Source organism: Ammodytes marinus, assembly GCF_949987685.1.
Source record: "Ammodytes marinus genome assembly, chromosome: 16".
Lineage (NCBI taxonomy): Eukaryota > Metazoa > Chordata > Actinopteri > Uranoscopiformes > Ammodytidae > Ammodytes > Ammodytes marinus.
The window spans coordinates 26,182,044-26,421,197 of NC_137220.1; the positions used below are offsets into that span (position 1 = coordinate 26,182,044).

At 41.6% G+C, this 239,154-nt stretch overlaps 11 protein-coding genes across 13 annotated transcripts; 7 read left to right on the plus strand and 4 right to left on the minus strand.

Moving 5' to 3' along the window:
- Nucleotides 1–40,429: 40,429 nt before the first annotated feature.
- On the minus strand, nucleotides 40,430–42,397 carry cenpx (centromere protein X; the record flags this gene model as incomplete). The annotated part of the gene is made up of 5 exons (XM_080043566.1): nucleotides 40,430–40,696; nucleotides 41,465–41,553; nucleotides 41,646–41,699; nucleotides 41,796–41,847; nucleotides 42,362–42,397. 5 exons carry the CDS (start codon nucleotides 42,395–42,397, stop codon nucleotides 40,682–40,684), a joined length of 246 nt encoding a protein of 81 aa, XP_079899692.1. The 3' UTR covers nucleotides 40,430–40,681.
- A 2,568-nt stretch (nucleotides 42,398–44,965) lies between these two features.
- On the minus strand, nucleotides 44,966–46,038 carry LOC307262626 (uncharacterized protein; the record flags this gene model as incomplete). Its single annotated transcript, XM_080043575.1, has 4 exons — nucleotides 44,966–45,063; nucleotides 45,507–45,641; nucleotides 45,759–45,854; nucleotides 45,952–46,038. 4 exons carry the CDS (start codon nucleotides 46,036–46,038, stop codon nucleotides 44,974–44,976), a joined length of 408 nt encoding a protein of 135 aa, XP_079899701.1. The 3' UTR covers nucleotides 44,966–44,973.
- A 32,046-nt stretch (nucleotides 46,039–78,084) lies between these two features.
- LOC307263474 (uncharacterized protein) lies at nucleotides 78,085–79,414 on the minus strand (the record flags this gene model as incomplete). Its single annotated transcript, XM_080044621.1, has 5 exons — nucleotides 79,379–79,414; nucleotides 79,091–79,171; nucleotides 78,898–78,993; nucleotides 78,646–78,780; nucleotides 78,085–78,207 (listed from the first exon to the last, which is right to left on the minus strand). Exons 2-5 carry the CDS (start codon nucleotides 79,163–79,165, stop codon nucleotides 78,085–78,087), a joined length of 429 nt encoding a protein of 142 aa, XP_079900747.1. The 5' UTR covers nucleotides 79,166–79,171; nucleotides 79,379–79,414.
- Nucleotides 79,415–81,101: 1,687 nt separating this feature from the next.
- tmc6a (transmembrane channel-like 6a) lies at nucleotides 81,102–93,485 on the minus strand (the record flags this gene model as incomplete). The annotated part of the gene is made up of 18 exons (XM_080044622.1): nucleotides 81,102–81,182; nucleotides 82,750–82,828; nucleotides 82,943–83,119; nucleotides 84,940–85,073; nucleotides 85,172–85,247; nucleotides 85,333–85,428; nucleotides 85,516–85,613; nucleotides 85,688–85,778; nucleotides 89,538–89,695; nucleotides 90,446–90,589; nucleotides 90,899–91,043; nucleotides 91,153–91,367; nucleotides 91,468–91,728; nucleotides 92,037–92,140; nucleotides 92,475–92,618; nucleotides 92,711–92,884; nucleotides 93,061–93,170; nucleotides 93,430–93,485. The coding sequence occupies 18 exons, from the start codon at nucleotides 93,483–93,485 to the stop codon at nucleotides 81,102–81,104; spliced, it is 2,343 nt and encodes a 780-aa protein (XP_079900748.1).
- A 1,332-nt stretch (nucleotides 93,486–94,817) lies between these two features.
- Nucleotides 94,818–99,104, plus strand: syngr2a (synaptogyrin 2a). Its single transcript, XM_080043548.1, has 4 exons — nucleotides 94,818–95,021; nucleotides 96,194–96,431; nucleotides 96,563–96,696; nucleotides 97,702–99,104. Exons 1-4 carry the CDS (start codon nucleotides 94,917–94,919, stop codon nucleotides 97,900–97,902), a joined length of 678 nt encoding a protein of 225 aa, XP_079899674.1. The 5' UTR covers nucleotides 94,818–94,916; the 3' UTR covers nucleotides 97,903–99,104.
- Nucleotides 99,105–100,124: 1,020 nt separating this feature from the next.
- Nucleotides 100,125–109,473, plus strand: cant1a (calcium activated nucleotidase 1a). The gene is given in 5 exon segments (XM_080044646.1): nucleotides 100,125–100,261; nucleotides 107,275–107,949; nucleotides 108,227–108,291; nucleotides 108,295–108,430; nucleotides 108,525–109,473. Coding segments are annotated over 4 exon segments (1,224 nt in total). The 5' UTR covers nucleotides 100,125–100,261; nucleotides 107,275–107,297; the 3' UTR covers nucleotides 108,896–109,473.
- Nucleotides 109,474–109,599: 126 nt separating this feature from the next.
- On the plus strand, nucleotides 109,600–113,509 carry LOC307263521 (galectin-3-binding protein A-like). Its single transcript, XM_080044675.1, has 6 exons — nucleotides 109,600–109,718; nucleotides 110,012–110,124; nucleotides 110,349–110,552; nucleotides 111,037–111,168; nucleotides 111,275–111,566; nucleotides 112,232–113,509. The coding sequence occupies exons 2-6, from the start codon at nucleotides 110,040–110,042 to the stop codon at nucleotides 113,295–113,297; spliced, it is 1,779 nt and encodes a 592-aa protein (XP_079900801.1). The 5' UTR covers nucleotides 109,600–109,718; nucleotides 110,012–110,039; the 3' UTR covers nucleotides 113,298–113,509.
- Nucleotides 113,510–122,535: 9,026 nt separating this feature from the next.
- LOC307262440 (metalloproteinase inhibitor 2-like) lies at nucleotides 122,536–129,334 on the plus strand. The gene is made up of 5 exons (XM_080043322.1): nucleotides 122,536–122,879; nucleotides 127,333–127,433; nucleotides 127,540–127,648; nucleotides 127,753–127,877; nucleotides 128,009–129,334. Exons 1-5 carry the CDS (start codon nucleotides 122,750–122,752, stop codon nucleotides 128,204–128,206), a joined length of 663 nt encoding a protein of 220 aa, XP_079899448.1. The 5' UTR covers nucleotides 122,536–122,749; the 3' UTR covers nucleotides 128,207–129,334.
- A 1,499-nt stretch (nucleotides 129,335–130,833) lies between these two features.
- Nucleotides 130,834–147,514, plus strand: usp36 (ubiquitin specific peptidase 36). The gene is made up of 20 exons (XM_080044322.1): nucleotides 130,834–130,939; nucleotides 134,618–134,883; nucleotides 135,011–135,232; nucleotides 136,469–136,579; nucleotides 138,411–138,513; nucleotides 138,823–138,890; nucleotides 140,070–140,140; nucleotides 140,478–140,560; nucleotides 140,672–140,783; nucleotides 140,888–141,028; nucleotides 141,377–141,477; nucleotides 141,566–141,695; nucleotides 141,782–142,138; nucleotides 142,456–142,680; nucleotides 143,111–143,235; nucleotides 143,331–144,011; nucleotides 144,177–144,391; nucleotides 144,616–144,804; nucleotides 144,926–145,041; nucleotides 145,152–147,514. The coding sequence occupies exons 2-20, from the start codon at nucleotides 134,631–134,633 to the stop codon at nucleotides 145,287–145,289; spliced, it is 3,441 nt and encodes a 1,146-aa protein (XP_079900448.1). The 5' UTR covers nucleotides 130,834–130,939; nucleotides 134,618–134,630; the 3' UTR covers nucleotides 145,290–147,514.
- A 1,539-nt stretch (nucleotides 147,515–149,053) lies between these two features.
- Nucleotides 149,054–206,563, plus strand: cyth1a (cytohesin 1a). 3 transcript variants are annotated; one of them, XM_080044724.1, is made up of 13 exons: nucleotides 149,054–149,154; nucleotides 183,279–183,361; nucleotides 193,442–193,506; nucleotides 194,542–194,608; nucleotides 194,721–194,839; nucleotides 197,044–197,124; nucleotides 197,339–197,451; nucleotides 198,408–198,556; nucleotides 198,797–198,909; nucleotides 202,677–202,755; nucleotides 202,835–202,903; nucleotides 203,253–203,407; nucleotides 204,447–206,563. In XM_080044724.1, exons 1-13 carry the CDS (start codon nucleotides 149,136–149,138, stop codon nucleotides 204,523–204,525), a joined length of 1,191 nt encoding a protein of 396 aa, XP_079900850.1. In that variant the 5' UTR covers nucleotides 149,054–149,135; the 3' UTR covers nucleotides 204,526–206,563. The 3 variants fall into 3 exon arrangements, with proteins under 3 accessions (XP_079900850.1, XP_079900848.1, XP_079900849.1); XM_080044722.1 differs by lacking the exon at nucleotides 149,054–149,154 and adding an exon at nucleotides 157,190–157,332 and having other exon boundaries at nucleotides 198,797–198,908; nucleotides 202,679–202,755; XM_080044723.1 differs by lacking the exon at nucleotides 149,054–149,154 and adding an exon at nucleotides 167,383–167,603 and having other exon boundaries at nucleotides 198,797–198,908; nucleotides 202,679–202,755.
- A 13,256-nt stretch (nucleotides 206,564–219,819) lies between these two features.
- On the plus strand, nucleotides 219,820–222,547 carry socs3a (suppressor of cytokine signaling 3a). Its single transcript, XM_080044664.1, has 2 exons — nucleotides 219,820–219,954; nucleotides 220,572–222,547. Exon 2 carries the CDS (start codon nucleotides 220,711–220,713, stop codon nucleotides 221,326–221,328), a length of 618 nt encoding a protein of 205 aa, XP_079900790.1. The 5' UTR covers nucleotides 219,820–219,954; nucleotides 220,572–220,710; the 3' UTR covers nucleotides 221,329–222,547.
- The last annotated feature ends 16,607 nt before the right edge of the window (nucleotides 222,548–239,154 follow it).

Genomic DNA, 239,154 nt, shown 5'->3' on the forward strand with positions numbered 1-239,154 from the left:
CAAAACCTCTAACCCTGTGGTTAATCTGTGTGCCTAACGGATGTCCAACAGTTCTGAGCCAGGTATGATGGATATGAAGTCACCCCGGCAGGACTGATGGTATTCATTGGGAACTTCAAACAGATGCTTGTATAGATTAAAACATGTGGTAGGGCCCAGGAAAGAGAGGCTCTGTCACAGACGGAGCCTAGTCATTTTGACCCATACCTCCCTGTTTTATCACACGTCATCCCCAGAAATGTAACCCTTAAATCACTCACAGATGGACACTGGCCTCTGACACACACACACACACACACACACCCTTGAAGAGATGCCCTGGCCGTGTGTCGAAAACATCCTCTGAGTCTGACCCAAGTGAGTGCCGCAGATGCTCCAAATGTTTGGACCCAGAGAGAAAACTTGATAGATTGTGTGTTACTATTACCTTACAGTATGAGGCTGAAGACAGAGTTAGAACAACTGGTTAGCTTTGCTACTGTTGTTTCACAGTGGTTGGTTCTCTGCTGTGCACCTTGTTTGAACTCCAAGCGCTAAGCCTTTCTGGCTTTCACTGGTAATTCTCTCTCTCTCTCTTTCCCTTTTTTCTTTGCCTCCCATCGTCTGTGTGCAGCGCAGACACACATTTAACCATGCAAGTCCGAATGGATTAATCCTAGATTTAGGTCACTTGAAAATGACCCAGCTGTTCTGATGGCAGTCCCTCAGAAGTGCCCCCATAGCTCACGTAGCCCCCGGAGCCCCCACCCCGACTCCAGGCCCTCCTGTGAAAGTCAAAGCCTGTCTTTCATCTCCGATCAGTTGCATGTGCCCTCACAGATCCACAGGTTTTACTGCTTAAGTCTGGGCTGGCAGCATTGATCATGTGACCGTTTGCCTGCCTGGCGTTTAGACACATCATCTCTCCGTCTGCGCAGCCTGCCAGTTCTGCTCACACTTCCCCATCTTCCGTCTCCCCATGCCTGTTAGTTTTGATTTGCACATGCTGTTGTCGAGGGTCCATCCGTGATCATCAAATCCCGCTAGTTGGAACTGTTAGGTCAGGTTACATCAAAGAGATCAGGAGGGATCAGCCTCTTGAAAGGGGACAGGCTCTGGCTCACATCATCAGAAACAGGTGGAGGTCCTCCTTGGAAGAACAAAGGAGAGATCACCATCTATAAAACTTTTATATTTCATAAAAGAATTTCCTTAAAATTCCTTTAAATGGCCACCCTCTCTTACACAGAGCGCACAAACTACATCTTCTCTACACTGCACCGGCACAAAACATGATATCAGGTTAGGGATTGTGACTCAACCGCAGCACTAAATCCCATGAAGGTCACAACAGCAAAGCCTGAGACTTAGTGGTATTATACCACAAAGTGTTCAAGTGTGGAAGTATGCTAAGAGCCAGGACCAAAAGGGACCTGTAAATGTCTGGAATATGACTCAGGTGTTATCAATTAGTTGAGAAGTTGTTGAAACCTTCAGAGTGTCTGTGTATATTGTAGTTGTGTCACTTTCCTGTGTTTCTCCAACATTTATCTCTAAAATCATAAATCCTTGACATTTGATGTATTGCCTCTCATAGCTAGGTAAGAATAGTGGCAATACTGCAGTTAAAAACCTAATATTGTATTCAAATATATAGAATAATGACTACACTATTCCAGTGACAGTCGATCTGACTGTAATGTTAGAGAGCTTTGACATTTAAGGCTCTCCGCCCCTCTGAAAACGTTTTGTCCTTCAGCTTCTGTTCAATGTCACCTTGAGTCAAACCTCCGGAAGCAGATCCCCTTCATTTCATGTTGAAACCATTGTTTAAAAGCCCAAAACAAACATGTACAGTGGGCTTGGGTAGTTAACTCACTGTGGAGTCCCTTTCATGTGCCCCCCAACCACATGTTCCTGATATTACCCAGAGAATCAGTAAACAACCTTGATCCTGACTTAAGTCAAGAAGTGCCATTTAAGATGTGGATGTAAATGGGGAGTAAGACAGAGTAAGAGGGGCAGGAGACATCTGTCGAGCAGGCTCTCATTTCGTAAGAGTAGGACGTCTATTGGTTACAGATGATGCCCTATTTGATAAAAATGAACTCTTTCAAGATAGGACAGCCTGCATTAGAGTTCGGTCTGGCACCAAGAGGTAATCAAATAGTTTAGCTGACAGGTCACCTGTTTGTTGTTGATCTCTCATGGGAATTAGGATTGCCAAATAGCTGCTGTTGCCTGTAAACAGCTTTCTCACGTCATTCGTAGTAGTCAACATGGATAGTTGTGTCTGTCAGGGTCGTGGTACATTCATGTTTCGCGTGTTTGCCTGCATGTGTGTGGGACTGTGGTTGCCGTACAGGGAGATGCGTGAGGTGGACGCGTCTGTCTTGGAGGTGCCATTGCGTGAGTGAGTGTGTGTGTGTGGCCTTTCCTCCAGGAGTTTTTCCATTCATGCCAAGTGCCTGAATCACCCTTCGCAATGCCCCCTCTGCCAGGTAGACAGTGGAGGGAGCAAAGAACAATTACCATAGGAAACCTGCTATTATTATCATCAGAGAGGCGGCAGCCATCCTTCCCCTTTGCTTATTCTCATCTCCAGGAGGAGAATCCGGCTCTTTTGTCTCTGAAATGTTTAGTTATGACACAGATTTGCCAAAGGACATGGACAAGCCCTTAGCACAGGTCATGACAGTAGAGCCACAACATAATATTCATTTGCTGTCCTATAACCTGGTAGTCTCTCTGGGGGAAATCATTGTGAAAGCCACACCCTGCTGTAAAACATGGTCATTATTCAATTATACAAGATCTTTATTTGAGAATAAAGACATTGAAGAATCTTCACATGAAGAGTATAGGATTAAACAATAGACAAAATTCTTTGGAAATATCCATTAAAAACCCTGTAGTCATGGACTAGACGTAATCCCTGTCTGGGAAATTGGCCCATAATGTTGTGAGTACACGGTATGTGCTTGCGTTCACTGAGCCACTAGGACACCATGGTTTGTGCCTCATTCTTTTTGACACCTTCTTAGCACCAAGCAGCCGTTTTATTTTATCCTCTCAGCGAGAAGATGGGGCTACTGTAATCAAAGAAGACAATGATCGGTGCCAGCCTCTTGGGCTGGCCTGGTACCTGCTTTGATGTCATATTTTGGTGTAGAGCAGGCTGTGGCCCATGCCAAAGAGCACCCATAGTCGCCAACTGTCTGACAGGCTGCCTTTGATCAGAATGACATCACTTTGCTACTTGATTACTTTCCACAGGTTCTTCCAGGCCTGGGAATTTTCTCCCAGGAATCTGAAATCATCATCCCTGCCTTCACACCCTTAGTCTCCAAAGAAAAGAAGCGCACATCTGAGACACACTTAAGCATGTGTGACATACATACAGTATTTATATTCAAAGCTTACAGTGTGCTTATTGTTACTCTGAGGTATTTGCCTTGAGATTTGTCAGGCGTTGTTCTGCAAGAGGCATTTCTCAAGATGGCTTCTCATGACAGGGATTACAGTGTACTTAGTGATGCTAGTACAACCACACAGAACTTGATAAATATTCATAAGTAACGCCGGAAAATAAATCAAACACGGAAAATCAAAACAACTTCACACACTGCAATCTTTCAACTCAACATTTCCCCTCCCTTGATTTTCCCTCCATGGGGGAGAAAACAGTGATAAATTACAAGGTAGAACCTGAAATGTTTGCTTTTGGAGGAAACTGAGGAAACTGCCATGTGGGGTGGATATTTATAACCAACTTCACTGGCTGGCAGCGCTGCCTTTCTGCCCAGCTCTAGCTTCAGAGGACCGCTGTCTGTCTTCACCTGTAGGTCAGGAGGCAGGCGGCCTCTCCTCCCCACATCTGAAGACTCTCCTGTGGATGCCCTGAGGATCAAGAGGTGTCTGTGGGCCCCCGACCATCTTCTGACTGGAAAGTACAGTTAAGGATTTTTCAAAAGGGGAACCAAAAACCTTTTGAAAGGATTACAGAGTGTTTGTTTATTATGAGGATGTAGAGAATGGCTGCATATCTTCAAGAGGCTGAAGTGGGATAGGCAAGTGCGCAACTTTCTTTGATGTATTCAGATGCATACAGCCCAAATCCGTTTCCAAGCACCTGTAAGTATACAGTCGTGGCCACCATTATTAGAACACTTGGCATTTCAGTTGTTTCTGTTGAATTGGCCATTTAAATACTCTTAAAACTAATGAAATATCAACACAATCATCATTATGCTCTATAAAAAATAGAATAGAGCCACGATAAAGAGATTAAGGTCAGATTAAGGTCATTTTCAATTTCCTTATATTTCCCATGCCACCAATTCCCACCAGAACCCAAAGGGGAGATGTAATAGAAGAAACTTTCAGACCGAGAAATGAAGCATCTCTAAATTCTCAGTCTTAAGGACCAAAGAGAGACCTCACGAGAGCTGTGTGACGAGATCAACACTACAATGACTAATGCTACAACAGCGTCTTTACGTCTTTATCATGTGTTGTGTTCAGAACAACCATCTGCATATTTCATGAACATTTTTAAATGAAATCATGTTTTGGAGGTAAAAAAAAGGTAAATATTTTCAGATCTGTCACGTGTTCTAATCATTTTGGCCACCATTATCATTGAGTGATCTAATTAGAAACACAGCCTGATATACAGTGAAGTCAATTTAACCACAGTGCAGTAGGCTACTACTTCCTACAAAGCCACCTAAGCCATTGAAATATGGGTGTCTTCCCACAAAGATCTCATCTCTGCTTATGAGGTCACCTGTATGGTTGGCAAGTGGAAACATTTATTCAAACCAAGGTAAACTATCTGTTTGGGATTGTATGGCACCCTCTTACTTATCTCCTGTGGCAGGAAGATGGTGGTCATTTTCTGAGTGTTACTCAGGCTTTACTCACAAAGAGTGCAAGAATAGCTGTCATCAGGACACATAATCTTGTTTTTGTGATGACTAATGAGCAGATTGCTAGCAGCGCATTTAGCTATGACTATCTGGTTTTGATCTGTTAATAATTTACAACACTGGAATCAGGGAATGTGGGTTCCTTCTGGTCACTCCCCGAAAAAAGTGGGGAAGTAATCCCACATTTCCTCTCACTGTAGGTATGTAAACTGAGACAAAGATGCATCTTAATAAAGAAAAAAATACAACTCAATTCAAGACCCTATTGCTCTGATGTAATATTCTTAAAGTGAGGACTAATTAAACAATTAAGGCAAAACATCAGGAGAATACGATGGAATTCCGTCAAAGTTAATGCCCTCACATCTGGGGGACAGGTGTAGGCCTAATTCTCACGTGTCAGAGCTTTCTCCTTAATTTACTCATTCAAGAGTCCACAAAAGCTGTTGTGTACCTCCTGCATTTGATACGGAACAGGATTCAAGTCCTAGGGAAACCAAAAGGCATGGTTATCCCCATAAAATGAAAGCGCAGAAGGCAGGTATAGGGCAGAAGACAACTGTAACGTGTCTGAAGCGTAACCTGTACGCTGGCCCTCGCTTTGAAACCAGATGAAGATCGGTTGCGGCCCTGAAGTCATTACACCTTCAAAGGTAATTAACACATGGCTTTTGTTTGGGCCCGATGAGCACCAGATTATGTAGGTACAGATGGTCAGGGGGGTGGACAACAGATACCAAGAGCAAGGTGTGCTTGAATGTGCTTTCATGTCAGCGGGAAGTGCTTGACCCCTGGCCCCCTCCTGACCTCAAATCTAGGCTGTCAACGCCACTTCCTTGAGTGCCCTGTAAAGATTAACATGTGGACAGAGACAAGGGGGCCTTCGGACCCCGATGCGATGAGCAAGAAGACCCAGCTGGCATCGCTGCCCTGCAACACCTTTTGCCAGTTATCCCAATGTAAGGTTATATAAGATCAAAGGCTTGTGTTTTTCTATTTTTTACTGAGGTCTTGTGACAGCATAAGCTTGTGGATACTGTAAGTGCATGGGAGCTGTAGATCAGAACGATGTTTCCTAACGTTGGTCACCACCAGCAGGTTTGTTTGTGCTCTGCTTCCATTTTACTCAGTGCTAAAAAAACTGGCGGTAAATAGCAGCACTTCCTCCTTTTGCAATCAAAGGCAAGGAGGTCTTGCCTTGACCTTGAAGTCACTTTACCCTTCAACCCCCCCTGATCTCTTTCCCAGTACAATTCACTACATCATGAGTAGAAACTTATTTAAAGTCATAAATCCAATACCAGCACAGCACCCATCTGTGATCAATTCTGTATTAGTAGCAGAACTTTGATGGTAAAGTTTGACATTTTGGGAAATACTCTTATTCAGTTGAAAAACATGCCTGGTCCTGGTACAATGATGCTTTGCTAGATTATTTTTCTTTGTTGACTCATTGTTTGAGTCATTGTGAGCTTTTGATTCTGGATGACAAATAATTGAAAAAAAGGGCTCCGTAATGCTAAATCTTGAGCAGACACATGTATTGGACAAAATGGATACAGTGATGCTGAAATCACATTGTAGGTTGACAGGTAAATGCACAATAATGTGGTAAGATTCGGTCTCAGGTGGCAGTAGTAAACCCTTCTTCGCTTGTTGTCAGTCAGGGCCATTGGAAAGCTTGCAGATCCATATTATCTGCTCCCCTGCCAAGCATCAAACACATACAAAGTGATCCCTACAGTCTAATATGAATTATCTCAAGCAGACACTTGGATCTGTGGGTCAGCAGTCTGTCTCAGGAGAGTGTTTGATGATTGCGTTTTATTGTTCCAGAAGGTCAAGATCTTCAAAGCTCTCCTTCTGTTCTCCACAGGGCACCCGGGCAGCAGCTGTCGGAATACACTCTCTGCTTTGTGTTGTTATACGAGAGAAAAGGTTGGTTGAGCCCACTCTCACAGAAAGTGTTTTTCCTGGGGGGGTAAGCACTCAGTGGACACCATAATATTGTTGTTCTGCCCCTTTGTGCCGGAGAGCGGGGAGCGTGTGAATCCTGTTGGATGGGACGTCACCTCTGCCGGGGTTTGACGCGGATAAAATGGCCTCGTTGGCATGATTCAGCAGTAACCCCAGGGCAGCTGTGGCTACTATCGTAGTTTACAACCACCAGTATGACTGTGTGTGAATGAATGGAACCTGGAACCCAGTAAAGTGCTTTGAGTGCCTTGAAAAGCGCTATATAAATCCAATCCATTATAACCCGTATGTGTGTGTGAATTAATGGGTATGTGTGTGAATAGTTACAGACAAAACAGAACACCACTTGGCTTTTAGATCAAATGTCTTCTCTCTTGTGCTCCTATAATGTGCAGTGTTAAAAACGTATGGACTAAGACCCCGTTTCCACTTGTCTTTATCATCTGATTTGATCTGATCACAATAACCACATTCGGAGGTTGTTTACGTCGCTTGTGTCCGATGTGTCCGCATTCAAATAATATTGTAAACAGCAATGTGACTCTTGTCCACATTAGGGACCTCCTACTCAACTGCCGCCCCCTGCCTGAGCGGAAATACGTTGCAAATGCATCACTGGCGTTCATGCAGCTTTTATAGAGGCCTCATGAACGTTATTTGCATCCGTCAGTATTGCAAATGACAAGCTTTCTGTCCTCTGGTTTCATTTCACTGTGTAAATCTGAAAACACGGAAATCACTGCTACTGACTAGTGCGCTGCAAGGCAGCGACTTCCTGTTCTTATCTGCTTAAAAATAAAAGTAAACTCGCATTTGGCTAGTAACAGGCTTTTAATGTGAAGGCGCACAGGAAATATTCTGTTCGCACATTAATATAAAGCTGTGTACTGGTGGTGGTGACAAGAGTGTATCAGAAGCAGACGTTAGAAAAGCCGCCCGGCGAGCAACAATCTTTCACCAGCCAAAGTGGCGTAATAACTTACTTGCCTAAGAGTTTTTACTTTTATATACTAGATCTATGATATTTACCCGCATTTGTCGAGTGTTAATGTAGAGCCCTCTAAGCAGTGTTGTGCAACGCTCCTCCTTGTCTAAATGAGACAGTAGCATATCTCGCCAACCTAGACTTGTAATTATCTTTGCATGTAATGCATTTTAATAGCAAATGCGATTAAAACTGTGGCACTGTACAGCCCTGTATGTTTACTTGTTTGAACCCCACCGGTTAAAAACAGTAACACCAATGCAAACGGAAATGATGTACGTGTTGATTTACATACAGAGCGGGTAAATGGAATCGGATCACAGCTGGACAAAGAAGTCACATGTGAACTGCTAGGTGTGAACACACGGACTGAGAGCTGGCCACTTGTGATCTGATTACCAAAATCACAACATAATCCCAGGTGGAAACAGGGCCTTAGGCAACACCAAAGTCTTGTACAACCAAGGTTATTTTGACAGGTTTACACAGATGATCTGAGCGGACTTGCTGCTCTATAACTGGCTCTAAAGGCCTAATTCCACCGGCTGCCTGTCCGGTCCTTCTCCGCTCCAGCACGGCATCGGAGCTGCCAGGTTTTTACTTTAGTCAGTGTGTGAGCGTCCACCAGCTCTGCTGCACCGTCTCTCTGCTCCGCTGCTGCTCCAGCTGTCCGGTGAAATACGCACTGCTTCTATTTTTGCTGGATGCCGGAGCTGACTGCATCAATTTAGCACATATAGAATCATATTATCAAGAGCGATCGCCCTTCACTTTTAATTACTGCGGGAACTCCTCAGTCTCGCGACTCCAGCTGTTCAGCAGAACTGGCCGTGCCTGCTTTGAAAACGGAGCCGGTGGGTGTTGACGGACATGGGGCGCACGGAGCAAAACCGTTGGACAACGCACGCGCAGCCAGTGGAATTCCGGGGTCAAGCATTCCTGTTATCTGCTTTTGTTCATGTATAGCTACCAAGATTGTATTTTGTAGAAAGTATTTTTTTTTATTTGCTATTTTGCAATACTACAAATACCATCTCATGGTGGTAATTGGGGATATGTATTAGTGCATACAAGCCTCTGACCATTATCTAATGGTCTCTTTAAAGAAACTTGACCTGACAATGTTGGAGCATCTGTAAATGCTCCACCATTTTATTTACTCTGAGCCCCTTTAAAACAATATTTTTTTCCTGACATCTTGACAAGTAAATGGCCATATGAAAAAAGTGTTCTTCTTGCACCAATTCAGTGGTGAGGAAGAGTTGAGAATGGTGCTAAGTGTCAGTTAGTTCTCGATGAGACGTGGATGGTGTGGACATGGTGTAGATAGAACACACACTGTTTCCCTGACCTCCTGTACTCTCCGGTTGACCACCCTGAAACGCTGACTTTTCTTACGCTCGCTGTGATGCTGCCCCACCCTTGCCCTTCCCCTCTTGACACTATGTCCCCAAAGACTCACCCCCCTACACCTGTTTTTGCACCCAGCAAGCTGAGGAAGGCTCCTTTTCATGCCGTTGCGTTTGTATTTGAAGTGTCCAGTTGCTGAACACATACACTCAGTCAAGACGGTCTGTGGTTTGTGCCTTTGATAGCTGGAATGCTGTTTTGGACTTTTTTTTTGCACAGCTAATGCATCAACACTGAGCAAATTTATTTCCCAGCCTTACAGACATGTACAATAAGAGTGGCTTTCTTTCTCAGTCTAATAAAGGCCACTGAAAGATCAACCTGCTTCCACGTCACTTAAATTGAGGTGGTGAAAGTAGCAGGCCACCTACTCTTTTCCACAGTGTATTGGTCGATTGTCACATCTGTCAGATAATAATAGATAATGTTTTAGCTTCATGGGGTGAAATTCAAATGATAGTGGTGTGTGTATAATTCCTACTCTACAATAACAGAGCTGTTTTATGTTACCCCTGCGAGCCACTAACATTGAACAGTTAGTTTTTTTTTCAGTTTGCCAGATTGTTCTAAAAAAATCTGCAATTCCCAACATTCCCCAGGCCTCTTTAGTCTTTCACAATGCCAAGAAATAACAAAACACAGATCAAATGCAAATATGACAGGAAGTTTGACTCAATTTATCAGTGTGCATCAGTAAAACACACACTGAAGCAAAGCAGCTAGCTAGACTCCTCACTGTAGTCCATCAGATCTCTAGCAAAGCGGCGTCAGTGAACTTGCTGGAGAGCGGGGACGTGGTATAGCGGGAAGGGCGCTCAAACAAAATGCTGTCACTTTGATCATTCCCTACTTGTCTTTGATCTGGCCCATCTTGAAAGAGCCGATAATGATGTTTAATTGATTATGTAGAATGAACAAGCATGGTTTACGCTCATATCATTCATTCCGCCTCTTTTTTTTTTCGTGTGCTCTCTCTCTCCGAAAGAAGATCGCTCTCATGCCATATTGCCCCCTTTCCCTTTCTTCTTCTAAAACAAATAAAGACGTCAAACATCAAAGCCGCTCTTGGTTAATAAAAGAAGACCTCAAATATTTTCCATTATGTTTGACATGGTTTTGGGTTTCACCAACCGGAGGAAGAACAACAGGACGGAATAAAATTACGCTTTTTGTTGTTGTTGTTGTTGTGTTGTTGTTGCTGCTGCTCCGTTTCTGTGTTACAGAGGTTATGCAGACCAAACGTTAGCCTGTTCTTTGATGTTGATGGCGCTAATTATTCAAAGTAGTTTTCTCTCTTCTTCTGAGACAGCCCCCCCTCCCCCCCCATCCTTACAACAAACTCTCCCTCTTCATACTGTCCCCTTCCACCCTCCTGATTATGATATCCAGAGGTCCCGGCTAAAACAACAGTCTGTCAGAGGATCACTTTTCCTTTGAAGTCAATGTCAGTCAGTTGTGTTTCTGTCTTGGGCCAGAGCGCTGACCCCTGACCTGCAGTGATTACTTCCGTGGCGCAGCCAAGCAGAGATAACTGTAAATGCAGGCCTTTGATTTCCACTTGAGAGGAGGGAGGTTGAGCCTGAAGGGAAATACAATGATGGTCAGGCATCTTAGCATGTGCGCCGTGCACACACTCGCACACACTCGCACACACACTCACACACACACACGTATACACACACACACACACTCATACACACTCACACACAGATAGACCACCATATGGCAGAGGTCGAGGAATCGTGGGGCATGACTTCCTGATGAAAGCTGTCACACAAGGATACTTGAACCCCTCTGAGCCCAAATCAAAGGAGATGTGTGGGGGACTGCTTGTGTAGAGCGTTGTGGTGAGTCAAGAAAACATATATTAGTGGCCAAACTGATAAACGTGACCTCCAATAGCTAATGGAGTAGTTTGATGTCTTCTTGGGAAATACGTCATAAGCTGTAGGATAGGATAGAAACGGCATGTGGTGTTATGGGGCATTCTGGGTAATAACTTCTCTCCTCGTTGCCTAGCAACTGATCAGGGCCAAGATATTGTTGACAGATAACAGCAATAGTTTATGATAGCCTATAATAATAATAATAATAATAATAATTATTATTATTATTATTATTATTAACAATAATAATATTATTGTTAATAATAATAATAATAATAATAATAATAATAATAATAATAATAATAATAATAATAATAGAATATTTACAACTTGTTTTTGTTTTGGTTCTTTATTTGAAGAGTGAAGGCTAAAGACAGTCCAACTTAAACCATGTTTGATTTGATGAAAAGATACATGCGGACAAAGAGGCCCTGAGATTATTACAGTAGGCTACTTATTTAACAAATGCCACTATTTGAGGTGTATTAGCAAACGTGAAGGATGAAACAAACTAGGGTAGCAATTGAGAATGTAACACCAGTGTATCAGCATTATACTGTGCATCAGAGAATAGAGTCTGTTTTGTTTTTCAGTGGATTCTCTTGTACCTGCAGAAGCCTTTTTTTTCTTCTCTTGTGGATGTTCTTTTATCTTTGAAATAAGCATGTAAGGAACGTGATCAGTCCAGATGGCGGCGGACTTACAAATCACATCTGCAAAATGAGGCATGGATAATATCGATTCTCACATGCATATCAATTGAAACAATTGTCAATTCTCAATCTGTATTTGGCTTACACAAGCCCAACCCGCTGTCACAGCTGGTGAACTCTTTGAGAATGGTGTTACAAAGCTATCGTAATCATGTTTTCTTTTAAATCAGCCGGTGTGAGCGAATTACAGTCTCCAGAGAATGTCACTGAGGGCTCGACAACTGACATCGGCATATATAGTCATTACTGGTATGACTGTTGACAAGTTCTGCCAAACAAGGCCAGAGCCGACCGCTCTAGTATGTGAGGGACAAATGAATATGAGCAGATGAATGTTCCTCATGGGGACTCACTCTCTCTCTGTCTCTCTCTCTCTCTCTGTCTCTCTCTCTCTCTCTCTGTCTCTCTCTCTCTCTCTCTCTCTCTCTCTCTCTCTCTCTCTCTCTCTCTTTCTCTGTCTCTTCATCCTCAGTGATAATTAAGGGTTTCTTTTTTTTCACTCTGTATTTCCAGTCGGCTGTGGTATTTTCTTTATTTTTCTTTTTTTTTCGGAAGAAATGAAAAAAAGCCAAAAAAGCGATTTGCAAGCTGCTGTGCTTGAATGTCACTTTGGAGCTCAGAATAGTAAACACCAAAAAGCCTTGTAATTTGCAGAATGCTTTTGTCATCTCTACCTCTAATTTGTCTTTCAGCGCAGACTGAATGCCACATTATGAGGAGCCAGAATCAAAGGAAGCTGTGGAATGTGTCAGGGCAAAATGAATACAAAATGAGTCTTACTACATGTGCTCTTCATTTCATAGCCTAATCATTTTTTTTTTAGTTCACAAATTATTTAACGGATGCAATTTGCAGTAGGCAGTAAAATATCTAGAAAAAAGTCAAATAAAAATTGTTGGACCTAAAGTTTGTATTGTGCTATTAAATATACCTTCACATTACTTCATATGCACTTGAAATTACAAGTTAAATGGCGGCTGCTCAGATTCATAATAAACATAATCAATATTACTATTTAAACTGTTTCTTCTTGAAATCTCCTCTGTCAAATCTTGATACTCAGTACTTAGAGCTTTTTAACATCTTCTTTTCATTATCTATTATTGATCCACACTTGGGGAAACAGAGTAAATAAAGTTGAACGCTTTTCACTCATTACTGACGTGGAGTAATGTTAAAGCCAAAGTGCTGATGATTCATATTGAACACCTGCTGGTAGATGCAAATCTAGTGTGACCAGGTGTGGAACTAATCCCTGTACATCAGCCCTCCCCATCGTAACAGAGACTCACCACTTATCAACAGTTAGTTCACGGGATACTGAATCTTAAATGAAATAGTCAAACATGGGATGTGTATCGGCAGCTTTATGCTGTTTCAAACAGCCACCTCAGGAGGGAGCTGTCACTACTCAGGATTCTAGCTCTGACTACCAGCCACAGTAACCGACTGCAGGCTCTGTCACCTGTCATCTTTTCCACCCTGCTCCTGTTCTCTCTGAAAGCACCTCACTCCCTGTGGACTCCCCTGACATTTAAATGTAAGCAACAGCTTTGCTTTGTAAAGAAAGCAAGAGAGAATCCAGACTCCAACCATGCTCTCTCCCGCTCACTGAAATGACAGTCAGTGTTTCAGGTCCTTTTTGACTCTGTCAGTAGAATCCTTACTGTGATGAATCCGGCCGGTGAGGAGTCCAAAACAACCTGCAACCACAACTTCTTCCAGGTGACAAAATGTTGTCTCTCTTTTGTCAGGCCTGTCTCTTCATTATGCAACCTTAGTCGGTATTGTCTTTTGTTTTTCATAGTTATCCTTTTGGAGGTTGGATGTCTTACAAGCGTGTGTTTTGGTGGACAGGAGTCAGGACGGTGCACTTCTTTCATGTCCCTTCTGTAAATACTTCAATTAGTCATGCGAAAGGGAGGAGCGTTTTCAGCTGCTGTCTGAGATGTAATTTACCCCCCATGCCAAGATAAACACCATTGGTTACAACTGTCCTCTGTATATTTACTATTTCAATTTCTGTCATTTAAATGGAGGGATGACAGGATTAAAAGGCACCTCAAAGTCGGCTCATCATTCATAGAACTTGTAGCAAGGTTATATTGGAGTACTGTCCTAAATGTTCCCTGTTTTAGAAATCTTGCTTTCTTCCCTTCCTTTTATTTTAAAAAACAGCAGCGTGATGTCCTCTTGTCTTTGAAATGTAAAATACTGTAAGTAGACTTCTCCCATGGTAACACCTGCCATGTAAACAGCCTGAGCAGCGCCATACACCAACCCTTCCACTGATAGGAACATTGTTTAGGGGTAGAGTCAGGGCAGAGAGAGAGACTCGAGGAGGACGTAACTTTGAAAATCCCTTTCATGTCGCGGAACAGCGATGAACTTCTGTTGTAGTTTATTGCCGGTGTGATTTCTCTAAAGCATCCCCCCCTGGCCCCCTTTTGAAGTGAGAACAGGCCTGGTTCTCTTCTGTAGTGTGGTGTCACCATGTCACCGCTCATCTGTTTCTTGTCTTTGAATGGATCCGAGTCAAAAAATCCGCTTCCAATGTCCAAGCTGCATGCTCAGCCTCAACTAAAACAGCTTTCTAATGAAAATTGCACTTTGGAAAAATGCAATTCAGTCAAACAGGTGTCTTAGCAAATAGGGTGACTTGTCCAATATCAGATGACATGAAGACTTTTGCTGTTGCTATATACAGGTCCTTCTCATATAATTAGCATATTGTGATAAAGTTCAATATTTTCTGTAATGTACTGATAAACATTAGACTTTCATATATTTTAGATTCATTACACACAACTGAAGTAGTTCAAGCCTTTTATTGTTTTAATATTGATGATTTTGGCAAAAAAGTAAAGAAAAAGCAAAAATCTCAAAAAATTTGCATATTTCATCCGACCAATAAAAGAAAAGTGTTTTTAATACAAAAAAGTCAACCTTCAAATAATTGTGTTCAGTTATGCACTCAATACTTGGTCGGGAATCCTTTTGCAGAAATGACTGCTTCAATGCGGCGTGGCATGGAGGCAATCAGCCTGTGGCACTGCTGAGGTGTTATGGAGGCCCAGGATGCTTCGATAGCGGCCTTAAGCTCATCCACAGTGTTGGGTCTGGTGTCTCTCAACTTCCTCTTCACAATATCCCACAGATTCTCTATGTGGTTCAGGTCAGGAGAGTTGGCAGGCCAATTGAGCACCGTAATACCATGGTCAGTAAACCATTTACCAGTGGTTTTGGCACTGTGAGCAGGTGCCAGGTCTTGTTGAAAAATGAAATCTTCATCTCCATAAACTTTTCAGCAGATGGAAGCATGAAGTGCTCCAAAATCTCCTGATAGCTAGCTGCATTGACCCTGCCTTTGATAAAACACAGTGGACCAACACCAGCAGCTGACATGGCACCCCAGACCATCACTGACTGTGGGTACTTGACACTGGACTTCAGGCATTTTGGTATTTCCTTCTCCCCAGTCTTCCTCCAGACTCTGGCACCTTGATTTCCGAAAAAAGTACTTTGGACCACTGAGCAACAGTCCAGTGCTGCTTCTCTGTAGCCCAGGTCAGGCGCTTCTGCCGCTGTTTCTGGTTCAAAAGTGGCTTGACCTGGGGAATGCGGCACCTGTAGCCCATTTCCTGCACACGCCTGTGCACGGTGGCTCTGGATGTTTCTACTCCAGACTCAGTCCACTGCTTCCGCAGGTCCCCCAAGGTCTGGAATCGGCCCTTCTCCACAATCCTCCTCAGGGTCCGGTCACCTCTTCTGGTTGTGCAGCGTTTTCTGCCACACTTTTTCCTTCCCACAGACTTCCCACAGAGGTGCCTTGATACAGCACTCTGGGAACAGCCTATTCGCTCAGAAATTTCTTTCTGTGTCTTACCCTCTTGCTTGAGGGTGTCAATGATGGCCTTCTGTACAGCAGTCAGGTCGGCAGTCTTACCCATGATTGCGGTTTTGAGTAATGAACCAGGCTGGGAGTTTTTAAAAGCCTCAGGAATCTTTTGCAGGTGTTTAGAGTTAATTAGTTGATTCAGATGATTAGGTTAAGAGCTCGTTTAGAGTACCTTTTCATGATATGCTAATTTTTTGAGATAGGAATTTGGGGTTTTCATGAGCTGTATGCCAAAATCATCAGTATTAAAACAACAAAAGACCTGAAATATTTCAGTTGGTGTGCAATGAATCTAAAATATATGAAAGTTCAATTATTATCATTACATTATGGAAAATAATCAACTTTATCACAATATGCTAATTATATGAGAAGGACCTGTATAGTATATGTTTGCATAAGAAGACTCCGCTTTGAAGGAATGGTTTGACATTTTTGGAGAATACGTTGAATTACTTCAGGGCAGCTGTGGCGAAGTGGGTAAGGTGGTCGTCCACTGGGTTGCAGGGTTGGTGTTTCGATCCCCCGTCACCCCGTCACATGTTGAAGTGTCCCTGGGCAAGACACTGAACCCTAAATAGCTCCCGGTAGTTAGCTTGCACCCTGCGTGGTAGCTGCTGCTATCGGTGTATGAATTTGTGTGTGTGTGTGTGTGTGTGTGTGTGTGTGTGTGTGTGTGATTAGGTGAATGTGTACAAAACATTGTAAAGCTGGGTCTGTGAAAAACCAGGGAAAAGTGCTATGTAAGTGGAGTCCATTTACTTTGCCAAGATCTAGATGAGAATTGTGTTACTGCTCTCACGTCTGTGAGGTAAAAAATAAAGTTACAGCCAGAAGTGACCTAGCTTATGGTTAGCCTATCCCAAAGAGATAAGAAGAGTGGGCAAACCGCTAACCTGGCTGTGTTCACACATTTGACCGACAGGACCACAATCGTAGTATGTTCCTCACTTTTTACTGATGTGTGTCATGAATAGTCTTCTTCATGCTGCTGAAGCCCATGCGTCATAAGGCTTTTACAGCCTATATATTCCGTTCATACGTCGCAGTTGCACACTTTGCATTGTTCTCCTGACTGCTGTCTCTGCCTTTCATAATAGCTACTTGAAACAGAGAAAGGCTATATTTTCCTTCTGAGCATAATTTGACTGATTCATGTGTGTTTTTATGATGTTATTTCAGCTCACAGCGGGTTCAAAAATAGTCGCCAACTGCTATTCCCAAGCATTTATATACCTAACACATAAACATTTTTATTGCTCGGATGTAATTTTGTGGGCAAGAAGTAAGAAGGGGAGACACAAAGACACACATCTTTTGATTTCCTTCCAATAAATGTTTGGAATTGTAATAACCTCTGGGACAGACAGCCTGTCACTGTCTCATGTGGGCAGAGGATCCCTTTGCTCTCTCTCTCTCCCTGCGGTATGCGTGTCCAAGGGCTTGTAACTCTTTGAGGTCTTGGGCTTGTTTAATGAAGTGGTAATCTGTCTATACAGAGGATCTCCCTTCAATCCTAAATTCTCTGTCAAGTGGCTCTGTGTAGAATCTTCTTTGTGTGTCTAACACAAATGTTTTTCACTACCCCCCCATGCTTGAGAATGGATATATGTCCGTTGTGATGATGTGCCATCGGCTGTTCTTTGTCTTTCTTTTTGACGCTATATACCACAGCTTTGGGTTTGTATAGGTTCCACCCGTTTGCTAACATTGAAACCTATGCTTGTGGCTATGCTGTGGTGAGGGCCAAATGCAAATTTTTCATCTAAGTGGGCAACGGCAGGGAAGTCCAGGCAGGTCCAAAGGAGGCTGTGTTCTGCCTGACTCGGTGTGTGTTTGTGCAGCCATCTTTTCAAGAGAGCTGAGGGCTTTCCAGCTGTGGCACTGCAGTCTGCCCCTAGGACCATCAGAAAAACAACATCAACATTTGAGTTACAGAGACGGGGCTGAAAACACCATCCACTCCACTCTGTGTTTGAAATGTTAACTAAAGAAAACAAGCCGGCTAATGGTTTTGTATTTATATATTTTCTTTCGGAGGCTTTGAAGAGTCAGAGTCCACGTTGCATGTTGGCCTCCAGGCACCTCTCGAAAGTAGCCCTAACTGAGAATTTAAAGACATACAAAAATAATCTTGATTGTCACCTCTGCCTCAGAAGAGTTAACCGTTCAGTCATATCTGATTATATATATATAAAAAAACGGAACATAAGAAGTATCAAAAGTTGCAATTTTGTTTTGTAAACCACATGCCTGGCTTGTATTGAGGGTAGACAATTACTACACTCGTGAATTGACCAATTCCCTAAGCTAGCTACTACAGTTTTTGGGTATTATTTACTTTGAAGCTGAGTCATGTTTCCGTATCCCTTTGTCAATTTAAGTTCATTACAACACATTTAGAAACACTGTAATTAAAAATAGTCCAACAATTATTAATTGATAAGTATTTTATAACTTTAACATTTTTCTTTTGAAGACTGCTCTATTGTTCCCCATTATCAAATTATTCTACACAACGTTTATTGTGTAATTTGCCCAATAAATACTGATTAATTACACTTTCATCAGGCCTTCCTCAGGCACATCTTTTTATGCTTGACATCTATACTAAGTGGCCATCTTAAAGGGATAGTTCAGTATTTTCAAAGTGGGGTCTTGTGAGGTTATTATACATAGAAAGTATATTATGAAATATATTATATATTATATAGAAAATTCATTATTTTCAATGTTCTGGTTGTTTGTTTAAGGCCAGTTAATGACTTCCTATTGTATCTTTGAGTTTGGAAGTAATTCCTACCAAGGCAATAGTCTACAGATCATCCTTTGTTTAGAAAATATGTTAAGATTATCAAATGTGTATTCTCCAACATAAGAACAACTCTGTTCACCTCCACTGAACTGAGAAGGAGGCAAGAATCTTAGTTATGGACATCTCAGAAAAAAACTGCAAATAAATATAAACATAAATATTATAGGCTATATAATATAAAACATGTATTGATACCACTGGATTCACATGAGAAAATATGTTTTTTGGTCAACTTTGGAACCACATTTAATGATCTGAAGAGTGTCAGTGCATTTTAGATCTTGTGCACTTTTTCTGTTGCTTGCTTGTGTGTGTGTGCGTGCGGGGGTGTGTGGGCTGGGGGGGTTATTACTGCTTCTTGTTGGTTGCGGCGCAGTCCTGTCTGTCCTGTGGGACATCTGTGGGTTGCGTGATGGGCTTTGTGGAACGGTGCTCTGTTAGTGGAGTTAAACAGGCACAGTCACGAGCTCCTACCAGACGCCACGGGCACAAGTGGCCTTGTCTCTTTGAGGCTTCGTACACACGCACATATACCGACATTCTACTACATAAAAACACAAAGTGACACTGATACACAAACATAAAGCAAAGTCAGTTATAACCACAGACAGATATCCTGACAATTCTTTAGAAAAACTTAATGCCACGGAAAATGTTTCCCTGGAGGACTTTTTTTTTTAAAGGACCCTTGAGGACCTGGATTGTCCATGTTCCCTCTGTCCTGACCAATGGGCCCTATCTCAGAAAGCTGTGAATGAGTAGTCCTGCAGTTGCCAGTATGTTTTGGTCTTTATTGGCCTATACCAGCACATGTTTGATACTGACATCCTACCACATCAGCACCCACCATCAATTTATCAGTGATGTGTGCGGCTTGCAACTTCTTTGAAAGCCTTTTTACAGCAGCCAAACATCCTAGTTTTATTCCTAATGCTGGCTATCCAACACTTTAATAACTGCCCTTTTATAGTTATTGATTTATTTTATTTGAGGAGGGAGCGGGTGTCTGTGTGTCTAAGCGTTTTATCTCTCTCATGCATTTGTCAAGAAGTGAGCCATAAACCTCCCTGGATGTTAAGAACAGAACATCCAACCACTACCGACCATGTCATTCAATGCGACGCAGGATCCCACATATGATGTGTCATTTGGTAAGAGATGAAGTGATATTAGCTGGTAAATGTTGTGTATCGGAGTGGTCACTGCACAGATCTCTCATTCCGTATAACTTAAATGCCACATTCTCCCTTTTCATCTCAGACTGATGGATTTGAAATGATTTTAAGGGCAGAGGAGGATAATGAATACCAGAGTGTAAACGGGCCAGAGTTATGTAAAAGAAAATAGAGAGGAAAAAACTTTGGGAGATCAAACACCCTGTCTATTGACTTTGATGTTACTCTCTCTTTCGTTCTGAGCTGCGGTGGTTTCAGACATTTTATTACTCTTCCACTAAGACACTTCATGTCTTCTTCCTGACACCTATTTTTCACAAGCAAATGTAACGTTTCACTGGCACAGTCTAACTGTATGTGTTGTTCAATGCAAAACTATAAAATATATTAAAAAAAAAGAAAAATCATGTTTTGGTGACACATATCATATAAAAATATTATAGACATTACTAGATAGTAAAAAAAAGTGTTTTTTTAACTAAGCTCCATAATATTTATGAACATTTATTTTCAACCAGATGTTTGTAAAAACCTTATTAAGACACCCGGCTTTAATACCACATATTGATTCTTGATATTGTAGACCAGGTTTACAGAGGCTTCAAAAAATGAATGCTGAATGAATGTTATTATGAATACTGTTATGATGTGGATGTTGCCTGACTCTGCCCACACCTGTACCTATTGAGAAGACGTGGTCACTCTTATGCTTGTATTTCCATGCACATCCTCATAGGGATGCTCTTAATGTACAACCTGCTTTGGTTTTCCTCAAAGCTCTGATTTTAGGAACAAACCAGCAGAGACACACACACACACACACACACACACACACACACACACACACACACACACACACACACACACACACACACACACACACACACACACACACACTGAGGTGCCAGCATAGGAGGTCCGGCTGTCTTGGCAGACAGGCTCAGTCCATCAGTGCTGTCTGCCTTTTATGAGATTACATGAAAGCGCGGGAAATAACGGAAAGTGTTTGATCATTGGAGACCAAGCGGATTTACTGCTGAACCCAACACCGTAGCTTAGACCTGGCAGAGCATCACCTACGTCTGCCTTGTAGAAAGCAGCCCCACACACACCTCTTTCACTTTGCCCAAGTTTACTATGATTGCTTCAGGTTGAGTTTTGCTGCCAGGCCTCCTTCACAAAGCTTTACCTCTACTGGGAGAAACTAATGAGCTAATGCTGACCAAATCTTTAACGCAGACAACAATGCTCAACGGAAAAGAATTAACAGCATTCTTGTCAAACAAACGGGAAAAGGTCTGTTTTTGATTTCCATTGCATTATGTCATTGGATTGCACTCCACCTTTGAAGTTGTTTTACCTGAGTTCAGTGGAATTTTTCCCACATGTTTGTGTTGATTAAACTGTTGATAAATGATGGTGTTATTTGTGTTGGCAGTTTGGAACTTGGAGCCGTGTGTTACGGAGCACCTGGCTAATTCCCACAGCAGTTGTAGCTGCTCGAGTACAGCGAAGCATTGTAACAGCTTGTTGGTTTGAGTCAACATAGGGCAATAAAATTGTTATTGCATAACTCACACCAAATGTTGTTTCCTAATACTTCCCCTCTGAGGCACATTCTGGCACATACCCATTAATGACTGAGTCAATGTCGAGGCCACAGAGAAAATCAACTGAACTGCTGCCATGCTGGCAAGCTAGATGTAACCACTAGGGATTAATGTGTTTGTTTGATTGTAGGTTGTTTTAATGATTGATATGCTACAAAGTGAGCAGCTATGCTTTGTGCCATTATTGTTGTGTGATGCCCTTGAATCCAAATCTGGGATTGGGAATTGATTATATAAGAATGTGCCAAAAATCAATTAACTAATTGGGGTTTAGAATAATGCTTTTCACTTGCATCTCCCAAAAAGAAAGATAGGCCTTTGATGAGCTAATGCTTGACAGGAACGGAGAAAGATGAGAAAAGACAGAGACCCACTGCAAACCACAGTAGTCAATTGGACGCTTTACAAGAGACAAAAACATTGAACAAAAGAAGAAAAAATTAGGATAAAGGATGTTTGCTTCAAAGGTCTTACTGTAAGTGTAATTTTCAAAAGGGTTGGGTTGCCCCGTTCTGTCATTAAGTTCTTCACATTGGGTTTTTGTCTGGAATTAAAAGGACTATTGGCACTTTTCAAAATGGATGTTTTTATGTCTATGTTTGTCTGTGGTGAAGGATGAAAGGGAGATGCCTTCCATCTCCTGAAAAGTCTTTTTACACTAGTGGAAAGTTTAGACCAAGAGGAGACCATGCAGTGTTTGAACTTATGTCTCGTGCCTGCCTCGTCTTCAACCGCTCAACAGAGGTGGTTTCATTTTATTTATTGCGTGCTTGGCCACTATGATGCTTTTGTATTTTGTCCATAAACTCTGCCCAGATGACTCTAGATGATCCCAACATTAAGGACAATGTCAAAACTGTCTGTCTGTCTGTCTGTCTGTCTGTCTGTCTGTCTGTCTGTCTGTCTGTCTGTCTGTCTGTCTGTCTGTCTGTCTGTCTGTCTGTCTGTCTGTCTGTCCTGAGGTCTACATGTACCCTCTTGAAGAGACAATGCTTAACTTATGTTGTAAGACTTACAGATTACCCAATGCCCAGGTCCTGTGCATTCATAAAGGCTACATCTATTTCATTTTCTTTGATTTATCCTCTATATAGTAATCATATGTGAATCTTAACACGTGCTCTCAACATCTCTAGTCCAACATCAGCGCAATGCCCTTTGCTCTGGAGGGAAAGCGGAATGACAATCTTTTTCAAGTATCTTTACAAAGTGAAAATCTGATGACAGTAGTTGAGACTAGTGGACTGTAAAGCATTATCTGTGGTTCCGTGGTTTCTTCCTCAAAGTACAGCTCCGGGGCAGCTCTCAGAGTTCAATCACAAGCCCCTTTCTCTGCTTCCAAGACTACTATTGAAATGACAATGATACACTGACGTCAGACGTGGGCGTTTTTTTGCTTAAACAAAAGAAAAACCAAGGCACAAAAAAATAATAACGATACAATAATATACAGAGACTGCTGATTTTTCCTGGAAGCTGTGATTCACTGGAGCCAACGTAGTGAAGCTTCTTTGCTTTTCTTTGCAAGTTTCTTTTTCTTTTTTATTTATGTGTGCCAGACATTATGTCTTTCCAGGAACGGAGAGTCTGCAGCATTCTTCAAAGGCACTTAAGATGTATGATTAATAACAGAAATCAGTCATTTTAAATTACAGCAGAGGACACTGCAGGTTTTCTTTGAACCCATCAAATCTCTATGGATGACTTGTGGTCCTTTAATTAGCCATGATTGAAGAAATTGGGTGGGGTCTGTCTGCCCTGTACCCATCATCTACCACAAGCACCTCCAGCCAACACCCAAGACTAAGACCAAAAAGAGAGTTATTCTCAATGCATAAACATTTCCTTTTTATCTGACCCCCAAACATAAACTGAAGTAGTCAACCCCCCCCCCCCTCCCTCCCCCCTCTCTCCCTCCCTCTCTTGACACCAGGGATTTAGCGCAAATATATTTGGTTGACCTCTGTTAAAATATCACCAACAATCCTCACAGGCATCCCGCAGGCTTCCCATCGGAGCCTATAGCCTCATCTATCGCAGTGGCTTCTCTGCCAGTCATAGCTCTTGAGAAGAACCACAAGCCTTAACCAAAGTCTGTGGCGGTGTCTGTAAAATTCATGTGGTGTGGTTCACGTATCCCCATTCCTTCAGCCCCTCTCAGTCTCTGGCCCCCGTGGTTCGCACTATCTTCAGGCAGCTCGGTGCAGCCATCACATGCTTGTCTGAGCTCTGCCAGCTTTGATTATGGCCCAGCGACGGGCCATCAGAGGTTCTGTCGGGGAGAAACAAGAGCTAAATATAGACCAGGGCCTATCGTTATCATTATCAGGATCATTTGGAAAGTAAAGCTTTTGTTTGCTTGGAGTTACATTTCCCCCATAAAGTGATAAGACAAGCAACCCAAGCAATGATATACAGAGCGGTGTAGGAGCACGACCTAACTTTAACGTAGCAAAAATATGTCAGGACATTGAGATGAACCTTACATGAGGATGCTTCCATCAGTCCGAGCAACCGATCCAAGATGATGCCATCACACAGGAAAGGGCCACGACGTCTTTCAGAAGTGTCAAGACACAAACACCTTCCGTCCTTCTTCACCCTCCTTCCTGTATTGGTCTTGCCATGGAGGTCTTGGTGCAAAAGCAGAGCATGTGGCCAGTCTCATGTTTCTCTCAACTCTCTATGGGTGGTCCCATAGGGGGCCGTTTGATTATTCTGGGATAATCTTTTGATTACAATTCAATATGGGCCTCTTGAGAGAGAGAGAGAGAGAGCCAATGGAATTTCCTTTTTTCTGCCCTGTGTGAATGAACTTGAGCCAAAGCAGGCATCTTCTATGCCCTACCTTAAAAGTCAAGAAGAGTAAGGCACCAGTTTTAGTTGTTGCATCTTCGGTGGATCCATCCCCCAAATCTTGTTTTATTTGACAATGTTTGGTAAAGAAGACCAAGTGGATGTCTGGGGAGTAGAAATATGAAAATAAATCAGAAGTATCCATGAATATGCATCCTTGGCAAATACTTTTGTCTGTCAGCTTGTTTGTTTGACTTGTGCGTCTGGGTAGAGTTTGGGCATTCAAGGGAAGAGGTGATTTACTAAAGGAAAAACTCACGCCAGACCTTTGAAAACGATAAATGAAATACCACCATGTACGCAAGTGTTTGGTATGGGTGACGCAATTATCTACAAGGAAAATAAAAAAGAAAGCAGAGGGGTGCTTATGTATCATTCTTCGTGTTTTTACTTCAGCCAAGCCGCTGCACCCAAGAGTACATTTTACAACCTGGAGCGCTGCCCTTGGTTTTACCTCCGAGACTTATCTGAGGGATTCACGGTCTGTTGCCGTCTGTGTTTTCCTTGATGTGTGGTGGTGAGCAGGTGCACCTGTCTCTGCAAAGTCTGGCAGTCATTTTGTTTTTCCTGTGAGGATAAGGCTACAACTTCTAAGGGGGGGGGGGGATGGTATTAAGATGCACGGATTGAGAAAGTATTGAGTGTAAGTAAAGGATCTGCTACCCTCCTCACTGTCCCTTTTGCTGTCTGCGCTCATAAACGGACAATGGATTAGCCTCCCCCCCCCCATTTCCACGTGACCTCATCTGTGTTTGATTTTTTCTTCCTTCTTGAAATTGGCCATGGGGTTAACATTGAGTCCTTTGATCAGTTCTGCCAGGAATTGGACTTGTTTATTTTGTTTATCTGATGATGGCCCCTTAATGGGGGGCATACATTTGGCAGGGGCATGCCTTGATGTGGGCCTTCATAGCCCCAGGACACAGAGACAAGAGAGGACCAGAGCTATGTAATGATCGGAGGTGAAGCAAAAGACGATTACAGATGTGGCTCAAGGGCATCTGAACCTTGTCTCTCTCGGCCTCTTTCCTTCAACACTTATCTGACCCCATACAGATGGCCCCTCATCATCATCATCATCATCATCATCAAAAAGCACAGATCTCCATCATCCTGTCTCTTCTCTTTTCAAGCTAAGCAGTTGCTCTCTGTAGTGACACTGACAGTTATTAATCCACGACGCTGCCAAGCTGTCTAGGCAAAGTGAAGGAAATGGCGCGTAATCAACGTGCTTCTCAAATGAGATGTTCTCCTGTTCATTGACTTGCTGATGGAGATGTCAGGAAACTGTGCTGGTAGACAGCCAGGCCCCATCCCATCACTAGCCTGGCTCCACCTCAGCCCCCTGAAATGAAAGCTTTCCTCTCCTGCACCACAGCTGGGCTCCAGGGAGCCTGTTTATTTGTGCAACAATGTAATCAGGGGTTCTGTCGTTACAAGACCTAGCCTTTGCACCTTCCTTCTCTCTCTCCCTCCACCAGCCCCATCCTTTCTTCTGTTCCCGTCAGCTCCCCTCCTGTTCTTTTACCATCTCTCTTTCACCACCCTCAATCTTTTTTCTTTGAGCCTCATCATTATCCAAATCCTTTCGCTGACCCTTGTTGACCTTCCGATTTGTTTGATGTGGTACTGGCAAAGAGAGAGATGAAATAAAGTTGAAAGTTTATTGTTTTGTAAGGGGAGATTTCAATGATTAGGGGTTTTAGAAATAAACCTTTCATCTCCTTACCTAAGAGACTGTGTGTGTGTGTGTGTGTGTGTGTGTGTGTGTGTGTGTGTGTGTGTGTGTGTGTGTGTGTGTGTGTGTGTGTGTGTGTGTGTGTGTGTGTGTGTGAGAGAGAGAGACAGCAGGGAAGAGACACGTCTCGTGGGCGGTGTGTCTCCCGTGTGTTATTCTATACGACGATGCCCATTGATGTTGTTCTACACATGTACACTTTCTCCTATTCCAATCAATTGGGGGGAATGTGTAGTGCGGTAACATGCTAATAATTTAGTCTGTTATGTTGTGGTTTAAATCATGAGATGCCTTGAGTTAAAAGGCAAGCATAAGTAAACAGGCTCACACATGTGGCCACAATATTGCTGTTCCTCTGCCCCGAGAAGTTCTCTCTGTGGGAAAAGGCGTTTTTTCCCCCACTGATACATGACAGAGCCCACGAGAGGTGTTGTCTAAATGTTTTAAAAACTTTATGCCAAACACATAACTGTTAAAACTATCTCAGGTTCAAATACCTATTTTATTTTACATTTGCAAGCTTTTTCTTGTAGCAAACTCCTGCATTATTTGGCATGTCCCTTTTCTCAAAACAGCAGGAGAGTGGGTGATGTTTGAAAATGTAATTTATTTATTTTTTATTAAGTTGATAGGTCTCAATTTTGCTATATCTCCCTGTTGGAGGTCATACATCTGAAATAACTCATGTAGTTAAAGATTAGGAGGAAGAAAATGTTGGTTAAGAGTAAACTTGTAGAAAGTTGCGATTCTGGAGAACGTTTTTCTTCAGTGAATATCTCCTCAAGATTCACTACCTGTCCATACTGTGTGTGCGCTGAAAAAATAAAATGCTGTTAATAACCACCCTAGGCTCCGTTAATGGGCATGTTGCTAGCTACAGTGGGCAAATTTTTGTCTACATACAGTACCAGTTTACAGAGCCTAGGCTGTGTATTAACTGATTTTGACAAAAAGGGATTTTGACAACAAGCGTCCTCTTGAATCACGGATTCCCCCTTTAATCCTAATCATATTTACTCTGTTGAACAAGTTGTGTTTTACTGCTCTGAATCAGACTATGTAGTGTACATACTATGTTCCTCCTGCTCTGTCATTCAGCCTAAAGTATGTTCCAAGTCCCTTTTGCGAGTCGATGTCTCTCATTTCCCTGTTAGTCTCAAGAGACAGACAGGCGGGATAGTTTGGGCTGGTCCGCCTTCTGAACAACAGCATCTACAGTCAGTCTGCGCCCCACTCTGCTCTGCTCTGCACTGAAGAAGCATCTTGTTTTTCAACTAGTGGTTTTCTGAAGCCACAATGTTTGATGTGGGCGTCCCTTAATCACACAACATGCTCTCTAAACATGAACTACATTCATCTTCGCTCCACGACTTCTGGACTCTCCCGCACCCCCCCCCCCCCCACTCCCCAACACACACACACACACACACACACAGGTCTGTCGCCGATTTTTGTTGAGTGATTGTGCAACAGAGTAGTGTGAGACACGGAGAAGACAGTGGCCTTGATCTCCACAAAGTGATTTTGATCTGGCCAATCCGGCAATTAGGCTACTGAGGGAAGAGTGAACCTCTAATCCTGGATGGGACACATGTGCTCTTTGTAGTCCTAATGTCTCTCTTCCTCCTCTGTCCAAATCACTATCTGATGGGACGCAGAGTAAGTATTAAACCAATGCCTCAGATGGAAGCCTACCATTAAAATGGAGATGCTGTGTGCTCCCTTTGAGGACTTTTAATTATAAGCTGCGGGCTGGATCTAGTTGTGTTTGCTCCATTTTTTGCTGAATAGAGGGTTAGCTCGGCGCTGGGCTGGAGACCTCGTGCCAGGCTCCGGAGTCGACGTGTCACTGCCGGGTACTTTGTGGGTACACCAACAACAAGACAGGCCGCCACGCCAACAGTCCTCTACAGGAGACCCATTTGGGGGCAGAGATGAAAGGCTTTTATCTCCCCCGTAACCCCTTCTTCCCACCGTCCCCTTGTCCCCCCTCGGAGCTCATGACTGGCAGGCTAGTAGGTGGAGGATAGAGCTAGAATAAGCAGACCGGTTGTTAACATATCAGCCGTTGTCAAAGCTTCAAGGGCATCCAGTGAGATCAAAGCGAAGCATTCAGTCCAAAAAAGCATGACATTGTCTCGCACAACAATCCATCAAGCCTCCAATTCAGCTGTCAGTGAATGAGGAAGTGGTCATGAGCGGCCAAAGGAAGGCCTTTCACTGTCTCCTAATGGGCTTTGATGATCCAGCACAAAGAAGTGTGTGATAATGGGCCCCATACAAAGTCTAATGTCATGTTTTTGTCATTTGTTTATTGTTGGTCATTAAACTGAGAATGACCCAACCCATACCTTTGTGTATTCAGTAAATGATGATTGATGGCCGACAAATGATTGCGACTTCTTTCTTTCTTTCTTTCTTTCTTTCTTTCTTTCTTTCTTTCTTTCTTTCTTTCTTTCTTTCTTTCTTTCTTTCTTTCTTTCTTTCTTTCTTTCTTTCTTTCTTTCTTTCTTTCTTTCTTTCTTTCTTTCCTCCTGTACATCGTAGCGCTTTTTCCCTTTCCCTCTCCGGGGTGCTGTTTTGAATATCTCCCATCCCCTCTGTGGCTTCTTTATTTTTTAAGTTGTGTGTTGTTTTTTAAGGCACTCAGCATTTACACCCGGCGGGCCCCTTTGATGTTGTTGCCTTGGTGCCGGTGGACAAAAGATCACTCCATCAGCTGGATTTAAGGATACGATTGTGGGAGCTGGGCGGGGGGGTGAATAAAGAATCAAAGTAACTGGAATAGGGTTTGGAGGCGGAGGACTCCATGTGAAACTGTGAACCATGTACCCCTCTTAAATATGGGCCAGGAGTTCACAGTTGTCATTGCTTTTCTCTTTTAGCTTTGTTCCCCCCTTTGTGCTACACGTCATTGTCTCCATGTGTCTATTTGTGGCCGTGTGCGTGTCTGTGCCTCTGTCGACACTGTATGTTCTCATTCTTTATAAGTCAAGCTATGGTGCGACCAGGCCCATATTTTACTATTGGCAGTCGGGTGATGTGAAAGACCACCAGCTGCTGTTGCACAGATACGTTTCTTCTTCTTTCTGTGTGCTAACCCCCGCCCGGCTTTTCTCAGTGTCACTACGCCACACTATTCTGTGGCACCTTGCTCTGTGGCACCCACATTTACAACCTCTTCCTGTCTGTGCTTTTCTGCCCGCCTAGCCATGCACAGCAAAGAGGCTTCTGATGCCACTGTAGCCCCCCTCACACACCCCCACAGTGGGGGTAGAGACGGTCTATGCTCCCTCAGACCATCAAATCCCTGCAGGACCACTCTGGTCCAGTGGAGGTGAATTCAGGGAGCAACCCTTTGGTGGTGCCGACACAGCAGCGCTCTTTCACCGGGCTGCCTCATTAAACCTGACAACATCCCCCTCAGCCTGGGCTTTATTGTTCAGCCAGCTTAATGCTAAATGGCAATTAAAGGCATCACCAAGGTGCAGGTATTAATGCCTTTAAAGGAGCACAAAGGCTTTGTCGGATAAAAATGACAGCCAAACAGCATTTGAAAGTTTTTCTTTCAAAGCTACACTTTGTGTAAACCATGTAACCTTTATTCAAGTATTCAGTATTAAATAGGGCTGTCAAATTAACGCGTTAATTTCGATTAATTAATCACAGAAAAATTAACGCGATTAAAAAAATTAACGCAGATTAATCGCACTTCTATATTGCCCTTTGACCCGGTGCTAAAGAGGTGAGATGATAGCGGAGCTGCACCTGTATCTTGCGGACACGGCCCGCACGGGATTAAAGAGTAAAGAAAGAAGCAGGGGAAAGGGGCCGAGGGCAAATAAGCATGAAGGTAGGAATATGTCTTATGTTATTCTCGCAGTGTCTGTGCATTATTGATTTAGTGGGTGCCTAATTAACAATGTAGGTTCAAAACAGTAGGCCTATCTCTCAATCTTCCTCGTGTCTCACTTTTGTTTGCTAGTTGCGATCGTCTCAACGGAACACCCGCCCCCTCTCACTCTTCCTAGCATATGCCTGTCTTTTTTCCTCCTTTGTGTGTGTGTGTGTGTGCGTCATTTAGCCCGCTTGTTTTTTTGTGTTTTTTTTCTTTCGGCGCTAGTAGTTCCTTAATATATTTAATGTAGAAGCCTGGCTGAGGGGAGGAGACAGAAGTTACGAGAGACGGAGAGAGAGAGAGAGAGAGAGAGAGAGAGAGAGAGAGACGAACGGTATAGCCTATAGGCCTACAGTTGTTTATAAACAGGCATACAAGTGTCATATAAGTGTGCGATTAATTTAGATTAATTCATCACAGAGCCTGTAATTAATTAGATTATTTTTTTGAATCGCTTGACAGCCCTAGTATTAAAGAAATGTTTTGAAAACTAACAAGGCACTGCAATGTGAGATCAAGGAAAGGGGTTGCTTGTTGCGATAAACCTTCAAGGACAAATATCAGCAAGTTCAACAGCAGTTCTCAGCTTTACAGCGTTCTTTTATCCACGACAGGCAGCTATTTTCAGATTTAAAAAAAATTCAAACCAACTGTACTAGCTGCTCTCTACAAATATAGACACAGTAGCTGTTGAAAATAGTGGATCATTTGGCAGCTAAAGAGACCAACAATTGAGCTAATGAGAGGGAATGTTAGAGTAACATTCACCAGGTGGCGGTCTCACAACCCCAAGTTATTTATCATGTGGCTCCATAAGTGCTGGCATAATCCTTATTTCAACCTAAAAGGTCAATGTTCACAACCTGTGGCCACTGCCCCCAAGTGGCCAAAAAATCACTCATCGCAACTATCAAGTCTACTATTCAGGAATGTTTTCAAAGATTCATTGTTTGTGATCCTATATATGACTGTAATTGAAACATTCAATTAGATCAAAGAGCACCTTCTGTTCCTCCACTGCTTATGTCTTGGACAGTTTGGTTTGTTTGCGAGGTGGAACATGCAGGTAATGCAGTCAAAGTGATCACAGCAGTTTGGTTGCCAGGTTGTTTTCCCACTATAATTAGCAGATCAAAGGAATTATGTTCTGTGTCACTTTGTTTAACTCTCCCCACATATACAATCATCAGAGTCTGTTTAGAAGGCGTACCCCGCCAGGCATGCTCCTCTATGGATCACTCCTGGACATATATCTTCACTTTTTATTTATTTGCTTGTGTGCAGTCACGAAACAAGCAGAGGGTAAAGAGCATGGGCTCCACATGCCGGAGGCGTTCCGCTATGTAAACCGCCAGACTCGCGCTGGCAAATGGATCCAGTTGGGAATGGTCATAGCACAGATGAATGAAAACTGTGTAAACAGTCTGCGAACCATCAATATGCACTTCAGCGTGGTGAAGGGATGCAACTATGACCCACCAGCTCCACTGGAGAGTGATTAGGCCATATTTATAGGCAGCACAGGAAACAGACCCACAGCTTATCCTATTGCGGACAGGTTTAAAACAGCTGCTTTGAGAGGACAATAAAAGATTTGAAGTCAAGACAAGGCACTGGCTGCCTGTGCAGTATTTTGGTAGCCGTATAGTGTGTCGTCAAAAGCATACTCCTCCGCGAATCCTGTCCAGCAGATTTTATCGCTTTTATTTTGGATTCAGAGAAAGTGCAGAAATTGAAGACAGTTCTCTTGAAGATTTCACACACTCTCTCAAGACTTCAAACACACAGTGAAATAACAAAAGGAAGTCTGGCAATCCAACATGGCCCTGTTTGTCTATCTCTATCATTACCACATTTTGTGTTTTTTTTTTCATTTCAAAAGTCATGTCTGTAGCCATAAGATAGACTTAAGTAGTTTACTCAGCTGTGGGTGAACAAGCGTGCCTTTCCCCTCTCAGCGTCTGAGATGCATGTGAAGACATTTATTTTGCTCTGATGGCTGTTTTTACATTGTTGCCGAGCATTTGCCCTTCCCTTTCATATCACGACAATATTTCTTCAAATAAGAAAGATGAAGGAAGGAGATACGTCCGGTCCTTTCTGTGCTTACTCCACCCGGGTCAGCAGTCCCACACCCTGGGATAACCACACATAAAGTTGTCTATGTGTAAACTATTCCCATGACCTCAGTGGGAATACAATCTGGCCTTGGAACCACTCTATTTGACACCGACTTAGTATTAGTATATTAAATGTATTTCATCCGCTCCTCACAGGAACAGATTTAACAGACACATTAAAATATGAATAATCATTACAAAAGACAGACTAAAAACACCTCCATTAGAGCATGTATGTATACGTGACAATATTCAGGACAGATCTTTTAATTATTATTAATTATTATTTAATTAATCAAATTAGTGAAGAGTAATCCATTCAATTGTTATACTCAATCATTTCAAATGTAGAAATACCCCAGCAAGTTCATATGCAGGTCAATACGTGGCGTGCTTTTATGCAATTAGGGGAACTTAATATTTAAACTATTAACTGAACATATAATCAAAGCAGTCAGTAATATGTTTTAGCCCTTGTGTTTTTTTGACAAACTTGCGTGCCAAAGATATTTGAGTAAAGACATTTTTTTTCAGTCATTGTTTTTTTTTCAGTGGTTTGTTTCTTTTGCAGTTGATACATTTCATATCATCACTCTGAACCATGTCTCCGTAAAACGCTTTTCCTCTTGGAAAGGTCTTCATCCAGCCCGGAAAATAGAAACCAGCAGCTCACTATAGAGACCTTTAATCTAAAGCACATTTCAGTAGAATTGTCACTCCTAGCGCTGCAATGCAACTCAATTCAGCTTTTATTTAATATGTAGGTGTCGATAGTGGGAGGCGAACAGTGGATTATACTTTGTAGTAATGTGGATAGATTAATACATAGTGTTGCCACAACAATCAGCATTGGCCATTTGTTAATAATGAAATGCCTAAATGACTAAACTGCTTTTCTTGTTCTTTGTAAAAAAAAAAAAAAAAAAGGCAGCAACTGTAAATCAACTAAGTCGTCACTCCCACACAGCTCCATGGTTCAGTGATGCAGGTTCCAGTAGCTCCCTGGTGCTATTTTAGTTTGCAGGATCAGTGCTGGAGTGCTGGATGGGGGGGGCGGGTTGGGGGTGGGTGGGGGGACACCTGGCCTTTTCTCTTTGAGCGCTCAAACATGTCAAAGCTTTGCCTCTGGACCGAATCAGGATGCAGGATATTGCCATCCCATTCATGTGCGTCCTGAAGCTCCCTCGGCCCGCGTAGTGTATCTGTGCAACATCCAACTGCACCACCAGGATATCTTATTTGTAGTTAGACCACCCTGCTTCTACTCATTGACTCTTTCTGATGCTTTAATATATGAAGATTATCTCTGCGTTCCAAATCACATACTCTTTTTTTCTATTCTACATACTACATCTGACCATAAAAAGAAGTTATAGGATGCAGTAGGCATACACTTGGGACATACTTTTCTTATTTATTTCATCATAACAATGCGCCTTGATCTTGCCTGAGCTTTTATATCCGTCGCATCACCCATTTGTTTTATGGAGGCTCCGTCGATGTGACGTCACGTCAGAATCGCCCCAAATAGCATGCTGTTTTCAACACTAAAAATCCCGGCCACAAGAATCGGAACATCCTAAATCTTTTTTTCTACCATACTAAATAGATAGTATGGGGAACGGAACGCAGGGTTCGTTAACATCAAAATGAAGCAACCACACCCCTGGGTCATTTACTGCCTTAAAGGTTCAGTAAGCGGAATGGTCAGTTTAGCTAACTTCCTGTCAGTGACTGCAGTTAGCAGTCCCCTCCTTCAAGCAGCGAGTTATCTAACATCATCTAAGATCCATAAGTGTGATAAAACATGATAAAAACCATCAAAACAGACATTGGGAAGGATTTTTACCTGCTCCGCCATTGTAGGCGCATACACATTCACTCATCTGTTGCTCTGCGTGAGACGGGTGCCGGTTTGTAGCGTTCTCTCTTCTGATTGGTTAACAGTAGTGGGATCCCCGAAAAGTTAATTTGACGATTACATGCAGAGCGAGTGACTGAGAGATCGGCTTTATGAAACGTGCACACTATATAAGTGATCACTGTATAAATAAAGATTTAACACTTATATTAACATAAATAAATCGCTTACTTCACCTTTAAGAAGCCTGTTTTAGAGCATGCTGACAATCCTGGAGCACTGTTGGAAACATTGCTCCTATGTGGGATAATATCACCATATTAAGGCTGACTGAAAAATCTTCAGGGGTGGAGGGAAAAAAAGTGAAAGAGAAACGAGATGAACTGTTTTAGCCAAGAGTCCCAGAGTCAGACACTATAAAAGCCTCTGCTGCACAGTAAGTCAAAAAGAGTCTCTCTCTTTCTTCGCTTGCTTCATCTCTCTCTCAGCCCCTGTTCCTTTGCCGGGGTGAGCGATTGAGTGGTTTTTAGAAACATACCGTTGCTTTGTTTTATGTGCAGAAAAGTAAAAAAGAACCAGCGGGCCCCTCTTTGAAGCCCATTCAAATTTATTGTTGTTTTCCCAGGAGAAGCGTTTTTTTTTTTTTTTTTCTTTTTTTCTAATTTCAGCTCATTGTGAGTGGATCTGCTCCTTTGCTGCTTTTGGAGAGGGTGGACGTGTTCGGTCTAAACAACCAGTATTGCCCTCTCTCCTCTCCGTCAGATGAAAACTAGAACATGTATGGTAGAGAGAGAGAGAGAGAGAGTCTTCAAAGGTCAGAGCTCATCTTGCGTCGGCACCCTCTTCTTCATTTTATATTCTCATTTGACTTTGAGAAATTCTCACTGAGAGGAAACAAATGGAACCATGTTATTTGCAGATGTATATCCCAGGCCATCTGTCCCCCTAACTGCAGTAACCATACATCATCAAAGCTTCAGTTGTGTGATGTGACACTGTGCATTACCATCCATCTATGGTGTGTTTCCAGTCTGATGAGGAGACAGGCTGCTCCATCACATCTCCTGGTTCATGCCAAAGAAAGTCACCTCTTCCATTTGTCTTGCTCTCAAAGAGGAAAAAAGAGACACCTTTCAGCATAGTGCCCTGCTGTGTCCCCTATTGGGCCTGGAGTTTCACCTTCCCTCCAAGCACTACACAGCTACATATGTGCAGAAACAGGTGCACCTTTCAGGAGTGTTTGTGCAACTTGTTCTATATGTTCAAATGAAACATTTGTGTCTCAGGACTTTGTTATATACCCAGTGGGGGAATGGGTTTTATGGGCAATGGAATAAAAGGTAGATCACCAGCAATGATATAGGACCTTAAGGATCACATCCTGGGTGGACAACCTGGTCAACTACTGGAAAGCTATAGGGGGCCAGAATTTAAATTTGCAGGCCCCGGTTTAAGGCGAGGGTCACATTTAAAATGTTCCAAATTATATATACTGTATTATCATCATCAAACTTTGCCAGTTGATTACTGATAATAATATGTATGTAAAGTGTATTTTTTTTAATGTTGTGTCTAAGGCTTTTACAGAACAAACTTCCTCTGTGAGAGTAATGTGATCATTTTGGTTTGATAAAGATTATGGTTTGATAGTTTCCTTCACTACTCTGAACCAAACATCTCAACTTCTAAAGCACTTAACTTTCAAAAATGATTCTTTACACTATTCTGAAGGTTATTACAGAAGGATTTGTTCATGTTGATCATTGTCTGATTTATGTGGCATTTTCGTCTTCCAAACTTGATGAAAATGCATTTTTAAAGACCTGTACATAGTATTTTCTTATTTATAAAATGTAAAAACGCTGTATCTGTTCTGTAAAAACTTTGGACACTAATATATCGTAAAAAATAAATAAAGATTTTACCTCTGGCTTTATCCAACATATACTGTATGTTTAAATAGATGCAAATGTACTCATAACTAGTTAGATATTATATGGCCAAATTGGCATCAAACATTTCTGAAAAACTTTAAATCAAAAACATATTGTTTTAATGTCAGTAATCGACTGGCAAAGTTTCATGATGATATATTTATAAGTTGTTTACAATTTTACCCTCGCATTAAACCGTGGCTCCGATTCGCTTTTTCCGCCCCCTGTAGCTTTCCAGCAGGTAGTTGACCAGTTTGTCCACCCAGGTTGTGATCCTTGAAGGTCCATGCCTTTTTCACGGCTAATGCTGAACCAATGTACATGGATTTGTTTTATTGTGCATACGGCCACGCAGCATGGTTATGAATCAAGGCATTGCCTCAGTATTAATGGATCAATGGTACAAGTGGAGTGATGAGTCCCATACCTGAACCAGAGAGTGAGGTAATCGCTTTGCTTTGAACCTGTATCACAAGGGATCACCGCTCATGGTTTGCACAACACTGCAGACAGGAAGCTGTTAAAGACAAGGACCAACACTGCTCTCTGACCTCTGACCCTTACATCCTGACCTCTCCTGCAATCTGACATGATCCCTTGTCCACATGAAAGCTGTCCTGTTGACTCACCAGGGCTAATTTAGAGTTCCGGTTCCCCCCCCCCCCCCCCCCCCCGGACACTGTGAGGACAGTCAACACCTCGGCCTCTCTGGACTTGTATAGTGAGAAAGTGTTTGACTCAATACAACAAGTGGAAATGTACCTTTAGCCCATCTCTGCACTGGCTTCTTTCAGGCTTTAAGGTTTTTTGTTACTTTCTTTGAAGTAACAGACACTCCAATACAAAACTTTGCTTATGCTAAAAACTGATCTATGACATCAACGTCAGGCAGCAGTTTTCCCTATTTTGCCACTTTTGCCAACATAATATGTGTGCATTCTTTTATTGTAATGAATATTAGCCGATCACCCAGGGCTTCACATGTCTGTTGATGAAGTCCTTTAACAAGTCTAACAAAGGCCAAGCTCACACTGGGCCACCTGCCACCAGCTAAAGAGATTTTGGTCATTACTTGCTCCTTTCTAAATATCACCAAACATCAGCCCTTTCATCATTCCGAGTGCGTGACCTTTAGGTCCACAGCTTCTCTAAGCATGACTGACAGATCTTGTGAGCGCTGGAGTATTTTTATATCATTGTTTGCTGGGAACTAAAAATAGAGTGGCCCGCTGACCTCCGGTCCAGTCTGGTGTGGGCAGCTTATTTGGCGTACGAGTCCACCTCTATCTTACACCCACCCACCCCTTTTGACGTCACCTCAACCCGACTGCTTCTTTATTTTTAGACGCTCCCAAAATGAATTGAATGGTTGTTTGGTGGAGTCTGTGCAGTGTTATGTAAGGGGATTACTCTGTTGTTATCCCCTATTCCCTGAGCATGTAGGCCCCTACCACACGGTGGAGGGATGTGGAGACGGAGGGTAGAGGGGACATGGTGTGGAAGAGGAGGGTAATGTAGTTAAGGTAGTAGCACAGGGCTCCAGAAATAACCCAGCTGCGGGCCTAATTGTACATCTCTCTTGCTCCCTTTTTTCCCTCTTCAGCTGCATGCCAAGGTCTCTGACCTTATCATCCACCTCACTGGTTCCGGAAGAGTCCTTTCCGCCCCCTGTGGCTCCTAAAGCCCCGGCCGATACACAGAGCACAGCAGCAGACCGTCTTCAGCCTCCGACTAACAGCCAAGCGCCAAAAGCAGTTAGTGGTGATCCCAGTGGAGCGCCCAAGTGGCTCAAACTGCCAGGTATGTTCTAATCACCCCCGGCTTGGGCCCTGGGGCTCCTTAACAAAGCTTAGCCTGAGGACCCCAGGCCCCTTTAGAGAGGGGCCTCCAGGGAAGCCGCATGTCATAGCAAGTATACAGAGTCAACAGAGATCCTGTCGCTCTCTGTTTGCATTATTCTAATACACGCAAGCTTATTGTAAAACACACAACTTCCCAAATGCCTGAGAATGTGTTTTGTTTGTGTGTGTTTTTTTGACAGTGCTGTAAACGTTTCTTACTTTTCATGTGTGTGTGAGTTGCGTGTGGAGCGTCGAAGAGGAAAGCACTCGCTCTGCGTCCCCTGCAGCATTCCTTTATGGTTAGACAGCTCCGTGCCCATGAGGGGGCCACAAGGGCCTCACGTCTCCTGAGCACTAATGCGTCACAGCCCCAGATCAAGCACAACATGCATGCAAGCACATACATGCACACAAACATCTGAGAGTGGATTCATGCCATCACATATTTATTATACAAGCACTCACAAACATGTGTGATTGAAGCGATCGGGCTAAAAATAGCACCTGTAGCTTCTTTGTGGATCAACATGTCCCATAATCCCACCAGATTCAAATGTTGCTTTCTTGACTGTAAACCTCATTTTTCCTTCCCTGTCTTGATATTACTGACCAAATGTTTTACCCAGGTTCAAAAGGGTACAAGGTCTGTCAAATAAAAAAGGAGCAGAGACTTGCCACATTACTAATGAAAATGAGGTAGATGTTCCAAGAAAGGTTTTTATGTACACACTGATGGCAAAGGAGAATGTTGTATGTGTCATATATAAACCTATAAACTCTGATGTAGCTCGTACATTTCAGATTGTGCCTGCCTGGATGATTTAACAGCTATCTCAGAAACACCAGCAGTCAGGGAAATGTGCATACCATGATCACGTGTCAGGACCTGGAGTTTGGGCCCGAGAACCAAAGGAGCTTTGAGATGACAAACATTGGAGAGATGGGAGAGGCTGTCTCACTTATCAAGGGGGGAAATCTGACAAAAAAAATGCTGTCGCCCCCGACACTGGTGCAGAAGCTCAGTTAAGTCCCAAGAAGCACCTAAGAAATGTTTCAGAAGTTACCACTATGACTTTTAAGTTTATCATAATGGTGTAATTGAAAATAAAATAATGACCACTGAGGCAAACCTTCTCCAGAAGGTCAGGTTTTGCCCTCCATAAAGGCAGGGTCATTTAGCCAGATTTAAGATGATGTAGAAATGAAAGCTAAAGAAAGGTCCTGGCAGTCCCTGGTGCTTCTATAAAATGGGCATGGACATAGACAACTACAATCAGGCACATATATTGGAGTGATCATCAGGGCCTTAGCCCATGTGCAGTGCTGTCCATAGCGCAGAGCCAGAAGGCTGGAGACAGATCAGTCTGTCTCCTAGGAAGAAAAGCTTCTCACTCCAGAGCTTCTCCAAAGAGTCTGGACTAGCTGTCGACACTCTCTGCCTTTAATGTTTGATCAAGACAAGCTTTAACTCATTACTCTCTTCAACACCCCTCCCCATTCTTGTCCTAACTGCTCTCGTATGTTTAATAATGCTGCCTTCAGATGCAATTTGTTCCACTAAGATGCATAAGGAGAAACGTTGTACAGTAGTGCATGACTTTTGCCAGTAGACCTTCCAGAAACTCATACTGTGGTAAAGGGGGACGAGTGACGGAGTGAGGGATCCATCAGAATAAACGTTTTTATTTCATCTGCAAAGATTGACAGTTGGACAAGCTCCAGAAAGGTTTTTTTATTAATAAAATAAAACTTTATATTTATGTTTTACCATTGCAGTTAAGTATGTATTGTAGCCTACTTTCATTTACTGACAAAATCATTTGGTTTCATATCAAGTGATAACACCTGAGTATGCCTGCAGCATTTCATTTGGTTGCTCTGTTATGATTTACTGTAATTAGTAACCCACATTGTCTTATTCACAAAACATATTTTTGTTGTGTGCTGAAGGTTCTCATGGCCTCATTAAACTAAGCACCACTCAACCAAACACACCTTCTCCTGAGGGCCTGCAGTGGAAGCTACTCCTGGGTCACACATATCCTGAGGATAGCCCTGAGGGCTCTACTTAAAAAAGGTGCTGGGTCAAATCCTGTGTCCTTGAGCACCTATATCAGAGCCGGCACTCTTGAATTTAGCGCAAGTTGTTTCCAGCTGCATGTGAGCAGCATTTGTAAAGCGTAGTGAGTCACCCGAGAGCCACACAAATAAACAGTGTGAGTTGTTGTACAGCTATGCGGACTCACAGTGAAGACACTTTGGTCAAATATACCGCTGGTGGAAAACCATCAGAGGCACTTGGGTTAGAAAAGCCCACATTACCCTCTCCCTTGCAGGCCCAACTTCCCCCTCTGCTGTGATGAAAGGAGAGAAAGCACCTCTACTACTCGCCTCTTTTGTTTATTTACCTTCAGAATTACACCCTGCTCCTCTTGGACCATGTTCCGATGTGTTTTGTTATGTTTCCTTTCAAACAGAATATCTATGCGTGTGGTCTCTGGCCGTGTTTGGCTAACACATGCACGCGTCCGCGCACGCACACTCCCATTCAACTTTCCCCCTGTGCAAGAGGTCCCCTTTGCCCTTCCCCCCACCTCTAACCAAACATCGCAGGACAGCAAAAGGGAACTTCAAAGTGGCCGGAGGGGGTACTCCTTTTTTCCTGGCACTTGTCATCATCTAAGGGACTGGCTGCTCCCCTTATTACTCTAATTGCTTCCAACTGCTCCAGGAGGCTTTGATGAAGGGCGCCATGGAGCATGCTGGAAGCACCTGTTGTTGCACAGCAGAGCACAGGTGGGCCTTATTGGTGGTGGCGGCAAGAGGACACGCGGAATAGCACTGCTGCTGTCCATTAGCAATCAAACGACCCAAATCAATTCACAATGACAATCTTATATTAATCTCAGATTTTTAGTGACAGCAACATTTCAGTTATACAGAAAATATAAACACCGACATAACTAAACGTGTAAGTGTAAAGTGGTGAAGTTGTGTGCTTGAAGAAGGGACAGGCAGGAAACACTCTGGCTCCATCTGGTGGCGTCTTTGTGCTTAGAAGTCCAGCAGCTGCATAGGAAAAAGATGAAAAACAAAGCTGGGGATTCATTTTGGAAATTGGAAACTTTTTGGGATATACAAATTGTACATATTTTGCTTCTTTTGCCCAAACAGGATTTTATACAAAAGTAGGAAAATAATAGTAGTTTGAGCCAGTGCAGCAAAGGATTTCAGGACTATCAACTTAACTTTATGTATTTAAAAACTACACATGAAGGGACTAAATCTCTCAGATTAGTTGGACTGGAGCCTGAGCTACATTAACCAAGAAGATGTTGTGTCCAGGTAAAGGCTTTGTAGAAGTATTTGCAGTTATTAAAACAGCAATCAACTAAACTTTAGCAATAATATGAAGACTACTGAATCAAACTGAAGAAGTTTGGTAAATCATCAATATTGTATCAATGATCACATGGAGGGCCGCATGACACTTTTTTTGTTTTGCGTTTCATACTTGAACTTTTTAATGCTGCACTATACCAATACTCATACTTCCCTACTATTTAGTATGCAGACAAAGATTTAGGATGTCCCAATACATGCACTTCAATTGTAGTTTGCTTAAAATACATAAATGCCCCACTAACTCCAATAGCATTTTGTAGTATTCGTCTTTATTCTTGACATTTCTCGACATAGTGAAAAAAAACTTCCTTATCTGATTTTTTCTCTCTCCCGTGGGCCTAAAACTCTTCTGTACATTAGTATGTAGTGTAGTTAAAATAAAAAGTATGTGATTAGGAACGCAGGGTCTATGTCTACTGTTTGACTACCCACCAGCTGAGGCAGGATCTTTTCAAAGTGCTCGATGTCTACTTTGTCACAGTCCTCAGATTCAGCTTGTTTCTGTGATCTCACAGCAGCCTCTGGAAATGAGACAACACATAAGAGGCTCGTCATTTTTCATAATGAAGCAAACCTGTATAGCCTACAACCATTATCCAACAGGACTGCTTACCTTGGACAAATACTTTGAGCATCTCTGCCATGAGAAGCACAGCATCACCACTCACTGTAACAGAAAGATATTCGTTGAGTCGGGGGAATCACGCTAAAAAAAGTGTTGGGGGAAACTCCCTTTCATCAAGACCATATGTATACAACTCACGCTTGGTTTTGTCCTCCTTGAAGAAACCCGACAAGAGTTTGCTTACGGTGTCCTGTAAATGAGAAGAAAAATATGTCAAATTAAAAATACTAGTTATCTCCTGATCTGCATTTGCGTCAGAGCTCACTTGGTTTTCCAGAAAACAAATCACAGCGTTTATCATACAAGTTGCTGATGCGTCGTCCTACGTGTATTCTTGATACCAAACTGCCTTTGGAAAACTGTCAATTTAATGGACTAAATGTGCTTCAGCTAAAGTTCCTAACGTCATCCCATAAAAGTGACCTAAGAAGCATTTTTAAAATCATTATGAACCACTTTAACATTCGGCGTAAAGCCTGTATCCTTAATATACTTGATAACATTAGCTAGATGTTAAGTTGACAGACATAAACAATTCAATAGGCTATGCCCAGTTGGTACGAATGCGAAAGCAAATGAATGCGAATGCGAAAGCAAATGAATGCAAGCCAGCAAAACAGAGAATACATACTTTGCTTTTAATTTGACCATGGAGGGAAAGTATGGTATTAACAGTCATAATTAAAAGGAAATGTATACTCTACCTTTTTGAATACAATTTCTGCGTCCTTCTCCGCCATGTTTTTTAAGCTGTGAGAGAAACTTGCCGCTCTGCGTAGGGATTGGCTATTGATCTGTGACGTCGTTCGCACCGCCCACCATAGTAGACATAAACAAATAGTCCTATTTTAATTGAAAAACACTTTTATTTTGCGATAGTGAGCGAGCCGAGAAGTCATCATTATAGGCATTTTCAAAGTTTTTTTTATTAAAAAAAAATAATAATTTGTACAACATTTATAATTGACTTTGGTGAAATCCTCATCTGGTAGTTTACTATATTTAAATCAGCCTGTATGGTTGGTTTGTTTAACATGATCCTATTATTTACTATCTATGAACATGATTCATCTTTAAAATAAAGAGGCAACATAAGAGGAGAAAAAAATACCAAATAATAATAATAATAATAATAATAATAATAATAATAATAATAATAATAATAATAATAATAATAATAATAATAATAATAATCATTATTATTATTATTATTATTATTATTATTATTATTATTATTATTATTATTATTATTATTATTATTATTATTATTATTATTATTATTATTATTTGCGGCATTGTGCAGATTCTATTGCAGCCTCATTTATAAACTAGGCTACAAATCATGCTGCATTCAGGAACAGTATAGCTCCATACAGTTTGGTCATCTTTAAACACCCCAAAGGTCTTGACAAACATTAAACATAATCAGAATTCAGCTTTATTGAAGTATGAAGTATGTGAATGCATAAAAGTAATGTGACTGTTTCAGAATCAAGCTCAAAGTGGCTTTACTTACAAACAGTTCCCAGAACAATTTACGGGAAGATGGAAATAGACATGTGAAATAAGATAAATGGAGCTGAACAAAGATAGGTTAAAAAAAATAAAAAAATGTTATGCATGTAGCCTGTATATTTATTTATTTATTTATTATTCTTTCGGACAATTCCACACAATACACAATTTTCTCTTGCAAATATTCATACATCATACTTTGTGTTGTCCGAAGGGAGACGGAAGAAGCCAAAGGCTTATCAGGTCCCGCCCCCATTTTCATCAAATTCGGATTCAGATACACAGATTACTGTTACAAAATAAAAATAAAACAAACAAAAAACATTATTTTTTATATATATATAGCTATATATGTATATATATATATATACACACACACATATATATATATATATATATATATATATATATATATATATATATATATATATATATATATATATATATATATATACATATACTTTTTTTTTAAGAATCTGCAGTCCAATACACAGTCAATTTTAATCTAATTGCTTCAGCTTTTAAAATCAGTTCAGCACAGTTCAGTTTTTCTGTGACAATGCCAAGTGTATGAAGTGTGAAGTGGCCTTGTATTTGGCCTGTTCCATTACTAAACTGGTAGTCTAAACACTTCTGCAAAAGTATTCCAAAACAAGTGTGTCTGCTGGCCTGTATTATTTGTTACAACATTGTAATGAAAGTGACATTGACATTGTGCTCAGGTTATTAGTCTGTAATTTTCAATAATTTTTGAAACATAATTTGCTTTGAAATTGCGCAAACTGCAACTCCCTGTGACAACTTCATCAAGTCCATTCCACAGCTTAATACCATTTACAGATATCGAAAAGGATTTAAGTGTGGTCCGTATATTTTTCTCAGTGAATTTACCTTTTCTTCTTAAATCATGCGAAACTTCTCTGTCTTCAAACATTGCTTGTAAACTGTTAGGAAGGCTTTTCTTTGAAGCCTTGTAAATAATTTGTACTGTGTGGTAATTTACCACATCACGTAATTTGAGAATTCTGCCTTCAATAAAAAAGTTATTAGTGTGTGCCCTGTAATTGGCTTGGTAAATAATTCGTATTGCTTTCTTTTGAAGAATCTCCAACGGGTGCAATGTACCTTTGTAAGTGTTTCCCCATATTTCAGCACAGTAATGCAGATGTGGGGAAACTAAACTCCAGTATAATACAAGCAAGGCCTTTTGATTGAAACAAATATATGAAAAGCAACTATAAACAACAAATGCAAGGTAAGCTGAATGGACTAATCAATATCACAGCAACTCACGTTAAAGGTACACTAGCCTAGTTTACAGGGAATGGGGGTTGTTTACTTTTGTAGAGCCTGCAGTTAGTTTACAACACACATTTTCTCTACATGTAATTCTTAATCTTGAATAATTATATCATAATTAATCAAAACTTAATTATTTTGAGGTACCTATTACCAAACTAGAATATGTTTGTTATCAAAACTGTGGGCCCTGATATTGTTAACGACAACATTAAAACAGTATAACAACATCATTAAAACAGAAACTTTTCAGGTATCTTTCTTACTTCAAACATTGATCCAGGGATCTAATGTTCAAAGTTTGTTTATTCAGTTATGAGAATATACTTTATAAAAATGCATTTATATACATGTATTTAAACAGAAAAACAAAAATATGAATCCTTCACAGTGATTTCTACAGGGCGATTAGACTCTGTAAATAAATAAACACACATTTTTTATATTAAAATTAAAGAAAAAAAACGTTTCACAGTATTTGTTCACTCCTCATTCTCGTCATCTAACCACTGACTGAGCATCTTCCAGGATGTAGCCCAGCCCCATTGAACGCCGTGGCCATGTCCACTTCCTCCTCTGAATCCTCATCCGTCTGAAAGACAGATATACAGTCAGCAGTCGCACACGTTTAAAAGTGAAATACTGCAAATCCACATTTCTCTCTACAAGATTTCCATTTTTTATGTCTGTTATGAAAGCAGGCATAAACCAGCCCTGCGTTCCAATCCCCATACCATACACTATGCCAGAAAAAGATTTAGGATGTCCCAATACATGCACGTCAATTGTAGTATGCTGAAAATACACAATTGACCCACTACTCCAATAGCATTTTGGAGTATTCGTCTTTATTCCTGACATTTCTCGAGATAATGAAAATAAATCTTCCTTATCTGATTTTTTTTTCTCATCTGTGGCCCCTTAAACTCCTCTGTACTTTATGTAGTAAAAATAAAGAGTATGTGATTTGGAACACAGGGCAGCTCTGCTCAAACGAGAGAAGGGGAAATACACTGGTGAAAAGACTAGACTCACCTTAGGACAAACAACTCTTCTGACTTCCACATCTTCTCCAATGCAGTGAGGACCGGCCCAATGGGCTCTGTCTGTTTCACCCTCTGTAGAGAACCTCACATAGGCCAGTGATTTCCCCCCAGGAATCTTCTTAATCTAGGATTATCAAATAAAGGACATGTATGTAATGAGGTGATAAATATCCAGGATCTTCATATGTTGTATAAATATATGAAGAAGGGCATTATAAAGCATTGTATTTTCAATCTTTACCTTACACGCTGTGACGGTGCCCCATTCTCTAAAGTAAGCGGCTATATATCCTTCATTTACATTGGGATTCAGCTCTGTAATCATCAATCCATGGTCCTGTGAAATGATAGAAAATCATAAGCATCATATGGCATTTTTTAGCTTAAAAAAAGAGAATGATCCTCCCTTTTAAATAGGCAGAAAGATGTTTTACCAGTTCATAATTTTCAGCCAAAGCAGCCATGTGTTTCTTTGGAAGACAGATGTAAACTCTTTTTTTCGATTCTGTTTTCGTTTCCATTTTTATCTGGAGGGATAAAATTTTGAGTTAGGAGATAGGAAATGTTTAACACTGTGCAGTGCTAAAGACTTGTAAAGTGGTTACAAAACAATGAAACAAAGACAATCTCCAAGAAAAAACAAAAAAACACATCAAAAGTTTGATTTCTTACGTTAATGTGAATGTTTTTTCCATCAGATGAGTGTGCATGTAATCAAGAAAGTTGTTACTTACCAGATGTATTTACCGAGCTGACCTTGTTGTTCCAAACAGACCAAAACCAAAGCACAGAGCAGCCGTCTGTGTAACCCTATATAGCATCCCTTATGTCACAACGTGGAAATCTCCTCCTTTATTTTTCCTGCGAAATCAAGTGACTGGTTCAAAGAAGTTGCCAGACGTCTTCTTCTGTGGAAGAAAGGCTAAAACCAAAGTTTTGCTCTTGAGGAATGATAGACTTTGAACTTCCCGTGAGGCATCAACAGGTCTATCAGGATTTTAAGCTGCAGTCTCAATGAGCCCATTTAAAAAGCTGTCAGGAGTAAAACAATGTATCTTCATGTCATTGTTTGAATTTCTGTATATTGAGCCAGTAAAATAGTCACAATAAGCTTTTTCTTCTGACTCTAAATTGTATAGGGATAGCAATGTTTGAAAGAAAGTGAGGTAAATATACTCCACTTTAATATCTATGCTTTCTATGATTTTTTGAACACACTGTGCATGAAAGTAATTCACTAGAGGTTGACATATGCAAAAGGAGGACCCTACTATCCCCTCTAGTTGACTACTTTGACATCAATGAAGAATTTACAATGTGATAATGTATCACTGTTCAGATTTCTTTATTCTTAGCCTTTATTTTGCATCACTTCATGCTGAAGGGTTTCTTAGGAAACCTGATAGCCCTCTTATCTCTCACAGGAAACATGACACTGAAAATTCCAATTCTAGATAAAATACTGCAACACAAGTATTGTTTATTTAATTTACATTTCCAGCTAAATGAAACAAAAGAAATGCTTGAAGTGTCTTGGCCAATGCTTTTGCTATGTGTTGACTTTGTTAAAAAAACACATCAAGAGGCTACCTCATTCCAACGCAGTAGGTTCAAGCAGATTTCACAACATCACTGTTCAGATTTTTTTTATTATCAGCATTGTGCATCAAATCATGCTGAATGACTTCTCAGGAACAGGATAGCCCTCTTATCTGTCACAGGAAACATCAAATGAAAAATTCTAAATCTAGATAAAATACTGCAACACAAGTGTCTTTTTTATATATTTGACATTTTCAGCTCAATGAAACAAAAGAAATACTTGAAGTGTCTTGGCCAATGCTTATGCTATGTGTTGACTATGTGTTACCACATCAAGAGGGTTCCTCATCCCAATGCAGTACACAGTTTCAAACACATTTATTTGATCTTTTCATACAACAAATTCAAGGTCATTATTCATAAGCATTTCATAGAAAAAACATATACACAGTGATATACAGTAGGAGCTCTATGTAAGGATAAATACCAACAGCTTCATTATAGTGCAAACAAACATGTGTTCAAGTACATTTAAGTCTCACCAAACATTATGCAAATACTTGTAAATGACAGTTAGTGATACTGCTATTGTTCTCATTGTTGCTTGCAGGTTACAAATTCCTGATGACGAAGGCAACCATTTTGATGATGTCGAAACGAAGATGCATGTCATTGACAAGATAACACCACCATTTCTATGGTATGTTGTGAATGTTGTTCTGCCGAAGACAGGGGGGAAATACACACTTTTAACAAGCATTACTGACTTTCCAGAACCCTCACATTCTAGAGATGGTCACTTAAACAGTGAGCAAACAAAGGAGATATGTTGCAACCACAAAGATTGTGTACCGAATTGAGAAAATCCACCTTATCTATGTGGGGAAACCAGGCTATTGTGTTCATAAATGGCTTGCAGTTTGTTGATGAGGAACTTTTTGTCCTTACCCTCCTGTGTAAAAGAGAAAAACACACAATGTCTATCAAGGTTAATATAATTAGGCTACTATAATGATATCATACTGTAGTAATCCCCCCCATAGTTCTGCTGGGTCGCTACACGGCCCCCCCCTCTAATTCCTCGTCCCTGAGGAAGAGCATAGTCCTGAAAGCGACCCGGGAGTCGACGTTCTCTCTGTGGCCTCCTTACTCCACCATCCAACAGAGGAGCTCCTGTTGTTGCAGCCATGTTCCTCGGCACCACAGCTCCAAGCAGCGTCACCTCCTCTCCTGGAGGCACATTCTGTTGCTGTCTCGGTGGGGTCCTCCTGCCGCGAGGTGACCTGGCCCCCACCCTGGGGGGTGTCATGGGGAAGGCGGGCTGCTGATTCCCCCGATATGGTGCCATCCTATCCCTGTGCAGCACGACTGTGCGTCCTCTGGGAGCCAGTTTGACCCTATACACAACCTCGCCAACTCTCTCAACCACATAACAGGGGCCAACCCAGTTGCTGTCCAGCTTGGGGCAACAACCTTTTACCCTCTTAGGTGTATACACCCAGGCGAGGTCCCCAGCCTGGAAGTCCTGCCCCTTAGCGCACATGTCGTAGCATCGCTTTTGGCGAACCCCTGCCTGCTGGGCTTGGTGTCTGGCGAAACTGTGAGCCGTTTCCAGGCATACTCCAGGCCAGCCATGGCATCTGGTGCATCGGGCAGTCGTCCGTAGGCTAGCCCTGGCGGCGTTCTAAGCTCCCTGCCCAACATCAACAATGCAGGAGTACAGCCAGTGGATTCTTGGACCGCACTGCGGCATGCCATGAGGATGAGGGGTAGTTGCAGGTCCCAATCACTCTGATCTGGGGCGGTGGTGAGGGCTAATTGGGCGCCTAGGGTCCGCATGAAGCGCTCCACCAACCCGTCGCTCTGAGGGTGAAGTGGGGTGGTTCTTGTCTTCCGGATGCCCAGTTGGTGACACATTGTGGTGAATACTTGCGATTCAAAATTCCGCCCTTGATCGGAATGGAGCTCCGAGGGGGTTCCAAAGCGGCTGAACATTCCTTGCACCAAGGCTTCGGCCACGGTTGTGGCTTCTTGGTCAGGTAGGGGGTATGCTTCCACCCACTTCGTAAAGTAATCGATGGCGACCAACACATACTTGTTCCCTCTACCGGTACGGGGAAGTGGGCCCAACACATCGACTGCCACCCTGTCCATCGGTGCCCCGACACGTTGCTGCTGTAGAGGTGCACGGGACTGACCTTGGGGGCCTTTACGAGCGGTACAGGAGTCGCAGCGGCGGCAGTAGTCCTCAACATCCCTCCTGCTCTGGCCCCAATAGAATGCCTGCCTTAGCCGTCTCAATGTCTTTGTCACCCCAAAGTGGCCTACTCCGGGGGATCCGTGATGTGCCTCCAGCACTTTGTCCCGGAGGTCCTTTGGCACGACCACCTGCCAGCGTGGCTCCCCAGTGGCTGGCTCACGCCAGCACCTCTTCAGGACTCCTTCCTGCAGCTCCACCCCAGGCCATTGGGACCACAGGCCTCTGACCGTAGCCGACTGGGCCACCACATCTTCCCAGGGCGGCCGGTTTCCTGTTTCCAGCCACCCCATGACCGTTTTAAGGTCAGGGTCCTCAGTTTGCAGTTCAGCCCAACCCTTAACATCATTGGGTAATAGGGCTCGACAGATCACCTCCCCCGTCTGTAGGTTAGCTGCCTCCCGTTCCTCCTCGCGGTTGCAGTGGTGACAGTCTGGGGCACACGGTCGGCGGGAGAGGCTGTCTGCATTTGTGTGACTCTCACCGGCTCTGTGTTGAATGGTGAACTGAAAGGCCTGGAGTTATTCAATCCATCTGGCGACTTGTCCTTCAGGCTCTTTAAAGGACATGAGCCACTTCATGATCAGCATGATCAGTTCGAATGGTGAATGGAAGGCCACAGAGGATGTGCTTGAAATGGTTTACTGCGTCAATCACCGCCAACAGTTCTTTCCGTGTGACACAATAGTTCCTCTCCGGCTTATCCAAGGTACGACTGTGGTAAGCAACAACCCGCTCTCCGTCAGGGGTCAGCTGCGAGAGTACAGCGCCAAGGCCTGTGTTGCTAGCGTCCGTGTTAAGGATAAATGGCAACTCTGTGTTAGGTGCAACCAGAACTGGGTCCTTACATAAGGCTTGTTTCAGCTTGTTGAAGGCTGCATTCTGTTGTGGTCCCCATTCGAAAGGTGTGTCTTTGCGCATTAAGACGAACATGGGGTAGAGAACCCAGACACAAAATGCCTGTAATATGATGCAAGTCCTAAGAAGGATCTCAGTTGGTGGATGTCAGTGGGGGTAGGCCAAACCCTGACGGCTGCTACTTTATCTGGCTCCGTCATGATGCCAGCTCCACTGATCCTGTGGCCCAAGAAGGAGACCTCCTGCCGAAGAAAACTGCACTTCCCCAGGTGAAGCTTCAGGCCTGCATGCTTAATCCGCTCCAGTACCTCCATCAGGCTCTCAAATGCTGAGTCAAAACATGGTCCATGGGCAAGGAGATCATCCAGGTAGACAAGGCAGCGTTCAGGGGGCATATCCACAAGGACCCTTTCCATCAGCCTTTCAAATGTGGCCGGGGCATTGCATAGCCCGAATGGCATGGTGGTGAACTGCCACAAGCCACGTCCCGTGGTGAAGGCGGTCTTGGCTTTGTCTTCTGGGGCCATGGCCACCTGCCAGTACCCACTCTGGAGGTCCAATGAGGAGAACCATGCCGAACCAGCCACGTAATCGAGGGACTCATCTATCCGCGGCAGTGGGTAAGAGTCCTTCACAGTTCTGTCATTCAATGGCCGGTAGTCGACACAAAACCTTGAGCTTCCGTCCTTCTTAGGAGCCATTACGACCGGTGACACCCAAGGGCTGATGGCTCGATAATGCCAGCATCCCTCATCTCTTGTATCATCTGGTCAGCAGCAGCTTGGCGGGCTTTGGGCAATCGTCTAGGCCGCTGGCGGATTGGCTGGGCATCCCCTGTTTTGATAAAGTGCTGGACCAAGTGTGTTTGGCCAACGTTGTTGGGGCCAGTGGCAAAACTGTGTCGATACTCATACAGGAGATTCCATAACCTATCCTGTTGCTCAGAGTTTAGGCCTCCCCGATTCTTCTCCCAGATGCCCCGGACAGTTTCATCGGCTGCTGACTCTTCCCCAGAGCTGGGGATCACACTTGCGGTTCGTACGACAGCATGGGGGTGTAACTGGGCATGTGTGTCTGGTTCTGGGGGTATGAGGTTGTCGTCGGACGGTGGAAGAGGGCTTTCTGCAAAAGGGGCCTCCCAGTGTGTCTCCGCATCCCCGCTCTCACCAACCTCGTTGGCCATTTCAGGGGGGTGGGGATCATTCAGGAAGGGGATGGTCATCCCGTCTTTGAACGTTACTGTACGTGCTTTGAAGTCTAGTGAAATTCCTGCCGCACACAGAAAGTCCATTCCCAATAAACAGTCCTCTTTTATTTCAGCGACCCAGACTGGTTGGCAGGCTGAGTAGGTCTCTATTTCGATTAGAGCCTCCCACCTCCCCAGCATGGGGGCCTTTTCCCCGGTAACTGTGGTGAGTTGAACATCTGTTGTTAGTGTTTGAGTTCCGGCATGCAGGAGGTCTGGATGTAGGAGCGACGCAGTTGAGCCTGTATCCAGCAGGGCTTGGGTCCATCGGCCATTAACCAACACAGGCACTCTACAGCAGTCGGCGGTGGGTGCGTTACGGGGCAGAAGAGCATGGGTGACAGGGTGGTGAAGCGCTTTTGTAACAGATTGTGTGATATTGTCTTTTGGGAGCGAAGGGTGGCTCGGGTCGCTCCCTTTTACACCGAGCCCTGAGCGTTTCCCGGCGCCTGCAGGGCAGAATCAGGCGCTGTGCAAAGGCGCCATATGTGAGCCCTTTGGTGGCATTTCCAGCAGACTTGACTCTGTCGGTCGTCCGGTGACATCGCTTTACGTTCGGAGCCCGTTGGATACGAGGTAGGTCCCGGAGACTGAACGGCTTGGGTCTTAGGCCGTACAGAGACCTGTCTGGTTTGGTAGTCCAAGCCTTCTGTGAATATGTCTTCCACTGCCAATGCTTTATCTAGTGCTGCCTCCAATGTCTGTGGGTCAGCGAGTCGGACTTGCTGGCGCAATGGAAGGGGTAAGAGGCCACGAATGAAGGCTTCCTTAGTTAACACCAAGCGTGTCGCATCATCAAAATCGGGAAATCCCCTTTGTGCGAGGTACCGCAGCTCAGCCGCGAACACCCCTAACTTTTCTCCGGATTCCCGCACTCGATCGTTGAACCTCGGTCGCATCACAACTGCCGGGGTGGTGCTTCCAAAACGCCTCTTCAAGGCCCTGAATATAGCCTGTGGATTCCCTAGGTCGGCTGCGGTCACGTCCAACAGTACTCTTCTTGCTTCCCCTTCCAATGCTGAAACTAACTGAACAGCCCTTTCCGCCGGGGACCAGTTATTGGCGGCCGCTAGCAGCTCAAACTGGGCGTAATAGGTTTCCCAAGATGTGAGGCCATCATAACGTCCCAATTTTATGCGGCTGCCCCTGGGGGTGGGGTCTGGGGCAGGTTTTTGGAGAGTAACCAAGGCAGCAGTAAGTGCGGTAGTCAGGTCACTTTGTTGGTTAGCAGCGGTAGCCATGGAGCTAGACTTGGAATACGGTGCGTTGGCGGGAACGTTAGCATCACTGTCATTAGCAACTGTTGCATAAGCATCGTTAGCTATGACTGTGTAGGTGCCAGTATAGTTGTTGCCCATATTTGCATAGTCAGTGTTGGCTTTACTATCACAAGCATTGTTCCCTGGTTCAGGTGGATTAATAACACAGCCTTGTGATTCTCCCATCATGGACATTATGCTGCCTTTAGAGCCATCAAGGAAATTTCCAAAGGCACGCTCCATTGCAATGCTCATTCTCTGCATGAATTCATCTTCTATCTTAGCTGTAATGTCTTTTTGTAACTCTGGGATAGAACTTGGTTGGCCAACCACTTTACCTTGAGGATATTTCGGTGTGATGACGTCATCGTTGTCCGGTTGGCCGAAGCCCGGGCTGCATGCATGTAGTTTGTTTACCTCTCTCTGAACAGCGAGTGGCTTGGCCGTGGTAACATGGAAGGGGCTTTGAACTGCAACATCGGGGACTTCAGTCAGCAAAGTGGCGAGTGGTGAGTGAGACTTTTTTTCCTTTCTCCTCACAACTTGACTTGCATCAGTTGGTTTCCTCATTGGTGTGTCCGGCGGGGTGTATGGGTTGAAGAGGTCGGGCTTTCGGATTCGTTCAGCCATCTCGTTCCTGCGGTAGCCGCTAGCGGTGGTAGCCCGCGCGTGTAAGGGGCTTGGAAATCCCACTTCTGACACCAGTGTAGCGTTTACGGCCCGACACCGCGGGGGCTAGCTAGCGGAATGACGAGGACACAGAGTAGCTGACGTTTAACCGGAGAACCAGGCTTTATTGTGCCTAGTGTACAGGCTAACCCCGGGGTTGGAGGAGTGCCCAAAACAACAAAAGGGGTTATAGCTAACTGCGGCTGGTAGCGACGTGGCTTATTAGCTAACTGTCGATTTTAGGAGCGTGTCTTCTTCTCTGCCTTATTTCCCGAACTGGCGCCTACTTGGCTCAACTTCCCACTTCTCACGCTGTCCCCGCCCCATAACCCAAACTGGCCTATCAGGCTGAACTAGGGCAACTCCTTCCCCCCACACCTCCCCATCAATCCCCCCCCATAGTTCTGCTGGGTTGCTACAAGTCCATTCGCACTAGTGCGACAGGCTGCTAATGAGGAGAGGCTGTCTTTGAAACACAGAAGAGCGCTGCAAAACACTGCTTAGAGGGCTCTACATTAACACTCTCCAAATGGGGGTAAATGTAGTCTTAGGCAAGTAAGTTATTGAGTCCACCTCCACTTTGGCTGGTGAAAGATGTGTCCTCGGGATCTGTGCTCGAGCAGCGATTCTAGCGTATAAAAACTTCACCAAAGGTAATAACCGGAAGGAGACGGCACATTACCGCAGTTAAGTTAGCGCGTGTGCAAACAGAACGTTTCCTGTGCGCCTTCACGTTAAAAGCCTGTTACTAGCCAAACATGAGTTGACTTTTATTTTGAAGCCGGTATGAACAGGAAATTAGCGCTTCACAGCCCTGCAGTGCTCTAGCTAGAAAGGCAACTCATTCAGCTGCAGAGAAAAGTCAACAGTAGTCTAAAAACAAAGTTTGAAATAAGCCACTGAAGAACAACTCCCAACACATTCACAACAACCTATTTAATTTATCCTAAATTGTACCAATGTATACTTTTTTATTTACAGTTTTTTTCGATTGCTAAACCACAGTGGGCACAACTGTAGCTCAATGTGCAACACTCTAACTACAGTCTGCACTACCAACAGTCATTGGAGCTGAACAGTTCACTTCACCTGCAAAACAGGTTCAGTGCAGCAAACACTATGAACCAGCCTCATTGAGATAACACACACTGTCACTCAGAACCTGCTCAGAGTATAAACACTAGCATCAAACCCCAATACACAAATTACAAACTTTTAATCTTTACAGTTTGAATAATATGAGTTATTTCACACAAATTACATAATAATTTCTTTGATGAAAGGGTGAAATTCTTTCACATGAAATTGTTTATTTTATAACATACCATTTTTTTTAGGAAAACAAAAAGAAATGAAAATCAGAAGTTTGCTTCAATAGATACACATTTTGTATACTTTATTGAAAACATTTCCAAATGTAGTATTTATATGTGTAAATATTCTAAAATTGTAATACAGAAATCAATTCCTGTAATGTTGTCATTTACTGTAAGGATGCAACTCTAAGCTGTTTGTTTGCTGGAAAATTCGTATTACAGATGCAACTTTAGATATTTGCAGATTGGGTTGCACTCTCAACCCTGCCTCTCTCAATGAGAGACCATGATTCACAACAGGGTCTATCAGTGTTGCCCTTACTGTATTTCATCAGACATTACACCTCTATGTCTTCTAGGTCTTCCTCTACACATCCACACTCTCACTGCCACTCTTCTACCTCCAATAACCTGTCTTCCTGGGTCCATTTCCAAAAAAATATATATTTTTGAGCTTTCCCTTTATACTGTATATATGTTCACTAACAAGTCTAAACAAGACATCTTAGTGTTTGAGTTGAAATTGCAATCCGCAGTGTTTGAAAGGGATTCATTCTGTTTTGAATGTGTGGTGTATAGTTGTGGCAGCAGTGTGTTAGCATTTGAAAAAAGTGCTGGAAATCCACAGTGTTGTGCAGGCTGTGGTTAAGCCATGAGATAGCTGATAATTAAAAAATCTGAACAGTGATGTTGTGAAATCTGTTTGAACCTACTGTGTTGGAATGAGGTACCCTCTTGATGTGTTTTTTTCACAAAGTCAACACATAGCAAAAGCATTGGCCAAGACACTTCAAGCATTTCTTTTGTTTCGTTTAGCTGGAAATGTAAATTAAATAAACAATACTTGTGTTGCAGTATTTTATCTAGAATTGGAATTTTCAGTGTCATGTTTCCTGTGAGAGATAAGAGGGCTATCAGGTTTCCTAAGAAACCCTTCAGCATGAAGTGATGCAAAATAAAGGCTAAGAATAAAGAAATCTGAACAGTGATACATTATCACATTGTAAATTCTTCATTGATGTCAAAGTAGTCAACTAGAGGGGATAGTAGGGTCCTCCTTTTGCATATGTCAACCTCTAGTGAATTACTTTCATGCACAGTGTGTTAAAAAAATCATAGAAAGCATAGATATTAAAGTGGAGTATATTTACCTCACTTTCTTTCAAACATTGCTATCCCTATACAATTTAGAGTCAGAAGAAAAAGCTTATTGTGACTATTTTACTGGCTCAATATACAGAAATTCAAACAATGACATGAAGATACATTGTTTTACTCCTGACAGCTTTTTAAATGGGCTCATTGAGACTGCAGCTTAAAATCCTGATAGACCTGTTGATGCCTCACGGGAAGTTCAAAGTCTATCATTCCTCAAGAGCAAAACTTTGGTTTTAGCCTTTCTTCCACAGAAGAAGACGTCTGGCAACTTCTTTGAACCAGTCACTTGATTTCACAGGAAAAATAAAAGGAGGAGGAGATTTCCACGTTGTGACATAAGGGATGCTATATAGGGTTACACAGACGGCTGCTCTGTGCTTTGGTTTTGGTCTGTTTGGAACAACAAGGTCAGCTCGGTAAATACATCTGGTAAGTAACAACTTTCTTGATTGCATGCACACTCGTCTGATGGAAAAAACATTCACATTAACGTAAGAAATCAAACTTTTGATTTGCTTTTTTTGTTTTTTCTTGGAGATTGTCTTTCTTTTATTGTTTTGTGACTTTACAAGTCTTTAGCACTGCACAGTGTTAAACATTTCCTATCTCCTAACTCAACATTTTATCCCTCCAGATAAAAATGGAAACGAAAACAGAATCGAAAAAAAGAGTTTACATCTGTCTTCCAAAGAAACACATGGCTGCTTTGGCTGAAAATTATGAACTGGTAAAACATCTTTCTGCCTATTTAAAGGGAGGATCATTCTCTTTTTTTAAGCTAAAAAATGCCGTATGATGCTTATGATTTTCTATCATTTCACAGGACCATGGATTGATGATTACAGAGCTGAATCCCTATGTAAGTGAAGGATATATAGCCGCTTACTTTAGAGAATGGGGCACCGTCACAGCGTGTAAGGTAAAGATTGAAAATACAATGCTTTATAATGCCCTTCTTCATATATTTATACTAAATATGAAGATCCTGGATATTTATCACCTCATTAAATACATGTCCTTTATTTGTTGATCCTAGATTAAGAAGATTCCTGGGGGGAAATCACTGGCCTATGTGAGGTTCTCTACAGAGGGTGAAACAGACAGAGCCCATTGGGCCGGTCCTCACTGCATTGGAGAAGATGTGGAAGTCAGAAGAGTTGTTTGTCCTAAGGTGAGTCTTTTCACCAGTGTATTTCCCCTTCTCTCGTTTGAGCAGAGCTGCCCTGTGTTCCAAATCACATACTCTTTCTTTTTACTACATAAAGTACAGAGGAGTTTAAGGGGCCACAGATGAGAAAAAAAAATCAGATACGGAAGATTTATTTTCATTATCTCAAGAAATGTCAGGAATAAAGACGAATACTCCAAAATGCTATTGGAGTTAGTGGGTCAATTGTGTATTTTCAGCATACTACAATTGACGTGCATGTATTGGGACATCCTAAATCTTTTTCTGGCATAGTGTATGGTATGGGGATTGGAACGCAGGGCTGGTTTATGCCTGCTTTCATAACAGACATAAAAAATAGAAATCTTGTAGAGAGAAATGTGGATTTGCAGTATTTCACTTTTAAACGTGTGCGACTGCTGACTGTATATCTGTCTTTCAGACGGTTGAGGATTCAGAGGAGGAAGTGGACATGGCCACGGCGTTCAATGGGGCTGGGCTACATCCTGGAAGATGCTCAGTCAGTGGTTAGATGACGAGAATGAGGAGTGAACAAATACTGTGAAACGTTTTTTTTCTTTAATTTTAATATAAAAAATGTGTGTTTATTTATTTACAGATTCTAATCGCCTTGTAGAAATCACTGTGAAGGATTCATATTTTTGTTTTTCTGTTTAAATACATGTATATAAATGCATTTTTATAAAGTATATTCTCATAACTGAATAAACGAACTTTGAACATTAGATCCCTGGAACAATGTTTGAAGTAAGAAAGATACCTGAAAAGTTACTGTTTTAATGATGTTGTTATACTGTTTTAATGTTGTCGTTAACAATATCAGGGCCCACAGTTTTGATAACAAACATATTCTAGTTTGGTAATAGGTAGGGGAGAGTGGCCTAAGTTGTGCAACTTTACACTCAAAGTGACTTTAAAGTAAGGCCTTGACAGTAAAGTCTCCAACTCAAATATGTACATATATTTCAGGGTGTTGTGCATCCCTGGCAATACAAACTTTGGATCTGGAATAAACTGTTGAAGAAATATAGCTTTCGGAAAAAAAGTTGTCTTGATGCACAACTTGCCCCCGGTGTGGTGTAAGTTGTGCGGTTGGAGAGAATACCATGGGGTGAATTGTGCCATTGATATATATCTCATAAACTGTAATGCAAGACAAATCCATTAGACAATCACTTATTTAAGGTGTATTTAAAGTAAATAAAGTAAATAGTTGACAAAGATTTAAGGACAATTTTCTTAAACAAGGCCTAGCAGATCTAATGGTTTTACCTGAAAAGCTCACAATGACAAAGTCACCATCATCATCTTTCTGGCCATCTGAACTCTCATCAGTGGTGTCGTTAAGTGGAATTGAGATGTCACTCTCTTCTGAGCTACTGTAGACAATCACTTTCTTTTGGTGACCAGCGTATACAGCCATGCCACTGGCACAACTCTCAGAAATGTACTTTGCACTAGTTGCTCCGTGCTTGTGGAACCAACTGCCACCTGACAAATGGGGCAAGGGTTGGCGGTTCGATTCCCGTTCTGCCACCAGTGTCATGGTTGTTGTGTCCTTGGGCAAGACACTTCACCCACCTTGCCTCGTGTGAATGTGTATGACTGCTGTATGTTTGAGGTGGTGGTCGGAGGGGCCGTAGGCGCTGAATGGCAGCCACGCTTCCGTCAGTCTGCCCCAGGGCAGCTGTGGCTACTATGGTAGTTTACCACCACCAGTATGACTGTGTGTGAATGAATGGAACCTGGAACCCTGTAAAGCGTCTTTGAGTGCCTTGAAAAGCGCTATATAAATCCAATCCATTATTATTATTATTATTATTATTATTATTAAATGTGATTCCCCTACATTTCTGCCTTTAAATCAAGGCTCAAAACCCATATGTACACCCTGGTGTTTCCTCCTCATTAACTATCTTACCTCTGCACTACTATCTGTGTTTATGTGGATGTATGGGCTTTACGTCTTTTATTTTGGTTATTGTTATTTTACCTTCATTGTTTACCTACTGAATGCACTATGTACAGCACTTTGGACAGTGCAAACTGTCATACATGTGCTTTTATAAATACATTTTACTTACTTACTTATAACTCACCCAGGCCCTTTGGCACAAATCACCCCAATCCCAGAAATTTGGATAATAAGCATGATGCAGCAATTCAGGGCTGACATCGTGCTAACTGTATAAACTCAAAATGTAGCATACCAAAGCACTAAAACATGTGTCAAATGTTTTCAAACTTGTCTATAATTGTTCAGACACAATAATCAAAAAACCTTGATCATGGAAATTTTACTTTGAAAGGCAAAACACAGTTTTTTGAGCTTAAATGTGCTTATATCTTATTCCTTGTGTCTCCCTTCTTTACAGGATGAGTCAAATGGATGGCTCTTCTTAAATATGTGGTCACATTTCCAATTTCTTCCACGGTTTTCTAGAAACAAGGGGTGGCACAACTTCCAAAATGCACAACTTAGGCCACTCTCCCCTACCTCAAAATAATTAAGTTTTGATTATTTTTTTTTTTATTCTTCCAGACAATTACACACAATACACAATTTTCTCTTTGCATATTCATACATATTACTTTGTGTTATTGTCCGAAGGGTGGCAGAAGAAGCCAAAGGCTTATCAGGTCCCGCCCCCACTGCCATAAGATTCAGATACACATACACAGCTAATGATACAGTTAAAACATTTTTTTTAGTTTTTTTTTTAAAGATGCAGTCAATTTTAGGTCTCCTTATTCATTGCCAGTGTACAACAGACATGCTTTCCATTTTCCTCTCTGCCTGTGACAATGCAGATAGTGATATGGCCTTGTCCATTTCTTCTCTGGTAGTCTAAACACATCTGCAAAAGTATTCAAAACAGTCAGTAGTCTGTCTGCTGACCTCAGCTGCAGTCCCATAACATGCAGTGTATTTACAAATGTTTCAGTCAGTGAATGAGTTTTTTTTCAAGTAAATCAATGTTTGTATCCCCACAGATAAATATCTTCTTTTGATTTGCCTTTGAAAGTAATTCTCCCACGTATTCTATAAAGTCTTACATTTTTCAATCGGGTGTTCTGTACACACAGCTGATAATTAACATTTATCTTTAATTTGAATTTCAATAGTCACACATTCCATTAGGTTATCAATTGCAGAGCACATTGTATTTACGATTTCAAACCTTATATTTTGACACAAACCAGTTTAAATCCCTTTAGTTCAAAGTCCATGTTTTTGCCTTCTTTAATCCATGTTTCTGACACTGCAATGATGTTGAACTGGTTGGAGAATTTCTGTAGATATTCCTTAATTTGTGAAAAGTTTGTGTAGAGACTTCTGCTATTAAAAATGAAAGATGGACAATTTCCCATTAGTTTGAAAGCATCTGATGAATTAATCCTCAGTATGGTAATGACAGTCCCTTTTTCCGATAGTGTAGAAGTGATTGTCTGGGTCAATGATTAGCTAATAATGATTAGCTAATAACTCCAGACTTTCATGATCATTTATCCAAGCGGATGTTTTGCTCATTCTCGCTGCTTGGGTTGATCAGATCCTCGTCCCTCTTCTTCTCCATTCCCGGCAGCTGCATACGACCAGAGGTGGGTCGTAACGCGCTACATTTACTCCGTTACAAATACTTGAGTAACTTTTTGAATAAATTGTAATTTTAGGAGTAGTTTTATTGCAACATACTTTTACTTTTACTTGAGTAAATAGTTGAAGAAAGAACGGTACTTTTACGCCGATCCATTTGGCTACGTGACGGTCGTTACCTTATTTTTTTATATATTTTATTTATTACATGCAAGATCTATTTCTCTCATGATTTCTCTCCCCGGGCGGGGACGTCTTCAGCCAACATCTCTATCACGTGACTATTTCAACCAATAAAAAACACATTACAAAAGCTTGCCAATCAAATGCAGCCACTTCAGACAAGTGTTGTCATGTTGTCATTGGGCTCAACCATGGGCTCAACAATGTCCGCGGACTTTTTTAAAGGCTCCGGTTCCGCACCGATGTTGTGTCCGTGGCCGTGCCATGTAGGTTAAACGCATATTTTACCGACTATCTAGGTGAGTCGAGAAAATGGAAGAAATATACAAACCTGGCCTCAAATACAAACTCACACACTCGCAAGCTCTCAATCACACTAACTCACAAAATAACAATCACACACTCACAATCGCATTGACACTGTTCTTCTTTGACACATGTCCTGTTCTCCCTATAGCCTACTCACTTTGCATGCCCCAGTCTGGCTGTGTGAGAGTCTGAGAGTGGTCTCTTTGTTCAGCCACTCTGTAGTTTCATACGTTAAGTGAGTGTGCCAGCAGGTTTTGATGTGTAACAAAGTTTAATTTTGTGTGTTTTATATTTTTGGGGCTAAACACAACCTAGATAATTTTCTCAGGGCCAGTGACATATTGTAGGAATTAGTTTTAAAATGTGTATGTGCAAAACAATTGCAACAGTGTTATAAGTGTATTGGTTTTAATTAATATAATTTTGGACAGGCCTAATTTATTATCATTTTATTTGAAGGGTGATGTATTTAATTTGGCAGATAATTAATTTATTATTGTTTGAGTTCAAGGGTTATTCATTTGATTTTTAAATACCTTATTTATTGTTTTATTTAAAATGATGTTATTTAACATATCTTTATTTGAACATTGCTGTTTTATATTATGTTCGTGTCTATTATGTACCGTTTGTGTTGCTCTGTATATTTCAAAAATAAATCCGGAGTAATTCAGTAAGCCTACTTGTACTCTTGAGTACTTGAGTAGTCTTTTCACTGCATACTTTTTTACTCTTACTCGAGTACTTCTACTTCTACTTGAGTAATTATAATCTTAAAGTAACTTACTTTTACTTGAGTAAATGTTTTGGCTACTCTGCCCACCTCTGGATACGACCTTGGTTTAATAACCATACCCAGTGGCGCAAAAGTGGGTATGCGCTATATGTGGCGCATAGGGGCGCCGCACTAGAGGGGCGCCAAAGCGATCGGGGGGAAATTATTTGGAGTCGGCATTTTTCTGTATTTAACAGTGTTTGTGTAAATGATATGATCAATAACAGAGGCACGTCACTGATAAGGCGTCCCCCGCTCCTTCGCCTCCTCCTCCCCATACTATAGGCGCTCCAGTGCGCGCCCCCTCGAGCACGCGCTGGAGCGCGAGAGCTTTCATTTGAATCGTGTTGTCATTTGGTGACAGGGACCTACAGATGGAGAGGCAGAAAAGAAAGCTCTCGGGGCACAAAACAGAAAACGGGAAGATTGAGAAGGAGAAAGATTGCGGGGATGATAAAAAGCTTTTGTTTTATATGGCCGATTGTATTGATTAATGCACACTGATTATCGGCCGCGACTCGCGGATTGTCACTGCAGATCTACGTGTCACCTCAAGTTTTTGACTATATCTGTTTTCACAGTTTTTGAATGGTAGTGTAGTGATTTAATTAGCCTATAGCAGGTCAGCGCCAAAACAACACACTCACCTGTTTCCCACTATTATCATATTTTGCACCATTCCAGCGCACGACTGAGTTGTGTGTGTGTGTGTGTGTGTGTGTGTGTCTGTGTGTGAGAGTGTGTGTGTGTGTGTGTGTGTGTGTGTGTGTGTGTGTGTGTGTGTGTGTGTGTGTGTGTGTGTGTGTGTGTGTGTGTGTGTGTGTGTGTGTGTGTGTGAGTGTGAGAGAGTGAGTGAGTGTGAGAGAGAGAGAGGGAGTGAGGTCTCCTTAGAGGCAATGTGCCAGACTCACAATTTCAGTTGATTAAAATGTATAAATAACTTAACATGAAAAGACTGAGGTTAAGTTTGTCTTAGTTTCTGTTTCCAATTCACTGAACAAGATGATGGATTCGCTTGGATGCATCTCAGTCTAAAGAGATTTGTTAAGGTCCTGATCAGACAGTGATAAGATTCCCAGGCAGTGTAAACTAGAACAATAGGTTTTTTTTTGGAGCTATGTGTGACGACAAAAAAAATTTTCTGACGAAATGTTTTCTGCGGGTGAGCTGCAGGGCTTATGTACATGTATAGTGTTTGAAGTATGTTGCGCAATGCTAAGTATAATGTACAAGGCTAAGGAAGGGTGGGGGGGGGGGGGGGCACCACAAAGCATCACAATTCAGAATCCCCCAAAGCATTACAATTCAGGATCGGTTTGAATAGTGTGTAAGTTACACATACAGTATTACAGGAAGCATGAAGAACAATACCTTTTAAAGAAGCTTTTCTTTTTTTTGTCAGGAAAGAGTGATTTTAAAAATCTGTGTGGAAAATGGCTCTGGAATGTAACATCTCACACTAGAGGAAACAAGCAACTATAAAGCAATGGCACATTTCTGCCTACTCCATTACTGTTATGAAAAGCATCCCGGACACCCACTGGATCAACCTGCAAAGCAGCATCCGGGTGCCACAGACATACAAGAGGGTTGGAATCTTTTACATGCAGAGGGTGGATGGGGGCTCCGCTTGAAAGCATCTATAGATACTGTACCTGCCTGCCTGACTGAGAGAGAGAGAGAGAGAGAGAGAGAGAGAGAGAGAGAGAGAGAGAGAGAGGAGAGAGAGAGAGAGAGAGAATAGTACATAATAGTTTATTGTAAGGGAATTTGGTGCGATAGATTGGTGTCTCTAAGTTTTTTTGTCTTATTTAATGCCTTTTCTCTCTCATTCACTTGAAAAAAAAAGTTTTATCAACAAGGTTTTTCCAATTTAACCATTTTTCTGAACAGTTTTTTAAACGTTTTTCTTAGTAAATACCTACACACGTTGTATGGGTAACGTCAAGAAGGTTGGCTGACTAACTTGTTTGGCTCATTTTGCTATTCATTTGAACTGAAATAAAAGTTTTCTTTGTCTTTAATTCTCTTCACCAGAATTCACCAAATTGCCCATTTTATATGTTCAAATCACAAAACATTCTGGGGGGGAAAACCCCAGACCCCCCTACAGGGGTTTGTTTTCGGATATGTCACCTTTTTCATGTCTTATGAGTTTGCATGCCTGACACTAGTGAGGCCACAAAAACCTAAATGCCCAGTATGGTTTTAATTTTTGCTGACCAACCTGTTCTTCACTGTGTCCTTTACTTTTGGGGAAATCAGTGCATGGCAGACATGACATGGTTGAGCCGATCACCTGCTCTAATATGTAATTTAAAATGGATGTCTGTAATTCGGGGGTGCGGGGCGCCTGCTAAGTGTCTGCATACCCCCCAGAAAGTGGGTAGTTGCGCCCCTGACCATACCAGTCAGGATCACATATCTGTTTTTTGCTTGTTGTTCTTGGTCATCAATTTTATCTCCAAGTTCTTTCAAGAGCTGATCTTTCTTCACATTGACAGCATGAAGCTCCTTCAATTCGATCATCAGTGGCTTCAGACCAGCAGCAATTTTTTCTTCAATTTTTGCATCAAAACGCCCCATCCATTCTTCAGCTGCACCAAATCAGCCTGCAGCTGTGCCAGCTCAGACTCCCTCTCACTTTTCACTTCTCTCATCAAGTCTGCCAACTGTTTTTTCATTTCTACCGCATATCCTTTGTCTTCATCCTTCTCCTGCTTATGAATGTTTTTTTTGTTTTCTGGACATCTCCAGAGATTTTTCAGGCAGTGAATCTGTGTTCTCCGCTGCTCTCGGTAAATAGGTCTTACCCCCACAGCAAGCTCAACTCAACTTATGATATAATTATTCAAGATTAAGAAAATGTGTGTTGTAAACTAACTGCAGGCTCTGCAAAAGTAAACAACCCTCATTCCCTGTAAACTGCATATAGGCTAGTGTACCTTTAACGTGAGTTGCTGTGATATTGATTAGTCCATTCAGCTTAGCTTGCATTTGTTGTTTATAGTTGCTGTTCATATACAGGCATCACATTTTGTTTTTAACCTATCTTTGTTCAGCTCCATTTATCTTATTTCACATGTCTATTTCCATCTTCCTGTAAATTGTTCTGGGAACTGTTTGTAAGTATAGCCACTTTGAGCTTGATTCTGAAACAGTCACATTACTTTTATGCATTCACATACTTCATACTTCAATAAAGCTGAATTCTGATTATGTTTAATGTTTGTCAAGACCTTTGGGGTGTTTAAAGATGACCAAACTGTATGGAGCTATACTGTTCCTGAATGCAGCATGATTTGTAGCCTAGTTTATAAATGAGGCTGCAATAGAGTCTGCACAATGCTGCAAAAAAATTAAATATAATAATAATAATAATAATAATAATAATAATAATAATAATAATAATAATAATAATAATAATAATATCAATAATAATATCAATAATTATAATATGGTATTTTTTCTCCTCTTATGTTGCCTCTTTATTTTAAAGATGAATCATGTTCATAGATAGTAAATAATAAGATCATGTTAAACAAACCAACCATATAGGCTGATTTAAATATAGTAAACCAAAGTCAATTATACATTTTCAGATTAAATCTAGCATTTTTGCTAAAATCTGGCATTTTTACAGCTGTAAATGTTACAGCTGTTCATGAATATGCACTGTCCCTAAATAAACAAAACAAACAAACAATGTAGTACAAATTATTATTTATTTTTAATAAAAAAAACTTTGAAAATGCCTATAATGATGACTTCTCGGCTCGCTCACTATCGCAAAACAAAAGTGTTTTTAAATTAAAATAGGACTATTTGTTTACGTCTACTATGGTGGGCGGTGCGAACGATGTCACAGATCAATAGCCAATCCCTACGCAGAGCGGCAAGTTTCTCTCACAGCTTAAAAAACATGGCGGAGAAGGACGCAGAAATTGTATTCAAAAAGGTAGAGTATACATTTCCTTTTAATTATGACTGTTAATACCATACTTTCCCTCTGTGGTCAAATTAAAAGCCAAGTATTTATTCTCTGTTTTGCTGAATTGCATTCATTTGCTTTCGCATTCGTACCAACTGGGCATATTGAATTGTTTATGTCTGTCAACTTAACATCTAGCTAATGTTATCAAGTATATTAAGGATTAGGGCCCGACCGATATTGATTTTGGAGTGCTGATGCCGATTATTTTCAGAGAAAAATTACGATTACGATTGAATCAGCCGATTAAAAAAATTAAAAAAAAACATCAGCATCTCAGACTCAATAAACTAATTCAAAAGTCAACTCAAAAGTCACCTCTTTAAGGAAGCATAATGACACCTGACTCCACTTCAAACCTTATTTTAATTTTTTCTGTATTTTGTTTTCTTTTTCTACATGTATGATTCTCTATGATGTAAAGTGTCTTTGAATTACCTCCAAAAAAGCACCATATAAATTCTATCAATTATTATTATTATTAACAGTCAAGCGATGACCAATGCCTCTGCTATTGGTGTCAGGGGGAACTGTCAAGTGTAAATTAATCCAATGTATTACAACACACCTGCTGCTGCTGTAAATAGGCTATAGCATTGAAGCTATTCAATTAGGCTACCTCCAGGGCAGAAATACATTTCACACATGATTGCTTGAAAAAAAAATAAAATATGCAAAAATCGGCCGGGCCCTAATGACTATATCATAATTAATCAAAACTTAATTATTTTGAGGTACCTATTACCAAACTAGAAAATGTTTGTTATCAAAACTGTGGGCCCTGATATTGTTAACGACAACATTAAAACAGTATAACAACATCATTAAAACAGTAACTTTTCAGGTATCTTTCTTACTTCAAACATTGTTCCAGGGATCTAATGTTCAAAGTTTGTTTATTCAGTTATGAGAATATACTTTATAAAAATGCATTTATATACATGTATTTAAACAGAAAAACAAAAATATGAATCCTTCACAGTGATTTCTACAAGGCGATTAGACTCTGTAAATAAATAAACACACATTTTTTATATTAAAATGAAAGAAAAAAAAATGTTTCACAGTATTTGTTCACTCCTCATTCTCGTCATCTAACCACTGAGCATCTTCCAGGATGTAGCCCAGCCCCATTGAACGCCGTGGTCGAGGTTTGGCTATAGCCATGTCCACTTCCTCCTCTGAATCCTCATCCGTCTGAAAAACGTTTAAAAGTGAAATACTGCAAATCCACATTTCTCTCTAGATTTCTATTTGTTATGTCTGTTATGAAAGCAGGCATAAACCAGCCCTGCGTTCCAATCCCCATACCATACACTATGCCAGAAAAAGATTTAGGATGTCCCAATACATGCACGTCAATTGTAGTATGCTGAAAATACACAATTGACCCACTAACTATTCGTCTTTATTCCTGACATTTCTCGAGAGAATGAAAATAAATCTTCCTTATCTGATTTTTTTTTTCTCATCTGTGGCCCCTTAAACTCCTCTGTACTTTATTATGTAATGTAGTAAAAAGAAAGAGTATGTGATTTGGAACACATGGGCAGCTCTGCTCAAACGAGATAAGGGGAAATACACTGGTGAAAAGACTAGACTCACCTTAGGACAAACAACTCTTCTGACTTCCACATCTTCTCCAATGCAGTGAAGACCGGCCCAATGGGCTCTGTCTGTTTCATCCTCTGTAGAGAACCTCATATAGGCCAGTGATTTCCCCCCAGGAATCTTCTTAATCTAGGATCAACAAATAAAGGACATGTATTTAATGAGGTGATAAATATCCAGGATCTTCATATTTTGTATAAATATATGAAGAAGGGCATTATAAAGCATTGTATTTTCAATCTTTACCTTACACGCTGTGACGGTGCCCCATTCTCTAAAGTAAGCGGCTATATATCCTTCACTTACATAGGGATTCAGCTCTGTAATCATCAATCCATGGTCCTGTGAAATGATAGAAAATCATAAGCATCATATGGCATTTTTTAGCTTAAAAAAAAAGAGAATGATCCTCCCTTTTAAATAGGCAGAAAGATGTTTTACCAGTTCATAATTTTCAGCCAAAGCAGCCATGTGTTTCTTTGGAAGACAGATGTAAACTCTTTTTTTCGATTCTGTTTTCGTTTCCATGTTTATCTGGAGGGATAACATGTTGAGTTAGGAGATAGGAAATGTTTAACACTGTGCAGTGCTAAAGACTTGTAAAGTGGTTACAAAACAATGAAACAAAGACAATCTCCAAGAAAAAACAAAAAAACACATCAAAAGTTTGATTTCTTACGTTAATGTGAATGTTTTTTCCATCAGATGAGTGTGCATGCAATCAAGAAAGTTGTTACTTACCAGATGTATTTACCGAGCTGACCTTGTTGTTCCAAACAGACCAAAACCAAAGCACAGAGCAGCCATCTGTGTAACCCTATATAACATCCCTTATGTCACAACGTGGAAATCTCCTCCTCCTTTTATTTTTCCTGTGAAATCAAGTGACTGGTTCAAAGAAGTTGCCAGACGTCTTCTTCTGTGGAAGAAAGGCTAAAACCAAAGTTTTGCTCTTGAGGAATGATAGACTTTGAACTTCCAGGTCTACCAGGATTTTAAGCTGCAGTCTCAATGAGCCCATTTAAAAAGCTGTCAGGAGTAAAACAATGTATCTTCATGTCATTGTTTGAATTTCTGTATATTGAGCCAGTAAAATAGTCACAATAAGCTTTTTCTTCTGACTCTAAATTGTATAGGGATAGCAATGTTTGAAAGAAAGTGAGGTAAATATACTCCACTTTAATATCTATGCTTTCTATGATTTTTTGAACACACTGTGCATGAAAGTAATTCACTAGAGGTTGACATATGCAAAAGGAGGACCCTCCTATCCCCTCTAGTTGACTACTTTGACATCAATGAAGAATTTACAATGTGATAATGTATCACTGTTCAGATTTCTTTATTCTTAGCCTTTATTTTGCATCACTTCATGCTGAAGGGTTTCGTAGGAAACCTGATAGCCCTCTTATCTCTCACAGGAAATGTGACACTGAAAATTCCAATTCTAGATAAAATACTGCAACACAAGTATTGTTTATTTATTTTACATTTCCAGCTAAACGAAACAAAAGAAATGCTTGAAGTGTCTTGGCCAATGCTTTTGCTATGTGTTGACTTTGTGAAAAAAACACATCAAGAGGGTACCTCATTCTAAAGGCCTTTGCACACCGGGTGCGGCGCGAATAAACGCAACGTGAATGTTTTGAAATGTGAATTTTGTCGTGTCTCACTTCAGAAGCGACGTCCCAGAAAAATCGAACTCAGTTCGAAAAAATAAAAAACGCAAATTCGCGATGCGAAATGACGGCGCTGGTGTGGAAGCTTGTATTGACTCTGTATACGTTCGTTAATTAACGGATTTATCGCACGAATAAAACGTGCCCGGTGTGCAAAGGCCTTAACGCAGTAGGTTCAAACAGATTTCACAACATCACTGTTCAGATTTTTTTTATTATCAGCATTGTGCATCAAATCATGCTGAATGACTTCTCAGGAACAGGATAGCCCTCTTATCTGTCACAGGAAACATCAAATGAAAAATTCTAAATCTAGATAAAATACTGCAACACGACATTTTCAGCTCAATGAAACAAAAGAAATACTTGAAGTGTCTTGGCCAATGCTTATGCTATGTGTTGACTATGTGTTACCACATCAAGAGGGTTCCTCATCCCAACGCAGTATACAGGTTCAAACAGATTTATTTGATCTTTTCATACAACAAATTCAAGGTCATTATTCATTAGAATTTCATAGAAAAACATATACACAGTGATATACAGTAGGAGCTCTATGTAAGGATAAATACCAACAGCTTCATTATAGTGCAAACAAACATGTGTTCAAGTACATTTAAGTCTCACCAAACATTATGCAAATACTTGTAAATGACAGTTAGTGATACTGCTATTGTTCTCATTGTTGCTCGCAGGTTACAAATTCCTGATGATGAAGGCAACCATTTTGATGATGTCGAAACGAAGATGCGTGTCATTGACAAGTTAATACCTTACCATTTCTACGGTATGTTGTGAATGTTGTTCTGCCGAAGACAGGGGGGAAATAAACACTTTTAACAAGCATTACTGGCTTTCCAGAACACTCACATTCTAGAGATGGTCACTTAAACAGTGAGCAAACAAAGGAGATATGTTGCAACCACAAAGATTGTGTACAGAATTGAGAAAACCCACCTTATATATGTGGGGAAACCAGGCTATTGTGTTCATAAATGGCTTGCAGTTTGTTGATGAGGAACTTTTTGTCCTTACCCTCCTGTGTAAAAGAGAAAAACACACAATGTCTATTAAGGTTAATATAATTACTATAATGATATCATACTATACTATGTGTAATTGATTTGTAACGTGCAAGCGGCATGGTTCTATAGATAGCAACAATGGTCTGTCAGACCATGACCGTCCACAGTGAAATATCTCAACAACTAATTGATGGATTTTCATGAAATCTGGTACAGACATTCATGATCCGTAATAGTATGAATCCTTCTTACTTTGCTGATATTGTGACCTTTCCCTCTAGTTCCAATATCAGGTTAAAGTTTTAACTTTCAATAAGTGTGATTTGTAATATATTTTTATAAAAATCCCTCCCAATGTCTGTTTTGATGGTTTTTATCATGTTTTATCACACTTATGGATCTGAGATGATGCTAGATAACTTGCTGCTCGAAGACCGCAGTGCATTAATGTGGTGACGTAGGGACGAGCGAGGGGACTGCTAACTGCAGTAACTGACAGGAAGTTAGCTAAACTGACCATTCCGCTTACAGCTCCTTTAAGTTGACAGACATAAACAATTCAATATGCCCAGTTGGTACGAATGCGAAAGCAACTTAATGCAATCCAGCAAAATAGAGAATACATACTTGGCTTTTAATTTGACCACGAAGGGAAAGTATGGTATAATAATTAAAAGGAAATGTATACTCTACCTTTTTGAATACAATTTCTGCGTCCTTCTCCGCCATGTTTTTTAAGCTGTGAGAGAAACTTGCCGCTCTGCGTAGGGATTGGCTATTGATCTGTGACGTCGTTCGCACCGCCCACCATAGTAGACGTAAACAAATAGTCCTATTTTAATTTAAAAACACTTTTATTTTGCGATAGTGAGCGAGCCGAGAAGTCATCATTATAGGCATTTTCAAAGTTTTTTTATTAAAAAAAATAATAATTTGTACTACATTTATAATTGACTTCCTCATCTGGTAGTTTACTATATTTAAATCAGCCTATATGGTTGGTTTGTTTAACATGATCCTATTATTTACTATCTATGAACATGATTCATCTTTAAAATAAAGAGGCAACATAAGAGGAGAAAAAATACCATATTATAATTATTGATATTATTATTATTATTATTATTATTATTATTATTATTATTATTATTATTATTATTATTATTATTATTATTATTATTATTATTATTATTATTAGGGGAGAACGGGGGAATCTGAGGCATCGGGTAATGTGAGCCACCCCCTGTATCTAGGCAACTGAAAACATTTGTGGTCATGTGAGATATATGTTTTCAAGCCCCTCTCATTTCCCCTTGGCCCTGAAAGAGAGGACCTCATGGTGCTGTGGTAAGCATGTTTTTTTCACCAAAATAGGTATTTTGCATGTAAAAGTAACTTTTCTTGCTGTCAACTTAATCAACTGTTGTGCTAAAGCAAATGTATTCACGTAGAAAAACTTATATCATACGTGTTGATGAACTACCAATATATAATGATAATGATGATATTAGCCAAAGATTAGCCTGAAATGCTAAGAGAGGTAGTTTTTTCTCAAATTGTGGTGGTGGGGGAAAGTGAGCCAAATGAGGCACAAGTTAAGTTTAGTCTTAAACATATTCTAATGTAATATTACATAACATATGTTTTATTTTAATGTCTTACACATTGTAGAAAAGCCATCATGCCAAGGAAACACACCAGGAAGACGACCTGGGGCAACCACACGGAAAGAGCACCTTCTCATCTTTCCCTGTAACCTTCAGGGCTGGAATGTAGAGTAGGCCTAGTTGTAGAGTATGACAGGCTGATGTTTTAATCCAGTTGGGTCTTTTCCTGTGTTCTGAGTCCCAAGCTGTTCTCGCTGGTTCTGATTTTCCCATGCTTTGACCCCAAGACACAAGCTGGCTCTAAGGGTCTTGTGTTCTGACCCCCAGACTGTGTTCTAATCTAACTGGTTCTATCTTTCATTTGAATCTCATTAAAACCTTTTGAATTATAATATGTTGTATTTGATTTTGTTCAGAGTTACTTTCAAATGTTTAGAAAATTTGCTTTGCTTAATTGACCAAACCCCATCATTCTTTTACTAGTCCGACATTAGTTCTGGAATGTGTGTCTAGCTTTCAGGATTGTTACTGTTACATTATGTGTTGTTATGGTAGTTTCAGAGTGGAAAAAGTGGATCAGTTTACCCCCTTGATTTTTCTGGTCTGTCTCAGTTTACCCTACAGCTGGGGAAAAGTGAGCCACATGACAACTTTTTTTAAAACAATCATATTTTCACTGCCCTTTGTCTTGAAAAAATTCTGCTAATGCCCATTTCTAGGAAACATCCTGAATTAATGGGAAATGTGTACATTTGAGTGATAAATCAGTTTAGCTTGCTTAGAGGGGAGCAAATGTAAAAAGTGGCTCAGATTACCCCGTTCTCCCCTACTATTATTATTATTATTATTATTATTTATTTTATTTTATTATTATTATTATTATTATTATTATTATTATTATTATTATTATTATTATTATTATTATTATTATTATTATTATTATTATTATTATTATTATTATTATTATTATTAATTATTTTTTGCAGCATTGTGCAGATTCTATTGCAGCCTCATTTATAAACTAGGCTACAAATCATGCTGCATTCAGGAACAGTATAGCTCCATACAGTTTGGTCATCTTTAAACACCCCAAAGGTCTTGACAAACATTAAACATAATCAGAATTCAGCTTTATTGAAGTATGAAGTATGTGAATGCATAAAAGTAATGTGACTGTTTCAGAATCAAGCTCAAAGTGGCTATACTTACAAACAGTTCCCAGAACAATTTACGGGAAGATGGAAATAGACATGTGAAATAAGATAAATGGGGCTGAACAAAGATAGGTTAAAAAAATATTAAAAATGTGATGCATGTAGCCTGTATATGAAAAGCAACTATAAACAACAAATGCAAGCTAAGCTGAATGGACTAATCAATATCACAGCAACTCGCGTTAAAGGTACACTAGCCTATATGCAGTTTACAGGGAATGAAGGTTGTTTACTTTTGTAGAGCCTGCAGTTAGTTTACAACACACAATTTCTCTACATGTAATTCTTAATCTTGAATAATTATATCATAATTAATCAAAACTTAATTATTTTGAGGTACCTATTACCAAACTAGAATATGTTTGTTATCAAAACTGTGGGCCCTGATATTGTTAACGACAACATTAAAACAGTATAACAACATCATTAAAACAGTAACTTTTCAGGTATCTTTCTTACTTCAAACATTGTTCCAGGGATCTAATGTTCAAAGTTTGTTTATTCAGTTATGAGAATATACTTTATAAAAATGCATTTATATACATGTATTTAAACAGAAAAACAAAAATATGAATCCTTCACAGTGATTTCTACAAGGCGATTAGAATCTGTAAATAAGTAAACACACATTTTTGATATCAAAATGAAAGAAAAAAATGTTTCACAGTATTTGTTCACTCCTCATTCTCCTCATCTAACCACTGAGCATCTTCCAGGATGTAGCCCAGCCCCATTGAACGCCGTGGTCGAGGTTTGGTTATAGCCATGTCCACTTCCTCCTCTGAATCCTCATCCGTCTGAAAGACAGATATACAGTCAGCAGTCGCACACGTTTAAAAGTGAAATACTGCAAATCCACATTTCTCTCTAGATTTCTATTTTTTATGTCTGTTATGAAAGCAGGCATAAACCAGCCCTGCGTTCCAATCCCCATACCATACACTATGCCAGAAAAAGATTTAGGATGTCCCAATACATGCACGTCAATTGTAGTATGCTGAAAATACACAATTGACCCACTACTCCAATAGCATTTTGGAGTATTCGTCTTTATTCCTGACATTTCTCGAGATAATGAAAATAAATCTTCCTTATCTGATTTTTTTTTCTCATCTGTGGCCCCTTAAACTCCTCTGTACTTTATGTAGTAAAAAGAAAGAGTATGTGATTTGGAACACAGGGCAGCTCTGCTCAAACGAGAGAAGGGGAAATACACTGGTGAAAAGACTAGACTCACCTTAGGACAAACAACTCTTCTGACTTCTACATCTTCTCCAATGCAGTGAGGACCGGCCCAATGGGCTCTGTCTGTTTCATCCTCTGTAGAGAACCTCACATAGGCCAGTGATTTCCCCCCAGGAATCTTCTTAATCTAGGATCAACAAATAAAGGACATTTATTTAATGAATGATAAATATCCAGGATCTTCATATGTTGTATAAATATATGAAGAAGGGCATTATAAAGCATTGTATTTTCAATCTTTACCTTACACGCTGTGACGGTGCCCCATTCTCTAAAGTAAGCGGCTATATATCCTTCACTTACATAGGGATTCAGCTCTGTAATCATCAATCCATGGTCCTGTGAAATGATAAAAAATCATAAGCATCATATGGCTTTTTTTAGCTTAAAAAAAGAGAATGATCCTCTCTTTTTAAATAGGCAGAAAGATGTTTTACCAGTTCATAATTTTCAGCCAAAGCAGCCATGTGTTTCTTTGGAAGACAGATGTAAACTCTTTTTTTCGATTCTGTTTTCGTTTCCATTTTTATCTGGAGGGATAAAATGTTGAGTTAGGAGATAGGAAATGTTTAACACTGTGCAGTGCTAAAGACTTGTAAAGTGGTTACAAAACAATGAAACAAAGACAATCTCCAAGAAAAAACAAATCAAAAGTTTGATTTCTTACGTTAATGTGAATGTTTTTTCCATCAGATGAGTGTGCATGTAATCAAGAAAGTTGTTACTTACCAGATGTATTTACCGAGCTGACCTTGTTGTTCCAAACAGACCAAAACCAAAGCACAGAGCAGCCGTCTGTGTAACCCTATATAGCATCCCTTATGTCACAACGTGGAAATCTCCTCCTCCTTTTATTTTTTATTTGAAATCAAGTGACTGGTTCAAAGAAGTTGCCAGACGTCTTCTTCTGTGGAAGAAAGGCTAAAACCAAAGTTTTGCACTTGAGGAATGATAGACTTTGAACTTCCCGTCAGGCACCAACAGGTCTACCAGGATTTTAAGCTGCAGTCTCAATGAGCCCATTTAAAAAGCTGTCAGGAGTAAAACAATGTATCTTCATGTCATTGTTTGAATTTCTGTATATTGAGCCAGTAAAATAGTCACAATAAGCTTTTTCTTCTGACTCTAAATTGTATAGGGATAGCAATGTTTGAAAGAAAGTGAGGTAAATATACTCCACTTTAATATCTATGCTTTCTATGATTTTTTGAACACACTGTGCATGAAAGTAATTCACTAGAGGTTGACATATGCAAAAGGAGGACCCTACTATCCCCTCTAGTTGACTACTTTTACATCAATGAAGAATTTACAATGTGATTTTTGCATATATATTTTTTTTTTTCAAGCAATCATGTGTGAAATGTATTTCTGCCCTGGAGGTAGCCTAATTGAATAGCATCAATGCTATAGCCTATTTACAGCAGCAGCAGGTGTGTTGTAATACATTGGATTAATTTACACTTGACAGTTCCCCCTGCAACCAATAGCAGAGGCATTGGTCATCGCTTGACAGTTAATAATAATAATAATTGATAGAATTTATATGGTGCTTTTTTGGAGGTAATTCAAAGACACTTTACATCATAGAGAATCATACATGTAGAAAAAGAAAACAAAATACAGAAAAAATTAAAATGAGGTTTGAAGTGGAGTCAGGTGTCATTATGCTTCCTTAAAGAGGTGACTTTTGAATTAGTTTATTGAGTCTGAGATGCTGATGTTTGGGGGGAGGGTGCAGTAAGATAAAATGCATAATGTCTGAATTTAGATATATTTCTTACATTTTATTTTTTTTAGACAATGCGTATTGCAATAAAGAAAAAGTTCCTGTACATATTTTCAACAGTAAAAGGTATATGTATATTTAAGGGTTCAAAAAAATATATTTTTTTCAATATACATTTTGGGGATTTTTTATTTTTTTTAATCGGCTGATTTAATCGTAATCGTAATTTTTCTCTGAAAATAATCGGCATCGGCACTCCAAAATCAATATCGGTCGGGCCCTAATCCTTAATATAATTGATAACATTAGCTAGATGTTAAGTTGACAGACATAAACAATTCAATATGCCCAGTTGGTACGAATGCGAAAGCAAATGAATGCAATCCAGCAAAACAGAGAATAAATACTTTGCTTTTAATTTGACCACGGAGGGAAAGTATGGTATTAACAGTCATAATTAAAAGGAAATGTATACTCTACCTTTTTGAATACAATTTCTGCGTCCTTCTCCGCCATGTTTTTTAAGCTGTGAGAGAAACTTGCCGCTCTGCGTAGGGATTGGCTATTGATCCGTGATGTCGTTCGCACCGCCCACCATAGTAGACGTAAACAAATAGTCCTATTTTAATTTAAAAACACTTTTATTTTGCGATAGTGAGCGAGCCGAGAAGTCATCATTATAGGCATTTTCAAAGTTTTTTTTATTAAAAATAAATAATAATTTGTACTACATTGTTTGTTTGTTTTGTTTATTTATTAGGGACAGTGCATATTCATGAACAGCTGTAACATTTACAGCTGTAAAAATGCCAGATTTTAGCAAAAATGCTAGATTTAATCTGAAAATGTATAATTGACTTTGGTTTACTATATTTAAATCAGCCTATATGGTTGGTTTGTTTAACATGATCTTATTATTTACTATCTATGAACATGATTCGTCTTTAAAATAAAGAGGCAACATAAGAGGAGAAAAAAATACCATATTATTATTATTGATATCATTGATATTATTATTGATATTATTATTGATATTATTATTATTATTATTATTATTATTATTATTATTATTATTATTATTATTGATTGATTGATTGATTGATTGATTGATTGATTGATTGATTGATTGATTGATTGATTGATTGATTGATTGATTGGTTGATTGATTGATTGATTGATTGATTGATTGATTGATTTTTTGCAGCATTGTGCAGATTCTATTGCAGCCTCATTTATAAACTAGGCTACAAATCGTGCTGCATTCAGGAACAGTATAGCTCCATACAGTTTGGTCATCTTTAAACACCCCAAAGGTCTTGACAAACATTAAACATAATCAGAATTCAGCTTTATTGAAGTATGAAGTATGTGAATGCATAAAAGTAATGTGACTGTTTCAGAATCAAGCTCAAAGTGGCTATACTTACAAACAGATCCCAGAACAATTTACGGGAAGATGGAAATAGACATGTGAAATAAGATAAATGGGGCTGAACAAAGATAGGTTAAAAAATGTTTTTAAATGTGATGCATGTAGCCTGTATATGAAAAGCAACTATAAACAACAAATGCAAGCTAAGCTGAATGGACTAATCAATATCACAGCAACTCACGTTAAAGGTACACTAGCCTATATGCAGTTTACAGGGAATGAAGGTTGTTTACTTTTGCAGAGCCTGCAATTAGTTTACAACACACATTTTCTCTACATGTAATTCTTAATCTTGAATAATTATATCGTAATTAATCAAAACTTAATTATTTTGAGGTACCTATTACCAAACTAGAATATGTTTGTTATCAAAACTGTGGGCCCTGATATTGTTAACGACAACATTAAAACAGTATAACAACATCATTAAAACAGTAACTTTTCAGGTATCTTTCTTACTTCAAACATTGTTCCAGGGATCTAATGTTCAAAGTTTGTTTATTCAGTTATGAGAATATACTTTATAAAAATGCATTTATATACATGTATTTAAACAGAAAAACTAAAATATGAATCCTTCACAGTGATTTCTACAAGGCGATTACAATCTGTAAATAAGTAAACACACATTTTTTATATTAAAATTAAAGAAAAAAAAAATGTCACAGTATTTGTTCACTCCTCATTCTCGTCATCTAACCACTGAGCATCTTCCAGGATGTAGCCCAGCCCCATTGAACGCCGTGGTCGAGGTTTGGTTATAGCCATGTCCACTTCCTCCTCTGAATCCTCATCCGTCTGAAAGACAGATATACAGTCAGCAGTCGCACACGTTTAAAAGTGAAATACTGCAAATCCACATTTCTCTCTAGATTTCTATTTGTTATGTCTGTTATGAAAGCAGGCATAAACCAGCCCTGCGTTCCAATCCCCATACCATACACTATGCCAGAAAAAGATTTAGGATGTCCCAATACATGCACGTCAATTGTAGTGCTGAAAATACACAATTGACCCACTAACTCCAATAGCATTTTGGAGTATTCGTCTTTATTCCTGACATTTCTCGAGAGAATGAAAATAAATCTTCCTTATCTGATTTTTTTTCTCACCTGTGGCCCCTTAAACTCCTCTGTACTTTATGTAGTAAAAAGAAAGAGTATGTGATTTGGAACACAGGGCAGCTCTGCTCAAACGAGAGAAGGGGAAATACACTGGTGAAAAGACTAGACTCACCTTAGGACAAACAACTCTTCTGACTTCCACATCTTCTCCAATGCAGTGAGGACCGGCCCAATGGGCTCTGTCTGTTTCATCCTCTGTAGAGAACCTCACATAGGCCAGTGATTTCCCCCCAGGAATCTTCTTAATCTAGGATCAACAAATAAAGGACATGTATTTAATGAGCTGATAAATATCCAGGATCTTCATATGTTGTATAAATATATGAAGAAGGGCATTATAAAGCATTGTATTTTCAATCTTTACCTTACACGCTGTGACGGTGCCCCATTCTCTAAAGTAAGCGGCTATATATCCTTCATTTACATAGGGATTCAGCTCTGTAATCATCAATCCATGGTCCTGTGAAATGATAGAAAATCATAAGCATCATATGGCATTTTTTAGCTTAAAAAAGAGAATGATCCTCCCTTTTTAAATAGGCAGAAAGATGTTTTACCAGTTTATAATTTTCAGCCAAAGCAGCCACGTGTTTCTTTGGAAGACAGATGTAAACTCTTTTTTTCGTTTCCATTTTTATCTGGAGGGATAAAATGTTGAGTTAGGAGATAGGAAATGTTTAACACTGTGCAGTGCTAAATACTTGTAAAGTGGTTACAAAACAATGAAACAAAGACAATCTCCAAGAAAAAACAAAAAAACACATCAAAAGTTTGATTTCTTACGTTAATGTGAATGTTTTTTCCATCAGATGAGTGTGCATGCAATCAAGAAAGTTGTTACTTACCAGATGTATTTACCGAGCTGACCTTGTTGTTCCAAACAGACCAAAACCAAAGCACAGAGCAGCCGTCTGTGTAACCCTATATAGCATCCCTTATGTCACAACGTGGAAATCTCCTCCTCCTTTTCCTGTGAAATCAAGTGACTGGTTCAAAGAAGTTGCCAGACGTCTTCTTCTGTGGAAGAAAGGCTAAAACCAAAGTTTTGCTCTTGAGGAATGATAGACTTTGAACTTCCCGTGAGGCATCAACAGGTCTACCAGGATTTTAAGCTGCAGTCTCAATGAGCCCATTTAAAAAGCTGTCAGGAGTAAAACAATGTATCTTCATGTCATTGTTTGAATTTCTGTATATTGAGCCAGTAAAATAGTCACAATAAGCTTTTTCTTCTGACTCTAAATTGTATAGGGATAGCAATGTTTGAAAGTAAGTGAGGTAAATATACTCCACTTTAATATCTATGCTTTCTATGATTTTTTGAACACACTGTGCATGAAAGTAATTCACTAGAGGTTGACATATGCAAAAGGAGGACCCTACTATCCCTCTAGTTGACTACTTTGACATCAATGAAGAATTTACAATGTGATAATGTATCACTGTTCAGATTTCTTTATTCTTAGCCTTTATTTTGCATCACTTCATGCTGAAGGGTTTCTTAGGAAACCTGATAGCCCTCTTATCTCTCACAGGAAACATGACACTGAAAATTCCAATTCTAGATAAAATACTGCAACACAAGTATTGTTTATTTAATTTACATTTCCAGCTAAACGAAACAAAAGAAATGCTTGAAGTGTCTTGGCCAATGCTTTTGCTATGTGTTGACTTTGTGAAAAAAAACACATCAAGAGGGTACAGTAGGTTCAAACAGATTTCACAACATCACTGTTCAGATTTTTTTAATTATCAGCATTGTGCATCAAATCATGCTGAATGACTTCTCAGGAACAGGATAGCCCTCTTATCTGTCACAGGAAACATCAAATGAAAAATTCTAAATCCAGATAAAGTACAAGTGTCTTTTTTAAATATTTGACATTTTCAGCTCAATGAAACAAAAGAAATACTTGAAGTGTCTTGGCCAATGCTTATGCTATGTGTTGACTATGTGTTACCACATCAAGAGGGTTCCTCATCCCAACACAGTACACAGGTTCAGATACATTTATTTGATCTTTTCATACAACAAATTCAAGGTCATTATTCATAAGCATTTCATAGAAAAAACATATACACAGTGATATACAGTAGGAGCTCTATGTAAGGATAAATACCAACAGCTTCATTATAGTGCAAACAAACATGTGTTCAAGTACATTTAGGTCTCACCAAACATTATGCAAATACTTGTAAATGACAGTTAGTGATACTGCTATTGTTCTCATTGTTGCTTGCAGGTTACAAATTCCCGAAGATGAAGGCAACCATTTCGATGTCGAAACGAAGATGCGCGTCATTGACGAGATAATACCTATGTGTGGAAACCAGGCTATTTAGTTCATAAATGGCTTGCAGTTTGTTGATGAGGAACTTTTTGTCCTTACCATTTCTACGGTATGTTGTGAATGTTGTTCTGCTGAAGATAGGAGGGAAATAAACACTTTTAACAAGCATCACTGACTTTCCAGAACCCTCACATTCTAGAGATGGTCACTTAAACAGTGAGCAAACAAAGGAGATATGTTGCAACCACAAATATTGTGTACAGAATTGAGAAAATCCACCTTATCTATGTGGGGAAACCAGGCTATTGTGTTCATAAATGGCTTGCAGTTTGTTGATGAGGAACTTTTTGTCCTTACCCTCCTGTGTAAAAGAGAAAAACACACACAATGTCTATTAAGGTTACAGTTTTTCTCAGTTGCTTTGGTGCTTTTCTCAGATCAGAATGAAAATTCTCATAACTATTAGTTCAACCTCCGCAACATTTAGTCATTTGAGCACATCATAGTAGCAATTTCTCCTTCCTCTGAACAAATTGCAAATGCTTTTGGACATGTATCAGTTGCTTTCATACAATTCTCTGCTGTTTTATAACATTGTCATTTGCTTATGTCATGTCAGTCAAAATGAACTATGGATGCTGAATAAATAAATAAAACTAATAGTCTTCATTTCATTGCTTGAGTCATTACATACATAATTGTTGAACTAGTTATCAAATTCTGTCAAGCAAATTTTATAGCTTTTCTTAGATACTTTGTGATTTAGATGCAAATATGTGGCCAGACAGACAGGAACGTCTGGATGTGCCAAAATGATTTACCTATATACAGTATGTTCAGTTACACTATGTTATATTGTTCACATTTGTGCACAGCTCTACCAAAAGGGTGTATTTTTATGTTTGTTCTAAATAAGTGACTGAAGTGTATTTTTCTTTTGCACAATGCTGTAGAATTGCAAAGAGCATATACAGTAAAAATGTGAAACATATGTATTCAGTGTCTTGTACTCACTTACTCCCCTAACTACAGCAATGTGTAACTTTACTGTAGTTTTCATATGGCTGTACAAGTAGTGTATAGTGCTGTCTTGAGCATTTTCAGGTAGTGTCACTGAGTTCTGACCTTTTTTTGCATTGGAAAACACTGAGAGAATAAACTGTCATAATGAAAACATGACAAAGCCATTTGACTATCTTGTTCATAAACGATGGTGTCAAGACTTCTCATTTTGATGACACTGGCAGTTTCATTGACATGAATACTTGCTTTTGAGGAATAGACTATCCATTTTGAGCAAGTGACGTACTTTTGCAGGTTATCCACTAGGTTTTGCAGTTTGCACTAATTGTTTTGAGAAATGCACTAACTGCTGTGCAAATGTTAATAGTGATGTGAGAAAAGCACCAAAGCGACTGAGAAAAACTGTAATATCATTACTATACTGATATCATACTATAATACGTGTAATTGATTCGTAACGTGCTAGCGGCATGGTTCTATATATAGCAACAATGGTCTGTCAGACCATGACCGTCCACAGTGAAATATCTCAACAACTAATTGATGGATTTTCATGAAATCTGGTACAGACATTCATGATCCGTAATAGTATGAATCCTTCTTACTTTGCTGATATTGTGACCTTTCCCTCTAGTTCCAATATCAGGTTAAAGTTTTAACTTTCAATAAGTGTGATTTGTGATCCCCATTATGTTTTCTTCAATAGACATCATCACGTCAACATTTGAATTTATGCAACAAAGTGTAACCAAATATTTGAAAAAAAAATTGTGAATATTTTAAACATTCCACCAGCTAAACATCAGCATGTTAGTATTTTCATTGTGAGCATGTTAGCATGCTGGTGCTAGTTTGGAGGGATTGACTCATGGTCTTGTTTTTAAAATAATTTTAAGTATGCATACATTTTCAATTTGTTTTTCTAACCGAATGATGATTCTCCTTTGGCCATCAACAATTTGAGTGTTAAAGTATATCACCATTCTGAAAAAAAGAACAGAAATAATTAGATTTAAAGAGCATAAACAGTATTCCGGTAGTAGCTCACAAATAATTAAAGAATTGTCAGTTCCCATTTGTTATCATGCCACCACTCACAGAAATACTCCACTGACGAGGAATAGGAACAGTGGGTTCTCCACCAGAGAGTCGTAGGCCCAGCTTATCCAAGACAGGATGGGGTGGGCGTTCTCCAGCTCCCGGGCCCACAGCTGTCCCGACTGAAACATTGTGGTGAGATTCCTGAAAGGGCCGCACCCTGACGAGGGTTTAATCCTGTGGACGCGGGACATGACAGGTGGATCTTGGACATATAGTACAAGTCAAAGTATTTCACCAGCAACACCTTTTTCAACCATTTGGCCTCCAAACTCAAGCACGTTGGATTTAAAGATGAAAACAATTACTAAGGATAGTGGACAGTAACCTACTGTATATTTACCCTGGCGTCAACAAACTCTATATTTACCATACAACAAATTGATAACCCAGAGGAAAAATCTGCTGCTTACAATAGTGTTTTCTTTGTCTCATCAGAAATAAATCATCTTCTTATTTGGAGCTTACTGGATTCTTAACCATTTCTCCTAAAACCCCACTAGGAGAAAAGAGGAGCAAATGAATATATCAGTCTAAGAACTTATCCTGTCTAGTTAAGAAACACAAGAAAAGGTGGAGTTATTTTGCCGCGCTCATACAGTTCTTTCGAGTTTTCTCCCTAAGAACCTTAGGAGCAATTAATAGACAAATAAGAGAAAGGGGCTTGCTTAATTCAGATCTCAATATTTTCTCACTTTGGTATATAGAATGTCTTATATATGTCTGATAAATGGTGTGTGGGAAGTCATTTAAGAAACACATGAGACAGTGCCTGGATGAATTCTGCTGCTCAAAATAGTCTTTTCATTGTCTCAGAAATCATCTTCTTTGGAGGAATTGGACCTTTTAAAAGTAAATATTGTCTAATAAACGCTTAATCAAGACGACAATTCAAATTTAAAAGAGCAAAAAGAAATACATAAATGCAAAAAGGTTTTTTACTCTTGGAAGCCATTTATTGCAATATTGAAACATTTTCTTCTGTATTGAAACCATAGTGCAAGACTGTAATAATCGAGAAAACAAAAAGCCCTTTGGATCTGCCACAATTAACTTTTACATTTCTATAAAAACAGTTTAATCTTTTCTGATGATTATAAATGAGAAGTAACAGCAAAGGAGACCATCAGTGTGCATAACGCTATTTTTATATGGTTATTATAAAAAGGGATAGAGTTTCAAGGAGACATGCTTGTTGCGAAATTCTACCTTGGTGCAGCCAGCAGTATGCTGCACTGAACTTGCACTCAAAGGGGTAGTTTGGAATTTTGGACATAGGGCTTCATTTCCAAATGTGTTATTTATCATTGGAGACGTTTTCAACAAATTTCATTCAGTCCTTCTAGTTGCAAGGTTCGCTGGTGCTAGTGTAGCGCAAGTCAACAGTTGTTGCTAGCCTGCTAATAAAAACAGTCTTACCCACTCCACTGTACACCCGAGGCAAAAAAATGAGAGTGGTATCAATCTTGTTAGCTAACTCTCGCTAATAATTTGTCGAACTACTTCGTTTAGAATTTGTTGTTTCAGATGTGGATGCATACAATAAGGAATATTTTCAGCACCATAATGGTTTATGTTGGATTGAATCAAAGTAACCTAGTGACGAGCGTCCCCCCTAGAGGCTCAGACATCGCAGCAGACCCGGGTTTGAATCCGACCCGGGTCAGCTCTGTACACGTCTTCCCCTTTTTGCCCCATTTCAACTCTGTCTCTCCAAAATCTGTATAATAAAGAAAACATGCCTAAATATAGTCTAACACTTTTCTTTAAATATTATATATATTTTTATTTTACACATTTATATTATAATGAAGGAACAGTTCACTCTTTTAAAGTGTGAGGCCATGTGATGTTTTTTTAAGCAACAAAAATATGCCTGGAACATAATAGCCTAGCACAAAGCTTTGCGTGACCGAGGTGGAATTCATGCATGCCTTTCGGCATGAAGACACTGTTACTGTACCAGTAATTAAGAGACGGGACATTGTCATACTTACGTCCAAATTGCATACATGACAGACGCGCCAGCACCAAGAAACGAGGGGAAGCACAAAAGACAGATAAATAGTGTTGTCATCTGACTGGCCCTCCAGGGCTTTCTGGATGCCTGACAGTTGAGCAATAGACTGCTCTGGGGGAAGGAAACCAAAAATACAATGTTAAGCTTGTCAAATTCAGTTATCCGGAGTAAACACTGTGTGACATTGACGCAACACCTGCCCTACCAACCTTCTTCATGTAAAACAGAACAAACAGCTTTATTATTTGGACTGCAGGAAGCAGCGGAGCAAACAGTACCCCGAGCCTGGGAAAGAAAAAGGACAATTATTGTTAACTCACTTTATGTTGTGTGTTCCAACAATGTGGTGCAATGTTGCATACTTACTTACCAAGTAAGAGTTTGTCCGTATATTAGCTCCAACACATGACGAGCGATGTCAAACACTGGCTTCCTCTTTCTTTTCAGCACTTGCTTGGAAAAGAGCCTAGATGGAAGGCTTAACTGTCAGTGAATGGTTTCATAGACATAAACAGGCAGGATTGAGTGTCATGGGTATACAGCACCAGCTCACCTCCACATCAACTCTCCCAAAAAGGTGTAAAGCCCCGTGAAGACAAAGTCCATCAGAAGCAAGCGATACAGTTCTTGCCCTACAAAGCTCTCCCAACACTGCAGACCACAGACACAGTTATTTAAAGACTATGGACCATCATGACATTGACAAATGTGAGAATGCCTTTTACCTGCAAGCCACGACTTTCGGGTTCTACAGCAATTCTCCCCAGCCAGCGGAAACACAGCACTCCAATAATACTGACCTTCAACAGCAGGTTCCTGAGACAATAATGATAATCAAATCAAATCAGTTTTGTATAGCCCAATATCACAAATAGACATTTGCCTCAGTGGGCTTTACATTCCATACAGTATGACGCCATGCCCTTACACCCTTAGCTCGGCTGAGAAAAAACTCCCAGTATAAAACCCTTCATCGGGATTTTTAAAAATTCGACAAAGTTAGGGATCCCTCTCCCAGGACGGACATGCTTCAATAGATGTCATAAGTAAAGGAAAATCATTAAGGAATTCAATCATTGACCAAATGTTTACATGGTAATACTAAAGTAAAGTGTAATGATCGAGACAATAACAGCTAAAACATATAGTTCATTACAATGATAAAGACCCCCGTTGGCTCAAAAATGTGTTGCATGATGAATCACTTGGATCTTTACTGAACAAAATGATAAAATGTGCACCGGTTTGGAGCCAAATGTGGATCAATATGCAACTTATGCAAAGCTTGAAGCCTCCAGCCCACGCACACTGAGAACGGACTTTGCAGTTATGCAAAACATAAATCTTGTATCTGGCAGTTCAATGGGGCAGAAGAAGTAGATGTCATTTCGACAAGACAAGACAGAAATTGTTTTTATTATCGAGTCTTTTTATGTATCTTGTTTCTATGAAACAAAAGGAGTTACATAAAAACAATGAAGGATAGTCTATGCAGAAGAGTAGAATGGATTTCTAAACGGTATGTTGCATTTATCACAACGATTCTTGGTCAAGGTTTTGGTTAACCAATCCATTTGACTTGTGTGTCGAGGACAGATATCAAATAGTAAATATATCAAAATGGGAATTTCCCATTGGTAAATTGGGTACAATCAAAGTGCCCACATTCATGATAGTATTTTGTCTGGAGAGTTAAATGACTGAGTTAATAACAATGGGACATGTTGTGAGCGATTTGCTCAGAAGATTAAGAGTTTAGTAAATGGGATCTCCTCATGCATTTCATCTGTTTTAATTGTTTTCTACAGCATGCCCTTTTCTTGCTTTATTCCATTTCTATGATCCTGACAGGTTGAAAGTCTACTACTTATGTACCAAACATTTTCTTTTTAACTGCTGGAAAGAACGTATACTAAACAATTAATTTTCTTACCCTTGACAGGTATTTTTAAGCACATATTATTTTGCCCTTAACTTTCAGTTTTAGTACACGAATGAAGCTGTGGCTGTGTTCGAAAAGCCATACTAACGTCCTCCCTAATACATACTCCACATGTATATACTACATACTGTCTACTTAACGATCAATTGTGTATGCGAGGTGCGTCGGACCGTGCACACTGAAGCAGGGCCGAAGAGGGTTAGAAAGTGGGAAAGCTTTCTAGGGCCCAGCCCTTGGGGGGCCCATGGTCTTCAGAAGCCAAGAACCTAACTAAGCTTAACATTATTTTTAACAGAAATATTCACTATAACCATTTAAAACTTGCACAACCATAACGACAAAACAAACATTTTAAATATTGTAACTTGGGTACAATGCCAATATCTACTCCTCTGCTACCCTCTGCTTGATGTCCGTCCTGTGTGCACTGCACGCTGAAAAAAAGTCGCTAACACCAATTTTAAAAAGCCTGGCTCAGAGCCATTAGCTGTTTATATTTATATTTATTTATTTTGACGTTTCTGGGAACGGGCTAGGAGGGGCACTGGCTCTGAGAGACAAATATTAACGTGGTTAGTATAACCATAAACAAACATTGGCCAAGTGTTCGCTAGAGATTACCTATGCCTTTTAAACATCATAACATGATGTACTCCCCCACCCTTACCCAGGGCAGGTGGACTGGGTGCCACAAAACTGAGCTGAGGGGGAATGGAGGCTTGCCAGGGAACTTGTATAACTTATAATTTGACCCCTTATACAGTATGCCTTGTAGGCTTCACACCTGGTTGTAGTAATGTGTTAATCGCAAACTAAATATACATTTGTTCTCTGAGGTATTGTAGAATCTTTCAGCCGAGCATCCATTTAATTTGAACTCTCAAAAAATTATCTATTCTTGAAGAGCTTTTTAAGTTTGAGTTACAGTAAAATTATTTCCTTGATGATTTCAGGTGTCTCCATATCAGATAAATGTAGTTATTTAATACAATTATGCATTACTTTCCTTTCCTTTTTTGTGAAAAGTATTTGGACCCCTCAGGTAAAACAGAAAACAGGTGTACCTTTTGTTGTTCTTCTCCATTCTTATAAAGGTGACAAGGTAATTACTCTGTTGTTTTCCTGAGTCTACAAACAGGTTTAAATTCATAACGTACAGTACATTTTTGTCCTTTGGGGACAATAACGCCCAAAGTCTTTGACTTACTGTATGTCTTCAGATTGACACCAGCAGCAGCCAGGTACAATTTGAAAAATGTTCCATGAGTTTCATGTCACATACTGAACATACTAGACCAGACCCAGGTGTCACACCATAAGGACGTCTGTTCTGTCCAGTTCTTTACTGCACCTCAGGGGCGGCCCACAGCATAGGCAATATCTGTAATAGTGTCCTTTGTTGTTGCCTGCTCCTGTGATAAACCTAGTGAATACTCAAGAAAACCAATGTTATTTTGTAAAAATCTGTTGAATATTAAGCAATTGCGTGAGTTTTAGGGTATTACAATAAATTGGTAAGTAAGTCAGAAATGTGCTACTATTTTTAAACACATATACAGTATATAATCACAAAAGAAAGAGTCCTTTTTCTCACTTGAGCTCCTGTTCCCCAAACTCTCGCTGCACGTCCCTGGTTGATAAGATAGTTAGTCTATCTACAAATACATGTATGTGTTTATCTAGGGATGAGCGCACACACATTGATATAAGTAAAGTATGAGTAAGGGGGGCCCATTGACTGGAGGTTTTCAGGGGCCCAGCCATTTGTGTGGGCGGGCCTGAAGTATACAGAAGCATCTCAGCTACCGAGCCGCTCTCGTAACATTGTTTATAAAACATATTTATTTTTACGTTTGTTCTCCATTGTCAATGTTAGGACTTCCAGAAGAATGTTAATACAAACAAATTTAATTAAAACAACTTTTTTTCTACATTTTATTGTTTGTGATCACCTTCTATGTTGTTGCAATAAAGAAAAAAAAATAAAGAAAATTCTGTGTTGTTAAAAAAAAGGCAATGCGGGGCGGTTGAGTAGGAAAAGGAACCTATCGATCCATACTTCCCGGAAGTAAGTACTTATCCGGGCATTTCTACACAACCACAACGTACTCAAATTGACGTCAAAATGAGTATGAGTAGGACGTTAGTATGGCTTTTCGAACACAGTCTGTGGTTGCGTTCCGAATCGCATACTCTTTCTTTTTTCTATTCTACATACTACATCCGACGATAAAAATAATCTAGTTAGGATGCAGTAGGCATACTATTGGGACATACTTTACTCTCTTATTTCATCATAACATTGCGCTGTGATCTTGCCTCTTGCTTTTATATCCGTCGCATCCCCGTTTGTTTTCATATGGAGGCTTCGTCGATGTGACGTCACTTCACGTGCGCACTGGATTGTGGGTCAGAATTGCCCAAATAGGATGCACTTTTCAACACTAACAATCTTGGCCGCATGAAGTAGGACATCCGGGTACATCTAACCATCCTAAATCTGGCCACAAGAATCGGGACATCCTAAATCTTCTTTCTACATACTATATAGTAGAAAGTATGCGATTCGGAACGCAACCTGTATGTTCTGTGTGAGATGTAGTGGATTTTATTGTCACAGTTCTTCTTCTCACCTGAAGATGGAGACATAGACTTGAACGCTAGGCGAGTCGTGATCCTCTAGCCAAGCACACAGGTTGAAGAGGCCAGGGAGAAGCAGGTTAATGCCTGACACCACAGCAGACAAGAGCAGCAGCTCAGCATCTCTGAAGGAACTCTGCTCAATGACAGCCTGTGAAGGAATGGATACATCACAGTGAGGGAGGAGGGGGGGAGGGACTTAAAAGTTACCATAAAAAAAATTTTAAATAAAAAAACAGTTTGCTGAACCCTAAATTGCATTGTAATACTGCAAAAATGCAATAGCATGAATGCTCTCAGTTCCCCTTCGCCTGCTATCAGTTGTAAAGAGTCTCTGCTGCGAAAAAAAAATCGACATAGCACAACATCTTGTGTGTTGTGCGATTCTGGAAGTTTGTAGTCAACGTTTATTTTTTATATTTAACTTGCACAACCTTAAAGTTTGTCATGACTTATCATGACAAACGTGTGCAAAGAAAATTGCAGTTCATGTTTTTGATAATGTTATATCAGTGAAATACAAGTTGGCTCCCCGGACTGGTGTCCCCAGTATTGTCACCAGTAGATAAAATGTGCATATCATGTGGGGCGCCGACACAGTTGAAATACTCCAAATGGGGTTCATGCCAGACAAGGTTTGGGAACTGCTGGGCTAAATGTAGTACTCTTCCTCCTACATGATCATTTTGGTCCTTATAATTTAATAGTTTTGAAAAACAAAAACATCAAAAAATGTTCAGTGTGAAAAACTTCAGTGTGAAAGCAAAAGGAGAAGTACATGAACTGCGGTGGGAAGTTATTTCTATGATAGTCATGAGAAAATGGCACAATAGCTGCTCAAGGTTGCATTAAACGTGTCACGTCTGGCTGCACAACAGTTGCTGCACAGTTGCTCTCTAACCTCTGACAGGTAGTGGACTGCAACTGCACCCAGGATGATGCTGGCCAGACATATTGCCCAGGCCATGAGATGCACTATGAGGCCGCAGAGCTGCTGACCACAGCTCTTTCCATCTTCTCCACTGATCATCTCAGACAGCTGCTCCTGTGAAAGCAGCGTTTGTGAGGTTGATGCAGCTTCATTTAAATGATCCTCAGATACTCAGATCAGCACTGCACCGCTAAAAGCTTCCTGTTTGTGAACCAGCTATGTGGAACAGGAAATAGGTGGCAATATGTATCATTGTGCTTTCAAAAAATTATTGTATCCCGTTTGTTCATGTTGTAAATGGTTCACATGGACGCTTTCATTTGGAAATTAAATTCAGCGGCAACATTTTGGCTTCCGAGTTTGCATTCACACTAGTGACACATTTAAGTGAGTCTAACTATAGATATGCAAATGATTACGTACTTTGAGCTGAGTGCTGATATTCTCCGACTGAAGTCTGACGGATGTCTTCTTGCTGACTTTAAAGTCCCAGGAGCAGAACACCTTTACCGCCAAATTCCCGTTAGACTTGAGGACTTGTAAACTTCTCCCAAAGGACATGGACATGCTGCAGGAGAACATTAAGGCCTTAAAATGCACACACACACACACACACACACAGCAGTTGGAGTAAGACAAAAAAAGCGAACGCATAAGGAATTCACCCATTGCCCCACCTGTACACCAGGATGATGCAGATGACAAAGAAGGCAATGAGGATGGTAAAGAGGTAGGCTGCAGGTATGCTGTATGGCACTGTGTGGGGCTCACAGACATCTGGCTGATCAGGCCATTCAGCCGTGGAGCTGTGGCCCGGCTCGGCAGCTCCACAGGGTTTGATGACGGTGGTGCTGTAGTAACCATAAAACATCACACTCCGAGAGAGGTAGCCCTGTCGAATATAACGGAGGGTACAGGTTCATCTTAAGAGACTACAGAAACAACCATGTATGCATATATACTGCTGTGAAGTAATGGGACAGCCATCTCACCGTGCCTGTGAGAAGCTCCAGGCCAGTGAAAGTGTTGAGATGAGAGTGGTTAGCAGGAGGAGGACTGATGGCCTGAGGGAGGACCAGGAACAGGCCGTTGATGGTGAAGAGGAGCAGGTTGAAGAGCACGAGGGTCCTGAGAAACAGGAAGTACGAGAGCACTCCGGTTCCAAAACGCCCGCTCAGCTGCTTCATGGGGGAGCGCCACAGCTGGAGGGAGGCCAGGACGGGCAGGCAGGTCAACACGCAGTGACGCCAAGTCTGAGGGGAGGAGAGCATGAGTGTACCACTGACACACTCAAACACAAGGGGTTTACTACGCTTTACCGAGGAGGCGCCCAGTGCTTGGACTCACCCTGGAAATGTACACGCACAGACGTCTGTAGCATGGAATGTTTCTGCTGATGAGTGAACTTTCAGATTTGTTACAAAAAGCAAGTCGCCTGGTAAAAAAAAAGAGACAGGTGAAAGAGCTGTTGAAACCTTGTTACCACGGTGACTTTAGTTTGACATTGGATGTCTTCAGTTAAATAAAATAAAATAAAAATTCAGTGCCACATGTACCTGACCTCAATCTTGTCTCTCAGGCTGAGGGGCATGGCCCGTAGCTTGCGCAAGCCGTCACTTGCTGAGAGGCCTCGGAGGTTGGACACCAACTGCTCTTTCTTGTTCTCTGCAAAACACTAAATGTTAATAACAGCCAACACTGCCTCTCAGTGTAGAAAGTAGGAAGGCTCACTGTTTCATGGTTGTTCAACGTTAATATGGGTCCCCGGACTAGAAAGTCCCAAATTATGAGAAAAAACCGCCCTCACTCTTTTTCTCCACCTCCATCTTTCCAAAAACCTGTGTTCCAAAACCTCAGTGAGATTTTTCTCCCCATACGACATCATAAGGGGAGAAGCCTGGGCTTAAAGAGACAGGCTCTCAAATGGTGCGTTTCAGGCAGAGGCTGGAAAAAGGAGATTTAGCAAGGGCACTGTGAGAAATATAGAGGGCCTGTTCACCTTCAGAAGTCACTTCCTCCATTTCTGCCAGGACAATATCCTCCCGTGTTGACCTGGAGGGCTGAAGGGAAGAGGAGGCCAGGTGACGATGTAGTCGAGATGAGCGCCTTGCACACTGGGATATGACTGCAGCACTGCATGGCCCTGTGCGGATGAGGAAAGAAATATACGTACACACCTTTAAACTAACACAGTCAACAAACTATTTATGCATTAAATCATTTGTTTTATCTTACCGGTGGTGCGGCTGGGCATTGAGGAGAGGACCTTCAGGGTAGCAGCTGACCAGCGGTGCCTCTGTAGAGAGCTGATCTGCTCCCTGTCAGCTGACCAACGGTGCCTCTGTAGAGAGCTGATCTGCTCCCTGTCAGGTCTTCTGTCTCCCGTGTGGCTGCAACTCGACCGACCGTCTGAAAGAAAAATCACTTTTGAAAACTTTCCAGACCAGTTAAAGTCCTCAGCACAAACAAACATGTTAACAATTGTAGCAAGTTCAAAAGTAATTCGTCATTTATTAATCTATTGCAATTGAAATGAAAGATTGCTGTTGCAGTCAATTGCAGACAATCTGTATTTGCACCTGTACAATCCCTTGAAACGTCCATCTTCAGGTTTTCATGACACCCCTGGGTGCTTGCTGCCGGCTCTCTAACCAGCTGGAAGGAGTCCTGACCGGGTTGGCCTTCTCCCAGGTTCCTGGAGAAGAGTAACAATCAGAGGATCCCAAAGACTTTGGGCATGAGCACACACACAGCACAGCAGCATGTGTATGAAAGACACCATTAATATTAAATACATGACTTTTCCGTTGTGAATTACAATGTATTACCATTTATTTTACGGGACACTTTTCTTACTGCAAGTCAGATGTTTTCCTGTTGCAATCACTAAAAAGAGGCCTCAAAATAAAGAATAAGAATACAAGCCATTTGCAAAAGATAGAAAGAGGACTTACTCATAGTCAGAGTCCATTTGACAAATGTTGACACTGAAGCTTGCACTACATGCCATGGTCCTTGATGATTTCCGTTTACTCAAGGCAGTGGGTTATCTTTGACACCGTGGCAGTCTATTCTTGACACATTTTGTCAAGAGAAACACACACACTTCCCTTATAATTCTCTCTCTCTTTCACTCTCTCTCTGCACAGCTGCACCTTATTTGCAATTGGTGCAGTTATGTGTCTGTATCTCTTGAAGTGCAATCCGTTAAATGCAATAAGTAAACATCGCTATATACTTTGTGTGGAGGGCCCATGGACATGATAAATTAATGTAATAATAGGCCTAATTAATGTTTTCCCCAATATTAAATGTAATACAAAAGCTTAGGCTTAGACAATATAATTAAGAAAAAAATCCCTGTTGGCTACAGTTGGTCAGCTCATCTGTCTTAAGGCTTATTTTAACAGCTGGCCTGAGTGAATGTAACAAAGTGTAAAGGCTGTTACATACTCCGCGAGAAGAAAGAACAAAGTTCTCGGTGACAGAGCTGAGAGAAGAAAATCAGCTCTTGTTTAGCTGTTCTTGCAGCTTGTTCTCGACACATCACCCGGGCCGAACTTTCTTCTCGCAGCTTGTCTACTATTCTGTGATTGGTCAGTCTGAAGTCAATGAGGAAAGCGAAGTGAAATCAGCTGGCGCTACTGAGTCAATTACCATGGTAACAATGCGCCGCGGTGAGTAGTTCGGCAGTTGAGTTCTCGTGAAGTATGTAATGTCAGACCAGAAAGAACTTCTCGCAGCTCTGTCACCGAGAACTTTGTTCTTTCTTCTCGCGGAGTATGTAACAGCCTTAAGAAGGTGCATTAAGGAACTTCAAGAAAGGAAACAAATTGGAAGTTTTTCTTTGGAGTGATAAGTGTTTACTCCCATCTAGTGGTCATAGTGAGCAACGGCAACTCCACATTATATCCAATGTAGACACGGTGATACAACATCCGGTAGGCTTAATACATCGACAAAAAGAGTCACAAACGAAACAGAAGTGATTGTGACATATTCAATATCATATTTGTATCATAACTGAGACAATACAGGCTACAATATTGTATTAAAGAAAAATGCAAGGCAATATGAATAGGCCTAAATCAACTCAACCACACTGAATTCATAATTAGTTAAAGTCTACCTTTTGTTTTGTTTTGTTTTTTTAAACCGGCCTTCAAATAAATACTATTTTGACGATGGTATTCCCGTCACCTCATGTAAAAAGTCACGGCTCCCTATTTAGTTAGAAAATAACAATTTACACCTCGGTATGCGAACTTTACGATGAGCCCTGAACGCCTCAGAGCAGGGGCGTACACTTTCAAAAAGTTTTCAGGAAGCTGTTCTGATAAAACGAAACTGTCGCAACTTTTGACAGGGACTTGTCCAGCTCGTCTCGATATTGTCCGGCTGGCTTTGTTGGGGGGTGGGATATAAAATTAAATAAAAAATAATGCAGAGCGGACCGGGAGCTTACGGGGCCTCGTTGGCTGGCGGGGCATTTGATGTAGAGAGTTTCGTAAAGCAACCTCAGACCATTTTGCGCTGCCTGAGCTGGGTGAGTGACTCCACGGAAACGTTAGCATCACAAGTTAGCCAGCAGCTGTCACAATAAACCGAGTAAAAGTTAACATATGTGAGCTGCCAGGCGCCACACGAAACGGTCGGCTCATTAGCTTTCTGAGCTGTTCACGAAGGACATGAAGCAGCTGTTTGGTTGAAATCTTAATATTAACTTGTCATAAAGTGAAAAAAAGTATGTAGCCTATTTCCCTGACTAGCGTATGTTGTTATGAGCTAAGGTTAACTAGCATGTCCAGTGCTGCTGTGTCACCGCACCACCTGCCAGTACTTCATCTGATGAATAGTAGTGACGAGTAGTTTGAACAGTTTTGTCGGTTTCTCTGGATTGTAATGTGCAACAGGAAGGGTTAAAATTCGTTGCTATCTTTGTATTGCGTGTTTACAGTGATACACTAACACTCCTGAGGAATTCCCCCGGCGTCATCTGTTGCTGCTTCAAAGCTGCTTTCAAATGCGGAACGTGGACAGGACAGTTTGATAAAGTTTGGGATAGGTTCGATTATTCGTTGAACAATTAATAGCCTATACCACAGTCCTTACAAACGCATCTTCAAAGTGCTTTTAGCCTACATTGACACGAATCAAAATGGGAGTTAAACAAACAAAGATAATAGGCCTACAGAGTCTGCAGGAATTGTTATAGTCACCGTTGTGTTAAGTGTATATTCAATCTGCAGGGAGTGAGGGTGGGGGAAACACGTTACATATACAAGATATGTTCAGTAGGATTTTGTATTTGATTTTAAAAGCAACCTGCAGCCAGTGCATATACTATCTATGGTGCAGGCATGCTAGTATCGGGCTACAACTAACAATTATTTTACTTTTGGATTAATCGGTTGGTCTTCAAAAACGTCCTAGAAAAATCCACCATTCTTTTCTACCATTAGATCAGCTGCAACCAAAGATTAATCATCTCATTAAAATCATTGATGATTGAACATGACTGTCAGTGACAGTAACAGAACAGGAATTGAAACTTTTGCAGCGTCACCTGCTCACCTCCACTTGTCTGAACTGGCTTGACAGATGTTTTAACGTACTTTAAAAAAAAAAGTGTTTACTGCAGCTGCTTGACATAAATATACATTTTTCACTAGTCCCATCCCTTGCCATTAACGCCTGCATTCTCTCTTTTCTGTGCAGTTATTTGCCATTGTGGTCTTTGCCACCATCACGGCGGAAGGCTACGTCAACGACGCCAAACAGCAGGATGCTCTGTGTATGTTCAATGAGACGGACAGCGCCTGCAGCTACGGGGTCGGCATCGGAGTCCTGGCCTTCCTGGCCTGCGTGGCCTTCCTCGTCCTGGACGCCTACTTCCCAAATATCAGCAACGCCAAAGAGAGAAAACTCATCGTCATAGGAGACCTGGTGTTCTCAGGTGAGAGTCAGGTGTCATCTTATACCAGAACAAAGCAATTGTGCCAAGTTAATGTCATTGAATTTCATTTTTAAACCTGACTATTTATTTCCTTTGCTTTTGAATATATATATTTTTTTTACTTGGGACAGGGGTTTGGACACTCCTGTGGTTCATCTGCTTCTGTGTCCTGGCCCACCAGTGGTCCAAAACCACTCTCCTAGCTGTCCCTGGTGATGCCGCCCGGGCTGTGGTGGCCTTCTCCTTCTTCTCCATCATCAGCTGGGTGAGCCTCTCGCTGCCTCCAGTATTTGCCTAACAAAGATGGCGTGATTAAAAAATGAATACTTCACCCATATGGAACTGGCGTTCTATCATTATAAAATCGCTATTATAATATAATGAATGAAGTTTTTCTTCCCCGAGTCTTCCCTCAGTCTTCCCTTGGACCAGCTGTCCTGTTAATCCTACATTTTCCCATGTGTGATGTCACGCATGGGGAAATGTAGGGTTAGACAGTGAGACCATAAAACACTCTTTCTGCCTTTTCTCAGGCTAGGATGAACCGATTTCTAAAATGTTTGCACATGTCGCATAGGATCTCGGAGTTCAATTGGCACCTTCATATTCCCACTGGTGAAGTAGGTATTTTATAGCCTGGCATTCCCAGACCTGCCACTAGGCGCTGGCAAATTAAATTTGCTGCGCGTGTTGGTCTGGACACGCTCCGTTGAAGCTTTATCAAGAAAGCCAGAAATCTGGCTGGTGGTTTCAATTGGTTCTATCTAATATGGGCGCGCCAGAGCCCTTTTATATGGTGCTCTGGGGAGGACGTAACCGGATGGCGACAGTGACGTGCATGCGACGTCGAAGCCGTGATAGTAAACATCAAATATGGCTGCGGATATGTTGTGTGAGTTTGAGACTGCTTTGGCCTCGACCCTTAACGATTTGGAAGACGGCACTCAAATCTTTCATTAGCAAGTAAGTGGAATGTTCTATTTTGCCGACCGACAACGGCAAACGTTTAATTTAACAGTTTAACAGCTGTTCGCTAAACGAAAGGGGCTTACGTCGCCTTGTGCATCGCTCTGATTGGTTGTAGTGCTATCCAACTGCGTGCAGTGGCATTTGAAATGCACGAGTAGGAGCCGCCCCTTGAGTTGGAAATTACTATTGATCGTGGCCAGACCCTCTATCGTTCAAGATATCAGGGTCTGGATTTCCAGGCTAGGTATTTTAAGCTTGTGCTTAAAAAACAGCTGCTTACTAATCCAGACCCTCTCAACAGGCTCTCCTGTTCTACTTTGCGTACGGGAGGTATCGCCAAGGCGTCAGTGAGTTCGACCAGGACTACAGAGACCCAGCCAACGACCAGACCACCCCGTACCCTGCTGCTCCCTACCCCAGCAGCGGCCCCACGGGCTACCAGCAGTCACCTTTCTCCCAGGGCCAGGAGCAGCCGGGAGAGTACCAGCCTCCAACTTACTGAAGGACTGAGATTCAAAATGTGTGAATCCAACAGGGGAGTTTTTTTTCTTTCTTTTTTTTTTTTCTTTTTTTTTATATAGATGTGTGCCAATGCGTTTTTATTTACAACTAGGAACTGTTTTCTGCACTCCCATTTTCTTCTTGCTGAATGTGTTTGCATATTTGTGGGTGCATTTTCAGTTTGTTTCATTGTGTGGAATTTTTTTGTTGGTGGATGCATGCTGTGTTGTTCAATGTGTGACGCAACAGCAGGTGAACTTTAGAAATATATATATTTTTTGTCTTGGTAAGAGAGAGGATGACCGTGCCATTGTTGCTTTACCACCAAACTTATTGTTGTTACTTCAGTGTCCACGTGTGTTAAATGTTTAAATGCAATTGGAGAGCTTTAAATGTCAAAACAAAAAGCAAATGGATTAACATTCACTTTGTTGCCTTGCCAGGAAATCTGCTTTGAATGGTTGAGCTGAACGTATGAATTATTTTTAAGAATGTTACTATTTAGTGCACATTAATATAATCATTACTGTTCTATCAGATTCGAACACAGCATTTCAACAACAGTGAGGTAAGGATGCAGTCCAGCAATAGTTTTTTTTTTTAACTCAAAACAAACCTGTGTTCTTGAATCAATGGGTGCATTGCAAATGTTTCCTTTTTAAACTACTGTAATGTCATGTTTTTTTTTTTTTTTTTTTTTTTTATAATCAACCACTGGCTTTTGTGCACTGAAAAACAATTCCTTCTTGACAATAGACCTATCTGATCGAAGATAGTCGATTTTTGTCATTTAAAATTCAATTCTACCACCGTTTTCTTTTGTAGTATTTAAGGGTGTATTTTGTTGTTTTAAGGTAGCCAAACCATTCACGTGTAATCGCTCTGTAGAAGTTCAATGTGCCTTTGAGTGCACTTAAAAAAAAAAGATTATCCAATTCAGAAAATGTCTCAGCAATATCTTGACTTCAGGAATTCACTGATATATTGGGGATAAATTATTGTATTTATTTATCTTGACAATCAAACCATAAAAGAAAATGTTCAGCTCCCTTTTTTCTTTGCGCTTTGCACACTGTATTTGTACCTTTTATACATGTTTCTTTTGGTTTTTACAGTTGTGCTTTACAGCTATGTTTCGACATCAAACTGCCTTATACAGTATTCTGTATTGCACAGGCTAATAAAAATAAGTCTCGTTTTGAACCTCTGAGATGACCCATTCAATTGTCTAAAAAAAACGGAGCCGGATTCTTTGCAGGGACCGTGCTCCCTTGGCAAATATTTGAGTAGTGATAGTGTGGCTGAATGTAAAGAGACGGCCCCTTAATGATAGGACGTTAATAAGTCACATATTTACCTTCCACGAGAACAAAACCAAGATGTCCTTTTAGCGTATTCTCACATTGTCCCTGCATTCCAAATCACATACTTTTTTCTTTTTACTACACTACATACAGAAGCGTTTTAGAGCCACAGGAGAGGAAAAAAAAATCAGATAAGGACGTTTTTTTTCATTATGTCGAGAAATTGCAAGAATAAAGACGAATACTCCAAAATGCAATTGGAGTTAGTGGGGCATATATGTATGTTCAGCATACTACAATTGATGTGCATGTATTGGGACATCCTAAATATTTTGCTGGTATACTACATAGTAGGGAAGAAGTACTAAGTAAAGTAAGTAAAATACATGAATTGCATCTCTGAGTTACATGCAGTCACTGTGACTTTAGGATAAAAATAATTGATATTTACTCTATTCAAAAAAGGTAAACAAATACATTGCAAATAGAATGGAATTATATTAAGTGTCCTGACTGCTCTGTAAAGTTCAGTCCTCAGGCAGGCTTGATTCAGGTTTCATATAAGCATAGAGTAAGTAAGCCATTCTTGGTTAGTCTACTCGTCAATCCAAATTCATTCTGAACACTGCTGTATCGTGCAGAGTTATTAGGCCTATTGCTATTATTTATTCACGACATTATTTTCTTTACTTTGCAGAGGGACACGGCCGCTTCAAAATAGCGAAAACTCTGTTTAAATAACTTTTTTATTTTCACATGAACACGTCTTATAATTGAATGTAGGCTTATTATCATTGGGCCTATAGGCCTACGTTACGCGCCCGGCTCGGAGCTCAAATTTACGACAGCCCGTGAAGCCGGCGTCCGACACAGAACCCCTGTCGTGTCCACGGTGCTGTCGTCATCGAGTACATACAGGAAGTAATGATCGGCTGTCTGGTCAACGGGGAGCGGAGGGGAAAGGAGTCAAAGAAGGAAGCGATGCAACAATAAATAATGACATCTGAACTACAACCGCGAGATCAACCGTGAGCCGAGCATCTAAAGGCCGACGCGGTGAGTATACGGAGCGGACACGGTTAGGGTGCAGGGTAGGAGAGCGACTCTGAATGCAGCGATATGTGATGGCATCTGCTGGCAGGTCAGGGACATGAGCTAACACAAACACACACAAACACACACACACACACTATAAACACACACGGCGTGTTCCCGCATGTGTGTGTGAGAGAGAGGGGTGAAAGAGGAGAGGGAGAACTTTAGCTCCACAAATAAACCATTTGTAGCATTCTAAGGATTTAATGAAGCTGTGTTGGTTCATTGATTGAATGGCTGCAAGTAGCAAAGTGGGAACGTCCCAGGCCAGGACCACTTCGGGAATCTGCCTACAGCAATGTGGAACTAAGCCTATTTATGGGCCATAAACTCTCTGACAGTGTCTCTCTTTCAGTTGTGTCGTTTGAAGCCAGTGCCTTGGGACCGTGTTTCAGAAAGCAGCTTTAATCTCTGATTCTAACCCTGAGATGAAGAGTTAACAGACTGAGGACAGCTGATCAAAGTCAATTCAATCACCTCTGACTCTGATATGTTCTCCCTGAGTTAAAGGCCTACTTCACCGGTTTGAATATGAAGGTGTATTGAATTCTGAGATCCTATGTAGTATAAATGTGCAAAAAAAATTAAAATCGGTTCATCCTAGCCTGAGAAAAGGCAGAAATAGTGTTTTTTTTACACCTTCATATTCAAACCGGTGAAGTAGGCCTTTAAGTTCATCAGTCGATCACTGATATAATGATTCACCTTGGCAACAAGAGAAAAAAAAGGCTAGATTTTCCCACTTCTGCCACTGGAGTCAAAACTATTGAAGGCGTTAGGCCTAGGCTCAGGGCTGTACGCTTATTTTTTAGGTGGTAGCACTGGTGCTAGCAAGCAAAAAAAATCAGTAGCACAAAAATAATTCAGTAGCACACAAAGTATGATCGAAAACTTGCATAACCTTAACCCATGCATTTCGCTCTAATTACCTTTTAGCCTGTCATCTTGGTCTCATTTGAAATTCTCAATTAATGTCATATCCTAGTGTGTGCAGTAATAATTGTAGAAAAATGAATAGGGGTGCACTGATTGTAATTTAGACAAAAGAATATAATCTGCCAATTGCAATTTTTTGCTGATTCAGAATTATTTCTCCCCATAAAATGAATATCTATATATTTTTTGTATATACATATTATTATATTCATAATAATACACATTTTTGGTAAATGTCCTTCTGTTAATTAAAACCTAACTTTAAAACATATAGCCTATTAAATAATTAAGTATACATATTGGTACAATTTAGGATAAGTTAAATAGGTTGTTGTGAATGTGTTGGGAGTTCAGTGGCTTATCAGTTATTTCAAACTTTGTTTAAATAGACTACTGTTGACTGCTCTCTGCAGCTGAATGAGTTGCCTTTCAAGCTAGCGCACTGCAGGGCTGAGAAGCGCGAACTTCCTGTTCTTACCGGCTTCTGACGTTTGGCTAGTAACATGCTTTTAATGTGAAGGCGCACAGGAAATGTTCTGTTTGCACACGCGCTAAATTAACTGCGTGCCGTCTCCTTCCGGTTATTACCGTTGGTGAAGTTTTAGAGGCTAGAATCGCCGCTCCACAGGTCCCGAGCACACATTTTTCATCAGCCAAAGTGGAGGGTGGACTCAATAACTTAGGCTACTTGCATAAGACTACATTTACCCGAATTTGGAGAGTGTTAATGTAGAGCCCTCTAAGCAGTGTTGTGCAGTGCTCCTCTGTGTTTCAAAGAGACAGCATCTGCTCATTAGCACGGTGCGAGTGGACTTGTATTCATCATCGCACGTGATCAATTTCAGTAGCAAATGCGATCAAAACTGTCGCACTGTACAGCCCTGCCTAGGCTACATGCAGAATATTATGCTGGAGAAATTCAGAATTTTTAAATGAGTATTTATTAAATCATTATTATTTATTATCGGATTATTATCGGAATGATCAGAATTCTGAAATTACAATCTCAGTATTCCAGGAGAATAGGTGTTTCATGTTAATCCATAAGGCGTCTGTAGGCTATGTGTAGGCTAGGCTTAAGAAAAGTGAGCAATAGAAAAAAGAAAGTGAGCTGGCAGAAAATTCATTATAATGTAAGTGTAAGCTTAGGGGGAGGTTTAACCTTTGAACTCCCCCCCCAGTGTGTCCTTAACTCAGGCCGTTGCTCCTTTAATATGGGCCACTGCTGAAATACTTTGATATATCCTAACCTAAGGCAATGAGTAGGTCTACAATATTAATTTCAGCCCCTGATTGATTTATAGCCTAGTCTGATAAAAGTTAAAAAAAAACATTATTGCATATTTCCGTAACTATGCCTAACGTGTAGTTATTTTTTTTTAAAGTGAAAAACAAACAATTTGGACGAACATGTACATGATCTTAATAGAATAATATTTAGACATATTCACTTGGACTGGTTGGTGGTTCTGTTCAAATCTTGTATTAGGCCTGTGTTAGATTTTCAGTATTGATACAAATACAGTGATATAATAAACCTTTTGGAAACACAGTTTAGAAACTTAGATGGAACAACTACATTAAATCCTTAACCATTCAACAACCTTTTTTTGATCAAATTGTTGAAGGACCCAGCAAATCAAAAATGCTGTTTTTCCTCACTAATTGGCATTATCGCCCACAATATTCTAATGCAACCGCAGATATTATACAAACAGCTACCTAAGTTCCAACTGTCAACAACGATCTGACAGATCTGATATTAACATGACGCCCAACCCCACATTGTGTTTTATGTCTTTCATTGCGCAACATTCTGAAAACCTTTGAGAGGGCCACTTTTGAAAAGCTTGCACATTGCCTGTTGATTAATGATCTAGTCTTCAAACGTCTAACATCTGGTTGGACTTCAGAATGGGTTAAATCACTTAACAACAGATGTTCTTACAATGAAAAGTATGTTTGTGGTCCTATTGGTTCCCTGTCAACAGTGTGAGTGCTCTGCTGTTGTAATCAGGCTTGATCTCTGGCCTCAGTCCTGTCATGTACACAGTTCACCTCCATTATTCATATACTACCTTGGTGACCGGCAGGTTTGTTTCTCACTGCTATCCAATAGCTACCTGGCCTGTTCAAAGGTTGCTGTGTTGAATGGGACCTTAATGCATTGTGTTGCCGTCCTAGTTTTTGCCCCTTTGGACCTGGATGATAATCCTGTAGTTAAAAGTTCACTGGCATAGAAAGCACTAGTCATGGTTGCGCTGCAAATAATCTTTGAGCAGAACGAGCATTCAGAAGCAGCTGTAAAGGTCTGCTTTTAAGTATAGAGAGGGATATCTGATGACTGGGAACCAGAGTTCAGGCAGGAGGAGGCGAAGGGGTAAGAAAAAAAAACTGCCTTTTTTTGAGTAAATTACTATTAACCCCTTGTAGGTGTATTTCAGAGTGGCTCGTTTTCATCATTATAGCGCTGATGGTGCTGCCATAATGGACTGCTGTTTGGCTCAGGGCCCTCTTATGAAAGGGTCTTTCAGCTCCTGTGCGCCTTTCGAAGAAATGCAGCCATGTTTAGGCCACAGAGTTTTTAGAGGTCTCTGGAGCTGTCTTGGGAGTAGACAGCACACTGTTTCTCCTATGGAGAGCCTGTTGCTGACCCTGTAAACACAGAGAGCAATGGAGGTCACATTAGTTCAGGGCAGGAATACAGCTTTTCAAGTGTTAAATTGAGTGGTACGTTTGAAACCTCTGTTTGCTACAAAATGTAATTATGTATAATGAGTTTGTCAACTAGTTCAGTTGTCCACCTTTTTAAGTGGTTTTAACTATCTAGTAATTCTGTGGACACACTTTTTAAAAAAACCTTTACACTGGCTTATGTTGAATTCTCCGCTTTAATTTGAATACATTTCTAGTATGTGGGGTTTTATTCGTCAGAAGTGGATTAAATGTCCGTCCCTCACAACTAAAGCCCAAAGTGACCTCTTCTAATGTCTCGTATTCTCCAACCAACAGTTAAAAGATATTCAACATTTTGGGATGTAAGACAAAGAAAGCCAATCATTTGAGCTTTAAACTGAACAGGTCAACAAGGAAAAAAGCGTTAGTATTTAGATATGTCTGCAGCTAACGATTATTTAAATGTATTGAGTAATCGGGTAACTTTATGATCAAATAGGCTAACTGACAGCTTGGTCTATTAAATGTCTCATTTAAAAATGGTAGAATCTCAAAGGACGTCCTCAAACGTCTGGTTTAGCTTTTAAAAAAACAAGCAAAATCCAAATATTTTCAATAACGAAAAAAGCAGCATTGGAGGAACTGACATTTGTATCCTATTTGCTTGACAAAATAAAGGTTGGGTCCTTTTTGATTGACAAATCTCTTCGACAGCAATATACAAATCATGAACGTGCTTCTGACAGGGATATGTTAAGCTAAGTTATTGGTCAATGGTTACATTGAAATTTGTCTTTCCGCATATCCCCTCTCAAGTTACCACACTTCGGAGGGGGTCAGAGCGCAGGGTCAGCCGTAGTGCAGCGCCCCTGGAGCAGTTTGGGGTTAAGTGTCTTGCTCACTGGTAGAGATGGCGGGCACCGTAGACGTAATACCGGCCAGTTTTACAACTAACACCCTCCTGTCCGGTGCCGGGGGATCGAACCAGCGACCTCATGGTTAGCGATCGGCCACCTTTCCTCTGGACCATCCTACCACCCTGTGTCTACTGCTACATCAACTGGAGTGTTTTTTCATTTCCTGATTTACCTGTTTACAGCCACTGTTCATTCATGGGCTCCTCCTAGTCAAGAAGGCACAACCTTTTATTCACACAGCCTCAAGCCGGGCCACTTCCTGCTTGTCATGTAATGTTTCACCCTTCACCTGGCATAGCCTACTCTCACCTGTGAGTGTGAGCTCTTCCCAGGATTATGTCAAACACTGTAGGCTAAAATAAATGCTCTGCCTGCCATCAAGACTGGAGATTTGAGGTGAACATAGTCTGTACTTATGGAGAGTGTGTGAGGTAGGATTCAGACTTTACAACTGTCATTGGTGCTTGGTATTGAAGGCTGGGTACATGTAGCTTTATGAAAGAAGCTTGTTTGTCTTCAGACGACTTTGCATTGTTCAACTATTTGTATGAAAGATTTTTTAGTTTAATTTACATACGCACATTATGATTTATTTGCATTGTGGGAAACCATTTTCTTACAGGTAGGCCCAAGTCACGGCCAAAATTCTAAATACTTTTTGCTTGTTTATGTAAAGGGTTAAGGAATATTGAAACCAGCGCTTTGGTGTAGTTTTGATATTTGGCCACAGGGTGAAACAGGTGTAACAAGAATGTCAAGTGCAACAGTCACGGTCGAGTGGATCCTGTAAATCCTGAATCGAGATGTACACTGAGATGTGTTGGGGCAATGTGTAGCGTATGAGACCATGTGACTTTTGAAAGAATACATTTACATATTCTTTATTTTATAAATTCTAATTCTTAATAATTCAAATTTAGCACAGTAATAATATTCCAGGGGTTTTTCTACTCCGGTCTTATCAGGTCTACATGATTAGTTTTGTTTGCTTAATGTCAACAAACTGTACCCTAGATGGTTCTATAGTCATGACTGAGCCTTTTTAGCTACCTTAATTCAATTCAATTCAATTCAAAATGGGCTTTATTGGCAGTTTAAAAGGAAAATAATATTGCCAAAGCAAAGCATCAAACACAATAAAATAAGTCTCAATAGTCAGACAATACACAATGTGAACTATATTTAAACATTATATTACTTATATTGTGTGTGTGTGTGTGTGTGTGTGTGTGTGTGTGTGTGTGTGTGTGTGTGTGTGTGTGTGTGTGTGTGTGTGTGTGTGTGTGTGTGTGTGTGTGTGTGTGTGTGTGTGTGTGTGTGTGTGTGTGTGTGTGTGTGTGTGTGTGTGTGTGTGTGTGTGTGTGTGTGTGTGTGTGTGTGTGTGTGTGTGTGTGTGTGTGTGTCTTAAAGTCACAGTGAGCAGTGTTTTATTACAAGCGGCTTTTAATGGCCCAGCAACTTCCAGTGTGATATGCTATTGTACAGAGATACTGATTTCAGAGAGCTGCAGAGTCAGGATAATTCTATATGTGGCCAAAATGATCAGAACACCTGACAAATCTGAAAAATGTTGACCTTTTTCTTGCCTCCAAAACATGATTTAATTTCAAAATGTTCATGAAATATGCAGATGGTTGTTCTGAGCACAACACATATCAGATGAAGTCAGTCCTACTGTTTTATCCACTTTTAACTGGACGAGAGAGAGAGAGATTACACCAATATGCACGGACGGGGGTATAGAGACACAAGAGGAGAGGCTGGAGAGATAGGCACACAGCTGTGCTAAGTGGGACACAAACAAACCGGATTTTAGAAAAGTGTTGTTGTTGTTGACAGGACAAATACAAACTGTATGTATTTGGCCTGTTTTTAGCCAAACACTGTACTTTGAAGTGTCAGTACATGAGACAAGCATCTGCTTTACAGAGTAGAAAGTAGAGAGTGATACTATGAAAGCGGAAGCCTGTCACCCCTACAGTTTGTTTCATTCACCACTCGGAGCGATGACAAGCCAAAGTGGTCCCAAGTGTGGTTACACCTATCTTCTAAAATAACATTGTTTTTACAAAGATAGTAAAGTATCAGAAAAGGTTAACATTGGCTATTGGTGTTGAATTCCAGGTATATACTGGTACCGGACCGGCGCTATGACTGAAGTGATCACAGCGGACTGTTGGCCCTACACACATTACATATAAGTTATTATTGACTTGTAGACACGTCTAGTCCATCACTCCCTTAAATATTCAGTCAATCAAAAAATTAGTGAACACGGATGCAGCCTTATATTTTCTTTTTGACGGTCTGCTGCCGTTTTGTGTAGAAGTGGACACAACTCACCATCTATAAGAATGTCACTACGCATTGCCCTGAGCAATTGTGAATGTGACAAATAAATAAAACTAAATTAACTAAACTAATCTCTCTCCGTTTTAACTGTAGGTCAGTCCAGGCCTCCGTCCTCCATGCCTGCTCCCACAGGCTACACTCAACTGGAGCAGGATGAACCTATGAACCCTCTGCGTATCTCGGTAGGAGGCCTCCCGATGTTGGCTTCCATGGCCAACACCACTGACCCCCGCTTCCGCCTCAAGTGGAGGCCCATCGTGGTGGTGTCCTTCTCCCTGGCCTTGATTCTGCTCCTCTTCATACACTTGAGCTCGGGCTTTCGCTCCCGCTCGTACAGCTCGCACGGCTGGAGAGCCAGCCACAGTGACACCCTGCAGTCCGACCCGCACTACAATGACACCTACCCTCTCACTCCACCTGAGCACACGCCGCACGGCACCCGCTACCGCATTGGGGTCATTGCCGACCTGGACACAAGCTCTCGCAGTGACAAGAAGCTGACGTGGTTCAGCTACATGCAGCGGGGGCACCTGATGGTGTCCCAAAGTGGTGACAAAGTAGCATTGGAATGGGATGCGGACAGCGACAGAGTGGTGCTGGAAAGCCACCTGTCGGAGAAGGGCAGAGGTATGGAGCTATCTGAGTTAGTGGTGTTCAATGGGAAGCTCTACAGTGTTGATGACAGGACGGGCGTCGTCTACCACATTGACGGGGACAAGGCTGTGCCCTGGGCCATCTTAACTGACGGGGACGGCAACGTGGCTAAAGGTCATTACCCTGCTCTCACTCACGCTGTCTTTCAAACTTTTACATGTGTACATTTGAGGCCAAATGATCATTATTTCAAACAAAAAATCCAAATAATTCTTATAAATTTGTGTTGCATATCTGTCTTTACTTTTCGTTACAACCCCATTGATCATATCACAACAACCCCTCTGATTGTTTTGTTATTTTCTGAGCCTTCAGAAGGCCTGACCCCTGCTCTGGGAACCATTTCCATGTGCTTCATCTGTAGATTTACTGGAGTACTTTCTCCTAATAGGGTTCAAAGCTGAGTGGATGGCAGTGAAGGACAAGCACCTTTACGTCGGTGGTCTGGGGAAAGAGTAGACCACCACTGAAGGCGAGTTTGTTAACAACAACCCGGAGTGGGTCAAAGTAGTGGGCTTCAGAGGGGACGTGCAGCATGAGAACTGGGTTCCCAGGTACAAGGCTATGAAGATCGCTGCCGGGATAGAGCCTCCAGGTGAGGGTGTCGATGTGGTCTCGCTCCTACGTTTGCTTTCTATTTCTTTTCTCTTTTTTTGGACTTAACCGTATGAACTTCTGTATCTCCCCAGGGTATTTCATCCATGAGTCAGCAGCGTGGAGCGAGCCCCTACAGCGCTGGTTCTTCCTCCCTCGGCGGGCTAGCAAGGAGCGCTACGAGGAGACAGCAGACGAGAGTCGAGGCTCAAACCTGGTTCTCAGCTGCTCACCAGATTTCAATGACATCACCGTCAGTCGCGTGGGTCCACTCAACCCCACCCACGGCTTCTCCTCCTTCAAGTTTGTGCCCAACACGGACGACCAGATCATTCTGGCTCTCAAGTCCGAGGAAGACGCCGGGAAGATCGCCACGTACATCATGGCCTTCACACTCGACGGACGCATCCTTTTAGCCGAAACCAAGATCGGAGATGTGAAATACGAGGGCTTGGAGTTCATATAGACTGGGGAGGCTTTTTGTTGGCCGATGCACTGTTCTTTCTATTTTGTTTACAATGCAGTCACTGTTGAAGTTACCGTAACTTGCTGCTTTTCTCCATTGAGTTTGTAAAAGTCAACTCCAACACCATCAAATAAGAACTTACACACTGAGACTTTAAAATATGCTCCTGTTTTTGGGGTTTTGAGAAAGTGCCAGTCAAAAAAAAATACAATGCCAGCCATGTCTCGTGGTGGATCGTCTCTTTCTAAGGCCGAACGTGGCCCTCAACAGTACTGTAGCCTTTTCTTCTCATGAATGTACAAAAGATTGATTTGTCAGACTGTGACATTTGTTTTCTAAAGCATACCTTTTCGTTGACATAACCATACACTCAAAAAGTTCAAAGGTTTTTCCCCCTTTGCCCCATGTTAAATATCCTGTACACACCAAATGTGTCATTTCTTTCAGTGGAATAACTGAAGGGTGTGTTTTTATTCTTCATAGAGCTCATGACGATTCAAATGACGTTTTGTTAATAAAACAGACAATACTGTTTGTAATGTCTTTGTGGGGATAACTGAATAAAATGTTGAATTCAGTATTATGAGTCCAGACATGTAATTCGCAACTAGAACATTGTCCTATAAACAAGTTGAGACTAGACTAAACAATGTTGTGCAACACCCCGATTCTCCCCCTTTCCATGTTAAACAAAAGTTAAGGAAAGCAGATGGAATGGAGAAGTGAAACTATACAGTCAGCACACAAGCAGGAGCTTAAAAGGAGTGAGATTTGAGAGGATTGCATTTTCAGACAACAGCACCATACCAACCAGAGGGAAAAGGTAATGTGGTTTTATCATCATGGATTTATCTTTGACCTTTAATATTTATTCACATTATTAGCATTGTCATAAGTTATTACTGCATTCCATCTTTATGATACGATATCATAGTAAAGGCAAAGGCTACATGCTTTTATATTTATTGTGTGAAAGAGTAAATGTGTTCATTTATATGTAAAAGGACATGAAACTATACTGTAGTAATGCTCTTGGTTAAGATCAAGATCACCCGAAGCATAATCTTGTCAAGTAGAGTGAGTATACTTCTAACTTTGGTTCTCCTTTGTCATAAGTTTGTCTTTGTAGTGACTGGCTGTAGAAATGCTCACACAGCGTAACCTGTGCACTCTGTGGCTTCTGCTACTTCTCCATGTCTCTGGACATGCGATGAGATTTAACCTCTTCCGTGAGTCATCCAGACATTATCTAATGTGTGTGAACAAATAAGATTGGTAGAATAGTTTTTTTAAGTAATTCATGGAACGGAAAAAACCCGTCTTGATACTGTACTTGTTTTAGATTTCAAGCTGTAAACTGGTCAATTATTTTGGACGGACTTTAGTTCATAGGCCTATTTGTATAACCTCCAGTGGCCCTGAATTAATATCCCACGCCTATGTTTGGTTGCAGAGAAAAACATTGAGCCGCAGGAAGGCGACGTGAGGCTCTCTGGCTCCGACAGTGATTCAGAGGGCCGTGTGGAAGTGTACCACGAGGGAAGATGGGGCACGGTGTGTGACGACGGCTGGGACCTTGCCGAGGCCCAGGTGGTGTGTCGTCAGCTGCAATTCCCCGGAGCCAAGTCTGTTGTCATTGGGACGGTCTACGGACAAGGTGCCCCTCTACTTCCTTTTATCCGCCACCAGAGGGCAGTAACGTTGTTGATATAACTGAGGAGTTGTGATTCAGAAGTCAAAGTCTTTTTTTGTCAGTTCTGATATATGCAAGACATACAACATGAACGAAATAGCGTTTATCTCTGGCCCACAGTGCAGTTAGAACGATAAAATAAAAAATATAGAGTTAAATAAGATAAACATAAACAATATTTACATAAGATACATTCTAAATACTAAGTAGTGCAAAGGAATGTTCTGTGCAATATAAAACAGTATTTATAAAATAGAATAGAAAGTTTAAAAATAGATAAGTTAAAATGAAATGTCCAATGTGATGAAAAATATTTACAATGTGCAATCAACTGGATGTACATTCTAGGTTTTAACACTACAAATTCAACTATCAAAAAAGGTGACTGTGTATTTGTGTTACTGTCAGAGTAATTAACAACTGTCCTTTTTTCATTTCACCTCTGTAGCATCTGGACCTATTTGGCTGGATGATATTGCATGTAAAGGCACTGAGAACCGCCTGACTGCGTGTGCGTTCAAAAGCTGGGGATTAACCGACTGTACCCACAAAGAGGATGTCGGAGTTATTTGTGAAACGGGTACATATCTAAACTCTAACAAAGCCAATGCCACTTTTGAATATGATGACATCTGATCCAGTACAAATAAAGTACATTATTTGTGCTTGTTGTCTTTCGATTTCAGGCACAAATGTGACCATGAGTGATTCTGCACACTCGCTGGACCACAGCATCAGTCTGTCCAAAGTGCTAGGTCAAATCTTTGACAGCGGTAATGGCTGTGATTTCCTGATCTCAGTCCAGAGCGCTACTGGAAACAGACAGGAGAATGGGACCCTGGAGATGGTTGGCACAACGATTTGTACACACAAACTGATCCTGTCACAGTTCCCACTCTTCAAGGCCACAGAGGGGATCAATAGCATCACGGTCGATGTCAGCCAGTCTTGTCAACCACATTTCACCTCCTTCATCAGGTATGCTGAAAAGACTATGATGGTCTTAAAAGTCATATGTTATGGCAAAATAAAAAATGTTCAACATTAATATGGGTCCTAGGTTTTACTAGAGACTCCCAAAGTATGATAAAAAAAAACAACCCTCTCTTTTTTCCAACTCCACCTTCCAAAATCCCAGTTAGATTATAACATCATAACAGGAGAAGGCCCGCCCCCCTCATTACCAATTTAACTGAGCACACCCCAAATTAAGAAGGCGGGCCAATCAGAGCAGACTGGGCTATTTGTAAGGCGGGGTTTAGCTTAACCGGAGCGTTTCACACAGAAGGTGAAAAGTGAAGATTCAGCAATGGCACTGTGAGAAACATAAAGGGTTTTTTGGACACTACACCTTGAAACCAGTTTCTAGTAGAAACCCAAATTACAATTTTGAACCTGAAAATGAGCAGAATATGGGACCTTTAATTTAAGAATTGAACTGATACTGCTCAGGTGTTTTGTGAACATGTAAATAGAAAGCAGCAAGGATTTTTTTATATTCAAATATTTGGGTCAGTAAGATGGAAGCCAGCAGGCAGCACTCGTGTGTGTGTGTGTGTGTGTGTGTGTGTGTGTACATGTCTTTTGTTTATACAAAAATCAATAAATAAATCTAATCTATTTTACAATCTGGTTCTCAATAGGTACATTTACACCCGCAAGTTGGACGTGACCTTCTACTCTGCCCAGTGCCTCCACTGGATGGCTTCTCAGTTTGGGGTGAAGCAGCTGATGGAGGACACTGGCCGGTTGTTTTCTAAAATCCTCCCAGAGGATGCTCTATTTCATACCCAGGTGTCCCTTTACCAATACGCAAAGGAGACTGGGGACTTGGTCCTCCAGGAGAACTGTGTTCAGTATCTGGCCTGGAACTACCAAAATCTGACCGGGTCCCCTGCCTGGTCCGACATCTCTGTTGAGCTGCTTGAAGCCCTTCTAACCCGCTCAGACCTGGTGGTGCCAGATGAATATGTTCTACTTCAGTCTGTGGAAGACTGGATCACAGAGAAGGGTAGCTCCATTGGTTTGGAATCCCAGGTACATCTGGTAAATCTAATTCGTTTCCCTATGATCCCAGCTGAGGTGCTGTATCAGCTGGAGTTCAACTCTTCTCTCTACAACAATCTTACCCATGTGTATCGTGAAAACATGCTGAAAGCCTTCCAGTTTAACGTTCTGCTCTTCAGTGATCTTTCCACCAACCCAAAGTTCTCCAGAGAAGATGATGATTACCAGCCCAGAATCTACACTGCTGAGCCATGGAGCACTGTCATCGACTCTGAAAGAAAGACTTCATTCCAACCTAACTATAACCATTATAACTATAATCAGCGTAATGGCCATAATAGTGGCAATGATTTAACCAAGTACTTAGACACACCGGTCCACAACAGCATGATCTTTAAAAACAACAAGATTCGCTGGGCGGCTAATGTCTTTACCAACCGAGGTGAATGTTCAAACCGCGGTCTGAGATGCGAGTCACTCCCTGTGGCAAGGCTGGCTCCCCAAAACCAACGCACCCAGCAAGGCAGCGTCCTCTACCGTAACCAGGTCCTGCTGATGTGCCAAGGCAAGTTCATCTGTCATGTCCAGGGCTTCAAGGACACCATGGCTTACATCCCTGTGAATAGTACCCAGGATTTGACCTATCCCTGTCCTGATGACAAGTATAGCTACCACTTTGTCCTGAGACCAGAGTATGTCTGATCCAATAACAGGGCTGAATATGTCCCAAGTCTGATCAATGTGTATGCATATTATCAAATAGATTGCATTAATACTTCAATATAATATCAGTGTGATTTTTTTGTCATTCATTTCAGTTCATTGACTACAAATGTATCATCTGGATGTGCTATAATTCAAATCAAGTATTATTTCCTCCCTTTTTTTTAATGCCAATAAATAAAGTGATTTCTTGATAATTTTCTGTGTTTTGATTGTTTTGTGTGTAAACACTTTTCCGACCCAGAAAACTGATTAATTTTACTAATATCTTCATTAGAGCAACAGAAAATGTACATTCTAATCTAAAGGGAATCTACCGACCCGCTCTACTCGGTGGAAACAAGGCAATATATGGACATCTTTATATATCAATGGGATGTAGTTAAATTAATTCATACACTCCTATCCTGACCTAAGCAGCCATTTCTCGTTCTGAGAAGGTGCAATATTGTGCTTTCCCGTTCTGATTTGGGGAAATATGCTTGTATTTCTGGCAGAGGGTTGGTTGATCAAATCAATATCATACTCATATTTGTATGTTAAATATCATGCTACAGTCAGAACCTGATTAGCTAACTACATAAAGGTAATAGCCTACAATCAGTTGACAACACACAAAGATCTTGTTTCTTGTGCAAATTTTAGTTTTTACATCCTGTGTTTTGTATGGATTAGGTAAGAGATACAATATGTTGAATCAACACTGCTGATTAAGAGTGCTCGTAGGCCGGTATTCCTACCTTAAAGCTGTGGTGGAGGATTTGTGGAGAAAATCCAAATACCTCAATCGCTCCACTTGTTCTCTTTGGTCCCTCCCCTATGGTCCCTCCCTGACACACTCTACAACAACAAAGTCGTGCCAAAGTGAATGGACAGTCCCAACAGCCAATAAGAACAGAGAATCGGAGCCTCGCTCCGATTGGTCAAAGTGTACACGTAACTTTGACCAATCAGAAATCACATACCCCAGCTTTAAGACAGCATAACGCTACCTATTTCTCCCTGTTTTCGGTCTTTGCGCTAAGCTAACCGGCTACTTGCTGTAGGAAATACTTTTAACAGGCAAAAATTTGAGTGGTATTGATCTGATCATCTAACTCTCTAAAATGTGTATTTTTTCCAAACGTTGAACTATTCCTTTAATTATGTTGGTATCTGTGTTATTATAAATCTGTTAAAGCCATGTTTATCATTATACTTCTCCCAACACACTGAAAACAAAAATAAACCTTCACATGTCACCTCTCTTCAACATCACCAGATCGGCACGTGATTACAATTAGTAACCGGGTGTGACTATAGAATCCTAAAGTATGAGAGTATAAACAACCCTCTCTCTATTCTCTGCCTCCACCTTTCTGAAAATCTGTGTTTCAAAACCCCGACCAGATTTATCTCCCCTTATGACGTCATATGAGTTTTTTGGGACACCACAGCATGAAAACAATTTCTAGAAACCCAAATTACATTTTTTTTACCTGAAAATGAGCATAGTATTTTACCTTTAAGAATTATAGCAGCTCCCTCTCTGCATGCATCATGGAATCTTCCCAAGCGGTTGTATTCAAGTCTTCCTGCATTTCTGATTAGCACAACTGACTACAGTCACACTTTTACAATATGCAGACCTACATGCCTGGGCAGGTGGGGTCAACAGACACATATAACACACACTGACTCATAGGTTTCTGAGAAGTTTGTCTGCATGTGGCTGCAATAAACAATGATATGATTAATAATGTTTTTTTTTCATCAATTGCAAAGATTGCATGATGTATACCTGTGTGTATTTAAAGACGACTCCACTTCATGCATTCATGAGTGCATTACGGGTTATTAACAGATAGTAACAGTTTAGTTGGAGAGCTCCATAGCAACTGATTTGTTCACAAGTAATGTGCCAGGCAGTGTGCATGTAAATGTAATATATTCACTATGATGGAAATAGGGAAAGTTTGGATATTACATCACAGGCTAGACATGTTTTGCTGTGAGTAATAACAGGCTATGTTTTTTTTATTGCTGTGTCATTTTGCCCACCAAATAATTGTCAGCATAAGTCATATTGTCCCAGAATTTTGAAATCCTATTGCATTGGTTTTATGAACAATGAATTCAGTAATCTCACGAAAACCACTTGAACTCTGGTATTCTCCCCAAACATTTCCAATTGCCCCTAATGTAAAAAAACAAAACAAACAAAAAAACAAGAATAATAAATAAAAAAGAATGGTGATGACAAAAGCGTAAAAGAAAAAAAACATCAGTTGACAAGCATGACAAGAAGTAAGTGTGGCATAGAGTAAGGTATCACACAAATAGTAGAGCCTTTAGTTCATAAAGGATGTGGGTGAGTTAGTGTTGATTTATGGATGAAGTTGTACTACTAACTAAAGAGAGGAGTTAGGCAAAGTGTGAACCCTAAACCAAAGATTCCACTTTGTACAGCTGCACTTTCTCACAAAGAAATTCGGAACATTCTAAATGTTCTGTCCTTTCAGGGGTAATAGGCTATGGGAATCTGGTTAACAAACTATGGATATTGTAATGTTATAGTATATAGTTTTTAACACATTCAGCGCCTCAGCTCAGCTGGGTCTCATAGGCTTAAACACGCCCTGAATCAAAAGGGAAGCCATAAACATCATCTGTCTGGTGGAGCAGTTATTATTTAATGAATAACAAAGGCTATTGTTATTAAACACATGGCATGTTAGGTCAGAAATTAGCGCGTCGATCCGAGACTTGACTTCCCACCGACAAGCCGAGGTGAGCTGAGCGAGGAGAGAAACACGTGTGTACTGCAGGGTCAATTGACCCGGATCTAAATGCAGGGTCTAACCCTCCCCATCAGACAAAAAGCCAGATCGACGTGGGTCAACACAGGTTTTTTGTGGGGATAAAGCAGTGTAGCATATGGATGGACAGTATGCAGTGAATGGGCTTATTTTACCTGTGTGGGTCCCTTACGTAAAAAGAGAACGTTTTTGTGAATTCACACATTAATTATGCATGGGGTCAACAATGACTCTGGTTCTAGCTGGAGACTATATGCGGGCGTTACTAACGGACTCATGATGACTAACCGTAATGGGGCCACATTGAGGACCGTTCAGACCAATTGAGCCCTGAGTCTGTACTGTAACTGTAATCTGTTTTTTGTGGCTTATTCATTGTCTCATTTTGTCACCAATAAAATTTGACTTTGGCTGTTCTTGAAAATGATGGGAATTACCAGCGTGGCTGGGTCACATCAGAGCAGAGATGGTATAGAGGAGTGGTGATGGTGATACTTGGTCAGGTCATGTGGGATGTGTGCAGGCAGACAGGGGAGCAGGGGAGGTGGGAGTCAGAGGATGTGGGTCTCTGCCACAGCACCCACCAGTTCCCACAATGAGACCCTCTTTTTTATATTTTCAGCCTTCAGAGAGAATTCCTTGCCTTGCAAGTCTGTAATTTAGGGAATGGAGGTTTAGGCCATTTCAAAGCCCCTTTTTAGTGTTGAAGTTGATAATGTACCCCTGCTTACTTTGCACTTATTTGACAAATCTATACCCTCTTTTAACCCAGACTTTAAGTGGTGAATAAAACCTTGTTCTAAACTAAAGGGAGAGTTGCAGCGGAAAATGTAAGGTCATTCGAAAAATATGCCCCAAGAGCCGAGGGCACACGGATGCAATCTGAACAGAGCACACCACATCAGTGGGCATCCCATGGGCAAAGAGAGCTGACTGTTTGGACAGGGGGCGGTAGGCTTAAGCACAGAAGAAAGGGGCCTGCTGTTTTCTCTGATGCCTTTGGGTGAACTGTGGAAAGAGAACCAGGCAGAGTTCTACTCATTTTGGTCCTGGATGTGTCACTTCCTTCCATGTCATTGCTGTTCCACGCCTAACATCTGTGTTGTTACACTTGTCCGGTAACTTCCACTTTAACTTGTGAGTCATATTGGCTTACAACATTTCTAACAATTTGGGAATTTTCCTTATCTTACTGCAGGGCATTCTGGCACCTTAGGCTTAAGGCAACGACAATATGAACGAGTGTCCAAATGTCCCTTCAGCAAAAAAACACATGGTGACATTGGTTATTACAAAGGTGACGATAAACTGGTTGTCCCGTTCTCCTCTTTGCTCTCACTCTCTCTCTCTCTCTCCCTGATGTTTTTTTACACAGACATGGAGTAACAGAGAGACCCGTGGAAACGCAACTAGGCAAAAATGCTCATTTATGGAAAAGAGTGGAATTTTTTTGCCAGAGTAGCTGGAAGGGCTGACAGTCGCTGGCCAAATATGATGTCAGGGAGCAAGTCAGCCAACGAAGATAGTCAATTCAATTCAATTCAAATTGGCTTTATTGGCATGAAAGTTACAGTATTGTACAATATTGCCAAAGCACATCATCAAATTAATAAGTAAAAATATTCAACATATAACAACATAACATACAGATGATTACAACAAAACTAAATGAAACAGTGAGACCTGGTGTATTATGTCCTATTAGTCTCTCTCTCTCTCTCTCTCTCTCTCTCTCTCTCTCTCTCTCTCTCTCTCTCTCTCTCTCTCTCTCTCTCTCTCTCTCTCTCTCTCTCTCTATCCTCTTCATTATACATCATCAACCCTAATCATCCAACGCACCATGCCCTCACTGTGATCTCTCACTGCTTAGCCAGGATCAACATGGGAGGCCACAGAGCCAACATTTCTCCAGATCCTCCGTTTCCCTGAGGTGGTGTTGCAGTGGGGAACTTTTCCGACGAGAGAGAGCCCCCTCTATGTTTGTGCATGAGTAAGGGAGGAGAAAAGAAGTGAAGAATTTGACCATAGCATAATGTTTCCTTCACAGATGGGCGTATTAGGGGGTTTGGGTAGCTTCTGCTAGGGGGAATCACCGGCAGATTTAATCCATTAAATTTAAGGCCCTTAAATTTAATGGAAGTGACATCATCCCTTTAGGGGATGATGTCACTTCACTCCACTCCATCACTCCACTCCTTCATTCTTCCTCAGTATTGTCAGCTGTTATATACAGTGTTCTAACGGTTACTCAAAGTGACATGCATAAACACTCTCACTGAGTCCAAACCACAGATAACACAGTGGCGTGGGATGAGGATTAAGACCCATGTTAGTATTTTTTCAAACCTGCGAGGAACCATTAGCATTAATGTTTAAAGCACATATAATCAATATTTTTCTACAATAACAATATATTATAAACGCAGCTTGAAAAAAATGTGACGATGTGAGAGGGGTTACTAATTCACTTATTCACTAAAATTGTGACTTTACGGAGCTTTATAGCCAGTGTTTTACTCATTGAATAGCTAGCTGTCTGTCCCATAACTTTGATATTTTGGGCCACTCTCCCAGCGTCATTTCTGCATCGTCAAGCTGTTATCAGAGCAAATATTGGACTTTGACCAGATGGCACGGCTTCTAACCAATGATAGCTCTATAACTGTTGGATGTGTAATCCTAAAGGCAGCTGTTAGCTAACAAGTTTGATGTGTGTCTTTCAATCTTTCTTTCAATTAGTTGCCAAATCAGTTTTAGGTTACTACATCGCAAAATAATTGAAAAAATAAAAACAAATCGATATAGGGGAGAACGGGGGAATCTGAGGCATCGGGTAATGTGAGCCACCCCCTGTATCTAGGCAACGGAAAACATTTGTGGTCATGTGAGATCAGTGTTGGGCAAGTTACTTCAAAAGCGTAATGCATTGTTTATTACTTGTTACTGTCATTTCAAAGTAGTTAGTTACATTACAATATTACTGTCTTTGAATTGTAAGGCATTACACTACTTTTACATTACTGTTGCATTACTTTCACCAACATAACAGGAAATATGGATTTGGTGTTCTCAATAGATCTTCTTGTGTTCAATGCAGCTCATTACACAGCAGGAGGTGACATGGTATGGCATAATGACTGAGCTAGGCTTAAGGCTAACAAAAGTATATAATATAATGGTCACAGTTATGGCTCATGGTGCAATACATTTTATAACAGAAATAGGCCTACTGTATCTTTAGGTATTGTGGTAGCATTGTTCCACTACAGTATTTATATTAATATCAATAGAGCTAGAGCCTACTACTGGTTTCTTGTGTTCTGGCGACTTAAAAGCACAAACAAGTTGTTTACATCATCATCAACTTTTGCCTTTTTTAGTTGTTCCAAAGAATCTGCCTTATCATCTTGACATCTACTCTAAATGATAACTGCCAATTATGTTTGTTTATCGTCTCTCTTGCGTGACATTTTATAATAACAATAGTAGCCTAAATATATATCTCCTTTGCTGTGCGCTGGGGAGAAACAGACACGCTGGCAACTTTTCTGGTATCAAATTGGTGATTGCAGGATGATTAGGATGCAGCAGCCTATTTGAATGACATGCTGTCGGGCGGACTCCGCCCGGCGGAGCTGCTTGACTCTCGGCCGGGTGCGAGGCAAAAATGAATAAATAAAAGGACTCGGCGCATCATAGGCTATTATAGGCTGGCCTGATGTGAAACTTCTCTAAAATATAGGCTACTTACTCAGGCTCGCCAACATAAAACAGACGCGCATATAGCCGCGGGAACATTATTCTCAACAGGGGGTCAGCCTGCACTTGTATTGCTGAGGAGAGCTTGCCAATCTGCGCTGTCCTTTACGCACCATCACTGCCGCCGTTATGTTTAGATTTCATAATTTGCATCAAAGCCCTTAGAATAATAGAAATTAGAGGCTTTATCTAAACGCTGTCCATGCGGTGGTTATATTAACTGTGTCGGCTGTAGACTGAAACTAACGAGGGGGCGGCTGCTTCACTGTACAGTTCCATAGTTGCGCATTCAGTTTCTGTGTATCAGGGCTCGGGACTCGGGACATGCAATCGGATCGCAGAAGCTGCTCCTCTGTTGGAAGGGAGTGGCACTCCGTTGTAAGGAGGGAAGTGATGTGGTCTCTTCTGGTTTCCTCTTATACCCAGCACAGCTTGAACTTGGGCAGTGAGACGGAAGCCAGTAGCGCATCTTTGGAATCAAATGTAGCAGCAAATGTAAAAACAACAAACCATTTTTTTGGCTGTAATGCCTTACATTACCGCGTTACAGCAAAACTTAATGCATTACTTCCTGTAACGCGTTACTCCCAACACTGTGTGAGATATATGTTTTCAAGCCCCTCTCATTTCCCCATGGCCCTGAAAGAGAGGACCTCATGGTGCTGTGGTAAGCATGTTTTTTTCACCAAAATAGGTATTTGGCATGTAAAAGTAAATTTTCTTGCTGTCAACTTAATCAACTGTCGTGCCAAAGCAAATGTATTCACGTAGAAAAACTTCTATCATACGTGTTGATGAACTACCAACATACAAACCATGTGATGGTATTAGCTAAAGATTAGCCTGAAATGCTAAGAGAGGTAGTTTTTTCTCAAATTGTGGTGGTGGGGGAAAGTGAGCCAAATGCTGTGGGGGAAAGTGAGACACTGTCTCACTTTCCCCCACCATGAAGCACAAGTTAAGTTTAGTCTTAAACATATTTTAATGTAATATTACATAACATATGTTTTATTTTAATGTCATACACATTGTAGAAAAGCCATCATGCCAAGGAAATACACCAGGAAGACGACCTGGGGCAACCACACGGAAAGAGCACCTTCTCATCTTTCCCTGTAACCTTCAGGGCTGGAATGTAGAGTAGGCCTAGTTGTAGAGTATGACAGGCTGATGTTATAATCCAGTTGGGTCTTCTCCTGTGTTCTGAGTCCCAGGCTGTTCTCGCTGGTTCTGATTTTCCCATGCTTTGACCCTCAGACACAAGTTGGCTCTAAGGGTCCTGTGTTCTGACCCCCAGACTGTGTTCTAATCTAACTGGTTCTATCTTTCATTTGAATCTTATTAAAACCTTTTGAATTATAATATGTTGGATTTGATTTTGTTCAGAGTTACTTTCAAGAATTTAGAAAATTTGCTTTGCTTAATTGACCAAACCCCATCATTCTTTTACTAGTCCGACATTAGTTCTGGAATGTGTGGCTAGCTGTCAGGATTCTAACAATATGTGTTGTTTTGGTAGTTTCAGAGTGGAAAAAAGTGTAAAAAGTGGCTCAGATTACCCCGTTCTCCCCTACCTACACCTTGTTGAAAATAATCGCAAACATATGTGAAAATTGCTCAACCTGTAGCCTAGTCATAACCGCAGGAAGTGTAAGATTAAGGATTGTTGGGTAACTGTTGCTGTTACCACAGACAGTGGTCTAAGGATGGAGGGTCAGATGGACGTCAGTTCAGAGTAAAACACCCACACAGCATCAGTTGTAGTAAATGAATAGTTGGATATTTTCAGAAAGATTGTCCTTTCTTCTCTGGCAAAGAGTAAGATGAGAAGATTGAGACCACTTTTACGTTTGTATGCTATACATCACAGAGGGTAAACCCACACTAAAAAAAGGGAAAGGGACATTTGTCGTTCACACACTTTACTTTTTTGTAAGGATTAAACAAACTAGATGCATTGTGTTTATTAGCCAGCTTGAGAGGGGCTGTTAGAATTGGATATGGGGAGAGGCCATGGCTTCCCTTTTATCCTTGTTTTGAATCTTCCCACTACGCCAACCATTATCCACATTCTCATTGAACTCTCAGAAAGAAAACAATATTAGAGTTTGTAAGAGTTAAAAAGTATTCTTTTAAATGTACGGTCGGCGGCCATGGCCTCCAGAAAATGCCCTAATAGGCTATATTAATTGATTTAGTAAGACCTAAATTTAATTACAACAAATGTAGGCCTACAACAATTTATTTTAAGTGAAGTATTCTTTGCTGGGGGACAGGTTCTGATAGGCCACTATGTTGTAGGATTTAAATGCTGTTTTGGTTTTCTTTCACCACAGTAGAAAGTTCATGGTGAAGGTGAAGTTGAGGTCGTGTTCTAGGGAAATGGTTGTGGCTGCGTGGTGACGTTGATTGTGTACAGTCACGCACTAGCGTTTGGCGCAATCACCCTAATGTTGTGACAGAACGTGACGGTGGAAGGGGAGGGGGGGGGGGCGTGGATGTGAAAACTTTGGGCGCCCCTGACCTTAGGTTGTAGCTGCTGCTGTTGCTGCTGGTGATGCTCTCACTGGCTGAGCCCAGGGCCCGGGGGCGGAGTCTGCTGCCCAGCCTGCTCTACATAAAAAGCGAGCGCTCCTCACGGTGGGCGCAACAACAGAAGATCCTTGGTGCGGTCCTCCACACAACGGGAATGAACTTCTCTCACTCTGACAAGTTGATCCCTGGTGCGCGATTTACCTGAAGCTGCAGGGACGCCTTGTTTACTTTGTCGGTTCATCTACTTTCAGTCTAGCCGGACTGCTTGACTGCTCTCTTCTCCACATCTCCACAAATAGGCTACACACACACAAACTCCAGCAGCGTAGTTATCTAAAGATGACTTGGACGGCTAGTAGTTGTTTTGCCACTCTGGCCATTCTGTTTCTTTGGCGAGTGGAAGAAATCGCCGAAGCCTGCAGCTGTTCCCCGGTGCATCCTCAGAAGGGCTTTTGCATCTCAGACGTCGGTAAGTTGATTGCATTCAGTCATTCTTTGTTTGAAACGTTATACGTAGGCTATGGATCATTTCATTGATGTTTTGACCAAGGAAATATAAATGTGCTCAGAGGGAAAACGTGTCCTATACGCCCCCCCCCCCCCCCTCTCCCGTTGTTCACAATTAAGCTACAGGGGGAGGACTGGAGGATGGAAATTTCTCTCTCAATCTTTTTTTTAATTTCACTTCCCTGTTCTTCTTCCCCCTCTTTCTCTCCAATCAGCTGTCGATGTTTTCAAAGCCTTGACAGTGACGCAAGTGCACTTCATGCCCAATTAAATATTTAAAAAATATATATATATATTTTCTACTCAACTTTTTGATCTACAGTCTGAAAGAGCCAGCACAAAGATGGAAACTATTAGAACAGCGGAATGTTTTTCTAACAATAGTTTTTCTGCACTTCTTCATCGTCCGCTAAAGGCCAATTTCGATTGACTCTCTCAAAGGCTGTGCAGCAGATCATTCCCTTTCCCCTTCAAAACAAAAGCCTGCCTGTTGCCTCCATTAACACAGGCCCTGAGCTAAGCAGTCCTGACAGTGAGGGGCTTGTTTAGTTATTTAAATAGAGCTTTGCTGAGGGTCTTTTTTTTCTTCTTCTTGGTTTTTGCAAGCTGGCTGGAGTGGGTGGTATGTATACAGAAGCTGACTTATTAAAGGCATCTCTTTACCATTGGATTCTGTGGCTCCGGAAGAGGAACCACAATATCCTGCCACAGAGTTTACTGTAAAGAAGAAGACTCCGACTTTTTTAGCATTAAGATGACAAAGAACAACTCGTTTATGGTAGGATACTACCACTACAACTGATTCTACTTTGTTAATTTAATCTAATTTTTCCAATATTGTTTCACAATAATAATCATGATGCCATATTGCATATTTTCCTAAACATACCCCAAATATCCAACACATTAAAGATTAGAAAACAACCCTGTTGATTTGACACAGTGAAACTACATTATTGTATATATTGGCATGATGATTATATAACCTTTGTTAAAGATGGTGATAGTCATCTCAGTAGCTACTCTTCCTGGGGTGGGTCACTGAGCTCAGGTCCTATCACACCATCTCCAGCTTCAGCACCATGGATAGTCTAGACCCTCTTACTAACACAACTCACCGTTTAGTCACAGTGATGATCTGCCTTTATTTTGCTTAAAGGTTATTTATGATAATGCAGTTTGCTGTGTCGCAGTAGAGTTCAGTTTGTGAACGTGCTCAGCCCCTTTCTTAAATACCTACTTCACCAGTGGAAATATGAAGGTGTATTGAACTCTGAGATCCATGTAGTATAATTGTGCAAAAACTTTAGAAATTGGTTCATCCTAGCCTGAGAAAAGGCAGAAAGAGTTTTTATGGTCTCACTGTCTAACTCTACAATTTAATAGTGTAACATCAAACATGATAAAATGTAGGGTAAGGATTAACAGGACAGCTGTGCCAAGGGAAGACTGAGGGAAGAAAAACCTAATTCATTATATTATAATAGAGATTTTATAATGATAGAACGCCGGTTCCGAATGGGTGAAGTATTCCTTTAAGGAAAGAAAACTTGCTACACACATTAGCATGTTAACACTAGCGGTAACGTAGAAAATAAAATGATTGGCTGACTCTGCAAAATGATGAGATGATACGTTGTGCTGGCACATTCAAAATGATCCTCTCAAATGTTGATGGTTGGCCTTTCTTTCCTAATAACCTATCACGTTATTCCGATGAAACACAGTATTAGTGTGTAGAAATGAATTTACTGCACAGTAAGACATTGCCCTTACTCTGTGTCAGATTTACATGGGAAAGTATTACTTAAGTTGCAAAGACTGTTGAGTCAGTTATAGTGTCTGGAGCCTCTGTGGAAAATTACGCAAGAAGGGAAGCTTACGAACTCAGTTTTAAGTGAAACTGTTTTTAAATGATTATTACAGTGCTTACATAATAGGGGTTAAGGTAGGCTATATATAAATATATAAAAGCATAAGTAAGTAGTACATTTGTAACTTTCCACCTCTGCTCCTTGTTGCCTTATTTCGCTTTCAGTTTCCTGTAAACAAAAAACTCTTTCCCCCATAAATTGATATCCATCCCTTGGGCATTTGGCTGAGGCAAGAGGAATGCTGGGAGGCCATATGCTGTGATCATTATGCATTTGCGGTTTTTATTTCACAATTCTCTTTCTGTGATTATGGAGTTTACATGTGAAAGGAACCATGAGAATCATCGGTAGAGATCTCGGTAAAAGAAAATCTGACTTTTTTCTTTCTTTCTTTTGTTTTATTTTTGTGTGTGATTTCTATACACATCATGTGCACTGCAAGCTGTTAACACACGAGATGACATTAAAACCAGATTGAATGTGTGTCACGCCCCTCACAACAGCCACTTTTCAACTCCGTCTTCGCCGTCATTTGTTGTGCAATCTTCGAAACATCTGTATGCCAGCATCATCATGTGCTATTCACAAATGGAGAAAGAAAGGATGGCTTTCAATCCGAGAGTGTCCATGGCGAAAAAAATCAGAAGAGTTGCAGTTTTGTTTTTTTCTCTCGTTCAAAGCCTGACCGCTTTGTGGCTCCCTTCAATTACATGACATGCACGTGCTATCTTCTCCGTTATACTCTCTTAAAGCACTCCCACCATGACCACAATAGCACATACAAAATAATGCGTTTATTGTTTGAGTTACATAAAAAAAAATGACGGTTTTCTGAAACGTGTAATTTGTATTTGCGTATAGGGCTTGTTCAGCCTATTCCAGTAAACATCATGCTGACGTGTGAGAATAATGTATACACTCACTGTGTATGAGCGCTGCAAATGAAGTCAATTAGTACAACTTGAGGAGAAATAACTTTTTCAATGGTTATTATCAGTGCTTTATCTGGATGTGCATGGCAGAATAGAGCTTGTTTTGGCTTTCATTGAATATTGCTCATTACAAAAAAACAACTGGAATGCAGCTGTGCTACAAAGAATAACAATGCGGAGAAGACATCTTGTTATCATGTGTCGATTTTTCAACAGGTTGAGTGCAAATTTGAAGGGCTATAACCAACTTTGCCCTACTTTACACTTGTGGAAGCAGCAGCAGTGATCGCAGTAGGACATCTTGCCAATGGGATTAACCACTAATCCACTCTGTAGCCAGAGAAGTTTCTCCACGCTCTTCGTTCCGTGTGTTTTTATGAAGGACTTTTTTTTGAAAACCAAAACATTTTCATCTTCACTCGGTGGAGAGATGCATGATGCACCATCTACAGCTCTGGGACTGCTGTTCCTGTCTTCTTCTCTCCAACACACCATCCCTCTCTCCATCCGTCTGTGCGCACACCCTCCATTTTCCCCTGTTTCCTCCTTTTTTTTCTTCCCTTTTTTAAGGGTCGACCACTTTAGACCCATAAAAGGAGATGTTCTCTAAAAAGCCTCCATTGTCATCGAATTAGGGCACATGTGGCTCGCAGATTCATACCTTTGTAAATATAAAAAAGCGAATTGAGGAGGCTTTGGAGGTCTTCTTTGGTTAGGAAGCAGGATTTATGATGGTCAGTATGTGCCACCTTGGGAAAGCAGACCTAAGAGAGAAAAACATCTGGTTATCATTAGCTCTGTGGCTGGTCTCGTCAGCCTAAACGCTTCCTTTTTAGAATATGATTTTCTCACTGTATTAGTCTTGTGAACGTGCAGTTATCACCGCAGATTGCACAATACCAGAAATCCACAGGTATTCGGCTCTGTATCTGGCATGTGATCAATGCTTTCCTGTTGCTTTAGCTTTTTGTGGATTCATACGACAAGAGCAGTGTTTGTGAAAAACCCAGTCCTTTTCTGTTTTTAGCCCAGCACTCAGTATTTGAGCTCAGTGGCTCATCCGCATGGCTCTGATAATATTTTTCCACTTGAACGTTATATTCCCCCCGTAGCCCCCACCCCCTCAGTCGGAACTTCTCTGGAAGCTGCAACTTCAGAGCATGAGAGTGAGAAGGGGGGGGGGCTGCTGCATGCAAAAAAAGGAGCGGTTGATTTGCATGTCAGCACCTCCAACCAGGCAGAGAGGCAGACCCGGCAGAGAGGCATTCTAGTTCAACTTTTCAAAGATTGCTGACGAGCTTCCTCATGCGTTGGCCCAGGAGCCCGGGAGCAGGCAGAGCACATTCCTCCCCTCTGATTGCAGCTGATGAAACTCTCATGTGCCTCTGTCTTCCCAGCACCTAGCACATGCAAGCTCCTCAGATCCAAGCCACAGCAATGTTGTTGTGGCCGACTCCGGCGTGCCAAACCCGGGCAGGGCTTAGATCAAAATACAGACTGACCCAGATCCAGTTCAGTTTCCACCGACGTGACACTAGTGTTTGAAACCTTTTCGTCTTCGAATGCAGTCAATTGTAACTGTTGTTTTTATTTTTTGTGATGTCTCCAGTTATCAGGGCACAGTTGCTCGGAGTGCAGGAGGTCGCCATTGGCAACGACATATACGGAAACCCCGTCAAACGGATCAAGTATGACGTCAAACAAATCAAGGTACTGAATAATCACAGACAAATCATGTACCACCATTGGGATTGGTGTGAACTCAATTCTAACATGAAGCTTACATTTTTGTTTTTTCCCCTGTTTGATTTGCTAGATGTTCAAAGGACCCAGCCAGGACATTGATGCCGTCTACACCGCACCCACCTCTTCTCTGTGTGGAGTGACCGATCTGAAGACAGATGGCAAGGAGTACATTATCACAGGTACAACCTTTCTCTTCTAACCACATGACAAATCACCCATATTGTCCCTTGGTACAATTCATATCAGTTTCCATCCGTCTCACTGCCCTCTTTTCTTTCTCCAGGCAGACTGAAGGCTGACGGGACCATGCACATCACCCTGTGTGATTTCCGTAAACCCTGGGAGGCCTTGAGTGCAAACCAGAAGAAGGGTCTGACTGAGCGCTATGCAATGGGCTGCGATTGCAAGGTAGAGAGAGATAAACTGTAGTTCAAATAGAAGTGACCACAAACGAAAAAATAACCTTAAAAATAGTTTTTTATTTTTTTGGTCTTGTTGCCAGTTTAACCCCTGATCTTGCTTTACTGTGTGGCCCTCAGATCACCCGCTGCACCTCCATCCCCTGCAGCATCAGCAGCCCGGCAGAGTGCCTGTGGACAGACTGGATCATCGACAAGACAATAGACGGAGAGCAGGCCAAACACTCTGCCTGTGTCAAGAGGAACGATGACTCGTGTTCCTGGTACAGGGGGGCGGCGCCGCCCGCACAGGATTTCCTGGACATCGCAGACCCCTAACTCCACCACAATCCAGTAATGTGCAAATGAGATATACTGAGATATACTAAGATATCAAAACACAAATTAATACACAACTCAGATTCTTCTGTAGTTTTTTTTTTTTTTTCATTTCAAGAAAGCCATAAGGTGTGTGCTCTGTGGTGGAAGTGCAATTGTTCTGTTTTTAATTGCAGGACTCAATATGTTTTTAATCAACAGTCTTGTGAATTCAGCTCTTTCAGACACGTACAGTATGCCCCCTAAATCCAAAGTACTTCCTCATCAACTAGTCCTCCCCTCCGAAGCTGAAATAAACGGATTATCAACACAATATGCAGTATCCATGTTCATAGCATTTTGTCTTCCTGAGCTATTCATTTCTTATTTCCCTTTGAACAAAAGTTATCGTTAAAAGTGAATATAATTATGTAATGCTAACACATAATACATATCCTATAACTCAGTCAACGAGTACAAGTTAAATAAATCCATCAATAACATTAGCTGGTGGTTTGACCTGGATTTGTGACAGCAGAGCTGTCACAATGAATGAGTGCAACCTCTTGCCTGTCCTGCTTTTCCCATCTCTTTTTTAGGTGTTGCGAAAGTGTTTCGATTAGTGTTTCTTTCACTTAGCCTGAATAGACAAGAATGCACTTTGAACACATTGGTTGCAGCGGTTCTACAGTAATGTCTCTAATGGAAAATGTCTGAAAAGGAGGATTGAATCCTCCATTTTTTTATATTTTTTTTATTTCGCAGCTCTTCTCTTTGTAATGCTTTGGTGTAAGACTTGAGCATATTTTATTTAATGAGGTTGTATGATTCATTATATTTTATTGTAAAAGAAAAGCCCACATTATATAGGGGTCCAAATTGTTGGCCCAATTGTTAACTGCCTGGCTGGCTAGTGGTGAATTGAGGAAGATATAACCAACCATGTATTTACTTGCAAAGCCTTTGATATCATAAAAGCGTTGCGCAAAGGTCATGTGAATCTGAATTTGAAACTGTAGTTAAGTAAATTGTTTTTGTCTTGTGCTGGTTTCACATGAGACATTTGAGGTTATTTTTTTGCATGCATGTTCAACTGAAACAATACTGTACATGTTTTGATGATTATATTAAATTACCAAAAACCCTGTTGTTGATGCATTGCACTTGTTATTTTCACACCAGTGGTCTATTTGTGAATGTTGACATGACTCCAGCCTTGACTCAGTTGTTATCTCTCTAATTCCAAAGGATTCTAATGAAAGGAAGAATCAGAGTCGTTTTGTTGTCTAGTTATGAACATACATGTACTGTACACACAAGTTTAGTTTTCTCAAATAGGAATAGTCCAAACAGGCAATCACTTAAAGGAGCTATCAATTCATACAACAGCAGCACAAATGACAGTTTAATAAATATATGGAATAAGAAGGCTATTGTAGCGGCTCCCCATTAGCCATAGGCTGCATGTCGTAAGGTGTGTGACGCGTGCCTATAGCCAACAGTTGACAGCTGAAACTTTGAATGTCCACTCGTTCTTCAGCGTTTAAAAGCTTACTTTATTTATTTAAACAAATGAAGGTGCGACTTGTAGGCTACATACAACTATTATTCTGTTAAACTGAGCTCCATGAGCAAGGTCGAAAACATTTGCCTTCCGGCATGCAAGCACCTGGCTAGTGTGAGTGCGCCTGATTAATAGCCTTGCATCCGGTACAGTCCCGCCACCTGGCGGTCAAGTGGTGCATTACAAACATTATAAACAAACAAGAAAGAGGGTCAATGGCTCTTACAAGTATCATGTATGATTCTCAGTTATTATATAAATGTGAGACTCAGTGAAGGAGGCAGGGACAGTAGTTACAGTCCTGCTTTGTGACAGTAACATTCTGCTGCCGCCTCGTGGACACATCAAGGTGTGACGTTCACCAACATTCCTTTACTATTAATGCACAAGTTGAGATACATATTAACTGAGCAGCAATGGTCATACATGATACTCTCAGATTTTAACGATATTAAATTGCCTAATTAGGCTACCAAGAGTAAAATACCACTTAAATATGTTAGTGATATATAGGCGTATGTTTACACAGGCCAAATGGCCTAATATTAGTATTTATTCGAAACAGATCACAGATTAAATGCAACCTAATCTTAGCCTACTGTAAAATGAGCAGTCTACTAGTGTGTTCACTACAACAGCATCAATTCCGATTACAAGCCTGCATAAGAAGGGTTTCCCAAATCTGGAGGTATCCTACAGACATGTAGGCTAACGATTATTAACTATTTGCCTCAATCACTAGCAATAGGGACATTGGTACGAGAGAAGAGATTTCATTTCTCGAACGGATTTCAATCTGAGCGCGTGGCGGATTCATTTCAGTACCATGGAGGGAGCCCAACATGAAGGCAGACTGCACAATAGCCTACAGCTTTTTTACATTTTTTCCCCACTGCTCTCTTTGTTGTTACATTAAAATGTGTTAATATGTATCTCATCGATGGTAAACAGCGCTGGCTGGAAGTCACGTGTGCTTCTCTCCCGTCAACGCTTCGTCAGTCTGAGCGCTGATTGGCTAAACCGTTCGGCTACTGCGTGACCTGATCTCTGATTGGTCTTTGGTCCCCTTCACTCATTTTGTTGTCGACGCCCTCTGATAATGCAGCATGGGCGAAAATACCAAAGTGAAGATCTACAGCTGAGGAAGAAGACCCATCTACTGTCAACAATTTTAGAAGATTGAACAAAAGGTGAGCTAACAGATACCTTTAGGATGAACGTATTATGTAGTTAAACGACGTGGTGTTGTTTAACAAACTAGCAGGATGTGGCGGCTAGGGACGGCTAGCCACCTGGACGCTGAGATGCTAAGCCACATTGCAGTAGTGAGGCAGACTGGAGGCTCTCGCCACGTTAAGTTAGCTCGCTGGCTAATGTGCTGCTGCCACTGTCAGGCGTGAAAAGACAAACATTGACACAGTGTGCAGCAGGTAAATACCCCAAATCAAACGCTGAAAAGCGAAGGTGTATGTCGAAGTAATAACGACGTCTTGATACCAAACTTGACAACGTTCAGATCGACATGAAGGTTAGCCGTGATAGGAGTTAGCAACCTAGCAGTTAAGCCATGATGACTGGTCGTAACAGTTGACTCCAGCTGGTGTGCAGAGGCGCCCGGCTGCTGCTAGTGTTCATACTGACTATAACGAGCAAGGAGAATTTGGAAGTAGGCGAAATGTGGCAGCTAAATGGTAAAATCAAGCGAAAAACGATGCAGGGATTTGTAAAAGTGACAGCGATAGTTGCGTTGCCTTCAGGTGCTTCCAATAAAATCCAACCGTGGCACTTTTAGTCCACGAGTGAACGCTTGTGATATCAGGGTACACTTGGTTGATCCAGCAAATGTTACTATGTCTTCTTCTAATAATAAATGAGTCATGTTTCTAGACCCTATCTGCTCTATGTATCCGTGCAAATGTTTTATTTTTAAAATCGTGAAATTTCAATTCACATGGTGCACACTGCTGACTCGTGTTTTTTTTTTACTCGTGATTACAATATTTTCGAGAAGCCTTTGAAGTAATCCCCATGTCATCTACAGTAGGTGAAAGTCGTGACTTGGTAAACGGTTCAACCACTTATGGACATGATAAACAAAAAAAGTTAAAATTGGCATTAGGCCTGCAACTTCATTTGTTATTCATGTGCTGATGTTTTCTCTATTTATTGAATATAAAGTACGTTAAAATGCCCACCAAAAGAGACGTCTAAAGCCGGTACGAACACACACACTGCACTCCGCGGCGCGTGATCATATTGGGTCATATTGTGTCCGCCGCCCGCCGCCCGACCAGAGTAGCCTTCTCCTACTCTGGGGATATGCTGGCGCTGGTGCTAACCGGTGCTGAGATCACCAGTCTGCTGTGCTGATGGTGCTTTACCCAAGCTAACTGGTGCTAACTTGGTTCATAAAGCAAAACTGATAGCTGTACACAGCAGGCAACAGACACAGAGGCTATTCACAGAACGTATGGGAGCAAACTGTGACTATTATGTTTTCATCCATCTTAATTTCCTCTGTCAGTCGTCCCGAAGCGAGTGACGTCGGGAGGAGCTCAACGCTGATTGGCTATCGCGGCGCAGCCGGCGGCGAAAAGTTCAATATTTTCAACTTCTGCGCGCCGCCCATTCGCGCAGCGGCGCTCGAAATACATTGACTTTCTATGTAAACTCGCCGTGCGGCGGTGTGCAGTGTGTTGGCTCCTTTTAAGGTTGAAACAATAAAAAATAAATAAAAAAAAGGGCAGAGAAGAGAAACAACCTGGCATTTTAGAAGCTTGAACCAGCCAATGTGTTAGAGTTGAAAAGGGATGAAACAATTAATTGTCGGCTAATTGATCATTTCAGCTCTATTCAGACCTATCTCTATCCACTGTGGTTGGGTAACGATTTAATGGAAATATGTTTGCTCCTGAAAAGATGACAAATGTTTAAAATACTTTTAATTTTTTTTCAAATGATTTGTTTTACTGGGTGGCCGATTTTCATTGGCTGCAACACAGCGTTGTATTTACAAGGTCACTTCTGATTAGCCAGTCTTAATTATTTCTCTAATCTAAAGGGATACACACAAATAAAGACTTTTCAGGTCGCCTGCACTGTCAAGTCAAGTGTCATTTTATATGGACGTCGGCTGGGTGGAAAAAATACACAAATAAGACAAATTGCAAGAACAACTCGCTAGGCCTTTCAAATGAGTGTTTAAGAATAATGAAGCAGGTAAGACATTTTTGCAGTTGGACAATTCCATAAAAATGTCTGAACTACCACTTTCAAAATCTTATTATTGTTATGTATTGTACTATATGATGTGCTGCCAATACATCTTATCTATAATGAATATTGTCTGTTTTTGTCATAAACCAAGGAAAATGTCCGTTTTAAGTAGACTTGTGATTGCACAATCAGATGTATTTCTATGAGTTGAAGAAAATATTGAAAACATTGAAAACTTTGTTGACTACCTACAAAGTATGAGGCAAGCAACTTATAGTTTTAAAATAAAACAGTGTAAGTCTATAGGAGACGACAGTGGAACTGTTCTTTTCCATGTAAAAGTTGTAGCCATCCACAAAAGAAGGTGACTTCTTTTGTGATTTATTTTTTTCTGACGTGAGAAGCTGATCTCAGATCTCCCACAATCTTAAAATCTAAAGACATCTCACATTATCATACTCAATGTGAGCTGGAGTTGACAGTTCTCCTTGTCTGACCAGTCACGCTACAAGACCATCAATTGTATCTGTGCATGAATATTAGCATGATTGTGCGTGCGGCCTCACCTAACATTCATGCATAGATATATCATTACAGCTGAATAGCTGCACCAGTGTGAATGATCACTTTTAATTGGAAGATTTCATATCGTTTTTCATTGTCAGTGTGGCTGCTCTAATGTTTCCTAATGGCAACATAAGCACGAGAAAAGTTGCAAAAAACATATCATAATCATAATCATATCATGCGGTGTTAGTGATTCTGGTCAGTTTATCAGCATTGCTGCCAGGTCCTGCGGTTGCATCACTGCAGTCAGCTTCTTGGTTGTATCCCACGTGAAGGTCAGCGTACCCTTGTGCATACAGTGCATGTTCAGCCCTCCTTCCCTCTTGTGATGTCACTGGCCACTCTGATGAGAACCGCTTGTCAGCTGTCGTCACGCCTTTAGTGTAGTACTGTACCATCCACATGATGTCATGCTTTTCACAAGGGTCCATTGTTTTAAAGGCACATCAGCTGCATCCTCACACATTGAGGCACTAGAAGACTGAATGATTGGTTCACTCACTACTAGGTCAGCATTGAACACATATTGCCAGCCCTGCTGCCTTTTCCCCTCCTGTAGAAAGAAGCACGTCAGAAGTCACTAGGCTGACTCTGGCAGACAGTTTGTTGTGGAAATGTGCACACACTGTTATCTACACTGGAATAGTGAAATGGCTCTTTTTAGTGCACTCAGCTACAGTGTATTTAAAGGGACAGCAGATGGCCAATGCAAATCATTGTTTTGTTACGTTTCAGCCTTTTTTTTCCTCTTATATCGCTGACAGGCCAGATGACAAAGTGTAATGATGTACAGCTTTACCAATTGAAATTGCCAGTTGGTGAAAAAACTGAATGAAAAATTATGCAAGCGCATTGTGTGATTTAAATGCTCTCCTATCGCACACACACACACCCACCCTATGTCACCAATGTCTAATGTCTTGTATAACTGTGGATACAGCTGCCAAGACCCCGGCTGGATCCTCAGATGCACTCACTCTTTATATCTCTGGATATGTGTGACCTGTCTAGTGCTTTCGTGCGCAGTAAACAAGACAGTTTGAACAATTTATGACCCCCGACGCTCAATCCCACTCTCTCTGCAGTGATGTTCCAACAATGCCGATAGTGGATAAACTCAAGGAGGCTTTAAAACCTGGCCGCAAGGAGACGGGGGATGAGGGCGACCTCAACAAACTGCTGGCCTCCTCTGCCAAGAAGGTCCTCCTGCAGAAGATAGAGTTTGAGCCTGCCAGCAAGGGCTTCTCCTACCAGCTGGACAGCCTGAAGAACAAGTATGTCATCCTCAATCCCAGGAACGAGGGCGCGACGGGCCAGAAGGCCGGCGAGCCCACCCCGATAAAGAGGCAAGGTAAGCTATAAATTGATTTCACATTTCGATAGTGTCTCATAACGGTAGGACTTGCACTAGCCCTTTAAAAGCTCACTTCCTGTTTTCTGCCATATAACTGTTGTGCATTGACCTTCTCCTGCTTCAGTCTCAGAGAACGTGGTCGGGGGCCAGAGCGATGGGATCGCCGCCCCACAGAAGATGCTCTTCCCCTGGAACAAGCTGACCCTGAAATGGGAGCGCGTGTACAGGGTGGGAGCCGGCCTCCACAACCTGGGCAACACCTGCTTCCTCAACTCCACAGTGCAGTGTCTCACCTACACCCCGCCACTCGCCAACTACTTACTGTCAAAGGAGCACAGCCGTGCCTGTGAGTACTCCAGTTGAGCTCCTGAACGCTGCCAGACTTGCAGCAACTTGCGCTCTCTCTAAATTCACTTGTGTTCTTGTCTTATAGCTACACACCCACACATATAGTTTGTTTTTAAAGTTTTGGAAATGACTCTCACCCCCCTGCTACTGTTAGCCTTTGTGCAAACACATGTGGCTAACTGTCACCGTGGAGCGCCAGCCAAAGCAGCTGCAGATATCAAAACGCAAACAGCTGCTTCTGTTGGCCAGTTTCTTCACGCTCCCAAACATTCAGCAGACTACCATTCATTGACCTAATCTCTTTAACAAGCCAAGAAAACAAAAGACTCATTGCCCCTCAAAGTGTTAGCGCTGCCAGTTTAATTATAAAACAGCACCTTAAAAACACACACACACACACAAAAGCACGACAGTAGCTTTCTACATTGGTCCAGACCAGTGGAACCAAGCTGCATTATGCTAAGCCTGGAGTTAGTTTACATTTGATCAAGACTAGTTATGTTCTGTGCAGGTGATGAAGGCACTGAGATGCCATGATTTTACCCTTTTGAACAATAGCACCATTTTTTATTTGCCTTTTGTGTTATGAGACACACAACTGGCTTGATGCATACACAACCTGCAGTCCACAGTTCTCCAAGGCAGTTCACAGTAAAGATTCAGACACTGTTTCATGTGATACGAACAGCTTGACTTTTATTTTTTTTAAACCCATTATTTTCTTCAATTCTTACCTTTTTTAAACCTACAACAGATTAATGAGCATGTTGCTTGTGTCACTATGCCTTTTTAAAAGGTGGAATCATCGACTCTGGAGAACGCTTCTTGTCAATCCCCTTCTTCTCAAAATCAGTGAATATCTCCTCACGATCCGCTACTTCTGGAACCCATGCTCTGTAAAAGGTTATGTAAACAACAGGGGGGCCTACCGTAGCTAACAAAATGCCCATTTACAGAGCCTAGGGCCTAGGCTGTGTATTAACACTGGATTTTTTTTAGTGCAGTACACAGTACTAATAGGTAATGGATCACGAGGAGGTATTCACTTCCTTTTACATCAGTATTCCTGTAAATCCTATAAGCCCTATTCTAGCTTTCATCTCTAATCTAATTGGTTTTTCCTTCTGTATTTTTAATGTGAGTATTTTTCTAAACACAACACATCGACACATTCCTGTCCTTTGTATTTTGCGAGTGACTACTGTTGTTGTCTCCTGACCTGTTTTTTTTTCAGGTCACCAGTCAGGCTTTTGCATGATCTGTATAATGCAGAACCATATCATCCAAGCCTTTGCCAACACAGGCAACGCCATCAAGCCTGTCTCCTTCATCCGAGACCTGAAAAGTAAGAGCCCTACCTCAACCGCTTTCTGTCTGAGCAGCTTGTGCTCAATGTAGCTTTGTGTCAGGAGTCACGGATGCATGTGTGTGTCCTTACGTGACCACAGCCGGTGACTGCAGTGTAGCGGTGAGACTGCCGGCTGTGAGGTGGGGGATGTAGCTCAGTGGGTAGGGTGGTCGACCCGCAACTGCAGGGTCGGTGGTTCGATCCCCCGTCTCCCCCGCCACATGTCCAAGTGTCCCTGGGCAAGACACTGAACACCTAAATTGCTCCCGATAGTTGGCTTGCACCCTCCGTGGTAGCGGCTGCTATCAGGTGTATGCATGTGTGCTCCAGTTGTGAGTCGCTTTGGATAAAAGCGTCTGCTAAATGACATGAAATTGTAATGTAATGTGAATGAACACACCATGTAGAGAGTAGGCCTGAGTCTTACACCTTGACATGGTGAGGTGCTGTGCTGTAGTCTGTGAGGTGCTCTCTCTCCTTCCCTACCTGCATGTCTCTTCCTTATGTGCTGCTGCAACCATGTCTCCACCTCCCTCCCTCCCTCCCTCCCTCCCTAATGCCCTCTCTTTCTCCTTGTGACTGCGGGTTGAGAGATGAGCAGCTTTAGCACAAAAAATGGTACAGTCCTCCTTTTTCCCCTTCTGTTAAGCCAGCACTTGGCAAATGTACTGTTCTGCCCCCCAGGATCTCACAGCTGGGGGCTCACAACCAAAAATCAAACCATCCAGTCTCATGAGTTAAAGCTATAGTGCGTAACTTTTTTCATATAAATGAATGTCAGTTACATCGAATCCACCGCCAAACGAGTTGACAAAGTTGATAAAGCCGATCAGCTCCACAAAACTCTCTGGTCACCCCCCAACACTGGTGCAGGAGCTCAGAAAAATCCCAAGAAGAGCCCAAGAAATGTTTCAGTTGTTGATTACTACTGCTAAGAAAAACTGCTAAGAAAACGACAATGTACAGCAGAAGGTATAAAATCCATGCACAATCGCAAAGGCTAACCTCATGTAGATGCACCGACAGTGTTGTTGTAATTACTCTGAATTCCTCATGGGGCAACATGAGTTTGCACAATAGCTTTAATAGTTCATATCTTCGAAATATTGGAGGAACAGAAAAGGACATTAGAGCTACAGTGTCTTATTTCCCCACTTAGGGGTGATGGGAATGCAATGCTGGAAATGTGGCCATGACTGCGATATGAGTCTACCCCCCCCATTAGGAAATAACAGCAAAGGCAAAGTGTTTAAGTGCTACATTATCTCTAATGGGAGACATTTAGATTGCACAGGCCTACTGACTGTAAGCTTTTTATTGGGTCATTTTCTGAGAATAAACGAGGCACTAACCTTGGAGGATAGATGTTGGTGCCAATGAAGGTGTACTACTTTAACGTTAACCCTTACACATTAAATGAACTATCTTCATTGATTCATGCTTTATAATATGTGCTGATGGGCTGGATTACCCATGTGTAAAAGCCATCAATCATAACCTGCTATTCTATAATGCTGACTGTTAGGAAGACGGGTCTAGTTGCCGTACTTGCTTTAAAGAACACGTTTTGTGCATCCTCCATTTCTGACAGCTAGTTGTCAGGTTGGTGATTTTCTTTTGGTCTTTTTTGTGGCTACGTTTTTAGAGACGAGACATGTTGGGTTGAACAAAGGACACTTAACAAGGCTTCCTCTAGCTGCCATACTTTTTTGCTTTTATCGTGAGTGGTGATTGGTGCTTTCAATGTTTTAAGATGGATGCGATCGTTAAATGAAATGAAATCATGAAGTGATCACACAGCTATAACATGCACCTTTGTCTCCTACAGAAATTGCCAGACATTTTCGCTTTGGGAGCCAGGAGGACGCCCATGAATTCCTGCGGTACACCATCGATGCCATGCAGAAAGCCTGTCTCAATGGATACCCCAAGTAAGGTCTTTTGTTATTGTGTGTTAAAAGGCAGCTCATGGTGTAGTGGTTAGAGCGTCCCAACCCCCACCCCCCCTTCACAGCAGACCCGGTTCGAGTCCGACCCGTGGTCGTTTTCTCTGCATGTCATTCCCCTCTCTGCCCAATCTCATGTCAGTTTTTCTGCTCTATCAATAAAGCATTGAAAATACCTTCAAAAAATAATCTTTTAAAAGCACATTTTTATCAATTATATACAGTATATGATGATATATTATATCAATACACATTTTTAAAGCATATTTTTCTCTGTTTCCTTTCTCTCTATAGGCTTGACAGGCAGACCCAGGCCACGACACTAGTCCACCAGATCTTTGGAGGTTATCTCAGGTCAAGAGGTATAGACTTTGTTCCATACAGAAATGTAGAAAACTATTGCCTATAGGGCTTTGCACTTTTATGAATTTTTACATTTGTTTGCGGTTGGTATTGTGTTATTGATCCCATTACCAGCAGACTAGAACTCTCATTGTCAACCAAATATATACAGCTCCGGAAAAAATGAAGAGCCAAATCCAAATGTTCAGTGTCTCTTGTTTTACTCTTTAGAGGCATATGTTTGGGTAGAATGAACATTTTGATTTTATACTATAAACTACTGACAACATTTCTACCAAATTCACAATAGAAATAGTGTAATTTAGAGCATTTTCAATAAGTTATGTATAGATAAAGATTTAAGAAAAATCCAGACTGGTCTCTTAATTTTTTCCGGGGCTGTATAGTATAGTATTGCGGTTCTGGCTATTGTGTACACTTTTGTCTTTTTTCATGGCTTAGGACGCCTGGACTGGAAGTCATGTTACTAATGCATTATTTTGTTAAACTTTAAGAGCTATTCTAAAATCTGGATGTGGCTTTACTGCAGCTTGTTAAATTGTCAGTCTGCTCCGGTCACTACTGACACTCAACTCTGAAATGTAAATATTGAGAACAGTGCTAAACGTAAAGGAATTTGCTCTCAGGTTGTGTTCGGAAAGCCCTACTAACGTCTTCCCCCCTACATACTCAACATCTATATACTATATACTACATACTGTCTACTTAAAGATCGATTGTGTAAGCAAGCAATAAAGAATTTCTCCTTCTTCTTCTTCTTAGACGATTTGGGCCGTTTAGACACTGTTTAGTGTATTACCGCCCTCCACAGGTTAGATATAGAACTAGATTATTTACATACAGTCCTGTGTTGTGCAGGAAATGCAGAATTGTAAATAAAGAATTAAAAAATAAACGTCCTTGTCGTGGGGCGGTTGAGTAGGAAAAGTATCCAATCGATCCATACCCAAAATCTTCCCGGAAGTTGGTACTAAATCCGGGGATTTCTCGCCTACCCAAACTCGCATACTCAAATTGACGTCAAATTGAGTATGAGTAGGACGTTAGTACGGCTTTCCGGACACAGCCTCAGTGTTTGATGTGAGAGTTGGAGGCGGTTGTTTGAGCTTTGTGGCTGTCTGTTGTTTACAGGAAGTGGAGAAGAGCCCTGCGTGACTTGTTTTAACTTTGTCTTTCAGTCAAATGCTCAATTTGTAAAAGTGTGTCGGACACGTATGACCCTTACCTGGATATCGCTGTGGAGATTCGGGTACGTTACACAAGATTAAGATTGTTGTTGTGATTTTTACATTTTATTGAGTGTTACAGAGGCACAGGTAGATACACATACATAAAGGACAACAGATTAACATCATACAACCAAACTCCAAAGAACTTCAACACTGCCAACAGAAGGCGAGGAAAAAAATTAAGAAAAACTTTCAAATAAAAGTACAAAAAAATTAGGCTGTGCATAATGTGTGTGTGCGCACAAGCAAATGAATAGAGTTGAGCCACGGGTTATTATCATTTAGGTCCATTGATGTATTGAAGAATTCTTTTGTTTTTTTGAACCCGTTTCTGTAGTTTCTGTTTTTCTCTCTCAGCAAGCAGCAAACATCGTGCGAGCCCTGGAACTGTTCGTTAAACCGGACGTACTAAGTGGAGAGAACGCCTACATGTGTGCCAAGTGAGTCTGAGACTTTATAAGGAAATCTGCAAGGCATTGAAAATAGATTATTATTATTATTTTAAATTTTTTGCATGACGTGTCACAATTCTCCCCCCCCCTCTCTCCCAGGTGCAAAAAGAAAGTGCCGGCGACGAAGCGTTTCACAGTCCACCGAGCGTCTAACGTACTGACTGTCTCACTGAAGAGGTTTGCCAACTTCAGCGGAGGAAAGATAACAAAGGTTAACAGAGAATTCTCCCACTATTTAATGGTTCGTAAAAGATGTCTTCCCTCTCAACGATCTCACATTTTCTGACTTTCTCTACCCCCCCCCACCCCCACCAGGATGTTGGTTACCCAGAATTCCTCAACATCCGCCCCTACATGTCTCAGAGCTCGGGCGACCCCGTCATGTACAGCCTCTATGCTGTTCTGGTGCACTCTGGCTACAGTTGTCATGCCGGCCACTACTACTGCTATGTCAAGGTAAGACAACCACCTCCTCTGACACAGAGATATGGACAATAAAGGCAAACTAATAACATTGGAAAGAATATTCCACTACATCTGTGTAGACTGTGAAGAAAAATCTTGACTTTGTCGAATTCTAATAATTCCTGTCAATCAATATCTGCAGTACTGGTAGTTTCTAATGAACTAAGTCAGCAGCTGCATTTTTTATTTATTTTTATCATTCGATCTGTTTAAATGTTTTAAACTGTACCGCACTGTAAATTGATAAGAGTTTAAAGCTAATGCATGTATAAGGTTAGAGTTGTAGTAGGCAGTTTTGTCGACTTCATTTAAATCATCTTTTTTCTTGTCGCCTCGTAGGCAAGTAACGGACAGTGGTATCAAATGAACGATTCGATGGTCCACTCTAGTAACATCAAAGTGGTCTTGAACCAGCAGGCGTATGTGCTTTTCTACCTGAGGTAAGAAGAAAGGGATTAAAAAAAAATTGTTGACTTTTCCTCCTGAATATGTTATTAATTAAACTGTTAATTTATTCATTAATTTAAGGATCCCTGAAAGCAAGAAGAATGCAGATGGACAGAGCTCCAAGCAGGCCATGTTGCACCCGGGGAAGAATAGTGAACAGATAAAGAGGGCCAACCTAAACGGGCCTCTCTCCTCTCCGCAGGTTACAAAGGTATTAGAACCAGATGACAAGGATATGTGGACTCGATATGTGTCGCTAGTGTGTTTAAAAAAAAAAATACAATTCTTCCTCTTCAGAAACTTGAGCCTGCACAACTGCGTAAGATCCAGTCCATGGACGGTGGTCTGGGCCTGCCCGTCTCCAGGAACGGTGTCAGCTCTCAGCCGCCTCCGGCCAGACTCTCCCACTGGACATCGTCCTCCTCCAACGGCCCGTCCAAGCCTCCAGGAGGACCCACGGTGATCGAGGAACCCTTCAAGAAGCTGAAGAAGCCCTTTCCCCAGCCGCGCAGCACCACTCCAACCCCTTCCAACAACGGCTTCGGCAGGACGGAGGGAGACAGAAAGCAAGGCGGCGAGGGCAGAGGCATCGTAGCGTCTACCTCAATCAAATCTTTGTCTGACTCTTCCTCCGCCGACACCAGTGACTCAAAGGTAATATTTGGCCAAGCCTAAAGCACGGGACAAACAGCTCTTAACCTCACAGGCTGAATCAAGGCCGTTTTCTAATTGGTTTTATTATCAAAAGTATTCAGACATGTCATTGTGATCTAAACCTACCACTTATTGCGTGGAAAATAGATCTGATGGCTTTTTTTATCGATACAGCTATGTTGGCTAAAGCTATGAAAAACCCTGTCATAAAGCTAGTACTAACTATTAAAGTATGTCAAATGGCTAACACATACACACAGACTTTTATGGTGGAGGTTAAGGGGATGTCTTTTGATTGCCTCGTCGTTGTCGTTCAGGACTCCGTGGGCACCAGAAGTGCGCCGGTAGGAGAGACCCCCTCCACTCCCAGGAAGGGCTCCAACGGGGTGTCGTCTCCAGCCAAGAGCGTGGAGCGCTCCCACAGCACGGAGGAGCAGAAGACCTCTAAGATAAAGACCCCGGCCCTCAATAACATCACGTCTGAAGCCACTAGCACCATGTCACCTCCGCCTGCCAAGAAGCTGGCCCTGTCGGCTAAGAAGGTGAACTTCCTTCATATACACAGCAGCACACTCCTGTCTTAGGGAAAGCTCATGATACATGTGTTTCCTGTTGCCCTCAATCCACACTGCTGTCCCAAATGTTATCATTGATATTCACTGTCTCTCTTTGTAGTTTTTTCTGCTTTACACAATGTGATATTCCTCCAGTGTGCCCGTCTAATCGACCAAGTGGTAGCACTTAGCGTTTGTCTTCTTTTCCTTTAATTTGTCCTTTTTTTCTAACCATTTCTAATTCTTCTCTGCCATACCCTTTCCTTTTGTTTTTCCTCCCTCCATCTTTTCCTGTCATCCCTTTAATCCTTCCTCTTTTCCTTATTTGATTCTCTTCCTTATTTATTTTAATTTTTTTGTCACACTCATGGCTATTTTTTTTAGACCACCAAGTTTTTATTTATGTCGATAACTGCAGGCTCGCAGCCGGAGTCAGAGCAGCATTGATGCTCCGCCCCATTTGCCACGCCAGCTGTCCAGTGACCCCACGCATCCAAATCAACCCAACCGCCACAACTTTGCCTCACCCACTCACCCTCACAGGTATGAAGCCCATATGATAGGCACAGGAAAAATGCATATTTGTTCATCTTAAAGTAAAAATGGCTTATCCATCTTCTCTCTTGTTCTTTTCTTAGAGCTGGTCCATTCCATTTAGCTAAAGTCCAGTCATCGCAGCCTTTTGCCCACTTCAAACAGCAGAGCCCTCAGAAACAGTCCCTTCACTCGACACCGCAAAAACCAAACGCCAGCCTTTCTCTCAAAACCAACGGGCTTCACAGTCCCGCCCCAAAGAGCCCAAAGTCTTCCACCGACCTCAGAGGACCAGACGTCAACAGCCCTCCAGCTCCAAAGGCCAGCCAGAAGAAGAAGAAGAAGAAGCGGCCGCATTCTGAAGTGGAGGGCGACGACACACCAGTAGCCGCCCCAGCCACGGCCACGGAGGAAGCCAGCCTCACGCAGGAAGCCAGGAAGAGGAAGAAGAAGAAGAGGAAAAAGAGAAAGAGGGACAATGAGGACGGAGAGACAGCGCAGGAGAGGGAGTGTGTCCCTTCTCATCTGGACGCAGCGCAGCAGGAAGAGGACTGGGGTCAGGGCGGCATCTGGAGTCTTACATCCCATCCAGACACAAAAGAGTCTGAGCAGGCTCCTCCTCCGCAGGCAGCCGCCCCAACCTCCACCCCGACACAGGGCCAGTCAACCCAGAACCAACAGGGAAATGACTCTGTGAAGTTGAAAAAGAACAAGAAGAAGAAAAAGAAGATGCAACTAGTGGAGGACCTGCAGGACAAAACTTCAGCAAGCGCGCCCTCAGAAAGGTGGGCCCAAGTTTTATGATTCCTCTTTTCTTGCTTGTGTGTTTTTGTTGATTTTTGAGCTCATCATTTGGAGGCACATGACTCAGTTGTTTCTATAACAACCAAAACTCCCACACAAAACCTTTGTAAAGTAAATTCTACTCTATTACTTTCCCCCCCCAACAGCATTTCTGAGACGAAGGCTGCAGTGGTGGAGAGCAGTACAGATTTGATCAAGTTGAAAAAGAAACTAAAGAAGAAGAAGAAGAGGCTAAAAGAGGAGGTGGGACTGTGGGAGGAGAGCAGACGCTGCTCCAACGGGCAGACGACTGAGCCTGAAGCCCCGCCCCCTGCCAAGAAGAACGCCACAGAGAACGGCAACATAAGTCAACAGGACGCAGGTATGTTGCCGTGCACAACAAGCATTCCTACTACGCAAACTACATATTCCAGAGTCACCGAGGTGTCACGGGTAACTTTGTTGGTATAAAAACTCGACCTGCGCATGCGTGCGACTGAACATCCAGTGCCAAAACACTGCCTCTGGCGGTCATCCGGAGCTCATAGAACCGTAGTTGCATACGTAACTATCGCTTAATTCATTATTTTTTTCATTTTAATTCAGCCACAGTGGTAATGTGGGACCGCCACGTGAAGGACGGCTACAAGCGCAACCATGCACCAGCAGCTGACGTAGGCGCTTCAGGAGACGGCCCAAAGCGTGCTGCCCCTGTGGCCTGGGACGGGAAGAAGACCAGCGAGGTGGTAGAGGAGCTGCTCAAGAACGCCTCAGATAAAGCCTACGGAGCCAATGGTGAGACACCGAGTTCCCTGTGGATGTCAGCCTTTTGTGTGGCAAAACTTTGACCTGATCTTAAGGGGGAAAAGTGTTCTTCTACATGTTTTTATCTTGTTTTTTGTCTTGTCTTGTTTAGTCCTGAGTTGGGACGGAGAAGCCTCTGCTATCAGTAGAGATGCTGTGGAAGATGTCCGCCAAGCCAGGTGGGACACGGTGATCGATGAGTGGGATGAAGACTTTGACAGGGGAAAGGTGAGGTAGAAAAGAGAACAAGGATAGTGTCAGCCTAAAAGTGACTGTGGCTCTGGCCCCCATCGCCGCTGTGCCCTCTTATTCATCCTCTCCCCTCTGTTTTTGAACAGGTGAAGAAAATGAAGAACTTTAAAAAAGAGAAGTGGAGAAGCGGCTGCAGCAGCATCTTCCAGCAGATCCAGGACCGGCGCAGCAAGTGGTCTGTCACACCCGGAGGAGGGAAGAGGGTTTTCGGGGTCCGTCGCTGATAGTCCAGGTTGCTGTTGAGGTCATGCTGTACTGGACATCTAGGCAACAATACTGTATACCAAACTTCTGTACCTTTCTTCTCTTCTCTTTTTTTTTTTTTAAATATCTCTTTTTTTATTAGTTAAGTTTAGACCCAAATACTCAATTTAGATAGAGCTAAAATCGGCACTTAAAGCCCCATCCAATCTCAAATTTTTAAACGAACAATCAAATGTTGTGTTCAGTAACTTTGGCCCAGTGGGATTTGACGACTCTTTTCCCTATTTCTTTTAAATTCAAATACCACTTCAGTAAGTGGCTGCTCAAGCTTTTTGCTATGCATGCGGTATTTATCAGGAACCCCTTACAGTTATTCCTTCCATGTCAAAAGAAATGACTGTATGTTGGCATCCTTTTGAGCCTTGGTTATTGTTTCAACAAACTTGAGCTACTATGAGTTAAAGTGTAGTTTATTATATTTGAAAGGGTGAAAGCTTAGAATAAGAAAGTATATTTATCTAATTATAACTGTACACACTCTCGGAGCATACTTTTGCAAGACACAAGGGCTCGGTATGCTGGACATTAAGAAACGTCACCTTTTTCTTTTCTCCTGAAATGATTCTACACCAAATTATGAAGGAAAAAAAAAGAGTTTTCCTATTAAACAACATTATTTTAAGATTTCCGAATTTTTATTTCATACCTTAATCCGCCGTCATTTTATTTTGCTGCAGTGTCTCTGCCATGTGGCTTCTTTTTAAAAGGACCAAATTTTGCCTGCTTATTGTTGGTAAAATGAAGGTTTAAATTTGCCACTTTTTTTCTTTTCTTTTTCTTTTAATATGCATGACGTCTGAACTGGTACAGAATTTAAACTACGGGGATTTTTGTTTTAATTTCTGCTATCTTGGTTGTGTACTTTTCCCTCCCCCGGAGTTTATTTCAGATTTTAATGTCTAAACATCTTAAGAACCCAAAAGAATGCTCTGCTGATTTTGTATGAACACTTCAACTGTTTGTGGAAGCACACAATTGGACGCCATAGGGTTTCATCATATTTGGTTTCAACGGTTCCTTTGGATGCTATTGGTTTCTGACAGGTCACATGTGCATTTGCAGTAGTAGAAGGTTGGGTCGTTGGAGGAACTCTTGATGGGAGCAGTTTTTTTTTTCTACTGTGCTGTGCAGCTATTTAATTATGTAGCTCATCTCACTATTAGAATTCACCCTTCACATTCTCTGTAACAATCCTCGCCAACAAACTGTTCTTTACCAATGTACTGAAATAAAAGGGGTTAACATTTTATACTGCAGGCACTTTGTTAGAATGGGACTGCCACATTGCTAATTTCATTTCCCCCTTTTACCGTATATATCTCTATGCAACTTTTCTGCCACTCATGCTGGTCACCTAGAAACTGGGCTAAAGACTCAGGAACCCAGACTGTCCCCGTATCCCATCCTTTGACCCTGATCAGATTCCTCCCCCTCCCTCTATTTCACCTCAGACTAGTTCCTCTCGCTGACCACCATGTTGCATCCTGCAGAAAGTCTTTTTATACAAAAGTATATCAGGTGTGGAAAAACCATGGGATCACCTCGCGCCAAATCCGGGGCACAGATGTGTAGAGAAAAAAACAACGTTATAACAAAAATGCTTTTGCCAGTGTAGTAACACTGTACAGTCCATCTTGTGCTACCTGTCGCCCTCTCTCAACAACGCTGTAAAGATTTGCCCCACGCATTTCTTTTCATTCTAGAGATGTTGCCTTTGAATTGGCTATTTAAAAAAAAAAGTATAGGATTTAATGTTATAAATATATCATTTAAAGAAGAAAAAGACACCGATCTTTAATGTGCTACTAATACTTGGGATGAGTTGGTTGGATGTTTAAGAATTAATCTGAAAATGTGTTAGTTCATTTGTATGTAAAGAGAGTTGTCTGTTTTCATCCAGGACCTTTCCCTACGTCACTGTAGTGTGTACAGTACAAGAGCGGCTATACGACAGCCTCATAGGATTGTTTTTTGTCCCACTATGAAATCGAAGTAGGTTGTGACTCTCAAATCGTGACGCAAGAGGAACAATTGCCGGTATGAATGGACAGTCCACACGTTTGCATTAATGGTTCTATATTTCGCACCACCTTTTCTGACCAGGTTGGAGCGCTTTCATAATGAAAGTGGCTCTTGCCACACTATAGATAACTATTAAGGTGCAATAAAGTTGTGACTTTTGTGAGCTGTGTGTTTTTCTGTCATCTTCTATCTTGGTTTATTTTCTTGTTTGTAATAAGATATCACTTGATATAATGACAGCAGCACTGTAGAAGTGATTTTGAGGGAATCATTACTCGAGTCAAGTACAGAAAGTTACTGTTCAGCCAATTGCGCTGATTTGGTTTACTCTCACGGTCCTCAATGCATTCTTTTCCACTGTTAAAGTAGCCGTTTTAAGAAAAGGGGGAAACCTGAGAAAGAGTAACCTCTGTTCCCTTACTGTTTTTTAATGTCCCCAGCTCTATATTTTTGATATTTAAAATATACTGTATGGATGGTTCCCTCTTTCAAGTTCAGTCACTTTAGCGAGAGGAGGACCAAACCTGATTTCAGGTTCAGATAGTCAACAGTTGACTTTCCCATTAACTGAGAGACACAACAACTTCTACTAGAAAGACAATTGTTTTTGAATGAGCTGACGCCATGGGAGTGGCTGAATCTGGAGATGGAAACCCAGTTAGACAAAGTAGATATTATTAGTAAGCCTGTTCAAAGAACATAGCATGACGTTGAACATAGGACCCTGGGAAAATGTGCCCCTGACATAAGACATTTTTGGAAAATGTCATTTGTGCCTTAACAGAATAGGATTGAACTTGGGCTACTGAATAGGACACTGGAAATGTAAAGACTAATTAAATGATTTCCCTCAGAAGTTGGAGACCAGAAACACAAAGTTCATTTGTAAGTGGCCTTAAACACGACTCTAAATGAATGATTGAACCTGCGTTCCAAATCACATACTTTTTCTTTTTACTACACTACAGTTTTAGGGTCACAGGAGAGCAAATAAATCAGATAAGGAAGTTTTTTTTTCATTATGTCGAGAAATGTCAAGAATATCAGACGAATACTCCAAAATGCTATTGGAGTTAGTGGGGCATTTATGTATTTTCAGCATACTTCAATTGACTTGCATGTATTGGGACATCATAAATATTTTTCTGGCATACTAAATAGTATGGAAGTATGGGGATTGGACATATCACATCAACATATCACCAACTTGTTTCTGCTGTCACCAAGTGGCAATAAACCATGTAGGCTATTTCCAGGTTTTTACAAAGCAACGCAGCAGCAACCTACTGGGCTGGCATATGCTATTGATTTAAATGATTGCTTTCTGATGTTTTAATGTTTGTACATAGACACATGTTTCCCTGATTTATTTAACAATGATTGTAACCTACAGCTGTGTACGATACACTCAGAATTGTTTAGCTTGGTTGTCCATTAAAGTTAGTGCGTGACATCACATCTGGGGTGGGAGGGGCCAGCATGCACCGGCTTCACTGGATGCATTACGGCAGTCAGCCACCGTAGACACACACACGTCACACATACACATTTTAAACGGCAACTAGAGACAAACAACACAGCAACACGCTGAAAGTACCACCTTAAGAGTGAGGCAGCACATTTAGGGGAGCCTGACGTTAACCTGAAATCAGCTGTTTTGGTGAGCGCAAGCCGCGAAGCAAAGGACATACCGGAAAGCACTCAAAGGAGGAGAGACATCCGGATAGCTGCGGTCGCTTGGAGAGACATCCCCCGGGCAAGCAACATCAGGACCACCGGGAGGGATGGAGGGGCAGAACTACGGTGGGTCCCAATCATACTCTCACATCTACGCAGTTTGGCATTGAGTGGCATTTAGTGCTTCGACTCGAGCCGTGCCCTTTTAACTGCAGCATGAGACGGTGTATGACAGACAGAAGAAGGTATATCTTATGTTTTACCTGCTGCACGTCTCACGGATTGGTGGGACTGTTCAAATGACAGCACAGCATGACTGACTGTAGGCTATAGGCTACTGTGCTGGATTATTTCGTGAAGCCAAGCCATACTCACCCAGGCTCTCACCCATTGTGTTTATAATTTAAATGCATGTAAGCACCCTGCCAGAGGTGTATAAACCAGCTTTGAACAAACAAACAGTTGGCCTCTGAGGTATCCACAGCAAAAAAAGGATAAATATGATCTGTATGTTGAATTATTAAGCAACATAGCTATGACAACATGATGCATGTAGCCTACACTGTGGAAATTAACCTTAACACTACAACTAAAACATCGAATAGTCCCATAGTCTTATGGAACGGAACACAATTAAAGTTGCATTGCATAGGCTATTGCTCTCGTCTATACCTGTAGGTTAATTAGCATCAACAACTGCATTCTTATAAAACTGTCCTAGAAATTGCTTTAAAAAAAATTACAGGAAGTGTAATGACATCATGATAGGTCCATGATGAGCAAACTATGATAGAGGGTCCATCTCAATTATTCAGCAGTGAAGTTCTTCTCTGAGCTAATGCATCTCAAAATAGAACCACCAGGGAGGGCCTCGTTGAAAAAGATTTCAACTGATGCTCTGCTGAAGGAAAGGAGGGAGGGGGGAGGGAGGGCTGTTACCCCACGCAGCTTTCTGTGAGTCACGGGAAAAACAAAGTTATAATCTAACCCAAAGTAGAGATGGATCTGAAGTATTTGGTTTATTTATCGATTTATTTCAGGGACATTGCACACTAATCAACATTCAAAATGTAAGTGAGCCAGAGTTAGCCTAAGAGGCTAGTTTTCATCTGTTGTCCCCTGCCAGATACTAAAAGGCAACCTAAAATTAAAGAAATAAAATTCAAGTATAGACAAAGATTAAAAAACAACATAGTTGAATCAGAAAATTCAGTAACACATTGTAAGAATGAATTGACAGACAATGGCAAACAAACAATTGGGTTTATGACACATTTGACAAGGTAGACTAGAGCATCTTGACTCGGGACTCCCGGCAGTATTGGACAGCACCAGGGGTGGACTGGGACAAAAATTCAGCCCTGGCATTTTTGGCCATGGCAGCCCACCATGATTATTTATACGATATGTGGAGGCAGGGGCGTTGCTCCAAATTCTGGGCCCCTATACAGGAAGTCCTGATGGGCCCTCTAAGAGGCAGTCTTACAATACAAACATGTAAAAGCTATGTTTGTCTATAGTCCAAAACGTATGAGTGACTGGTCACTCTCTGAGCCAGATAACAACACAATGTTTCTATTGATGAATGACCAAATCATTACGCGTACTTGAACACAACCCCTGGTCTAATGACTCTTAATAATCATGCACACACACAGTGTTTCTCACAGGAATTTGGGAGACTGTGTCGTGGACCCTGGACCTTCTAGGGGGGTCCGGGGGAATGCTCCCCCGGAAGATTTTTTTTCAAATGTTAAAGTAAAATTCATCAATCTGGTGCACTTTGAAGAGAAAACTAAGGATAAATCAACTGTTTCCTATGTAAGCTATTTAGTAGGCTATTATTTGCTGGAATAATGTATAGACACAGATGACCAAAAAGCAGAAAGAAGAAATGTACATGTTTAAAAAATCCAGTCAGCTTCGGGAATTTTTTTCCTTTGTTTGTATTTTTTAATGGCCCAATATAGGCCCCTGATCTTCGTAGCCCCGAACAATGTTATTTAAAAAATAACATAAATGTACTGACGAATGAAAGGCACATGAAATCTTTTTTTTCCCTAAATAACGTTTTTCTGGGCCTTCAAAGATCAGGGGCCTATATTGAGCCAGTAAAAAAAAAAATAAAAAAAAAAATATATAGGGGAAGGTGGGGTGATTTGTGCATTTTGGAAGTTGCAAAACCCCTTGTTTCTAGAAAACCGTGGAAGAAATTGGAAATGTGACCACATATTTAAGAAGAGCCATCCATTTGACTCATCCTGTAAAGAAGGGAGACACAAGGAATAAGATATAAGCACATTTAAGCTCAAAAAACTGTGTTTTGCCTTTCAAAGTAAAATTTCCATGATCAAGGTTTTTTGATTATTGTGTCTGAACAATTATAGACACGTTTGAAAACATTTGACACATGTTTTAGTGCTTTGGTATGCTACACTTTGAGTCTATATAGTTAGCACAATGTCAACCCTAAATTGCTGCATCATGCCTATTATCCAAAATTCTGGGGATGGGGTGATTTGTGCGCAAGGGCCTGGGTGAGTTATAAGTAAGTAAGTAAGTAAAATGTATTTATAAAAGCACATTTATGACAGTTTGCACTGTCCAAAGTGCTGTACATAGTGCATTCAGTAGGTACACAATGAAGGTAAAATAACAATAACCAAAATAAAAGACGTAAAGCCCATACATCCACATAAACACAGATAGTAGTGCAGAGGTAAGTAAGTAGTGCAGAGGTTAATGGGGAGGAAACACCAGGGTGTACATATGGGTTTTGAGCCTTGATTTAAAGGCAGTAATGTAGGGGGAATCACATTTGTCAGGTGGCAGTTGGTTCCACAAGCACGGAGCAACTAGTGCAAAGTACATTTCTGAGAGTTGTGCCAGTGGCATGGCTGTATACGCTGGTCACCAAAAGAAAGTGATTGTCTACAGTAGCTCAGAAGAGAGTGACATCTCAATTCCACTTAACGACACCACTGATGAGAGTTCAGATGGCCAGAAAGATGATGATGGTGACTTTGTCATTGTGACACAATGACGCACAAATCACCCCACTACGTGGGGTGATTTGTGCGACAAGACAACTTTTTTTCCGAAAGCTATATTTCTTAAACAGTTTATTCCAGATCCAAAGTTTTTATTGCCAGGGATGCACAACATCCTGAAATATATGTACATATTTGAGTTGGAGACTTAACTGTCAAGGCCTCACTTTAAAATCACTTTGAGTAAAAAGTTGCACAAATCACCCCACCTTCCCCTATATATTTTTTCGGGTGCAGCCCCCCTCTGCCTTGGGCCCCCCAAGCCTGTCCGCAGTCCGACGGCCCTGAACGTAACTGACCATCGTCAGATGCTCATAATTACGGAGTAGAAGTTGAATGCATGATAATACAATTTAATGCAGCCTCTGAATGGGCGGCCCTCTGCTGTGTGTGTGATTGGGCCAGGCCCAGCCTAGAACCAATCATAATGAGTAATGGCCTGGGACAAAGTTTTATTTAACTTTCAGGTGAAGTTGACAGCCTGCACGCACAATTATATGTCCATGGCACTCCCGAGAGGGAAGGGCCCTCGGCCCGGCCAAGTCACACAGCCGAGGGTCCATAAAAAAAAAAAAAAAAAAAAAAAAAAAGGATTTTTTTTTTTTTTTTTTTTTTTTTTTTTTTTAATAAATGGACCCGGCCCGGCCCAAAATGCCTGCCGGCCCACCGGGACGATGCCCGGTATGCCAGATGGCCAGTCCACCCCTGGACAGCACCATGCCCAATGGTTTGCTCTGCACACTTACAGTCCTGTTTTATTTTCAAGTTGTCTTCCTTTGCCAGTCAGTGCTTTCCTTTTTTTTTGGAATCCAGCTGAATAATGGGTTGATTATGTCATTAATCTTCAAAAGTGTGAGGCACAAGAGCAGGGGATGTGCCCAAGCTCTTTAGGCCTTTCCCTGACACCTACTTAGTCAAATCAGGGGCTGGTGGATATGAATGAGTATTAGGTCATATATTCTCCTCTTTTCCCCTGACTGCTTAGCATAATCAAAGACTGAGAAAGAATGAAACTGAGAGGGACGCAATCCAACCGTGGCTGTCAAGGCCTTGGCACTCGCAGGATTTATTATTTTGGTAGAGCTATGTGTTTGCCCCTTACCTTCATTATTAATGTAGACTAAACTTATGCAATAGAAGTATGGGTTCTATTTTGTGTGGAGACTTCCAGTGTGTTTTAGGATAATCTGGATAGCCTTGTGGTTAGTGGTGACGTATGGCATGTCAACTTCTTAAAATGTATGACCGGATTATAGCACACCTCTGTGTTTTTTAGCCCCCAAGTTCCAATCATGTTGCTAGGTGCTGGTGGTGGTGCCCTAAAAGCAGCTATCTTGGGGATTCATTGGGTGCTGCTCGGTTTCAAAACTCACTTTCCAAGACTTTGAGCTGCCAAATGTGTGTGGTTTTTTCTTCTGTTCATACGTTTTCTTATCATTATTGTTTCAGTGCAACTTAGTTTTCTGCATGAGGACATCTGTGCACGCAAAGGAAACAGTACAGCGGTTTATAGGCGTGAATGTGCTATCACGGCAGGTTTACGTGTGGTTGATGTGGTTATGGGCGTCATCTCTTCCTTTAGTTTCGACCTCTCCTCCCCACCAGCTGAGTGAGTGACAGGGATATATAGCTGCCTCTGGCTGCCTGCCTTTGTATGCTGTTTTTGTTCTACTGTGCACAATGCTACTCATATGAAGAGAGAGAGAGACAGGCCTAACTCCAGCACTGAGCTATACTCTCACGTTCAAAGAAAAGTCGCGAGAAAAACTGTCAAAGGCAAAATCCTCAGCAGAAATCCCCAGTGGATTTGTGAAGATGTGTGTTATTCCAATCCTTATATAAACTGACAAGTAAAACAAAAAAATGGGGAGGCTGAAATCTGACACATCCAAAGTCTATGCAAAAGGAAACATTTGCATAGACTTTGGTCTTGAAAAATAACTTAAAACAAACATAAAAAAAAAATTATCTTTGTTTTTCATCATCAAATCCACAGCAATCGCAAAGATATGTGGATACAAGAGGCCAAGATGGGAGGATATTTATGTGTTTTCTCAATGTTTCAGTGTATATTTAGCCTGTTAAGCTTTATTCTGTTAGTTTTCTCTGTTTACCAGCATAGGTGCCTGTTCCCTGCTCCCACCCCGAGCCAGGTGTTAGTCACTGGGGGTGATGCTAACATTAGTCTGCTATGTAGGAGTTCCTCCAACACAGTTCAGCGGGGCTCCATGTCCTTATAATCAACCAAGAGGGGAGGGGGGTGGACCTATTTCATCACAAAAAAGACTTATCTACCTTCTGGCTGTGTGAAAATACAGAAAGTTTACCCATTTCCATCAGTATCTTTCCCTGCGTTCCAAATCACATACTTTTTTCTTTTTACTACACTACATACTAAAGTACAGATGAGTTTACAGGCCACTGGAGAGAAAAAAAAATCAGATAAGGAAGATTTTTTATCATTATGTCGAGAAATGTCAAGAGTAAAGACGAATACTCTAAAATGCTATTGGAGTTAGTGGGGCATTTATGTATTTTCTGCATACTACAATTGACGTGCATGTATTGGGACATCCTCAATCTTTTTCTGGCATACTAAATAGTAGGGAAGTATGGGGATTGGAAAGCAGTCTTCTGAGGCAGCTGAAGTGTTTTCTGCGTGAATGTGTGTGACTGAGGCCCTCTGTGCCTGTTTGGTGAGCTGAGAATGAAGGCGTTGTTCCATGCCTTGTCCACCAGGTGGCATGTATGCATAACGGCCTAAAGCTGGGTGCTCCTTTGGGTTGCAGTTGGGGACAGGACTACTGTACATCCACACACAGGACTGTGCAGAGGAAAGTCCCATCTCGGCAGCACACTGTTCCTGATGAATGGAGATGTTTGCCTCGTTATACCCTCCATCTGGATAGAGGTGGTACAATCAGTTCTAAAACATTGGCTATATGAAAATGTTGTTTTATACAGGATTAATGCTCTAATCCAATAATGTGGATTTGCAGATAGGATGCTGTTTTTCCTTATGCCTTGTGTTTTTTTTCTTATGTAAGACTTTTGACTATTCGGAATTAGTTAAAGGTGCTGTAAGCGGAATGGTTCTTTTAGCTAACTTCCTGTCAGTTACTGCAGTTAGCAGTCCCCTCGCTCGTCCCTACGTCACCACATTAATGCACTGCGGTCTTCAAGCAGCGAGTTATCTAGCATCATCTCAGATCCGTAAGTGTGATAAAACATGATAAAAACCATCAAAACAGACATTGGGAAGGATTTTTACCTGCTCCGCCATTGTAGGCGCATACAAATTCACCCCTCTGTCGCTCTGCACATGCACCAGCAGTGAGACGGGTGCCGGTTTGTAGCGTTCTCTCTTCTGATTGGTTATCAGTAGTGGGATCCCCGAAAAGTTTATTAGCTGATTACATGCAGAGCGTGTGACTGAGAGATCGGCTTATGAAATGCGCACACTATAAGTGATCACTGTATTTAACACTTTTATTAACATAAATAAATTGCTTACTTCACCTTTAATCTGAGCATGTGCATGAATATTTATGTCCAAAAATAAATCCAAACCCAACCCTTCATTAAACACTGCTTGTTTGGCAGTTTTGGACAAAGCTGTGGAGCCACGTGAGCTCTGTGTGATCAAATGATCTTCCAAAGCAGACCAAACAGCAGACCTAATGTTTTAATGGTCATTGTGTATTGGCGCTTTGGGCACCTTTTGGGCCCTATATCCTTAGGTGTACACTGTGGGGTTTTCTTTATTTTTTTAGATTTTTTTTTGGCATTTTTATGCTTTATTGATAGTGTAGAGACAGAGTTGAAATGGGGCAGAAAGGGGAGTGACATGCAGAGATTGACTGCGGGCTGGAATCGAATCCGGGTCCGCTGCTGGCCGAGGCCCATGGGGGGGACGCCCTACCAACTAAGCTAAGGGCGCCCCCCACTGTGGGTTTACATTGGGGTTTTCAAGTTTGCATTCAGTGCCAAAAGAAAGTGTGTATTTATAAACCCTGCTTTTTCCCCATCATAAAACATGGCCTATGTTTTTTAAATCCTGCATTGTTTAGTGGCTGTTTACTACTTCTTAGAATTCTACATCTTCCTTTTATTTGCTTGTGCATTGCTGCATAGCTTGGCGCATTACCACCAACTGTAGATCAGTGGATAAGAGTGAAAACCATTGTCAGGAATCTAGTTATAGTTATGTGCGTGCGTGCGTGCGTGCGTGCGTGCGTGCGTGCGTGTGTTTGTGTGGCTCCAAGACCCCTGCAATGCAATTGTATTCTGCTCATCACCTCTAGGTGTTACAATAATAGAATCAACAAAAATGGCTCACAGTGTTTTGCCCGGGAGCAAATGATTTCTTCTACCCCCGGCGTTGCCAAGCAACAATGAAATCTGGATTTTTATTATGTACAGCACAGGGCTTTCCAAAAAGCCAAAACAATTATTTGTAGTGTAGAGATCATGGAACTCAAACACTTTGTCTCATAAAAACACACCGATGCCCAGCTGAACGTTTGCCGTGATGATCCCGGTAAAACTTTACCTTTTTGTTCTAACATAGTTCCTACATTTCTATCAGAGAAACTTGTTCGACACCAACTGAATAGAAAACATTAACACGTAAAAATTCAACCCTACTTTTCCATTTGCGTGTGTGCAGTGTGTTCGGTCTAAGAATATCTGCTTGATTTAGTATGGAAAGTAGCAAGACAGTGCAAGTGATAATAGAGAAGAGAGAGAGAGAGAGAAGGAGAGAGAGAGACATGCAGAGGAGGATGGAGGGAGGCTGAGACACCAGAAAGGGGAACAGGGAGAAAGCAGAAGTGATTTCCCCGGCTTAGCAAGTTGCACATTCTCATCGAGTGGGGGAAGAGAAAGTAGTTAGGTGCGTGAGCTTTCATCACGAGCGTGGAGGGATTACTTGAATCAGAAGAGAGTGATATCACGGAGCAGGACCCAGCAGCCTCTTTCTATGGACTGAACAGCTGGGTGACTACCAGCAGCCACAGCAGGGGGGGGGGGGGGGGGGGGAGCCTGGCCTTCCAACAACCTCCTATGTTCTTCCATTTCAATCAAGGAGGGGACTTACACAAACAAAGCCTACACAAAGCCTACACACACACATACAAACACACAGATTCGGACATATCAGACAGCTGAGCCATGGGAACGGTCGGCGAACTGTGCGTATCCAGCCTTCAAACGTTCTTGTGTCCAGCAGTGAAGCCGGACCAACAAGCTTCAGGTAAAGTTGAGGCACAGCTGTCTGCAGGCCTTATACAGTGTGTTGTGTTTTTATTGGTTGGATGTTGGCATGTGTTGTAGTAGTATTGGTATATTCTGTGACATAGAGAACCCTCTGGCTTTCACCATTAGTTTGGAGTGAGTTTTGGAGGCGTGTGAAGGAATAAACCTGTTGATTGTGTGTGACTTCTGGCACAAAATCATCAACATCAACAGACATGATAACAATTGGACGGAAATAGAAGGAGCTTCTCATGTCTAAGAAGGCTCTCTCTCTCCCTCTCTCTCTCTCTCTCTCTCTCTCTCTCTCTCTCTCTCCCCCCCTCTCTCTCTCTCTCGGTTTGTGTGTGCTCAAAGGTTTAAGTTGCGCCTAATGTGTGTGAGAGAGAGAGAGAGAGAGAGAGGGAGAGGGGGAGAGAGCGAGAGAGAGGGGCAGAGAGAGAGAGCGAGAGAGCGAAAAGCTAATGACATTACTTGCCAAGCAGAGGTAATCTCCAGCAGCGGTCTTGCAAACATCCACCGCCAAACTAATTTCAATTAAGTTGTCTGCGCTTATTAAGATATGTAGCAGATCCACATACTGTAGGACTTCCCAGACAACATCAGCCAGTTAGTCCAAGCCTTTTTCCTATTGTGTTTCTGCTGTGCACCAGAATGTCTCTTGCTGTCCAATAGCCTACTGTTCTGTCCTATGATAACAGGGATGGAGAGAACACCTTGATAAACACTTCTTCCAAATGTGCCTCGTTATCCTCTGTAGGATTTACAAGATCTAAAGTGTGATGTGTGTGTGTGTGTGTGTGTGTGTGTGTGTGTGTGTGTGTGTGTGTGTGCGTATGCGTATGTGTGTGTGTAGGGTTGGCATGTGTGGGAGAGTGTGTTAAAACCCTGTCGTCAGACTGTGTTGACATGACTAAGGCGGTCCTCGCTGGGTTTGCGGTGAATCAGCTGACTTGAGTTTGTTAGCAACGGGAAGCTGTGCTGTCTCAGTGATTTCAAAAGCCCTGAATCAGCAGCATGAACCTGCGTGGAAGGAGGGTGTGCCACTAGTGTTGGATATCCAAGGGGGGAAGTGATCCGGATTGTTCTGGTATCATGAACTGACCCTGCGTTCCAATCCCCATACTTCCCTACTATTAAGTATGCCAGAAAAAGATTTAGGATGTCCCAATATATGCACGTCAATTGTAGTATGCTGAAAATGCATTAATGCCCCACTTACTCCGATAGCATTTTGGAGTATTCGTCTTTATTCTTGACATTTCTCGACATAATGATAAAAAAAACTTCCTTATCTGATTTTTTCCCCCTCCTGTGGCCCTTAAACTCTTCTGTACTTTAGTATGTAGTGTAGTAAAAATAAATAGTATGTGATTTGGAACGGGAGAGTGTCACAGATTGAAAAAAAGGCTCTTTTTAGAACAAAGAAATGCTTTGATATTTGAATATATTACGCATCCAGTCCTATTTGTGGGCTGAAAGCAATATATCCCCAAAGGGTTTCATGTCAGCTGTCATCCACTTGCAAGTGTCAGTTTTTTTCAAATTCTTAATTTATTTAACCCTAACCTAAAAGTACATGTTCTGATGGCAGCTATTACTTTTGGAAACTGGAAGATATTGGGTGGTGTTCTAGTACGTGTTGGTGGTAATGTTTTTAATCGTGAATTGTGCGAGTCAGTAATTCACGCATGACTCATCTAGTGGCATCGTCCAGCAACTTCACATTGTATCAGCAGCACTGTGTTAAATCACTTCTAAAACGATGGCATTGAACTGCTGAAAGAAAATAAACAATGTACTCACTCGCTCCCCATTTGCATCTATATTAATTAACCACATGTACAGTGTTATGTCAGTGCCCTTTCCTTACTGTTAATGTTACTGTGAGTCTAACGTTCACAGTCACTCTAACATGTGACTCAACATGCCCAGTTAATCTTCACACTATACAGCACACAGGCTGGGACTGAAAGCAGGTTCACTTAGAGCAGACATGCAATTCAAATGATTAATATCAGCACAGTTTCTAAAGGGGCCGTACATCCATGCCATGGGGCAGGTGTGCCCGCATCTTTGCCTTGCCCTGCATTCCGAATCGCATACTTTCTACTATTTAGTATGTTAGAAAAAAGATTTAGGATGTCCCGATTCGTGTGGCCTGATTTAGGATGGTGAGAAAGACCCGGATGTCTACTACATCCGGCCAAGATTTTTAGTGTTGAAAACAGCATCCTATTTGGGCGATTCTGACCCATAATCCACTGCAAACCTGAAGTGACGTCACATCAACGGAGCCTCCATATGAAAACAAACGGGGATGCAACGGATATAAAAGCAAGAGGCAAGATCAAGGTGCAATGTTATGAAGAAATAAATAAGTAAAAGTATGTCCCAATAGTATGCCTACTGCATCCGAACTAGATTATTTTTATCATCAAATGTAGTATGTAGTATGAATACAAAAAAGAACGAGTATGCGATTCGGAAAGCAGGGTTGGTTTTTGTCTGACATGGAAATGAGTATGAGTTGTGTGGCGCTCCAGGGGCAGCTGAGGACAGATGTGATGTCTTTGGGAGCTTAAAAATTGGCCCGTCAGCAGGCAGAGAGAGTATTTGCCAAATCAGCTCGTTGTTGAGCGAAGGGTACAGTGCAATTGTGACAGTGGGTCATGATGCTAATGTGATTACAAAAGTGTTTCCCCACCATTAACCCTGATGTTCTGTTTGGGGTTCTAGGAGATCCTGGGCCTTTTTGACAGGCGGTCTAACTGGCCCCCAAACATGCACAACATCACAGCATTACATAGCTATTGTTCATTTATTTTGCACTGACTTTTTGGAAAACAAAGAATATGTATTTGTCCATGTCTTATTCCGCCATCACCTGCTCTGTGTGTGGGTGCAGAGGACAGAGGATTTCAAATTGTTTTACTTGAAAAAATGATGATACCTTGAAAACAATAATTGGACACCGATTGATAGTGATTATTGAACAAACAACGATGATATTCCATACTTGATATCTTCTTCTTCTCCTTTACTCAGATTTAACACCCAACCCTTTTTTATGGTTAAACCCCAAACCCCCAAGTCTGGATGCAAACCTCTAACGTTGTGCGATGATCAAGTAAGCTGCACACTGATCAAAAGGCCTGATTGATCAGTCGTATCCCGATGTTTATATCTTATCTGACTGTGACTGAGACAGAACAGACTGTATTCCACTGGCAATACACAGTTTGACATGTTTTGGACGTTGGTGGACAAACAGAGGCAGATGAAATCCACACAGCTCTGTAACCTTAATAGGTTGTTTTTCTCAGAGTTGTTGTTGTTTTTTTAATCTTGATAAAATGGCCTTAAACGAACCGGCACACTGGTGAACTGTGAAATAATGCTTATGGATGTGTTATTGGGCTGTCTGTGAGATGTATGGCTCATCAGTTTTGATTTTTTTTTTGGTTTACATTCCTTCAGCTTATTAGATAGACTCATGAATTGCAGTATTTTAGTTTAACCAAGGCAGCAACGGTGCCTTGGTGTGTGACCAATGTCAATGTGCAGAAGTGTGTGCAGTGCAGAATGCCGTGAGTCTAGCTCCGAGGAAGAGTGAGTTCTCGACAGCTGCATGTCCTAATTCATCAGGAGCCCTCTGCATATCACACCCTCATCCTAAAAGGGATTTGTAAAGTCATGGCTTCCAACTGCAGTCTTTCTGTGTGTCATCATTGTGTAAGGTTTGGTGGGTTTTTGCTGTACACACTGCTACAAAAGGAAAAGATTTAGAAGGTAAAAGGATCCGTGGAGAGCATGTTATGTGTTGAAATAAAAAAAAATTTGTTTGTGATTGGCCGCCCACAGAGTCTTTCTCCCACAGTCATATACGAAAAGTGACACAAGAGCTACATATTTGATTGTAATTCTTATATGACTCATGTTATCATAAACCACACCGGTTTGCACTGAAAAATGGCTGGGAAGCTCGATCTAAAGGTCTCTTTACCTACAGTCAAAACTGAAATTATTCATACCCCTGACAGATTTTGACTTAAAGTTACTTTTATGAAACCAGCAGGCCTTTTCTTGATTGGAAATGACACAGTCTTCTCCCAAAAGATAATAAGACGATGTACAACATGCATCATTGTGGGAAAAAAAAAAATTTCAGCTTTTATTAACATTTGAACAAAAAGTGGCATGTCAACAATTATTCATACCCTTCTCAATAGTCAATAGAAAAGCCTTTATTGGCTATTACAGCAATCAAACGCTTCCTATAATTGCTGGCCAGCTGCAGCTAATGCCAAGTAGCGTCTGCAATGTGTATTAAACCTTTCCTCATTATTCATGCCTGCTGTTTGCTGGTTTCAAACAGGTGTTTTGAAACGTACCTCGTTTTTTGCTCAACATGCCTCAGACTCAAAGTGTCCGACACCCAACCACTTAGTGTTAGGAAATATGAGAGGTCTGTGTGGGTAATTATGTTGTAATGTCTGCACTTTATGGATCCTGTATGTTTTAGTGATAAGTAATATTTATTTACCTCGGTTATAAAATATTTCCCTTCGTGCTCTTTTTATTTTTATTTTTTCATTGCAGGGTATACTGTAATGACTGCAGATGTCCAGCAGAGGTCACTCTTAGCATCTCTTCTCATAGCATTATGGTAGACGCTTATTTTTCTCACTTTGCTAGTAGGCCTACAGTTTAATATCTTATTCAGGCTCATTTTAAACCTCAGATTTATTTCACGAATGACCCACTTGTGCAATAATGGTTAAAGTAATGATGTGTGTTGAGTCGACCACGACATTGCCCTGGAGCTGACACAGCTGTAGCAAGTCACAAGTCTTATTCATTTCCTTTCATTTAGGGGCATTCCAATTTTGTTATGCATCAATAAACAGTTTACTTGTTATTATAATGTATTCTTGGCCTGTGGGAAATGACCCTGCTGATGATACATATTGACCTCCATGGAGAGGATATGGTAGGGGAGAACGGGCTTATATGTCACACGGGTTGGTTTTCACAATGTGTCAGGGTGTCTTTGATGATTCATTTCTTCTTTATTACAATAAGTTGGGAACTGAGAAGGATACACATGTCAAGCCAACACCTTAAGCTTCAATTTAATGTAGGAATGACTGTTGAAATATGTTTTGGTGATGCGCAATTCACACTAGAGTAAAAAGTGTGCCTACCAACCCCGTTCTCCCCTACACACACTCTCTTTTCGCTGTTTGAGGGACCTATAGAGACAGAGGAAGACAGAGGTAGATAGATGCCCGTTGGTTGAACTTTACTCGATAGGAGGCACCTTTCAAACAGGACCAGGATATTTTACTTCTAATCCACAGACTTTAACAGAGTACCCCGGGACTGAACAACAGCTGTTTCATAACATGAGCGATGCTTGTGCAAGGTTAACACGCTCCCAGGGGTTAGTGAGCTACTTACAGCTTATGCAGATTTAGCGGCTTAAAGAGAGAGTTCCCCCGTGCTGCTGGATGATTGTCCAAAGGCGCTCCATCTTTACTGTATAATAATAGCACAGATAACCTGCCAGTATTATCAAATCCAGTTTAATATCTGTGCAAATGGTACCTTTGTGAAGCGTATATTCTTAATGATATGTCAGAAAGGTGTTGAAGGCTTATGAAAAGCTTTGAAGGCCATGGTTTAAGGTTTTGGCATATTGTATTACTTCAATTGTCCTGCAAAGTAAAAAAACATACTCTAAAATCTCTTTGTCCTTTTGAGGAATTTCTCCAGCGGCATCCTTTAACATGAAAGAAGAAAACCCTTGTTACACTTCAGAACTGATCCATTAATACTCTATTAACGTCACGTCCACTCCAGGATCTGCATGTAGTTAGCCTCATAGCATAATTGCCTGAATCATATTTACTCTACTCTACTTTTACTCTATCTACTCTATTCTACATCTACTCTACTATACATCTACGTTACCCTACTCTATAACCCTTAAAATATGACTTAGGCAATTATGCTATTTGGCTAACGAAAAGTAGATGTAGAGTAGAGTAGATGTAGATGTAGAGTAGAGTAAAAGTAGAGTAAATGTGATTTAGACAATTATGCTATGAGGCTAACGATGCCTTTGTGTGGATCGGGAAGTTGCAGACAACACTGTGTTAACCCTCTGAGGTCTATTTACGTGCGCGCATATCTTTATTAATGTCTCCCTGAAGATATGGCTGAACATGAAAACATCATCTCAAACTAGAGGTCCTCCTGTTTCCAGGGAATGTTCTCGTGATACTGTCAGTCCCTTACAGGCTTAGAAAACACCGTGAGAAGCAAGACCCAGAAGCTCCCCAGCTACCACTTAGCTTGTAAATAGTGCATAGAGTATATACATAGTGTGAAAGTAGTTTGTTATTATTGTTTTTATATTTACTTAATGGTTTGTTTGAAAAATGTTTTGTGATGCTTCCTCTTTTATTAGTATACATCCCATGAATCATCATATGTGGTTCAAAGTCTTCATTCAGTCTAAGGGTGTATTCACACTGGGAAAGTCCGCTAGTGCACTTGCTTTGGTCCAGACCAAATAGAGTTTTGATTTTTTTTGTTTGGTGTGGTCCACTTTCATATTGCCCCTTTTGCAAGTGAACCAGCATTACGAAGCAAAACCACACGTGATCTGAGGTCATTCATTCATTGGACAGACATTCTGGGGTGGAGAGAAACAGGAAGCACGAAGTTTAAACTGCGAAATATATATCATTGATATAATATGGGGCTAAAAATAATAAAAGGGCCTACATCTAACCTATAAATAAAGAGGAAAAACATCAAATTATTGTTGTTTCATATGGTCATAATGTGTAGCCTTATGTCAATGCCACGTTATGTGGCTTGTAGCCTACGATGTGAAACATCATTTTTACTGTATTTTTGGTGCTGGATGCGCGTCACGCGAGAAGAATAGGCTCAAGCTGACACTCAGCTGATTAAACTGTGTATCAGCTGGGTCGGCGCAGTTCAGCTCCAAACTGACACGGGGATAGTATTGACGGTCCCGTACATGGGAAGCAAAATAAAAACACACTTCTTGCGCAGCGTGAACCTGTTGGCACTGTGCGAGAGACGCTCCCCTCTCCTTCATCTGATCGCTGAACACATTCAGCATTTATATTGTTCTGGGCTCCCGGTCAAACCACAACTAATCTTCCTAATAATGGTGACAACAACACTTTCCCATAATGTGAAGCTGACGGCTATTTATTAAAAAAGAAAAGAAAGAAAAGGCACAGTGCCTCCTGCATTTGGGTCGGATCGAGTCCGAACAAATTCACACCACAAACGAACTGCAGCAGAGTGCGTTTGGAAACGCATCGAGACTACCTCTTCAGCTGGGTCTCGGAGCGTTTGTTTGGTCCGCACCCGAGTGCGATTGCTGTATTCACACCTGCCTGAAAGATGCGCACCGAAGGCAGAAGTGCATCTGAGTTCGTTTCAACCGAACTAAACACGGCATGTGTGAATACACCCTAATTTCCTAATGTTTTTGGAAAGTAGAGACAACAAAAAAGTGTCTGGACCAAATTTTATATTAGTCATGTTTTTTTTGCACTCCCCTACTGTGTTTTGGAAAATTTCCACTGCGGTTTTGAGGCTAAGGCTTAGGAGAAGCAATTTCAAGAGCCAAAACAACTCAACAGAATGACTAAATGTTCTTCTTTCACACAAATCGCAATTCATTTCTCAGCATTTAAGCCAATTATTTATATATACAATGGTCTAGGACACAAGTAGACCTCAGAAAACAAAGGCCTAATGTGTTCTGAAGATTTCCATATAAAACACTTTGGTATAATTGATCTTCTTGCACATTTGAAATAGGTATTTATAGAAGTAAAATCGGAGAAAATACCCGTAGACCTCATATCAACTGAGGATCTCTTCGTATTAAAGGTCAAAGAGCTCTCTTGCTCTGGGTGTTATAGCGCAGATTTACAGAGGTGCTCTGGAGGAAAGGGGGGACTGAATACGGGACAATGAATTGGAACTTTGTGTGAACAGCGTACACTTAACACAGACTGCATTGTCAGATGTTGAGTTTTGTGCAGCACAACAGGGGCTTTCATCGGGGCACAGCTTGAAGACCAGCCACTCAAAATGAAGTGGCCATGCAGACCATAGCGCCTTTCAAGAGTGGTGTTGTTTAATGACTTCTTGATTCCTTTTCTCTCTGAGCCAATGTGTCTTCACAAAAGTGATGAATCTCAGTGTTTGGATCAGATAGAAGTGAAGAGGTAAAAAGAAAATGAAAAAAAGATAAGAGAGGAGAGGAGGGGTTTTCTCCTGACTTCTTTCATTGGCTGTGGGCGCAGAATTCCTCCTGGCCGTCCCTCGCTCCTCAACAGGCAGGGACCGGTTCAGCCCCCTATCTCCAGCAGGTGCTGAGCAAACAGCTTGGCTTGCTCTGACGCCTGAAGTATGCTGCCAAGAAATGTCTCTGCTAAATTGAAGGGACTCCCATCAGATGCACCACAGGCAGTTTACCATGGAAATACACTCAGTGTGTGTGCGGGCGTGTGTGTGCTCAACACTAAACATGTTGCTCAGTAACACCAGGATTTGGTAGAACCAGTTTCACCATGAATGACACAAATGTAGTCTATGTGGCTGTTGCATTGTGGAAGTGATCTCACACTTTTAGCAGTAGCCTATAGGCCTAATAACAGTGTAATGACAAGCAATTATTTAGCTGATCATTCCATACAAGTGTAGCCAGAACAAATAGCAAATGGCACAACATAAATACCACTTCATGATATTTAGATTAAGTTTGATGAGACCTTAAATAATTTCTGTATGGATAGCCTAATAGGCCTACGATTTATTCAACAGGTGTTTGCAAGTGTTTTATTATCCTTCACCCCTGCCACAGACGAACAGATGTTGTTGTTTTTTCGTTTCTAAAGAACTTGATTTTACATTACAAATACCATTCCGTGGTAAAAATGTTACTGCATGCACGTCTCGCGGCGGATGTGGTGAAACTAAACGCAGCAAACTAGGCCTACGCAAGATCAGCAGCAGTGAACGGCTGAATCTGTGTGTGTCTATCTGCACAGGTCTCCCTGCCCCCACTCAACCCTGTCCCGACAACAGTTGAGTGTGCGTGTGCGTGTGTGTGTGTGTGTGTGTGAGAGAGAGAGAGAGAGAGAGAGAGAGAGAGAGAGAGAGAGAGAGAGAGAGAGAGAGAGAGAGAGAGAGAGAGCAGTGCCCAAGGCAACAGGGTGGAACGCAGACCGAGGTAGACTCGTCATCTGGCCCTTTTGCTGCACCTTTAGCCTGAGCAATGTCAAGCTAGCAGCAATTTGAGACTGTTACCGGATACAGAACAGCCATTCCTTAAAATAATTTTCAATCATATAGGTTGTTATAGCCTAGATAATGAACTATAAGCTACTTGTAAAAAACACAATGTTCATTTTGAAAAACTGGTTAGGCTATCTTCAATTTACTTAAGAGGCAAGTGTTTCTGATAGGCCTACATATAGGCTATGCAATGAAAGATGAATAAAGGTTAGTTTAAGAATTGTATTTTGATGGATATTAATTCAAATAGGCCTACATAGCACAACGCAATATTGTTTTCATAGTAGCCTACTCCAGTAAGCCAATGCACCTCCCTCATCAGCGAGTCCAATATTCAATTCAACCCTAACATTTCCTATAATCTACAAGGGATTTATTTAAAAGTGCATGGACCTGTTTTCAAGCATACATTCCTTTTTTTCCTTTTGTCTTTTACTAACTCCAATGCAGAAAATTAATCGAAAAAGAAACTCATATTATGTTTTTAAAGAGAGTAGGCTACTTCCATTTCCCACTCAAGCCACGAGAGAGGTCAAACCATCTCTTTCCAACGCTTTTTTTTTTCTCAGGAGGGTTTTTTTGTGAAAGTCGTGGCCGGAAGCGTGTTTCTATTATTCTGCTGGTATTTGACAGAGACTCGCGCGCAGGAAACATTGGTTGGTTAAAGTCCTCCGTCTCTCCTAACCACTCCCTTGAGCTGTCGACAGAGAGAGCCACCCTTCACTCACCGAAGAAACCTTTACGGAGGGTGCTTCGTTAACTCGACTTGAGTAAAACAAATACATATATTCAATATTTGTTATCTGTACCGGTATCTGGTCGAAGTTAAGCCACTCGGAAACTAGGAAACTTCTGGAACCCGAAGCTACAAAGCGCAGACAAGCATGGTGTTAAAGTCGGAAGACGGCGTAGGTGAGTGGAAGAGTCAAGGATATACTTTGTCCTTCGTCTGAATGTGGTTTAAATGTGTTCACGTCGCTGTGTTTGGTTTAAAAAACATGTAAACGAAATGTGTATGCCTCTTCAGTCTGGGGCTCTGAGGCGAACTCATGGGTAAACTTGTTCAAAAGAAGGCTATGTGTAGTAGGCTGTACTGAATGCTTGAGCGTGTGGCCATGTTCAGTGTTTACGCTGCCATTTGTAGCCTACAATCACTATTGAATACTGAGCTAACTTTGAGCATTTTAGAGGGGTTATACTTCTTCCCTAAAAATCACATAGGCTAGGAAAACATTTATACAATCAGAATATAACTGTTTTTTTCTATAGCCTAGTGCCAAAAGGAGGATTAAAAACAAAACAAATCACAATTGAGTTAAAGAAAAAACAACCTAGCCTTACAGGTTAGCTATACCATTTCATCATTAACTACCTAGCCACCCTCTTTTTTGTTCAATTGGTAATAACAATGTCCCACAGTTTAATAATAGGCTATAAACATGTTTTCCTATTTCAACTCTAGTGCTGTGGGTTGTTATTTTCTGAACCAAGTGTAGACCTAAATAGTATTACTTTAGCAACACATTATTGCGGTGCACCATTTAGCAGGTTTCCCATGGGAGAGAAAACATCTTCAGTGAATTGCTGAGCTAGCAGCAGCAACAGGTGTGAGAGCAGACAGTCACTCAGTCAGTGTCATGATGGTAGCCTATTAGCAACACACTATGTCACGTTTTTTAGTTGTCTGTATTCTTCCTGGCTTTTTGAATAGGTTAAAATCACTACATTATCTCCACAGAAGCCCATTCTGACAGCTATAATATTGTTTTAAAGGCTATAAAAGGATGGTTGAAATTCAGTATTCTATTTTATTTGTTATCCCCACAAAGTGAATTAATATAGGAATAAATGAGTGAGCCGACTTTCAAGTCCTTCAGCACGCATGCCTTTGTTGCTGCACATGATGCTTTTATCCCTTTGGCTTTAGTTATTAGCCTGGCAGCATTAATGAACACCCCTGGACTTACGTCACTGTTAATCATGTTAAAGAACAGTGAACTTCTGGCTGACTGATCCTGTTATATGCTGCTGCTGCTTTTGTTCTACTGATGGAGAGAGGGGGAACTTGTATATACGCTTGGCCTCGAAGGCCCTAGCAGAGCCTGGTTGGCACACTGCTGAATTGTTTTTTTACATAGAAAGGGAGGGGGGGGGGAGCAGTTGATTTTTCTTTGAGGTCCATTTGTCTCTGCCACTTAAGGGGTGGGTGGTCTGGGAAGTTAAAGTACTTGTCACTAATGGTTCTGTAATGATGTGGTGCTGAGAGCTCTAATGGAGCCTCCAGAACAATGTGCCCTGCCTGGAACAAATGCCCAGTGGTTTGATAATCAGCCCATAATCATATTTGAGCCTTCTTTCTGCATCGGTCCGTAGCCCTCTTTTCCCACTCAGTCCAGTGTTCATACTGTAGTCACCACTGTAATCCAATTGGCCTAATGTGTATACTTACTAAATAGTGTTAGTGGGGGTATTGTTGTAAGGCTCATGTTTGGTAGCCTCAGCAACACTCAAGTAGGCTGCATTGCTGACAGTTCTGAGGGCGGTATCACCAGTCAATGAATAACAATGGTGTACAGTATAATACCACTGTCCGGCTAGATAGAACTGCCGTATAATGATAATCATCTTTCAACTAAATAAATGACCTATTTGACTACAACACAGCACACATACTAATTGCCAATCATAGTTTCCCAGACCCAGGGAAATCTTAAATCTTTAAAAAAATTATTTCATGAATATAAAAAGAGAAAAGCCAACCCAGGCTTTGCATTATCAGAACATGTAAAGTTGATTATAACAATATTTTTTTTCTCAGATATGGCGCCAGATGATTGTTATTAATTGCATCAAAACAAAATACAATTTCTGGATCACATTCATGCAGCTATATTTATTAAGTGTGATTCGTTGATTATTGATGGAACCGTATGGAATATTGTGTAATCGTTAAGAGGAATTTATCGAGAGGAAGAATTCATAATACTAGCTGCTTTAAGGCTCTCTCTGATATGTTTATGACTTTGATATCTGAAGTGAAGCTGGCGTGTGTGTTTGTGTTTCACGCTCTCTGTCATTGTAAGTGTGTGAGGGCTTGCTGTAGACAGGAGCGTGGAAGGAGTTTGCTTAGATGCTCTCTGCCTATTGGCTTCATTTAGTAAATAACACTTATGGGTCTGAGTCAAGCACACACACCCAGTCCTTCTATAATTTAAGATTGAAAAAAAATTCACTTCTGCCTCCTTCTCTCTGTCTCCCACATATTACCATAGCTGTTCATTTTTCTCTCTGCGCTCCCTTCAGGTTCAACAGGTATAGACATGCCTGAGATCATACTCCTCATGCAGGTACAAAACTCAGTGATCAGTCCCGTTGATAGTGCCTGGATATTCAAAATGGTCTCCTATTGTAGGGGAACTACAAGCATTTTTAAAACAGTATTATTATTTATTAAGATATTTTTTTTGCATTTTTATGCTTTATTGATAGTGTAGAGACAGAGTTGAAACGGGGCAGAGAGGGGAGTGACATGCAGAGATAACGGCCGCGGGCTGGAATCGAACCCGGGTCCGCTGCTGACCGAGGCCCATGGGGGGGACACCCTGCCAACTGAGCTAAGGGCGCCCCCTTAAACAAGTCTTCTGATTGACTTTTCAAACACAGTTGTAGGTGAGGCTTTGATTACGGCCTGGTGTCTGCTTGCGTAGTTTTCTCAGAATCTATTCATGTGTATTATTTGTTTTGGGCTGAAGGAAATTGACGTCAGACCAAAAGTTTCAGTGCATTACATTTTACGCTCCCTGCTTACATCATATTCTTGTGGATTTTCAGAAAACAAAGGATGACATTTGGAACAATCTGACAATTTAGCAACTTTGTCAAACAGGTAAACAGTGCATGAGGAGTTTTATAGTCCCCTCCAAAAGTATTGGAACAGTGAGGCCAATTCCTTTATTTTTGCTGTTAACTGGAAACATTTGGGTTTGACACCAACATATGAATATGAGACAATAGGTCAACATTTCAGCTTTCATTTCCAGGTATTTACATATGGATCTGATACACAACTGAGAACATTGCATTTTTTTTTAAAGATGATTTTTTGGCATTTTCAAGCTTTATTTTGACAGCACAGAGCTGAAATGGGGAGACAGAGAGAGAGGGGGGATGACCTGCAGCAAAGGTCCACGGGTCGGATTCGAACCCGCGACCACTGCAACAAAGGCCGGAGCCAACACGGCACGCGCTCCATTCACTACGCCACCGGAGCGCCCAATGTTGCATTTTTTTTTAAAGGAACACCACATTTTTAGGTGAGCAAAAGTATTGGAACAGATAGACTTAAAATAAATTTAAGCGAATAAGACTTAACATGTTGTTGCAAATCCTTCGCTTGCAATAACTGCATCAAGCCTGTGACCCATTGACATCACAAAACTTTTGCATTCTTCTTTTGTGATGCTTTTCCAGGCTTTCACCGCAGCCTCATTCAGTTGCAAACAGCATCTGAATGAGTCTGACTGTTCCAATACTTTTGCAGGGCACTGTATATAGTTGCTTTGCTGGAGTCACATTTGAACATGACATGCCATGGCATTGATACAAGGGTTGAAAGAAGAATGGCTATTTCACTGCCTTTCCCACAGGATGGGTGGGTTTAGCCACAGCTCTCACTCCTCCCCCTACTAACGGTTCACAAACAGGAAGCGGAGAGTTTGACAATATGCTTGACAGAAATGTGACATCCCACAGTTTGTGCGTGGGCTGACATTCCTACACTGCTTTGCTACAGAGACAGAGACACAAGTGAGTGAGGGAGAAAAAAAAAGACTGGTGGCTCCTTCAGCTTTCCCATCATGTGCTTACGGGACTTGTGTGTGTGTGTGTGTGTGTGTGTGTGTTTTACTGGCGAGAGAGGATGTTGATAATAGGACAGCCCCGATAAGAATCAAGGCCAACAGCATCTGAGGACAAAGGCATGCATTGTGGGTAGAAATAGTACTTCCGCTTTTGAGGGAAACATAGAGAAGCCTCCACGCTGGCCTATTTAAACAATTAATGTTGATTAAAGCAGATAAAAGCGTGTGCGTGTGTGTGTGTGTGTGTGCGTGCGTGTCTGCATGCAGCTGCAGGATGTTTATGCTGTAGAGACGTCTGTATGTTTTCTTTACACTGAAGCTGTGTGTACGGTGATGGGTCCAGTTCCCAGCCCGGTTCCATCCTGTAGTAGGGTGTAATGGGGTAGTAGGAAGGGTAGAGGGTGGTATCATAGAGGGTCTTAGCATTCCTTCACAGCAGCATTAACACAGCTAACAGGCTGGGGCGTTAATATTCTCTCAGGCAAGCAACATCGCTACATCGGTTTGAGCAAGTTGACTTTGTGACATTCGAATCTATTGTTTGGCATACGTACGCCTGACATGACACACATAAATACAAGGCCTACAACAGCTTCCAGGATTTCAGTGATTATGTTGTTTGTGTGGGACAGACAAATCTCCAAAATATGAGACCGTTCAAATTGGCAGAACAGAAAAGCCTGCAGGGTCACAAGATGATTAGATAGGAAAGAATAGACAAGAAGATGAACAAATACCAATATATAAGTTAATTTCTTTTTAAATATGTTTTAGATTTTCCATTGGATTTTTGCAATTTTCTCCTAAAATGCGGATTACTTTTAGTTTAAAACTATATTGTTCTGGGAGAGACAATGTGTTTGTACTACAGCACACAGTACAATAAGTAAACACACACATCGCTAAAACGACATCTTTTTAAAAAGAGTAATAACCATACTGATAGTGATAGCATGACCAAGGCAGTTATTCCTGTTGGATTATAGTCTTTGGAGACATTGTTTGTCAAGATGAAGGCGGCTCTGGCTCCTCGTATGAATGTATTCCTGAAAGAATATTCAATGTGTGCAAAAACGCAGATTTGTATTATTATACGGTAGTAGCTTACCGTATCGGTTGCCGTTCCATTTTGAGACCTTCTGTAGACCAAGTGTACCACACCAACACGTAAATCTAAATCTCACAATATTGAAGGAATACTTCACCCATACAGAACCGACGTTCTATCTTTATAAAATCGCTATTATAATATAATGAATTAAGTTTCTCGTCCCTCAGTCTTCCCTTGGCCCAGCTGTCCTGTTAATCCTAACCCTACATTTTACCATGTGTGATGTCTCACATGGGGAAATGTAGGGTTAGACAGTGATACCATAAAACACTATTTCTGCCTTTTCTCAGGCTAGGATGAACCAATTTTTTTTAAATGCACATTACTACATTTGGGGGCGGGACTCGATAAGCCTTAGGCTTCTTCCGTCACCCTTCGGACAACACAAATTAAGATGTATGATGTGAAAGAGATAATTGTGTATTGTGTGGAATTGTCCGAAAGAATAATAAATAAATAAATAAATACATAGGATCTCAGAGTTCAATACACCTTCATATTTCCACCGGTGAAGTAGGTCTTTATTCTTTACTTTTCGGCTCTATATCAGAGCTGGTTGTACTCCCACTAACACATGGAGCTCTTATTGATATGACTGAGAGGCTGTGTCAGCGCGGGCCTGCAGGGTGCAGCCGGCACAGCAGAGGGCTCCAGGTTGACTCATTAAGACACACAGGCATGAGGCAACAGCTCACATCTGCTCTGTGATGCAGACCTACACCCCAGGCTCTCGCTGTAGAAACACAACGCTCGGGAGGGACACCACCAAACAGGAATGCTAGGAATGTTATGCAATCTTTTGGCAGGCATCATTTATTAAAAGAAAAGACATGACTTTCTTGGGCACAGACTGTGTTGTTGGAACTATAGAGTGTGGAGGTGATAGTGTGACTGGTTGCATGACTGAACAGGAGAAAGGAGACCTGGCCCTAGGTGCTGACTCATAAAGACAGCTCATGCTAGATGACTCAGGGCGCACTCACACTAGTGCCGTTTGCCTGTTCCGTGCTCAGCACGATTCAGCACGATTCCCCCCCCTCCCCACTCCCCCCGCAGGCCCGTGCTCACACTGCTCGTGGCCTGGGCACACTTGCACCTTGCCTACGTCACCGTGCGCGTTTAGGATTTGGAGCTTAGTCTACTTGTAGGCTATACGACTGTTTGTGAATATTTTCATCCGGACAAATTTGCATCAGATATTCCACTTCCACATTAGAGCAACGAGAATCCTTAAGCTATTGTTTTTTTAAAAATGTAGCCTTGACGTAATAGGTCGCGATGGACAGTCTCATATTTGTGCAGCACGCTGTTTATTATTAATATAACGGCCCGTCATCAGACCATATGTATCCGGATGGTTTTGTACACATCGATCGCTCCATCAAATCCAAGTCAGAACTTTTTGTATGGGCAGAGATCGTTTTTTTAAGTGTCTTTATAAAGTTTCTTGTTAAACCTTAGTGTAGGCTACTGTTTCCTTATCACCGGGCCGCGGTGTGTTGTTTTGGGTGCGTCTCCACCGCCATGCGTAAATGCAGTTATGACAGCTAGCTACGGGAGGAAAAAGAAAAAAAATCATCTGACGAACGTGAGTAAACACGAAAACCTTTTTGCTGTGCTTTCTGAGCCGACCTAATTAGCTCTCTCCCTCTTTTATTAGCCCACACCTAGGCTTACACACACGTTAATTCTCACACATTATAGCTACAAGTCCAAGTGGTGGGCAATTCTGGTGCCGACTAGTAAGGCAGCGGACGTTAACGGACAATGCATCCTTAATAAATTCACGTCAGGAACGCCGCCTGTGCGCTTGCTTGTGCGCGTGTCATCTCATTAGCATCTGTACTTTGGCCACGGCACACCTCTCCCAGGTGTGCCGTGGCCAAGGGGCTGTTCCGTGCTGGAATACGGATGGCGTGGTCACACTAGCCAAACGTTCTAGACTTTAGTATGCTAATGAGCTTTGGCACGGGGCCGCGGCCCTAGTGTGAGTGGCCCCTCAATGTCTCTTTCGGAAATTACCGGATGTGTCCAAAAAGTAAGCATCAACTTCAGTGCTATTTATCTTAAGCCTTTTTCTGACATGTCTGTCCTCGAGTCCATCAAATGATGATGAAGTGTTAACTACTTGTGACTTGTGACTTTTGAATTAAAGGCCTACTTCAAAGGGAGAAGTCAGCCATTCTGGAGGTTTTGGCTAAGCTACTGATCGGATAAGTATTTGGCTTCAACACCTTTTTAAAATATTGACGGGCTTTTTGTCAGACTTACTAAAGTACTGCTTATAACCCAAGCTACTTTTGTTTTTATGGCGACACATCTTAGCCATATCCATAGCATTGTTGCTAGCCACAGACGTTGCTACACTTTGTTTACATACTCGTTTACAGAGACTAGGCTGTATGAACACCACATTATTAATAGTGCATGGACCTACACAGTGCAGACAGGTAGCGGATCATGAGGAGATGTTCACTGATTTTAACAAAAAAATGATTTTGACAACATAATTGCTGACTCCTCTTTAAATATTTGACATGACTCATCCTCTCCATATGGTTTGTGAATGTTATTCAGTGTTGGTAAAGGTGTGTAGTAATGCATCCTATGCCAGCTGGGTGTCAAACATCTGTTTTGTTTGAATACCAAAATACTTGAAATACCATCTGAAAATGACAGTTAATGTAATGACCATCAACATAATTGCACATATCAGTATCGAAAGAAATTTGTGCGGTTAATGCAATACACCTTTTATATTTTCATATTGCTTAGCTTGTGTGTGTGTGTGTGTGTGTGTGTGTGTGTGTGTGTCTGTGTGTTGTGTGTGTGGTGGCAGAGAAAGGAATGACCACTGGGTGGAGCCTCCATGTCAATGGTAGTGACAGAAGATGGAGAGAGAGAGAGGGATAGATAGAGAGGAGACAGAAAGGGAGGGAGGGAGGGAGGGAGGGAGGGAGTGAGGTAGTGAGTAAGGCTCTTTTCCCCTAATGGACTGTGTCAGTGTGCTGGGAGCATGCTGGGAGCTCATAGCTGTGCTGAGCAGTTGAGAAGACGGGGCAGTATCTCTCTCTCTCCCCGGCTGGAGGAGCAGGGTCCTTCCCTTGTCATGTGGACGTCGGGCTGGCCAGTGTTAAGCCACAGGAGTTGACAGAACAAGGAACGGGCTCTTTTTATTCCATCACACCAAGGAGGAGAGATAAAGTGCAGTGGAGTGAGTGAAGAGGAGCCCTCAGCAAAAGAAACACAAACTCACAGGATTTCTCGTATACAGGTTAGCAGCGCTTCCATTTGATGACGACGCAGCACATGTGTTTATTAGGAACATTGATCTTGTGGTGTTTTCCAACTGGTCTGTTTGTGCAGCTGGTATACTACTTGCTGTCATGTAGGACTTTGGTCAGTTTGCATTGACTCTGTGTCCACCACCAGACAGACACACATATTGGAGATAAGTCAGCGAAAGCAAAAAGCTTGTGGTGTTTTGACTGTGTGTGTGTGTGTGCTGGGCGGTCCTGTTGTTTTCTCCAGCCTGCTGTGTTGTGTTGTGTTGTGTTGTGTTGTGTTGTGTTGTGTTGTGTTGTGTTGTGTTGTGTTGTGTTGTGTTGTGGTGACTTAGGGCTGCTTGATAGACTCTGCTGACTCACACTTGAGATGATTGAGTGCTGGTGCAGTAGGTCAGTGCATACTGGACAGTGACTGTACTGCTCTGTCAGTGGGGTTGAGTTGTGTCTCTCGGGCTGGTAGAAACTACGAGTGTATTTGTTTGATTCTTCTAAGATCATATATCTGAACAATACAAGTTAACCTAGGCAAAACATCTCATGACCAAGGATGTAAAAAGTCAGACTTTTGGGATTTTCACTTTGTTATGCTGAATGAGATGCACACGACATGTGGTTTCTGGAAGCTGGGACATTAACCATCAAATAAAATGACAAGTCTGTGGACACAACAGTTAAAGGTGGAGTCAGCCATCCTGGAGAATGCGTGTTGTCAAAATCATTTTTTAGTCAAATTCAGTGATTATCTCCTCACAAAGTGCTACCTGGATGTGTGCTGGAAAATAATGATGTTAGGATTAATTATGATGTTGACACACAGCCTAGGCTCTGTAAACTGGTATATAAACAAAGGCTAAATAAACAAAGGGGGGGCCCGGTGCCACCATAGCTAGCAACATGTCGGTTTACGGGCATATAGGCTGTGTATAACCACTGGATTTTTTTTCCAGCGCACACCCTTTACAGACAGTTAGCAGATCTGGAGGAGACAACAACAATCTTTCTTCCAGAATGGCAGACTCTACCTTTAAGCCAAGGATGCCTGAGCCCTTGTGCCGGGCCTTTGTGAGGAATGTCCCCATGCAGACACAAAGGGAGAGCTATGATCGTCCCACCATTTAGAGTCTGTGTTCTCCTGCCATTAGACATCCAACGCCTCCCCGGCCAAACACAGGTCCCCTTCTCCCCTTCTCCTGTCAACTGTCCTCTTTCTATTCCCCCTTTAACCTACTCCTACCCTCGGGCCAGGGCAGGTGGGATGCTGTGTGGCTCTTTGATCACTTTCTGTCTGGTTTGGGTTTTGTTTGTGTCTGTGGCAACAATGGATGAGTATGATGGAGGTGAACAAGTTATTTTGGGCCGGTGCCCTTTTAAAGACTGGCATTCCTTCACAGCCCCCTGCTTCACTTTGTTAAAAAGGTGTGTGTGTGTGTGTGTGTGTGTGTGTGTGTGTGTGTGTGTGTGTGTGTGTGTGTGTGTGTGTGTGTGTGTGTGTGTGTGTGTGTGTGTGTGTGTGTGTGTGTGTGTGTGTGTGTGTGTGTGTGTGTGTGTGTGTGTGTGTGTGTGTGTGTGTGTGTGTTTCTCAAATATGAGGGAGAGCCCCTTGGGATTTACCGTAGTAATGAGATTCAGTCTCGGATCAGAGATTACTGGATGAGCCGTTCAAGCAGAAAACAACATAGACCATCAGATTGCTAAAAGCCGTTTCAATAGACCTTTGTGTACTTGCTTGTGTGTGTGTTTTTGTCCACCCCAGCTCACATAATCGATTGTTCTTGCATATGTTTTGGTGCTGAATGCATTAAGCCATCATCATGAAGTGAACTGCTACTTGTAAGAGCTATAGCGCTCTTATTGGTTTAGGCTAGGGGTGGATTGACTGGAGCCTATAGGGGGGTTGAGGGTGCATTTGATCAAAGTTCAAAACTGTCACAACAATATACTATAACAGCCTTAAAGAACAGGGGGAGGGGGGATAGAGAAAACTGAGGATCTTTGGCTAAAAACAGAATAAGGGCGCACTCGCACTAGGCCATCTGTTCCGTGTCCGAGCTCATTTGCATACTAAAGTCTAGAACGTTTGGCTAGTGTGAGCACGCCATCCGTATTCCAGCACGGAACACTGATTTAGACATAAAGGGATTTCGACAACAAGCATTGTCCAGAATCACTGACTCTACCTTTAAGTTCACATTTGTGTGTACTTTGTGTCTCTGTCCAGCAGTCTCTAGGTGAGGACCCTATTAAGTTAATACTTTAAAAAGTCCCTGTGCATTGAGAGGAGCTCCCTAAATTAGGTCACATCTGCAGGGAGTGGGGGGGGGGGGGGCTCTCAGAATTGTAATTTCCTTATTTTTCAAGGAGAGTTCTTCAGTGATCTGGGTGGAAATGAGGCGTCTGCCTCTTATGGCAGGATGGCAATCAGGATGTGTATTAGTGGGCTCTGCCGCTGTGGGAGAGGGAGCTATTATTGGTAACTCCCTTGATGTCACAGAGCGCTCTCTCCGCTGACCCAGCCCTTGCTAAAAACTGCTTCACCCATCTAGAAAGAACCACACATTATAACTAACACAGTACAAGTATCCTTGTTATATAGGCTTTAGAGTTCAAAATGTTTGTGTTAAACAGGAAGAGTGTGTACTTGTTGATGGGGATAGGGATGAACTAAGAGTTGGCACTGTGGTTACACTCAAAAGCGAACGTATTGGGTTTTTCGTGTCAAGAATGTAGGTTAAATAGCACTAGTAATGAGGGCCATGACACTGTAGGACAAAGCTCAGATTATATTTAGCCAAAAGAGCACTAGAGTCTACACCTTAACATGAGGATGGTTTTCATTATCATCATCAACTGCTCTCCACAGTTTCACTTTTCTAAATCACTTTCCACCACATTGGTCTGAGCAATCAGTTAAAAACGTTGTATAACTCTTCAAATTCCATGTTTCAAATAGTTGTTTATTCCTTTTCTTGTAATACATCAAATATTCTTGCTACTATACGTTTCCTGCCTTGTTTCCTGATAGTGACTTTGGTGAACATCACTGTCTGGACAGTTCCACTGTGTGTTAATGCTGAAAGCTGAAAACTCAAGTTGCTGAGCTGCATCACAGTGGCAGACACAGCGGGGAACATTGGTGCGTGGGTGTTAGGCCAGTGCTCCTATGTGAATATACCTCGGTCTATGAGCACGCCTCCATGTGCATGTGATTCCCCTGAACGAGCCGTTTTCCAAGCGGCGTGACTCCCTCAAGCAGTGAAGCTGTGGGCGGCCTGTGTTTCTCTTTCAGCAGCGCGAACAGGCTGGCCCCCAGTATTATTGCTTTAGGGGCCCAATGCTTCTGAAGTCAGGTATAGACAGGGCAGATGAGGAGTAGGGCATGTTGTGAAAATGGAGCCAGAAAGATCCAGTTTCATTCCATTTATTGAACATTAACATTTTCTGCATGTTTTTTAAGTTATGTCATTTAAGAATGAAATACGTGACCGTCACAGGCACTTCCTGGTTTCCTTCCAGTATGTATTTCATTTTTAAATGACATAACATTTAAAAATATAGAGCGCAACATAACGTGGTAAATAAAGTCCCATCAATCGTGATGTTGTAACGTTTATCTTTTGACCTGCTCCCCATGACTACCAGTGTTTGAGCTAAGCTAACCTGGATGAGAGACCTTTTCCCATTTCTATATCAAAAATGCATGAGCAGTTACAGGAACGGTGTCTGTCTCCTTTTCTTGAGCCGGAGAGTGAGGCAAAGCGCTTCAAATAAAAACAATTTGATTCCTTTAAGAAAGAGAGACACTCCATCCCTCTTGCTTTGCCTTATTAGCCTTGTCTGTCTTCTTGTCTTTCTTTCATTTCCTGTCTGTTTCTGATGACACTCTCTTTTCATTTGCCTAACCAGTGCGTAGGTTTGCTGAAAAACCGCCAGACACGAGGGAAACAAGCAGCTCTCAGCAGTTACCTAAGTGGATGGGTTTCCCCCTCCACTTTCTGCCCAGAACTCTGGCACAAACATGGGTGGGACCTTTCCATTCTATTATGTTATTATTATTCTGGGTGTCGGGGAAGGCAGTGATGTGTGTACCTGATTGGCTCCTTGAATAATCATGGGAGTGACTTGAGACAAACTTGGCCCTTTTTGGGTCAAAATCCTGCCGTTGAATTGGAGGAACCAGGTGTCATTATGAATGTGCCATACCGGTGGCCTGAGATACACCCTGCATTCCAATACCCATACTTCTCTACTATTTAGTATGCCAGAAAAAGATTTAGGATGTCCCAATACATGCAGGTCAATTGTAGTATGCTGAAAATACATAAATGCCCCCCTAACTTCAATAGCATTTTGGAGTATTCGTCTTTCTTCTTGACATTTCTCAAAGACGTAATGAAAAAAAAACTTAATTATCTGATTTTTTTTTTCTCTCTCACGTGGCCCTAAAACTCTTCTGTACTTTAGTATGTAGTGTAGTGTAAAAAGAAAAAGTATGTAATTTGGAACACAGGGATATATTTTCTACAAGCTTCTCTGCTGTGCTCCTGAAGGAGGCACGCGTGTTGATACTATTTTCATCCTCAAGTGATTGCAATGCTTTGCTCTTGTTTCTCTCCGTCTTATCCTTTAAATTATAGTCCTCTCCCCAGGCAGCTCCTCTCATGTCACTCAGTCCTTCACTTTGTGGTGTCTGTCTGCTGGGAAATGCTGTGGCTTGTGTTGTGTTGTGGATCCCTCTGTCCTGTTTGGTGTGGTGGTGTGTGGCTCATTTCAACGTCCAGCCAGCCGCCCAAGCTGACATCATACTTCCAGAAAGAGCAATAGACCTTCCTTCTCCAAGCTGGTCCTCCTCTCTGTCATGCTTGTTTGTGCTTGTTGAATGCATTGGGCCCTGCTCTGGGTTTACTCAGCGTGACATTAACTCAGTCGATCGGGCGCTCATTGAAAGCAAGGAGACGCCCATACTGACACAGTCTTTTTGTGAGTGTACGTGCATGTGACCTTTTGTCCACCACTGTCTGTATCAAAGTATTTGTGTCTTCCCTAGTATGAGCTGCTCTCGAGGGAACTGTGTGACATGTCAGGAGGGCAGTCGCAGAGCTGACCATGCTTTCCATGGATAACCTGCATAAGAAAGGAAGACGGACAACATTGCTTTGTTTTGGATCTCCTGCTATGTCTTGCTTTGGGACTTTGATGAATATTTAATATTATTTCATGTCTGCGAATATTATATTAGCAGACATTCCAGTGAATGATATGGGTATTTTGCCTTAACATTTTTTAAGCTTAGCATACCTTTTGTTATTACTACATCATGCAGCAATATTTAATGAATTAAATGAGCTGATGTTTGCAAATTGGTAAGCTGGGTATGGTGTGTGTGTCTCATAGGACAATGAGGCTCCATCATTTTTTGGAAGGCTGGTCTCCTTCTTGCTTCATTTTGATTGCAGTGCCATTTTGTTTAGCTATGGTAACCTTCACTCCACTGACATCTTTCTGAATGTACACTGTCCACAGTTTAGCCGCTCACATGAAGTTGTGAATTTTTACCTCTGTGATATCTGAGGATTCTATTGGACCAATTATTAAATGTGTGTTTTCAGTAAGGACAGTCGAGAAAAGTCAAGAGAGAAAAGAGGAAATTTTTCCAGGTCATTGGTGGTATACTAGAAAGTTTTAAAGTATTTTAATTCAATCTGTTCCCTCTACGCAACACAAATGTTTTTTAGAAATTAAACAAACATTACATTTATATAACTACTATGTATCAGGTCTGTACGCTTATTTCTTTAGGTGGTAGCACTGGTGCTAGCAAGCAAAAAAATCAGTAGCACAAAATAAAATTCAGTAGCACACAAAGTATGACCGAAAACTTGCTTAACCGTAACCCATGCATTTTGCTCTAATTACCTTTGAGCCTGTCATCTTGGTCTCATTTGAGATTCTCAATTAATTAGACAAAATAATCTAACCTGCCAATTGCAATTTTTTGCTGATTCAGAATGATTTCTCACCATAAACATTTTTTAAAAAATTATCTATATCTATATATTTTATACATATAATTAAATAAATAAGTATACATATTGGTACAATTTAGGATAAATGAAATAGGTTGTTGTGAATGTGTTTGGAATAGTTCTTCAGTGGCTTATTTCAAACTTTGTTTAAATAGACTACTGTTGACTTTTCTCTGCAGCTGAATGAGTTGCCTTTCAAGCTAAAGCACTGCAGGGCTGTGAAGCGCTAACTTCCTGTTCTTACCGGCTTCAAAATAAAAGTCAACTCACGTTTGGCTACTAACAGGCTTTTAATGTGAAGGCGCACAGGAAACTTCCTGTTTGCACACGCGCTAACTTAACTGTCTCCTTCCGGTTATTACCGTTGGTGAAGTTTATTAGACGTTAGAATTGCCGCACATCTTTCACCAGCCAAAGTGGCGGGTAGACTCAATAACTTACTTGCCTAAGACTACATTAACGCGCATTTGGAGAGTGTTAATGTAGAGTCCTCAAAGCAATGTTGTGCATCGCTCCTCTGTCTCTCAAAGCAGCATCTGCTCGTTAGCAACCTGTCGCACTTCTGCGAGTGGACTTGTATTCATCATCGCACGTAAACAATTTCAGTAGCAAATGCGATCAAAACTGTCGCACTGTACAGCCCTGACTGTATGTTGTTTATTATTAAACAATTTGAATTAAGTTATCACTTATTGCTGCCTTTTTAAGCATATTATTAAGTAGTGCTGATGCAAGACTTACTTCTTTGACATATAGGCCTACTGATTTTGGGAAAATAATGAGATACTGCTTGGACGAGTGGTGTCCCTTTTTGTCAGTCAGTCAGTCAGTCCTCAGCAAAAATGTAATTCAAACTGACTAAAGCTTGAGTGACAGCAGGACTGGCACTGCTCTGAGACCTGTCACAATGGGCTGACCTGAGCTGTTTCATTTAGTCGGGACAAGAGTCTTCAAAGCACACGTGGCCGACGCAGGCTTTGTCTACTTGCTGGTGTGGATGTTTTAAATTTGCAGTGTTTTGCTCTCTGCCTGATCATTCTCCCCTCTGACCACATACAGTATGCTTCTGAGAAACTTCTTTCCCGAATATCATTGCATATTCTTCTCTATAATAATCTCCACATCCCTTTCCCCGTGCACTCGGTCAAACTAGGAACTACTTGAAAAATGATATGATATTATTTCTGTGCACTGAGATACCCACAGGGCCATGCATTAGGGGATATATGCATTGGGAAAGGATAAACGTGCTCTATATTTCAGACAGCTCTGTCCTAACCCTGAATCTTCTCCGTGTCTCTCCACAGTGCCGGACGACCTCACCCCGGAGGAGCAGCAGGAGCTGGAGAACATCCGCCGGCGCAAGCAGGAGCTGCTGGAGGACATTCAAGTAAACATGGAATAGGATCTGTTGGCTGTTCTTATGTTCATGTAGAAATATTAAACATCGGGGGCACCTTTAGCTCAGTTGGTAAGGCGTCCCCTCCATGGGCCTCGGCCAGCAGCGGACCCGGGTTCGATTCCAGCCCGCGGTCGTTCTCTGCATGTTCTCTGCCCCATTTCAACTCTGTCTCTACACTATCAATAAAGCATAAAAATGCCCAAAAAATATCTTTAAAAAAATATATAATATTAAACATCTAAAAAGACATTCCAATGAGCTTAACTTACTGACATGTTCCCTCTTGTAGACAAAGTGAGAGAAACACTCTTATTTTCAAATACAATTTTTGCAGGAATTTCCCATTACATATTAAAGGGGGAAACAATAATCCCCCTATTGCAACACATTTTAGGGTGTGGTAACTGTCTGTAAAATGTGCTGTTTGGACACCGTTGAATTTTACATGAGAGTCGAGCTAATCGTAATGAATTATTTAAGTGATGTGCACATTAACATGACCAGCCTTAAGATTTCGAGAGGTTCAAGGGGTCAAGAGAATCTTCCATTTTTTGACTTGCAAGGTCCAGACATTTGGCTCACTCCCCCTGCCTTCAGCTACGACTGAAACTGCTCTGCTATTTGGTCAAACATTTACCTCCGTCCAAAGGAGTCCTTTAAAACATTTGACCCCACGTGGAATGTGAGGTATTTCCTGCCAAGTTCTCACCGCCTTTGCAAAACCATTTGTTTATTGTTTAGCCATTCGTGCTCTCCACACGTGTCAAGAAAGATAGAAGTTATCTCCAATGGGTGGTTTTATCTTACATGCAGAATGAGGTTTTTAAATATAAATATAAACGTATTTTAATGAAAGCAAGCAAATGATTCTGCATACAGATCAAATGGGATTATGCTCTCATGCGCTCACACAGCCAGCAGAATATCCCTGATGTACTCTCTGATTTCCAAAAGAGAGCCTGAATTCAAATCAGCTCGGCCCAATTTCCCTACAGTGGTTTGATTCCTGTTCACGGCCCCTGATCATCCCTGCATTCCAATCCCCATACTTCCCTACTATTTAGTATGCCAGCAAAAGATTAAGGATGTCCCAATACATGCACGTCAATTGTAGTATGCTCTAAATACATAAATGCCTCAATAACTCCAAAAGCATTTTAGAGTAATCGCCTTTATTCTTGACATTTCTCGACATAATGAAAAAAAAAAACTTCCTTATCTGATATTTTCCCCCTCCTCTGGCCCTAAAACTGTTCTTTACTTTAGTATGTATGTAGTGTAGTAAAAAGAAAAAGTATGTGATTTGAAACGCAGGGTGCGTGTGGCCTTAACATTAGTCTAGAGCACAGCTGATCATTTAGGCGTCAGCTCTGTCACACAATAACCAGCTCCTTCAGCAAATAACACACAAGAGTGACAGAGAGAGCCCGCCTCCAAATGTCCAACCAACACTGGACCTAACAGGCAAATATTGGAGGTGTGATGAGACACCCTCTCTTTTATTGGCCAGGGCAGACCATCGCTGCCCCTCCACCCATCCTCTCCTCCTGGACTCCCACTAATTTATGCTGGTCCTGCACGGCCCCCCCCCGCCACCACAAACTGCCGCTGTCCTGTATGAGCAAGGCCTTTGTTTTCGGAGGCAAGCATCTTAGGAATGTGTTTGCGCAGGCCCCTTGAAAACACAGATGTTCCCTTTGTGGTTTAGCCTATAGTGAGTTGGTATCAGGGTTGCCGCGGATCTTGAAAAGCATTAAAAGTCATTAAATTTAAGTTTCAATATTCAAGGCCTTAAATGTCTTAAAAAGTCTGGAATTATTGGGTGGGCGGCATTAAATTTACTCGGGGGCAGAATTAATGAGCTTTCCTTATTTGTTTCATTCTAGTTTTCTAGTTTAATTGTTAGATTTCTATGTTTTTATTTTATCGGTGTTTTATAGCCTATACTTCAGCGATATCCGGCAAGTCCGACACCTACGCTAGAGGCAGTACGGCCGTGTGAGGCTGGGTACCGCATTTAAAACGTAGAAGAAGAATGTGTGTTCCCTGCTTTCGAATTTGAAGTCGGCCGCGGTAGAGCAAAAAAGGAGAGAACGACCCAGCGAAATGCATGCGCAGCTATTATAAATTCAGTGAGAGGTGGAGGGAGGACGACTGGCTGGCTTTTTTCACCCCGCGACCGCGACCACACACTGCCGCTGCTTGTAGGTGCGCAACCACCCGTCCGCTGATGATATAGGTAGGCTACTGTCGCAAATCACACAACACGTTGATTGTGTTTAGTAAACAATGTTTATGTATCTATATTTATAAATAGCTGCTCATCAGACGTTCATTCAGCTCATTCAGGTCGCGTTGACTTGGCGTGAGCTCATGGAGTGAGACGCGGGTCTCTTTCTGTCACTTTCTTTCTCTCCACACTGCACTCCCTTTCTGACAGCTAGATAAAAACTATTGCCGATCCTCCCATCAATCGCAGATAGTAGCCTACGTTTCCTTCACCAATCGGTACAACTCTAATACCCGCGGTTTATTAACCTGAACGCCTGCAACAATACTGTATGAAGAAAAAATTACTTTGCGCAAATTACCGCAGGTCTCGTGAGCATGGATGTAAATCTACAGTGGGCCAACATACACATACGATTTTGAAATTGCAAAAACCTCCCTTGACCTGTGGAACCATTTTTTAAATAGTTTCTGCCATAAGTTCTGAAAAATAAAGTTAATGGACTAAGTTTGTTATTTATTGAATAAGGAATTAAAATATGAAGAACATTCGGATTATTCTTCTCCCAAAAATATCCCATTTTTAATTTAGCCTAATTAAAATATTGTATGCTGCACCTAACACATATTTTCTAAATTGATTAAACTGTTCTTGTTACTCGATTAATCAGTAGGCTAAATGTAAACCAATTGATACAGTTCTGTAATTGGTTGAAAAGGTGGTAATGATGGGTTTGCAGGTTGCCTTTACAGTGATCTCTTACACTGTGTGTGCAAATTTTTTAGGCAAGTTGTATTTTTGAGGATTAATTTTATTATTGAACAACTACAGTGCTCTCGGTCAATCCAAAATGTTAATGAACCTAAACCTGAATGTTTACGAAAGTAAAGGTGAGGTTTTGTCTTTCTTACGAGAATATATATATATGTTTTGCTATTATTAGGCAACTATTAGTGTGCAGAATTATTCTGCAACTAAATAAAAAAACTAAAATTTTCCCATCTCACTTGTTTATTTTCATCTGTTACAGTGAGAATAATAAAACAACTCAACATTTACAAATAAAAATGTCCGACATGTCAACAACAAAAAAAATCAGTGACCAATATAGCTTCTTCTTTTCAATAACTGTCACAAGCCTTCCATTCATGGAGTCTGTCAGTTTCTTGATCTGTTGACGATCAACTTTTTGTGCAGCAGCAACCACAGCCTCCCAGACACTGTTCCGAGAGGTGTACTGATTTCCTTCACTGTAAATATCCCGTTTAAGCAGGGCCCACAGGTTCTCAATAGGGTTTAGGTCAGGTGAGGAAGGGGGTCATGTCATTATTTTTTCATCCTTAAGGCCTTTACTGGCTAGCCATGCAGTTGAGTACTTCGATGCATGTGATGGAGCATTGTCCTGCATAAAAATCATGGTCTTCTTGAAAGATGCAGACCTTTTACTGTACCACTGAAGAAAGTATCTTCTAGAAACTGGCAGTAGGTTTGGGAGTTGATTTTGAGGCCATCTTCAACCCGAAAAGGTCCAACTAGCTCATCTTTAAAGATACTAATAGTTCCCTCAAAAGATCAGCTAGTTGGACCTTTTCGTTTTTTATTTTCTGTAATTAGACAGCAGTTGTTAGCTAAAGTGCATTGAATATTTGGTAGTCAGATTTAATATAACCCTTTACGGAGTATAGTGTAGTTTGTCGATTTCTGTTACCGCGGTATTGGTATTATTTTTTCATTTTAGAGGTCTTAAAAAGGTCTTAAATGTCTTTAAATTTGAACTTTAAAACTTGGCAGATACCATGGTTGGTATTATGCATACGTAAATGATACTGCAGGCACAGGAGGGTTAACCCCATAGCTGCATATGAAATGGACCCGCTCTATGACGTCATCAGTAGTAAGCTCTGTCTGTGGACAGTACTCCTCTTATGCTACGGCGTATTATTCCACGCTTTCATCAAGCTGACGTCACCCTCTCCATCCTTCATTCTCTGCACTGCCCTTACTGTACCAGTCTGGCACCAAAGGGCCTGGCCTGATCGACTAAATCTGCCTCAAAGGCCACTAATCACAGCAAAGTCGCCACACAATAATCCACTTGTGTGTTTTCTTACTCAGTTTGTATTGAGGTTAACAGAGAATGTCCTCAACCTTATCAACTTCAGTATGAGAGGAGTGTTGTGAAGAGCAAACACATGACAACATACAGTATGTGCTTATTTAAAGGAAGGCTTGTTGTTAAAAATCACTTTTTGTCAAAATGAATGAATAACTCCTCACGAGCCGCTTCCTGTCCATACCATAAGCCCCTTTTACACAGCCAGTGAAAGCCGGGAATATGCCGGCCTTTCGGCCCTCCGCCCAGCTGTGTAAATGCGACAGTTGCGGAACGAGGGAAGAAAGGTGCGAGAAATAGTTCCGGGAATTTTACTACCTCGGGGGGTAGTAAGATTCCCGACAAAATCAGTTCCGCCTCTCTGTTTAAATGCTCCAGCTTGTTGATGCGGAACAGGGGCTCAGCGGGGGGCGTTGGCTGGGTTTGGGAGTGTGAAGTTATGTACGTCCTAAAAGTGCGACCGTTACCAAGGGGACTGTCGGACACGATGGAGCCACACTTGTTTGAACCACAAACCCACGGAAAGAAGACGAACAAACAACAAGAAGACGACATGGCCGGCAGCAATTGGGGCGACAGAGAGATCCGCGAGCTCCTATCCAACAGGGCTGAGGGGGAGATAAGTCGACACATCTCCGGGACAGTAAAGGACGGCCCTGCACTCGAGAAGCTGACGAAGCAGCTCAACGAGAACGGCTTTAACCGGACCAAGGCGCAGGTCACAAGCAAGCTGAAGGCCTTGAGGAAAAAATATCACCAGGTAAACGACCACAATGGCCGGAGTGGAAGAGGGAGGCTGGACTGGCCATACTTTGATCTGTGCCAAACTATTTGGGGGTCTAGCCACTCCGCCAACCCCGTTGCCCTTCGGAGCAGCATGCAGGAACAGACGGAAGACGCCAACACTTCTGGTTGTTTACCTGAGGCGTCTCTTTTGCCTGTGCCCCGCTGCAGCAGCCCGGGTTCCGGAGAGGGAAGCGACTCCGAGGACAGGAGCAGCGCCAGAAGCTCCGTAACGGCACCGGAGGATCGACAAGGTAAACATAATGTTTGGTCTTTGTGATCTTGTTTCATTGCCGTTAGGTGTGCCGTTAGTTAAAGAGCCTTCATGCTAATGTTGTGTGTGTTTGTTGTTATTCAGCATGCGCGCCAGCACATAAACGGCGCCGCCGGTTAACCAGGGCTCAAGAGGTGACCCAAGAAGTTAGACACATGTTGCTGGAACTGGACCGAAAGGACGAGGAGAAGGATCGTCTACGAGACGAGAGGCAGAGAGCAGAGGATGAACAGCACCGCAGAGAGGCGCGGGAGGAGATGAGAGAGGCACGGGAGGACAGCAGACGGGAGCGGGCAGAGCATGCCTCGTATTTTGGGAGTCTTATAAGGGACATTCAACAAGATATGAGGGACCAGGCCTCCCTCCTGCGTGACCTGGTCTCACGCATGCCAGGGCCTACAGGACAGCATGCTTCCCCACACCACTACTCTGTTCCCCCACCCCGAAATTACAACAACAACAACAGTAGTTTGCAACACCCTACCGAAGCCTCTTTCACTCCTGGATTGTCCTCTTCCTTCCTCCAGCAGCTGGAGTGAACACTAGGCTGTATGTAAATACAGCCTCACTGCACGTTGTAAATAGTTATATTGTAATTTAATGTGTTCCCCTTTTTAAAAACACATATTTTCTTCGCATGTCACTAAATAAACCATATTTTGATTTTGATTAATGCAGTCTTTTCTTAATTTCACAATCATGATTAACAGTCAGAACACTTGTAATTTGTTGTTAAAGTATGGGCATATTTGTAACATTGACATCAAGGTGTGACGCATAGCAGTGTAGCTATGTGCACCTTCATAGGGTACTTTCTCAGGCTCAGTGAGAATATATTTATCAGCTATACACATCGTCACACAACCACGACAGTACATTTATTATGGGCAGACTCTTATAATAGGTCCATGGCAGCACCAAGGGAGGTGCAGGTTAATTATGAACAATTAATTAAACGTCTATGAACAGTAAATTTGCCTGTATTTTTTTTATAAAATAAAACATAATATTAGAGCATCTTCAGGGGTTTAGTGGTGATAAACTATTAGTGGTTGTAATGAATCATCATTAGTGTTCCCAATTTACAGAAGATTAAAAAAGACACATAATTTTGATTGATTAATGCCTTTTATTAATTTCACAATCATTTTTAACAGTCAGAACACTTGTGATGTTAGAGTATGGGCATATTTATAACATTGACATCAAGGTTTGACGGATAGCAGTGTAGCTTTGTGCCTGTGCACCTTCATAGGCTACTCCCTCAGGCTCAGGGAGAATAGCTTCATCAGTGTTCCACTCTGGCAAGAAGTGTTCCTTGTTGATCTCACAGATGTTGTGTAAAATGCAGCATGCGACAACAACATCTGACATGAATGCAGTTTCAACATCATTTCTTTTGCCCAGGCACCTCCAGCGACCTTTAAGGCGGCCAAAAGCATTTTCGACCACCATCCTTGCTGAGCTCAAGCGGTAGTTAAATGTACGCTGCTGTTGGTTGAGTGCATGGTGGTTGGTGAAGCCCTTCATCAGCCACTTCCTCAGGGGGTATGCAGGGTCTCCAATGATATGTGCAGATACTTCAACTCCTTCAACGGTGATGGATCGCTGTTGGAAGAGCAATGCAAATGTATAAGTATGTGATGCTGCTCAAATCAAAATCAAGCACTAATGTAATTTCCACTTAGTTATTTACCATCAGTGTGCATTATCAAGTACTACAATGTAGATCAACACAATACAAAATTACATCAGGGGCATATAAATGGATGAATATAAAAACGCCTGTGTAAAAAGGCAGTGCAAAAAATTAGATGCATGTGTTTAGAAATGGTAAGTAGATTGTAGTACTGCTGCACATGTCCATCACTCTGTATTATTTTTGTTTCTTGTATCTTTATGGCAGTATTTGCCTCACCCTTTGCAAAGCTATAAAAAAAGTAAAATACTTTATCATTTATAAATCGGTTGATTGAAAACTTACTTCACGTGGGAAAAGGTAACCGCCTTGCTCTTCTGCCTTCTTGTAGAGGGGCGAATTGACCAAAACTCGAGCGTCATGTGTGCGACCAGGCCAGCCAACATACACATCTGTGAAGCTGGAACAAAAAGAATAATAACAATAAAGTTAAGTAAAAGAGTCGGGGGCTTTATTCAGATTTTAAAAGTTAGACATGAAAGGGAATATATTCAGAGTGATTCTTACCAGCAGTTGTGGTCAACAACAGCCTGAAGCACAATGGAGTGCCACCCTTTCCTGTTGTAGTAGGCTGATGGCTCGTGACGGGGGGCAATGATGGGTATGTGTGTACCGTCGATGGCACCAGCACACATGGGATACCCACGTTGAGCAAATCCGTCCATTGTCTCCTGGAGGCGGGCACCAGTTGGGAGGTCCACAAAACGTGTTAACAGGGCCCTCTGCAGCGCTGTAGTAACCTGACGCACTACCACACAGACTGTGGCGATACCGACCCCAAATATGCAGCCAATTGATCTATATTCGCTGGGTGTAGCGTACCACCAGAGCGCAATTGCCAGTCTCAGCCGAGGCTCTAGAGGCTGTCGCCAGTTGGTCTTCTTGCGCCTAATGTGTGGCTCCAGGATTTCAACCACAAACTCAAACGTCTTCCGAGACATACGGAAATGAGCCCGCCATTCATCCTCGTCAAAATTGCCCAAAACATTCGCCCAGAAAACGGAGCCTTGTGGTCTCTCTCTCCTCCACATTTGTCTAATGGAGATGCATGCCAGTTTGGGAATGACCAACAACCGTCTCCGTCTCCGGCGCCTGAGGTCTGTTTCGCGCCTTTCTTCTTCAAACCGCTTCCTTGTCCTCTTTAATTTCTCCGCCAAAGTAGTTTGTATTCTTCCAACTCGTTCCTCACACGAATCTGCTGGGTTTAAGGAACTCAACAACATACTACACATTAAACTAAGCATCCGCGCTCGAGCCTGTAGCATTGTAGACATATAAAATGCTAGCACCACCGCTTCTGCTCTCAATTCGTCCGGCATGGTTGTTGTTGTTGTTGTTGAATAAGCAGCTTACCGGTGCGGCGCTTAATTTATACGTCACACCCAACGCTGCTTACGCTGTTGTGTCACACAAGACACTCCCCCCACTCCCCTCGTTCCGGAAGGTGGAGCTCTGTGCTTTCACTCCGGAACGCTGTGTAAAAGGGACACAACAAGCTGCCTTTGCTTGGTTCTGTGTAAATAACACTTAACCAAGGAGAGCCGGCAAATTGCCGCTCTTTCGTTTCGTCAATATGCCGCAATCTGTGTGTAAAAGGGGCTTTTGATAGTATATTAAAATGGATGTAGCATCCGGGCTGACCTCAGTTATTCACACGGCATCCAATACTCCTGGTTTATGCGCGTCGCCATCTTGTGAGATGTTTACTCCGCCTCACTCCTCTTGCCGAAAAAGGGAATCGACGTCAGGTCGGGGGGAGTGAGATACGCCCATCGAGCTGACGTATACCTCCGAGGCAAAGTGAGGGACAACGGGCGGAGAGCTGTCACTCAAGAGATCGCGCCAATACATTTTAACCTCTAAAAGAATAAAAACTAGCCTGCTAGAAAAAAATTCACCCCCCTCAGTGTTGTCATGGAGATATGACCTAAACATACAGACTAGAAGGGTTTTGTGGACCAGGCTGTAAATAGGTTTAAGAAGACGTGAAAACGGCCTGTGACAAGTCAGTCAAAGAAAAATTGCTCAGTCCTGGTACCACCCCCAGTGGCCACCGGAAGGTACTACAATGTGTGTCACTTCCTTATTGGATGCTGGTAAAAATCGCTGAGGTTGGGGCTTGGTCCATACCTGTGTGTGCCCTGAAAAAAATGCTGGTGTTAATACACATCCTAGGCTCTGTAAAGGGGTATGTAAACAAAGAGGGTCCACCGTAGCTAGCAACATTGCCCATTTACAGAGCCTAGGCTATGTATTAACACTGTTTGTTTGTTTTTTGTGCGCACGCACAGTATGGACAGGTAGCGGATCGTGAGGAGATATTCACTCGTTTTGACAAAGTGATTTTGATAACAAGCGTTCTCCAGAATTATGACTCCACCTTTAAGATATGGATAGTAACTATCACTTTTTAGACACTACTCACTTTGTTGAGCTAATGGCTCAGATGTGAGTATTTACTGTATGTGATAAAAGGCCACCCCACCTGGCTTACTGGCAAACAGAGATGATTCAAAGTTGATGGCCTCTCCCTCAACACTGTTTAATAGACCCTGTTGTGTGCGTGTTCTTTTAAATGAAAATATGTGTATGTTATTTGTGTCGGTCACATCCTTCCACACATGGGAAACGAGTAGAGTGACCATTCATTGATCTCCATAGCGTCATACTCATCGCATTGTAAGCCTGATTTTCTCTACTTATGACATCTATTGCAGTATGTCCGTCCTGGGAGAGGGATCCCTTACTCTGTCAACTCTTCCTGAGGTTTCTAAAAAAATTAAAAAATCCCGATAAAGGTTTTTTTTACCGGGAGTTTTTTCTCAGCCGAGTTTAGGGTCAAAGGGCGGGGTGTCATACTGTATGGAAATGTAAAGCCCACTGAGGCAAATGTCTATTTGTGATATTGGGCTGTACAAATAAAACTGATTTGATTTGATTTAAGCCTAACAGTTCTGTCCTTTCTGCAGCGGCTCAAGGATGAGATAGCAGAAGTGACAAGTGAGATAGAGAACCTGGGTTCCACTGAGGAGAGGTAAGAACATGTTCCAGTATTCCCCCTACACACACACACACACACACACACACACACACACACACACACACACACACACACACACACACACACACACACACACACACACACACACACACACACACACACACACACACACACACACACACACACACACACATTCCCCCCTTCTCTGTTTTGCCTACATTTTCCTGCTGTTTGACTTCTATTAAATTAGCAAATGAAGCTGTCAATTATTCATGTTGGATGGCCAAGTCGGGTCATCCCCATCACAGCAAACACGCTCCCTAAATTGGCTATGCTTTTAAGACAGTTTAAATGTTTCAGGAGGCACACACCCATGACGGGAGGCCTCCTTGAATAATGCAGTGGGTGTGTATGGGCAGAAGCAGACAATGGATGTTCCCAGGGGGGGTGGAGTGCTAGAGTTTGGTCTACTCTAGTGGATAGGGATCCCATCAAATACTGAATAATCCTTAAGCACTCTCTGCTGCTTCTAAAGCCCATTAAGGATTACAGCATTTTTGCTTGTGATCGAAGTTTCCATTTATGGTTGAAAGTACATGATACTGCTGTCACAAGTGAGTGTGGGGCTTTGGCAGACAAAAAGCCCAAGGAATGCTGACGTGAGTGAATCAGTGGGGATAAGTATTGACCTCAAAGCCGTATGGGGATGGAAAGGTAGCCACGGTGATGGCTGACACTTGGAGACACACTTTGACCCCCTGTATAACTCAAGGCCTGAGAAATCAGACCGTTGCCATATGCATTGACTATATCAACACTTTGTCATCACGGTCGAGGGGGTGGAAAGTCTGGCCTCTGCTAAACAAAAGAAAATGTTAATGGGGAAGATACTTTAAGAAAATGAAGTGAATTCATTTACTGTGATGGCTCGAGCCTTGTCACATTAATACCATCATGGACCATCATGGATCATCGATTTGTTAGATTTGCATGAATTTTGATTCCATGTGTACATTATTCAGTTCACATCGAAAACAATTAAATAAACAACTTGCACTTTTGTTTCAGGAAAAATATGCAGAGGAATAAACAGGTGGCCATGGGCCGAAAGAAATTTAACATGGACCCCAAAAAGGTAGGTGGAAGTGGAAGTAACTGTTGAGGTTCTTGAGACATGTGATTTCCCTCTTGTGCTGTCACAAGCGGGATGTAACCTGGGACTCTGTCTCTGTCTCTCTCTCTCTTAGGGGATCCGCTTCCTGATTGAGAATGACTTGCTGAAGAATACCAGCGATGACATCTCTCAGTTCCTCTACAAGGGCGAGGGCCTCAACAAAACAGCCATCGGAGATTACCTTGGAGAGAGGTCAGGTTATATCTTCACTTAATGTTCTTATTTCCTCCATCTAACCTTCTCCCTCTCATTCTCTCTATCATCATTGACCCATTCTTGCGGCTTATAAAAGCGTCAGATAGTAGAGTGCATAGTTTCCATATTGCTGCGCTTCCTCTTGGTCAGACCCACACCCATCCGTTTCCAAACTCCATTTTATTGGTTCCACATTTCGACCGTCCTCTTAAGACGATGTCCGTTACTCAATAGCACTCCATCTGCCTCTGATTATCTTACTCATTCATGAGTAACACCATCGAGAGACTCACAAGTCGGGAATGCACGTGTTTGTAGGAATGAAGGATTTCACTCACTAGCCGAGACCATCCGTGTTACTCTAAACATATAATACAGGAAATTAGTACTGGAGCCTGATGTGTTAGAGTATGAACTGCTGTGGGACTGTGGGGCAGGCAGTGTTACAGTCGGGGTGTGGTCTGTGAGCTTCAAACCAGAGAATGGACCTCATGCTGTTTGGTTGTTATCATGATTGGTCACTCGTCCACTGGGACCAGTTGTGACTGGATATGACTCACAGTCAACGGCCATGATCTCACAGGGGAGATCATTTACTTTGAAGGGCACGAAGGTCGAGGATGATGTCATGAACCAGATAAGATGAGAAATAAAAGGGTGGTGGCGGTGGGATGTGTTTCCTCTACGATTGGCTTTCACAAACCTTAAGACCATGTGTGACATGTTCCTTGGGTCTGTGTTTCTAATGGTGCAGCAACCTGCCTTTTTAACAAAGAGTTTTGACCCAACCAAAACAATAAATGCATTTATTGAATGGACTATATGCAGAAAACTAATGAATCAAAAATGATTGTGATCAATGTTTGGTATCATTTTAAGTGGAACTCCACTGATTTAGTACCTCCATAGTCTATTGACATGGCTTGGAGAGCATGTATTTTGTGGCGGCTTGAAGATTGTTAGTTGCAGCTAGGGCTGCAGGATATATCGAGTTTGTAAGATATATCGATATAAATCCAAAGGGGATACAAAATTGGACACTATCGTTTACATCGATACACGTCATTCTGCGCTAAAATAATTAGTTTCTGCCTCGAACGTCTGTGTTTTCCTCGCATCGCATGAAGTGTCTGTGTGTGTGAGACTTCCAGAGGAGTGAGCCCTCCCCCTCCCCTCTCTGATTTTCTGCACATCCGCAGTCCGCACATTCTCCTCACTCCGCTCCGTTCACAACACAACAAGCATGGAGGGAAGCTAGCTAGGCATAGTGACACAGCGCCGGTAGAATTAAACCAAACGGCAATATAACAACGGCTCGTTTACTTGGAATCGGCTCTGATTTAAAAGAACAGACGAGTTGCAGAAGCGGGGCGTTTGTAGAGAATGACAGAAACACGTTGCAAACGTTGCAAAGCACTGCCAATCTCTTCTAGCATTTACAACAGCAGCATGAAGTAGCGCGGGTAACTAGTTTTAGGTTGGACAATCGGCGTTCTGACATTCATCGGCAGCGTTTCTAAGGACTGTCAACACATAACTTTACATTGAAAAAGCTGACACTGTGTCCAAAGCGACTTCCAATTAGTTAATTCAACCATGAGGGAGCAAACCCAGAACAGCAAGAAGCATGTAGCTTATTAGCTTCAAGCTATTTTATAAATTTTTTTTAGACCATCATATTCTTCTTAGCCAAGGTGCAGTTGGAAGTGAATGTGTTTTAGCCTGTAGTGGAAGATGTGTAGACTTTCTGCTGTCCTGATGTCAATAAAACAGAACTGATGTTTTTCAATACCTCCATGCAGACTTTTTATCATTGCATTTGTAATATTATAGGCTAAATGTCATGGCTCATGTATCAGAATCATTTTAATGTAAAATGTGTAGGCCTAATTCATTATTTAACAAATTAATAAATAGCTTCACACATCATGAGACCAGAAAATACAGGACACACCTCTTGAAATGTTATATTAATGCTTAAGCTATTTTATATGAAAATATCTATTGAAAATCTATATGTTTTTCCTCAATAGCTTTATATCGAGATATATATCGTATATCGCCAGTCAGCCTAAAAATATCGGGATATGAAGTTTTGTCCATATCGTGCAGCCCTAGTTGCAGCCATATTTTTTTGTTTATTTTGTCTTGGTTTTTAAATATATACCAGCCATAAATGTTCCAAATGTTGTCTCCCATAGAGATGATTTCAATATCGAAGTCCTCCATGCCTTTGTGGAGCTTCATGAGTTCACAGACCTCAACCTGGTGCAGGCCTTAAGGTAAGACGGTGTGATCTCTCTGTTACATAGTCAGTCTAACCAAACTCATCTAAGTTTGCTCCACTATCTCTAATGTAAAGCATGTGGATGCATAAGAGTCAAGCTTATTTGCCATTTGTGAAGATCCAGATGTCAGCTTCAGTCTCATGCCAGCTCATTTAGCTTCTTCAAAGTGAACGTCATTGGCTGATAACCGAACCGTGTCCCCTGACAGACAGTTCCTGTGGAGTTTTCGGCTTCCGGGTGAAGCTCAGAAGATCGACCGCATGATGGAGGCCTTCGCTCAGCGATACTGCCAATGCAACCCTGGGGTTTTCCAGTCCACAGGTAGGCTGCCACGCCCAGACAAAGAGATGTACATGTGTGAGCAGTGGAACAAGGAACACAATTACTTTACCTTTATGCACTGCAATTTCATTGTATACCTGTTGTGCAATGACAATAAAGATTCTATTCTATTCTATTCTATTCATGTGTCTTGAGAAAAAACTCCATGACAGATGTGAGCCACATTTAGGGTTTCATTTTATTGAGTTAATCTAATAATCGATGGACTCATTTAATCAGTGATATTGATGAAAACTGTTTAATCTAATTCAAATTCCTAATTAGAATAATAGTAATAACTCTTAACTTTGTTTTTTAAATCGTTAAAAGCACTTCATTTCCCATATTGCACCAAGATCTGATGGCACATCCAATGAGATCGTATCTAAACTGTTTTATTCAGCAGACACAATGTCTGCTGAGGATAACTGTGTTATGGAAGAGTGTCTGGCTTTTGGGAAATAATGCCTAAAGCAGACAGCCCACTGCCTCTAACATGGATGCAGATGGATGTGAATAATGCATGGGGACTTCTCAACAGTCTAACGGGCTGTATAAAGTGCTGCTGCATCAGCCGTGTGCTGACCATGTAGTCTTTTAGTGCACACACACACACACACGCACACGCACACACACACACACACATACACAGAGGGCACGTCCAGAAAAGCATGCATACTTAGCTGCCCACACGCAGCATTTCACTCCAACCCACTGTCTTCGCTATGAAAGCTTTAGCTATCTGTTTCTTTTCTGTTTGGACTGTGGTCCCCTAAGTGCAGTCCTTTCAGCTCGGTTAATTTACATTCATATTTAAATACGACATTAAACATTGCCAGCGGTTTTATGTCAAACAACAACCTCTTTCTAACAAAGCTCATCCCTCTCCCCCTCGTGGTTTGTGTGTGTGTGTGTTTGTGTGTGTGCGCGCGTGTGTGTGTGTGCGTGTGTTACAGACACCTGTTACATCCTGTCGTTTGCCATCATCATGCTTAACACCAGCCTCCACAACCCAAACGTGAAGGACAAGCCTTCTGTGGAGCGCTTCATCACCATGAACAGAGGAATCAACGATGGAGGAGACTTACCTGAAGACCTGCTCAGGGTCAGTTTGACCTTTTTTAAAACTCATTGTGCTCCTCCTTGTTCTACTCTCCAAACCTGCTCTCTCTTTAGCTTTTAAATGTTTTATTTCTATTCATTCGCCTTTCTAATGTGTATTATGTATTTTAATCTTGCCCCTGTAAAGCACTTTGAATGGCCTTGTGTCTGAATTGTGCTATAGAAATAAACTTGCCTTGCCTTGCCTTGTCTTTGCATTCATTGCTGCATTTCTTTCTGGTAGAATCTGTACGACAGCATCAAGAACGAGCCTTTCAAAATCCCAGAGGACGACGGCAACGACCTGACACACACTTTCTTCAACCCAGACAGAGAGGGCTGGCTGCTAAAACTGGGTGAGTGACACTGAAAATATATGAACACAGTTATTTGGACACATAATGAATCACCAAAAATAATGGCGCTCTCACCAGTGCAGCTGTGCTGTGACAGATTTCTTTTGTGTTGTTCATAGCAGCGCACATTAAAGGCTAAAAATCAGTCTCGGTAGTAAGGTGATAACCAATGTGTCCCCTGTGGTCAATAACCAGTGTGAGAATGTGTGAAAGGTGTATGTGTACACACTCGACCCCAAGACTTCTGAAGACATGTATGCCCACTTTCATGTATTATGAATGTGGTTTTGAGACAACATGTGGAGGCCTTTTCAATTATTAAAAGCAGGGCATATTCATACACTGACACGCACATAGAATGACTTTAAGCAGGTCTTAGAACATTGTAAAAATAAAGAATGCATCTGTGTTTCTGTTCTGATAACTTTTTTCCCTTTTTTTTAACCCAAATTCAATTGAAGGGCCGTTTTGTCCTGGCCGTTTAAACATGTGTTCAGACACAGGAACTGTATCTGTATCATTAAGAAAGTTTCACAGGACGTTTGTCTACTGCTACTTTTTATTGGTCACAATGGCTCAACAAGCAGAACAAGCACAGCACTGGACCCTGAAGCCTTCACCCTCTGTCCCCTCTTGAGATCTCCCTCTCTGTCGTACTGATTCACAATACAATTCATTAAAAAAAGCATGAATGTTTGAAGTGAAATTTAATCTTTCAATCGCTGTGCATCATTACAACAGACTTCACAGACGGAGTGAATAATTACTCTCTCCCTCTCTCTCAAAGTACTCCAGTTCCATTTTAGTGAAACAATCAGGGTGGAGGGTTATTTAGTTGGATATAATAGACATTAGACCCAATTGGTGGTGATCTAAAATGTAGTGCTTTACAGTAGTTGTGACATTGAGTCTTAACTCCCCCTTGTGGACTTTTGTTACAACTGCAGGTATAAAATATTGACCCTCATTACAAACCCTGCGTTCCAAATCACACTCTTTTCTTTCTACTACACTACATCCTAAAGTACAGAAGAGTTGTAGGGCCACAGGAGAGAAAAAAAATCAGTTAAGGAAGTTTTTTTTATCATTATGTCGAGAAATGTCAGCAATAAAGACGAATACTCCAAAATGCTATTGGAGTTACTGGGGCATTTATGTATTTTCAGCATACTACATTTGACGTGCATGTATTGGGACATCCTAAATCTTTTTATGGCATACTAAATAGTAAGGGAGTATGTGATTTGGAACAAAGGGAAAGTCTTCTGAAGATGAAACATTTAAGCTGTAAAGCAATGCATCGAAGCTCCTGCATGAAACCAGATAAAACAGGACTGTGGTGCAATAATTCCTTATCATTTAATTTGTTTTTTGTTTTTTCTTTTCTTTTCCTCTTCGTTTGTTTGTTTGTATCCCATGATTTTGGCTGTTGTCTTTCCTCAGGAGGTATGTACACCTGCTCTTTCCCAAACGCTAGTCCATCTCTCCGCTCTCAGGTGCTTTTTGGTGGTCCGCCATTGATTTCCTCCTCCATATATATATATATATATATTTTTTTTTTGCAAACGTGCCCCAAAGGTTATTTTTTGTATATGTTTTATTCATTTCTTGTCTCCTCCATCGACTCATTAGAACTTCAGATGTCTGTCTGTTCAGTCTCTCATTGAGCCAGTGGTTTTTCTGTCTCACTCTTTGATCTCTGTGGGTGGTTGACCACTCTACTGAGCAGCTCGACCCCTCTTCTCTCTGTATGCTGTGGTGGCCAGTCTCTTTCATCTTTTTTTTTTTTTTTTTTGGAAGCTGCATCATCCCTCTTTTTCCATACATCAAACGACTTGAGCTTGACTCTCCAAATTTATCATGAACCCCTTTGACCCATTGGTTTTTTTATGTGTTTTTGCTCTTTGGTTGTATGGAAAGGGATACTGCACCTTTTTTAAACAAAGTGGCTATGCTCTCCTTATCCTAATGCTGTAAAATGGATCTGAAGGGTAACAGTGTTAGCAGTGGCAGCCCCGATGTGGCAAGCTAGACCGGACTGGACCAAACTGTGGGAGATAAGCATGGGCAGAAGAGTGTGCCGAAAGTTATCCAGGCATGGTTAATGGAAACTTAAAAAGTGCACATGGTTTGTAGTTTGTGCATTCCTAATTAATGCATCTTTACTATTAATTACTAAGTAAGAGCCCTTGTGTTAGTACAAAAGGTGGTCATTAAATGGGATTAGAATTACTTTTTGCACTCACACACACACAAAAAACAATATGAAAAATTCCCAAAGGAACCATAAAAAACATCAATTTATGATTTAAAAGAAAGCCTGCTCCCTCTTAACCTCTACTGGCCCAGCCTCCCACAGTCCCGTCTTGCATGGGTGCCTCCCTCCACTCAGCTCCACTCCGGGCTAGCTCCGTCCACAGTGCAAAGAGCCGCCTCGTCCCAGACATTCTTGCCCTGGATGAGGTCTGCTCCTCTTTCTTGAACTGACATGACCACCAAACCAAAATGGCGATCTTCAACCAACCCAATCAACTGTGGGGCCGCCGGCCATCGCGCCTGTGTTTTTTCTGTTTGTCTGCTTTGTCTGTTGCAACGCGCCGTGTTGAGACGTGGCGAGGTGCGCTCTCTCCATCTCTCCGCCTGTCACAGTGAAGCGTTGTCCATGGTGTCTGTAGATTAGAACAACTGAAGAGTTTGACCTGTCATGATTGTCTTTTGATGTGATGGGAGATCATATATACAGTGCAATACTGCTATATGATGATACGAGTGTGTTCTACGTGTCTGTATACAAACAACCTCAAAGCCTCCTCTATCCTGGTAGATGGGTTTCTCCATGCAGCTTCTTACTAACATTGGTGGTGGGATAGCCTGGTCTAGACAAGGCTTAGGCCTTCATGTAGCAAAGCTGCCCCCCCCCCCCCCCCCACCCCCACCCCTTAGTCACTGGACACTGCTTAACAAAGCCGGAAACAGGAAATTCAAGTCTGAGATGCCTATAGAGGAGTTTTGTTGGCATCCCATCCTCCCCGTAGCAAGGCTAGCTATCTGCTACTGGGATCAGGTTTCCCCTCACAGGAAGTATGGGTGACAATGGGGGTCAGAGGGTCAGCTACAAACCAACTAGAGTTAACCAGAGAGCGCCCACTGGGTTTTAAAGAGAACTCAACTATCAGTCCCCCCCCCCCCTCTTTCTCTTTCCACATTCAGCCTTCCATGATACAGTCATTAAAGATAACTGTCTGCTAGTAACTACATTTGGGTGGTAGTTCATTAAGTTGCAGCAAGCGCAAAGCTAATTGATTAGCGACTCCTATCTATTGATCCTGGCTTTCCAGACGTATTACTCAGTCAGCAAGTGGAGGAGAGTTTCCAGACACACCAAGAGACAATTAGCTTCATTGTAAAGCATCTTCACAGCGACTCCCCATTCATTTCCCTGTGGCATTTATCATCAATTGGGAGATTTAACTGTAAAGTGGCCCCAGTAGCTTAACGTTTTAAAAGTCAATAAAGGAAAAAGGAATAAATGGTTACAAAGTTAAAGGAAAAAGTTTGAGACATAGGTCGTGCTGCTGTGGTGATGGTGAGTGCTTGGTGGATCAGGGTGAATAGCTGAGGGGGTTGTGGGTAAAAAGAGCCGTCATCTGTCCGTCTGCCCATACATCCGTCTGTATGTCTGTCTGCTGCTCCACCTGGTGCTTGGGTGCGTGTTTCTGTCTCTATGTGTCTCTGAGCCTTTCTCTGACCCCGGCTGTTTGCTCCAACAGGGGGACGAGTTAAAACCTGGAAGAGGAGGTGGTTCATCCTCACAGACAACTGTCTCTACTACTTTGAGTACACCACGGTGAGTACAGCTTGCTTCATCACAGGCTTGTTCTCTGCTCTTCTCTGTAAGATACTGATAGTTGAACATGTGTCTCCAGGACAAAGAGCCCCGAGGAATCATCCCACTGGAGAACCTGAGCATCAAGGAGGTGGAGGATAAGAAGCCTGTAAGCACTGCTCCCTCTACTGCTTCTGTCACAGTTCACACACAGTCAGAGCTGGCCGGAGAATTACACTCAAGGACTTTCTCCAGTGTTAGCAATTTAGAAAATGGAATACTGTGTGTGTGTGTGTGTGTGTGTGTGTGTGTGTGTGTGTGTGTGTGTGTGTGTGTGTGTGTGTGTGTGTGTGTGTGTGTGTGTGTGTGTGTGTGTGTGTGTGTGTGTGTGTGTGTGTGTGTGTGTGTGTGTGTGTGTGTGTGTGTGTGTGTGTGTTAAAGAATGATTCCAGACCTACATGTCCTGATAGTTTATAGCACTTGTCTCATGTCTAACCTGATCCCCTCCACTCCTGCAGAACTCCTTTGAGCTGTTCATCCCTGACAACAAGGACCAGGTGATCAAAGCCTGCAAGACGGAGGCTGACGGACGCGTTGTCGAGGGCAACCACACCTTCTACCGCATCTCTGCACCCACTGCTGAGGAGAAAGAGGAATGGATGAACAGCATCAAGTAAATGCTTTTTTCCCCCTTGCATCTTAAAGGCATTGTGTGAAACAGTGTATGCTTTACCCCCTTTCCCACTGACGCAAACCTGGGCTAGTTCGGAGCTAGTGCCCGGTTCAAACCAGGCAGCCCCAGGTTTGAGCTGGTCTGGAAATGCAAACCACCTACGTCAGGGGCTGGGGGAGGGATTATCCTGACCAACCAGACCAACTCAAACCTCATGCCCGCCATATTTAAAAACACCGCTACTACAAGACTTAAACATAACATAATTACCAACGTAGCTATCGAATCGACCTGCGAAAATACGCTGAATAGGTCGTGTTAGGTTACCACAACAAAGCGGGAGGCAACACGTGTGAAAATAAGACGTATCCGCTGCTGTTGTTGTGCTTAAAAACCAGTGACGGTGTTGACACCGGTATACCGCCCGACCCCTTATTGATAGTTATTTTCTTAGAAAGTGTAGCTTTCAGATTTGAGTTATGAATCCAAGAAAGAGTACCGTGTTTCACTCGTGTTGTGGCAAACCCCACAGCATGCTGCAGCATCTTTGCATCACGTCTCTGTGCCTCCTTGAGTTAAAGTTGAATAGGATTATATATTTTTTTTTTTCAGTTTGACAGCTTTTTACTGTTTATCACCCAAACATATCTGAATGACTCTATTTGAGTAGACCTTAAACTGATGTTCACGCTGTCCACAAAAGCAATTTCCTGCTGCAGATGCCAATCACTCTAGTGTTTGCTAAATAAGGTCATTTTGTGATCAGCACAGTTTAGAAAATGTTCCAGTTATAAAACATAAAAGAGAAAACTGATTATTATGCCGAGCGGTTCGTCCAAGTAAGTGGTCGGTTAAACCAGAGTGTTAGCTCGCAAAGGTTATTTTTAAAATAGCAGTTGACTTTTAAAACACCAACCCACACACTTGTAAGAATGTTCCCTTATTACATGCAAATGCACCACATGTAATGCGTAAGTAAATCACTGTTATTCCATTAAGCTTTCCTCACTGACATTTCCCTCTGCCTCTCTTCCCACAGAGCGGCCATCAGCAGGGACCCCTTTTATGAAATGCTGGCAGCCAGGAAGAAGAAGGTGTCGTCCATGAAGAGGCACTAGAGCTACTCAGCGTATCCCATGATGCACTTGACAGAGCGGGGGTGGGGTGGTGGGGGTCTGGTTATCTGCTCACCCTGTCTGGCCCGAGACAGAGGCCGCAGCAGACCCTCTCAAGCGGCTTTCTCTTGGATACAAAACTCGTCTGTCTTTGGGACTTTTTACAGGCCAGAGAAACAGGAAGCATGCTGGGGGTTTCTAGATTAAGAGTCAGGGTCAAAGCTTCCTCTAACCTCCTGTCTGAATCTCTCTCTCTCTCTCTCTCTCTCTCTCTCTCTCTCTCTGTCTCTCTCTCTCTCTCTCTCTCTCTCTCTCTCTCAGCTTTGTGTGTGTGCTCTCTGTCTGCAAGGGAATCCTGCTGTGTTAGTCGGCAAAATCCCCCTTTGAAGATGCTTAAAAAAAAACACACTCACAATTCCAACACATACATTGCACACACACACAACATGCATACACTCAATGCGTTCCCCAAGTAGCACACCTCGTTAAAACTCAGCAGGTCTGACCGAGTGTGGCCACCAACCAAAAATATTTCTGGCTAATGACATTTTTCTGACGTGCTTTAATATGTTGTCATGTTGTAGTGTAATATGTGTCTATTTTTACAGCTTTTACTGTCAATTCCTCTGGAGTCTTTGTTTGGCTAATGTTAACAGAAAAGTTCTTGCAACAGAAACTACAGGGGGGCGGGTGGGAGGGAGGGTCTGATTTGCCAACATTTAGTTGAAAAAAAAAAGAGAGAAAAATGTATCGGCCTAAAAAGAAGTTGCCTCTCAGGAGATTGTTGCGGTGTTCGGAAACTTCCCTCGTCGGTGTTGAGTCGACGTAGATCCAGTTCACACAGACAGGACGGCCAGGTGAAGAATGTAAAGCCTTACCTGCTTTCCAGACTGAACAGTTTTGTTTGTGAATGTGAAGTGGCAGCGTGGGGGACGCACAGACTGCAGGTGAGGGTGTCTGCTTTATCTGGACAGGTTTCTCAGCGTTGGATCGGAGCTCTCGCTGTTCATTTCCTGAAAGTCCTGGAGAGATGCATCCTGGGTATTGGTGTCTTTGTAAAGAGGGACGTGTGTTTTTCAACCTGGGCTTCTTTTTGATAATGTCTGGAAAGTGGAACTAGTGGCCCCTTTTTTTTGTTTTCTATCTATACCTGTATCATAGAAAAAGCAATGTGTTAATTACTTCTACTGCTGCACAGTGCCTGGCGCTCTAGATAAAATGTAATGAGAAAAAAGCTGCTGGTTAGCGACAGTAAATTACAAAGTTTTCTTCTAGTAGTTGACACCTAATCTTTTGGTTTTTTGCCCTTACAAAAACATTTTCCTAGGTGGTTTCTTATTAGTGGAGAAACAAATTGCATCAATTTCATTTTCCGCCTACATCCCAATTTCAATATTCCTTGTAAAATACTGTGTGCGTCAAGGTTGTTTATGTATAATACATAATATGACTTATTGTCGTAGAGGTTTTAAAGCGTCACAAATAAATATGTTTTTGTCCATTGAGGCTATGCCTGGTAAAGTGCTGCCCCTCCCCTTGTCTCAGGATGAAATGTAAAAAGAAACAAAGCTACTATTTGTAGTATGAGGAATGCGCTGTGGGAAACCCAAGGATGCAGTTCACGTTGGCTGATTGGTCACGCTTAAGGCAGTGACATGTCATCTTGTCAAATAGCAAAAACTAGCATTGAGGTACTATTTCTAAAAAAAAAAAAGCAGCCCGAGCTGTGCATCAAGCAGTTGTCTTTTTCTACTCTTGTATACAGTTGTCTACTCTCTTACCTCATCCTCACTCCCAGCCGCTTCTGTTTTCCTCTTCCTCTTACCTAGAATAAATAAGGAAAAAAATGCAAAACAATCATCATTTTAGACAGTATTGGTTTATTTATCAAAAGTTGTACATACTTAAATGTATAGTGGGTATTTTTTTCCTATTAGTTTGTGCCATTTTTCTTTTGTTGTCCTGTTCAACAATGTTTGATTTGAGGTTTCTATCATTCTACCATTTAATCAAGCTGAAATAAAAGACAGGTTTGTCACAACACTGGCTGGGAATATCTTTTTACACAACTGCATGTTAACCATACTATCTATGGTTAACATGTTCTCACACTACAGTTATACATCACTCCAGCAGGGGGCAGCATGTGATCAGGACTGAAGCGGCAAACAGAGTTAGGGGGTGAGTGAATGTGCATGTGTGTGTTGCCAAATCAATTGGTAATCAGACACCCTGCTGTATGTCTATGAATACTGAGTACTTCTTCCAATTGAGGGCAGCCCTTGAAATGTAATCTCTCCCTCTTTGTAATGAAACAACACACAACGTTCAGAGTTTGCACTACTTCAACCTCATTTGTCCTCTGTAAAAACACAATCTGTTTACATCCAGCCTATATTTACAGCTTCATAACATTTCATAAATTTCCACAAGCTCACTCTTAAAGTATGTGTGGTGCAGAATGCTTTGTCAGCAGGGAAAGGTCGATATTTAACAAGTGAATGTGTATCATATTAAATGGTGCCTGGAAAAGCAATCAATAGAAATGTCTTTTTCAATGGAACAGGCATGATGCTTGTAAATAAAATACAATTGGAAAAAACACATCTCTAGATTTCTGGAACTGGGATATTCTAGCTTTTATTCAATGACTATGACATCAAAAAGGACTTCAATTCTATACCTATCTGGATCATTGTGATTCCGTACTCGCTGTGCCATGGACATTTGAACATCTCTCATTGAGAAAAACATGAATACAGTCGCTGTTCTAACATTACAGTAAGTGATGCTTGGACAACATAATTGCATTTGTTGCCAAGAACCCTGTAGTATAGCACCTTTCACAGAATCAAAATCACAATTTTTTGGGGGGGGAAAACATATTATTGTACCACTCAAATGCTTTTCTATTACAGGCTGATCAGTCTGCACAAAATGTCATACAATTTGTTCAGTAACACAGAGGAGACTTTCCATTTAAAGCTAATCACATTTTAGCTAGACAAATAGGGTACTTTCAGTATCAGCCACAGTCTAGTTGAACAGTTTGCAGTAAATGCTGAATTGCACACCAACCCTACATTTCTGTCTTGAGGTTTAAAGCTGAATACCTGAGTTTGCTCAAGTTGGGACATGTTTTGAGTTTTTTTTTAGTAGCAAAAGGCAGAACATCTCACGTAATTCCCTTTTAAAAGATACAAATCAACAAAAACAAATGATACCCAAAGCCCATGCTTATTTGTATGATATGTTTCTGCCACAGCCTGCAAAGCTTTGGGGGGGGGGGGGTGTGGGTTACAAATTATGAAAGAATTTGTTCCAGATGTGACATAATAGCAATATGTTTGCTAAACAAGATTCCCTGCTTTCTTTCTGTGCATTCTGATAGTAAATGAACGTGATCTTTGTTGCAAAAAGTGTCTGGCAAATTGTACCTAATCATTTTTGCACAACTGCATTCAAACTATTTTTTTGTTGCACCACGGCTGTAAAACAGGATGATAACGATGTGTTTGAGAAGGACAGAGCAGGGCCAAGGAGACGGCCATGACTGATGGGAAATGAGAGGCACGTTGCCACGGCTAAAAAAACAATAACTAAGAAATGTTTTTCGAGAATATGTGGTGGTGAAGCAGCAGAAGCAGGGAAGTCTTTGTTTTTCACCATCTGCTCTGTTCTTCACTTCTCGTATTTCACGCTGCAGCGTTAGTAAGTAGAAAGTAGGCACGCCAAGAGACAGAGTGCACGTATGGCTTGTTTTGTGTGGTTGAGGTTTGTGTGCGCGTGAGAAGTGTAACGTGTTATATCAATATCATACTGTATAATATAACACGTTCCACAGTAGATAGAGTTTCATTTATACAGTAGGAGGGGAGGTTTCATCAATCCTGACCAAGAGTGACTTGAGAGGGAACAAAAGAAGGAGGGTACATGTACTGTGCAGAAAGGACATCCCTGGAACACACTGTAACTAAAGGGATTAATTATAGACAAATATTCCTTTGAAAGACACCATATAAAGCAACACAGCCAGTTGTTATACGTCTACCTGACGTCACTGCACTGAAACACCCCAGCCAGACCACACCAATTTCAGTCACACTGTCATTTCAGGCCTTGTGCTCGGGTGAATTGGTTCCTCTGTGGTTATGCTGATGAGGTGGGAAAGGCCTGGGCCACTACAGCAGCTCTCATAGGCCAGGCAGCGGGATCCTCCGGTAAGTGGAGACATGTGAGACCAGTCGGGCTCCAATTAGGCCTAGACTGTTTCCCAGAAGAGCTGGAGGCCTCCCCCCTGCCTCTCAGGGTAGCACCCCATGGTGGCCGGACCTGACCTCAGCTACCTCAGCTGGCATGAGAGGGGCTCTTTCTGCTATGGAATGTTTAACACAAAGACATTGGTGCGCACACAAAAAAACACACTCCCTGCGTTCCAATCCCCATACTTCCCGACTATTAAGTATGCCAGAAAAAGATTTAGGATGTCCCAATACATGCACGTCAATTGTAGAATGCTGAAAATACATAAATGCCCCACTAACTCCAATAGCATTTTGGAGTATTCATTTTTATTCTTGACATTTCTCGACATAATGAACAATAAATATTCTTTGTCTGTTTGTTTTTTTCACTCCTGTGGCCCTAAAACTCTTCTGTACTTTAGTATGTAGTGTAGTAAAAAGAAAGAGTATGTGATTTGGAATGCAGGGACTTTCAAGCAAACACGATTGCCACACAGACTGGAGGGCATTTCCTCTAAAGCCAATATACAGTATACTGTTGCTGTGCAGAATCCCCTTCAACAGGTTTTCAGTTGTGCATATCAATAAGTCATAATAGAAGGGTTGGTGCTTTGAAGTTGAACCATTTGGTGTTAAAAAATGTCTATCGTGTGAATTATCGAGATGAGCTGTCAAAAGTTGTTCCAGAAAACCAGCATCCAATCACATCTCCTGTCATGTTTATGCAAATAGATTATAACACAGGCATCCTGCAGCCAAGCTCAGCTCATGCTCAAAAGTCTTTTCAGATAGTGTGTGTTGCTGGTGTTATAGGTGTGTGTGTGCAGTTCAGGTGCTGTGTTAACAGATCCATTGTTGCTTTTACTGGAAAAATAAAATCCTGCTAAGATCACGACAGGAATCTCCTGCTCTGTCGAGGAGATGCGGAATCCATCCCCGGGGCAGGATTTCTGAGAAGGGGAGTTATAAAAGAGCCACAACAAAGTCTCTGCCTCCCTCCCCACCCCCAGCTTCTGCTATCTCTCTGTCCATCTATGTCCCTCTCTCTCTCTGTCTTGTTTTCCGCCTGACACGCGCTGATAGAACGCTGCGAACACCATATCTGCTGCCTATATCACAGCATCTCAGTTCTGTGCGTAAGCCAGCTGCTTTGTGTGTGTGTGTGTGTGTGTGTGTGTGTGTGTGTGTGTGTGTGTGTGTGTGTGGTTACAACAGCAGCAAGTGAGAAAAGCAGAGAAAAGTTGAGTGTTGTTGGGCGCATTGAGTACAATACCGTCGGAATGTGGAATATAGCTAGGATTTATTGATGTAATTAACTTGTGTGAGTTTAAAACATGCTCGCATGCCAACTCCTGCAAAACTATCTAATTAAAACTTGCTGGAGAGATAGAAGTAAAATTATGATCTATGCCAGATTTTATTCTCAAAGCATTATAGTGGTGAAAAACAAGGCAGATGGGTTTGCCTGTTCCTTTAATGAATGAGTCTAGGCCTGTGTTTGAAACGAGACATCCTTTATCCCTCCTCACTCAAATGTAATTCGCCTAGAGGCTATTACTTTAACTGCTACAGTTCTTCCTCTCCAAATCAGACCTAGTTATATACAGTAGGTGACACAGTGACCTATAAATGACAGTTTCAAGGAAATGTCATAACAAACAGGTGTTGTCCCATGATCTCCTGTTACATTCCCCATAGTTAAAATAAGGAACACGCCCAGATTTATGACACAACTATACACACGTATAGGTGTAATAAAAGCCAATAAAAAGGCACAAGGAAAGATTGAGCAGATACACTAATTCCAGTTACTGGCATTATGTGTTTACAACTGAGGAAATCATGCAGCTACAGTACCTTACGTTAAAATCTTAGCATTGCTTCCTTTAGTGCCACAAGAAATCCATATACCAGAAAGAAGAATCAGCTTTACTTATTTTGTGAACAACACTGTTGTTGGTGTGGAGCTGGCTGATGCAGAGCTTCTGGCATAACGGTGTGAACAAGACAGAAGGTTGTTTGTCCCATTTTTTTGTTGTTGTTGTGGGATTTCTTTCTGCACATTCATTGAACTGTGGATGGGGACTCTACCTCTTCTGGGAAACCTGGTAGTGTTTGAACGCAGTCTTAAAACTACACATCTATCTCTCGTGCCTTATTAATTGGGTGTCTGGAACATCATATTATTATTTCTTGACCATTGCAGCTCATTGTGTTGCTTAATAATCACGTGTGTATGCGGCGTTGCACCATGAGAAACCCCCGGGGGGATCTGGATTTGGGATTCCTGGAGTGATTTCTGGAACAGGCCCTGTTGTTTGTTTACTTGAGGACTGAAGGCTGGGACAGAGTGTACCACCCTTTCCAAGATTTCTAGCTAAGACCGGGAAAAAGAGGGAAAAAAAGGAGGCTGTGGTTTTGGAGGGGCTCCAAAAGAATTTCCTGCGTACAGGGAGTGCCCAGCTAGAAGGGGACAAAAGGAAATGCCTTGAAAAGAGAGAGAGAGAGGGGGAGAGAGAGAGAGAGGCATCTGCACTGCTCATCTCATCCAGGACCGCTTTATGGCAGCACTATAATTCTTTCATTGAGAGATTGATGCCTTAGTTGCTCTCAGAAATTAATGAAAAAGACGTCAAAGGGTCAGATTTGAAATAAAAGAGTCCCATTAAGCTCATGTGTGTGGAGTGTGCAATCAGAATCTGAAATATGTAGAAGGGGCTATGGAGACGCCCCCCACCCACTCACCCACCCACCCTCTCACACCCATCCCGTTAGGCCTCTGAGGGGCAGTGGGTTGCTTTTTTGCATAGGTCACAATCCTCGGACTGTAGGAATTACTGCAGATGGCCGTACACCGACCGCATGAAGAGTACAGAGCTGTAAAAGAAGAAGAAAAAATGCACATATACGCTGATGAGGCAGCTGCATATTCCTTCAAAGCCATCTAAAAAGCAAATGAACAACGGGTCACAGGTGATGACATCGAAAGAATAAAGACCGCTCCATTGTCCCACACTAGCCGAGCTCCAAACAAGAACGCACCTGCACCACCTACAACAGGCCCCATTCAGGTTGGAGTCGGTTTATAGTCCCCTGGTATGACTTCATTGTGTCTGCAATGACGTCATTTTGTGCAAGGTCATCGAAGGCCACACACACACACACACGCACGCACGCACACACGCACACACACACACACACACACACACACACACACACACACACACACACACACACACACACACACACACACACACACACACACACACACACACACGGAATCACTTACTGAATGAGGGAATAGCTAGGGTTCAAAGCTTTCTTCTGGGTGACTGATGCACCCTGGGTATTATCCTTACACATCTGTGACTGAGTCAGGGCCCGTTTAGACAATGTGGGATATGAAGGCTTTCTCATTGAGGGGAGAAAAGAAAAAGAACTTGCAATGATGATCTGCCAACTCTAGAATTACAAGGCAGCTTCCAGGTAAGGCTTCCCCTCTGATCCAATGAAATATCGCTGTCTGGCACACATCACTATCAATGCTCTTATCTGACGGTAACCACAAAACCAGCATTTGAACGTTGCACGCACACACTAAATCTATCCGGAAATGTCAGGCTTACTGGCACAGCTCAGGATCAAGTTACTACTACAGTGTTTTAGAGGAAGTGTGCTAGTCTGTGTTTGCATATGCTCATGAGTGTAATGTTGTAGCATATTGAGAACCAGCGTACTATGAAATCTGTATTCATGCACCTGAGTGTGTTTTCGTCTGTGAATGTGTGTGTTTGTGTGTGCGTGCGTGTGTGTGTGTGTGTGTGCAAGTGCATGTGCGTGTGTTGGCAGCAGGCGCCTTCGCATGAGCGCATTTTAGACAAGGTGTTCTCAGTTAACAGCATTTCCCAGCCTATCCGCTGTTATAGCATAGACAGATTTATTACCATTGGCGCAATGATATCAGCCAGCTATTTCTGGGAGTCAGTGGAAAATCAAAGTCCATTTCGACGATCCTGATTATGTCATTTGCTCCCTCTGTCTCCGAGCATTTGATACTGATAAACGGATGGTGGCGGGCAGCGGTGGCCAGCGGGCCCCAGATAGACGGGCAGCATAAGATCAGTCACATTATCTGCCATGACGCAATCTAAAGGATGCTTGAGGCAGAAGTTCATCATGATCTGGACACTGGCATGCTTTAGTTTGAGCTGCACTTTCCAACAGTGGGAAAGAGACAGGTAAAAAAAAAGCTTACACTGGAGTGGGTATGTGATAGTAAAACCCCACATACTTATTTCAGTTAATGCAAATATCAAAGAGGTGCAGGTGACTCCTGCACATGATGGTCTCCTTTAGGGTGTTAATGGTTGCCCTCTTGATTGTACATGTACGGAGCCCCAGAGAAAACATTATCGCCGTGACCCTAAGGGGGGCTCAGTACATACTCCTACTACATTGTATAAAAGAATAGTTTGACATTTTGTGAAACATGCCTTTCTCTTGCAAAGAGTTAGATCAAAAGAATGATACCTGTCTGTGTGCTATCTATCATTCTTCCTAATTAGTCCAGGCATTATATAACCTGACCTCTCAAAAATTGCAACAGAAACCATTCCAACTGTTTTTGACTCATGAATATGTAATAAATAACATACTAAAAGTCTTAAGGAATCAAAGTGGTGGAAAGTTATTTTCTAAGGGGTTTCTTAACCATACCTTTATGTAAATTTTCAGCTTCCTAAAGTACTGTTTTATTGTAGAGGGGATATGTGCAAAATTGTTAACCTTTTCAGAAAAGCTTGAAACTTGGTACACTTATATAGTTTGGGGCTCTGAACATTTTCAGATATTAAGCCATTGCAAAATCAAATCATGGTTGCCATGGCGACCATTTTGCTTTCCGCCATAGCCTAATTATGCATTTTTCATCATAACTCCTGAACCAAACATAATACCCAAGGAACCCAGGAACAACAGCTGGCGTTGTAAAAACACTACCCCTTTTGTCCAAAGCGGCCGGTAGAATCCACAAAAACTGAAAGTTCCTCATAGCCACTTTAGACCATTTGCTATCATTATTATTATATCGTGTTTTTTCTTTCTAATGAAAGGCAGCAAGTCTGTGGAACCACACAAGTGAAGAATAAGATGTTGTGGATCAGCTGACCCTAAAATCTCAAACACTTGAAATTCAACTTTTCCAGTAAATGTTAAGGTGCCATGCAGCGCTTAGCGATGACACACTGGTAGCCCTGACGACGTCTGTGAAATGAACTTCTTTCTTTGACTTCTTCCTCAAAAAGCCATGACCCGTGCAGAGGGACTGACCCAATGGCACGGTGCCGGAGCGTTCCATTTCCTGTATTCCATTTTCGCAAGTTAGTAGCGATTGTGTCAAAATAGTTGTTGCAACATTGTGTCAGCTATATGCGTTTTGGAAAGAATAAGGGTTTTGAAATGTTACTGCTGCCGGTCTAGTCCTTGTGATGTGTGTCTCATAAATATCCCGAGCTGGAGCTCCCAGTTTACTGTCACACCGACTGAAATGTTGGTAAGTGGCCCGCGTTGCCCTTTCAGTTTGCAACATATCACAACAGCACAATACACTCATATTAGTGTATCATCAGGGCTATGCCAGGAAAATGAGAGGGGTGGAGAGAGATCAGCCTCCATTGAAAATGAGGTTTATCATCCCTCTCCTGTTGCCACACCAAATGCTTTCCTCCTCCTCCTCCTCTCGTGAACCTTGAGAAGGGCAGAACTGGGCACCGGCCCCCGTCAATGGCCCACTGTGTGATGCTATGTAAATATTGGAGCGGTGCCCAGAGTTGAAGAGTTTTGCTGGTCATTTGCTGGCAGGGCCAACGTCAAACAATGCCAGAAAGCAGGTCATAAAAAAATCTAAATCAAATAATGTCTTGGCAGTATATACAGTAGTAGGCTAATGCCAAAAAGATAAAGGTCAGGGCTATAGTGAGATAGGCGGACACATCTTTTTTAAGGGATGACAATCCATACCAGTGGTGGGAAGTAACTGGAATACATTAACTTTATTGTTACCTCAACATTTGAACTACGTCTTTTTCACTTGTGCGTTTCTGTCCGCTGATACTTTCCCTTCTACCCTGCAACATTTATGTGACACATTATGACTTTATTCGGATTAAGGGAATACACACAAAGCACATGATAACCTTGTGAAACAGGATTTATCATTACAAATGTTACAACCCAATACTGTATGAAAATATTTCCACCATGGCCAACTAGTAAATTAAAGGTCTACTCACATAATAATAATAATAATAATAATAATAATAATAATAATAATAATAATAATAATAATAATAATAATAATAATAATAATAATAATAATAATAATAATAATAATAACAGCAACAACAACAACAACAACAACAACAATAATAATAATAATAATAATAATAATAAATATAATGGAGTATTCTTATAGTTTGGTGTTGCAACTCCTTCTACCTCGTCCACCACTGATCTGTGCATAAGGTAGATGAAGAAAATAAGAATACATTGGCTATTTAAAAAAAGACACAAAAAACAGAACAGGTTGTATGAGGTATGGTGAATAGGTCACACACTTAACTGGAATAATGGTGCTTGTCAAATAACATTGTGGACAGCTTTGTGTATGTGAAAGGTTCAAGTTAATGGCACTGTGTGTTCTGCTTTTAGCTCTTCCCAGAAGGCAGCTGTGACAGCCATGCTATATATAGACTCCATGTGATATGCAGCCAGTAAGCATAGCTAAGTGCTGCATGTGCCCAACAAGTCACAACAGGTTTTAAACACCTACTTTCACACACGATCAAGCACCAATCATTGGTTTCTAAGCAACCTCCTAATTGACTAAAGAAGGACAAACACCTGTGAATTTTGACATAAGGGTGAATACGGGTATCATCGGGTGTATGAGATATAGTAGAATGCACACATGGTGCTTTGCATGGTTAGGTACTGTATACAAAAGTAATGAATACCAAGATAATCTCACCTGTTCTGCTTGTTTATTCACTTGTACAATTAAAAGCAGAGTCTTAAAGTGTGCAACTCATTCGTATTTCTATTATATTCTACATGTATTTTCTCAACCACCTTTCCCACACTGTATACCTGAGCAATGCTTACATGGTGCAATCATTTCCCAATAATGGTCGAATCAGTAGTGACTAGTAATCAGTTGTTCTTCCTTGTAAATTGACTGCAATGCTCCGCGGTGTTGTTGCACAATCGGTGTGAGCAACAACAAGCATGAACAAAATGTAATTTATGATGTCTCTCCACAAACCATAGTAGTAGCCCTACTCTACAAAAGGTTGCTAGTCAACAGAAAACACATTCATAAGTGTGTGTGATAGAGAGAGATACAGAGAGAGAGAGAGAGAGAGAGAGAGAGGGGGGGGGGGGTGCTAGGAAATGTTTACTGGAGGTTCGCACAGAAATGATCTTGCTCAACCAAGCTCAACAAACAAGGACGTTTTACAGTAATTTACAAATGTACTGCAGTTGTCAAATAGTGACTTTAAACAAGGCCAGTGAGCAGGTAGAGAGGCAGGAAGTGAAAGGTATAAAGGGCAATGATATAAACTAACAGGAATTAGATTGAGCCTGATTTGCCAGGAACAGTTCCAGCATATCTGATGACACAGTTCCACAGTAATTTACTGGATTTGAATGATACAGTGAAGTGTTAACGTGACACGGCAACAGCAGTGTTTCCTCTCTCAACCCTTTCATTGATGCAGTCATGAAAAGGGAACGTAATAGGTTGGAGTTTTTACCACACTAACTTCATTGTGTGAACCTCCTCATAGTGGCGCAGAGGTTACAATAAAACCTTTTGCTGATGTTGTTGACTCAAGTCAAATGTCAAAGTCAAAATGATTTCTATAGCACATTTAAAAACCATGTCAGTTAACCAAAGTGCTGTACATGATACAATACAAAATAACATATCAGTGAAAAAAGTAAAAGTTAGGAGTGTCAATGTATCAACTTGTGTTAAAGGCCAATGCAACAAAAGTGAGTCTTCAGCAACGTATTAAACTGTTCAACTTTACAGGGATCCAGGTAACTTTAGCTTTAGTAACTGCTATTACCGCAAATATTTTTTTATAAAATTTGGCAAAACATGCTAAGTTAAAAAAGAATAATTATACTAATACTTATACGATTGCCCTGCTCAGTGAAAATGCCGCTCTATGTTGAATATTCATTTTCACCCTTCTTTCTAGTTGAGAAGGTCCCACTTATTTCCCAGCGGGTTTTACGGGAAGCATGAGCTTGTGTATTTCTGAGTCAGTGTGGGAAACCTTAACAGCTGTCTTTTCCCCCTAAACAGTGGTTTTCGACCAACATGTTATCACGCAATGCCTTGTCTCATACCACTTAACTATGGCTGAGTTGTGCGTGTGAACTGAAACTAATCGGCTCTCCATGCATGTGGGTATTAGGCTGATGAATACATTCCAAAACATGGGAAAACATGTGTCCATAAAGGGGTTTTATATGAAGATTATGCAAAACCTTCTATCAATATAAAAAGGCACACGCATATCCTGTAAAAGCCAAATGTGCCATCGCCAAGCCTCACACTCATGGCCTCAGATGTTGGGCCAGAGACCTGTGGCATGCTACAGCAGCAGAGCACAAAGCTTTCTCAGCTCCAGGTCATTTGGTGCGCCAGCAGCCTCGTGTGATAACCATCTGAAGGGTTGACCTCTGGTATAAACGAAAAATACACAACTACTTCACAATGTTTAAATAAAAAGAAAAAAGATTGTACATCTAAGGGCACTTACACCTCCTTCCTTGCTGCACTTAAAGCTCCTTCTATTGGCTCAAGAGGTTACTGGACTTGGGGAAATGACAGTACGCATGTTTAAAAAGCAAAGTCAGCACGCTGTAATAACCAAATGGTGGTTTCCATGGGCACGGTGGTGGTTTCTTCCTCCCTCCATTGACTTGTCCCATGGGGAGACTTTGGATGCTAAATACATGCCTCACCATGATGACACAATAGATTTTCTGGAAACAAGTGGACTGTTCCTGGGTTATCCTAGCGATTCCCCTTCCCCCCTAATCCTGTCAGTGTTCTGAATCAGACAACACTTGACTCACCTCCGTGGACACAGCTGGCTCTTACCAAAGCCCATCAGGATCTGTGGCGGCAGGCCGTTACCCACAGGCCACCCCCCCCCCCCCCCGGCTCCAGCTTCCCTGGGCCGAGGTTTGGTGAAACTAACACCAAAACAGTCAACCACATTGCTTTCTGTGTAATTTTGTGTCTGATTTTCAGAGTAAAGGGAGTGAGTGAGTCTGTTAAAGGAAGTCAAAATGTGACATGACACCCATAGCCTGGAGCTAATCTACAACACAATCACCACCTGCGACCCACACTGGTCATGGCTGAGTCAAGCTGATGTGGATAGCATGAGCACTCTATCAGTCACACACATGTTGCCAAAGAGTAGTCTGTCTTTTTACACCAAGAACTAAAGTCACACTTGCCTTATCGGCCTTAAACATCTTATGGTAAGGTTGAGGTGAGGAGTACGTTAGGGTCACCAACGCTGGAGATAAGTTATCAGCTTTCTATGGACTATATGTATACAATATGTTTAACAGATCTTAGAGGTAATCCTTAAAAGCAGTGTTTATTTTTATTATTTATTATTAATTTTTATTGTGATCTTGATGTTCATTTCATTGACCCATATGGTGACTTAAACTTGTAACAAACAAAGTATATATTAGGCTATATATTTTTCCTTTTGTTTGTTTACTGTTGTGCTCCTATGTAAAGCGCTATATAAATTAAACATATTATTATTATTATATGAACCCTTGTTTGATTTTTGTCTGAAGGCAATATGTTGAGCTGGGTGTTTAATGAGGAGATGGAGCCTAATGTCTTGGCAAGATGTATTAGAAAACACACAGCAATGGGGACAGATCTACAATGCATCCAACAGAATTGTTTAGGAAAGTGAATGTTTTGGAATGTCCACCTCTTTGTGGTAGCCTACATTGTATTATGATGTGTCACGTGTTAGGCTACTTGTCTTGTTAACCCCATATGGGCTGGGCAGAGGACATTCAAATACACCAAATCAATCAATCTAATGAGTTATCTTTGTTGGAATTTTCAAAACATTAGGCCTATATGAATATAACTAATGGTTTCCAAATGAATTATAATGTGGTTGTAAGCAGACACAATGACATTTTGTCTTAGGTGTTTTAAGTGTGCCAACAGAGATCAACATTCAAGTAGGCTCAGTCTAGGTTACAAGTTGTCACATGTAATGGCATGTTAACAACTTGTATTTGGAGAGGGCTGTCTTTAATAAGCATGTCTGGATATTACAGCAACTTTAGAACAACCGCAATTGTGGTGATTAACAGATACAGATGATAATAATAATAGGCCGTTACCCTTGGATACCAGCTGTTGCTACTATAAACAACTGTGAAGCCCATCAAAGTCTGGCGCCCTCTATGGTAGAGCCGGTGATCTGCATGCGGGCTGCTGTTACTGGGAATTTCTCAGAAACTGACTGAATCATTACCTCACACATGAAAGGGAAAGAGCGAGCGAGCGAGAGAGAGAGAGAGAGAGAGAGAGAGAGAGAAAGAGAGAGAGAGAGAAAGAGAGAGAAATGCCTAGGCCTAATTTTATGTGATCTTCTAATTCTGTGACCGTTCCTTAGCTAAATAAGAGAGACTATAAGAAACTAAATAGACACTATAGGCTACCAAAGGTAGCGTAAATGAGCGCTGCTTGGAACTCCACCTTAACTTGGTTTTGGAGGAAAACGGCAGGGGGAGGGGGGAGAGGAGGGCGGTCGCTTCTCATAGCAGGAATCCTTGAAAAAAATAAATAAATACATGCTTCCTGTCAATCTGCCAAGTGAGAGAGAGAGAGAGAGCTTTACTGGAAAGAGCTGGCTCCTCCTCCGCGGACCTGTATATTCCCTCCCCTCCGCCAGACAGCTCTACTAGTAAACTCTGAGCGCACCCGGCAGCACACAGAGAAAAGCGCACTCACGAGTCAGTAACATTTGTTGCCGAAAAGAAACCCTCAACCGTGAACAAGACATCTACTTGGATTAATACTCAACAAGAAAGAGCGTAATTGGGAGACACATTGAAGGTGAGGATCTATTATGTTATTCATTTGTTTTTCGTTCTTCTTTTCTCTCCCTCTCTCTCCTCTCATTATGTTGAACCAGGATTTTTAAAAGTGGAAAATTGATACAAACGGCCAAGGTATTTAAAAAACATTTTTTACCAAGTGATGGAGTTTGTTCAGTAAAGCCGGCTGTGGCGTGCGAAATTGCGCAATTATTCTAGGATTGCGATGTCCTTTTTCCTGGAACTGACCGTGGTGGTGAGTCCCGAGGGCGGATTACACAAAGAAAAAGTTTTCCCCGAAATGGCTGGAAGTTCAATGGAAGCGTTTGTAGTAAAAAACCAGCTCCTCTGAAAACATAGCACAACGTTTTTTCTATTTGTTTGTTTCAAAATAAGACACACTTAACACACTCTAGGGCAATGTTCCCATCATCACCATCGACGTTTCAAAGGTATGATGTTCACAGCTTCCACATCTGGAAAAATAGTTTCCGATAGAGATGCTTGAAGAGTCAGACTAGCATGCAGTAAAACAGACCCTGGCTATCGCTACTACACTTTAAAAAAAATGCTTTTTAAAAAATGTTCCACTCTGATCTCCAACTCACGCCTTCCCTCTCTCTTGTCTCTCCCCAGGTGTATCATCCCCCAGACAGACTTGACCTCTCTGTGCCATCCTCACCTCGGTTTGACCCTTCCACATCTTCTCCTCTCTGTCTGTGTGGTGGCCCCAGTGCTCACCCCCCAGGCTGCCTAGAGAAGCGGGCACAGCGCCATGGTAACCCACAGCAAGTTTGACTCCGCAATGAGCAGCAGCCTCGTGGACTCCAACATGCGGCTGCCTCAACGCTACAAGACCTTCTCCTCCAAGACCCAGTACCAGATGGTGCTCGCCACGCTCCACAAGCTCCAGGAGAGCGGCTTCTACTGGGGCTCCGTCAGCGGGAAGGAGGCCAACGCCATGCTGGCCTCCGAAGCCACCGGCGCCTTCCTCCTCCGCGACAGCTCCGACAACCGCCACCTGTTTGCCCTCAGCGTCAAGACGTCGTCGGGCACTAAGAACCTGCGCATCCAATCCGACAACGCCTCCTTCTACCTGCAGACCGACCCCAAGAACGTCCAGTCCGTCCCCCACTTTGACTGTGTCCTCAAGCTGGTCACCCACTACATGTCTCAGAGCAAAGGGAACACGCGCGGTGGGAATACCTACTACATTTACTCAGGAGGGGAGAAGATCCCGCTGGAGCTCAGCAGGCCGCTCTCCTGCAGCTTGTCCACCTTGCAGCACTTGTGCAGGAAAACGGTCAACGGACATTTGGACGTTTCTTCCAAACGAGAGCAGCTGCCTCATCCTCTGAAGGAGTTCCTCCAGGAGTATGATGCTCCCATCTAGACTGACACTGTTGATAAGGGAACAGGACTTCTAGTAGTGACAACCGACTGCTTTTCAGAGCAGCAGCTTGTGGACAACGTGCTTTCTGTCTGAGGAGCTCAAGACAGTCAAGCGCCCTGTGATGGAGCTTGTCAAAAGGAGCAGTTTAGTGTACTGTTGAGATGTGAGTAGGGGCATCACTTCCAGGAGGAGACACTGGATTGAGGACTAATCTGAGAAAAGGGTGCCACCAGAAAAAAAAGGCCGGCAACATTGCTGTGATCTGGTTGTATGAAAGAAAAGAGAACCCTGCCGCTTCCTCTTCCCATGACGTAGGACTTACTGAAAACTGAAGTGTGGCTCACACTCAGCTGCCTGCAAGTCAGTCTGATGACACACAGGTTCCCTTTGCCGCTGCTAACCAACGTGCCATGAGGCTGCCCAGCACACACCAGCCTCACACTGTCCAGCATTCATTCAAAGCTGGACTGATTTTTTTTTTTTTCATTTTTATATGTTGTTGGATTGATCATCCTGGGTGCGTTAGATGCGTCCTCATGCATATCCTGGAATCTCTGAGTCAAATGTGGGCTTTAGGCTGTCAGACAATGGAAACTTAGTAGAGGAGAAATGAGTGGACACTGAGGGCCCTCCGGAGAAAAAGACTGAATCTCCTCTCACCTTGAATCTCTGGTCTTCAAGGTGTTTGAAGACCAGAAAATGTATAAAGACGTCACGTTACTGAAAGTAAGTTAAGAGGAAGGGTTTAATGCCAAACTTGCCTGAACCAGACAATAGTTTGTTGGAACACACCCAACGTGACTGAATCCTACACAATCCTATAATAGACTAGTACCACTGTTGAATTATTGAGCTTTTTGTTTTACGTGGCTCCAGCAGTGAGGTGAAATATGAACCAAAAGATGAGGTAGTTTTTTTTTTGACACAGACAGGATGGCTGTGTGCTTTACACATGTGAATGTATTAGATATGGTATCTGTCTATTCTTAACAAGGAGAAGAGTTAACATTTGTCTTATTTTTCATGAGTTTACATGAGTGAAAATGGAATGGTAAATGTGTATTTTTTTGTCTTTTATAAAGATGTTCTTTCTGCCAGCCAGACAACTGGCGGTGGATGCTTGAAGATATTTGAAAAGTTTTTGACGAAGCGAGAAGACAGATCCGAACATTTGCACTTATTTATATTTGTATGAACATTTCATTAATTTATAATAAAGAGCACTATTTTTCTAAGAAATGAAATCTCTGTATTTGATCTCTCTTTTTTTGGAAACTTGAATCTTAATTTCCAGTTAAGATTGGTGGTCATTTTTGTTCTTATTCAGTTGCTTCACAGGTCAGGCCACAAGTTCACTGTGTTTCACCTTCTGCTGCAACCCGTGTGTGTGTGTGTGTGTGTGTGTGTGTGTGTGTGTGTGTGTGTGTGTGTGTGTGTGTGTGTGTGTGTGTGTGTGTGTGTGTGTGTGTGTGTGTGTGTGTGTGTGTGTGTGTGTGTGTGTGTGTGTGTGTGTGTGTGTGTGTGTGTGTGTGTGTGTGTGTGTGTGTGTGTGTGTGTGTGTGTGTGTGTGTGTGTGTGTGTGTGTGTGTGTGTGTGTGTGTGTGTGTGTGTGTGTGTGTGTGTGTGTGTGTGTGTGTGTGTGTGTGTGTGTGTGTGTGTGTGTGTGTGTGTGTGTGTGTGTGTGTGTGTGTATATATACAGGGCCGACGGACTGGGGGGAAAAGTGATACAGTCGTGGCAGAGGGGGGCCCATTAAAAAAATAAAAAATAAATGTAACAAGCTAAATGTGGGGCCCCGATCTTCGAAGGCACTGAACAATGCCGTTCCAAAAAAAGAAATAATTGACTGGCTCGTGATAGGCATTGGGAAAGACATGTTCCAAAACTACCTGTATTTAAAAAGAAATCAAGCAAGTAGGCTAATAATAACCATTAATGAATTATAGGCTATCGCATCACAGTAGGCCTATTGTCCACAATAATCACAGCCCCCCCATCCATAAAGTGTATGGTCTATTATTTGTATTTAGTGTGTCTGCATAGTATTGCACCAAAACAGTAGAAGTTTTCTTTAATTGTGTTTTGTACTGTCTGTAAAATTTTACCTGCACATAGCAAACAAAATTGCACAACTGTATTCAAATAAACAGTTGTTTATTTCTATAGTGCCCATCAGGACTTTTTGTATAGGGGCCCAGAATTTGGTGCTATGCCCCTGTGTATATATGTGTGTATATACAGTATCTCACAAAAGTGAGTACACCCCTCACATTTCTTCACATTTTTCTTTATATCTTTCCATGGGACAACATTGAATAAATGACACTTTGATACAATGTAAAGTAGTCAGTGTACAGCTTGTATAACAGTGTAAATTTACTGTCCCCTCAAAATAACTCGACACACAGCCTTTCATGTCTAAACTGCTGGCAACAAAAGTGAGTACACCCCTTAGAAAAAATTTACAAATTGGGCCCAAAGTGTAAATATTTTGTGTGGCCACCATTATTTTCCAGCACTGCCTTAACCCTCTTGGGCATGTAGTTCACTAGAGCTTCACAGGTTGCAACTGGAACCCTCTTCCACCCATTTATGACAGCATCACAGAGCTGGTGGATATTAAAGACCTTGCGCTCCTCCACCTTCTGTTTGAGGATGCCCCAAAGATGCTCAATAGGGTTTAGGTCTGGAGACAGGCTTGGCCAGGCCATAACCTTTACCCTCAGCTTTTTTAGCAAGCCTCTGGTCGTCTTGGAGGTGTGTTTGGGGTCGTTATCATGTTGCAATACCACCCTGCGGCCCAGTTTATGAAGGTTGAGTGCACGTGGTCAGCGTCGTACACAGAGGTTGGCTTTGGAAAATAGGCCTATGAATACTGCCAGCATTGCTGAAGGGCTTGAAGGGGTGGGGGGTCAACCTGTCAGTGCTCAGACCATACGCCACACTCTGCATCATACTGGTCTGCATGGCTGTCATCCCAGAAGGAAGCCTATTCTAAAGATGATGCACAAGAAACCCCACAAAAAGTTTGCTGAAGACAAACAGACTACGGACATGGATTACTGCAACCATGTCCTGTGGTCTGATGAGACCAAAATACATTTATTTGGTTCAGATGGTGTTAAGAGTGTGGAGCGGCAACCAGGTGAGGAGTACAAAGACAAGTGTGTCTTGCCTAGAGTCAAGCATGGTGGTTTGAGTGTCATGGTCTGGGGCTGCATGAGTGCTGCCAGCACTGGGGATCTACAGTTCATTAAATTCTAACATGTACTGTGACATACTGAAGCAGAGCATGATCCCCTCCCTTCATAAACTGGGCCGCAGGGCAGTACTGCAACATGATAACGACCCTAAACACCCCTCCGAACGACCACTGGCTTGCTAAAGAAGCTGAGGGTAAAGGTTATGGACTGGCCAAGCATGTCTCCAGTCTTAAACCCTATTGAGCATCTTTGGGGCATCCTCAAACGGGAGATGGAGGAGCGCAAGGACTCTAATATCCACCAGCTCCTTGATGTCGTCATGAATGGGTAGAAGAGGGTTCCAGTTGCAACCTGTGAAGCTCTAGTGAACTACATGCCCAAGAGGGTTAAGGCAGTGCTAGAAAATAATGATGGCAAAACAAAATATTGACACTTTGGGCCCAATTTGGACATTTTTTCTTAGGGGTGTACTCACTTTTGTTGCCAACAGTTTAGACATTAATGGCTGTGTGTCGAGTTATTTTGAGGGGACAGTAAATTTACACTGTTATACAAGCTGTACACTGACTACTTAACATTGTATCAAAGTGTCATTTATTCAGTGTTGTCGCATGGAAAGATATAATGAAATATTTGAAGAAATGTTAGGGGTGTACTCACTTTTGTGAGATACTGTATATATATATATAAAGGAGCTTTTAAAGGTTCTCTTATAAAGATACATTTCATAGGAGACACCACAATCTTAGTTTCGGCCTCTGACAGAGCAACACAAAACGTCTCATTCTTATTTTCTGATCTGATAACTTCCTCCTTTGTTGAGGAGCAGCTGCAGCAAAATACAGCAGAACTATGAACCAGCGTCATGACATTCTAGAGAAGTACTAGGTGACTCACTGGACTCTCCGTGGGCGCTAGTGTGACCTGGCATGCACATACACAATGATGCAGCTGCCAACATGCATAAGAATTCTCAGAAAAGTCCCTAAACATTATACTTTTAACACACACATTTAGCTATATACAGGCTTTGTCAACGTGTTCAGTTTTAGTTCAAAATGTATTCTTAGATGAGTTGTGTTTACCGTTACTTAGGAGGTCATTTAGCCGAGCCCTGCCAGCTCATTAAAAATAACTTGTTCTTTAGTTAAACAACAAAGTGTCTGGCTTGCTGTCTCTTCACTGTCTGAATTCAGTAAACAATACCACAGAACAATTGGATGCCCCCTCCAACCAGCTACACTTTAAATGACATCAGCCCCTCGTCTGCACTGTGAATTATTCTTGGTATTATTTATAGCACAACACATCCTGTGCTCCACGGCCCTCTTCTTTGGAAAGAAAAGCAAAGAAAGATTGAGCTCCCTGGGTTTCATCTCTGCGTGTGAGAGCCTGTGAGGGCTTGAGATCCTCCCCCATCACCCCCCAAAAGAAAACAACAACTCCAAACCATCACAATTTAAAACAAACACATGATGCACATTGTTTTAACACCATGGCATGAGATAACATATTTCACAATTGATTATGATTTCTCCAAATATTCATCAATAAATGATCATCCCACTAGTAGCTGCATTAGCTGCAACATCAAGGGACTGCATATAACATTAAGAGACAATACGGCAGGGAACAAATGCGCCTTTTTACTGCAAACTGCTAAAATGATGGATGAACGGGAAAATGCAATAACCACGTACGGGAAGGAGCTCCTGCTCTGTACCTGCTTTCACAGCACTTTGCTGTTTCCTCTCTCAGCCAATGGGGCTCAGCGAGAGATAAACCCTGCATTCCAAACCCCATACTTCTCTACTATTTAGTAAGCCAGAAAAAGATTTAGGATGTCCCAATACATGCACGTCAATTGTAGTATGCTGAAAATACACAAATGCCCCCCCCTAACTTGCATTTTGGAGTATTCGTCTTTATTCTCGACATTTCTCAACATAATGAAAAAATATTCTTAATTATCAGATTTTTTTTTCTCTCTCACATGGCCCTAATACTCTTCTGCACTTTAGTATGCAGTGTAGTAAAAGAAAAAGTATGCAATTTGGAACACAGGGAAAGGGTCTCTGAGGTGATTTGTGCTGTGTTCAGTTGTTCATGAACCATGTCAAATGCAGATTCAGAGGCCCCTTTATAAAAACTATTTAGGTTTAAACTGCAATAATGTTTCTGGATATTCTTTGGCATTGTTTTCTTCAAATGCAGGGGCCCTCTCCAACTCTTGTCTTCAGAACAAAACAATCTTTGGGAAACATGGATTCACCTCCTTGGTTGAATTATTGATTTGATTTCTGCACAATATATATAATGATGATGATATAAGTCACTGCCCCCCCCCCTCCCCCCAGGTATTTTCAAGTATTAATAACCTCTAACTGCCATTCATGTGTAACAGACAGTGAAAATCCCTTACGCTCCGACTGACAAGCTGATACCAGTCTGAACTTAAGCAGAGGACTAATAAAAGCATGCAGGGTTGCTCGGGAGAAATTCTCTGGTAGGCTCTTGTTATGTGATTCTAGAGAACAAGTGCTGCAGTAGTCAGAGCGCTGCTTCCTTAAAGCATGTATTCATCATTATAGCTCAGCCCCCAGCAGCATATTGGAGGCAACACTGACACACACAATTATATTCCCCACATCAGGTTCTTCTGAGGAAGTATGTCCACTCCACAGCTAACCAAAGCCGTCACTCAGTTGACACAAAGCACACAAACTAACTAATAAGGAAGTAACGCGTGTGACTCAAACTACTTCAAATTCTTGGGAAAACTTTTTTAAAGACTGTGTGTATAGTGTATTGTCATATCAAAGAGCAGTGTACGTAAAGAACTTCATTGATGCTGCTATGTGCAATAATAAATGTATTCTGCTTTGTGTAACCTATAAAAGTGTTCCTTGATTTCACTGATGCACTGATCTGGCATGGAAAACGTACACAGCAGTTCTGAATAATGGTGTGATAATGTTCTGTTTAATCTGCCACATTTGAAACCTTACCTTTATACGTATATCCTCCTTTGTTATTTACTATTTCAATCATAGTCAATAGTCGTCAGCCTCTTAGTTGTATTAAAGTAGTGGGATTCTGTGGACTCTGTTCTTTTGATGTCACAAATGATTATACACTTCCACAGAAGGCAAATACACCACAGACAAGATGAATGATGGACACGACACTCACACAACTGACTCAGCTTGTGAAAAAATTAGGCATGTCATTATTTTCTGCATGATTTTTTATTAGCGTTGTGTTGATAAATCTTATCTTATAGATCTTGAATTTGGGTGTGTGACATGTGAAACACTTAAAACTGTTTAACGTGGGCAAACTTTTTTTAAACAAGTCCCCTTACAAGATAAATACACTCAAAAGCCAACACATAAAATACAGTACTATTGGCCCCATGACATACAATGTGACTTGTCACCTTGTAGAACATCAGATCAACACTTTTTTTTGTTTTAGCTTGGTGATAATTTAGAAATTGAATGTGGCCTAAATTACAAAAAAAAAAAGTGATTAAGAAAAAAAAGTGAGCTCATTGGACAGCAGGACTGAACTTTGGACGTGTATTCACAAGAGAGCACTGTTAAAAATAACTACGTGACATTCAATGAGGAGATAATTTTGCATAGTCAGATAATCTGTTCATATTCAGAAGTCATGCACCAAGATAAAAACTAACATTTACATTGACGTAGGCTTTTGCGTTGCCGCGCAGACACCTGTTCAACCAATCCCATGAGGTTTGGACAGGATGCCTATTTGTCATGGGCACATGGCAGCTGGAGTTGAGTTATTCTGGGTCTTAAACATTGAATTGAATATATATTTCTATGCAAAAAGACATAACACTACAGAGTGTGAAACGAAGGTCTGATACTAGAACATGTCTTATATGGTCTCTATGATCTTCCAAGCTGAGGTCATGTCCCCCACAGTTTTTCCCATCAAGCCCAGACTTGAACTGACATTTTGTAATTACTAGGAAGAGGGACAACTACTTTAAACATTAGTTTAAAAAAAAAGTAGATAGTCTAGTGATGCTTCCAACATTTTTAAAGTATATTGACGGTATTATTGGTTCAAAGTGTAGGACTAATGGTGGACATGGTAAACACACAGGCCAAACTTTCACAGGCAGGTTTCAGGAGAGAAAAAACTCACAAAAGAAAGCCCAGTCAAACGTAAGAAAAGTAGGACATCTTATCTTTTATTGTTAAGGTTTTCTTCTCATATTATTCTTAGACTGACTCACGAGAACTTGTACAAAGTGTGAAATGTACAATACATTTAAAAAACCTGACTGAAAGAAGCCTCACTGAACCCTTTAACGCTGCAGAAAGTGTCCTAATACTCATACAGTGCCTGAGGGAAGGCCCTTGATCACACAGACTGCATGTGCATGTGGTCATTTCACCTCAGTTCCCCCCTGTGACCTCAGCACCTGTGTGTATACACTAAGCCGACAGACCCATTGGAGCTCTTGAGCGCGTGGAGGGGGAAACGACGAAGGCCCAATTACCGCTCGTCTTTCCAGTCTCTCAGTCTGTTGACAATTCCACAACTGCCAGTTGCCATGGAGCCACTGTCAATGGGCTCCAGATGCCAGATACCAGAGCCAACCAGTGAGTCACCACGGCCCGCTATGTCCCACCCTCTGTGAGCCTTCTCCGGGCACGCTCCTCCTGTTCCTCCTTCAGGCCTCCACATTTACTGTTAGTACACTCCACTCCCCACTGCTGCTCTGCTCCACCGCCCAGCTACAACACTAGCAATCTGTACTTCCATCTTTTTCACGGTATGCTCAGAACCTGAAATATTCTCGGTGCTGTGATTGTTATATCACTGCTCCTCTGCTTTTAATTCAGAAGGTTTTTTTTCCGAGCAGAGAAAAAGTTTAAAGAAAAACAAGTGGACATTTAGCAGGACTGTGAGGAAATTCTACAAAATGAGACCTTGATCGTGAGCCATGATGATGAGGGATTGTGCATGAGCAACTCTGGCAGTTGCCCAAAATTACCTATTTAGTCTTCCTGCTTCTTCTTTTTTATTTATACAAAAAAAATATTCCAAGGAAGCAATACACACCAAAGAAAGTCAAAGCCAATTAAACATCAAAACAGATTGATTTAGTGCTTTCATTCAGTTGAAAATGGAATCATGTATAAAGGCTGGGAGGCATTATTAAAAGTTGTGATGTCCCACAATATCTCCTGCTGCAGTTTGAAAACATGCCTAACGTGTTTTACTGGGAATGAGCCATAGAAGCACCAAAAGGCTCCATGTTGCTCAATCTCAGAATGGGCTTGTCGCAAGAAATGCTACTTTGAGTCACACAAGGGGGCCACAATTTGGCCATGTGGTAGTGAGGCTCCACACTGCAGTGAGCTATCAATAGTTGACAAGCAAACCTACTAATCATGCCAGTGCAAAGGTGGTAGGAAAAAAAAAGAACGGTGTGAATAGATAAGGCTTTAATATATTTCGCTTTCATTTAACAGGAGTTTACTGAAACACTGCTAGTTCACGTAAATCATTTGTAGTTTTTCTTTCTTTTCTGCATTTTTCAGAAACCAAAGTACAAGTACGGGGTGATTGCAGTTGGTGGAGCAGAAACTGAATGTAAACAAAAGTCAGCTGAGGAGAAATCCCTGACATCTTTCTGCTGCACTGTCGGGAAACACCCTCTGAGTCACTGTCACTGGCCCACAGTCAAGTCAAGTATTTCTGTTGGATGGTTACGGCACAAGAGACTTTTAAACACGCCATGCAAACACAGCCGTCATTTGTTTAAAACACTGGAAGACACAGGCCACCTATACACAGCAGGTTTACCAACCACGGGCAAATGTAATCAGCCATTGAGTGAACAGATAGTGTTGGATAGAGTTTATCAAGCCTGTTCGTCTATTCTTGCCTCTCTGATACCCTGAATCACCCCCCCCCCCCCCTCCCCACCCCTCCTGATCATCTAAACAGTGGAGAACAATTCAAACATTAAAATACATGTTTCCACTATCTTTGGCTCGTCATACATTTGGAGCAACAAGCAGCAACGCAGGAATACTTTTCTCTCTGTTGTTATGTGTGTTGAAAAAAAACATAATATTCTGAATCATCAATAAAAAAAAGTAATACATGTTCCTTTTCATGCCAACTGTGTCCCGTTTGTCCCAGAAAAGAATCTACGCACAGGTATGACGTGTGCTGTTTTGTACACACACACACACACACACACACACACACACACACACACACACACACACCTCTGTGTATCTTTTATTGGAACAGGGAGTGTCTCTGGCACGTCAGGAGGCTATCCCTGGTTGGCTCGATGAGGTCATTGAATGATACACACTTATGTTTCCCCATTCATTGTGCAGCACAGGTAGTCATCACCATGGGAACAACACAATGTAGGATTTGTATGGGGACTATATACTCTTAGTGTACTTTGGGGTAGAGTATTTATCTATGGGGTAACAGTACAGGGAAACATGCTGCTGTCAACAGTACTACAGGTCTGGAGTGTTATCAGAGTAAGTATAACAATTTGTATTTGACTTGTATTTCTCACTGCCTGGAAAATGCCTCCCCAAAAAAAAGGAACTTGCTTCTTCTTGTAAAAACATATTGCTCTTTCACAATAACACAAGAACCAGGATTCAAGGGAATCTTTTTTTGAAATGTTTCTTGAGTATCGGTTTAAGCTTATTTCTCCACAAACTCTATCCTGTACAGACCTGAAGGGGCGGCCTCTACCTGTACCTTGAAGGAGAATCTTAACACACGTGAGACTGTCTGTCTACGGTTACCACATCCAACAGCTTAGCAGACAAACAACCCTCACACATAGCTGACTAGTTCCTCAGAAGTATCTTTGTTGATAGGCGCTATTGTTGCATGACATAGATTTACTTCAGTTGTAATGGCCCTTGTCTGGATGATCAGTCTCTCCAGATATGCTTCACTTCGCCTGTCACATTCCTAGAAACGGCGTGATTCAAACCACATTGCACAAGCCGAAAGTATGCACTACTACACTACAGCAATGAAAAAAAAAAAATTCTGTATTAAATAATGAAGAGGAGATCACATGACTAGGCCAATATCAAAACACCTGATTTATCGATTCACTACAATCAACATGGTCTTTGTAGTTTAATTTTGAGTCAGTACAACAACCACTGTCCTGCTGCTGTAAATACTCATTAGCGAAACCAATTCAGCAGCTGGAAGTACAGTCACCATTTACTCCTGTTTAAAGGTGCAACGAGGAACTTTGAAATATTTCTGAAACAGTCTCATTTTTCCTCTGATGATCATAAATGACATGTAACTGCAAACGAGACCATCTGTGCAAAGAATGCTATTTTTATATAATTTTTCTTAATCCATTTGTCATGGGTACGCTCACCCAGGAACTACAGCCCCTTTTGTACAAAGGGGGATGCAAGAATGTACACAAACTGAAAGTTCCTCGGAGCACCTTTAAGTGACTTTTAGGGCGCACTCACACTAGGCAAGTTTGCCTGTTCCGTGCTCCAGTACGATTGCCCCCCCCCCCCCCATTCCCCCGCTGGCCCGTGGTCACACTGCTTCCAAAGGCCGTGGCCCAGGCACGATTGCTCAGCTATCAATCATACGTCATCACATCGTAATACGATACATATGTCATCACCAAGCGTACTCGCTGTTTGTCATCGGAGGGAAGGCGGCTTTATATTCCCTCTCCGTGAGTCATAGTCACGTATATGTAAATGATTGTTTAGTATCAGTGGAGCACGCCTTTAAAATGCTCTAAGATAAGAGTGAGTGAGTGATATATGGATCAATGGTCTCAACCACTTAAAGGAATACTTCACCCATACGGAACCAGCGTTCTATCCAGGGCTGTACGCTTATTTTTTTAGGTGGTAGCACTGGTGCTAGCAAGCAAAAAAATTCAGTAGCACAAAAATAAATTTGGTAGCACACAAAGTATGAAAACTTGCATAACCTTAACCCTTGCAATTCACTGTAATTACCTTTGAGCCTGTCATCTTGGTCTCATTTGAGATTCTCAATTAATATTATATCCTAGTGTGTGCAGTAATAATTGTAGGATAATTAATAGGGGTGCACTGATTGTAATTTAGACAAAAGAATCTAACCTGCCATTTTTTGCTGATTCAGAATTATTTTTCCCCATAAAAATATAAAAATAATATCTATATCTATATATGTTTTGTATATACTTATAATTATTATATTAATGATAATAAACATTTTTAGAAAATGTCCTTGTTAATTAAAACCAAACTTTAAAACATTAAACATAGCCTATTAAATAAATAAGTATACATATTGGTACAATTTAGGATAAATTAAATAGGTTGTTGTGAATGTGTTGGGAGTTGTTCTTCAGTGGCTTATTTCAAACTTTGTTTTTAGACTACTGTTGACTTTTCTCTGCAGCTGAAGGAGTTGCCTTTCGAGCTAAAGCACTGCAGGGCTGTGAAGCGCTAACTTCCTGTTCTTACCGGCTTCAAAATAAAAGTCAACTCACGTTTGGCTAGTAACAGGCTTTTAACGTGAAGGCGCACAGGAAATGTTCTGTTTGCACACGCGCTAACTTAACTGCGGTAATCTCCTTCCGGTTATTACCGTTGGTGGAGTTTTTATACGGTAGAATCGCTGCACAAGCACAGATCCCGAGGACACATATCTTTCACCAGCCAAAGTGAAGGGTGGACTCAATAACTCACTTGCCTAAGACTACATTTACCCCCATTTGGAGTGTCAATGTAGAGCCCTCTAAGCAGTGTTGTGCATCTCTCCTCTGTGTTTCAAAGACAGCCTCTCCTCATTATCAACTAGCACTAGTGCGAATGGACTTGTATTCATCATCGCACGTGATCAATTTCAGTAGCAAATGCGATCAAAACTGTCGCACTGTACAGCCCTGGTTCTATCATTATAAAATAACTATTATAATATAATGAATTAGGTTTTTCTTCCCTCAGTCTTCCCTTAGTCTTCCCTTGGCCCAGCTGTCCTGTTATTCCTGACCCTTACTGTGATGTCACAGTAAGGAAACTGTAGGGTTAGACAGTGAGACCATAAAACACTCTTTCTGCCTTTTCTCAGGCTAGGATGATCCGATTTAAAAAATGTTTGCACATTTATACTAAATAGGATCTGCGAGTTCAATACACCTTCATATTCCAACCGGTGAAGTAGGCCTTTAAGGAAAGATAATCTGTCGTTTATGTGTGATTCTAACATGGGATTTACGTCATCTAATGATAAGATAACTTGTTTTTTTCTTTTTACTGTAAACATGAGTAGTCACAGAAATGGGGTTTCTTGTTTTGCATGTTTTCCTCTCTCAGGTCCACCATTCAGCTTGGTTCTCAGCTGACAACGTTTCTGATTCTCCTTTGTTGATGGCAAGACATTCATGTGTGGATGTGTGGTTGAACCCAAACACTTGGATTCTGTCATTTGACATTGGAGTGACATTACATTATTAAGCAAAAAAAATACTGTATATATTTTTACTCCACAACATTTACATAGGACACTGCAAGTATAGTAAAAATTGGAATAATGAATGTCTCATGATATTGCATCTAGACTGAAAATCTTAAAAAAAGGAAAATAAATTTATTTACAAACAAGGAAACAGTTTAGATACAGTAAATATTTTTGCACACTGCCATATTTGGATAGATCCGCTTGGTTTCATGTCAAAAAGAGGAAAGAATTTTGTGTTTCTATTTCTTCTAAATCCAGCATTTGGGGTGTGTGTGTGGGGGTTAAGTAGAGATTTCATTAACACGTAACAATAAGGTAACACAAAATTGAAGGTATGACTAACAAATGAAAGATGAATGAGTAACTATAATAACCATTATACTATATACCAATATAGTAACTAATATATAGTTATTCAGTATGTTAGTAGGGGAGAACGGGGTAATTTGTCACACGGGTTGGTTGTCACAATCGTTATATCTCGGAACCAGAAGGCGCTGTCTGTGAAATTTTGGTATGTAAATATCCAGAATTGGGCTCAGAGGTCACCTACATAGTCTTCCTTGGTGTTAGACTGCTGCATTTGAGGTGAGAGGACTGTTTGTGTTTTTCATGTCAAATTGAAAATATTTAGCTCCTCAGTATTTTTCTTCTAGGCTTTTACACAATGGGTTTATAACAAAACACTTGTTACCCAAACAAAGTGTGAAGGGTAAACTATAGTTTAGATTGTGGTTAGCAAGCTAATTAGTTGTCAGATGGTTGTTGGCCTTGATGCTAGAAAGAAATTCAAGTTGGGGTTGGTCGTCACATTTTTTGGGGGGTTGGTTGTCACATGTTATCTCAAGGCTGCAGCCAGAAAAGGAACCCAATAACGAAAGAAATTGTCAAGTTGTATCCTCACTGACACCCCAGAGAAGGAAAGAATAGAGCAGGAAAAGGCAGCTAGCATGCAAAAGAAAAAAGGGCAACAAAATCAAAACAACCCAGTGCATCCCAAACTAGACCAGCTGCCAAGGCTACAGTAAGTTATATAGGCCTATTTGTCAACTTGACAATGCAATTAAACTTTCAAATTTAGTTCTACTTTCTTGCCTTCTTTTTAAGATTATTCCCATTAAGATAACATTGTGACAAACAACCCCATAGTGTTTGACAACCGACCCCTTGATGGGGTTGGTTGTCACAATGTGTAAGAGTGTCTTTGATGATTAATTTCTTCTTTACAATTACAATAAGATATAAAAAGTGAGGGGTACACATTTCAAGCCATCACCTTAAGCTTCAATTTAGTAGGAATGACTATTGAAATATGTTTAGGTGATAAGCAATTCTCACTAGAGTAAAAAGTGTGCCTACTTACCCCGTTCTCCCCAACATAGTAACTATATAGGCCTAGTAGTTACTGCATAACTATGTAGTAGTTGATCATTCAATTTTCCTTTGTTACTTAGTAACTACCTAAAATGTTGTGTACCTTATTGTATACTGTTACCGTGATTTCCTGCCAGGTCCTGAAAAACAAGTGGCTGCATTGAAGATGTCTGAACCAAAGACACTCTGGTCCCTTGCGTCACAGGAAACAGAAAAAAAATCGCCTGCCACTTCCATGGAAAAGCAGCTCTCGGGGGAGGAGGAGCGCCAAAACAATCAGACACTGTGTCCCAGCAGCAGGCCTCATGCAGCCCACACAGCCAGATCCAACGCACGTCCCCGCTGCAAGCTCACTCCTGCAGCACAGCAAACCTCAACCCTCAAATGTCACTGCCATGATACCAAAGCCATCTATTATGAACCCACTGGCCTTAGGAGGAAACAGAATTTTTTTTCCTCCCTTTTTTTTTGTTGTTGTTGCTCTTTCTTGATGGGAAAACCCTTCAGTCCCGGGCGGTGCTTTCCATTGCTATAAGGTGTGTTCAGTAGTACACAGTTTTACTTCAATACGGGTTCAGAAGAATAGTTCACACTGGGTAAGGATGTTATAGTGCTTGTGCATGCCTGCCAGATAGAGCTTTGTCGTCACCTGTGTAATCTTTGACATTTAAGGAGAAAATGGCTCTGATGTTTAAACGAGAATATTTTTGTGTTTATATGAATGTGGGAACGGAACAGTGCACAGTGCAGGTGATGCATGCTGGCAGGGGGAAGAGGTTCACTTTCCCATCAACCCCTTACAAGGAGACGCTTGCTAGAAGCCTGGATGACTGTGTGCATGTGCCCGCTCAAGTCAATTGGGTTTTTGTTCACAAGCAGTGGAGTTTATTATTCATAATCCAGTATGTGGCACTTTTTGAGGCGCTTGGTTGAAATATGATGAGAGAACAGGCATGGTCATTACAGCTCTATAGTAAGACAGTTAAGTGCACCAGATAACCTCAGAACCTTTGAGAGGAGGAAATGGCTTTTGCTTTTTCTTCAAATAAGAACAAGGATATGAGGTGACACCAAGTTCAACAAACCTGAATGTTTGGTGGTTTATAATAAACAACACTCGATCCATTATATTTCTGTTGTGGCTGGGGTGTTCCGGTGGCGTAGTGGATAGAGCGTGTACCATACCGGCTCCAGCCATTCGTTGCAGTGGTTGGGGGTTCAAATCCGACCTGTGGACCTTTACTGCAGGTCTTTCTGCCTCCCCATTTCAATAATTTATTTCTAATAAAGCTTGAAAAATGCCCTAAAAAATTATCTTTAAAAATATATATAGGCCTATATATATTTCTGTTGTGGCATGCTAATGTCAAAGGTTCCATGCATGGAGCGTCCCTCTAAGCCAGGTGCTGAAGGGACTGTATCCATGTTTGGTAACAATGCAACAGCATAATTAAACTTTACAGCTGGCCGGCTGCAGCTCCCTCATGTGATCAACTCAGAGGACTTTTCTTGTTGTTGATGTTTTTTTAAATGAGCTCTATCTTTTCTTGTTTTTCTCCAATGGGCTGTGAACCCGCCATACACCAGTACAAACACAGACCTCACGGCAGAATGGGAACGAGATACTTTCAGCATGACTGCACAGGGAGCCGAGATTTCTGTGAAACAATTGCAGGGCTTCGTCGAGTAGTAAGCTTCCAAGAATGTGCCCTGTTGTGGAAGAAAAAATCGCCAGCCTCATATTTTGAACACTGGAATGAGGATATATTACCTTTCATAATCAAAGCCTGAGCGCGGTGATGGGAGTATACATTTTTTGTAAGTGGTGGTCGTGTAATCTGCATTGATATAGGAAATGAAAGTTCAGATGAAACTTTTTTTTTTGCAAACACTTATAATTGCAGTCAAGCTGCGGTCTAAATCAGCAAGATCCTACACCAAGAAGAGGTCCACCATGTTGTTTTAGTAACAAAGTGATGGAGAATAAGAAAAGTTCAGATGGAGCCTCAGATTTTTTTTTTTTTAATAATTTGACTTTGCTGTATGCAATTTCCACGGCTGGGATGGTAAGTAAACACGCACTTTATAAAAAAAATTAGCTCACAGGTCAGTGGAGGACAGGATACACGCAGGCAGACTCATTCTGGCTGGGCTGACTCATGTGTTTTATATAAGATTTTGGAAACTTGGATTCTTCACACAGTCTCTCGCTCTTTATCTCCCTCTTTTGAAAACCTATTTTTTTCACTGCAAGGATCATCTGCTGCATTCTCAACATGCCATTAGGGCCTAACTTAATTATTATGATTGCATCATAGGGTTCCCCATCTTGCCGCTGGTTTGTGCTGCGGCTGTGGTGAGGTTCCAGCTTGTTTACCAGAAGGTCACAAGAATAAATCACGCTTCCTCTTTGTCCTTGATAAACAAAACCACTTTTTAACAGTGTGTACCACAACATTAAGCAGCTTGGGATCAAATAACACAAAAACACCAGCGTGGATTGAGTGAAGTCCACCTAATATATAGCTCCCAGAGGGCTCTTTTATCAAGGCTTCTAATGGGCTTGTGACTGGAATGGGACAAGTGATTGTTTATCACAGTCTGAGGAAAAAGACTTGAGCAGCGCGTTGAGATCTGTCATCAAAAATCCTGCAAGCAAAAGAAAAAAAAGGTGATTATTAGCCTTCCTGCAATGAATGAGTACACAGTGACTGTAAAAAGGGATCAATAATACCCATCATTTGTGCTCACGTACGCACACACACGCACACACACACACACACACACACACACACACACACACACACACACACACACACACACACACACACACACGCACAAACGCACGCACGCACACACACACACACACACACACACATATATACAAAGACACATATCATGCCATACTATCTCAAGAAATCTTTCATATTATTAAATACTTAAACATCCGTCTCTAGCCAATATTCTGAGTTAGTCACAGACTATCTCATCAAGTTAGGATGGCGCCTTGGCTCAGAGTGATGATGATGATGATGATGACTGTCCATTTGGGAAGTGTAACAACAGAAAGACTGGAACTCATGTCATCATTCAACATTGGTCAAACCAGGAAAAAAAAACATTGCAACAACAAGTATTTTGCAGTACATCCCAGCACAGAGACACTAGAATGTACTGTACACTCTTGCAAAATGCCTCTAACTAGAAACACACTTGCTCAATTTTCATAACAGAGAGGAAGTGTTGAAATAGCTGCATGTGTTAAGTGTGAATTATTGAGTGGGACTGAATGCTGCAGACGGTAAAAGAGGAATCACAGAAGAAGCTGCACAGCGGCAGGTGTGTGTGTGTACGTGCTGCCGTGATTGGGAGTTTTATTGCATTTTTTTTTAGTCTTTTTGTCACCATTGGCGAGAGGGGAAGTGGATCATTATTTGTTACTGTATATGTTGATGTGATTAAAGACTGCTATTGCAGATGTTGGTGTGGCTGTAGTTAACTGGAAATTGACGAATGTGTTAAAATAACCCGCCATAAATCATCACGACCATTCTAATGAAATGGCATAGTTTGCCAACATTGGACAGCTTTTATGGTTTTTCCAATGAAATGATATGGAAGCCGTGCGCTTGTTGTTTGTTGTTGGTTTTTCCAAAGAACTGGATAGTAGGGGAGAGTGGGTTCAGTTGTGCCAGCGGGGAAGTAGTAAAACCTG

What these genes read in the sequence shown, in the direction of transcription:
- syngr2a (XM_080043548.1), top strand. Translation starts at nt 94,917, where the DNA reads ATGCAGAGCGGACCGGGAGCTTACGGGGCCTCGTTGGCTGGCGGGGCA. An exon ending in TTTTGCGCTGCCTGAGCTGG is followed by an intron (nt 95,022 to 96,193) that starts GTGAGTGACTCC and finishes TTTTCTGTGCAG; the next exon opens with TTATTTGCCATTGTGGTCTT. An exon ending in AGGAGACCTGGTGTTCTCAG is followed by an intron (nt 96,432 to 96,562) that starts GTGAGAGTCAGG and finishes TACTTGGGACAG; the next exon opens with GGGTTTGGACACTCCTGTGG.
- LOC307263521 (XM_080044675.1), top strand. Translation starts at nt 110,040, where the DNA reads ATGCTCACACAGCGTAACCTGTGCACTCTGTGGCTTCTGCTACTTCTC. An exon ending in TGGGACGGTCTACGGACAAG is followed by an intron (nt 110,553 to 111,036) that starts GTGCCCCTCTAC and finishes TCACCTCTGTAG; the next exon opens with CATCTGGACCTATTTGGCTG. An exon ending in CATTTCACCTCCTTCATCAG is followed by an intron (nt 111,567 to 112,231) that starts GTATGCTGAAAA and finishes GGTTCTCAATAG; the next exon opens with GTACATTTACACCCGCAAGT.
- LOC307262440 (XM_080043322.1), top strand. Translation starts at nt 122,750, where the DNA reads ATGACTTGGACGGCTAGTAGTTGTTTTGCCACTCTGGCCATTCTGTTT. An exon ending in CTTTTGCATCTCAGACGTCG is followed by an intron (nt 122,880 to 127,332) that starts GTAAGTTGATTG and finishes TGATGTCTCCAG; the next exon opens with TTATCAGGGCACAGTTGCTC. An exon ending in CAAGGAGTACATTATCACAG is followed by an intron (nt 127,649 to 127,752) that starts GTACAACCTTTC and finishes TTCTTTCTCCAG; the next exon opens with GCAGACTGAAGGCTGACGGG.
- usp36 (XM_080044322.1), top strand. Translation starts at nt 134,631, where the DNA reads ATGCCGATAGTGGATAAACTCAAGGAGGCTTTAAAACCTGGCCGCAAG. An exon ending in TATGTGCTTTTCTACCTGAG is followed by an intron (nt 141,478 to 141,565) that starts GTAAGAAGAAAG and finishes CATTAATTTAAG; the next exon opens with GATCCCTGAAAGCAAGAAGA. An exon ending in CCGACACCAGTGACTCAAAG is followed by an intron (nt 142,139 to 142,455) that starts GTAATATTTGGC and finishes GTTGTCGTTCAG; the next exon opens with GACTCCGTGGGCACCAGAAG.
- cyth1a (XM_080044722.1), top strand. Translation starts at nt 157,251, where the DNA reads ATGGGAACGGTCGGCGAACTGTGCGTATCCAGCCTTCAAACGTTCTTG. An exon ending in TACCTGAAGACCTGCTCAGG is followed by an intron (nt 198,557 to 198,796) that starts GTCAGTTTGACC and finishes TCTTTCTGGTAG; the next exon opens with AATCTGTACGACAGCATCAA. An exon ending in ACTACTTTGAGTACACCACG is followed by an intron (nt 202,756 to 202,834) that starts GTGAGTACAGCT and finishes ATGTGTCTCCAG; the next exon opens with GACAAAGAGCCCCGAGGAAT.
- socs3a (XM_080044664.1), top strand. Translation starts at nt 220,711, where the DNA reads ATGGTAACCCACAGCAAGTTTGACTCCGCAATGAGCAGCAGCCTCGTG.